The sequence below is a fragment of the Microtus pennsylvanicus genome, chromosome 9, assembly GCF_037038515.1.
Source record: "Microtus pennsylvanicus isolate mMicPen1 chromosome 9, mMicPen1.hap1, whole genome shotgun sequence".
Taxonomy (NCBI): domain Eukaryota; kingdom Metazoa; phylum Chordata; class Mammalia; order Rodentia; family Cricetidae; genus Microtus; species Microtus pennsylvanicus.
The window spans coordinates 46,474,574-46,732,285 of record NC_134587.1 but is presented as its reverse complement, the minus strand read 5'-3'; the positions used below and the strand labels follow the sequence as shown (position 1 = coordinate 46,732,285).

General features: G+C 50.3%; 5 protein-coding genes across 8 annotated transcripts; 1 reads left to right on the top strand and 4 right to left on the bottom strand.

The window, feature by feature from the left end:
• Positions 1 to 32,430: 32,430 nt before the first annotated feature.
• On the bottom strand, positions 32,431 to 45,715 carry Plpp7 (phospholipid phosphatase 7 (inactive)). Its single transcript, XM_075985792.1, has 2 exons — positions 45,002 to 45,715; positions 32,431 to 33,649 (listed from the first exon to the last, which is right to left on the bottom strand). The coding sequence occupies exons 1-2, from the start codon at positions 45,450 to 45,452 to the stop codon at positions 33,285 to 33,287; spliced, it is 816 nt and encodes a 271-aa protein (XP_075841907.1). The 5' UTR covers positions 45,453 to 45,715; the 3' UTR covers positions 32,431 to 33,284.
• An 11,094-nt stretch (positions 45,716 to 56,809) lies between these two features.
• Positions 56,810 to 74,044, top strand: Fam78a (family with sequence similarity 78 member A). Its single transcript, XM_075985791.1, has 3 exons — positions 56,810 to 57,365; positions 57,969 to 58,993; positions 71,167 to 74,044. The coding sequence occupies exons 2-3, from the start codon at positions 58,671 to 58,673 to the stop codon at positions 71,693 to 71,695; spliced, it is 852 nt and encodes a 283-aa protein (XP_075841906.1). The 5' UTR covers positions 56,810 to 57,365; positions 57,969 to 58,670; the 3' UTR covers positions 71,696 to 74,044.
• Positions 74,045 to 89,226: 15,182 nt separating this feature from the next.
• Positions 89,227 to 167,384, bottom strand: Nup214 (nucleoporin 214). 3 transcript variants are annotated; one of them, XM_075985788.1, is made up of 36 exons: positions 167,237 to 167,384; positions 165,307 to 165,502; positions 164,229 to 164,380; positions 162,516 to 162,714; positions 161,916 to 161,986; positions 159,552 to 159,615; positions 158,862 to 158,965; positions 156,653 to 156,759; positions 155,727 to 155,793; positions 154,555 to 154,681; positions 152,993 to 153,154; positions 148,681 to 149,116; positions 147,369 to 147,541; positions 145,233 to 145,333; positions 142,377 to 142,463; positions 142,024 to 142,173; positions 140,742 to 140,900; positions 138,269 to 138,372; positions 135,914 to 136,096; positions 135,236 to 135,309; positions 135,056 to 135,139; positions 130,827 to 131,090; positions 130,142 to 130,303; positions 128,648 to 128,747; positions 120,573 to 120,648; positions 119,499 to 119,577; positions 116,869 to 116,959; positions 115,124 to 115,185; positions 110,693 to 112,465; positions 107,938 to 108,008; positions 101,914 to 102,070; positions 96,783 to 96,935; positions 93,785 to 93,956; positions 90,417 to 90,556; positions 89,829 to 89,853; positions 89,227 to 89,494 (listed from the first exon to the last, which is right to left on the bottom strand). In XM_075985788.1, the coding sequence occupies exons 1-36, from the start codon at positions 167,279 to 167,281 to the stop codon at positions 89,461 to 89,463; spliced, it is 6,204 nt and encodes a 2,067-aa protein (XP_075841903.1). In that variant the 5' UTR covers positions 167,282 to 167,384; the 3' UTR covers positions 89,227 to 89,460. The 3 variants fall into 3 exon arrangements, with proteins under 3 accessions (XP_075841903.1, XP_075841904.1, XP_075841905.1); XM_075985789.1 differs by having other exon boundaries at positions 101,914 to 102,067; XM_075985790.1 differs by having other exon boundaries at positions 145,233 to 145,327.
• Positions 167,385 to 168,907: 1,523 nt separating this feature from the next.
• Positions 168,908 to 194,337, bottom strand: Aif1l (allograft inflammatory factor 1 like). Its single transcript, XM_075985786.1, has 6 exons — positions 194,229 to 194,337; positions 194,020 to 194,081; positions 181,287 to 181,353; positions 178,430 to 178,471; positions 174,394 to 174,556; positions 168,908 to 171,566 (listed from the first exon to the last, which is right to left on the bottom strand). The coding sequence occupies exons 1-6, from the start codon at positions 194,257 to 194,259 to the stop codon at positions 171,479 to 171,481; spliced, it is 453 nt and encodes a 150-aa protein (XP_075841901.1). The 5' UTR covers positions 194,260 to 194,337; the 3' UTR covers positions 168,908 to 171,478.
• A 3,524-nt stretch (positions 194,338 to 197,861) lies between these two features.
• Positions 197,862 to 257,373, bottom strand: Lamc3 (laminin subunit gamma 3). Of its 2 annotated transcripts, XM_075985784.1 has the most exons (32): positions 256,888 to 257,373; positions 245,900 to 246,204; positions 243,882 to 244,012; positions 240,901 to 241,067; positions 237,551 to 237,739; positions 237,356 to 237,473; positions 234,466 to 234,564; positions 231,754 to 231,890; positions 230,624 to 230,728; positions 229,145 to 229,337; positions 228,873 to 228,991; positions 227,628 to 227,852; positions 225,324 to 225,512; positions 223,096 to 223,341; positions 221,941 to 222,094; positions 221,031 to 221,173; positions 220,378 to 220,556; positions 219,411 to 219,552; positions 217,835 to 218,040; positions 217,384 to 217,460; positions 215,604 to 215,738; positions 213,406 to 213,553; positions 211,735 to 211,884; positions 209,947 to 210,049; positions 207,855 to 208,054; positions 205,819 to 205,965; positions 205,226 to 205,325; positions 200,527 to 200,977; positions 200,407 to 200,490; positions 200,139 to 200,333; positions 199,206 to 199,910; positions 197,862 to 198,834 (listed from the first exon to the last, which is right to left on the bottom strand). In XM_075985784.1, the coding sequence occupies exons 1-28, from the start codon at positions 257,351 to 257,353 to the stop codon at positions 200,733 to 200,735; spliced, it is 4,818 nt and encodes a 1,605-aa protein (XP_075841899.1). In that variant the 5' UTR covers positions 257,354 to 257,373; the 3' UTR covers positions 197,862 to 198,834; positions 199,206 to 199,910; positions 200,139 to 200,333; positions 200,407 to 200,490; positions 200,527 to 200,732. The 2 variants fall into 2 exon arrangements, with proteins under 2 accessions (XP_075841899.1, XP_075841900.1); XM_075985785.1 differs by lacking the exons at positions 197,862 to 198,834; positions 199,206 to 199,910; positions 200,139 to 200,333; positions 200,407 to 200,490 and having other exon boundaries at positions 200,618 to 200,977; positions 211,735 to 211,932; positions 256,888 to 257,349.
• Between the last annotated feature and the right edge of the window lie 339 nt (positions 257,374 to 257,712).

Here is a 257,712-nt window from a genome sequence, read left to right as displayed (position 1 = left end):
GTTCCTCCCAAAAGACTCAAGGTCATCTGTGCCACCAGGACGGACCAGGAAGCTGTCTCTTAAAGGAGTTTTTGCTGCTAATGTTAAGTCATGAAGCCTTCTCTTAAAGGACCCATGCCTCTGCTCACCACCAGCAAACAGAGCCAATCTATGGTTACCAAGAAGCACCAACTGAGCTGGACAGTGGTGGCACATGCCTTTAATCCCAGCACTAGGGAGGCAGAGGCAGGTGAATCTCTGTGAGTTTGAGGCCAGTCTGGTCTATAAGAGCTAGTTCCAAGACAGCCAGGACAACAACAGAGGGAAACCCTGTCTCAAAAAACCAAAAAAAAAAAAAAAAAAAGCACCAATTGACTCCCATTTTTGTGGGTCTAGAATTGTGGGTCTAGAAGCACTTTTTTTAAAAAGCTTTTTTAGGTTTATGTGGATATTATTGCCAAATTTTTGGCACAATTTGTAACTGGAGACTGTTCTTCCAAATAATCACACAAAAACTATATTAATGCCGGGCGGTGGTGGTGCACGCCTTTAATCCCAGCACTCGGGAGGCAGAGGCAGGTGGATCTCTGTGAGTTCGAGACCAGCCTGGTCTACTAGAGCTAGTTCCAGGACAGGCTCCAAAACCACAGAGAAACCCTGTCTCGAAAAACCAAAAAAAAAAAAACTATATTAATTACATCACTGTTTGGCTGATGGCTCAGGCATATTTCTAGCTAGCTCTTACAACTTAAATTAACCCATTTCTATTAATCTTTGTGTTGCCTTGAGGCTGTGGTTTACCAGTAAGGTTCTGGCATCTTCTTCTTCAGCAGCTACATGGTGTCTCCCTGACTCTGCCTTCTTTCTCCCTCTATCTCTGCTTGGATTTCCTCCCTTGCTATATTCTGCCCTGCTATAGGCCAAAGCAACTTCTTTATTAACCAATGGTAATAAACCATATTCATAGCATACAGAGGGGCATCCCACATCATCCCTTAAATGATAACAAGCATCCATACCATTCTTTTGAGAATGTGGACCTTCTTTTTTTTAGACTGTTTCCTGTTGTTTAGAGTGCTAGAATCTTTGGGGGAACCTTGAGAAAATCAGGATAATGATTAAGTCTTGCCTGGAGTAGTCTGTGAAGCTGGACCATCTCAGTCAGTAGCCCTGAAGCTGTTACAGATGCAGAATTCTGAGGAAACTGTAATAGAGGCATTTTGAGATGCTGGATCACCTGAGTCATCTGTTTTCATTGGTGTTTGGTCCCTTGTTCTGAAAATACATACATTTTTAAGGTAATGTACATGTCTGCATTAATACAAATATAGACTGTGTGTTGTATACAATTCAGCCAAAGATTTTTTGTTTTGTTTGAGCAGGTAACATATATATTACATGTAACATATATGTTACATGTTTTGTAGTTTTTCTAGGTTTATTTCCTCATGTCTGTAGCCAGGATTTTCAGGACCTCCAACCTGAACAAACCTGATCCATATCAACCTGGAATGAATCCACAACCTCTCATTTCCTGTGGAAATAAAACCATAACCTCTTCCCTTTCTTAATGTAACATCTTTTGTGTTCCATTTTGAAGTCAAGAGATTTTAATTCTATATAGATTGGCTTAATCCAGAAGTTTCCATAATCCAGTGTGTCATACCAGCTGCTATTCCTTCATCAGCCGTCAGAAAATTCAAAAACAACATAATAACACACAGGATCATGAGTCCCTGTGTATTTTACATCTTTGCATGAGTTTTTACTTTGTATTATGTTTCTCAAGGCAAGGTTTCTCTGTGTAACAGCTATGGCTGTTCTGGAACTCACTCTCTAGACCAGGCTGACCTCAAACTCACAGAGAGCCATCTGCCTCTGCCTCCCAAGTACTGGGATTAAAGATGTGTGCCACCACTGCCTGACACTATTTTCTTCTATGACTGTCTATACCATTTCTCTTTCTTCTCCCAAGCCTATGTACATTTTTTAATATTTATTTATATATTTATTATGTATACAATATTCTGTCTGTGTGTATGTCTGCAGGCCAGAAGAGGGCACCAGATCTCATTACAGATGGTTGTGAGCCACCATGTGGTTGCCGGGAATTGAACTCAGGACCTTTGGAAGAGCAGGCAATGCTCTTAACCACTGATCCATCTCTCCAGCCCCGCCTATGTACATTTTTAAACACACTGTGACTCACTTAGAGTCTGGATCTGTCTTTTTTAAAATTTTATTTATTTATTATGTATACAGTGATCTGTCTGCATGTATGTCTGCACACCAGAAGAAAGTACCAGGTCTCTTTACAGGTGGCTGTGAGTCATCATGTGGATGCTGGGAATTGAACTCAGGACCTCTGGAAAAGCAGCCAGTGCTCTTGATCTCTGAACCATCTCTCCAGTCCTCTGGATCAGTCTTTACTATGCATCTGCAATCTTTTCTGTCTGCATGAGCAAAACTTAAACCTGCCATGTGACTTAGTTCATGGCATGCTGGTGGGGCTTACTCTAGTGGGGTTCACTCTGAACGGGCTCACTCTGGAGGGGCTCACTCTGGTGGGGCTTACTCTAGTGGGGTTCACTCTGAAGGGGCTCACTCTGGAGGGGCTCACTCTAGTGGGGTTCACTTTGGTGGGGCTCACTCTGGCAATGCTCATGCTGGCGGCTCAAGCCCACAGGCAGCAGCTGGGAGATGCGTCTCTATACCGTAGGTGACTTGAGAGACATAAGACTAGGAGGCCACGTTTGGCTCCAGTGTTTTTGTGTGTTTGGAAGCTTTTTTTTTTTTTTTAAATATTTATTTATTTATTATGTATACAATATTCTGTCTGTGTGTGTATGCCTGCAGGCCAGAAGAGGGCACCAGACCCCATTACAGATGGTTGTGAGCCACCATGTGGCTGCTGGGAATTGAACTCAGGACCTTTGGAAGAGCAGGCAATGCTCTTAACCTCTGAGCCATCTCTCCAGCCCCTGTTTGGAAGCTTTTTAAAGCTTTCTCAGGTCTTATGTGGATGTAGGTGCTGGATCTTTGAGTACCATTTGTAGACAGACTCTTCTGTCCCATGTTCAGTTTCCAAATAACCACACAAAGACTTATTATTAATTGTAAATGCTTGGCTTATAGCTCCAACTTGTTATTAACTAGTTCTTATTCCTTAAATTAACCCATATTTCTTATCTACACTCTGCCACGTGGTGGTAACTTTCTTCAACATGACAGTTTCATCTTCTCTTTCTGTCTCCTCGTGATTCTGAGACTCCTTTTCTTTTTGTCGGTAAATCCAGCCTCACCTCTACTCTACCTGTCCAGCCATTGGCCAGTCAGCTGCCTCACCTCTACCTTCCAGCCATTGGCCAGTCAGCTGCCTCACCTCTACCTTCCAGCCATTGGCCAGTCAGCTGCCTCACCTCTACCTTCCAGCCATTGGCCAGTCAGCTGCCTCACCTCTACCTTCCAGCCATTGGCCAGTCAGCTGCCTCACCTCTACCTTCCAGTCATTGGCCAGTCAGCTGCCTCACCTCTACCTGTCCAGCTATTGGCTAGTCAGTTTCTTTATTACACCAATCACAGCAACATATATTCACACAGTGTAAAGAAATATTCCACATCTTGGGGCTGGAGAGATGGCTCAGAGGTTAAGAGGATTGCCTGCTCTTCCAAAGGTCCTGAGTTCAATTCCCAGCAACCACATGGTGGCTCACAGCCATCTGTAATGAGGCCTGGTGCCCTCTTCTGGCCTTCAGGCATATACACAGACAGAATATTGTATACATAATAAGTAAATAAATATTAAAGAAATATTCCACATCTTATAATCTTCCCACCTCTTCTTTCTTTTTTAATTGATTTTTATTGAGCTCTACATTTTTCTCTGCTCCCTCCCTGACTCTCCCTTCCCCTTCAACCTTCTCCTACAGTCCCCATGCTTCCAATTTACTCGGGAGATCTTGTCCTTTTTTACTTCCCACACCCCTTCTTTCTCATGGACCCTGAGCCTGGGGGAGGTTGGGCTATACAGATATACCTGTCTCTGCACTTGGACCAGTTGTGATGTTAACCACTGTCTTTTACACAAAGAAACATTTCTGTTGAGGTCAGCTGCACTAATCTATGATTGTGAAGAAATGAATTTATTATTATTGATTTTTGAGATAAGGTCTCACCACTATGTATACTTGGAACTTTCTTTCTTTCTTTCTTTCTTTCTTTCTTTCTTTCTTTCTTTCTTTCTTTCTTTTTTCTCTGTGGCTTTGGAGCCTGTCCTAGAACTAGCTCTTGTAGATCAGGCTGGTTTCGAACTCACAGTGCTGGGATTAAAGGCGTGCGCCACCATCGCCCGGCTCCTTGGAACTTTCTTTTCTTTCTTTTTTTTTTTTTTAAGATTTATTTATTTATCATGTATACAACATTTCTTTCATGTATGCTTGCATGCCAGAAGAGGGCACCAGATCTCATTATAGATGGCTGTGAGCCACCATGTGGTTGCTGGGAATTGAACTCAGGACCTCTGGAAGAGCAGTCAGTGCTCTTAACCTCTGAGCCATCTCTCCAGCCCCTCCTTGGAACTTTCTGTGTAGACCAGGCAGGCCTTGAACTCGCAGGGATTCTCCTGACTTTGCCTTTCCAGTGCTGCAATTAAAGGCGTGCACCACCACAATCGAGTTTTTTAGAGTTAGAAATTTAGAAGGCAGTTTGATATGTTTATTAAGCAAAATAATGGTACTATGTTCACTCCCAGATCCTATGAGCTTCCCAACCGAGCATTTTAGTCAGATTTACAGCACCAGACACATGTCTTTTCCTCTGGATCAGGCCTTAAACCCACGCAGGAAGTGGCTGGTTACCCCCATGCAGTCGTGCAACTACTGCACCTATGAGTGTCTCTTGCCTTGATGGTCACTGTTGTAGCTAACAAGGTCCCCAGTTCTGTAGGAGTATTGATGACTCCCCCCTTCATCCCCAGAAGTCTGCCCAGCACCTTCTGGTGCTATAACATCTGGCAAGATTCCTGTGACCAAGGTGTGTGGTGTTTTCAACAACAGGATCTTAGCATCAGTTTTTGTTAACAAACAAGATTACTGTTTTGGGAGTCTCTGAGATTGCCCCAACCAACAACTTGAGGGGAGGCATCTCATATCCGCCACTGGGCTTTTTATTTGGCAGCCTATGGCTTCTTGGGGGAGCATTAGTCTCTGTGGGTCCCAGAGACAGAACTCAGGTCATCTGTCTCAGCAAGAAGCACTTTTCCTGCTGGGACATCTGCTGGCCTGGATATTATTATTATTATTATTATTATTATTATTTTGAGACTGGGTTTTGTTGTATGTTGCAGGATATTTGATCACACTGTGAACCCCACGATTGCATTAATTAAATAAAATCAACCATAGGTAGAGAGGCAGAACAAGCAGCCAGTTGACAGGAACAAATCATAGAGAGTAAGAGAGAGTCAGGAGGAGAGATATGTACACAGGAAGTAGAAGGGCGGGCAGGACATCTGGTTCGAGGAATTTTTGTTTCAGACGGTGTGAGAGAAACTCTCTTTCTGAGACAGCAGCTGAGGAGGAGGGTCACCTGGCGGCTTTCTCTGTTTCTCTGAGCTAGCAGGTTTTTACCCCAGCATCTGGCTCCCTAGGCTTTATTGGAAATATAAAAGGGTAGAGTCATCACTGCCCAGTTGATCTTGAATAAAAAATCAGAAACTGATGCACCCATGGGAATGATTTGTTCTTCTTTGTGATAAAACATACTTGTAGTAAAAATCAAAACAAAAAGCCAGAAAACAACAACAAGAAAGCTATAACATAAATAAAAACAACAACAATCTGTCAAGGACCTGAAATTCCCTTCTTTATCATCAAAGGTTGAAAGCCGACCGAGCCAGGCTGTCACAGGTCCTCCACCAGAGCAGAAAGGGCGCCACACAGATGCTACGGAGGCCACAGGCATGGGCTGCTTTTGTCACCAAAAGCAAAACATTATTTTATTTGTTTTGATTTTGAAACAGAGTCTTGGGGGCTGGAGAGATGGCTCAGCAGTTAAGAACATTGCCTGCTCTTCAAAAGGTCCTGAGTTCAATTCCCAGCAACCACATGGTGGCTCACAACCATCTGTAATGGCATACACACAGACAGGATATTGTATACATAATAAATAAATATTAAAAAAAAAGAAACAGAGTCTTACTATGTATCTCAGGCTGGCTTGCCTCAGCCTCGAGAGCATTGGGATTAAACATGCTAGCCACCCTGGTCTCATGTAGCTCAGGCTAGCCTCAAACTCAATGTGAATTTAAGAAAGACATTAAGTTTTCAATCCCCCTGCCTCCATCTCCTGAATGCTGGTGTTACAGGTGTGCGCAGTCATCCCAGGCTTATGTGGTGCTGGGAACTGGGTCATGCTTTGTGTGCGGTAGGTTAACACTCTCCCATCTGAGCTAAGTCCCTAGCCCCTCAAAGTATGCTTTTATTTATTTATTTATTATGTATACAATATTCTGTCTGTGTATATGCCTGCAGGCCAGAAGAGGGCACCAGAGCCCATTACGGATGGTTGTGAGCCACCATGTGGTTGCTGGGAATTGAACTCAGGACCTTTGGAAGAGCAGGCAATACTCTTAACCTCTGAGCCATCTCTCCAGCCCCCCAAAGTATGCTTTCTTAAGTTTTGTTATACCCCAAAGCCAAGGTGAACCAGACGATACTGGATTATGATAAGGTGTCTTAGTTAGGGTTTCTGTTATTGTGAAGAAATGCCATGACCATGGCAACTTTTATAAAGGAAAACATTTAATTGACTGGCTCACAATCAGAGGTTTAGTCCATTACCATCATGGTGGGATATGGTGGCACGCAGGCAGATGTGGTGCTGGAGAGGAGCTGGGAGTTCTACACAGTTCTACATTTTGCACGGGCAACAGGAAGTGAACTGTACTGTCTCATTGGGCGTGACTTGAGCCTATATGAGACCTTAAAGCCCACCTCCACAGTGGTACACTTCTTCCAACAAGGCCACACCTCCTAATAGTGCTGCTCCCTTTGGGGGTCATTTTCTTTCAAACTATGGCATAAAGTAAATGGAGACAGTGGTTCCTGGGAGGAGGAAAGCACCCTTGGTGTGGTGGTTTGAATAGAATGGCCCCCAGGGGCTCATAGATTTGAATGCCTAGTCACCAAAGAGTAGCACCATGAAGAATTAGGAGGTGTGGCTTTGTTGTCACTGGGGGGTGGGCTCTGAGGTTTTTAAAAGCCCAAACCAGGCCTGTGGCTCTCTCTTCCTGCTGCCTGATGATCTGGAACTCTTAGCAGCTGCTCCAGCACCATAGCTGCCTGTGTGCTTCCATGCTCTCTGACATGATAATAGTGGACTAAATCTCTGAAACTCTAAGCAAGCCCCAATTAAATGCTTTCTTTTAGGAGAGTTGCCGTGTTCATGGTCTCTCTTCACAGCAACAGAACAATGACTGAGGCCTTTAGCTACCACCTTCTTGTCTGGGGCTTTGTTTAGATCCAGTTACTCAACAAACACATCTGAAAATACTAAATAGAGGGGCTGGGGCTGGGGCTCAGCTGCCTTGGTGCCTGCCTAGCATGCACTGGGTCCCATCCTCATCGTGCATAGACTAGACAGGATGATAGTGACCCATCTACAAGTCCTTGAAAGGTGAAGGCAGGGGAGTTAGAAGACCAAGGCCGCCCTTGGCTACGCAGCAAGTTTGAGGCCAGCCTGGATGTGCCCACTAGTTTTATGTCCACCTGACATAAGGGAGGATCTGGGAAGTGTAGCAGCAGGCCGCTTGTTTGTCCCGGCCACCCAGAACCAAAATAACCACACAGAAACTACATTAATAAAAACACTGCTTGGTCCATTAGCTCTAGCTTCTTATTGGCTGATTCTTACATTTTTTTTTTTATTTTCGAGACAGGGTTTCTCCATAGATTTTGGTTCCTGTCCTGGAACTAGCTCTTGTAGACCAGGCTGGCCTCGAACTCACAGAGATCTGCCTGCCTCTGCCTCCCACGTGTGACTCTTACATCTTAATTTAACCCATTTCTAGTAATCAGTATATTGCCATGTGGCAGTGGCCTACCGGCAAAGATTGGGCATGTCTGACTCTGGCAGCTGGCTCCATGGCGTCTCTCTCTGACTCCGCCCTTTTTTCCTCCCAGCATTCAGCCCAGTCTTCCTTGCCTACCTAAGTTCTGCCCTGTCAACAGGAGTTTCTTTATTCATTAATGGTAATCACAACACACAGAGGGGCCTCCCACACCTGGGAAGAAGGAATTCTAATCGAGAAATGTCTGTGAGCACCTTTATAGGGTATTTTCTTTCTTTCTTTCTTTCTTTCTTTCTTTCTTTCTTTCTTTCTTTCTTTCTTTCTTTTTATTTTTCGAGACAGGGTTTCTCTGTAGCTTTGGAGCCTGTCCTGGAACTAGCTCTTGTAGACCAGGCTGGTCTCGAACTCACAGAGATCCGCCTGCCTCTGCCTCCCGAGTGCTGGGATTAAAGGCCTGCGCCGCCACCACCGCCCGGTTATAGGGCATTTTCTTAATCAATGATTGATGTGCGAGGGTTCAGCCCATGGTAGGTGGTTCCACCTGTGGGCACTGGTCCTGGGGTAGACAAAAAAAGCAAATTAAGCAAGGCAGTAAGCAGCACTTCCCCATGGCCTCCACATCAGCTCCAGCCTCCAGGTTTCTGCCTTGCTTGAGTTCTTACCTTGACTTCCTGCCGTAATGAGCTGTTCGGCGGACGTGAAATAAGCCCTTTCTCCCCCGAGCTGCCTACGGCCATGGTGTTTCATCACAGAAATAGACGCCCCAACTAAGACAGTGAGTTGTCCATGAGAACCTGTCTCAAAATAACCAAATATTTCTCGGAAGTTTTCAGAAATAAACTCTAGAAGTCTAAGCAACTTTAATTACTGTATTTTGTTTTCGGCCTTCTTTGTTATTATTAATTTATCATTAATCTCCCACTGCATCTAATTTGTAAATTAACTTTCTTACACATATGTATAGATTGTGAAGAGCTGTATCTGTAGGGCTCAGTACCACCCATAGCTATCGACGTGTGTGTGTGTGTGTGTGTGTGTGTGTGTGTGTGTGTGTGTGTGTGAGAGAGAGAGAGAGAGAGAGAGAGAGAGATGCCATGGTGAGTATGTGGAGGCAGAAGGCAGCTTATGAATAGCAGTTTTCTCCTACCATGCAGGTTTTGTGCATAGAACTCAGGTGTCAGGCTTGGGTGACGTTTGGGGCAAACAACCACATTTCTCTAACAAGCTTCATAGAACAGAAAGGTAAGCAGAGAGGAAATGGGAACTCATGGATCAAGGTACTAAGACCATGTCAAGCAGGATGCATACCCAAGGGGAGGCAGAGGTTGAAGGATTAAGGGTTCAAGGCCAGTCTCAGCCCCATGGAGGGTTTGAAACTGTCTTGTTCTTGTTCTTTTCTTTTTTCTTTTTTGGTTTTCCTGGAACTAGCTTTTGTAGACCAGGCAGGCCTCAAACTCACAAAGACGTGCCTTCCTCTGCCGCCTGAGCGCTGAAATTAAAGGCGTGCTCTGCTACCACCCGGCCGAAACAGTCTTGTTCTATATAAGACCCTGTAATAGTTTGGTAGTGCACACCTTTACACATGGTAGCTCACAACCATCTGTAATAAGATCTGGTACCCTCTTCTGGCCTGCAGGGATACATGCAGGCAGATGCTGTATATATAATTAATAAATAAATCTTTTAAAAAAAGAAAAAAAACCCAAAAAGGACCTGTCTCCAAAAAAAAAAAAACAAAATCTCATTTCAACTATTTATTTATTTATTTATTTATTTTATTATTACAATGACAAGGTAGAGCCAGATACAGTGAAACCTGCTTGTAATTCTAATACTTGGAAGATGGAGGCAGGAGGATTAAGTTTGAGGTCAGCCTGGGCTACACAGAGGGAATTTGTCTAACAAACCCAAACCATGCAAGAATCATATATTTTTCTTTTATTCTTTTGTTTTATTTTTGTTATTGTTTTTTCAGGACAGGGTTTCTCTGTGTCCTGGCTGTCCCGGAACTCACTCTACAGACCAGGCTGGCCTTGAACTCACAGAGATCTGCCTGCCTCTGCATCTGGAGAGATGGGTGTAAAGGTGTGCGCCACCACTGCCTGGCTACCCAGGAACCATGTTAACCAGAGTCTTGGCTATTGTTGTGATAGCACTATGACTTCCGTAAGAAGTAGCTCATTTGGCTTACGACTCTAGCCTCTGAGCATATGCATGTACGCATGTATGTAGACATGTGTGTGCGGATCCCTGAAGTTGCTGTTGGCTACCTTCCTCCATCAGCTTCCACTCACAAAATGTGGAACTCTCCAATTTTAGCTAGTCTAGCCAGCTAGACTCTCTCTCTCTCTCTCTCTCTCTCTCTCTCTCTCTCTCTCTCTCTCTCTCTCTCTCTCTCTCTCTCTCTCTCCAGTTTGTCGAGACAGGGTTTTACTGTGTAACTGCTATGGCTGTCCTGGATCTCGCTCACGTACACGAGGCTGGCCTCAGACTCACTGAGATCCTCTGGTTTCTGCCTCCAGAGTGCCTCTGGCGTTTTACCTGGGATCTGGCGCACCAAACGCTGGTCCTCAACTTTCCCGGTAGATACTTTATCCACTGAGTCATCTCCCTTGTCCAAAAATAAAATTATCTCTTCTCGTCCCCTTTGAGGCAAGAGCTGTGATTTGTATCCACACCTGGGATATCTACCCCCTCATCCACTCCCAAGTCTGCTCTGGTCTCCTCATCCTTGGTGAGATCTCACTAGCATGAGCTGGATGCCCAGGCATCGATCCCCCACCGCGTGTCTTCCCTGTTTCTGCCCCCCTTGGAAATGGTGCCATTTGAGGCTCTGGAAGACAAGCCATTTCCACCCAGGACCTTCATGGGTCAGGGTCCACGGCTGGGTGTCCTGTCTTTAATACTCACCACACCTATAATGGAGATTCCAACCTTCCAGACACAGTATTTGCATCTTACGCTTTCTTGGCATCCAGGTTCTGTCAGACTTTCTGCTACTTCCCTAGTCAGGTACAGACCTCCCCTCTCAGCTACACGTCCTGCAGGGCCCTCACCTGCCCATCATAAATCTCCAGCGAACAAACACCTTCCTCGGGCTCTGGGAAGTCGACTGCTATGCTATATCTGAGGCCAGCCAGCAGAGGGTGCCACAAGATCGATATTTGTTCCAGTTACAGATATCTGTGGCCCGCACTGGGCTCTAAAACTCAGGATACAGCGACCTCAGGGAATGAGTATGGTCTAGACATAGGAAGAGCAAGCAGAAGGTCTGCACGTTTAAGGTCAGCCTGGGCTACAGAGCAAAAATGTCTCACAACAAAAGGTTCCAAGGTGTGAGGGCTCTCTAGCACTGCAGAGGCAAAAGCAGAACACAGCAAGTTCAAGGCTAGCCAGGGCTACAATGTGAGACTGGTGGGAGGGGAAGAGGAGGAGGAGAAGAAGGAGGAGGAGAATGAGGGAGAGGAGGAGGAGGAGGAGGAGGAGGAGGAGGAGGAGGAGGAGGAGGAGGAGGAGGAGAAAAAAAGAAGGGGCTGGAGAAATGGCTCAGCAGTTAAGAGTACTGGTTGCTTTTCCAGAGGTCCTGAGTTCAATTCCCAGCAACCACATGGTGGCTCACTGCCATTCTGGCCTGAAGGCACACATGCAGGCAGAACCCTGTATATATATAATAAATAAATAAATCTAAAAGAAGAGGGAAGGAAGAAGGGGGGGAGGAAAGAAGAGGAAGGAGGAGGAGACGGAAGGAGGAAGAGAAGAAAAGAGCCAAAGAGATGATGCAGCTGGTAGACTGCTTGCCACACAAGTGTGAAGACCTGGGTTTGGATCCCCAAACACCCGCATGATAGCCGGGAGCTGCCTAGTGTGTCTGTAACCTCCACACTGGTGGTGGGGCAGAGACAAGCAAATCTCTGGACTTCACTGGCTTCTGGAACCCACGAGGAGATCCTATCTCAAAACCCGAGAACAGTCCAGGATGACACCTGGGACAACACCTGGGACAACACCTGAGCTACCTATTTAACATTTCAAAGAGGACCCTGCGCCCCACTCTCCCTGCTGTCCTTCAGTCCCTGCTCGGGACTGGTCCCATCCTGCCCGCCACACCCTCTTTCTGCACACCTCTGCTCGGTGCCCTACCCGTCCCCGTGTCTCAGCTGTCTCTATCTTTCGCCACCTTATTTTAATTGACTGATTGATTAACTAATTAGTCTTCCAGACAGGGTCTCTCCGTGTATACCAGGCTGTCCTGGAACTCACACAGATCCACCTGCCTGAGTGCTGGGATTAGAGACCCCAGAGTGGGATCACAGATACACACCATTGCTCCTGGCTTTCCACAGGTCCCAGGGTCTGAACGCAGGTCCTCTCTTGTGCACAGTAAAGCTCTTTGCCCCCAGCCCTAACTTTACCTGTTCATTTTGCTGGAGCCGGGGCTCAAACCCTAGGCCGGGTGTGAGATTTTACTGGTAAACCTCAGAGCTGTCTCCTTGGTTCCGCGTGAATGTGTTCATGCCGCGATGCCTGTGCGCAGGTCAGAGAACACTTGATGGGAGTTAGTTCATTCCTTCCACCACATAGGTCCTAGGGATAGAACTCAGGTCGGCAGGCTCAATGGCAAACACTTACCTCCTGGGCTGTTTTCTACTGGCCCCTGCCTTTAAAATAAATAAATAAACAAACAAATAAATAAAGACAGTGATCTTAGTAAGCTAGGGCCACCCTGATGACCTTATTGCAGCTTCACTAGAGCTGTAAAGACAAAATAAGGGGGCTGGGGAGATGGCTCAGTGGTTAAGAGCATTGCCTGCTCTTCCAAAGGTCCTGAGTTCAATTCCCAGCAACCACATGGTGGCTCACAACCATCTGGAATGAGGTCTAGTGCCCTCTTCTGGCCTGCAGACATACAGACAGAATATTGTATACATAATAAATAAATAAATATTTTTTAAAAAAAGACAAAATAAGGTCATATTTGCAGGTTAGGACTCCAACACATCCACTTTAGGGGATGCACAATTTGACCAATAGCAGTCTGTTAGCAAAAAGAGCCAGACATAGTGCTAAACTCCCAGACCCAGGCCCAGCATCACATCATGGGGCAAAACATCACCCATCATATCTATGCCTCACACCCTGGCTGAGGTCAGCACATGTCTGGGCTGGAGGGTTAGGATCCCCAAGCCTGGGCTATCTGGAGGTCCCTGTGCAGCAAAATACCTGGGGCTAACCCTGGCTAAAGGAGGCAGGTTTCAGACAGACAGTTGTGACTAGGCTTCTCATGTCACAGATGGGGAAACTGAGGCTAGCTTCAGGCTTGGTAGCAGGGTCTGAACTGAGCTGTGGGAGCTTCTGACACTGTTCCCCTTAGCCACACAGCCCTGGGATCATGGCTGGGCACCCTACCACACTAATCAAGATGTTTAGCTCTCTGTGTCTCATGGCCTCCTGTCCCTGGCCCCACTCCAGTCCTGAAACCTTGACCCCTGTGGCCTCCCAGCTCCTTCAAGGACTCTCCTCTATTTGAGCTCCCTGGCTGCCTCCTCCTGGCTCCTCCCGCCCCTCTCCCCAACACTTCCCTGCAGGTCACCTGACCTCTTTGAAGATAAAGACTCAGAAGTTCAGAGACCTTGCGGTTTGTTCAACCACAAGACCCCAGGGCTCATCTCATGGATGCCAAACTGATCTGCCCTGTCTTTTGAGCTGCCAAAGGGAAGACATGTGTGTGGGGGGGCTGTCTCCATTTTCATTCTGTTGTGCTGTGCATTTATAACAGAGGCCTGGATCAGAAAGGACACCTCACGGGGCTGAAGATGTTCTCAGTTGAAGAGGGCTGGCCTAGCATACAGGAACTCCAGGGTTCCGCCCACAGCACCCAGTAAGCCAGGACTCATCTCCAGGATGTCCAAATCACTCTGTCCAGGCTGTTGAGTTCTAGAGTTCTAAAGGGACTGGGAGGAGGCGTGGTTGCATTTCCTACAGCCCTAGCGATTGGGAGGAGGTGGAAGGGGCGGGAGGAATTCAAAGTAATCTGCAGCTAAACAGCTTAAAAGGTTAAATAGAGAATTGCAGGCCGGTCAGGGTTACAGGAGGCCCTGCTCAAAAAAAAAAAAAAAAAAAAAAAAAAAAAAAAAAAAAGCCGAGTCCACATAGGCAAGGCCTACTGCAATAACAGCCTGTGGACACTAGAGGGCGTGGAATGACAGAAACCCTGTTCAGAATGTGCTGATAGCCAGCTGCCTTTAATCCCAGCACTCTGGAGGCAGAGGCAGGCGGATCTCTGTGAGTTCGAGGGCAGCCTGGTCTACAGAGTGAGTTTCAGGGCAGCCAGGGCCACACAGAGAAACCCTGTTTAGGAAAACAAGCAAACAAACAAAAGGTGTCAGTCCCAAGCTTTGCCCTTTGTGACAACTACTTCATTTTGCCCTCACAGCAAAACCAGAAACAATAAGTCTCAGTGAGATCCCCACTTTACCGTGAGAAATGAAGTGGGGGGTGGAGTCGCTGCATCAGAAGCCAGAGGCTGAAGCTGAACTTGGCTCTGACTTTACAGCCCAAGCCTGTCTTCCCTCCAGGGTCTTCCCGGGTGGGTCTAAGTCCCCTGAGGTCTATGAAAGACTGCTTAGAGCTGGGGAGGGGAGTCTACCCCATGCTTCCTTCTAAAAAGGGGGGGGGGCTCTGGGGCAGCAGGGGTTGCAGGAGGAAATGAGGAAGCAGCCAGGGGCTGTGGACTAACTGTGGATACATGGACACCCTGTCTGGAAGTCCTTTTGACTAGCTCCTGGCAGAGTCGGTCCCCTGGGAACCCGCCAGGGCTATTAATATCCCGCTGAGTCAGGGGGCTCTTGAATTGCAGCATCACAAGACACAGAAGTCGCAGGGCAGCAGGGACACTCTTGGCCCTTCCCACCTGCGTGGCTACCTCTGGCTGTAGAGGCCACTACCCCACTCAGGGTTGTCCCCAGACAGCATCCTTAAGAGTGCTGGTGCTAAGGGACAAGAATTATTCTTCTAGAAAATGTAGTGATATCTTGTCTGTGTTTTAACAGATAAAGCTTGCCTGAAGATCAGAGAAGCAGCGCAGCCAGCCACAAGAGAGACAGTCTACCTCTACCAATGCTCAGACCAAAAGGGCGATCCTGTCCTCACGCTGCCTCCCCAGCTGCATCCTCTGACTGACTGCTTCAGACTGCATCTCCAGACTGCATCTGAGGGGCTGGAGAGATGGCTCAGTGGTTAAGAGCATTGCCTGCTCTTCCAAAGGTCCTGAGTTCAATTCCCAGCAACCACATGGTGGCTCACAACCATCTTTAAAGAGGTCTGGCGCCCTCTTCTGGCCTTCAGGCATACTAACAGAATATTGTATACATAATAAATAAATAAATATTAAAAAACAAAAACAACAACAACAAAAAAACAAGATACAGACTGCATCTGAGCTCCTGTCTCCTCCTGCCTTATAGTCCTCTCTCCAGCCAGCCATGTCCCTTCCTGTCTCCACCTCCCCAGTGCTGGGATTAAGGTGTGGGACTTCCAAGCGCTGGAATTAAAGGTGAGAGCCACCACTGCCTGGTCTCTAGTGGCTTAGCCCTGCACTCTGATCTTGAGGTTATTTTGTTAAAACAAAATGTCCCTACAGGAAATTGCTTTGTTGAGGGCCTGCTGTGGGCCCACCCCTGTCCAGGAAGCCAGGGGTCCTAGGATACAGCTCACCTTTGACCTGCCTACCCAGATGAGTGGGCTCTACTGGGGGCCCTGTGCTTAAGTCATGGGGGACACATCACATTAGGTTCTGTGGACTCTGGTCACTCTGGGTAGACACTGGCTGATGGGGGCAAGGGATTCACATGAGTCAGCTGTGACAGCAGATGGGTCAGCAGGGAAGAAAGCAGGGACAAGGAAGGACGGAGGACAGGATCCCTCAGGAAAAGGCTCTTATCTCTGGCTTCTTGGCCTTTGCAGCCTTTCCTGCTCCAGACTCCAGGAGCTTGCCCAGGTCTCTGCCACCTTCCTGGCATGGCTGTCACAGACCTCCTTGTGGCCTTGTCACGAGACTCCTCGGCCACCTGGGCCTTGGAGTTCCAACACTGTGCTGTGAAAGCCGTTTGCTGAGAGTTTGGGGGGCACGAAACCCCCTACCTATGCTCGGGATAGGAACACACCTGCTACTAAGGGATGAGATGGGCTTTGAACTCAAGCCTAAACTGATTCCAGAACTCAAGCTCACAAATCCATTCATTTTCTAATAATAATAATTATTAACTATTAATTAATAATATTATTGTATTCCAGGCAGGCTTCAAATCCACTACGCAGCCAGGCATGACTGGATTTCGATCCTCCAGCTCCAGCTCCTGAGCGCTGTTTTATGAGGTGCGGGGGAATCAAACCCAGGGCTTGGTGCGTGTAAACGCTCTGCCAGCCAAGCCCTACCCCAGGCCTCATTTGTTGTTTTTTCTCTAGATCTCCCAGGACACCTCTGGATAGTCTCAAACTTGAGATCATTCTGCCTCTGCCACCCAAGTGATGTAGTTCCAGGTCTGTGCCATTAGGCCCAGCTGATCTCCTGCCCTTTAACTCCGGCATTCCTCGTGGTACCTGTAGGATTTGATCAGGGGTTAGTGGCTGCACATGTGAGTGTCACAGCTCACACGCTCCTCTTTTCACAGCCTCCTGGCCTCTCACACTGGGACCCCTGGGAACCTTGCCTTCCTCTCTGTCAACCCTCTACACCACACACAGGACACAGCCATGCTAAGTTCCCTCACATGTGATCCGGGTATGGTCCTCTTTCTCAGCTCTGGTCCAGAGCTGCAGGGCAGGGCTTCAGTTCTGAGGCCCCTGCAGAGCCCTTATCATCCAGCCCCACACATCCCCGAGAGCCTGGGACGGGCAGCCCACCCCGATCCCAGCCGCACACAAACCCCGTTATCAGGAGACACATTCCAACCACGCTCTGTCCTCCTGCACAGGGTAAGATAGAGCCTGTCGTCTTCCGGCCAAGTGGGAAGGGGCACGGGGAAGCAGAGGTTATCTCAGCAGGAAGTCACACTGTTGGGCTGTTGCTTCAGCCACCTTGAGAAAACACCTTCAGCACAGAAGGTGGCCGGTTTAGGAACCCTGCTGGGGCTGAGGTCAGGAGGCTGTGTGTCTGTTCCCAGGAGCTAGGAGGTGGCTCCCCAGATCTGGCGCTTAACACCTTTCTCAGTGGCCTGACTGGTCCCGGAGCCCAGGCAACTCCTGGTATGTGAAGATACCGAGAGGGCTGCTTCAGACAGTAGCCTGTGGTAATGGTCCCACTGTGTGTTTGTAATCTATGGCAAGTGCAACCCCATCAGTAGGCACCTGCAGGCGTGGGGAGTGGAAGATTCAGAGACATGAATCAGGAGGCTGAGATTAGAGCCTCGATTTTATCTTCTTCTTTTTTTTTTTTTAATAGGGTTTCACATATCTCACTCTTACTGTCCTGGAACTTTCTCTGTAAACCAAGGTGACCTCAAACTTATAGAGAGGCATCTGCCTCTGTCTCCCAAGTACTGGGATGAATGGTGTATACCGCTATGCCCAGCTTCAATTTTCTTTCTTTTTTTTTTATTTAAAGATTTATTTATTTATTATGCATACAATGTGCTGCTGGCATGTATGCCCACACACCAGAAGAGGGCGCCAGATCTCATTACAGATGGTTGTGAGCCACCATGTGGTTGCTGGGAATTGAACTCAAGTCCTCTGGAAGAGCAGGCAGTGCTCTTAACCTCTGAGCCATGTCTCCAGCCCCCAGCTCTAATTTTCTTATACTTAAGTTATGAACAATGAAAGTTCATGTCTTAGATAGCAATGTCTTTTTTTTTTAAATATTTATTTATATTATTTATTATGTATACAATATTCTGTCTGTGTGTATGTCTGCAGGCCAGAAATGGGCACCAGACCTTATTACAGATGGTTGTGAGCCACCATGTGGTTGCTGGGAATTGAACTCAGGACCTTTGGTAGAGCAGGCAGTGCTCTTAACCACTGAGCCATCTCTCCAGCCCCCAGATAGCAATGTCTTTAAGGGCTTAGTAAAGAGCCTGGCATCTAGACTGGATGTGGTGGCGCCCACCTCTAATCCCAGCAGGTGTGGGAGGGAGGCAGAGGCAAGTGTGCCTCTCTGTGAGTTCGAGGTTAGCCTGGTCTACAAGACAAGTTCAGGATGTCTAGGGAGACGTAATGAGACTCTGTCTCAGAGAGAGAGAGAGAGAGAGAGAGAGAGAGAGAGAGAGAGAGAGAGAGAGAGAGAGAGAGCTAACACATAGTAGGCATTTCTGTAAGTCTCTTCACAGAGAGAGAAGAAGGAGGAGGAGGAGGAGGAGGAGGAGGAGGAGAGAGGGAGGGAGGCAGAGTGCTGGGTGTGTTGATGCACAGCTGCAATCTGAACACTTAAGAGGCTGAGGTAAAGCCAGGTGGTTGTGTACGCCTTTAATCCCAGCACTCGGGAGGCAGAGGCAGGCAGATCTCTGTGAGTTCGAGGCCAGCGTGGTCTACAAGAGCTAGTTCCAGGATAGGCTCCAAAGTTACAGAGAAACCCTGTCTCGAAAAACAAACAACAACGAAGAAGGAGAGAACTGAGTCCTGCAAGCTGTCCTCTGGCCTTGACAGTGTGCACTGTGACATGCCTGCACTGCTTCCAACAGAAAGAAAGAAATAAACACATTAAAAAACAAAAGCAGTTAGAGGTGGTGGCACACACCTTAAACCCCAGCAGTCAGGAGGGAGACACACTTCAGTTGGGAATGTGACCCCAGGAGAAGTGAGGAGGGCCGAGGACCTGCGAGCAAAGGGTAAATCAGAGATGATGCCCATTTTAAACACACACTGCCTGGGAGAGCAGTTTGGGACTTAACACACACAGCAGTCGATGGACAGCTCCTAGGATTCAGATGTGGGTGGCATGGAGCTAAAATGGTTGGGGAGGAAATCGACAGTTGTAGTGTTTCAACCTCGTAAACTCACTAACTTTTTTTTCCCTTTTGAGATAGGTCTCAGGGAGCCTAGGCTGAAGTCAAAGAAAGTCAAGGGTGACCTTGAAGTCCTAATCTCCCTGACAACCCCTCCTGAGTGTTGGGATTACAGGTGTTTGCCACCACGTCTGGTTTATATGGTGCTGAGGAAAGGATCGAGGGCTGTGTGCATGCTAGGCAAGCGCTCTACCCACTGCACTTCAGCCTACACACCGGTACTTAGACAATAACAATGGAGAGAGGTAGGAAATCCACATCAGTAGAGAGAGGAAAAGAAACAAAACAACTCAAAGAGGGCCAAGAGAAAGAGAAAAGAGAAACAGAGAAGACAGAACCGTAGAAAATAGAAAGAGAGAGAGAGAGAGAGAGAGAGAGAGAGAGAGAGAGAGAGAGAGAGACTCTCTGACTCTCCTGGGATTGTTTTGAGACAGGGTCTCTCACTGAACCTGAATTTAGCAATCGGCTAGACCAGCTTGGCTAGTTAGTGAATTACAGGGACCCTTGTTTCTCCACCTCACTTCCCAGGACTGGGGCTGCAAGTGCCTTCAGCAGCCTGGTTTCACAGGGGACTGGAGATCCAAACTCAGGTCGACTTGCACAAGCCCCAAGCTCTTTGTTCATTGACCTGTCTTTCCAGGCCATCCCCTCCACTTAAACAAAACAACACTGAGTGTAGCAGAAAACAAGGTAACAGAAAAAAAGGAACAAACCAAACCCCCTATAGGTCTGGGAGATGTCTCTGCAGTTAAGAGCACTGACCGCACTGGGACCCAGGCTCAATTCCCAGCACCTGCATGGTGGCTCACAACCATCTGCTCCAGTTCCAGGAGATCTGACACCTCTGGCCTCTTCAGGTACCAGGCATGCTTCTACCAGGAACCCTTAGGGTTTCCAAAGAAGACAGATGGGGCCCAATCACTCCACCTGGGGTGTGGTAACACTAACCACTGGAAAAACTGTTGCATGCCTCACCTGCCACCAGGGCCCAGAACAAACTGTGGACACTGTTGGGTTGACTGCTCTTCTCTGCCTCATCATAGTAAGGTCCGTTCCCCAGGTGCCTCCTCCACAGGAAAACCTCTCAGACCCGGGTCTGGTAGCTGAAGGTCTAATGCTGCCGTGTTTGGCAGTTGAAGCTCAACAACCACTACCCCCAGTACAGCCTTTGAGACCATGGAGCCTAGGGCGGCTGTCTAGATAGAGTCTTGGTCATTTTAATTGACATAAAGACCATTTGGATTATGTGTCCTGCTATAGTTTATCCTTCTCAGATCTCTGAGTGTTGACGACTAGCTAGAGCTTCCTTAATTTAGTAGCCGCTGCCTGGTCAATGCATTTTTTTTTTAACGATTTTTATTTATTATGTATACAGTGTTTTGTCTGCATGTATGCCTTCAGGCCAGAAGAGGGCACCAGATCTCATTACAGATGGTTGTGAGCCACCATGTGGTTGCTGGCAATTGAACTCAGGACCTCAGGAAGAGCAAGCAGTGCTCTTAACCACTGAGCCATCTCTCCAGCCCCTGGTCAATGCATTTCACATATAAAAAAAAAATCAGGCTTGACTTTTCAAGAGCAATTATGCTACCTGATAAAAAAGGTAAACTCCCACACAGGTTTGTCGTACTTACAGGCTTTATATTAAAGGATAAGCAGGCTTTAAATGAAACTTTTTACTATTTAAATGAACTTGCTTTGCAAAGACTACTCTTGGTAATCAACCACTTAACGTGTATCTAATGGTAAATAATTGGATAAAAATTTTAAGGTTTATATAGATTACAAAGGTCTAAAACAATTTAAATTATGAACGTCTGAAGATAGAAAGCCTAAATAAGTTAGACAAATTATAAACAGTGATCATGTAAGTTTCCAGGAGTCGAGAAGGTCGTAAGACATGAATTCACCTCTCACAGGTCCAAGGGACCCCAGATAAGCACTGCTGTCAATCAATAGCCTAAGCGTCCCTAGATGTTGCCTATTCCTGAGGTGAAGCTCAAGTATAAAAGTTTCCTTTATGTTCTTTAACTTCTGTCCCTGGTCTCTATCTGTCTTGGCAGAGTGCCACTCAGCAGGCAGACACTCCAGAATAAAGGTCTACACAACCCCAGCCCCAGGTAGTCCTACAAAGCCAGAAAGGCCTGGACTTTCCGAGAGCTGGTGTGGACTAGTCCAGTAGATATGACTGCTCCCTGACTCTTCAGCTGGGTCAGTGAACCAGATGCTTCTAATGAATGCCCATTGCTCTTATCCCTCCTGGCCTTTGGCTAATATTCCAGCCTTCCTGGGCCCTGACAATAGTCTCCTAATTTCAGCAGGAAGCAGTTACAGAGGAGAGTACAGCATCCCTTGTCCTTAACAAAGGACTGGAATATTAGGTCAAAGAAGCTCCCTGGCAAAGGGACAAAATGTCTACCTATAGCACCTACTGGCATATCAAGAGTATACGGCCTTATTTGTTCTATTCATGCTAACCAAACAAGTATAATTTATGAAGGAGCAATACATCTTTTGATGCATTACAAATTTTATTCTCCCCTCCATAAAGAATGCTAAGACCCTGTGAAGGATTTGACAGGGATATATAAGACAAGTGGGGAATGAAGAACCAGTCTGCCTCCATCTTAGGCTTAAAAGCCATTTTACAGTAATTAAAAACTAGGTTCATTCCTGCTTGTGATTAAACCTCTGTTCTCAAAGATTGGGCTACACCCCACCTGTAACCCTAACTACAAATGATTCTGTACTACCTGTTCCAGGAATGGGAATCATAGCTTTGTTTCAAAAAGTTGTTATAAGCATCTTGCAGCCCTACCTTTGTTTCTAAGGGTTGTTATGACTGCCTGTTGTTAAGGCTACCTTGCTATGACCACTTTACAGCCATGTCTTTGTTTCTGGAGGTCATTAGGTCCAACTTGTTCTGATGCTCTGCTCCTGTTATCCTGCCTGTTTTGCCCAGCAAACCCCTCAGTTGGAAACCCCTAGAGTTGTAAAGGCCTTGTCTTCCTCAGATCCAGTGCTGACCTCTCTCACTTTAGGGGGAGGCAGCCCATGTGCACAAATTAAAAAGCTTGTTTTAATTAATTTTTTGCTTTAATTAATATGACCATGATGATTTGGGTTGGTAGTCTTTCTCTTCCCATCTTTGGAATTAACAAAACATGCAGGAGCCGGGTGGTGGCAGCTCACGCCTTTAATCCCAGCACTCGGGAGGCAGAAGAAGGCAGATCTCTGTGAGTTCAAGGCCAGCCTGGTCTACAGAGTTCCAGGATAGCCTGGACAATACAGAGAAACCCTGTTTGAAAAACCAAGTCAAACCAAACCAAACCAAACCCAATACTTTCAGGCAAAACATTCACACACTAAAATTTAAATGACAACAGAAATCACAAACAAAAAAGGCCTAGACAAAACCCCGGCCAGGCTGCCACAAGTTAAAGTATAGGGTCTAGTTGTTGGTAAAGAAACAGTTCAGAATATTAGGAAAGAAAGGTAGGTCACCAAACAACAATTTTCGTTGTTGTTCAAAAATTGCCTACTCTTTTACAAATTCAGAGAAAAAAATATTGGAAAGGACTGACCAAAATATTTTTTTTGCCTTTGGTATTCCTGAGTGATTCTATTTGTTCTTAATAGTGAAAAAGAATTTGTGCATAACCAAAACACATAATAATAATTTAATGATCAAGTCATTTCTTAAAGAAACTCTCCCTGTTCCTGCTGAGACTCTCAAGAGACCACTGCACATCTGCAGGCCCAGGGCGCAGAGCTAATAGAATTCCTTCCTTTAGGAGAGAGCAAGGGGATGACCCAGGTCATTCTGGAGGGGCAGGCCAGAGTCCTCCCACCGGAACTCCCTGACTCTAAGCTCAGGGTGCCCCCCACCCTGCTGACAGCTACCTCTGCTACCCCTCCTGCATGGAAGGTCAGTGCTGCGCGGCACAGATTCCACACGCCCTGTCCTCGCATCCACAGCAGAAGCAATGCTGGAAGGAGCAGAGGCCGAGGTGGCTTCTCACGAATCCCAGATGGACTCTGCTCTCCAGGCCTGGTCCCTTGGTAGCCTTGGGGGAGGGGTCCGGGCCTCTGCCAGACTGCACAGCTGGGCTTGCTGGTGGGAGGGACGTTTTCTGGGCCCAACAGCTCCACAGTGCTTCTCCTGGACCTTTCCACCAGCAAACCTCATCCTGAGGCCAGGTTTCTTTCTTTCCATCCCCCCTTCCTTTATCCCTCCGTCCCTCTCTCCCTCCCTCCCTTTTTCCCTCCCTCTTTTTCTCTCTCAGACTGTCTTACCACAAAGCTCTGACTGGCCTGGAACTCACTATACATGTAGATCAGGCTAGTCTTTTTTTTTTTTTTTTTTTTTTTGGTTTTTCGAGACGGGGTTTCTCTGTAGATTTGGAGCCTGTCCTGGAACTAGCTCTTGTAGACCAGGCTGGTCTCGAATTCACAGAGATCCGCCTGCCTCTGCCTCCCAAGTGCTGGGATTAAAGGCATGTGCCACCACCGCCCGGCGATCAGGCTAGTCTTGATGTAGGTAGACCGGGTTAGTCTTAAACTCAGAGATTTTTCTGTTTCTGCTTCTTAGTGCTTAGATTAAAGGCATGTACCACCATGCCCACCTTTCTTTCTTTTTGGTTAAAAATTTGTTTATTTATCTGTCTATTTATATAATTAGTGTACAGGTATTTTGAACATACCATGGCATGCACGTGGGGCTCAGAGGACAATTTGCAGGAGTTGGTTCTGTTCTTCTACCAGTGAGGCCTGGGGATCAAACTCAGCTCATCAGACTTGACGGCAAGTGCTTTTGTCCACTGAAACATCCTGCCAGCTTTAGGGCCAGCTTATTAAAAGCCATAATTGGCTAGACTGTGGTGGCGCACACCTTCAATTCCAGCACTTGGGAAGCAGAGGCAGATGGATCTCTGTGAGTCTGCGGCCAGCATGGTCTACAGAGCAAGTTCCAGGACAGCCAAGGCTATAAGGAGGAAGCCTGTCTCAAACAAAACAAAACAAAAACAAACAAAAAAGCACTACAGTTGGGTGCCTGGGGTTGTGGGCCAGAGAGCAATAGTGAGCCCATGACCAGACTTTGAGATTCTCCTGGCAAAACAGCGGAGCCTGGCGACCCTAGCGGCTTTAGGACTCTCGATGGGTATGATATGTATATGTGAGATTTGTCAGATAAAGTACAGGACGCTTGAGTTCAGGACATAGCTCAGTTGATAGAGTCCTTGCTTGGCATGCATGGAGCCCTGAGGCCCTGGGTTCAAGTCCTAAGGCAACACAAACCAGGCGGGGAGGCACACACCCATATCCCCACCTCCACACACTCCAGACCTAGAGGCAGGAGGGTCAGAAGTTGGCTATAGGCCAGGCAATGGTGGCGCACGCCTTTAATGCCAGCACTCGGAAGGCAGAGGCAGGCGGATCTCTGTGAGTTCGAGACCAGCCTGGTCTACAGAGCTAGTTCCAGGACAGGCTCCAAAGCCACAGAGAAACCCTGTCTCGAAAAACCAAAAAAAAAAAAAAAAAAAGTAGAAGTTGGCTATAGGAGGTCATCTTTGGCTATAGGAAGCTAGAGGCCAGCCTGGGCTACATGAGATTCTGTCTTAAATAAAAGCAGGGCACTGAGTTGAAGTTGAACTTTAGATAAGCAAATCATTTTTTTTTAAAAAAATTTCGAGACAGGGTTTCTCTATGTAACAGCCCTGACTGTCTTGGAACTCACTCTGTAGACCAGGCTGCCCTTGAACTCACAGAGATCCGCCTGCCTCTGCCTGGGATTAAAGGCAGGTTCCACCACTGCCTGGCAAGCAAACCATTGTTGAATGTATGCTTCCCGTTTTACAGGCTGGGTTTTTATTGATAAATCTGGAGTGGGAACCTGCACCTGCAAACACGTGTGCGCATGCACACGTACACACAAGTACACACGAGTACAGCATGTGAATGTGTCAATGTGTGTGGCTTTAAGGACACACGTGTGCAGGGGTACATGTGAAGAGCTAGACACAGAAGAATGATCACTGTGCAGAATACGTGGACTGGGATCCCTGCGTGTGCGTTTACATAAGAGAAACAGAGGGCCCTGAGCCAGCTGTGCTGTGTGTGCTTGGGTATGCACGAGGATGGCGGGACACGGGGACGGCGGGGACACGGGGACGGCGGGGACACGGGGCGGCGGGGACACGGGGACGGCAGGGACACGGGGACGGCGGGGACACGGGGATGGCGGGACACGGGGACGGCGGGGACACGGGGCGGCGGGGACACGGGGACGGCAGGGACACGGGGACGGCGGGGACACGGGGATGGCGGGACACGGGGACGGCGGGGACACGGGGACGGCAGGGACACGGGGATGGAGAGACATGGGGACGGCAGGGACATAGGGACGGCGGGGACACGGGGATGGAGAGACACGGGGATGGAGAGACATGGGGATGGAGAGAGATGGGGATGGCGGGGACACGGGGACGTCAGGGACATGGGGACGGCAGGGACACGGAGACAGCAGGGACACGGGGATGGAGAGAGATGGGGATGGCGGGGACACGGGGACGGCGGGGACACGGGGACGGCGGGGACACGGGGACGGCGGGGACACGGGGGCGGCGGGGACACGGGGACGGCGGGGACACGGGGACGGCAGGGACATGGGGACGGCGGGGACACGGGGACGGCGGGGACACGGGGATGGGAGGACTCGCTGAGCTTTCACCTGTTAGTGACAGGAGCATGGCGTCAGCTGGGCCCCATGACTGACCCCTGACCTTTCACCTGTTAGTGACAGGAGCATGGCGTCAGCTGGGCCCCATGACTGACCCCTGACCTTTCACCTGTTAGTGACAGGAGCATGGCGTCAGCTGGGCCTCATGACTGACCCCTGACCTTTCACCTGTTAGTGACAGGAGCATGGCGTCAGCTGGGCCCCATGACTGACCCCTGACCTTTCACCTGTTAGTGACAGGAGCATGGCGTCAGCTGGGCCTCATGACTGACCCCTGACCTTTCACCTGTTAGTGACAGGAGCATGGCGTCAGCTGGGCCTCATGACTGACCCCTGACCATGATATCTTTTTCCTAAGCCAGGAAGAGTCAGATGGAGGAGAACCAGTGATGGTTCAGGCCAGTGAGGGCCAGGAGCACACACAGGTTACATAAATGCCAGTGGCCAGATGTTCAGCCCTTTGCAGAGCCAGATGGCAGCGAATCCTGCGATTATGGGGTTTTCTAGTTCCTGCTGCTCCCCTCCCCCCCCCCCCCCCCCCCCCCCCCCCCCCCCGCCTCTTCTGAGTCCTCCACTCTACTTCCCAGGGCATTTGTGTTGGCCTTGGTTCCTCCTGAGGCTTGTGGGGTAACACCTGCTCCCTTTGTTTGCTTTTTGTGTGTATGTGTGTGTGAGAGGGATCCATGTGTATGTGTGTGTGGAGGGCAGGTATGTGTGCACATGTGTGTTGCAGGTGTGTGTGTGCACATGTGTGTGGAGGGCAGGTGTGTGTGCACATGTGTGTGTTGCAGGTGTGTGTGCACATGTGTGTTGCAGGTGTGTGCACATGTGTGTGGAGGGCAGGTGTGTGTGCACATGTGTGTTGCAGGTGTGTGTGCACATGTGTGTGGAGGGCAGGTGTGTGTGGACATGTGTGTTGCAGGTGTGTGTGCACATGTGTATGTTGCAGGTGTGTGTGCACATGTGTGTTGCAGGTGTGTGTGCACATGTGTGTGTTGCAGGTGTGTGTGCATGAGTAGTATGTGTGTGTGTAGAGGCCAGAGGTCGACCTCTTGTGTTGTTCCTCAGGGCTGTTCACTTTTTTTTAAGAGGGTCTCTCACTGGTACCCAGGGCTCCCCAATTAGACCAGACAGGGGATCGGATAGCTCGTGTCTGCTTCCCCAGCACTCTGGGATGTATAAGCACTTTCCAAGACTGGATATTATTTTTTATTTATTTTTATTATTTTGTGTGTATGAGTGTTTTGCCTGCATGTCTGTGTACCACATGCATGCCTGGTGCCTAAGCAGGTGGGGAGCCTTCATGTGGATGCTGGGAATTGAACCTGGGTCCAAGAACAAGTAAGTGCTCTTAACCACAAATCTCCAGCCCCCCTGGATGTTATCTTTATGAGTTCTGGGGCTAGAATGTAAGTCCTCAGGCTTGCATAGCGAACTCTTTATTTATTTATTTTTTTATTTTATTTTATTTTGATTTTCGAGACAGGGTTTCTCTGGAATTTATGGTGCCTGTCCTGGAACTAGCTCTTGTAGACCAGGCTGACCTCGAACTCACGGAGATCTGCCTGCCTCTGCTTCCTATGAACTCCTTATTACTTGAACTATCTCCCAGTTCTGCTTTTTTGTTTTGTTTCAAACAAAACAATGTTCCTCTGTATAGCCCTAAGTGTCCTGGAACTCTCTTTGTAGACCAGAGTTGAAGCCTGACCTTGAACTCACAGAGATCCACCTGCCTCTGCCTCTTAAGTCCTGTACGGCCCAGACTGACTGGTAACTTCACGATCCTCCTGCCTTTCACACTGACAGATTTGAACTTTACTGAAGATCAGATGTTATCTCAGAGCGAGGAGTTTAGGGTGACATCCTCAGTCCTGGCTCCAGTATGAAAGCAAGGGGTCAGGCCACATCTCCGCAGCTCAGCCCTTTTGTTATCTCATGGCCCAGGAGGGTGGCAGGGAGGGACAGGTGCTGGAGTGGCTTGAGGTGACCTCAACAGGAACTTTACCTATCTGTGAAATGGAGCCCTGGACTGTATGATTCCAGAGATTTCATGGTCTGCTGGGTATTGGTTATTTAGGGAAAATGATGTTGAAGCTGGTGGCCTCTTTGCATCTGGGGAGGGAGGAGCCCTGAAGTGTCCCATGTCTGTTTCCTGTGGCCACATAACACATTGCCACAAACTTAGTGGCTTAAAATGATACACATCTGCCCTGCCGCTCTGCGGGACGGAAGTCCACATCTGTCTTTCTGGGCTGGGTGGAGGTGCTGTCAGCCACACTCTTTCCCAGCTTTGAGACATCTTCACGGTCTGGTTTGTGGCCCCTCCTGCACCCCAAAGCTCTTATATCCGAGCACTCCAGCCTCTCCTGTGTGCCCTCTTCCACTGAGGGTTCCTGTGATCTGCTTCCAGAGATGTCTTCCGCTAGTCAGCTGCTCCACAGCCTTGTGCCATCTGCTGCTCAGATCCTGTCTGCCTTCCAGCAGCAGAACACCCCAGGCAGAGGAGCTTAGAAACAGCGGAAAGGTCCCCCTACATTTGAAAGCTGAGTTCGGTGGCCAGGTGCTGGTGAGGGAGGGTCTGGGCAGGGTTGTAGATGTCGGCCTCCCTGCTTCTGCACTCGGTGGAAGGGGACATCGCTCAGGAGTCTGTTTATATGGGTTCTGCCCTCATGACATCATGACACCATGACGTGTCCTCCTGATGTTGCCCCACTGGGGCTGGGATTCTAACACATGAAATTGTGGGGAACACAAATTCTCCTTCTATAGTTCCATATCACACGACCTAATTATGGGTTCTGGGATTAAGATGTGGTGGGCACTGGGAGTTGTTATTCTGAGAGGACAGCACCATGTCCTGGAATTATATAGCACAAAGGCCCGACATCTGCCTGGAGTGGGGGCACATCAGGGCCACGCTTCCCCATGCTGGGATTGCTGCTACCTTTGGGATTGGGCCCAAGCTGCTACCTTGTTTAGGTCTTAATGGTGACCTGGTGAAGCCCAGAGGGATCAATGTCCTTAGGGTGTGTTATATATAGCCTGAGTGTTCCAGGATGCCCTTGAACTTGTGACTTTTCAACCTCCATCTCCCCAGTGCTAGGACTGTAGCTACCAGGTAACTTTCTGCAGTGCTTGGGATTGAACCCAGGCTGTGTGTGTGCTAGGCAAGCCCTCTACCCACTGAGCCACAGCCAGTCCTATTTCCTGTTTGTCGTCAGGGTTCATCAGACCCTCACAGTTATGCTCAGGAGCTGAATGGCGTGAAAGTCACCTGCCTATCTCATCTTTCGTGGTGGTGGACTCCGGGCTCCTGTTTTATGTTCTGTGATGTAGTCATTGCAGCCTGGCAGCAGGGGTATCAGACGGGTGATGCTGGCTGGGATGGGAAAGAAGATAGTGGGAGGCAGGAGACCATAGCAAACTCAGGGCCAGCCCCAGCTCTGGGAGAACGGCCTTTGTGTGGAGTCACTGTTGGGTCGATGGGACCATGGTGGAGGGTCATGAGCGGGAATGAAGAAAGGGAGAGGATTTGCCATGTTTACGGAACCTGCTGGGAGCTGTGGAGAGACTGCTCAACCTTGTTGCCAGCATAACCAGAGTCCAGCCAGGATGGACCCAGGAAGTTGGGTCAGGGATGATCTCAGGGGACACTGTGATGCAGTGGGATTTCCACTAGCATCATCCACTAAAGCCAGATGTAGTGACCTGTGCCAGCCATTCCAGCAGCACTTGGGAGACTGAGGCAGGAGGATTGTAAGGACAAGGCCAATCTGGGCTACAGGGAGATTTCTAGGCCACCCTGGGCAACTCTGCAAGACCTTGTCTTAAATAAGTAGAAATGGATGTGACGCAGTGGTAGAGGGCTTGTCTAGCCTGTGTTGCGGGAAGCCTTGTTCAGTGCCTAACTCCACCAAAATAAGAAGGCAGGACACTCCTCCATTCTGAGTGCACGCATTTGCTGTCTCTGTCCCTGAGAGAGGGGTCTGCAGCTGTCATCAACCCCCTGCCCCTTGCCTACCTCACCCAGATTCTGCCCAGGAGCACAGTAAGTGAGTGGTTCCAGAAGGAACAACGACCTCTTCTCTGTCCTCCTGAGACTCCGTCCTGTGTGCCAGGGTGTCATTTCCTCCACAGCCCGGGCCTCTGTGGTCAGGAGCCACTGGGTCAGCCACCTCCACAGGCACCAGAGTGCAAAAGAGACCAAGTTCAGAAACAGCCAGGTTAGCCTCTATGGTATGGTCCTTGAACCCAGACTGTGCCAACCTCCCATGTAGAGGGCACTCCTGAACTACTCAACAGCCCAAAGGGACAAATGCCATCACTCTCCAACAGATGAGGACACCAGGGCTCAGGTGGGGATGTCAGCACCAGCTGCTGTTGCTACCACACAGGATGCCGCTCCAGGCAGTGGCTGGCAACATTCTCATCCGCCTCTGCAGACGTCTTCTTTCCCATCAGGCACTTTGGCACCCATTGGCACTCCTGATGCCAGTCTTCACTCTTTTAAAAACTCTGACATACCTCCACGACCCTTCAGAGGCGGCCTCCAGGGCCATGTCCTTCCAGGAGATGTGGTCTCTCTGTAGATAGGCGGAAGTCCATCCCCTGTCCGTTCCTGCACTGGGCTTTGCTGTGGATGGTGGTCCTGGAGGGTGGGGGTGCAGGGAGAGGAAGCCGCCCCCAACCCTTCTGCTCAGCACCCTGCCAGGCACTTCCAGCACCCGTGGGAATGTGCAGAAAGTATTTTAAAGATGCCGAAAGCAGCCAGGATTCAAGGTTGAATGAGGGTTTTTCACCATGATGGTACTGCTGGTACCTGCCTCTTCATGATGAGCAGGTCAAAGACCTTCTGTCTCCCAGTGCTGCTGGAGATACGGAGGCTTTGCATGGAAAAGGGACCCTTAGATGGGCAGGTAGGAACCTTGGGAGGGCAGGTGGGGCCTTGAGCCATAGGCACACTGCCACCACATGGAAGATGGTGTCCTACTGGAGGGCAAACTGGCAGACACTGTGCCCACTTCCAGTCCCTCTGCCCTAGCGTTTCCGAGATGGCAGCGGACTGTATCCTCACCAGCGCCATGTGGGGTGGACAGAGGAAGCTCCTTCCCTCTCATGAAGGATCCTGGGAATAATAGGTTTACCACCCCTCCCCCAATGATGCTTTAAAGTCCCTACTCTTGCATCTATGGTTACAACCCTTTCTTGAATAAGTTGTGTGTGTGTGTAGTTAACATGTATATTTTATTTTTATTTTATTATGCGTATGAGTGTCTTGCCTGCATGACATGTGTGTCCCTGGTGCCTGCAGAGGACAGAAGATGGTGTTTGATCTCCTGGAAATGGAATTATAGGTGGTTGTGAGACCCCATGTGAGGTACTGGGAATCAAATCCGGGTCTTCTGACAGAGTCGCCAGTACTCTTACCTGCTAAGCCATCTCTCCCATCCCCCAAATACGTATGTTTAGAGAGCTGGAATGTGGCCCGGTTAGGAGAGAGCTTGCCTAGTGTGCATAAAACCCTGGTCCCATCCCCAGCACTGAGTACATTGGGTGTGGTGGCTCATGCCTTTAATCCCAGAATTTGGGAGGAAGAGGAAGACTATCAGAACTTTACAGTCAAAGACCTTGAACTCAGCCTGGGACACCTGATCACAAAAAAAAAAAAAGTATTTAGGGCTGGTGGTGGCATATACCTTTGAACCTAGTACACAGGAGGCAGAGGCAGGCAGATCTCTGAGTTCAAGGCCAGCTGGTCTAGTGTTGACAGGACAGCCAGGGCTGTACAGTAAGACTCTGTCTCAAAAGCAAAAAAATTTAGGTGAGGTCACACTGGAGGAGGGGCTGAGACAGCATGATTTGTTCTAAGATGAGAGAACTGGGGAGACACGGGCCCCAGAAGAGGATCATGGGAGATGGCAGAGGCATAGAGAGATGTGGTTGATGCCAAGGGGCATCAGGGATGGGCAGTCACCTCCACATGCTTAGAAGCAGCTGGTTCCCCCCCCCCACCCCGTGCTGCCCACTGGGGACTCTGGCACGCTCATCTGTGAAGAGAGCACTGCTCACCATGCTTCAGGGGTGTGCATGCTGCACTGCGCGCTGCTAGCTCCAGGAATATGGAGCCTCCGGCTCACCCCAGCACCAAGCGGGCCTGTGTCTCCTGCCTTATATTCCTCCCCTCCATCCTGACTCACTTTCACATTCTCTCCTGTGTGTGGATTCTGGGATCCTCACCCTGGCACCCTGCTCTGACTGACACACCACCTTCCCTCACGGTAGCTAGTAGGTCACCAGTCCATTTCCAGGGGACAGGATTCTAGCCTCTGGGGCTGAAGGAGGAGCCCTGGGAGGACTTGATGCTGGAGGTAGGGGCTTCAGACTTCTGGACCACTAAAGGAGCTTCCCAACCCTGCCTCAGGCAAAAGGGCAGTCCTGGTGGACCAAGCCCCCAGGCGGCCTGCAGGAGAAACTATGCACTAGAAGAGTCCAGGAGCAGGTCAGGCTTCCTGTTTTGGGGGACCTTTGCCCTCTTTGTTCCCTGACCAGTAGCACCAGGCACTGTCTGGGCTGAGAAAACCCACCATTCCCACCAGGGAATGCCACTGTGTCCCACACATCAAAAAGCACACAGGACAATGCCCTTTGCATATCACTGTATTGTCACCTGAAATGCGCAGTCCATAAGTGGCTGACTTGGAAACGACCTACTAGGTCACACAGGGCCCGGCCCCTGGGGACCGAAGCTGTGCCAGTGCCCAGAGACTGTGCAAGAGCCTTCTGCAGGCCTTGGCAAAGCCACTTGCTTTCCTCAGGCTTCAGAGCTGTGTGTTGTGAGAGAGACCAGCTCATGGCCAGGCCCTCTGGCTCCTGGGCAGCAGCTTCTCAAACTCACGAGGTTCTCGGCGGGTCAAAAGCTATTCCTGAAGAAAAGGTTCCTATGGTCAAACGCACTTAGGAACCACTGAGCTAAGCACAACCTGAACAGCTCGTTTTTGTATAGGACACATCAGTGCCTTTACAAAGAATCTATGTTTTGTGAACATCTACTGTGAGGGCAGCATGTAGTACTTCCCCAAATGCACTGGACCACAAGAGCCTTTCCCCGAGAAGGATCTTGCAGGCTGGGGCCCCCAGGCCCCCTGAGCTGTGACCACTGAGGGACTGGCACCTCTGCTGGGTCAGAGCTGAGGCTGTTTCACTGGCAGCACAGTACGACTGCTGTCACGGTGACGAGGGGACAAGCTCTGCCCCTTCTATGGCCATTTGGTTCTTGTCTGTTGTCTTCAGACAAAGACTGGAGGCTGAGCATGACAGTCCATGGAAGTCATCCTGGTTGCCTCAGAGTCCAAGTGACAGAGGCAGGAAGTCCACAGGACTAACAAGCCAGCCTCCAACCAGGATGGGGACGTCGAGTCAGTCCATCCCCAGTGAGACACTTCTAGCCACCTCTCTGGGACCAGCTCTGCCCAGAGCTGGGCGGGTGGTGGATGCAGGTTCACCAGGCAGAGATGAGCATCTGGCAGGTGTTGGAGGACAGCCACATGAGCTCCACCAGGCGGAACTGGAAGTAGCCAATGATGAAGCCCGAGATGACGTCTGTGATATGGTGGCGTCCGATCATCACCCGCGACAGGCCCACGCAGAAGGCCCAGAGCACCAGCAGCACGCGCAGGGGCACCGCCAGCACCAGGTGACTCAGGAAGAACTTGGAGACCATGGCGGCACGGCTAGCATGGCCAGCAGGGAAGGCATAGATGTCCATAGTGAGGTAGTCCAGCAGTCCAGGGCTCGTCTCATATGGGCCACGGCGCTTGATGAGTTTCTGTACCCCAGCCACCGTCATGATGTCCAAGAGCAGGGCTGTGGACAGGACACAGGGGCCTGGGTGTCAGCACCACTGGCTGGCCAAGCTCCAACCCTCATCCCCCCCCCAGGATCATTTCTGTCGGCCTCAGTGACCTCAGGGAACATTCCCACCCCAGGGCCTTTGCACTGGCCATTACTGTTACCTGGACTTCCCTTCTCTGGGTATCCACTTCCTTCCGCAGAGGAGCCACCCCTGGGGCTGTTTGTAGAAGCTCTAGCCCCAGTTCCCTCTCCTTGCTTCCTTTTTCTCACCACCTGACCATTTGATGTGTTTTTTCTTCCTTCCTACCCCCCTTGTATGTGTGTGTGTGCACGTTTGCACACAGAGGCCAGCAGTTAACGATGAATATTTTCTTCGGTTGCTATCCACCTTAGTTTTTGAGGCAAAGTCTCTCACTGAGCCTGCAATCAGGCTGAGAGTCAGTAAGCCTTAACGTCTTCCTGTCTTTGCCCTATACAGTGCTAGGGCTATAGGCATGTGTGCATGGCATGCTGGGGCTATAGGCATGTGTGCATGGCATGCTGGGGCTATAGGCATGTGTGCATGGCATGCTGGGGCTATAGGCATGTGTGCATGGCATGCTGGGGCTATAGGCATGTGTGCATGGCATGCTGGGGCTATAGGCATGTGTGTATGGCATGCTGGGGCTATAGGCATGTGTGCACGGCATGCTGGGACTATAGGCCTATAGGCATGTGTGCATGGCATGCTGGGGCTATAGGCATGTGTGCATGGCATGCTGGGGCTATAGGCATGTGTGCATGGCATGCTGGGACTATAGGCATGTGTGCATGGCATGCTGGGGCTATAGGCATGTGTACATGGATAAGCCCAGTTTTTTATGTGGGTGCTGTGGATTTGAACTCAGGTGCTCTTATCTGTTGAGCCATTTCTGCAGTCCCTCCTCACCCTCTGTTTTTTTGTTTTTTAGTTTGTTTAGTTTTTGTTTTGTTTTTGTTTTTCAAGACAGGGTCTCTCTGTGTAACAGCCCTGGTTGTCCTGGAACTCACTTTGTAGATTAGGGTGTTCTTTAACTAACAGAGATCCCCCTGCTTCTGCCTCCCGAGTGCTGGGATTAACGGCATTTGCCACCACTGCCCAGCTGATATTCTACTTTTTAAAATTTTTTTTGTCCTCTTTGCCCTCTGACATTTTGTTATTTCACTTTATCTGCTCCCCACCTCACCACTAGTGCCGGGTGTCACAGGCAGCTACAGGTACCTGCAGGGTTCCAGGGCTGAGATGCGGGGCCTGAGCTACGAACAGAATTCCTCTTACAGTTAGCGGAGCTCTCCCAGTCCCCTGGGCAGAGCTGTGGTAAAGCTGAAATCTGACTCCGGAACACATACTCAGCACTGTCGGAACACAGACGGTGACATTTGTGCAGCCTCAGCGCTGTGCTTCCAGGAGGCAAGGCTAGCCCTGAATTCACAGAGCTCCTGGCTTCCCCGCCAGGTGCTTGGATTACAGGCATGTACCACACACCTGGCTCTTGTGTGTAGCATTGTGAGGCACCCCTAAACTGCACTCCACAGCGGCCAGGCTACACATATTACCCCACCTCACAGAAGACTACAAAGTTGTGGGGTATGGAATATTCTCATCAATTTCTCCTTTCTGGAATGTTCTGCTCTTTCCCAACCTACTGCCTTTGGCTCCATTGTCTCCTTTAGGCCTCTGGGCTCATCCTGGTCTCACAGACAGGGTAGACACAGGCTGTGTGCTCTGTTCCACATCTCTGTAGTGGCCACTTCAGAACTTTGCTGAGCCTGTCTTGCCATAGGTCTGTCACCTGGCCCCACACAGAGCGGCAGTCTCCAAATGTTAGCTCAATCACTGGCTGGAAACTTGACTTGTAGGCTGGGCCCTTTTCCCATTTTAGAAGTTTAGGGGAATCTTTTGCCTCTGTCCTGAATCTGCTACCATCCCACTGTGTGGTTGTGCTGGGTTACTCTACCTCTTTGGGCCATGGGATGATGGCACTATGCCCAGTTACACTGCCTAGTCACAGTGGCTCCTAGGCTGCAGGTGGGGGGCATAGATAAACCCTTCCTGGCCAAAATGAAGACCTGGAGCTCACATCTTTCTGCTCTGGAGCCAGGGCTGTGTCAGAAGGCCCAGTCACACGGCCAGGTCAGGAGCTGAGTCTCAGGGAGTCTCCCCCTCCACTCCTCATGAGATACCAGTGAGGTCCCAGCACATATAAGTCCCTCTCTAGTGATAGCTGCAGACAGACCAGCAGTGTGGTAGAGCCACTGTGACTGTGTGACTCGGGATGTCACCTAGCTACCCCTACCTGTGAGGTGTAGATCGCAGATAGGGTGACTGGTGGTCCCATGCAAGGGATTTAGGAAGTGCCAAAGTGGGGAAGTCCCAGTATCTAGGTGTCATTTGGTCCAGCCTCAAAAGCCTGGCCCATCAAGAGGGTTGGGTGAATGGTGACCATTACTGGAGAATGCCTGGCCAGGATCCGCTCTCTCAAACCTCTCAGTGTTTGTCAATGGCTGACTCGGCCAACACGTTCACGGCCATGGGAAAGGACAGTGGCAGAGAATGGGTTTACCCTGCACAGGTACCTGGCTTCCATCCCCAGCGTGTGTGTGTGTGTGTGTGTGTGTGAGAGAGAGAGAGAGAGAGAGAGAGAGAGAGAGAGAGAGAGAGAGAGAGAGAGAAGAAGAAGAAGAAGAAGAAGAAGAAGAAGAAGAAGAAGAAGAAGAAGAAGAAGAAGAAGAAGAAGAAGAAGGGCCAAAAAGTGATAGTAATACATGCCTGTTGTCTCAGCACTTGGTAGACTGAGACAGGAGGATAATGAATTGAAGTCCAACCTGGGCTACATAATGAGACCTTGCCTCACAAGACATAGCAAACAAGTTGGAGCAGCTATTGGCTTCCACACCCAAGTTCTTGGGTCTGTCTGGCTCTTGAGATGAACAGGTGTGTGCCAGGCCTGGGGCAGTCTGTCAGGCTGCAGAGCTCCTAAGGGCCCAGGGGCAGACAGACAGACAGTCACCAAATGGTTGCAGAGAGCAGTGTTACTGGAGAGGTGGGGCCTGTGCACAAGCGCCTTGGTAGGCTGCAGCTGTCTGGGTGTGGAGGGCTAAGGACAAAGTGGCTGTGGGCTGTCCTCTCAATGCACAGGACAAGACAACTTTCCCTCCCTTCCTCCAGTGTGGCCAGCCCTGGGTGTGGTTGGGACTGTCGCATAATCTGAGGCCAGAAATAGAAGCAAACATTGCCATCCTCTGCGCTGAGAACTCTGCCTGTCTTGGATTTGCTAACCCACACCTCGCTCATCTCGCTCATCTCGGGTGGGGTAAAGTGCCTCCCAGTAGGGAGGAGGCTCAGTATGAAAGCCGCCTGCCTTTGATTTGCTGTGCTGCGGGGTGGGGGTGGGGGTCACCTTACTCCTTGGGCCTTACTGACACCCAGCAGGGCAGGGGCTGGGCACTTAGGATCCAGGATGAGAGACCAGACTCAAAGTTACCACTTACAGACTACATGAACTTTGCAAGCCAGTCTCTCCCTGTTCCCAGCCCTAGCTGATTCCATAGGGAGCAACGTGGAGCGCTCTTGAGAGTCCCCTCAGGCAGCCTAATGAACAGCACCTAGGACCCCAGCAGAGGCCCAGAGAGAAGCTGTGCTGTGTCCCCCTCTGAGCCACAGCGTTCACCTTTCCCACAGGGAAGCAGGGGCTGGTATCTGAGCGTTCCTGAGCCTGGCTGTCCTGAAGGCCTCCCTCCCGGCTTTAGGGGTGATGAGGGCCTGCCTCCTTCCTCCAGCTCAGCATCCCTCTGAGCCTGTGGTGGCCAGGAAAGTAGAGCACTGGAAAACTCTGGACAAGGCAGAGCCAGGTCCACTGCTATGTAGACCAGACGTAACGGGAGGATCTCACGCGGCCCCTTTAAGGTTTGGGCTGTTTTTCCCTTGAAGACCACCTTAGTCAGCTCACCCCTCTGCAGGCTAGGAAGAAGACAGGAAGGAGCGAGTGGGGGATGAGGCTGTTGGCCAGCAAGGAGCAGAGATATGTCCTAACATGACAGGGACAGGTCTGCGGGTTAAAGTCCCTGGTGCTTCTAGCCTGGAGGTGCCCCTGCCTCTGACTCCATCCTGGTGCTGGGAAGCTGAAGCTAAGGCTCCACAGCCTCCGGGAAGTGAACGGCAATAGGTCTGTATTATAGGACCTATTACCCACCTGGTAATAGGTGGTATTACCGCCTACCCACCTGGGTCCCAGACTTCTGCTTTTTAGGGCTCCCTCCTTGAGAAGTGATCAGCGGTGTGCATCTGGCTCCTGGTTAAGGGTGGCCACTGCTGTGTAACTCAGGACCCTGAATGCTGTGCAGCAACCCAGTGCCCTTCAAGGCCAGACAGAGACAACACACCATGGCTGAGTCTAGACAATGAGCGCCCAGCGCCACTGCAGACGACAAGGCCTCTGGGTATTTATAGCTACCCAGGGAGAGCGATGGGGCGGCTGTGCTAAGTGGAAACGGCCAACTACAAGACAGGATTTACAGTTATGCCATCAAAGGAGTGATGCAAGCCTGTGTCTGGATACAGAGAGGCCTGTGAAGTACGGGCCTGCCTGTTATCAGGGCTTCTCTGACCAGAGCTGGAAGGGTGGGATGTGTGGAGATGGAGGTTTTAAATTTTTAAATTGTCTCTCGGCACTCATTTCTTGGCCATGAATGCGCATTCTGTAGACAGGGTCTTTAAGTTATTCTTGACTGGGGATGTAGATTAGCAGATGCTTGCCCAGCACTCATGAAGTCCTGGGTTCAATCCGCAGCACTGCTTAAGATGGGTGTGGTGGTGCCCGGCAGGGGGTCAGGAGGTCAAGGTCATCCCTGGTTAGTAGTGAGTGTAAGGCCAGCCTGGGCTCCATGAGACCCTGCCCCCACCCTAGTTACTTTTACAGGATAGGACACACCATAGAATTCCTGCCACGAGGGACCTGGAACAATTAATTGAGTTCACAGACAGAGAAGCGGAGTGGGGCTTGTGGGGTTGCAGGTGAGTACAGTGGAAAGCTAGGACTTCCAGTTTTGTAAAAGGGTGAACTTCTGGGGATATGTGCTGGCGACATCTGTTGCTACACAGTAATGTTAATGCCAGTGAACTACGTGCTTAGAAAGGTTCAAATGACATTTTAATGACATATATATGTAACCACATTTGCCAAAAGTTATTTTTAAAATATCAAAGCAACATTCTAAAAGACATGGTCTCCCTGGGGAGCATCTAAATGAAGCGGACAGGTTGGGAGAAGGAAGGAAGACTGGGATGGGCCTGGCCTCTGGAATAGAGTTCCCTGCTCTGTCTTGAGGAGTGTGTGCATATGTGTAGGACTGTACACACGCAGTTACTATCTCTATTTCCTGAGAGTCCCTGCCACCCCTGTGCCATGCTAGGCTGCCATCGGGTGGGTCCTGGGCTGTCTTCTACTCTCCTGAACCAAGTGCTCTTCACAACGGACTGTCACAGAGCCTACGCTTTCTCAACACAGGAATCCGTAACAGAAGCCGGCTCCAGGATGTCACCAGGGTACCGTCTCGGCTGAGTGGTTGTGCAAATGCACTGGGCAGACCCGCTCTGCCCTGTATAGTGAATTCCTTTCTATCACCTGTCAGAACCCACACCAGGACTGGGTGGCTGAAGACCCCCAGGAAGCCGGCTGTCGCATCGTACCCCTAAAATAATACACGCAGTGTCCCACCTGTAGAGGTAGAAGCATATCAAACTGAAGATCTGAGATCAGCCTAGGTATCCTTAGTCAGGAGTAAGGCACATGTCCCTGAGAGCAAGAGCTGGTGGGCAGAGGATAGGAGAGGTGACAGACATATCCCTTACAGAGTGGGCTGAGGGCTGAGTGGGAAGCTCAAGGCTGAAGAGGCTTTGTCCTCTGTTCTTGGCAAAAGTGACTAGGGGACGAGACAAAATTGCAGGTTCGTGAGAGCAGAGCCACACCAGTCAAACACAACGGGGACGCTTGCTGTGTGCTGATGTATGCAGGGAGAGGGCCAGAGGCGTGGTGCCACTGGGAGGGACTAAGGGACAGGCCCACTTTCTTTGTGACCTATCTTCTGTGGACTGGAAGCTGGCATTAAGGCCACCATAGCCTTTGCCCCAAAGCACTTCCCCGGGACATCTGCCCAGCAAGCACCTGCTCACCCTCAGACTAACACTGTTGCTGGAGACAGGTGGATCCTGGGAGCTCACTGGCCTGCCAGACTAGCCAAATCAAGGGCCTATTCAAAACAATAGGATACCAGGCAGTTGAGGATGACACCAGAGAGACCTATGACCTCTACACACAGCAGACACCTGTACATGCACACCTACAAAACATGCACACACATCACTAGTTCCCTGAGTTGAACTCCTACCTGTAATCCCAGCATTTGGGAGGGGAAACAGGATGATTAGCTTGAGGCTAGCCTGGGTTATTGAGTGTGTGTGTGTGTGTGTGTGTGTGTGTGTGTGTGTGTGTGTGTGATCCTGTCTCAAAAAGCAAACAAGGGTGGGTCATGGAGGCACAGAACTGTAATCCTAGCACTTGGGATCAGAAGGTCCAAGGACTCAAGGCCAGCTTCAGCTACATAGTGAGTTTGAGGCCACCCTCGGCTACATAAGATCCTGTCTCGCAGGACGATGGTGGTGTGTGCCTTTAATCCCAGCACTCAGGAGGCAGAGGCAGGTGGATCTCTGTGAGTCTGAGGCCAACCGGGGAGCAAGTTCCAGGACAGACTCCAAAGCTACACAGAGAAACTCTGTCTTGAAAAACAAAATAAAACAAAAGATCCCATCTCAAAAGTTTCAAATGAATCCAATGAATAAAAACAACCCAACAAATAATAACTAAGCATTCGTTGTGATAAAACTCATTTGTATGCTAACCTAAAAAAAATCAAAGTAAAATAATAATAATAAAAATAATAATAAATAACTGGGTGAGGCTGTGGAGAGACTGAAATGCTTGTGCAGAGCCAGGAGAAAGTGATATGTACACTCACCGTGGAAAACATGAAAAATGGTTCTTCCAAACCATTAAATAGAGTCACTAGGTGACCCAACAATCTACTTCTAAGCAGCCAAAAGAGCCAGGAGTGGGGACTTGAGATGCACCCCTACAAACACCCACACCCCCTTGGCACCCCTGTCCCTGTCACAGCAACAGCGTTCGTAGGCACCAGGAAGTGGATCCTCTTATCCCTGGACAAATACAATGGGGTCCATTTGCACCGTGTAATATTATCCAGCCATGAAAAGGAGGGAAGTCAGGCTGGTGAGATGCTCAGTGGGTAAAGGTACCAAGCCTGATGACCTGAGTTCTATCCCCAGGACCATGAGACAGGAAGGAAGAACAGGCTACCACAGGCTGTCCTCTGACCACACACAACTGGGCTCCACACAATGCACCATGGCATTCATTCTCTCCCCAGAAAATGTTTAAAAATGTTCTTGAAAGAAAGACAACCCTGCTAGATACTCAGGACAAACCCTGAAGGCTTCAAGCTAAGTGAAGTAAGTTGGTCACAGAAAGACAAATGCCAGATAAATCCACGCATAGGAAGCCTCTGTCTCTGTGGTTATATTCAGACAGAAAAGAGCCAGTTGCCACCAAGGGCTGGGTTGGGGTGGATTAGGAGCTTTGTGTAACAGAGGGGAGATGAGGGACACGGGGTGGGGGGGCTGGCGGCAGAGCTTCAGCAGGGGCAGACAATATGTCCTGTGGGCAGACAATAGTGATGATTTCACAACACTGAAGATGTAGTTAAGACACTGAACTGTACATTCACAACACACTAAAATATCTCCACACACAGATTGAATAAATAAATGTAATAGAAATTTTAAATGTCAGCACGCTTTTAATCCCAGCACTTGAAAAGCAGAGGCAGCTGGATCTCTGTGAGTTCGAGGCCAGCCTGGCATACATAGTAAGTTTCAGGATAGCCAGGGCTACACAGAGAAACTTGTCTTAAACAAACAAACAAACGAACAAATAAATAGATGTTTAAATATCAGTTTGGGGGTGAGGAGATGGCACAGTCAGTAATGTTCTTGGCATGCCAACAGGAGGCCATAAATTCAGAGGCTCTGAAATCTCTGCACCGTGGTGGCAGAGACAGGTGGCTCACTGAGCTCACTAGCCAGCCAGTCTAGCCTACTTGTGCACTTCAGGCTGGGAGAGATCCTGTGTTAAAGAATGGGGAGGAAGGGCGAGGGCTGACTCAGGAGGGAGTGGCACTATTTGAAAGGGTTGGGAGCTGTGGCCTTGTTGGGAAAGTGTATCACTGGGGGTGGGCTTTGAGGTTTAAAAAGCCCAATCAGGCTCAGGGTCTCTCTGCTGCCTGCATGTCTGGATGGAGAACTCTTCCTGCCTGTGTGCTGCTATGTCTTACCACTAGGACAATGGACTAGATGTCTGAAACTTTAAGCAAACCCCAACTAAATCTCTTTTTATAAGAGCTGCTGTGGTCATAGTGTCTCTTCGCAGCAATAGAACACTGGCTAAGACAGCCTGCACACACCATGCCATGTTCATAGGAAAGTCACTAAAGGACTTGGTTGGAGAGATGGCTCAGCAGTTAAGAACATTGGCTGCTCTTCCTGCGGACCTGGGTTCAATTCCCAGCACCCATATGGGACCTCACAACTGTCTCTAACTCCAGTTCCAGGGGATCTGACTCCCTCACACAGACATGAAATTGAAAAATGAAAATTATGCCCTGGCAATGCTGAAGCACGCATGGGCAGCCCCATATGAATGGTTCTGTTGAACTTGTCCATATTGGGTTTCATGGTCTAAGATGATGAGGACGACTGACCAGGTCTCTTCCTTAAGAGGGCACCAGATCTCAGTACAGATGGTTGTGAGCCGCCATGTCGTTGCTGGGAATTGAACTCAGAACCTCTGGAAGATCCATCTCTCTAGCCCACTCACACAGACATACAGGCAGGCAAATCACCAATGCGCATAAAGTAAAAATAAATAAAATCAGCTGGCAGTGATGGTGCACACCTTTAATCCCAGCACTCCAGATGCAGAGGCAGGTGGATCTCTGTGAGTTTGAGGCCAGCTGGGTCTACAGAGCAAGTTCTAGGACAGTCAAGGCTGCACACAGAAACGCTGTCTTGAAAACTAAAAATAAATAAATAAACAAATCATTAAAAAAAAAAGATTTGGACCATGTAAGAAGGCACAAGCCACTTTCCACCTGGGACCATGACCTGGCTCCCTGTAGGGTCATCCAGCCTGGTGCTTAGGGGAGGGACAATGAAGGTGATGGGGGTCACTGCACTCGCAGTGACCTTGTGGGAGGCTGACCTAGTGACAATGACAATGCCACCATGATGATAGCCATGCTCACCTAAGTGCCTCCTAGCCTTAGCACATGCTAAGCCCTTATGCTGATACTGCCTTCAAACACCCTAACAACCCATTTGACAGACGAGGGAACTGAGGCTCCAAGAGGTGAAGGCACTTGCCTGTGGCCACAGTCTTCAGCGGCTCCAACTAGGTCTTCTGGACTAGGGCTGGAGGTTGGAGGACCATCAACATGTGGGACCTTCTGAGGCCCCACTCCTGTTTTCTACCACGTCCAATCTGCCCCTAGGGGTCCTGGCTGTAGGCACGAGACCTCACCCTCAGCCCAGAGGTTTCCTGGGCACTGACCACATGCCCTGTGCTCTGAGTGAGGGCTGAGCTGGACAGATGCCTCCAGACCCTGCAGTTCTAGTAATGGTGACACCACGCATTGTGCTTCCCCAGCTCCCTTCCTGTTGTCCAGGGCACGGATCAGGAAACTGAGATTTAGAGGTGAGAACCGACTTTATCAACACTGTTTCCACAGTAATGGGAGGGGAGGCAAACAGAGTCCAGCCTGATCAAGGCCTAGGCTCCAGGGGTGACAGTACCCGAGGGCATCAGAAGGGTAACAGGCCTGCTCCTCAGTGGAGGATGGCTGTCCAGGGTCCCTCCTGGCAGCTGAGCTCTGAACTGTGGGGGGCCAAACACACCTGGCTATTTTTTTTTTTTTTGGTTAGCCTGGAACTTGCTTTGTAGACCAGGCTGGCCTTGAACTCAGCTTCACCTACTTCTGCATCCCAAGTTTTGGGATTAAAAGCATGTGCTACCATGCCCAGATTGTTGTCGGTGTTTTGACACTGTCTCATGTAGCTTAGGTTAGCCTCAAACTATGTAGCCAAGAATGGCTTTGAACTTGTGATCTTCTTGCCTCTTCATCCTGAGTGCTAGGATTTGGAAACATGTCACCATGGCGGGTTTGACGTGTCCTGAGCATGGGACCCATGGCTTTGTCCATACTAGGCAAGCACTCTATCTGTTGAGCCCCAGTTGCCCGCCTTGTTATCTGTCATGTTTTTCTCCCACTAGGCTAAGATGCTGGAGACCACATTCCATGTAGGGGCAGTGGCTCCAGAGGTGTATGCTGGCTCCTGCATGTTCAAAGCCACTCCCCCATCCAGTTTGCTGGGGGGCCCTTGCTCTACCACATTAGAGGCTTGTCCATTTCTGGGGCAGCCGGGTTTTCACTGAAACTCCTTCCAGAATCAGAGGAGCCACCTTTTCCTGGACCTCATGCAGAGGGTGGGAGCAAAGACTCACAGAGCACCCTAGGGACCCAGAAGTGCCAGGAGGATGAGTTGGGTATCACCTCCAGGTAAAGGGGATGGTTTGCTTTCCACATGGCCACCACAAGGCAACTGGCACATGGCTGTGCCAACCTGGAGGGTTAGAGGCCAAGACTTTAGCAAAGGAAACTGACCATCAGACTCCCTCCTCCAGAGACATCCGTGAGAACGAGCAAGCTAGTACTCCAGGAAGATCAGCGTGTATAAGTAGGGGACCTTAGGTGGGTCCCTTGAACCTTCAGACTCTAGAAAAATTCTGGGCAATTTGTAGGGTCTCTGAACTGAGCATGGAGGAGAGGACAACCGGGGGGGGGGCAGCCCAGTACTGTCTGTAAGTGGTCAGAACAATGATTTGACAGTGACATCCCTCTAGGTCACTCAGAAGAGCCCTCAATCTCACCCCGTAGTTTTGGCTTCTTTGTACTCTGCCTGGGCAGCAGCAGGGTGCAGGGAACTGGCCCCCAGGGTTGCATGCAAGACTCTGTATGCTCAAGGCCCCCCAGTGTGCAGGGGGCCCTTGCCTCACCACTCTAGAGGCTTGTCTGTTTCTGGGGCACCCTTCCTGCCTAACCTCATTAGATGAGTTCCTTAGTTTCTCAGGGAACCTGCTGATCCTGGAAGGGGTGGGGCTGCGTCCTCCCCAAAGGCCTGGCGAGACCAGGTGACAGGTGGCCAGCAGGCACACTCACCTAGTAGCAGGTTCATGAGCACCTCCTGGCCTGCCAGGGTGCTGCTTCTCACCAGGCAGAGAATGGTGCCCCCGATCCAAGGGATGCCATGGCCTGTGATGCCAATGAGCTTGACCATGGAGCGGGCACTGGCCCAGGATGCAGCCCGGCCGGCACACACCCCTAGTCGCTTGGACATGCAGATGTCAATGGCCAGGAGGGAGTTGAAGGCGATGCCCTTGAATGAAGGGTTCAGCTGCATGCAGTCCTCCTCCGGCAGCTGCTGAGACTGGCGACGCTCCCGGGCCCCGTCGCTGGAGGGTGGGGGCTGTGTCGAGGGCCCTGAGGCCTTCCTACCTGAGCTTCTGGGCTCCTGGGTTCCCTTGGGGGGCTGGTTCAGGGACAGGAACTCAGCCCGGTTGAGGACATTGTTGCGGTCTCTGGCACGGGCCCGGCTCTGGGAAGCTGGCATGGTGACCTCACTCACTCTGAGAAGGCCAGTCTCAGCCCAGTTCCAAGGGCCTTCTCCCAGAAGACAAGAGCCGCCACCTTCTCTGTAGCAGCTGTTAAATATAGAGAGGAGGATAGCACATGGCTATTTACCTCCGACTGACACCCGGCTCCGAGGGGACGTCAGTGCCAGCTGGGCAGCCAATGGAGCCCACCCTTGCGGGGCCAGAGCCAATAGAGCCACCCGAGAGGCGGATGAGTCCACAGCTGAGGCCTGGCTGCCTCGGGCCTGGGCTATTTAAATCTGCCAATGGCTGGTTCTCGAGCTCTGAAGAACTCTGGGAAATGTAGTCCATTTTTTGGCTTCAGCAGCGGCCTCCCCTCTGGACTCTGGCCCTAGCAAGAGATGGACCCAAATTAACTTGCTTTTTTCAGTTGTAACCTTGACCAATCCAGACCCTTAGTAGCCAGGCCCTCCTATTTATTCCCCTGACTGGGAGGTGGAAACCTAGTTCCAGGGACTGGAGGGAGTTCTTGATCTCACAACTACCCTCGTAGAAAGAACATTCAATTTCCAGGTCCGATTATCTTCTTTTCTTCCTTCCTTCCTTCCTTCCTTCCTTCCTTCCTTCCTTCCTTCCTTCCTTCCTTCCTTCCTTCCTTTATCTCTTTCTCTCTCTCTCTTTCTTTCCTTCATTCCCTCCCTCTCTCCCTCCTCCCCCCCTTCCTTCCTTCCTTCTCCTCCTCCTCTTCCCTTTTTTTTTTGTTTTTTTGTTTTTTGAGACAGGGTTTCTCTGTGGTTTTGGAGCCTGTCCTGGAACTAGCTCTTGTAGACCAGGCTGGTCTCGAACTCACAGAAATCCGCCTGCCTCTGCCTCCTGAGTGCTGGGATTAAAGGCGTGCGCTACCACCGCCCGGCTCCTCTTCCCTTTTTTAAAATCTGGGGTTGAGTTTACTGTAAAGAATCACGGTGCAGTCAAACGGCTGTTTGTGAGCCTGGCTTTCCATTAGAGAGATGGATAATTAATTGGGAAAAGATCTGCCTCTTAGAGGCTGCCTCTAGTACTTGGAACTGTTACAAGGGTCTTAAGTACCCACACATAGCCACTGAGATCCAGGCTCTGTGCTAGGGTTGGGCACACTACAGAGTGAAGCTGGCCTTTCCCCAACAATCAGGAAGATCAAGGTTCCCTACAGATTAATCAGACGAGACATAAATGACCACAACTGTAGGAAGGCCCTGCAGGACCCAGGCCTGGAGGGGCTGGCTGATGAAGGAAGCACACACGTGAGAAGCTGAGGGGGAGAGACTGTCCTGTAGGAAGGATGAAGCATCGGTTGTTGGTACATGGGAAAGGAGAGAAGGGGGTGCATCCCAGAGGGTACCCCAGAGGGCAGCTAGAGAGGCCCTGATGAGCATATGGGGCTTGAGGGAGGCCTCCTGCAGCTCCCCTGGTAGTAGCTAAAACTGATGCCCGCAGCCCTCTGAGGCGGCCTGGCCCTAGGCTGCTGATGGGAGATACTCAGTGTGATTGGCTAAACAGTGAAAAGTAGCCACTTGGGCTCATCACATTGGGATTATGGTTTGTCTCCTGCCAAGTTCAGCCCGAAACACAGCCTATGCATAAAGGCCCAGAACTACCAGAGAAACTTTCAAGGACAAGGAACCAATTCAGGTCCTGTTGGCTCTAATTTCAGCAGACCAGTCCAGGCTCTAGAGGCAGGAACACAGGGATCCATCTCACACCAGCGGCAAGATCTCGCTCAGCCCATCACTCCTCTGAGCCTTGTTACTTCTTCCTGTAACAGGCATCATCGTGCCCACCTTGTAGGACTGTGGAAGGCACTCAAATAGAAGATGTTTCCATGTGACATTGAGTGAAGTCTCCTCTTCCTTCAGTAGGACTCAGCACACGGCCTGACTCTGTCCCATTCTTGACTGGTATGAGGCAAGTATCCAATTTTAGTGTGGGGTTCCTTGCAAAATCCAGTCACATACAGCTTGGCTAAACTAGGTACCCATTCCTCCTCTTCTAGAATGTTCATTTCAAGCCAAGCATGGGGTGAGAGAGCCACCACACATGTCCTCTCGGGTGTGGCAACAAGACATGAGCTCTCTCATCTTGGACTCCAGGCAAGTTGTTCTTGCCTGGAAAATGATCAATAACGGACATATGTTTGGTTTTGAATAAGTGAGTTTATTAAGTATAAAGCAAGTCAAAGAAAAAGAATAAATAGCAAATAACAGAGAAAGAGGGATAATGGTTTGAAGGAGGTGTCCCTCATAGCCTCAGACATCTGAATACTTGGTGATCCTGAAACATCAGACACTGTTAAGGAGGCTTAAGTGGCCTTATTGGATGTGTTTAAAGACTCATGCCATTTTGAGTTCACTCTCTTTTTGTGCTTGTGGTCCAAGATGTGAGCCCTCAGCTTGCTGCTGCTGCCGTCAACAAGCCTTTGCTCCACCCTCTGGAACCATAAGCCCAAATAAACTCTTCTGTAAGTCGCCTTGGTCATGGCGTTTTATCACAGCAACAGGAAAGTGACTGAGATAGATAGGAAGATGGATGGGTGGGTGGGTGGAAGGATGGATGGATGGATGGGTGGATGGGTGGGTGGGTGGAAGAAAGGATGGATAGAAGGATGGATGGAAGGATGATGGATGGGAGGAAGGATGGATGGAAAGATGGGTGGATGGAAAGATGGGTGGATGGATGGAAGGAAGGATGGATAGATGTAAGGAAGGAAGGATGGAAGGATGGATAGATGTAAGGAAGGAAGGATGGATGGATGGATGACAGGCAGTCAAACAGATGACAAAACATCATCATATTGAATACTTAAAGCATCCCGCAGAAATTGAGTGGGACACCACCTTTGGGACAGTCAGCTGGTGTCCCTGACAGAGTGGGTTCTGGACAGAGAAGAGTGACCCCTTGGGCTAGGCTTCCAAGTAAGAGAACAAATACAAACACACAGAGATGCCATCATCAAAGTGGGCACTGACAACATCTAGCAGGAACCACCCTGGAAGCTGAGGCAGCTGGAGTTCCCGCTGAGTTCTCTCTCCGTGGGTGATGTCTTTCCAATTGCAGACACTTTGACATCTCTGGGTAAATAGTAGTAACATCTGTTGGTAACCTTTCACCTTTCAGCTGTGCTCAAGAACCTGCTTTTATTTTCCATCTGAGACAGAGTCTCACTATGCAGACCATGCTGGTCTTGAACTCACAGAAATCCATTTGCCTCTGCCTCCAAAAGCAGGGGATTAGCGATGGGTGGAAGCCTATCTGTTTTCTTCCTTTCCTGTCTCAGGGTCTGAGGGCCACCCATCCCCAGACAAGGAGTCTTGGAGGGAACTTTGGAACAAACATACTTAGGTTTGAAATGGGGTGGGGAGGCCCTACTTCCAAAGCCAGCCTCAGGGAACTGGAACAATATGAAAATGTCCCGATATAATGTACATTACACAGGGGGACCCTATGTCCTGAAGGGGAGTGCCCAAATGTGCGGACACTGGGAAGTATACTTCAACTGACTGACGCCATTCAACCAAGAAGCGGTCATGCTGACCCCACTGTACAGATATGGACGTTGAGTCTCAGAGAGGTGAAGGCATCTAGTCGAGAACTGAAAAGAAGCAAGACCCAGACTCCTAAGCAGTCTCCAGGATAGGGACATTGAAGCCTTCCCGCTTATATTCTTCAGTCCACAGGGACTGGAAATGTTTGATCAATTCTCTGCCAGGAAAGTCACCTTACCCTCCAGGGTGGGGCCATGACCTGGACTGGCTTCATCAGGGGCTGAGGAGCCCAGACAGCCAGGACTATTAATGCCTAAGGCTGTGTCAGCGTTTTCTTCTGGCTGGAGTGGCCAGTAAGTTCTGTGGAGGCCACGGGGTCCAGTTTAGCCTGTCAGTGGTTAAGACAGACCGTGGAAAGCAACAGTCCTAGGTTCAATCCGTGGCTTAGCCACCATCAACTGGGTGGCCACAGGCAAACCATCCTACCCATCAGAACCCTGTAAAAACCTCACTCAGCACAGGTGATGCTGTCTTCCCGTGTGACCAGGACCCCACTACTCCTCTTTCTGCTGGGAGAGCGCTGGTTATTTTCACAGACGGCTGAGAAGCAAGTACCATGTCTCAATTCATAAACCTTCACCAGCACCCACTACAGGACACAGTCCAACTTCTCAACAGTCTTGGCATTCCCTCAGTTATTCAGACAATGATTTCATTGATCTCCTCCCGCAGATTAGCTGCAGAGACAGGGCACACATCCTTGAAATGATGAGGTACTTAAAAGACAGTAAAATATCACCAATAAATATTCTTTTTGCCATCAGAAGTTCATTTGATTTGATTTTTCGAGACAGGGTTTCTTTGTGTCATTCTGGCTGTCCTAGAATTCTCTCTGTAGGCCAGGCTGGCCTCAAACTCAGAGGGATTCACCTTCTTCTGCTTCTGGAGTACTAGGGTTAATGTACTGGCAAAATGTTAGTTTTTGCTACAATAAACTTAATTATTATTACAGATGACAGTTATAATCCTATCACTCGAAAACTAATACATTAACATAGGTGGAATACTTGTTTCATTTCCAATTATTGCAACATTTCTGTTTTAATAAACAGAAAGTAAAAAGCAAATACTATCCATGTATATTGTATCTATTTGCATATATAAAAACACATTTAAAATATGATTACATTTTAGAATATGACTTATCTTTTTTACTTAAAAATAAATTTGACCATGTTTCCATGACCTTCAATCTCGTCCTTTTTCTTTTTTTTTTAATGTATGGATGTTTTGCCTGCATGCATGTCTCTGTACCACATGTGTACCTGGTGCCTGCAGAGACCAGAAGAGGGTGCTAGATCCCCTGGAACAGGAGTTACAGTCATGAGTGGCCATGTGGGTGCTGGGAAATGAACCCAGGTCCTCTGGAAGAGCAGTTAGAGCTTTTAACCACTGAGCCATCTCTTCAGCCTCCTATTATTTCTTAATAACTGCCGTTTTGTCACATAGAGAGGCCATCACCTACGTAAGAGCCCCTCCATCATTCCTGCTTTTGTTTTGTAGCTACTGTCTTCAAAACTACTGTGGAGTGAGCATACTCGCACACACGTCCCTGCGTTCCAGAACTACTGTGGGGTGAACATACTTACAACACGTTCCTGTGTTCAGGAACTACTGTGGGTGAGCATACTCGCAAACACTTCCCTGTGTTCAGGAACTACTGTGGGTGAGCATACTCACACACACGTCCCTGCATTCAGGAACAGGATGTAAACAAGCACAAGCCAAACAAGATGCTGTGGTTTGTTGGGCTACCGTGAGCTGCTGCTGTGTCTGAACACAGGAAGCAAGAGGACAGCACCCTCTTTCCACTTTAAAGGACAAAGCGTTCTGAGTGGTGACATCATGTTGAGGCCACAGTTACCAGGGCCAGAGCTGAGACTTAAGCTGCTGGTCTCACACACTCTTGGTGACAGAGATGTGTTTCTGGCCACATGTACCCTACAGTATCTCTGTCCCCTGCCTGTGTGGTCTCACATCTCACTTCCTGAGTCCTACTGTGTGCAAGGATCCACAGGGAGTACAAAGGGGAATGTGCCACAGACGACCTGGCTCCCCCGAGTTCCTGCCTCCCTGGCATAGCCCTGAGCCATGCTGCATGCACCATGGACTGTGGAGAGTTGAAGCTAAGTGCGTCGGACCCAGGGCTCGGTTGTTGTGTATGTAACAAAGCTTTTCCTGGGGAGACACAACACACACATCTACCATCCTAGACAGGGAGCCCACCACAGATCAACGTACGGATACCGCCAAAGTCCAACTTAGTGAACCATGAGTTTTATTGGGATTACTTCCAGGAATATGGATGGGGGGGGTAACTTACAGGGGCAGAAGTGACTCAAAGACAGCTGCATCACCAAGACCCACCCCAGCAGGAGTGACAACTCACAAAGCTGGGAACTTGGAGCACACTGCGCAGCCTGGAGGCTCTCAGGAGGTTGGAGAGAGTCCTTTCCAAATAACTCTGGATTCCAGACAGCTCAGCTGGTTTCTTCTTGCAGGCAGCTGCTCTGGGCTCAGAATTTTTTTTTTCTGCTTTATTGCTCACTCTGGCAGGGAGGGGCCTAGTGAACCTGGTCAGTTTCAGGGACTTCCTGAAGCTGTTTTGAGTTGTTTACCTTCCAGCTTAAGGCACTTCCTTGTGCTATGGGGTTTTTCCATTTTGGAGGGGACACAACCCCATCTCTGACCATTACCGTACCACTCTTTCTCAGGAGCAGGAGTTTCTGGCAGCCGGTACAGTTTGCTGTCTTGGATGTTTAGGGTGAAGCCATGCTGACCATAAGCATGTACTGAACACTTGTATATATGAGTGAATTTGCTGGTCCCTATGTCACCTGCCTGAGCCGTCTGAGCCTGCACAGACATACACTCTGACTCAGTTAGATCAAGGAGAAAATCGAAGTTCAGAAGCAGAGGAACTCTACCCAGGCCATTAAATGAGTCAGACATTAGGGTGACCTGGTATTCAAACCTCTCCCTGTCTCTGACAGACAGCCTTTAGTTTTTTTGTTTGTTTTGTTATGTCGTTGTGTACTTACTCCTTACTGCTCTCCTAGCAAAGTGACAGCCCCAAGTGCTGCAGTTGTTGCCTGTTGACATGCGCTAGACAGGCTCTGGCACACATCAGGCACCCAGGAAACACTGACGGAAAGACAGCTCAGAGCCTGGCTCTAAGAAATTGCAGACCTGGCCATCACAGACCGAAGACCAACAGAAGGCTGCTCTCAGAAGCAAGGACCCCAGAAGAGAAACGGATGGTGGGCAAGAGCCTGGAGAGGTGGCGCTCTGGCCAGCGAGGCCCCCACCCCCGACACCGCGGGAAGCAGCTTTCATCACTGCCTCCAGCGCTGGCGCGCGCCCGGGATCATTTTCCCGGTTCGCATTTCTAAGGCTGCTGCTGGGTTATTTTGGTCGGGAAACCTGATCCTTCGCGTTGGGTTTATTTTAGCACCTTGGAGAACTCTCAGTGCCGCACCGGATCCGAGGCCGCGCCCAACCTGCTGTCGCCCCCCTCTGTCTTCCCCTAGAGGCGCAGCACAGCGGACACCCCGCTCCCGGGCTGGGGCCAAAGTGGGTCCCCAGGCCGTCGCTCCGTAAACGCAGGGCAGGGACAGGAGGGCGCCCGCCGGAGACCCGATCCCGGGGCCCGGGGAAAGGCGGCAGCTACAAGAAAGCATCAGCCTTGAGGACCCAGTGGGCGCGGGGATGGGAGCGCACTTGGCACCAAGCCAGCAGTGATGCCGCTCAGCCTCCGCCCAAAAGCCAGTCCCACATTGACAGGCGACACACCCCACGCAAACACACGCACTCTTTCACTCTCTCATACACACTCCTGCATCACAACCACGCCCACAGCTACATCCACAGCAGCTCACATGGGTGCATGCACACGACACTCTTCCACAGACAAACACGCTCAGACACACAGCTAAAACAAACACTGGCACACATTACATAGTTGCTATGGGCACATGTTCTCACATTGTCATACACTGTCACTCATCATACTACCAGGACTCATACAAACCATTGCACATTAAAACACAGGCACAGACGTGTGGGCACGTTTCCACACCCAACAGCTCACTTCCAAACTGATGAACACATTTTCCCTTCCACTCCCAGTTCAATACCGAACTGCACATCAAAACAGCTGACTTCCTGATTAATAGAGATTGATTATTGTAACCACTAGAAGCTTCAAATCATACCTATTCGTTATTTATGCTAATTCATGCCTCCATTCATCATTCCTGGAGTTATCCCTCATCATTCTTCTGTCCCACAGGGATGTAAGTGCTTTGACCGTCTGAGGAGGCTTGAGGAGGTGTTCAGTGAACAGTGGCAAAAGGCTGGTGGAGAGGTCCCAAGCCAGCAGCGCCCTGGGAGAATGTGGTCCGGAGCATTTGGCTGATTGTCTAAATCCCCAGGTTCACAAAGAGACCAGACAATGTGGTTTTGTTTGTTTGTTTGTTTTGTTCAAGGCAGGGTTTCTCTGTGAAACAGTCCTGGCTGTCCTGGAATTCACTTTGTAGATCAGACTGGCCTCAAACTCACAGAGATCCACCTGCCTCTGTCTCCCAGGGCTGAGATTAAAGGTGTGCTGGCTCAATGGATTTTATGCACTTACTGCTGCTTCCCTGCCGTGCCCTATGCCTGGCCACTGCCCTCAGTAGAGGGCGATGTTATCACTGCCCTGGGGTTAGGAGACTTGAGATTTAGTCACAGAGAGTCTCTGGATGACTTCCCTGTGGTACCAGCCCTCCCTCAGCTGGCCAGGTTCAGTCTGCTACTTGCAGGCCCACCCAGCTTCACCTAGGTCTGACTCCTTGCCTTTTGATGCTAACCCCTCCAGCCAGAGGTGACCAGACCAGCCTGTGGGGATGGTGGCCCCACCTACCTGACCTTGGTGGTCATTCCAAGCCTCCCCATTGGCTTTCTGTCTGATTCTAAACAGTTGGGGCAAGAACCCTGCTTCCCAGGGCAACAGAATCCCCGGGCTTCACATTTCCCCCCACAGTTTGAGGACTTCCTTTAAAATGGCCTTTCTGGACATACAAGGACCTGGAAGTAGTGAGCTCTCGGTGAATCTTCTGGAGCCCTAAAAGCAGGTGGTTCCTGAGAGTCAGTGAACCTTGTCATGACCTGTGGTAGCCACTGAGCATGGCTGCACTGATCACGGGACTGCGGGTGAGAGGGCCCATTCCATCGCAATCACCCAGCTTCTGGGTCCAACTGCCACCTCACTCACCCCAACCCCAGGCACCTGTTTCATCTGTGTAGTGGGATGACAAGGCCTGGCTTTGGGGGTCATTGCCAGGGCTGTGAAGACAGTGCGTGCAGAAGCCCCTGGCTCATAGTTTACTCAGCAGAGAGATGCTATACTGGGCCATGTCTTGGGTCTCTGGGGGCTTGTTCAGGGCTGCATGCTATTTTTTGTCTCTCACTTGTATATCTTTGGGTTTGCATGATCTCCCTAATCTAGTGCACCAGGGCTGTGCAACCCTGACCTACGTATGGCAAAGGGGAGGGGATGGGGACAGCGTGAGTACACTGGTGTAGAACACATCTCTAACTGAGGTACTTTTTCTCTGCTCCACAGACTGCAGCATCCTATACTCTCATGGCCACATCCTGACCTTCCACATAAGCTGAAGCTGATATAGGTTTGTGCCCAACACTTACAAACCTCCCAAGAAAGCCATGCAAGTAAAAGGGCTGTGTGGGGAGGTGGAAGAACCAGGGGGCCCAAGAGTGCACAAAGTAGGCGGATCAGGAAATAGGCCAGGGCATCTGTGTGGGGAGGTGGGGGAGGCAGGAGGGCCAAAGGGTATGCAAGCAAGCAGAGCAGGAGCTGAGGCAGGGAATTTTTAAGTGAGCCAAGTCCTGGCTGCTCCTGCAGGAGCTACCCCTTAACTATAAGCCTGGCAACTTCCAATCCTGGGCCGACCCTCTGCAGGTCAAAGTGAAGTTCTTCACAGGGGCGATGTGATGGGGGAACAAGTGAAGGGAGGTTTTATTTCCCCACACAAACCCTTATCTGTGGACATTCAAGGACCTGTGGCCTGCTCTGGTGGCCAGTCCATCTTAGCTCAGAGAAACCAGTCTTAGTAGGCAAGTATGTGGGCGTTGAGGGTGGTGCGATTGGGGCCAGGATCCAGATTTCAGTGTCTCCTGGTTTCCTATTACCATCTCCCAGGGTCCAGGTGAACCTGGATGATGATGCCGGTGTGGGTGTGACACACAGTGGTGCCCTTCCACCATCACGTGCTCAGGCTGGAATACCTGAACGTGTGTGATACTTGTGTGCTGTAGAGCTCAAAAGTACCGCCAGCGTGTTTCAGGGGAATCCCTCCCCCAGGAAACCACCTCCAGGGTCTTCCCAGTGCAGCTGGGCAATGTAGCCTGTGGCCTCTTTCCTCTAAGCAATACAGGCTCCACACATGAGCCCAGAGCAGTCTGGAACGTGGTGTCTTGTTTTTGAGAGAGCATCTATGCTTTCATGGAAGCACCGTGGCAACTGGGACCTAATAGGTTCCAGGCATTTGGGGTGATGGAAAATGAGTTGGGCCTCCCAAAATGTCATGGCATCCTCCTGTACAAATGACGTAGCATAGTAGTTCTCTAATGGCATGAGGTGTTGCAGGCTGTAGGGGCTCCCAGAAGAACAGACTGTAGTGCGGAATCTGGGGAGGCCACTGTGGTTTCATAGACCAGGAAAGACTGCAAATTTTACACGAGGCCCTTAGGAGACCACATGCTTCTACGGTTTTACATCAGGCAGGACTGGGGTATACCAGGTCCCTAAAAGTTGGATGGGAAAAGGACATCACTCCACTAGCTGGGAACACAGGACAGCAGCAATGGTGCTATGAGAGTGTGGCTGGGAACAGGCAGTAGCCACCCTAACTGGCCATTTCCTGCGGTGGCTGAGCAGGAGTGAGATGGATTCCCCAGAGAGACCCTCCCAAAGTTTCAGAAATGCCCCTGTCATCTGCTCAGCAGACTCTAGCCTTGGGACTAACTACAAGCACCCAGCCTGTGTCTGTTATGGACAGTCTTGAAAGTCAGGCTTAAGAGGCTGTGGCAGCAGCGGTGGGGCGTGCCTTTGGTGTCGTTGCCAGGTTTTCTGATGTCACAAACTCTCCTTTATCTAGAAGGTAACTGCAGGGTAGGGGTGGAGCTAAGGCCTGAGGCTACTTGGGTTCTTGCTGTCCCACTGCAGTCCTGGGGATAAACTCCTTTTGAACCTTATCTCTGAGACCACCTGAGGGTCTCGGCAGGGAGCCCTGCCAGGTTGGGGTGGTAGGCCAATCTTTTCAGTCTTCCCATTCTGGATTTTTTTTCCTTCTCTGTGAGATGTACATAAAGAGCCTTCCCACTCAGAGTGTCTGATGAATGAAAACTTCTCACACACTTGGGGACAACTACAGTCTGACCATTCTACAGACGCAAAGGACCAACACTGGGGAACTAAATTCTCCCACCCATCAAACCTTGGGGCCCCCAAAGCTTCCACAGTCTCCACCCAACCGCCAACGCAGGCAGACAGGATTTCCAGGGCAGTGCCCTAGGTCTTCTGAACTGGAAACCCCCCTGACATCCGAAGTCAAAGGGCAGTAGGAGCACCCCCCACCCAGGACTGGAGTGAGACGGAGGACTACACTACCCAGAATTCCTAGGGTTAGCAAAAAAGGAAATGTCGTTTATGCAAGAAGAGGCTCAACTCCCCCAGCAGCTGCAGAGAGGGGGGAAAAGAGGGAGAGAAGGATAACCAAGGGGGGAGGGCACGCTGAGTGCGGGAGCGAGGGTGGAGAGCCGGGCGGGCCGGAGGAGGAGGCGGCGCCCGCCCGCCGGCCGCCGCCTGCGACCTGCATCCCGCGGGGCGCACGACCGAGCGGCGGTCCTGCGTGCGCCGGTGCGCGCTGTCGCTCGGCTGCGAGCGAACGCGGGGGCCAGGCCGGCGCAGGGGCCGAGTTTCTGCAAAGTTTGACCTGGTTGCCTTTCTGATGCTGCAGCAGAGCGAGGCGGCGCTGGGCGCGCCAGGCGGCTGCGGCGCGGCGGCGGGGCAGAGCGGCGACAGCACGCTCACAATGATCATAAAATAAGGAGGCGCTCGGGGTGGGGGCAAGAGAGCCCCGAGCCTCAGCCCTCCGCCCCCGGCCATCCTCACAGCAACCCAGAAGTCAGGAGGGGCTTGGAGACCCGAAGCGCCCACGCCATCCCCAGACCCTAATAGAGCCGTGGACTACCCAGGGGAGGGGGGCGCCCCGAGAACGTATGGGCGGTGGGGTCTGGGCGTCCGGAGGGCAGTGACCCAGGCACCCGGAGCGGCCCTAGGGGCAGGTGAGTTCACGACGCCCCCTGGGTGGGGAGGTGAGTGCCAAAGTTCCCGGGCAAAGGCGCGCACCCCGACGCTGTGCTCCGCTGCGGCTAGCGGCTGGAGAGGGGAAACCGAGGCAAGGGGTGCGGGGGCGGGGGGAACAGGGGACAGCGCGCCCTCTTGGGGTCGAGCCACCTCAGCCGGCTAAGGGCCTCATGGCAGAAAGGACCGGCCTGGGGATGGCACTGCGACCTCGGAGGACAGAGAGACCCGAGAGAGAAGGGGCGTTCCACGCTTGTGGCTTGGTGGTAAAACACAGCACGAGGGCCGGGAAGTGCTAGTGACCCACTGCGGTGTCAGTCTGACCGACCCCCTTACTCCGCCCCCGGGCTAGAGGGGTGTCAGCGGAGATGTCACGGGAGGCGATTATTCGCTGGTGCGCGCAGTCGTGCGGCGGCCACTGACGGGGCGGGCGGAGAGGGGGCGCCACCTCCGGGGAGACCGCCCAGAGCTGCGCCGTCAGCTCCGCAGCCCGCGCCCGGCGCACACGCATCGCCGCGCCCTCGCGTCCCCCGCAGTAAAGTTCGGCTCAACTTTGACGCCCTATCCCTTCCACCTCTCTGCAGGTCCTCAGTGGCCGCGGCAAAGCAGGCGGTGGCGGACACCCAAGCGCAGCCCCGGGGCCCCACGCGGCGGTCGGCGGCGACAGCGACAGTAGCAAAGGAGCGCGCGAGTGGGCGCCGGAGGGGACCCGGAGAGCGCCTAGCCCGGAGCGCGCCTTTTGGAACCGCGCGTGGGTGCCGGCCACGCAGGGCGCCAGACCTCTGCCGACTGAACGAGAACTCACACTACAATTGATTGGGCCCCGCCGGGAGGGCGCGTGTGTCCCAGGGAGCGGGTGCGGAAGGCAGAAGGGCAGGAAGTCGGCGTTCTGCAGCGCGGGTGGCGCGACCGCGCGGGGACCGAGCCTTCCTTATTTATGTGCCTGCCAGCGCTCGTCTGCTTCCTCCGAAGACTTCAGGGAGACTGTCCGACCTACCATCCCCAAGTGTGAGGACGCAGGGCTGAATGTCAGAACAACATGCTTATCCATTAAACTGCAAACTTTTCTTTTTTTAAACCCAAAGAATATCGGTGGCTTTTGCCCACTGTTAGAAGAGGGAGCCCAGGGCTCTTGAGATGCAGCAGAATCCGTATTTATAATCAGGTCCGATAGTGCTATGCAAGTCCCCTCCACTCAGTAAGTTCTCTATCCTATGGATCTCGCTTTTGAGCTTTGAGATTAGATTGCGCGCTCTACGCTGGGTCCTGCAACCTTCATCCTTTCAATGCCCTGTTATTTTTGGGACTGCTGGTCTTTCCTGGAAATTAGAGCGGTCCTGTGTGCCATGGGCTGTATTCAGAGCATCGGAGGCAAAGCCAGAGTCTTCCGGGAAGGAATTACGGTGATTGACGTGAAAGCCTCCATCGACCCCATCCCCACCAGCATTGATGAGTCCTCCAGCGTGGTACTGCGCTACCGGACACCCCATTTCCGGGCTTCAGCCCAGGTGGTCATGCCGCCCATCCCCAAGAAGGAGACCTGGATCGTTGGCTGGATTCAGGCATGCAGCCATATGGAGTTTTACAACCAGTATGGGGAGCAGGGCATGTGAGTACTGGGGGGACATACTGGGGGTGGGGGAAGCTGCAGGGTAAGGTGGGAGGGTGCAGGAGCAGGAGTTTGTGGAACACAGGGGTCTTGAGGCAGAGCGGAACTATCTCCAAGCCTTCTCCAACTCTCTGGAGCCTTTACTTGTTGATTAGGGTCCTAGCTCAGTTAGACTTGTCATTCTGCTCAGTTAGATCTGCCGTGCTATTGTCCCTGGTGCTCAGAGTTGGTCTGTCCTTCCTGGCACGATGCTGAGAAAACAGGAACTTGTGCTTCTTTGGTAAAGCAAGTGCCAGGGCTACCGGGGGTGACCAGAGAAGGCACTACCCTAACCCAGTCTCAGGTCTCCAGGAACCCCTGAGGCGGGCAGGAGTGGTGGAGGCCTCTGAAGCTTCCACACCTTTTTGGAAGACTTTGTGGCGGGGCCTGGACTTGTCTGGCTCATGGGATCGGGGGATTGGAACCACAGAAAGCTGCAGAGGACAGCTTTGCCATTGTCGGTGGCGGTGGCTGGCAGCAGCGTGTGTGTGCGTGAGAGAGAATTCAGAAATCTACCCTGCAGTGTGCAGCTATGTCTCCCAGTAGAGGTTAAGGGTTAGCATCCGGTGTTCTTCCAATGGGGCCCTAAGTAGGAACAACTGGAGGAGAGCATGGCTTCATCTCTGTGGTTTGGTCACCTAAAATGTCCTAGATTTCCACAGGGACCCTGAGGCCCCCCGGGTCATGTTCTGCATGTTCTCTGTCCCCAAAGAGGGCCGTCCCCCACGTGGAAATCCTCCTCACAGTAACAGCCGTGAAAGCTGTTAGGACCCAGTGGTTCCCGGGCGGACAGTCCCTGGCTTGACCTCTGATGGCTCATGGATACTGTCTCATGGTTGTTGGTGTCCACTCTGTGTGGCCTCACTTCTTAGCTGTGCACGTGGGGTAGAGGGGTCTCCTGGAGAGTGGGAGCTTACGTTTGACGGATGTCCAGGATAACCTGGTTCACCAGGGCTGAGGGTGGCCCGACACAGGCCAACAAATGTGCCACCTCCATTCGGCGACTCCTAAGCTCTAAAGGAAACAGGAAGAGGGGGTATGTCTTAAAACTGGGCCATCACCCTGCTGGCTTAAGACCATTGGGGCACATGGGTCATTGGGCTCCCTACAGGTCGACCTTAGAGTCCTTCCCCTTTTAAGACTGTTGCAGCCACAGCTACTCCAAAGGGTATTCAGGGAGGCTCTTCCCAAGCAGCCGCCAGCCAGTCCCACACCTCTTCCTGGCTTTGCAAAGCATCATCAGAGTTGCTGAGACATACAGGCTTTTCTCAGGGTGAACCTAATGGCTTCCCTGATGCCTCCTCAGTGGCCCCCGGGGGTCAAGAGCCTCGGGGCGACTGTGCTTCACCATTGCCAGTCCTGGGTTCCTAGTCAGATGAACTCTGCGGTCACTTCTCAGGGTGTGACCCTGGGCAAGTGCCGTAGCCACTGGGAGCCTCAGTTGACTCAAACAGGCCGTTCATAGTTCCTTCTGTGTGGTTTATTGAGAGAGTTACTCAGACAACCTTTGCCCCCACAGTCAGACTAGGCCAAGCTGATGAGAATCCTGCAAGCAGGTGGCCGGCAGCCTCGATATGATTTCAGTTTCAGGTCTCCCAGACAGAAATACGTGAAGTTGGGCCTAGTGGCTGAAGCCACTGAGCTAGAAAAGATGCTGCTAGCTACCCCTTGTAATGAGTTTTCGCCCCAGCCTGGGCCCTACACTCTTAACTTTCAAAATTGTAAAAATAGCTTCAGTCAGGGATGGTTAAAGCGGCCAAGGCCTTTTTCTTTGCTCTCTCTTGATTAGTGCCTGACTTGGCTCTTTCTCCCAGATCACCAGACTTTTGAGTCCCAGGTGGGGCAGGGCCAGCTGCAGTGTGGGGACAGGGGCAGGTGACCGTGCTTTGGAGAAAATGCCGTAGATGGAGCCACTTGTCTCTTTATGACTGGTCAGCAAAACAGCGTGAAGCTTGGTTGTGCTGAGTGGTTCTGTTCTTGCGGTCTCACTGCACGTGGCGCTGCCCCATCCTGTCCCATGGACACCGAGGGCTGATTTGTTGGAACTCTGGACTTGGCTCTGCATAGCTCCAGACTGTAAGCAGAAACCTTTAGACGGGCTTATTAAAAGAACCTTCCAGGCTGGACACACTAGCACATACCTTTTAATTCCAGCACCCTGAAGGCAGAGGCAGGCAGATCTCTCTGAACTGGAGGCCAGCCTGGTCTACATTGTGAGTTACAGGACAGTCAGGGCTGTATCACGAGACCTTGTTTTCAAAAACAAAACAAAACAGCGCCCGACTGTATTAACTGCGGTCTCTGAGCTCTTAAACCCCAAGTGAGTGGATGATTGTCTCTACTGGTGCCTGTGCCCTGGTCAGATACTTCTCGTTGGCAACTGGGGGCGGGCATTACAGAGGACGCTTGGCTCCCCCTCTTTGAGTATACTACTCACCCCCAACTTGTAACAACCAAAGATATCTCCAAACAGGATCCCATGTCCCCTGGAAGGGGTGTGGAATTACTGTTAGACTGAACCCATACTAGCTGGGGCTCTAAAGTGTTCTCTAGGCTCTGGGAGGACACAGCCAGGTGGCCCAGGCTGGATTAGGATTTGTATTCTTTACAAATGGGCTTGTATTGGAAATATTAATTCTGACTGCCTATCTGAAATCCGTCATATCCCCCAGCATTATCCCTGCTTGCAGTTAGTCTCTGAGCGAGGGCGACTTGGTGGATGGCATTTTGGACTTGAAGTTATTGGCGATGGAACATTGCCATTCTGAGAGCCACCACCTCAGTCACAGCCCCAGCTGTGCAGGGGAATGCTGGAAGATGGCGGCTCTTTCGTGCCCACATGAAAGTGTCCAACCCACGGTACTTTCAAAGTCAACCCCCCTCCAAACTGTCGGAGACACCTGCCTCCTCAGCTCTCCCCCGCAATTCCTCAACTGCCACCTGTCAGCTGGTGTAGACTTCTAAGTGACAAGTCAGAGTTTCTTGCCTGTGTGGGAGACGCTGTGCGTGTTGTCCCTGCTTTGCCCTTCTTTGGCATTCTCTACGGACCTGGCCCATGGTGAGGCAAGGCCAAAGCTAGGAGTGGTGTGTAGCTCAGGATGAGCTGATGTGGGCTGGGGGGAGAGCAGGTGCTCACCTTTGAAATGGGAATGCTAGTTCCTCCCTGCTTCCTTGTCCCAGTGGGCTGAGTGGATGAGTAAGGTGCTGGGTGCTTGGCACTGAGCCAGCACCCCGGAGCTCTCCCTGCACCGTCTCCCTAGATATCGGGATTACAAATCCTGAGTACTGGATTATTGTCCTATACTGTGACCTAGAGCTAAACCAGGATCCAAGTGTGGTGCCGTTGCTCTCCTACCTCCCCGGGTCCCTTTCCACAGCAGGGCAGCCTTGGCTCCTGAGGCCTTGTGAGCTCTTCTGACCCACAGTGTGCTGCCAGGCACATCTCTTAAAGGGCTCGGAGAGACTCGGGGTAAGATTGGAGCTTGTCCTTTCTTCTACCCTGCTATCTCTGGGGTGTACCCCAGGACCTCAGAGGCCCTAGTTTGAGGATGAGAACTCAGACTACAAAGCCACTTGCCTAAGGGTGTTTGCTCAGCACCTGAGATCTGGGGGATGGCCCCAGGAAGAATGTCCTGGCTGGCCGTGTGGCCTCTTCCCAGAGCCAGGGCCTGAGCGCCTCACAGAACAATTGAAGACTAAGCTTCCTGTCTTGGGGCGGAAGGCGGCTTCCCCCATCTGCTGGGCAATGGCGGAGGCCAGGGCGGGGTGAGTGGGAGAGGGAAGTCCTTGCTTCCGAGCTTCAGGGTGGGAGGGAAGTGGTGGGGGTGGCCCAGCCTGGGAGAACTCCCCCTGGGCTAGTTGTGACCAAGTGATGGCTCCAGCCTGAATCTGCCTTCTGAGAGTGGGAAGCAAGTGGCTTGTTCTGGGGACCCACGGACGGACGCCAGCAGCCTGGGAGTTCAGGGCAATGTGAAGGAAATGCTGGGAGCCCACACCGTAGATCAGCAGAGTGGAGAGAGAAAACTCCAGTCTAGGCAGCCACTAGCTGCTGTCTGCTGAGCCTGGCTGTCGCTAGCTGCACCTTTCGTCCAGGGCTTCTGCTTTTAGGGTCTGGCTTACAGAACACTTTACCTTAGTCTGGGCCTGACTTCTAGAGACACCATAGGTGGCCAGCCTAGTGAGCAGGGGGAAAGTACATACATGTGGAGAAGTGAGTCAGGGCTGCATGCTACTCTGTGAAGATCTTGCCCTGGGACTATGGCAGCAGGGAGCTGCAAATAAAATACCCCAGGCATCTTGCAGTCGGAAGAGAGAATTAAGATCTGTCCACTGTGCAGAGTACTGCTGTTACAAACAACCGGGTTTCCACGGAAACAGTGTCGCATTAAAATAACGCTGGAAGATGAGCCTAGGGTCCTGCTCAGTGGCAGAGATCTTGCCTTGTGTGTGAGAGGCCTTGGCTTCCATCCCCAACACCACAAAACCCAATAGAGCGGGCAAGAATGGGATCAGGATGGTTCATGGTGGGGAAGATGGTAAACCGGGCACATCCTGTGTGAACACGCAGAAATGTTTAGAAGGATGTTTACCGAAGTACGCCGTCATGAGTACCGTCCAGGAGGAGGGGCGGAGGAGAAATGGCTTCAGTTTTTGCTGTATTTATTTCTTAATGGCTTGCTTTTTCAAAGAACACATTCCTAGAAAATAATAAAAAATTTTAAAGCAAGAATAGTTTATCGGATGCTCTGGCAAAGTCCAGTGCTGGGCAGTTCTGACCACAATAATTGGCCTTGGAGCTAAAGTTTAGCAGGTACTTTTGGGTCCTTCCTCCTCAGGTTAGGTCAGGGCTGGGGCCTGAGTCTGGAGGGGAAAGGCATCAGAAGTGGGGCTGTGGGAAGAGGCTCTTGCTTGAGCCGTGGGCAGGTGCTGGATGCTGTGAAGGCAGGACCCGGGGATGGGCCACGGAGGGCCCAGTCCAGGGGCATCCCCGCCCTGTGTAGAAGGAACTCTCCCAGGCCTCTCTTTCTGTAACACACAACTTTCCAGACTGAGAGCTGTTGGCGAATCTGTTCAGTTGTTGCCGGGGAGCTTACTCCTGACTTTCCAAGTTATCTAGTTGAGTGTAGGACCAGGGCAGGGCAGAGCAGCCGTAAGTGCTGGGCGAATCTAGCCCAGAGCCTGTCTATTCCTTAGACGTGTTCTTAAAGTGTCATGTATCATGAGGGAGGTGGTAAGGTGTGTGGGCGATATCATTAGGTTCAAAACTAAAGTTCATTTAAAATTAACAACAAAAAAAAATAAAGCCTATTATTAGTGTGTGTGTGTGTGTGTGTGTGTGTGTGTGTGTGTGCATGCCACTACATATATAGAGGTCAGCACAATTTTAGGGAGTGAGTTTGCTCTCGGTGGGTTCTGGGTATTGAACTGAGTGACCAGTGCCTTTACCCACCGAGTCATTTTACCGGCCCCCAAATCTCATATTAAAGCAAGATAGGTAACGCATAGGAGGAAACCTATCTAGACCCAGCTTCAGGTCTGTGTGTCCCCGGTCTGCCCATGCAGAAGTGCTTCTTGCAAATGACTGATTCATTTGCTTTACAAAAAAAATATTATTTACTTTTTGCCGTAGCATCTCCCAGTGTAGCCCTGGCTGGCCTGGAATTTTGTATGTAGACCTAACTGGCCTCTAGCTCAGAGAGATCTTACTGCCTCTGCCTTTTGAATATGGCGATTAAAGGTGCAAGCTACCATGTCTGATCCCAGTTGCATTTTTTGAAAGTGAATAAATAGAGATAAAGTGGACAGAAACATATGCTGCTTAAAAACTTAGCCCCACGACAGGTCACTTTTTTCTGCTGGATCTAGAACCCAGGATTGAGGATTTGTGGTCAGCAAGCCCAGGACCCTGAGAATGAACAAGAGAGAAATGGGGGCCTGTGGGGGCTGTATCTGCTTCCCATGCTGAGGAAAAAGCCTACAACCCATTCACTCTTACACATGCTGCTGCAACTCATACATGCTGCCTAAAACCTCTCTGTGTGTGCACATGTATTTTTGTACGCATACACATGCATGAATGTGTGCATGTCTATGTGCATATGCATCTGTATGAGTATGTATGTGCTTATATGTGTCTGAATGCATGTATGTGTGTCGTGTAGACATGTGAATCTGCATGCACACGTATCTGCATTTCATGTGTCTGTGTGGACATGTATGTGTGAGGGGTAGCTCTTAGCCTATGTAGGTGATGCTGACTGTCACCCTCATTGCTTTGGTGACCATGGATCCTAATAGTGTCTGTTCCACCTACAGCTTGGCAAGGTGATCAGAGACCCAGGCAACTCTGGGTGCTTAATGCTTCTTATGTGACCTAGCATGCTGTTGGGCGTCAGGAAGCCGGGCTACAAGCTTTCTGGGGCCCAAGTTCAGGCCTGGTACTCTGATGAGTCCTGGATATGTGGTAAGGTTCAAGGCAGGTGTGGCTCTGTCCTCTTGGCCTTTGTGGTTCATCTGGGAAAAAGACTGCCCTCAAATGGTCACACTGCTCTTTGATTGCCCTGGGGCATGTGCCAGGAGACAGTTACAGCGTCCCAGTGGTACTGGACACGGGCCATGGGCACCTAGCTTGTGTAAGGGGTCAGAGTGGTTTGCCTGGGGTTATGGCTAGAGCTTAGCAGATGGTCGCCCCCCCCCTCCCAGGACAGGAGCAGGAGGACCTAAAGAGAGCCCCAGCCCACAGCCTGGGATGGGAAGGGCAGGGCCTGTGTGCATGTGACTGCCTGGGGCTTCTGGCCCGCCCACTGCATCTAGGTTTATGTCAGCAGAGAGCAGGGACAGGCTTAGCAGAGCCCGGAGCAATGTGACCAGACTGGTGTTTTTAAAGAATCAGAGGCACCTTGGAGACCAGGCAGGAAAGCGGGTCTCTGCCAGGAGCTGGAGTCAGGAATGGTGCTGAGGCTCTTTGCTGGCGCCCAGGCAGACCTCTGCAGATATTTATTGAGTTGGTGACCATGCCGTCTGCAGCAGGATTAGGATGGTGGGAGGATCTGGGGACACCATCTCAGACACACTAGGGGCTCTGGAAGCATTTGAGGTTCAGGTTCAAGTCTGGACTTGCCTGCTATTCTTTGGCTCCCCACACCCGAGAGGACGAGGACGGAGCATGGCAGGTGGCCTGGGCATCAGGTGCCTCTGCACCAGCCCTGGCTGAGAAGGGCGCAAGTATGTTCCACGGTTGCTGTCACCATGTCAAAGCTCTTCATTTTGGAACGACCCTTGTCTTCTCATTCTGCATGAGGGCTCAAGTTCTGGGTGGTTTTTGTTTTTGTTTTGTTTTATTTGTGAGGGGGTCTCATTAGTTTAAGCCCCCAGCTTCCTGACCTGAACTCCTGGTCCCTTTTGCCTCACCTCCCTGAGTGCTGGGACTTCAGGCCTTAGTGTATCATCCTACACAAATCAGGAGGCTGAGTGTTGACGAGCGGTGGTGGCGCACACCTTTAATCCCAGCACTCAGGAGGCGGAGGCAAGCGGATCTCTGTGGGTTCGAGGCCAGCCTGGTCTGCACAGTGAGCTCCAGGACAGATCAGGCTATCCAGAGAAACCCTGTTTCTAAAACAACAACAACAACAAAAATGTGTGTATAATATGAAAATAGAAGTGAGGTCTAGAAAGGCTTCAGGTCAGATGAGGGAAGCCAGGTCCGAGCCAAGAGCCGCACCTACCTTTGCCGAGGCCTCCCTTTGAGCGTCTCCCCAGGTTTCTGACCACAGTCGTGGCAGGTGTGGATTAGCACGTGGGCTCACGGAGGAAGCCTGGCATGGGCGTGCTTGCACTTAGCCGTGGGCCGCTGATGAGCAGCAGAGCGCTTGTGACTGTCAGAGAGCTAATGTCTGCCTCAGTTTCCATTCCAGGCTGCTGTGCCCCTCACACTATGTCCCTGGTCGGTCCCTGGCTCTTCCCATCTTCCCCAGCGATTGAATGAAGTTGGCTCTGCCTTGCATCTCTCTGTCTGAGTAACGTCTCTCGTGAGACTCTGCTGGCTGCCAGCTCATGAAGGCTGTCACCTGTCTATGACTGGACCAGCGCTTAGAATTTCAGGGTGGGGTCAAGAGCAAGGCCACCCACACTAATGTGAAGCTATCCCCCACCACGCTCGTGCGTGTGTGCGTGCATCTGTCGTTAATATGGAAGTTCAAAGGAGCAGTGGTTTCTCCCAAGCTTGTTCCCTTCCTTTTACATCTGTATATGTATTTGGAGGGATGGGGGTGCTGCTGTGAGCTTGTGGTGGTCAGAGGGCGACTTGCAGAAATTGCTTCTCTCCTTTCTCCGTGTGGGTCTCAGGGATGCCCCTCAGCTTTTGCTGATGGGTCCTTGTTCTCAAACACCTTTCAACCGGTCGTGGTGACTCATGGTGGAGGCTGAGGCAAGACGATCACCCTCAAGTTTAAGGCCAGCCTGAGGAGACTGGATAGACTGAGATCTTGTAAGCCCCTCCCCAACAAAACCCGCACACCAAAAGAAACAATAGCATTTTTCCAGGCTCAGGGTGTGTGGCTGAATGGTTAGAGGACTGTTTAGCTTTTCTGGGGCCCTGGGTTTCCTTCCCAGTACGGCAAATCAAACAGACAGGGCACTAAAAAGACTTCCAGGGAGACAGAAAGCAGGGCCTGGAACCCAGGGGTGTTAGACAGAGGCAGGCTGCTCTTGAGAGTTTCAGGGCAGGTCCAGGGCCCGCTCTGGTCTGAATCCTTCTGGGGAATCAGCAACCCCATGCTGAAGTGCATGTGGACCTGGGCCTGAGGGATTGCTGGGGGTGGAGAGACAGGTTTGTTGTGTCTGGCTATGCTCAAGGCCTAGCCTGTCACACATGACTGAACTTAGCAGTGAGAGGAACAGAAAATTTAGCAGAGCCTGGGGCCGAGGAGGCAGCCCCAACTTGTGAAGTTCTTGCATGCAGGTGTGGGGACCAGTGTTTAGATCCCTAGAGTGTAGGTAAAAGCTGCCGGGGTATGGTGGCCTGCTTGTAATTCCAGCTTCCAGGAAGACAGAGATGGGAATTCCCAGAGTAAGCTGGCCAGCTGGACTAACATGGAGAGACCCTGTCTCATTACATCAGGTGGAAGGAGATGGAGGAAGAGACCAGTGTTAACCCTGGGCTCTCCCAGGTCTGAGTGCACACACCTGCACACAGTGCTCCCACACACAAATACACACACACACACACACACACACACACACACACACACACTACGTAACATGCACCAAGAAAAAAAAATAAAAATTCTGTCCCTGCCCATCCTCTTGTAGTGGCTCCAGTTCTGGTGACTTCCCAGCAGAGAGACTGAGGCGGCATGATTGGGGTGCACAGTTGAGGGGCAGTAGGGCCACTCACCAACATCCCGCCATCCATCTCTGGAGCTCTTCCTTGTTGCTAACCAAAACTCTGCCCCGTTAATTAGCATCCTCACTTCCTGCCCCTGGCAGCCCCGGCTCCACTTTCTGTCTCAGGATTCAGGTGCTCTGGGCACCACATGTAAGTCTTGTCATGACATAATTCCCCTTTTGTGGTGGCTTCTTTCAGTTAGCATAATGTCCCTGGGCTCCCCTGTGTTGTAATGTGAATCAGAATTTTTTTTCCTTTCAAGACTATTTGTTGTACATAGGAACTGTGTTTTCTATACCCATTCACCCACTATGGAAACTTGGCAGCTTTCTCCCTTTGGCTCCCATAAGTGACGCGAGCCGCAGACAGAAAGGCAGTCTTGCTATTTCTGAGAGAAGCCTGAGGTAGCTCAGGCTAGCCTTGAACTTGCTGTGTAGCTGAGGATGACTTTGAAGCTTTCCTCTTCCTGCTTCCATCTCCCAAGGGCTGGGGTCACAGGCAAGTGCCTGACTAGGAATGCACTTCTAACAGGAGTGTGGCTCCCGGCCAGCAGTGGGATGAGGAGGTGTGCAGAAAAGGGTGGGGTCAGCGGGTGTGAGCCTTGGTGCTGTGTCTCCAGGCCTCACTGGAAGTCCGGTGGCGCAGTCGGGCTCATGGACAGTAGAGCGCCCTCCGTGGCCACGTGTGAGCAGGTGTTACCTTGTTCCCTGTCTCCACCTAGAGCTCTCCTAGGTGATGGCCCTTGGGTCTGATGACAGTCTGAGGGACCCTGAAGCCTGGCGTGAGTTCTCCAGTAGCCACTGTGTCCCTAGGAGCTTGGGAACTCTGGGGTAACCCAGCTGGGCTGGCGGGTCCTTTCCTATCTGAGTGTCCACACCAGTCCTGGCAGTGTCTGCTGCAGGCTTTTGCTGTGCATGTGCCTTGGGCTGACAAGTTGCTGTGCAGCTCTTGCAGTCCGCCTAGCCTAGGTATGCTAGATCTGAGGTACCAGGATGGGGAGGACCTTGCCTGGCTTCCCATGCCACTGAGGTAGCCAAGACTTAGTCTGTATATGGGATTCCCATGTTCAAGCTAGACACCCACCACGGCCCCAGCAGGTAAGGTGTGTCAGACTGAGCACGTAGTAGGAGGGATACACCACTTCCCAGGGATACAGGGTCTTCAGGCCTGGCGGTAGCAGCAGGCTCTTTGGCTGGATCTCTGGAGGTAAAGTCTCTGGGGCCAGGAAGGAAAGAGGCCTTTTAGAAGAGGTTTGGCCAGGCTTGCTTTGGTTCAATGGTGGCCACGTGGAAGTCGTCTTCCAGGATAAGAGAGTGAAGAGTCAGGTAGAAAGAGAGTAGGGGCATTGCAGCCTTGCCTGCTGTGGTTCCTGCTGGGTGTGGTGGAGACAGCATGGAAGGAAGAGGAGTGTTGGAGGGAGAGGACGTAGAAGCCCAGACACGGCAGGCATTTGTCTAAGGTCACATGGTAGCCAGTGTAAGGGCCAGGAGTCATCCCCAGGTCAGCTGACCCCATAGCCATTGGACTCTGGAGCCTCCTATTGGTTCCCACAGTTGCAGAAGAATAACTCACAAGTCAGTGGGGATACACGTGGCAGGAGGAAGGTCTACTGAGCTGTAGTCTCATCCTGGTCTGTATTCAAGTGCTGTGTAGTTCAGGAGAGCCCCTAGCCTCTAAGAGGCCATAGCCACCACCCTTAGATCATAGAACTGTGTGGCTTCCTGTGTTTATCTCGCTGATGTCTGGGAAGACCCATTTTTGCCAGTGTTTGTCCATATTAGAGACTCAAAATGACAAGTCCCCGTGAAGAGACAAACAGGGTTTTTCCAGATCCCAGCTGGCATCTAGTACTAGTTTAAGAATCTTGGCTCTCATGAAGGGATAGTCTGGTTTGGGATGGTACTGTACGAACAGTCTGGGTCTTTAAAAATATCATATATACATATTTTAAATTTTTTATTTATGTATTTTATGTATATGGGTGTTTTGTCTGCATGTACATCTGCATGCCAGAAGAGGGCACTGGATCTCGGGGACTACAGTTAGAGACGATTGTGAGCCACCACGTAGGTGCTGGGAATTGAACTCTCGGGATCTCTGGAAGAGCCACCAGGGCTTTTTTGTTTTGTTTTGGTTTTGGTTTTTTGAGACAGGGTTTCTCTGAAACAGTCGTAGCTGTCTTGGAATTTGCTTTTTAGACCAGGCTGTACTCGAACTCACAGTCTCTGCCTCCCGGGTGCCGGGATTACAGGTGTGCACCACCACTCCCCGGCTACAGCCAATGCTCTTAAACACTGAACCATCTCTCCCGTCCCCCAAAATATTTTGTTTTTAACATTGCGCGCGTTTGTGGGTGTATGTGTGTGTGTGTGTGTGTGTGTAGGTACATGGGTCCAAGTGCCCACAGACACCAGAAAGGGGCAGCAGATCTCCTGGAGTTGGAGTTCCAGGTGTTTGTGAGCTGCTGACTTGGCAGCTCTGTAAGAGTAGTATATGAGCAATGAGCCCCCTCTGCAGCCCAGGGTTGAGGTAATAAAGCCGCCTGGGGCTGGACTCACATTACCTGATACTGGACGTCCTGTTTATTGTCTGCTCTGCCCCACACCCGCCCCATGAGCAAAGGGGGTGAGTCTGCTGAGCACCTTCTGTCCCCAGGGTCCAGGACAGTCCCTGTCCCACCATGAGAATGCAGAAAAGCTTTACCCAGTACTGAGAAAAATAACCTGGCCTTCTTTCCTCCACCCCCCAGGTCTAGCTGGGAGCTCCCTGATCTCCAGGAGGGCAAAATTGAAGCCATCAGTGACTCGGATGGAGTGAACTACCCGTGGTATGGCAATACCACAGAGACCTGCACAATCGTGGGCCCCACCAAGAGAGACTCCAAGTTCATCATCAGCATGAACGATAACTTTTACCCCAGCGTCACGTGGGCCGTGCCCGTCAGCGAGAGCAACGTGGCCAAACTGACCAACATCTACCGGGACCAGAGCTTCACCACGTGGCTGGTGGCCACCAACACCTCGACCAATGACATGATCATCCTCCAGACGCTCCACTGGCGTATGCAGCTGAGCATTGAGGTGAATCCCAACCGGCCCCTGGGCCAGCGCGCCCGGCTGCGGGAGCCCATCGCCCAGGACCAGCCGAAAATCCTGAGCAAGAATGAGCCCATCCCGCCCAGCGCCCTGGTCAAGCCCAATGCCAACGACGCTCAGGTCCTCATGTGGCGGCCCAAGTACGGGCAGCCGCTGGTGGTGATCCCACCCAAGCACCGGTAACAGCCAGGCTGCTGCGAGGTGAGACTCACGGAACAATATTACTACTCAGAAGGAAACCCAGATGCCCTCTCCGGTCATTCAGAAAAATACAACCATTCTACCTTCTCCAGGGGCGGATCTCACTGTGCTAATCCCCGCTGGCCTCCTGGCTCTCCCACCTGCTTCCCTGTAGGACACACAGGTGTCCCCCCCACCTCTGATCGTCTCTCCTCCCCTCCCAATCAGTTGTTCATTGCAGCCGACTCTCTGAAACACTGCTTTTTTTCTTTCTTCTCTCTCTCTCTCTCTCTCTCTCTCTCTCTCTCTATATATATATATATATATATATATATATGGGATTCAGGGGCAGGGGAGGAGGCTGACGGTGAGGGGACCCAGCCTGCTCCTCCCGCCTCCCCTCTGTCTGTCTTCTGCCATGCGGCCTTATGTAGACTTGCTTTGCCAAACTTTTGCCTTAAGCTGAATTTAAAGAAGAGGAAAGGAAAGGTCCCGGGTCTCTTTCCTTCAGGGCCTGCCTTCTTCTGCCAGAGTTGGAAAGAGAGGCGGGCCTAGAGGAAGGCCCACCTGAGCCCACTCTTCCTGGGTGTCTGGGTGAGGGGCAAGAGTGGGGGCTCAGGTCTAAAGCCAGCTGTTTTATTACATTGTCTTGGCAGAATCAAAACTACAGACTCTGCCTGGAGCCCCTACTCTGCCCCAGTAGAACCTCTCCCTAATACCTGCCAGGGGTGCCAGCTGGGCACAGATCCTTGACCCCCGCTCTCTCCTCAGTAGCCTTAACTCGCCTGGTGGGATATTCTGGGAGAAGGAAGGGACAGGTTCCAAAGTGTTAGGTCAGGGTTAGGAAACTTTCACCTTTGCTAACTCGAGAACCCACCCCTAGGTATGTGGCTTTTTCTCTTCCATTTACCTTGGTCCCAAATGCCTGGCAGGGTGGGCTGGGGTGGGGGCATTGTCCCCGAATCCTGATAAGTCTGAGCTGTTCTAAGGGAAAGAAGGTGTACCCTTCCCTCCTGACCTGCATTGTCACACTTGAATCCGGGGTCCCGGTGCCCCAGGCTGCCCATCCTCACCCCAGGCTGCCCATTCGCTAGCACACTGTAAAGAAGCCAGTGACGCGGCTTCTGGCTCATTCTCAGGGGAAGCAGCTCCCAGACTCTCTGGGGGTGGGCTGTAGATAAGCTCTAAGCACCAGCTGGAGGGTGCTTGGGCTCCCTCCCCATCATAGGTGCTCCTGGGGTGGGGAGGTCTGGGGAGCAGTCGGCTGACTCCCTGTTTCTTGTCTGAAGAAGGAAGCCCCGGCCCAGGGTTGGAGAGTCCCATGCTTGGGCAATGTCAGGTCACTGTGAAACTGGTTTGACACATCGGCCAATCTTGGGGTCTACCTTCTTGAGTGATGCCAAGGTGTCTAGAAATGTCTGCTTTGAGCCGCTTGAGGGACATTCCTTTAAGCGTGCCAACAGCTGCATCACTGGATTCCAACCAGTAATAAGCACAGAAAACCATCACACAAGAAAAACAATGGTTCTGCTGCTGCTGAGCCACTGGTGAGGGGTCCTGGTGACAGCGTGGGAGGGCACGGCTAGACCCAGCTCTGTTCCTACACTTGTGACATATTTCCTCTAGGGGTGCTTAATGTCCCGTCATTCTCAGGCCACTAGAGCTGGGGGCTGCACTCACCTGGAGTCCAGTGAGCACCTCCCCTGGGACCTTCCCTTTGCGTGTGTGGAGGCTGTCGCCTTAGCTGGGAGAGCATGGGGTCCCCGCCCTGCTCTAGGACAGGACTGGCCGTTGGCTGGAAAGGCTCCTTCTGCTTTCAGGACTGAAGAAAGAAGATGGGCCCTGGTGAGGGTGGAGGCGAGCCCTTGTCCTGAGCTGGGGGGTCACTAAGGGTGTCTTCCTGGACATGGGGACTCCCAAACCCACGTTTCTTGAGATCCCTCCCCGCTGCATGCCTGGCTTTGCCCAGCTGGCTTCTCTGACTCTCCTTCCTCTCTACCCTCCTGCCTGACCCAAGACAGGGCTGGGGAGACTCCAGAGAGGCTGTGTGGGTCTGGCCGAGAACACCCAGCTTCTCTTGGGCTGGTTTCCTCATGTTGTTGACAGACCCCAGGCTTTCTGGGATCCTGAGCCCTCTACCGCTGTCCCTCACGCCCACGCCTCCCCAGGCATGGACACTCACTTTTTCCAGCAATAAGCACCAACTGTCCTTGGTCATGGAGATATACTGTGAACACAGTCCATGCGTGCACTTACCAGCAGGCGCGAGACTCTTGAAGACAATGTCAAATGAACCTTTTTTTAAAGTTTAAAATAAAAGATATAAAGAGAAATAAAATTAATTTTAAAGCACTCCCGGCTCTGGTGGTGATTATGTGGGGGTCTCAGGCTCACTGTGGCCAGCCAGGGCGAGCATGTTTGGGAACGTTCTGTGTGGCTGTGGTTCCCGTGCTGAGAGGCACGAGCTCTGGCCTGTCACTCTGTACACCTGCTCTGTCTCATGGCCCAGTCTCCATTGGAACTGGCTTTTAGAATGCAGAAATATTTCTGACAGGTGTCCCAGGGCAGGAGTAGACTTGGGGATTGTTCTGGGTTTTTTTGTTCCTGTTTCTCTTTCTCTCTGTGTGTGCACACATGTTTCTGTTTGGAGACCAGAGGTTAATGTTTTCTCGGACTCTCTACCTTAATTTTTGAGACAGAGACAGTCTCTTTGTGAACCTGAAACTCAAGTTCCAGGTTAGATTGGTTGCCCAGAAACCTCAAGCAAGTAACCCCAGTGTCGGGGTCACAGGCTTTACCATCATGTTTGGCTTTTACCCGGGTTCTGGGGATCAACATCTGGTCCCTCTGCTTGTGCAGCTGACCGAGCCCTCTCCCTAGCCACAGGATTTCTTTTCTTTTCTTCCTTCCTTCCTTCCTTCCTTCCTTCCTTCCTTCCTTCCTTCCTTCCTTCCTTCCTTCCTTCCTTCCCTTTCTTCCTTTACTTTCCTTCTTTCTTTCTTTCTTTCTTTCTTTCTTTCTTTCTTTCTTTCTTTCTTTCTTTTTTTGAGACAGGTTTTCACAGTTTAGCTCTGGCTGTCCTGGAACTCACTTTGTAGACCAGGTTGGCCTTGAATTTACGGAGAACAGGCCGCCTGTCTCTGCCTCTCGAGTGCTGGGATTAAAGGTGTGTGCCACCATACCTAGTCTTTAAACTTAAGATTTTTTTCTTTTAGAATAAATAGAACTGCGTATCAAAGGTGGCAGGCGTTTAGATCAGGTCCTTATTTGTGTCACCTGTGAGTCATTCGCAGATCTCACACACACGAGGTCGGGCACACAGCTCTGCACCTGTCCCTCACTGGCTGACAAGAGGACGCTGTCTCCTTGCTGGAGCATCTGTATGGAAGGTTGGGGACCCAAGGTTGCTGGAGTGACTCCGTGTCCTGATGGTGACTCCAGCCATTTGCGTGGACTTGGCCTAAACCCAGACCTGTGGAAAGGGGTTCCTGATCACTGCCTGCTGGCTAGTGTGGATGAACGAGTTGGGCTTTGATGAACTCACCATGATGGTCCCTGGGCCTCCCCATCTTATGGACAAGGAAGCAGGGAGTATGGATGTGTGTGCGCGCGAGCGTGCAAGAACTGGCAGACCTCATATCTTAGAAGAGGTCGCCAAGATTCAACTCACTGACCACTGCAGATGACTATGGGCATACATTTGGTGCCAAATAATTATTGGTTATTAAGAAAGCCCTTAGCTTGCAGCACACCCTCCATCCAGGGTCCTCAGGCAGAAAACACCTTTCTCCCTACAACGCTTCCTAGAAGTCTGAGCATTTAGTTATGTGCAGTCCACAGAAAAGCAGGCTTTGAAGAGGGACTTTCTTCACCTGCGGACTGGCTCCCCAGAGTGGGCATGGCTTCTCTGTAGTGCTTTGAGGGGCAGGAAAGACCCTTCACCCACCAGGGTCTCAGGCGTGGCTGCTCTGGGTTCTTTACATTGCTGCTCCAACGCAGGAAGTTGCATCATGGGTTCCTCTGGCGCTTTCCACCCGGATGGTTCATGGGTGGTGTTTATGTCAGTTTTGTTTGTGATTGTGGAATCAGCTCCTAAGTATTGTGCACAAAGATCCATGGGTTTTTTGGCTCTGTGTGTGTGTGTGCGCGCACATAACAAGAGAAGCTCAATAAGATCACACAGGCCAGAACCAAGGACCTTAGGAAACCATCTTTGCTGCAACATGCAGCTGCATGACTCGGGTATGGCTGCCTGAGTTTGGGGACCGGAATGTGCAGGAGTCAAGTGGCTCACAAGTGACATCTGATGGCTTCGTGACAGCCCTCTCCCTGCTTCAGCTGGTGGCAAATTAAACTCAGAAGTCCAGGCGAGGCTGAGGAGAGATGGAGATGCCAGGCCTAGACAAGCAGGGGCAGGGTTCCCTCCAGGACCCCAGGCCTGGGGCCAAAAGTCTGGAACGAGCAAGCCCACCTCCGAGAACTTGCAGGAAGCAGGTGCTCGTGGCCCCCTGCCTGCCCACCGCTGTGACAGCTGCTCCTCCATGCAGCCTCTGCTCTGGCTGCTCTCCTAGAAGAGCCAGAAACTCATTGTAGAATCAGCCATGAGGCCACAAAGGAAACGCAGCAGGGTCCCAGTGGGGTGACTTACTGGGGGCTGCAGTGGAACTCCCAGGCCTGCAGAGGAAATTTCTAGAAGTTGCAGTGCTTTCTGTGGCTTTATATCATCATCAGTGCCCCCTGGGTCCTCCACGGACACTGGCTCCCACCTGGTTGGGGTCCAAGCACCCAAGGTGGCAACTGGTCACAGCACATACACTACCCCTAAATTCTCCATTAAGGGGCTATAGAGAGACGGTTGCTGATGTGCTTGCCATGCAAGAATGAGGATACGTGCGTGCGCGCGCACACACACACACACACACACACACACACACGGGTTTGCCAAGTCATAACACAAGTAGCCACAGGAAAAAAGCCCCACAGCCTACAGCCTTGCACAGTCCTCGCACCCTTTCCTGCCTGTGGATCACAGGAGCTCTTCCACTTTCTCAGGGGAAGAAAGTGGCCCTGAGAAGGTCTCTGACCTCCCTCTGCCTCCCTGCTGTAGCCTTGGCCTCTCGCCTGCCCCTTTCCTCAGTGTGCCGTGCAAGGCTGGACACGCTGCTTACACGCTCACCAGTCCTCTCGGCACTGGGAACTTCTGTCCCTTGAGATGGGGTCTCTCTCTGAACTCCCAATTGGCCTGCAATTCAGTATACATCACAGACTGGCCTTGAACTTACATCAATCCTTCTGCCTCAGTCCTGAGTGCCGAGGCAGTATGTGTGTACCACTGTACCCAGAAAGAGCAGGTGTGTGCATGAACTCGGCTTCTGGGCTGTGTCCAGCGACACAAACTTCTGATCACGCTGGGCCTTGCCAAAAGTCAACCCATTTACTGTCTGGGCACAGCCCTGTCCACTTGGTCCCCAGACGTGCCGGCTGGGAATGCAGAGACAGGATTATCTCCACTCCAGTTCTGGCTTTGGTTTGTAGTTTATCAGCTGACACTTTAAACCAGACTGGTGAGGGGTGGCTCTCTGGGGAGAGCAGCTAGACGCCCAGGACTATCCCTGGCTGCCCCTGTCTTGCTGAGTGAGGTTTGGTGAGGCGACCACACTTGTCTGGTCTCCTCGAGCAGGAGGTAAGCACATCTGGCCAGCCTTCCCCACTGGGCCAGGCGTCATTGACAGGGCTCTTGCTTGGACTATCTGTCCTAAAAGCTAAAGTTATCCAGAGACCAGAGATGCTGTGTTCATCTGGGATGAAGCTATTTCTGTGCACAGGCAGGATGCTAAGGGCAGGGCGTGGGGGGTGGAGCATCTGCTGGGTGCCATGGTGACCTGGACTTCACTGTATCTTTGAGGTCTTTTTTTTGTCTATTTTTTTAAAATTTATTTATTTATTAAAGATTTCTGTCTCTTCCCCGCTACCGCCTCCCATTTCCCTCCCCCTCCCCCAACCAAGTCCCCCTCCCTTGTCAGCCCAAAGAGCAATCAGGGTTCCCTGCCCTGTGGGAAGTCCAAGGACCACCCACCTCCATCCAGGTCTAGTAAGGTGAGCATCCAAACTGCCTAGGCTCCCACAAAGCCAGTACGTGTAGTAGGATCAAAAACCCATTGCCATTGTTCTTGAGTTCTCAGTAGTCCTCATTGTTCGCTATGTTCAGCGAGTCCGGTTTTATCCCAGGCTTTTTCAGACCCAGGCCAGCTGGCCTTGGTGAGTTCCCAATAGAACATCCCCATTGTCTCTTTGAGGTCTTTTATGATACCTTTGGGGGCGCGTGTTTACAGCTGTAAACCCGGGGTCCCTGACTCTTTTGATCGGATCTGGCTCATCACGGAGATGCGGTAGGGAAACGGAGATCCTGCAGGCCATGGCAGGGTGCTTCCTGAGTGGACGGACACTGGCCCTAATCTGGCTGTTAGAGTTGAAAAAGGGTTCCACTGGGGGAGACCAGGTGTCTGTCACTGGGGAATTCTGTATTGGCCAGAGGTTATCAGCCTGGTGACAACGTGCCTTGCGGCCAATTCTCACTATCAGACCAAGTGGTTAACCAGGGCTTTGGTGTAGGCTGAGGGATTTCCTGTAAACAGCCTGCCACTTCCTGTGAAGGTGAGGCCCAGCAGTTGTCTGGCTCCCCTCTGCACTCTTGCCTGACACCTGAGAGCCGCACAGCGTGCCAGCCTTCCTCATGAGACCTGGGTCCCACTGGAGCTGTGGCTGTGAGAGGCTGATGGCCTCATGGCCTGAGAACCCAGAAATGCTGATTCTGCCTTTGAGACGCCTTACCATTCATGCAGGGAACACGTTCCCAAAGAGAAGGCTTATCCCCTGTAAGGTCCAGGCTCAAGGGTCCAGAGAACACATTGGGGGACCACCTCACTCTGCCATACTGAACCCCAGGCACATAGAGCTGCATGAAGAAACACAGACGGACAGACCCACTGGTCCACCTGAAATGGCAGACATGGCCTAATCATCTGGAATCTTACTAATCTTATTAGAGTTGCTTGGAGTAGCAGGGAGGCTATGTTGGTCTTTTTAAAAAACAGCTTCTCAGAGGCCGGAGAGAAGGCCCAGTGGTTGAGTGCTGTGACTCTTGTAGAGGATCAGACTTTCGTTCCTAGCACCTGTAACTCCAAGGGCTCCAACGCCATCTTCTGGCCTCTGTGGGCACTACACTCTTGTACACACACACACATACACACATGCACACATACACACACTCCTTTTAGCCATCAGCCCTTCCTCCTGCCCTTCTCTACCTCTACCATCCCCCAGCACCCACAACCCTGCCTTGCTGCTACAGTGTGATTGTCTTTTCTAGGTTTTTATATGGATGAACCCAATGGCATGCACTGTTTTGGGCTGACTTCTCTCCTTTGAGTCATTACATGACGCTGTCCCTGTTGACAAGCCTGTATACATCATCCTTCACAGCCAGACTATGCCACAATCACTGTGTTTGCTCACTTATAATTTTTAAGATTCAAAAATTTTTATAAGTGTTTGTGCAGGTATGTCTGAGCACTATGTGTGTTCTTAGTGTACCCGTGGAGGTCAGAAGAGGGTTCATTTGGATCTCCTGAACTAGTTATGGATGGTTGTAGGCCACCTCGTGGTGCTGGTAACCAAACCCTGGCCATCTGCAAGAACAAATGCTCCTCACCACCGCGCCATCTCTCCAGGCCCCTCGGTGGGCAGTGAGGCTTGGTTCATTCTGAGGCTGTTTCAGATAAGCTCCTGGAAAGCTCCTTGTTAACTATTGAGATGGTACAGTGAGTTCTTCTCACTTCCATTAACCCAGTCAAGACACTTCCTCACCTACATGCCCAGCTGTGAACTCGTGTGTGGTTCTAGAGCCTGTCAAGTTGGTGGTCGCGGTTAACATAACAGGGACCACATGGAGCCATACATGTGGCCACAGTGTGATCATGGTTAACATCACAGGGACCACATGGAGCCCCATACGCGTGTTCACAGCATGTTTAACTCAGGTGGAACATATACATACATGCCCTCCAATATGGGTCATTTATTTCTGGTAAAAACATTCAGAATCCTTTCTTCCAGCTCTATTTTTGGTTTTTCAAGAATAGGTTTCTAGCCAGGCAGTGGTGGCGCACACCTTCAATCCCAGCACTCAGGAGGCAGAGGTAGGTGGATCTCTGCAAGTTCGAGGCCAGCCTGGTCTAACAGAGCTAGTTCCAGGACAGGCTCCAAAGCTACAGAGAAACCCTGTCTCGGGAGGAAAAAAAAAGGTTTCTTTGTGTAACAGTCCTGCCTGTCCTGGAACTTGCTTTGTAGACCAGGCTGGCCTTGAACTCACAGAGATCCACCTGCCTCTGCCTCCTGAGTGCTAGGATTAAAGGGATGTGCCACCACGCTGGGCTGTCTGTGTGGATCACTATTCTCTGTCCATCTGTCTGGTGTCCACCGTTGTTGGACACCAAAGTCATGCACTCGGTCCAGGGGTGTAGCTCCAGAAAGTCTCCAAATCAAGTAGAGCAAGGCCTTCGATTTTTTTTCCCTCAAATTACTTTTCTCTGTCTTAGGTCCCTTGCATTTCTGTAGCAATTTTGGAATCTTTTTTTTTTTTTAAAAAAAAATACCTTGATAGGGGTGTGGGGGCTCACTCGGGAGGCAGAGGCAGGTAGAGCTCTGTGAGCTCAAGGCCAGTCTTGAAGTGAATATAGACTTCTAGGCTAGCCAGGGCTACAGAGACCGTTCCAAAAAAAAAAAAAATCTTGTTAGGATTGCCCAGAATCTGTAGGTCAGTTTGGCAGGAATTGAAGTCTTTTGATATTGGGTTTTCCAAGTGAGATTAGGAGTGTGCCACCATGCCCGGCAACTTCTAATATTTTCTGAAGAACTTTCACGTTGGCCTTGAGCACTTGTGTGGAGTCTTTGGTCTTCTGGAAGACTCTATAATTGGCTTCATTTCTTCCTAACATCTGACTAAATCTGCCAGGGAAGCCATTTGGGCTTGGACCTTTCTGTCCGGGAGTGTTTGGTGATAAATTCGATTTCCTTCACAGGTCTAAGGTGACTGAGGATTCAGCTCTTGAGGGAATAGTTCTCGTTTGTGTATTTTTTTTTAATAAACTTAAGTGTTTTTATCAAGTTTCTGGATTTCTGCCATAAGGAAATTCATAAGTCACATTGCCTTGTCCATTTCTCCAGCGTGGCTAGAATTTATCAATTGCTTTTCTCATGGATCTAGGTTTCAGGCGTTTGATTGTTATTCTCTTTTGTCTGGTGTTCTTTTCTGGCTTATCAAATTCCGCTCTTGTTTCTGCCTCTTATGGCTTTCATTTTCTTTTCCTTCCCTTCCTTCCTTCTTCCCTCTCTCCTTCCTTCCTTCCTTCCTTCCTTCCTTCCTCCCTCCCTCCCTCCCTCCCTCCCTCCGTCCCTCCCTCCCTCCTTTCTTCCCTCCCTTCCTTCCCTCCCTTCCTTCCTCTCTCCTTCACCCTCTCCTTCTTTCTTCTTTGGTTGTCCTAGGGATGGAAGTCGGCACCCCGTGTACTCTAGGCACCCTAATACTGAGTCGTGCATACCCCAGCCCCTCACTAACCTGCCAGGCTTTATTTTAAGACAAAGTCTCATTAAGCCCAGGCTAGCCTCAAGCTTGGTACATAATCCAGGCTGACGTCAAACCTGGACCCTTCTACATCAGCCTTCACAATAGCTGGGACTATAGGCACGTGCCACCACATCCAGCCTCCCCTTCTAACTTGTAAGAGAGCTCTGTGAGGTTAGCCATAAGCCTCCCTATTGGTACTGCACAGCTACTATGGAGGAAGCTGTACTGTGGGCTTTTATGGCAATTTTGCCTTGTGATCCTGTTGTCACCTCGGGCCTGGAGAAAAAGCTGGATTCAACCATTCCTGCAAACAAGGAATTTCAGCTGTAATAATAATTATTTTGGTTTTCTCCTTAGAGAATATTTTTCTGCTGCTTTGCACACTGTATAATTTCTGGTCAGACGCTAGACATTGTGAGATTTACTTTGTTTATTCCCATAGCGTTCTTATTTAGTTCTGGAATTTTTCATTTGCTTTATTTTTTAGTTTTTTTCTTTCTTCTTTCTTTTTTGAACAGGGTCTCATGTTGCTGAGGCTGACCTTGAACTCTCTCACTATGTGACTGAGTCTGACCGTAGCCACTTCTATCCCTGAGTGCTGGGATTACAGGCGTGCAATCATGCCAAGTTTACGTGGTGCTGGGGACTGAACCTAGGTCTTGGTCCACCAGGCAGGCACTCCATCAAACCATGCTTCCAGCCCAGTTCTGGGCCCTCACATGGAAATATTTGACTCACTTGTGTCTTGCTTTGAAGCTCCTTTGAGACTGAGTAGCACGCTATGTAGATGGCCCTGTGCGGCCACTAAGGCAAACCCGAGTCTGAATTCTGAGGGAGGGAGTTACCAGCCCTCCGGCTCTGGCTGGAGGCAGCGCAGTTCAGCCCTGGAGCTGAAGAGCAGCTGCTCAAGTCGCTTTTCCAACCTCCCCTGCGTGTGCTGATCTGCGCTTAGCTGCACACGTGTGGGGCTCTGCAGATAGCGTGTTCTGTGTGACTCTGTCCTCTCCAGGACTCTGCTCATGCCCCCAGCCAGCCTGCTTGGCTCCACCTATTCCCTTCCCAGAACTGTGGTCTGGCACCTTCTCCAGAGCTGTAACCTCGGCAACTGCAGGGCTCTCTTCCTTTTCCTCTTGGGTCCCAGGGTCACCCCTTCTCCTCTTGGGTATCAGGATCACCCCCTTTGCCTCTTGGGTCCCAGGGTCACCCCCTTTCCTCCTTGGGTCCCAGGGTCACCCTTTCCCCTCTTGGGTACCAGGGTCACCCCTTCCCTTCTTGGATCCCAGGGTCACCCCTTCCCCTCTTGGGTACCAGGGTCACCCCTTCCCCTCTTGGGTCTCAGGGTCACCCCTTCCCCTCTTGGGTCTCAGGGTCACCCCTTCCCCTCTTGGGTCTCAGGGTCATCCTCTTTTCTTCTTGGGTACCAGGATCACCCCCTTCCCCTCTTGGATCCCACAGGGGTCTAGAGTTTTCCACAGACATTTCGCATGAGCACCTGCTCCACCTGAGGATTCCCGGCTTGTGAAGGGCTGTGTGGGGCTGTGTGCAGTCACAGGGCTTGCATCTTCAGATCCTGGGGCTCCCGGGGTCACCCCTTCCCCTCTTGGGTCCCAGGGTCAGCCCCTTTCTCTCCTGGGTCCCAGGGTCACCCCTTTCCCTCTTGGGTTCCAAGGTCATCCCCTTTTCTCTTTTGGGTCCCAGGATCATCCCCTTTCCTTCTTGGGTCCCACGGTCTCCCCCTTTACCTCTTGGGTCCCAGGGTCACCATCGTTTGATGTCTGAGGTCAACTATCCTAACAATGGAGTAGATTTTGGTTTTCTCAGGCAAGAGGGCAGACCAGCCTCCCATCCATCCATCTTGCTGGAAAAGGGTGAACACTGCTCAGCTCAATTAAGAAGTAGTTTATGGTTCAGTATCTCGCAGATTTTCCAGAGAAAGCCAAATTAGAAATAACCTAGGTAGCTGGGTGATGGTGGTGCATGCTTTTAATCCCAGCACTTGGGAGACAGAGGCAGGCGAATCTCTGAATTCTCAGCCAGCCTGGTCTGCAGAGTTCCCAGGACAGCCAGGGCTACATGGAGAGTCCTGTCTCAAAAGACCATTCCCATCACCCCAGCACTTGAAAGGTTGAGGGTCTGAGGTCAAGGCCAGGCGCCCAATAAGAAAGAGATGGTTTCCAAACATTGAGGAAAAAAACTCAAAGAACCAAATAACCAGGGCTTAGGGGAAAAATTTGAATTGAAAAAAAAAAAAAAGACACAGCATTGCACACTTGCCCAAGGATGCGATGGTACCACCACAGGAGCCACTAACCCTCATGTTATGGCACAGCAACACACCCACAGGGCCCTGAAGACTGGGCTCAAGGCCAATGCTGACTGATGGCCACTGCCAACACTTGGACATCCCCAGACTGCAGAGCCATAACCCTCTCCAGGGGCCCTCTTCCCTAGATGCCTGCGTATTGCCAGAAGTTGTACTATAGCCTCGCGTCGCCACAGGGGTCTAGAGTTTTCCACAGACATTTCCCATGAGCACCTGCTCCACCTGAGGATTCCCGGCTTATGAAGGGCTGTGTGGGGCTGTGTGCAGTCACAGGGCTTGCATCTTCAGATCCGGGGGCTCCGGTGAAAGCTTGGTCCCCACTCACAGCTGAGGTGTGTCCTCAGTGACCAGGGGTGTCACTGGGTTCAAGGCCCACTGCAAACAGCACTGTTATGACGAGCAGACAGGGGCTGCTCTGTCATTGAGCTCTTCGCTCTTTCTTACTTCTCAAGGCTAGTCCTAGGGAAAAGCAGGTGCCGGTGTTCCAGCATCCATAACTTAGTGACGGTCCCCAAGTCCTGTCTCCTGTTCCCAGGCAGCTGAACCTCTCTATTTAGAATGTTCTATTTGTTTTTGACAGTACAGCAGTAAGATAAAACAAACACTTCTAAGAAATCAATTGGAGGATTGGAGAGATGGCTCAGTGGTTAAGAGCACTAACTGCTCTTCCAGAGGACCCGGGTTCAATTCCCAGCACCCACAGGCCAGCTCACAGCAGCCATCCATGGAAAACACCAATGCATATAAAACAAAAGTAAATTAATTAATAAAAAGAATACAATTGGAAACTAAGTAACTTTTATCTTCAATTACAAGGGCAAGTTACTCTCCTGCCCTGAGCTACCTGTTAGGCAGACCTGGGGCCCTTTCTCCTTCCAGATGGGTCACTGGGGTACCAACCACCCTTTATAAGCAAGCAGAGCTATCAGGGAGGTGCCTTCATGTAGAGGACACCATCTCAACAGGGCTGAGCTCCACAGTAAGGACAGGGTCTGACGTGTCCCAGACTAGCCTCAAGCTGCTGTATAGCCAAGAATAATCTTGTGCTTCTGGTCCTCCTGCCTTGCGTTTGTGTTATAAGACCTGGTACATCATGCTACGTGCACAACCCAGGCTTCATACATGCTAGGAAGGTCCTCTCAACAGAGCCATGCACCCAGCCCTTTTGGATCAAGATGGACTAGCTGGGCAGGGGTGGATGCCTTTAATCCCAGCACTTCAGAGGCAGAGGCAGGTGGATCTCTGAGTTTGAGGCCAACCTAGTCTAGTTTCAGAACAGGCTACAAAGCTATGGAGAAACCCTGTCTTGGAAAAAAAAAGAATCAAGATGGACCACGTGACCACGTGTTCTTACTTCCCCTCATACTCCAGGGATGGACGACAGAGCCCTGCTGAAGCACGCGGTCCCTGTGAGACTGTCTCTGGGTGGCTGACTCTGCAGTTCGGTGACTCAGATCTCACAACGACTGGACTGTAGCACATGCTGAGTCCAAGCGTCAGCCTACATAGGAATAACAATGCACCAGAGTGGGGATCTGCCCTGCTCTCGGGCTGGCAGCACATGCTGCCACCGATAGCAACAGAATCGGCGCTACACACCCTCACTTCATTTCTTTTAGGTGTGACTGGGCCTCCTCTGATTAGCGATGAAACTGGGATTCAGGAAGCTTCAATGACCTGTGTAGAAGCAGCAGCAGGTTCTATTCCTGCCGCCTGGCTCCTGGCCGCCTGGCTAGTTTATGCCCCAAAATAACAACACACAAATTATATTCTTTTAAACACTGTCTGGCTCATTAGTTCTAGCCTCTTACTGGCTAACTAGCCTACATCCATCTCGGGTCAAAGAATCATGACGTCTGCCTCACTGCCTTCTTCCTCCCAGCATTCTGTTCTGTCTTCCCCACCTACCTATGTTCTGACCTATCAGGCCAAGCAGTTTCTTTATTAATTAACCAATGAAAGCAACACATAGAAAGAAGACCCACCTACATCAGACCTGCCTGTATCCTTTGTATGTTATTTTGTGTTCTGACAAATAAAGCTTGCCTGGAGAGCAGAGGGTGGAGCTAGCCACTAGTTAGCCACAGATGCCAAGCAGTGGTGGGCTTTTGGAAGAGGCTGAAAGCTCCTACACTGAGACCTATTGGGTGTGGGGTATCAGCAGTGCCTGACGGAGCGGGCCTGAGATGGGAGAGGGGCAGACAACGTCAACCAGCCTTTGGAACCACCCAGGATGAGGCAAGAGGAGGGACAGGGAAGGGAGAGCTAGACCACAGGGCCTGGAAAGAGGGCCATGGACATCCAGGGTCCCTTCGAACTAGACAGAAGGCTAACACATGAAGAAGGCAGGATGCAAGATGCCTCTGTGTTCCTGGACTCTTAAGGGCCACAAAGTGGAGCAGGATTGGAGCAGACCTGAGATGGAGCTGGGCCCCTGCCTTCCAGTCCCCACCCCTAGCACAGAATGTTGAGCATCTCCGGCCAGGGCTTCAGTGTGCACGGCTTCTATTTATAAGTGGGAAGGGGATGAAGTGGCAGCTGCAGCCCAAACGGTCTGTGATTGACCTTCATGGAGCCCTGAAAAGTCCAGACCTAAGCCAGAGACAGCACAGGAAGGGTGGGCTTGACAGCTGAGGCTGCGGAGACAGCTGCTTCCACTGGGTTCTATGCATAGCAAGCCTGTGCCTGTTTAAGCAGACAGGCCTGATCTCTGGGTGGTGTAGGCTTGACAAGCTTGCCAGGTGGCCTTTCTTGTCTGTACGACTGACTCCATGTTAGCAGCATGCTTCTTCCTACAGGTGCACTACCTTTGAGGGCCTGGCATGTTCTGCTCCACGGGCTGTGAACTCCTTGACAGGCGCTACCAAAGCCTGCCCTCTGTAGAGACAGTCTTGCCCTCTTTCTGGACACAACATGGCAGTGCTTTGTCCTGGGTCAAGGGCAGAGGGGAAGAACTGTGGTCTGGGGTTTGACACACTGGAAATACGGTGTTTGGTAATACCCTGATGTCACGGTGTGGCCAGCGTGACTCTGGTCCTACTAGCTGTGTGTCCCCTTCCCGTCTCAGCCTTGGCCTCAGATGGGGAGTTCTTTGAGTCTCTGTCCTTATTTAGTAGGAGGACATAAAGGATGGGCCCCACTAGTGTGCTCAGTGGCTTCCTGTCCTCTCCAGAAGAACCTGCCTCAGTGTCCCCTGCCGGGTTCTAACAACCCTTTCCTAACCAGCAGGCATCAGAGCCACAACCTAGGACTAGGTACAGTGCCCATGGGGACTGTTATCTGCTCTCCGCGGTCTATGACCACAGACTGTGTGCATGCTTCACCAAGTAGGGGCTCTGCCTCTTGTGAGGAGCTGGGGCCCTCTGCCCCGAGGCAGGCTGTCTCTCCATATGCTTGTGTCTCTCCACACGCTTCTTACTGCCATACCAGTCTCTCAAGACCAAGGGGAGAGTTCCCAGCAGGGGCCATGTAACCGACACTCGTCCTGTTCTGCTCTGGCGTGTCATCCCGTTGACCCCCAGCTGCTCAAGCCATTCCTCTGCCCTTCTGTTCCCCTACGGGCTCCTTTTTATAAATAGAAACCAGTTCAGTCTAAACCCTTGACCTCAAATTCTCCACATTAATCCTCCATTGAGTTGGCATGCGACATCCCGCCATACGGCCGTATCAGCTGTGTTGGGGCAGATAACACCCCACCACTCACTGCCGTGCAGGGGCACAGGAGGAATGTGCCACTGGGGGCTGAGCCCCTCTGAGCTCCTTTTTTGGGGTGGATTACAGTGGTAGGTAACAGGGTCAAATCAGCCACTCAACATTGCATGTGTCCTGAGGCCCAGGATGCCAGGCCAGGAGTGCAGTGGTTCCTGCCTGGTCCGGAAGACGCTGCAGGAACCATACTCCCCTCCCCCCCCAATGGACCACGGCTGCCACCTGGGCCCTGGAGGGTGTCGCTGTCCTTCACACAGCTGTGCTTCATGGACCTTGATTTAAAAGGAGAAGGCAGTGTGTGGGTCTCCTAAGCTCCCAGTCCTGTTCGGTTTTGCTTTACCAGTTGTGAAATGAAGTTAGTACTGAAGTTGGCTACTTAGGGGTAGAAGCCAGGTGTTCGTTTCTTAGGGAGACTCCCATAAAGCCAGTGGCTCCTTTCCTGCATGAGTGAACAGCTGGGCCTGCAGTCCCTTTAGCATTACCCTGCCCTTCCCTGTGTGTTCCAAGGCTCGGCTGTTGCTTCTGCGCATCCACAGACATTTCTAGGTCAGGTCTCCAGCACTGCAGGAAGGATGTGGACGACTGCAGACAACTCAGTCCTGAGCCCCCTAGCAGACAGCTGGGCCAAGCAATGGTACCCTAGGGCACTTGCACAGAGCCAGAACTCAGTGGAAGTGACTGCCTCTCCTGGGGACAGGATCTTGTGTGACTTCGAGTTTGGTTCCACAGATGCTCAGTTTAGGGGGGCAAGTAATGACCTCTGCCCCTTGATCAACAGCGCCCCCAACAAGCATGCAGGGGCTTGATGATGGGCATTGTTAATGTTAATTGTTAAACCTGTAATCAAAACTGTTGTAAGCTAAGGCTCTGATGTGTCAGAGCCACCGTGGGCCCACCGGCCTGCCTTCAACAGCCATGGACGGTAACGTGTGGAAGGCAGCCGAAACTCTCTTGCTGTGGCTGTTTGGTGAATTTATGGCATTTGTCTGGAATTGTCAATAAGAGACAAGTTTAAGATTAAGCTTTCTTTAGGTACTTGCTTCCTAAAAAAAAAATCTGCTGTGTGGTGATGGCACACGCCTTCAATCTCAGCACTCAGGGGGCAGAGGCAGGCGATCTCTGTGAGTTCAAGGCCAGCCTGGTCTACACTAAGTTCCAGGACAGGCAGGGCTACACAGAAACTCTTGTCCGACTATACAAGTGGCCGAGCTGCTCCACCTCGGCTCTCTGAGAAGCCCAGCAGCAGGAAGTCCTGTAGAACCCGATCCTGCCCGAAGCAGCCTCTGCCACCCGTTCTCTGTCCTGCCGCTCAGTCCTGAGCCTAAGAGAGGACCGTGGCACCTCTGAGGCTACTTCAGTTGATTCTCCTCGGTTCATCGACTTCGACTTCCACTTTTAATTCGTGGCACAGGACCGCACGGTCTTCCTCCTTAGCCGACAAACTGGCTTCTGACTCTCATCACCCGAACCAGAAAGCCTGCAACCCCAGCACTGGGAGCCAGAAACTGATGGGCACTGTGAGTTTGAGGCCAGCCAGGGATACAGAGTGAGACCCTATGGGGGGAGGAAAAGGGAGGGGAAGAGGAATCTGGAGATCTGTGGGTCTCGGGAGAGCCTGGCTCAGGGCAGAGGGGCTGCTTCCAGGACGACTGCGACTGCCCGCGCTGCGGGAGGGGTCTCTAGGCCTCTTCCCAAGGGCACAGTGGCCCTCAGAGGAGCCTGACAGAAGCAAAAGGACGTGTGGCATAGACACTAAGGTGGAGCCTCTGAAAGGTGTCTGCCACACGTTGCTTTTCCCATGTGCAGGGCTCACCCAGGACAGCACTGGGGAGAGTTCGCTGCCTTGGCTTCTCTGTGACCTAAATAAACACACAGACATTCTGTACAGAACCAGTCCAAACACTTTAATAGCAGAGGAAAAAAATAAACCCGACGTAAAATTTGAAAGGAACAAACAGGCAGTTAGGGATTGATGCACTTTGGTCTCCGATGTTTCTTCCTGGGTGTGTGTTTTCACGAGAAAGTTCATCTGACAGCCTGTTCCTGTGTGCTCTGCAGAGGGAGGGATGTGCACAGAGGCCCACAGGATCCAGGAGGGATGCTGGCACCGGTTCAGCTTCTCCAGCCACCAAAGCCCTGGACAGATCTGCAGGAAGTGCAGGAGAGTCAGCCCCTGCTCCGGCTGCACTTGCTCTGCTTGAAGGAAGTGCAGACAGGACCAACAGACAAGGCTAGATTCAGGCCTGGAGCCTGAGGCAGTGGTCCGCTCTGGGGACACTACCAGGGAAACCAGAAAGCCTTTCCCTGCCCCGCTTCCCGGAAGGTCACTCATCTTTCCATCACCCCCAGCCACCGAGAGCCCCAACCCACACCTGCTGCTCAACCTGGCATTCCAGCCCAGCTCTGAAAACAGCAAACAGCAGAGCACACAGGTCCAGCAGGAGTTAGGTTCAGACTCAGCACAGGAAACAACTACTTACGAGTTAGATGATCCAAAGGTGAACGCTGGAAAAAGAGAGGAGGAGGTTACAACACTGAGCTAGGTCGGGCAGCTGTTTGGTCCTACGACAAGCCTTCCCCGACCCTGTCTAAACAGTGGCTGAGGGGACACTCAGCTCGGCCACTGTTTTAGGGTCCCCAGCTCTGGCTGCAGGGTGTGTGTGTCTGTGCACAGCCATGCTGTGTCATTTGTTATCGACACCCATCTGTCTCCTTTCCTTTCACGCTATTAGCCCTGCAGCCACCTCAACTCTGCTGAGTTCGGCATGTGCCTCTTCCGTCTGTGTGAGGACAACCCAGGGCATAGACCTCTGCTCTCTGAAGACGCAGAGCACTGCACACACATACAAGACATGAAGGTTCCCATGCCCGTCTTTGAATCCAAAGCCTTGTAAGGCTGTCATTATCTGGAGTTCTCAAATCCTGAGAGAAAACGAACTCAGTAATGGCACAATGCTGCCAGTCTAATTAAAGAACTTTTTATTTTTTAGCCACTTCAGTTTTTAAGACACTGAGCTGAGTGTCCAGAACACCTATTCTTTGAGGGAGAAAAGAACGTAGCCATTTACCTCCTGTGCCTGATCCAAACCCAGAGAATCCACTATTCTGGGTCCCGAAGCCTGGGGTCTGCTGGGACAAGGACCCAAAGGTGGGGGCGTTCTGACTGGCAAGGGTACCAAAGGACGCAGTGTTGCTGCTGCTCCCGAACCTGTGTTCCAGTGAGAAATGAACAGGGTTAGTGCGGCCCTTCGTCCCTGTGCCACCCGTCCACCTCATTCACCATCACTGGCTTGCACGCACCACATATGACTCACGGTGACAGGCTTGGACTGGGCTAAAAGACTCAGAGAAAATGGGCTCCAGCCCAGAGAAAGCCTTTACCTTGGCTCTGGGAAGGAAGGCATCAGGAATGCAGTGTGAGATCTGCCCCACTTGGGGCAGCAGTCCTTAGCCACTGACAGCAATTCCAGGTTACTGAGACCAAACACAGCAGCTTCTTGCCCCGCTCCCCTCACTTTCAGGCCATTCAGTTAGAGCTCGTTTATCACCACCTGCTCTGCCCATTCACCTGCCCAGTTCCTCCTTGGCCTCAACTCTGTCATGGCTTCTTTTTGGATTCTGCTATGCTGCCTAGGTTGGCCTCAAACGCTCCTCCTGCTTCAGTCTACGGAGGGCTGGTTTCACAAGCTAATGCCATGGAGTCTGGGGATTCTATTTATTTTACTGTTCTTTATTTTCCTGAGACAGGTTCTCATGAATCCCACGCTGGTCTTTGAACCTGCCATGTTGCCAAGGAGGACTTTTTGTGAACTTGATTTTTTTTTTTTTGGATACAGGGTCTCTTTATGTAGTTCTCATTGTTCTGGAATTTGCTATGTACACCAGACTGGCTTTGTATTCAGAGAGATTCTCCTGCCTCTGGGATTAAAGGGTTGTGCCACCATGCCCTGTGACCCTCTTATCTCCATCTCTCAGTACTGGGACATTTATCACCCCTGGTTTATAAGGCGTGGGAGCAGGAGCCGCGCCAAGGCTTCCTGAGCTCTGCAGTGCTCTACCACTGACTACAAGCCCAGTCCTCTACTTGTCCTTTCCTTCCTTTTAAATAGAATTTGTGTAGTGTGTGTGTGATGTGTTGTGCATGGATGTTGGCATGTAGTGATACGGTGTGCGATGTTGGTCAGGCACAACTTTCAGAGTAGACTCTGTCCTCTTCTCAAGGGTTTTATCACAGAAGCATCAGCTCTCACGGCAGTGCTTTTACTAAGTACTATCACCGGCCTATTTGTTTTTACTGAATGAGTAAAGGGCATGTGTACACAAAAGTACCCATCTGTTCACTGTGTGTTTGTGTATGCACGCGTGCATGTACAACCATTTCCAAGTTATTTCACTGAGAATCTTGTTTGTTTCATAAAGATCAATAAATACACAAAACAATGTAAAAAAGACATCGTTTTCTCTCCTCTGCTACCTCACCTATGGGTTTTCCCTCCAGATTTGGTCCAGCAAATGGGGTTGAGGATATAACTAAAATCACTGAGGGGTTCAGTGGGGGCCTCCTGCAGAAGGTGGGCAGGGATGAGTTAGGGTGCCTTGAAAGAAGAGCCGGGGTAAATGCTATATCAAAGGGCAGCCAGCAGTTCCCAGTTCTGAAGGGGTGACCTCGGCTCTTTGTCAGGGTCAGAGTTAGAATGGCACCAGGGACCTGGTTTCTTTCCAAGGATTTAATGTCTGCATTGGTACCTACTGGCCCCAGGACACGTGCTAGTCAGTCATGATTCCTAAGATATTCCAGACACTCCAGCTTCCTGGGTGTGTGGATCAGCCTCAATCGCCATCCTTTGGGAGCTAGCACCTTGTTTTTCAAGACAGGATTCCACTGGGACCTGGGACTGAGACTCAGTGTTGGCAGGCCCCAGAAACAGACCTCCTCCTGCAGGAATCACAAAGCACGTGCCACATGCTCGGCTCTTTATGTTGCTGGGGACTGAACTCAGGTCTCTGTGCTTCTGTGGAAAGTACTTACTGACTGCGCTATCTCCCCAGTCTGTTTTTATTTCTTTATTATTACTATTTTTGGGATGCTGGCCTCAGATTCCACAATCCTCCTTCCTTAGCCTCCTGAACAGGCATCTGCTACCAATATAGGAAAAAAGCTAGCTTTCTGAAGGCGGTGCTGGGGATGTCATATGACTGTGAGCATGCTCAGCAGATCTTACCACTGAGCTACACTTCTAACCGTCTGAGGATACTTCTCTACTAGTAAAGCTAATAGCGCCTTTCAAATAAATGCGCAGAACCTCAAGACTCCCAGCGTTATCACACGGGAGTCTACCAGATCTGTGGAAAACACAGGCTTTGGGAGGGTCTGAACTCTTTTCCTCCCCCCCCCCCGCCCCCAGACAGGGTTTCTCTGTAGCTTTCAAGCCTGTCCTGGAACTAGCTCTGTAGACCAGGCTGGCCTCAGACTCACTGAGACCCTCCTGTTTCTGCCTCCCGAGTGCTGGGATTAAAAGTGTGCGCCACCACTGCTTTGAACTCTCTTCTGAAAGGTCCCTTTAACTGTGTTCTTGCAGTTCCTGAAGAGAAGTGTCCAAGGTCCCTTAGCCTCCACAGAAATCTAAGAAATGCCGTCACTTGCACGCTCTCCTTGAGCAGTCTAGCACCCCTCTGTGGAGCCAAGCTTGGTAAGAGCATGTTTTATTTTTAGGGTAAACACCCGTTACTCCTAACCTTCAGTTCTGTTCTGAGTCGAGCACCAAGAGTGAGAACCTGTCCAGGCGCGTTTTTGGCATCAGCATCTCCTTCAAATGAGGGATTCTGTAGCCATCAGCACATACGTTAAGTTGAAACTTATGGTATAGCAAAGGCTATTTCTTTCCTTGGGGTTTTGGCAACCAGACTCAAATTCTAGGGCCTAGAAGCTAATTCCCGCCTGGCATTTTCTGATGTGCACAGGCCATGAGAGGAGCTGGGTGACAGCCAGGAGGACAGCAGCAGTGTGGAGGGCACCCCACTCTGGGTCAGGCTGGGACGGGGCAGAAGAGGTGTCTGTAAAGGCCAACAGGCGTCTCAAGAGAACACTCCTAGAGGTGACACACTGAGAGCTTTCTTCAGGACTTTCTAATATAAGGACTACCTGAGGCACAGGCCTGGCTGCAGCTACACCTGGTTCAGAGAGCAAGGTATCAACGACCTATATGCTACACACTGGCAGCCAGCAATGTGGCCAACATCCAACCACGGTTAAGAACCTACTTACACTGAGCCTTGTCTTAGAGAAAAAAAAAAGGAATCTACTAGCAGTGTTTTTGCCCACTTCAATGCAAGGCCTTCAGGTCACTGTTTGGTTTGGAGAATGTAAGAATTCCAGGCCCCAATGCTTCGGGCTGCCACAAGTTTGTGGTTTCCCCAGGTCCCACCTGCAGCTTACCCGAATCCTCCTGCGCTGGCAGCCGCAGTACCCTCTCCGAACACTTTGCCTCCCGTCGAGCCCAGAGGGCTTGTAAAGGCTGGGGCTGAACCGAATGCTGGCACCCCTCCAAACCCAGGGGATCCCCCAAAAGTAGGAGGGCTGCCAAACACTGGAGCAGCACCGAAGCCACCTGAGCAAAACAGAGGCAAACAGAAACAGGGAGAAAGAAAAGGAGACAGGAAGAGAAGGCATCAAGCGGCCAGAAGGGAGATAAGCCGTCAGTAAATCCAACACAAGAACCCAAAAAGCACAACACCCCAACCTCAATCTCTCAGTTGACGGCCTCTCCCACTAGGGAAGGGAACCGCAGCTCTAAGAGCTGAGCGCCTGGTGCCTCCTGAAGCGGACGGAACTTATGTGAAGTCCGGTGAGAGCAAATCGGCCCGAGCTCTAGAGCTCTGCGGGTCCATCCGGGTTTCTTTCCAACCCCACGATGTCTGGGACGCCTCAAGGAAACTCCATCCCCAAAGTTTGTGTCTCAACATAGCAGCCTAGCAAAGGATTTATTATTTATTACCACACAGAGTAGGCTCCTGGCTTCAGGGAAACCCAACTAATAAAACTGGAGGCTCCGGGTTTGTGGCAGAACCCACAAACGGGGTCACAGCAGAAGCAGGGCGATGATGCTGGCACTTAGCCACATGCATTTTATTTATTTACAGCCAGGTGGCCGTATGCCTATCGCGGTATCCCTGACTTGAGGCACAAACGAGCTTTTTCAAGTGCTTTCTCTCTGCAACCCGCACTATAAAGCATACTGACCCTCCATTTTGAGAAAGGCTTTGGGTAAACTGAACCAGGTTGGCACCTGGTTAGTCAGCTGTGAGGATGGTTTAAATGTCTAGGTCGGATCCCACATTATGACTCCAGGTCCTAACAGGCAGGGTGGATCGTGAGGCATGCGGTACAGCAGAACAGGGCCAGGTTAAACACTAGACAGTCTCCTCTGGGGGAGGACCATCTGCTGTGAGCCAATTCCCTGCTCCTGAGGAGTCCCCAAACCTTCAAGATACTGCTCTAGTTCTGAGGTTTAGAGGAGAAGGGCAATGAAGACATGCGGAGTTGGCTGGAGATGCTAGGGTCTTTACTGGGGGGCGGAGGCGGGGGAGCACAGCGCTTTCTTCCTCAGTCAGCTCAAACACATGTTGGAGTAATGGGGACCCCGGACCACCAAGGATGTGACGAGACTAAGGAGGCAGGGCCATTGTCACTGAAAGAATGTAGTCACCACGCCGGGCGGTGGTGGCGCACGCCTTTAATCCCAGCACTCGGGAGGCAGAGGCAGGCGGATCTCTGTGAGTTCGAGACCAGCCTGGTCTACAGAGCTAGTTCCAGGACAGGCTCCAAAGCCGCAGAGAAACCCTGTCTCGAAAAACCAAAAAAAAAAAAAAAAAAAAAAAAAAAAAAAAAAAAGAATGTAGTCACCACGAGGTGGATCTGGCTGACTACAGTCACCCTACTGCTTCCGCCACAGGATCAGGAGAGATCAAAGGGCACGAACACGGTGAGCGGTCAGGCGAGTGCGAGTGTCTATCTTTCAGAGGGGCTGCACAGCTGAGGAGACACGTTTTGCCACGGCTCGTGTTTGGGTTGCCATTCTGTATTTTAAAACCTTGAGTGAAATTCCGAGCTGTGCTATGGAGACTGGTGGACTACAAACATGAACAGAATGGAAAAAAAGGTGCTAAAAAAACCCCACTGTACTTAAATTATTAAAACTGCTAGTGGATCTAATTGCACTTTCTTCCTAGACATTCAAGGTTTCATCTAACACCTTGTACTCAATGTTTAGACTTCTTGATGGATGTGAGTGAAAGGTGAGAGTTTATAATGACACAGAAAATAACCCGGGAAGGAGCAGACAGATTAAACAGAGGGAGGGAGGCAAACACGCATATTCTCTCTCTCTCTCTCTCTCACACACACACACACACACACACACACACACACACGCAAAACAAACCCGGAACTACTAAATGAAATAGAATGGCCAGTGAGGCTGAACTTCCACCAAGAAGCAGATTTACTGGTGCACACTAAGGTCTCAGCTTCAGGTGTGGCGGGTGGCAGCTGCTTCCCAGGAGCTCCCGTTCCTTCCTTGACAGCCCAGGCCCTCCCTCCAGCGGGACACTGAGCTCTCAGGGTGTTCTCATCTAGCTTCAGCATGGGTGGATGGCGGAGCTGGGACCGGACCCTCTCATGCCCTATCGTGTTCCACTTTGCTCTGTCACACTGCTTAAGAACTGGGGACGGACAGGTGCAGACCCAGGGCTGGCTGGCAGGGAGGCCATGGGCCCTTCCTTGGTTGGTAGCCTCCAGCAGTAGTTCCGATGCAGTTCTCCTGAGTGCTGGGTTAAAGGCAGGCATCACTACTAACTGGTTATAGATATATATTTCAAGTAAAAATTAAAAAAAAAAAGGTGGCCCAGATGCTAGGGTTATAAGCATGTACTGCCATGTTTAATTGGTTTATCCACAATTATTAAATATTTTGATGGTCTTCCTTGAGAAGATTAAATTCTTTTCAGTGTGTATATCCTCTTTGCAAAAGAAAAATTTTTGTTTTGTTTTATTGCAGACAGGGTCTCGCTATGTAGCATTGGCTGGCCTGGAACTCACAATGTAGACCAGGCTGGCCTCGAACTCACAGAGATCCGCCTGCCTCTGCCTCTCGAGTGCTGGGATTAAAAGCATGTGCCACCACCATTGGCTCCTCTTTTTTAAAAGTATGTCTTATATGTTAGAAATGCAGAAAACACTCAATAAATACAAAAATAAACTGGAGAACAAAGTAACTTTCCTCCTTACTGCAATCCTCTCTCTTGATATAATCACCCAAGGACACTGCCTCTCAGAGGTCTACCTTACATAAGCTCTCAAGTGCATGCGCACACACACATACGAACACACACACGAACACACACACACACGAGCACAGGTCATACTTGTGGGGTACCTGTTTTATTTGGAGTGGAAAATCCAAAGCCTTGGGATGCGACGCTTCCACCACCAGAGCTGAAAGTACCAGCCGGCTTCTGTTCCCCAAAGGATGAGCTGCCAAACCCTCCAAATGTCTTAGCGCCACTGTTTCCAAATAGGTTAGAGGTATCTAAAGGGACAAAGGACAGGTGTGAGGGAATTTGAAGAGGAGGGCAATGTCATTTCCTTCTCAGACGACAGAAGGGGACGCATCAGCTGACATGAAGACAGGAGCCACGGTGCAGCCCAGCACCGTGATAATGAGTCTGAAATAATCGGTGCTCAGGCGCAGGACTCCTGGCGCAGCTCTACAAGGAGAAAACTAAGGGGCAAAAATGGAGTTGGCACAGTAGGGTTCCTAGGGGTCTTGGCCCACCCACCAAAAATAGCCAGCTGCTTGCCTCCTATGGACAAGGTCTGGTCTCTCGTGCCAAACCAGAGGAATCAAAGTCCTTTCAGTGTTCTGATGGCTCTTCTGTTGGAATCTGTTCACAGCCATGACAAGACGGGAATGGAGTGTTGCCGCAAGACACCGGCTTCAATTCCCGCCAAAATGCAAACATGTACACATCCAGGAGACTCAAGGAGGTGAGGCGCACTTATAGTCACTTCCAAAGCTGAGCTGCCGGAAGGGTTGGCCCATCCCACCCACGAGTTCTTAGGTCTCTTGCCACTCTTGCTGCGGCCACTGCAGTGCCCCTGAGCTGAGCTGAGGAGGGAGTGGTCTCATGCTAGGCACATTGTCATAACCAATTTCTAGGTACTGCCAAAGCACAGCCACTGCCCTGAAGACCACGGCCACGAGGTCAAGCACGTCTGATCCTGAGGGCACGCCAGGAGGCTGTGCCCTGGGCTCTCTGCTCCTCCTCAGAAGCGGAGTACCCATGCTTGTTATTCCAAGAGTCTCTCTCCAGCTTTATTCTCCTAGCAACAAAAACTTCAGGCGGCAATTTCAAGGACAAGATTAGGGGTGGGCTCTCCTCTCAGTGGAATGTGGTGTGACCACATGAAAAGGGACACACAAAGACTTAATGGGATAAAGTTAGCAGACACTTAGAAACTTCCATCCTTTTCTCTCTTTAAGGATCCTTTTGTCAGATGAATCCAGTCTCACAGTATATATTTCATTTAGCTACAAAAAAAGGATAAAATCCAGTTGATGAATATGGAGATGCAGTTAAGACGCAGCAGAGAAAGCCAAGTAGCTCATGACCTCACTTATCTGTGGATCCTAAACACACTGATCTCATAGGAGGTGAGAGTAGAAAGGTGGCTACCAGAGTCTGGGGAAGCAGGGACAGGGAAATGCCAATTAGGAAGGGCCAGGAAGATGGCTCAGTGGGTCAAGGTACCTGCTGCCAAGCCTTACAACCTGAATTTGATCCTCAGACCCACATGGTAGAAGAATCAACTCTTGAAAAACTGTCCTCTGGCCTGCACTCTCGGGCTGCTACGTGTGCAAGCTCCGCCCCCCATAAAATAAATAGATGAAGTAAAGAAGCAAACACACAGAAGGAGGTTGTTCTGGGTCCTACTGAACAGCAGGGGCTATGGGTAATGGTGTTTAGTTTCTTTTTTTAAAGCTAGAGAGATTTTTTAAAAAAATATTTCCTCCATTGAAGAATAGTAAATGTTTAGAAGTTTGTCCTTGAATGTGAGCTGATGTGAAGACACACATGCACACATATATACACACGCACATGTTACATATATATAGACATTGCACAAAACCCCATCAGTATGCACACTTTCACGTAATTGGTTAAAAATAAAGATACCTTTGTCCTCCATTGCAATGGAACAAACTGAGGTTTGCAGTCAGGCCTAGGGTAACTACTGGATAGCTGTGACCTCATGCAAGGACTCAGCTACCCTAGGTCACAGTCTCGACACCACCCAGGCAATTCTACTACAGAGGCTCTGAAGACTGAAGACTCCCTGCTTTCTTTCATCCCGTCCCTGAGGCTTCTCAGAGTCGGCACAGAGCAGGCAGGTGCTCAGGAGGCGGGGATGGCACCGCCACTGCGGGTCCACCGTGCAGCTCAGTTGCTCTGAAATGTGGCACCGGACTGTTTGTGCCTCCTATTTCTATGGCCAACAATGTTTCTTGGTTCTCTCCGAATGGCTCCACACTAATAGTCTGTAGCTTAAAAAAAAAGCCACACCAGTTTACTGACTTTCTGTGTGTGCACATGCGTCGGTAGGCACGTGTGAGCCATGGCACGGACAGAGCGGTCACTTCACTCTTCCCACACATGGGTGTCAATTGAGAATGTTGGCCCTGGTGGCAAGTGCCTTTACTCTCACTGCCATCTCACTGACCTAGATTTGATTTTATCTTAGAGAGAGGGTCTCCCTGTATGGCTCTGACAGCTTAGAACTTGTTTTTAGACCAGCCTAGCTTTGAACTCGAAGATTCACTTGTCTTTGGGATTAAAGGTATGAGCCAACACAACTGGTTGTTGGCCCAGTTTTTAACAACATGCTAACTAAATGTCTTGGCGGATAGAGTGTGTTTCATTGTAAAGGAAATGGTCGATCAGAAAATACTCTCTGTGGATCTAGCCAAGGACTAATCTGGGATAACAAAGACAGGTAAAGCTGGCATTGGCTCAGGGCTACCACCCTGCAGGCCTCATATAGGTCCCCTTAACTCTGTTGGCAAAATCACCAACAATATCCAACATCAAGGCTGACCCATTCCAAATCAAATCTGACCTAAAGATTGTTAGAGAGGTCAGGTGTCAGCTTTCTGAAGGTCTGAGGTCACAGAACACAGGACGGCTTCCAGAGGAACAGCCATGGCGGGAGCCCTTTACAGGCTTCAAACAAACAGCTCACCCCCTTCTCACACAGATACCCTGTAGATCCCGAAGAGAAAAGCGTGTGGAGGGCAATGCTAACTCTTGTCAGCACGAGACTGGGAGGCAGCAGGCCCTTCTGGGTGACAGTGCGCATACAGGGTGCTGAGTTTCAAATGACCCCAGAGTCTAACAGCCTATTTGGTGGAGTCAATGAGGGAACTCATCGGCTTCCGGCTAGTGTTCCCAGATTGTCTTTCCCGCAGCCTCAACTCCAGGCTGAAAGGAACTTGGATTCTGTCCTCCAGTTGTTAAGAGACTGTAAAAGGAACTGCGGCAAAATAAAAGTAGCTCAAAGATATTTGATTTGGTTGGGCGGTGGTGGCGCACGCCTTTGGTCCCAGCACTCGGGAGGCAGAGGCAGGCGGAATGGATCTCTGTGAGTTCGAGGCCAGCCTGGTCTACAAGAGCTAGTTCCAGGACAGGAACCAAAAAAAGCTACGGAGAAACCCTGTCTCGAAAAACCAAAATAAAAAAAAAAAAGATATTTGATTTGTGGTAGATTTCCTGACTATGGCAAAGAGGAATAGAGGTAGGAGGAGATCGTGAGCAGACTCCTTCCACAAACCAGATGACTGGGGACAGACAGACAGACAAGACACACACACACAGCTCACAGCAATGAGGACAAGGCAGCAGAGAAGGTCTTATGTGAGAAGTGGGCAGGATTCAGTCCAGAAAAGCAAAGTGCTCACAAGCATCGGCTGTTAGAGTCAGTGTGGAGAAAGGTAGTCACTGGAGGCCGCAGAGAGAAGGGCACAAACACAGCCCAGCTCCTGCACTGCCCCTGCCTCTCCTTAGCCTGCATGTACCCGGTCACAGGGTTTAGATCCAAGCACTCCTGTCATAAAAAAGCATTAGGACCACTAGTGTCCAGCATGGAAGACGGTGAGTCTAACAGCCATCCACAGGGAGAAGGGTCCTGGAGTGCGGCTCTCTGCCATTCCTGCTGGGTCCACACTCCCTCTGGCTGACTTCAGGCACTGGATATGTATGGGTGTGCGGAGGGGTGTGCAAGGTTGACGCTCATGAGCTAGTGCACACCAGCTCAGACTGACCTCTAGGGAAGGCCAGCTGACAAGCTAAAGCTAGCGTGTCAGAAAGAATTAGCTGGCAGAGTAATTTTTACAGGGATACGGCACATCTAAGCCAGTAACAAAACCGGCTGGTAACTCGGGCCTCACAGCTGACCTCCATCTGGGAAGCAGCCCGGTTTCTGACCAGCCACCAAGTGACTGTGTGCAAGTGTGGTGTCTGACATGTTCCATGTATCGGAGCCGAGCTCCACTTCTGAAAGGACCACACTGGGACAGCATTTGTCCACAGAGCCCTTCGGCCCTGGGGGACAGCTAGTCAAACATTTCCATTACATCAGGATTCGCAGTCCCTGATGTGGCACACACCTATTTTTGTTTTGCTTTTCAGGATTCTGTTGTCCTTCTGCAAAACAGTTTTTGAGAATAGGACTTCTGAGATCCATCCACTCTATGGTCTAAATCCCTCCTGGGGTAGCCTGGTGACTTAGGAGGGAAATGCCTTGATAGCAATCCTTCCACATTACCAGACCAGAGACATCAGAATCATCAGTCCTTGATCTACATAGAGAGCAAAACTGAGGCAGAAACATTGCTCATAATTCCACAGGCCTGAATACTATGAAAACAGCCAGAGGACACAAGAGGGCAAGACTCACTGTCTGTACAGCTCAGTACAGCACATTAAAGGGAAGCAGGTAAGGAGAGGAACCCAACTTGCAGCCCTAGCCACAGCAGCAGCAGGACACACCACCCCAACTTCCAACTGGGACAGGCAGATCAATGCAGAATGTGAAGACCTCGCAGAGAAGACAGTGCTAGGAAGAGGCAGGCTGAAGCTGACTGCTCGTGCCCTTCAGAGTCAGAGAGCCAGGCAAGCGGAAGCACTGCCAGTGTGGGGCTGCTCGTGGCTCCTATCTGCCCACACTGCTTCACGCTGCCTCAGTCCTATGAGACAGAGCAAGCTGGGCCTTGGGAGAGAAGGGAGAAGCAGCCCATCACACTCGTCTCTCTGCAGCTCTGCTGTCCTTTCTCTGTTTCAGCAGAGAACACCTCATTAAAATAAATCTAAAAACCAAGGCTGAGCAATGTGGGCAGAGTTCAAATACCCTCTCTAGCTTTGTCCCTTTTTGTATTTGTTCCTGTAGCTTTGATGATACCACAGGATGACAATGGCATCTGAGGACCGAGGGACCGGGAAAACTCAACTTACTTGGGGTGGCTGTGGATCCAAAACCCCCACTGGCTGAGCTGAATGGGTTCTTGTTGGCAGCGTCCTGGCTGGGTTTTCCTCCAAGGCCACTGAAGAAACCGCCCCCTCTCGCAGCATTTCCAGACCCAAACACACTACCACTGGAAGTGGATGACTGCTAAAACAAATGGGGAGGGGAACAGGAAGCAAGAAAGGGTGAGAGATCATGGTAAAAGTACACTCCACATCCTGGCAGGGAAGCGCACAGCTGGTGCAGGCAGAAAAGCAAGAGCACTCTCATCAGGTCTGGAAGGGACTCTCCAACAGCCCCCAGAGAGGCTGATTCCGGAAGACGTCCTGCAGATCTGACGTTCCTGTGTTACTGTATTTAGAGGAGCTGGGTGCTCAACGCTGTCTGCCACGCTGCCTGCACTGTCTGACTCAACATCGGGGGCAGGAAAATCAAGCTTCACAAATCTACCAAATACCAGGTTTGAAAGCAGGGAGAAGCCAGCATGTGTTCAGATCCCTCCAGTGTTAGCTGAAGTCATCAGCAGTGGTAAAGTGACTCACAGGCGTTTCTATCCATTTGTGTACTTTTAATTCACCACGACTTGCCCGGTGCTGCAGAGAAGCCTAAATTAGCCGCACTGCTGAAATGATGACCACCGCTCAAGTCCATCAGGCACTCAGAGGACTCTGCCACCTCGGGCATGCTGACCCAGAGCGGCACTAGCACCAAGCACTCAATTTCTGTGCAGAAACTGACCCTTTTAGGGAGACCAGCTTGCGGCTGCTCAGTTAGTGAAGCTGATCTCCTTGGCTGATAATGATAAGAGGACAGGTCAGGAAAGGGCAGCCTTACGGAGGAAGGATGGGGCCACATGCCGAGACTAGCGTGACCCCTGTACAAGAATGACACACACATTTGTGAAGTGGTTCCCCCTCCTTTTTTTCTTTTTTTAAAGAATTGTATCTGAAACACAAGCCCTATTCAGAAATGGCTCCGCCAGCACCTCCTGAGCACCAGAGGTCTCTGCACAGCGTGGGCTCATCCCTTCATTCTACTACAAGCGAAGGGATCTGGTTCTCGGCTAGCATCCAAGCGCTCCCCGCTGCAGCCCCACACAGAGACCCACACTCAGTCCTACACTTAAACTTCTTTAAAAAATGTAATAGTGGACAGCCAGTGACAGCCTCTGCAAGGACAGGAACCATGACAACTCAATGTCCGGTGCGTGAAGTGCCCTTAACCTCCACATTATCAGGCTGGAACACAGAAACCATTATATATGGACATTCTGCCCTAGACAATCCAGTACTCTCAACACACCTGAGCTGGCCATCCACAGAATGAGTGGCAACTATCCCTAACGGATAGCAAGTGTAATTAAAGTCCACAGCCAAGCTCCCTTAAACCTCACTTCTGCCTCAGGCAGACCACGACTGCTTCTTAAACCTGTGCCCCTGCTGAGATTCCATTCCACTGTTGTCAGTATTCTCCCACGAACTCTGGGGCATGCGGATAAAGTCTGTCTCTAGTTCCGTATCTATAGCCTCATTGGCTGACTCGCTGCATTATACATGGTTGTAGGGTCTGCTCACACTGATATGCGTCTTTCTCAGAAGTGTGCAGCCCAGGCTGCCTCACCTCCCAGGGCCGGGTATAGCTCACCTGGCACTTTTCCTTGTATACTGAACCTTGCACTAGAAGGACAACAGTGATGGGGTACCTAGAGAGGGCCCAAACCCAGAGTAGCACAACCATCATCACTAGTATCCCCCGAACTCAGCATCTGTCGCTAAAACTCTCTTAACTGTTAAACCACAGCTTCCCATTCTGTCTCCCTTTACTTCATTGGTCCTCAACCTGGGAGTCAAACAATCCTTTCACAGGGGTCGCTTAAGACCATCGGAAAACACACATATCTACATTACAATTCGTAACAGTAACACAATTGCAATTATTAAGTAGCAACAAAAATGATTTTATGGTTGGGGTCACCACAACATGAACTGTATTAAAGGGTCGCAGCATAGGAAGGTTGAGAAGCACAGCTCTAGCCCCTGTCAGTTTCAACCTGCTTGGATGAGTTTACACACTGAAGGCATTACTACAAGTCTAGAATCATTCTATTGCAGCTGGCTTGTTTTGCTTTGCTCATGCTGTTCATGTGTAGCAAGAATCAGAACTTCATTTCCTTGTATAGCTGAATAACATCCCACTGATGCACGTCCCACATCCTTTCTCTGTTCATCCGTCCAGTGTCGAACAAACACACGGTGCTTCGTCTACAACCAACACTGGCATACGCATCTGCTTGAGTTCCTTTTTTCAATTACCTTTGGTTGTATCCCTGGAGTCAAAACTGCTGGATCATGTGGCAGAGGCACTGCTAGTTTTTAGGGGAGGCCTCAAGCTACATTTCACAACAGCTGTACAATACACAGAACCAGCAGAAGTGTACGAAGGCCTGCATCTCTCCATGTTCTCCACAAAGCCTTAGCCAGCAGCTACTCCTCAGTCTTTGGCAAGTCCCCTCTTTTATGTACTCCTGACCCACAGTACTTGCCTGGAGCCCCCAGTTCTCCGGAGCCCGCCACTTTGTGTTAGGAGCAGCACATTATATTTTGTTACTGTCTCTTTCTGCTAAAGGGCATGGCACTAACTTGTCTATTCATCTTCTGAGAGCTGGGCTGCTTCCTATTCCAGATACATGGCTATGAGCTGGACAAAGGGCCTCACTTATATCTCTTGGTTACACACTCAGAGCAGACCTGCAGGGCCAGCAGAGGCTGTACCTTTTCAGCTCTATTAAAGCCAGATGGCTTCCCAAGGCTATAAGAACTACTGGCCAAGCAGAGTCTGTAGCTGCTCTGAGCCCTTATCTAGTACTTGGGAGCAGGCCTCTGACAGCCATTTTGGTCTTCTTTGGTCATTCTTTACACAGCTGAACACAGTCACTCCACAGGTTACACAGGCTACAATCTCCTCATTTCTTGACTTGTTTTACCATAAGATTAAAGCCGTATTTTGTCAAGGTCAATTTTCTCTTCTTGAAAAATATCCCTTGTGTTTTTCCTTCAGATCTGCAGGATGTGAAATTGCTCAGCATTTTCGTTGACTTCCAAAGCTCTTGGTTCATTCATCCCTAGGCTCTCTGCTGGACTAGGAACGTGCAGGGAGACGGACGCCCTCTTCTGGCAGTCCTCACACTCCAGTCAATTCCCACCCCGCAGACTGCAGGCTCCTTCTCCTGCAGTAAAGCTCTTCATCTTTCCTGTGCTTGCTCTGTGTTCACCTCTGACGCTCTTAGCTGGACATCAGCTGGATGTTTTATTCTTTGGGTTTTGTTTACAGGGCTTGGAAATTTCTGTCGTTTTAAACATTGCCAACACATTCTCTTCCCTCAGTGTCTCTCAGTACACTCACGTGTTAAGTTTCCCTTAGATGATCACTATTTCCAGGGCCTTCCATAATTTTTCTATTTTGTTTTTATTGAGACAGTCTCTCTGTGTAGCTCTGACTGCCCTGGAACTCACTCTGTAGACCAGGCTGGTCTTGAACTCACAGAGACCCGCCTGCCTCTGCCTCCCTAATGCTGGGATTAAAGGTGTGTGCCACCACCAGCCGGCTCTATTCTATGCTTTTGATCTCCAAGTGTTCCCTAAGTTCTAGTTCAAGGGTCAGCCAATTAAACAGCTCAGAAGTTAAGCTCCACTTACTGTTTTTGTGCTGGGAACCAAATCTAGGTCCTCCTAACTGTGAAGCAGTCTCTCCAGCCCACAGCTTGCTATCTCTTCAGACTGCTCACAGCTGCTTTGGAGCTGGTGCGGGAGAGCAGAGCAGCTGCAAAGCTCTGAGCACCCTACATACTGCTGCTTTCTGTTGGTTTAGTCTGCCGTTGAATACACCCACAGTGCCCTTAGGTGCCGATTAGTACATTTTTTAATAGGAGCTCTATTTGGTCCTTATAAAGTTGTTACAACACTTCTTAAAATTTCCCTTTCTTTACATTTCTACACATGTAAAACACAGTTGTCTAACAGTCTAGAAGTGTCTGTAAATGTACTTCTGATATTTATTCTGCTCTTGTTCAGAGCCCCTGGCTTCCTTGTAACTCATCTGGCTGTGGGCAATAGTGTCCGCAGGAATAATCTGAGGCATACGGTGCAGGCTTCCTGAACTACACTAGCTGTGCTCTTCTTGCCACACTGGAACATGAGGCCACTCACACAGGCCAAGCCCCATGGGTCTGGGGCAGGTCCCTTCTAACTCTCCACTCTGTAAACACACCTTGCTTTCTGGCCACTGGTTTCTCACCATTTACCATGGGTGCTACTGACTACAAATACCCTGGTTTCTCAATGAATGTGCTCATGGAGCCTGGCTTCTGAGTTCCACCTGCCTTTTCTAGCACCTCACCTTCCCACGCCCACTTTCCCACCTTGGCTCAGTAAGTTTGGTAGTGCTTTTAAAGACAGAGTTTTCAAGGGCTGGCAAGATGGCTCAGAGCTTAAGAGCAATGGCTGCTCTTCCAGAGGACCTGGGTTCAATTCCCAGTGCCCACATGGCAGCTCTCAACTGCCTGTAACTCCAGTTCCAGGGGTGCTGATACCTTCACACAGGCACACATCCGGGCAAAACACCAATGCAGATAAATAAAAAGAAATAAATCATTAAAATAGGGTTTCCATATTTTATAAAGTACTTCCCACTGTGTTTGCTAGGTTTTATTAGCAGAGAGCACTTCTCTCTTCTAAGCAGACCACTAACGAGGGTGGAGCATCTCCAAAGGGAAAAGATAGTCCACAAAGCTCCTGAGGATGAGAAGACACCCTCCATCCCCAGCACTGCCTGCACTGTCTGAAGCCCCTGGGCAGGCTGCTGTGGGAGCAGCTGTGGGGCTAACAGTATACTTAGTCTCTCTAGGCCCCACTGTCCCTTTAAATGGGGACAGAAACTACAGAGTAGTCAACCTGATTATATGAATTATTTCAAAAAAGAACCCCAAACTCTGCACGGCTCAAGTGCCATAGCTCAGGCCAACAAGAGGCTCAGGAGCGCAGACAGACAGCTCACACAGGATCATACACTGTGGTTTCTGCTACAGTCTTCTTCCTAAACAACCATTCAACAACCAAAAACAACCATGATAACAAAATGCCAGATTTGGTGGCACAGGCCTCAAATTCTAGCTACTTAGTAAGTTGAGGCAGAAGGATGGCAGGTTGGGCAACTTAGACCTGATTTCACAATAAAAACTAAATTAAAAAGGTGGGGGGGGTAGGGGAATGGAGATGTAGCTCAGTGGGAGAGTACTTGTCTAACATGAGCGAGGTCCTAGATTCCGTCTCTATAAAAATAAATGAATGAATAAAGAAGTGAAAACCATCCTTGGCTTAATAACTATAAACAAAGCAAGGCCAACAGTTGGCTTTAGTCAACCCCGACCTAAGAGAACAGGTAGCAGACCTAACAGACACTGGTGATTCTCTTTCATCTGCAGTGGGGTCTCCTGAACCCTAAAGGCACCTAACGACTGAGTTTAAAACTAGTGTGGGGGCTGGAGAGATGGTTCAATAGTTAAGAATCTGCTCTCCCAAAGGTCCTGAATTCTATTCCCAGCACCCACGTGGTGGCTCACAACCTGTAATGAGATTTGGTGCCCTCTTCTGGCCTGCAGGCAGATGTGCAGGCAGAATACTGTATACATAGTAAATAAATAAATCTTAAAAAAAAAAAAAAAAAAAAGAACTAGATGTGGAGCCAGATGTGGTAGTGCAAACCTCTAATCCCATCATTTGGGAGGCAAAGGCAGGCAGATCTGAGTTCAAGGCCAGCTTGGCCTATAGTACAGAGTGAGTTCCAGGACAGCTGGGGCTACACAGAAGTCCTGTCTGGAAAGAATGGGGAAAAGAAAAGAGAGAGAGAGAACTCTATGTGGTTGTTTGCTAGCCTGGACCATGAGAGTGAATTGAATCTATTACATTGAGGGAGACTGGACAGATCCTGATACAAACAGAACCACCACACACACTTACCTGGCCAAAGACTGATCCACCAGTACTGGCTGCTTGACCAAACACAGAACCAGTATTACTAGACCCAAAGCCTGTAAGACATAAAGCCAAAGGTTTAATTTGGATAAAACTTTTTTAACATCAAAATGAAACCCAAACCCAAAACAAAACACGCAGGGCCTTCAGATGTTTACGATGCTCCTGGGGTTAAGGCCATCACTGGTCTGCTCCGGTGGTGTTCTTTCCCTGCATGCGACAATACTGACCGGCCAGAAAAGATGTGCCTACTTCTGCAGCAGTGGCTGACTGTTATGGGAGTAACCAGTAGCTTCTCTCTTGGATTTGAGGCCCACTCGGCATGAGGGTGCTCATTCTGGCACTGTGGACAGTCCGTCAGAAGCCCAGGCCGAGAAGGGAGCGGCAGGAGGCGGGAGCTACACTACGCTCTGCTCAGCCCACGTGACAGGTTTGCCCTTCAAATGTCCGCACTTACACCCACAGGTTTGTGCTGCCCTCAGGCTTGGGCAGAGAAGCTCTCTGCAAATCATAACTATGCTGAGACTAAGGACGGCTGAGTGCTCGACTCTGAACTGGACTAAGGGCTCTCCCTGAGCACACAGTGGGAGGCGGACAGAGCGAGGGAGTGTGAGGGATTGAAGAGCAGAGCGACAGGGAGGAATGGGTGATGCTGTCCTCTGACATGCTAACGCTATTCTGCCCATGGCTTCGCAGCAGCAGTGATTACCTGCCTGCCAGAACTCCAGGAAGGAGGGGGAACACGGAAGACCTACTCTACTGAGAGGGGAGTTATCTTTCTTTAGAAGGGTGGCTATGGGCAAGCTGTCCTTGCCCCATGTCATGAAAGCACAATAATCAAACCATCAAACTTGTCAGTAATAAAAAAAAAAAAAGGAAAGCAGAGGGGTGTATTAAGAAGGGAGCAGGAGCTGATAAAACGGGATGGGTGTGCGTGATTCTGATCAAAATGCATTATACACACACCCATGAAAATGTGAATGAATATATAATGATTATTTTAGAAATTGTTTTCCCACTGAGGAAATGGAGAAAAGTCTATGTAAACACAGTTGTTAATCGGTATTCATATGGGGTCAGTTCTAGACCCTTGAGGGTACCCTCAGATACAACAATCTGAGCTGCACCAGTCTCTTTGAGGACGTGGTGTGACTAGCCTAACACTGGAAATCATTCTCCCTGATGTCCACGGATTATCTCGAGCGAGGCGGGGCTGTAACAAGGAGAGGAGGAGCGCAGGCAACAACAATTCCTACCAACAGGCCTGGAGGTGGCAGCTCCAGGGACTTTCCATCCAGCACTCTATGTTTAAACAAGACCCTTTGGAGGGTCCAAATTTGGTGAGTGGGTGTGCCGAGGCTTGCACAGACTTTTAAGTCCTATCTTTGATGCTCAGCATAGGCAGCATTAAAACGTTGCTCTCTTTAGGCCTTCTCCCTGCCCATTCTTGGGACTAAGCACCCAGATGGGGCACTTGTTTTGCATAGACTCAGGGCATCTGGGACCTCAGAGCTGTGTTTTTCTTTCTACTGTGTCTTTAGAGTTTTTTTTTTTAAATAAGAATTTAATATTCATTGAAAGAAGGAAAAATTTCCTTTTAACAAGTTATAAGTCATTTCAAATAAATTATCACCAAAGAAATGAATTGAAATTATTTGTGTTTTGCCTATCAAGAAATCATTGTTGTTTCTCCTGAAGTCTAATTGCAAAGAATTTCTCCCCCCAAACTCAGAGATCCTCTTGCCTCTGCCTCCTGAATACTAGGATTAAAGGTATGTACCACTGCCCTCAAAATTACCTTTCATAAGAGGATCACCAGAAAGCCAAACTTGGAACAGACTCCACATTAGGACGCATACTGGCTACTTTTAGAAGTGAAATCAGACACTAAGACTGGATACAGCAGAGTGGAGCATCCAATTTTCTCTTCGGAAACAGTAAAATGTGTGTCTCTGTGTGTTTAACCACTACACAGATGGCAGTATGTCCACTTCCCATAAGAAAGATGGCATCAAAAGAAATTAAAATTACCCACAAAAGCTGGGCAGTGATGGTGCAGGCCTTTAATTCCAGCACTCAGAAGGCAGAGGCAGGTAGATCTCTGTAAGTTTGAGGTGAGCTCGGTCTACAGAGTGAATTTCAAGACAGGGCTGTCTCAAACAACCAAAAACAACCAAAAAACCAAACAATTACCCTCAGAACAGTGGCCTACACGGAAGGTCCTTCCCTACTCTCCAGCGCCTCTACAGTGAGGTCAGGCTGCCTGAGTATGGCAAGGCTGGCTCTAAAGTGCCCTCCAAGTTTTAATTACTCGCTGTGCCCTTAAACAAAGAGATGTACTTTTTAAACCTGCGCAATTGTCTATGGCCAGCAAAGGAGAGCTTGCTGAGGAACAAGAGCTGAGCAGCCCTGTGCTACAGGGACAGCCAATCAGGACAAAGCAAGTCTGGGCTCTCCTTCACTTGGATATCAGTTTTTGTTTCTTTGTTCTTTCTTCCATTTACATTTTTTTATTTGCTCTTGTGTTTCTGATGCAGGATTTCACGTAGCCTGGGATGACTCTGGATGTACTATATAGCCAAGGCTAACCTTGAACTCTGGATCCTTCTGCCCTCTAAGAGTTAGGATTATAGGCATTCTCTCAACACCCAGACCCTCAACTTTAATCACAAAAATAGTGAAGGCTTGTTTTAAATAGCACAGAAGAGAACAAAGTGAAAATGTTCTGCGATGTTCTTACCTGAGGCTTGACAAAAGCTAAACCCTGAAGGTGCTGCTGTAGAGGTTGTGGCTGAGGTGCCACCAAACACAGAGACTCCCTGCCCAAAGCTAGGGCTCTGACCAAAAGCAGGAGGGTTGTTTTGGCCAAATAGTGTCCCTCCTGTGTTGGTGGAAGCCTGTCCGAATGAGAAGGACCCAGGGCTGCTGGCACTTGAGGCGGCTCCAAAGACATTCGCACTGGTGGATGTGGGAGTAGAGGACACAGACTGGCCAAAGACAGGCACAGAGCTGAACCCAGGCTGGCTGAAAGAAAAGCCGCTCGCAGGGCTGCTTGTCGCTTGCCCAAAGGCGGGGGCCTGCCCAAACGTTGTCTGTCCAAAGACTGCAGGAGCTGAAGCACCAAACGCAGGGCTGCCAAATCCTGAGCTGCTGGCCTGGGGTGTGGCTGTGGCTGTGCTGCTGGCTGGCACCTGCCCGAACACGGGGGTGGCCGAGGGCGCAGTGGCTGTGTTACTGGAGAGCTGGCTGAATGCTGAGCTAGAACTGGCAGCAGCTGGCTGTGTGAAGACCGAAGAGCCAGAAGTGGCAGTCCCAAAGACGGCTGTCTCTGTGGCAGAAGCTGGGGCACTACTGGAGGCTGTGCTGGACGTGGTAGGAGTACCCGAGGCTTCAATGACTGCTGAGCCTGCCTCTGTGAGAGCAGCTGCTACCACAGCAGCCTGCCCAGGCCCTGCCAAGGTGGAAGCAGGAGACACAGCCTCTGTCTTGCTGTCAGGGCCCCCTGGGGCTACTGGAGTGGCCTCTGTAGATGCCACAAGACTGGCAGCAGATGCTGGCGGGGTGGAGCTGCTGTCTGTGGTCTGCACAAGAACAGGTTCTTTTTTGACAGGGTCAGGTGTTTGCAGAGAAGCCTGGGGAGGCTGGGTTGACTGTGGCTGTACTAGAAGGGAGGGTGTTGATGCTGAGACTTCACTGTGGCCTGACTTCTCGGTCACAGCGGATGGTATGGCCTCCTCTGGGCTCTTACCAGAGGACACGGGCGGGGAAGAAGCTGATGTTGAACTTAGGAGGCCACCGAATGACAAGGTGGGGAAAGATGCTGGAACTGAGGCAACTGAGGTCAGTGTGGGGGCAGCTGATGGCACTGGACTACTACTAGTCTGCTGGTTTCCAAATGAGAAACTGGCTTTGTTACCAGCTAGCGATGCCCCACCAAAACTGATGAAGCCCGAAGGTCCGGCACTGGTGAGAGGCAGACCACCAAAGACTGCTGCTGAGGAACTGCTAGTGCTCACGCTCAGAGACGAGGCTGGTGCTGCGGGGGCAGGAGTCACAGAGGACGTCACAGTGGCCTCCATGGGCTTCCCTAACACTGAAGTGCTGGGAAAGCTAAACACCGAGGGCTTGGCTGGCGGGACTCCAGCTAGGCCCGCGGATGAGGCCTTACTGACTGGCTTTGCTGAGTCCTCAGCTTGGCCAACACGCAGTCCTGAAAAGCTCCCTAGCGTCTCTCCAGCTAGGGAGCTGGGGAACAGGAGCTCTCCCAGCTTGGACGCTGGAGTTTCCAATTTGCTAGGGGCAGTGGACACAGTAATTCCAGCAGGAGCTGCAGGTCTGCTGCTGGGCGGAGCAGAATCGCCCAGGGAGGCAGCCGTCACAGAGGTGCTAGGTGATGGTGTCCCTCCTGCAGGAGCAGGTGAGCTTCCAGGAATGGTCTCACAGAAAGGTTTGCTTCCCCCGCCAAATGAGAATGCCTCAAGCTGGTTTGACTCTTTAGTTGGGGGTGCTGCCCCTAGAAAGAAAAAGAAACCAGGAAAAGGGTTGGATTTAGCAAAATGTGATTTATCAGATTTCCACTGATTGCACTACTATGGCAATCTCTCTCCTCTCTTCCAGTCAGGACAGCCGGCTCTAATGGCAGAGTTCCCTGGAAAGCACGGAAGGACTACTCTCTCTCTCTATAGGAGCATTAGCCCTGACTGAGACAGCTCTAGGTGGGAGGGAATCAAGAGTCTTTTCTGACCACTAAATCCCAACAAACATATGGTACCTGGATATACAAAATGAACAAATTATCCCCAGAGAAGCAGAAAAGCAGCTATCTATGTATTCTCAAAAGTGTGTTGGGTAATGGCTTCCCTCCCACCCAGCACATTAGCTAATCTATGGATAATCATGACAGGTCAATGGGACCCGAACTGGAAGCTCGTCACTGTTTAAGAACAAAGAATGATAATTTTTACTACAATTACATTTTATACTGGGGTTTTGCTGAGTTAGGCATTTTACTACCAGTGACGTTGTTTATGGCTTTTATATTGTTATCTACCACCGTACTGATTCAGAGTTGATACAGGGTCGCAATCACATCTTGTCCATACTTTCATTTCCTATGATCTGGACAACGGCTTTGTTCTCCAAGCTTTCATACTTCTGAGCTGATTTTTACTCTGGCAAGTGAGAGTAGGCAGGACTGGGGAGAAGGCTGGGTGGGCAAAACTTGAGTCACAGTGTGAGGACCCAAGCCAGAATTCCCAATACCCACATAAAGCCATAAAGATAGCATTCACCCAGGGTCCCCTAAAGCAAGAGGGAAATTGGAAACAGGCTAATCCGTGGAACATGGGTTAGCTGGCAGGTCATATGGAACAGCAAACAAGGTGGAAGGCAGAACTGAGACCTCAGGTCATCCTCTGACCTCTGCACATGCACGCTTGCTTCACACACATGAACACACGGGGCGGGGTGGGAAAAGGTGAACTACATCAAAGCAGGCAAAGGTTGAAAATGTTAGATCCATACCCAGACCAGAATTATGTTTGCTATACCTTCAATGCCCTAGCCCCATCTGGATATTAAGAGAGATCCTTCTGACTAGGAAACTCCAGTGCTTGAGTGCCACACAGAAAGCACAGGGCAATCTGTTAGCTGGGCACAGTGGTATATGGTTCCAGGTACTCAGAGGAGGGTAAGGTAGGAAAGATCATTTGTTTCCAGGAGTATGAGACCAGACTAAGCAACAGTGACACCATGTTTCATAATAAATTTTTTTTAAAAAGTTGTTAAATACAAAGTATTAGGTTCTATTCCTAACACAATAGCAGGGGAGGTGTGTGGTTGAGTGAAAAACTAAAGACGATTGACTATTTATCCCATGCAAAGCCCAGAAGAACCCTGAATCCGTAGGCAGACTATGAAAGCACGGCGCAGGACTGAGGGCACCCTCTCGTCTATGCCGGGCATGCGCTACAGCGCTGCGCTCCACCTCCCAGGCCTCTTTTTTTTACTAACTTAGAGACAGTCCAGTGCTACATTGCCTAGGCTGGCCTCAACTACCTTTGTAGCCGAGACTCACTTTAACTTGTGATTCTCCTACCTCATATTCCCAAGTCGCTGTGATTATAAGCCTGTGTCGCCAGACCCACAAAGGTGACAGAAGACACTGGATTAGACGAAAACTAGCTGAAGACAAAACTCTGCAATGGAAATATGACCCAATGCAGGTTGCCTGCCATGGAGGTTCACGTGTAATGCTAAACTCCATCAAGCAGTTGATATTTCACACTTCCTAATAAAAACACTTCGCTTCATAGTAAAGGCTTCCTTTTAAATGAAATAAAATATATTTAACTACTCAGACAGAGCTTGGAGGATCTTGACAAAAATGTTCTTTTTTGGGTGGGTCTAGAATACAACTTGAGGTTACAGATTCCTAGCACACACAGACTAGGACAAGGTTTGGTCTTTTCTTTCATAGTACCGTGTCTACCTTATCTTGGGCCCAAATTCAAATGTTAATATAATATTAGATGTTACAGCAAATGACTTTGAGAAGCAAGTCTTTCCCTGCTCATAATTATGCAAACAGATTGATTTTCCTCATAACAGGTTATTTTTAAAAATATTATGTTACCAGCACTTGGAGGTAAAGGCAGGAGGATCTCTCAGTTTGAGGCCAGCTTGGTCTACAAAGTGAGTTCCAGGACAGCCAGGTTACACAGAGAAACTCTGTGTGAAAACAAAAAACAAAACAAAACAAAAACCATAAAAACAAAACAAACAAAACCAACCAACCAAAAAAACAGCAACAACCCTCCCCCCAAACCATGTACATTAACATTTTATTTTCTGTGTATGCGTGTGTGACAGGCAGGACAGCAGCCAGGAATCAGCTCTCTCCTTCCACCACGTGCTCGGCCCTCTCACCAGCACCACACCAGGCTCAAGATCGAAGACTCTGCTGCTGCTCAACTTCTACAAATTAAAGCCAGTGCCATCTGTGTGCTGAGCTACTCCTAGCCCGTTGACATGCCTCTAATGTATATCATCATTGTCAAGCTGACTGCAGAAACTGTGAACGAGCCCAGGGAGTCACAATGTCAATACACACGCATATACGACCACTCCTAAAGGAAACACGAAAGCACACCGTGCAACACGGGGACTGTACCTGGTGCGGCAGTGAGACCACAAGATGGAGTTGGTGTGATTGTCCCGAAAGTGAAGGCAGTCCTGATGGGTGGAGAAAGAGAAGTCAGAAAGGAACAAACTTAAGACACATCAGCTTGTAACAGTCCTCCTTATAATTCATTCACACAATCTGCCTTTGAAGAATTCGCACCCAGTGATAAGCAACAGCAGAGTTCAAATACGTATCTCAGAGGCAGTAGAGCCACTTCAGCACATCCAGGCAGAGGAGCAGCAGGAAGGCTCTGGCTGGGCAGAGGCTGATTGTAAGACAAGTACAGTTGCAGCAGTGAAAGCAGACTAAGAATGAGCACGGAAGACACTGGAGCAGACGCCTGCCCAGTGAGTGGAAGGAGTCTGGCAGGGTAGCAGAAGGGAGGACAGGACAGCCTCTGGGCACCTCAGGAGACCTGCTGTGCAGAGTGCAGCACGGGTGTAAAGCAACAGACTGCAAACTGCAGCAAGAGCACACATTTTCAATTGAGTAACTCCAAAACAAAGCCTATCAAATACAGTAAATAATGCCAAGATTCAGGTTTTCTCATCTGTCGTTCCCATCCTCAAATCGACAAAGACCTTCTAAGGATATGCTGCACATTTTTTATATTAAAAAACAAAAACTTTTTTTTCTTTCAAATTAGTTTGCCTCAACCTAAGCCAAGAAAAAAAAAAATCAAATAGGCATTGGCTCCCTGACCCAAACCTTTCCAGCTCTTTTTTCTTACCCCCCAGCTTTCTTTACAAATTGGAAGTGTACTGTCATTTCAAAGACATGAAGACTAATTATTATTTATTACTTATTACTGTAAAGGATACAGTAATCCTGGCCCTGACCTACTCTTTAAAATCTGCTCCAATTATCCCTGGAAGGTATAAATGTATTATACAACTTCCAATTGATTTTAGTGCCCCTTTCTCCCGCTGCGCTGGAGGATGCTCAGGAACACGCGGCTCAGAGGAAAGGAGTGAAGTAGTGGGATCAGGTACAGGAGCAGACAGTGAAAGCATTAGGAGCTTCTCTAAAAGAAACGAATACACAGCCCTTCAGTGGTAACAAATCTGCTGCTAGGTTTGGATGGCAGTCACTGTCTGACTCCAGCAAAACCAGGAAGTGCCAGCTTCAGCAACTTGCCTGGCTTTTACGATGGTACCCAGAAAATGGGCACTGTCAGTCCACAGCGAATAAAGAATAAAATTTAAAAAGTCTGTTTTGTTTCATCAACCTGACTCACAAATCTACACCATGCCACTGTTTCCTGAAACCAGATGCCCCTTACTGAACACAGTGGGTCGGGGCAGGAGGTTCAGGAGCCACACAGCAAATTTGGGTCAGCCTGAGGTACACAAGTCTCTCTGTTGAGCCCCCTATTCCCTACTCAAAGATCAGAATTTGGGAATGGTTACTGTCTTTCACCGCATTCTCAGTGCAGTTACACCATCCATCCCACAGCCATGCTGACTCCCACTCAGCAGGGTCAATACAAACACCAGATATACTGGTCGACCTACAGAAGTGAACAAACGTTCTCTGACAGAAAAAAAAATGAGGTTTAGGCTTAAAAAAGAGTAAATATGATAATAACCCTGAACCGAAAAGGGAAAATAGATTCACATTACAAGGTTCAACACTGCCATTGTCAGTAGATTCACTGGCACAGATATGAGAGCTCAGGGTTCGTGTGGATGTGGTTGATAATGACTGAGAACAGAACTTAAGTTCACACTGACCCTGATGGAGCAAAGGAGAAAGGCTTGCTGAGCTGCCCCACAGCAGATGGAGTTGAGGTCACCGCTGATTCTGTCTTGGCTGTCCCTGGACCTGAAATGGAGAAAATAAGGACATTCTGCAAGTCACCCAGAGTGCTGTTCTAGTCTGTAATCCCTACAGCTCAGACCGTGTGTCTGAGCCCAGAGCCTGCCTTGTGCTGGAGGTCGCTCAGTCTTGTTCTTTGGCTCTGTCAATGCTGATGTCAAATCAAGGCATGCCACACTCTCCTTCCCAGAAAAGAGAATAAAACAATCTCTGTGCAGCCTAAATCAAGGATGCATTCCTCTAGACCAACTGACTTTCACATAATCTAGTTTTATAACTACCTGAACTTAAATTACACTGCAGGGAGAAAATCCGAAGAGAAGCAGGATGATATAGTTACCCATTTCCTGCCCTTTTTATAAAAGAATGGTTGCTTTTTTTTTTTAATTCAGCAAATACCAACTTTCTTTTTTCTTAGCTACAGAGGTAACGGACACTTGCTACATATAATTACTCTAGAAAATAGAAATGTAGACACTAAGGAAAGTGGCCATCAGCACCATGTTAAGCTTGACCCAATACTGAAATGCAATGTGGGCACGCAGGGTTTCAGCCTAAAAGAGAAAAGTTCTTCTCTAAGCCTAACCACCCTGCAGGTGAAGACAGCAGAGGAGAGCAAGCGGCTGTGCACACTGCTGCCATGCCATGCCAGCCACACTGCTGCCCGAGACGCTGCTTTAGAGGCCTTTGTCTCCTTGAGTCTTAATTTTAACTGCAACAAAGTCACTTAGAGAACTAAGATAAACGCTCTTCTGAAACTTTTTCAGAAATATTAACCAGAAAGAAACACATTTGTTTGAATTCTAAACGAAGCAAGTCTTTGCTGAACCCATTAAACTTGTGTTGGTCTATGTCACAGTGGCTTGCTTGTGTGAGGGACACTCTGAGTGTCAGATCAGAAGGCTCTGGACGACAGAGAAAGAAGTGACTGGTGGCCATTCTGAGAACAGCTGCCATGGGATGTTCAGTCTCTAACAGAACTGCTAAGCGAGGACACAGAGTGGCGGGCGAGATGCAGAACCAGGTCAGCAGGCTGATCAAATGGAAGCTGGGGTGCCCACGAGGTGGCAACAGGAGATCAACAGCAGACACGGAGAAAGATCCAGTGACTGGAGAGCCAATGACGTCCCGAGGGAATGTATAATGCTTGGCAGGGCCCTGGCCAATGGCTCAACTCTTTCTGAAGGAAAGAGCAAAGCTTTCTTTCCTGGTCTGAGTGTGAATGTTGACAGTGTGTGCAGAAAATGGCCACTGAAGCCTTTTCCAGCACCCCTATTCACAGCCTGAAAACTGTTCCCTACTGACACCGCTCCTACCAACATTAGCCAAACGTGCCTCCTTATTTAGCTGTATGTCTAAAACCCTACTTCCCTATTTATCTATACGTGATAACCCTGCCTCCATATTCAACTACACAGAATAAGCATGCTGAGTTTCCAGGCTGCTGTGAGTAGTCCACCTAATCCCTGCTTTTCTGTGAGCCTGTGTGTTTTGTGTGTTTGTCTTTTCTCATTCCCTTGTCAGCCTAGTCAGGCTGTTCCCTGGAGCCGTGCGAGTCTTGGCACTTAGACAATGTATACTAAGGTAAAAATACTTCCAGCTTCTGTAAAAACTAACTTAATTACAAACACTTATGCTTAAGTTAATTGCCAAGTCTGTGAAGCTACAAAACCTTGTATTATTAACTTACCTAATGAGATCTTACACCGTAATAAATCTGTTTTATTTTATATATCTTAATAGCTTTTGAATAGTCATTGCAAGGGGGCTGGGAATGTAGCTCAGTTGGAAGAGCGCTTCCCAAGCATGCAGAAAGCCCTGCACTGTATAAAACCAGGCACGGTGGCACACGCAGAGAATCTTAGCACTGGGGAACCAGAGGTAAGATCATCTAGGCTACAGAACTTTGTCATACCTGAGCTATATGAGACCCCCTAGTGGATAAGAAAGGAAATGAGAGGGAGGGCAAGGTAAGAGACAGGACAGGACAGGACAGGAAAGGAAGAGTAATTTATAATCTGTAAGGTTGCTACAAGGCATGAGAATCTTTTCCCTTTAAGAAGAGGGAACAGTGATCAACTGTCTAATATGCTTCTAACAATGACCATGCAGCGAGGCACGAAGACATTGCTATTGCTTCTTTTAGAAAAAGAACATCAAAGCTGGGCAGAGGTGACGCACACCTTTAATCCCAGCACTCAGGAGGCAGTGGCAGGCAGATCTCTGTGAGTTTGAGGCCAGTCTGGTCTACAAGAGCTAGTTCCAGGACAGGATCCAAAGCTACAGAGAAACCCTGTATTGAAAAGCCAAAAAGAAAAAAGAAAAAAAAATAAAAAGTTTTCTCTATGTTGAGTCTAAAGTCTTTCAAATTCAACTCCAAATTTCAGAAATTCTTAAAGGGCTTATCAACAGCATTGCAATTCCTCAAAGCCGAGGCCTTCGGAACACGGCATCTTGTGTGCCTGCTGCTGGCTCTGTGGTCTGCACAGAGAACTATCAGGAGCATCTTTCAGCTTCATTCTCATCAACACACTTGCAGACTCACCTGTTGCTTTTTCACCAGTGGACAACTGACCGGATGCTGCTGTGGGTCCTGATGGCTTGAAGGAATTTATCAGAGACCCCTGCACAGAACACAAGAAAAATGTTCACGTTAAACTGTTAACCATCATTAAATGGACATGTAAAATGGAACCGCAAACCATAAACTAAGCAAGCACAAAACTTGAGTTCAGCTTAATTACCCACAAAAAGGGAAAGGAAAAAACCCAATGTTTTAACCTCTGACGTCATACTGGAGACGCCTGTGTGGTACAAAGATGGCTTCTCAGCGCCTAGGACAGTGGCTGGCACAAAAGCGGCACCTGGATACTTGGTAGAGGAGTGAGTGGGCAAAGCAGGGACAGTCCTTGCAATTAGTGAACTCCAACAGAGCGAGCAGGAAGGCAGCACTTCCGTCCTCACCTGTCACAGTGTGTGACTTAACTACACACCCTCCAGAAGAACAGAGGCAAAGGGAGGAACAGGGTGGTTCTGGGAACTATGGGGAGCTATGTAGACACAGTCTAAAACTCTGGTTTCAAGAGCAATCTAAAGCTGCTGTCTCCAAGGCAGATGTGAGAGAAACCAGAGCTGCAGGCCAAGACAACCCACACCCAGTACTGATGCTCAACGGTGCAGTGGGAGAAGTCAACAGCAGAGAACTGGCAGCTACTGACTGGGTGAGCCCCACTAAGTCACCTGACCTGAGCTGCCTCAAAAAGGATTTATCTAAACCTCTGTTGTACAAGTCAGTTGCATGAAGATATTGTCAAACAAACAAACAAAACTAAACTAAACACAAAGCAAAAAACCCTGCGAACTACAACACCTCATCTGAAAGCATTTCATGAGCACAGGGTCTATGGTGACGAGAGCAGATAGTCAGTGGTCCATGAAGACAGTAACAGGTCTTGACTTATTATTCTCGTTAACCATGTCAAGGCTGGCATGAATTTTATGGAAAAGAAGTAACAGCCTTTCTGAGATTCACATTCACTGAAATGAAGTCAAGCCATAAAATGATTTTCAGCTACAGAGACAGTGCGCATGACTGCTAAGGGACACATGAGTCAGATACCTGCTTAGCTTGGCTGGTGGCCACCGGGGCTAACACTGCATGCGGTGTTTTGGCTGTTGAGTGCGGCACCGAAGGACTGAAAGACACAGAAAACATTTGCTCAGAGACAGGGCTGGGGACAAACACGCTCATCCTCGAGCCAGGTCCCTGTTCAACAGATGACAACACTTTAAGCAGAATACAGACGTCTGAGACCCCAATCAAACTCAATTTGTTAAAGAAATAATTAGTTTTAAAAATGAAATCTGGTTTTCAATTATATAAAATTAATTTCATTTAAAATGAAAATTTAAATTTCTGGTTTTCAATCATATAAAATTCAAAACAATGCTCTTGTTAGCTTTTTCCTTTCTACAATTCCATGAAACAATTTGCAATCATTTCCAAACAGATGCTGTTCTTACTGGGACAATAGGCACTCTTCGTTCCTGCTTCCCTATTTTAGACCATGTGGGGAAGTTCCGATTCTCTTTTTCAAAGTCTGAGAAAAGATGTTCAACAGACTCTGTGGGGCACAAACGACCAGTCGCACACACAAAGGCGCTGCCAGAGACTGGATGCTTGCAGAGCTGGAGGCAGATTCCACAGCACTGCTGCTCCACTTCCACCATGCAACGTGGCTGCTCCATGAACACCTCTCGCCAGCTCTAAACACTGTGCTCAGGGAGCACTGCTTCACTCCCAGCCAGTGAGAGCATATGAAGAACCCACATAGCAGTGCAATCACAGACGGAAGTCCTCAGCATTTAGGGGAAGCTTTTCAATGTCTTTGTCCTCAACCTAAAGCTACTTAACTGGAATGTATAGTAGCAGTTTTGCAGTTGTGGGATCTGTTTTCTAGAACACTTTTCAGATTGAGGGAGGAGTAATAACTTTCCATCAAAAATTGATGTGATACCAGGTGGTGACGCACATCTTTAATCCCAGGACTTGGGGGCAGAAGCAGAAGGACCCCTAAGTTCAAGGCCAGCCTGGTCTAGAGAGAGTTCCGGGACACAGAAACCTTATCTCGGGGAGAAAAAGAAGTTTAAAAAGGGAAGATAAGCTCACACACATCAATGAACATCAGCAAACAGCTTAGTCTTTACAGTTCGCCTGGATTCTCTCTGGGAGTAACAGAGACACTTCCCTGACTTGATTAGACTGGGGAAGAAAAACAGACTCATTTTCAATGAAACAGAACCCCCATGATGATTCTGTCAGAACAAACAGTGCCCGAGACGTTCCACACACAGGTCCTCAGGTGCCGTGCATATCCGCGGCTCTGCTCGTCTCCAACACAGAGAAGCACTGTGCTGGGGAGACTGCTGGGCCCCAAGATCCCCGGGTGGATTCAGTCCACACGCTGACAGAAACAGCTTGAACTCAGGGACCCACAAGGGAAATGAACCTCTCTTATGTGAAAATAGAAATGAAGATTGAAAACAGCAAGTTATCCAAATCCTGGAAAATATACCCAAAATTTATACCCAAAATTTAACAATACGATGGTACATTAAATCATGACAGCCTAGTCGCATGCAGTTACTGTTCTATACACGTCTCCCGGGCATCCCGAGTCCCCAAACACAGAGCCAGGAGGCAGAGCACACTATGCCACGTGACACCTCTGTAGAGAAATACTGTTTGGCACAAGTAGACAACAAACCTACCCATAAGCCAGCTTCAAGAAATCTCTACCACAACAAAGGGTTACAGCAAAGAACAGTACACTCTCCAACGAACACACTCAAAGGATGTGTACAGACAAACAGACAAAGGCCAAGTGAAAGACGTCAGCAACTAGAAACGTTCATGAGAATACGGGGGAAACCCAGGTTCAGAATTAACATACTCTGCTTTCCAGCAAGAGGACCCTAAAATAGATTTGACATCACTTGTACACTCTGTTCTCAAAAGACAAAACTGGGCTAGAGAGGCTACGAGCAAAAGCAGTTCACGGTCGCCCACAACCAATCCCTGGCAAAATACAGTGCCTTCTTCTGGCCTATACTGGCACCAGGCACACACATGACGTACACATATAACATGCATGCAAACACACACACATACACACGATCTAAAAAAGGAAGCCACTATCACAGGACCAGAGCAGAAAACAAAACAGTGAGAACCAGAGTTGTGAGGCATTCCAGGGTTTTGCCTTTCTTAGTGGTAAGTATTCTGTCCACTGCCGGGAAAGGGTCAAAAATAACTCAATTCTTCATGGGGCTGGAGAGATGGTTAAGAGCATTGGCTGTTCTTTCAGGGGAGCCAGGTTCAATTCCCAGCACCCACATGGCAGCTCACAACTGTCTGTAACTCCAGTTCCCTGGGATTGGACATCTTCTTGCCCATACACATAAAGTTAAATTTAAAAAAAAAGAATCATTCTTTCACCCATTTTAACAGCTTAAATGACCTAAAACAGAAACACATGTCTTCTTTTGAGAATTTTTAATTATTAGCATATCTTTTAATAAATACTCATATTTGACAGGGCAGAACCAAACTACATACTACTGAATTATGTAATGAATACTGAAATCTTTGGCATCCATTCGTAAGTGAAGCAAGTAAGTAGAGAGGACATCCTATCAAAAAAATAAGAAATGACATGGAACCTAGAGGGAAAAAGAGAAACTAATAAAAATGTTACTTTGTATATTTATTGGGCTTTTTAGAAGCAGGGTTTCTCTGTGTAGTCCTGGCTGTCCTAGAACTCATTCAGTAGACCAGGCTGGCCTCAAATTCTAAGATTGGCCCGCCTCTGCCTCCAAGGGCTGGGATTAAGTGTGAACCACCATGCCTAGCTACTCTCAATCTGTGGGTCATGATTTTGCAGGTTGAATGAAGCTTTCACAGGGGTCGCCTACCCCCATCAGAAAATATTTACATTATGATTCATGACAGTAATAAAATTACAGTTATAAAGTAGCAAGAAAATTAATTTTATGGCTGGGGTTACCACAACATGAGGAACTGTATTAAGGGGGTCACAGCATTAGGAAGGTTGAGGAGCACGGATTTAAGAACCCAAACCTATTGAGGCATTTCTGAAACTTGCCCATGGAGACACACCTATCAGCTAATGTCCTGAAGAAAAAGCACTGTCCAAACAAAAGTCTCTTCAATGGAACTGCAGTTTCTTCTGAGACAGAGACAAGGGAGATCTCTGTGAGCTCAAGACTAGTTAGGGCCACATTGAGACCCTGTCTCAAAACCCAAACAGATTTTCAAGAGTAAATAAGGAACACATTTGTAACCTCTTTACAACAATGCTCCACAGCTGTGAGATGGCAGAAACAGACGGGAGGAGAAACGGAGCTCCGTGCTGAGTCTGCGCTAAACGATCACCTGACAGACTACGCTGAGGGAGACTGTATCCTCTACAGCCGACCAAAAAGACTAACCAGTACACAAATACTCCAGTGAAGAATGTGAGAGGCTATTAGGAGTTGCCATAAACAAGTCTTTCTTTGCTGTGAATTTAGAAAAAGAAGCTTTGAACCCGGTAACCTCAAATCAAGTCAGGAAATCACAAGAACAAATATAAACCAGGCCCGAGTGCAGACGGGAGCAGCACTGTAGTTCAAGCTAAGTCTATGCCACACAAGATGAGAGTCTGTCTCAAAAGAAACCAATCAGTGCAGAATACTTACCCAGCCATTTATTTCCGTGAACAAAGACAAGAGGAATGTCAGAAATTCAGGGTTCAGCAACATTCTGAGTTCAAGGTCAACTTGGGCTATGAGACTTATGAGAGAGGGGAGCTTGGGGACGAGGACAGGGACGAAGACACGAACAGAGGGATAGATAGACGGACGGATGATTATCCTGACACACTAAAAAAAGGTAAACTGCAGATTACTATTTTTTAAAATTTTTTATTTATATGTATGTATCTGTGCGGGTACCTTCTGAGGTCAGAAGAGGTTGTCAGATCACAGGCAGTTGTGAGCCATCTATCCAGCCCCTAGATTAATATTATTCATTAAGATAGATGCAGGAATTCTTAAAATGTCAGCAAACAGATTAGAATCATGCACTTAAAGGGCGATCGGTCAAATATTCAAAGACTAACCAATGGTGCAGGAATAAGCAGAGTGAAGTGGGCCATATCTCATACCATTACAGAAGTACACTCAAAAAAGGTTTGAAATCTAACATATATGCTAAACCTTAAGACTCTCAAAGGATTGGATGTGTCACTGACATGCAGGGACACTGAGCTGGGGCTGCAATGAGCACTTGGTGCTGGGTCATGGAACAGTCACGCCCAGTACAGCGGTAGGCGGAGGACTGACCATTGCTGCTGCAGGGTTTGCAGGCCATTACATTTTACAAGCTAGGAAGTACACAGAACCTAAAATGGAAACAGTTTCCTAAAGCCCACCAAAATCTGTCTTCAGTGGTGGGCTCTACAGAGGAAGGTGTGAACCCAAAATGACAAAACAGGAGGCAGTATTATTAAAACTAGGCGCAAGCCCGGGTGCTTCCCCTAAAGGGAAGATTAGAGATGGTCACTGATGAATTAGGCTCTTAAAGCACCCAGGCAAAGGGGCGATGACCTCTTTATGCAGCAGCCTAAATCAGTGATGTGAAGACTTACTACAAGGTCAAGCTAAAAGTAAAGTAAGTATGTGAATCTTAAGTCCATTTGTCTATGTATAAGAACCAATTTTTGGGCCAGGTGGTGGCGGTGCAAGCCTTTAATCCCAGCACTGGGGAGGCAGAGGCAGGCGGATCTCTGTGAGTTTGAGGCCAGCCTGGTCTACAAGAGCTAGTTCCAGGACAGGCTCCAAAGCTACAGAGAAACCCTGTCTCAGAAAACAACAACAACAACAAAAAAAAAACCCCCACAAAACCAATTTTTGTAATAAGATGACATAAGAGTTACAGAATAACCAAAAAAATCCATCTTATGATCCGTGATTAAGCATTCTGTCTCCAAGGAGGTGGGTGACATCCTAAGGATGACATCTGAGGTCGTCCTCTGGCCTCCAAATATACCACAAGCACATCAAAAAGTAGTAATCAAGATCTCATCTGCCAGTGCGGCTTCTTGAGCCGATCCCCCAGTGGCCCCTTTTGCTCTCTGTCTCCCCCTATTCTAGCTACCTGAGACCTGGTGCCTCAGGAACACGCCAGACACAATCCTGCAACAGACACCCATGACTGGAATCCTGTTGTTCACAATACCTGCTCTCTGACTGTCCAGTCTTCTCTGCTACGCTACCTTCCTGGGAGGTCTTCCCCAGCCACCATGTTTACAGCGGCTACTCAAGTCCCCAAAGCCTTTCCCTATACTGTTTTCTGCATCACACTTACTATCATCCACTATGCTACATATTTTATTTATTCTGGATGTTGTTTATGTTTCCATGACCAGGGCAGCGTTAGTAAAATATGACCAGGGTCTGCTTTGCTGTCTTATCTCTGGCACCAAGCATATAACAGATACTTATGAAGAATATGTTTAATATTGGCAGTTGGGAGGTAGAGGCAGGTGAATCTCTAAGTTTGAGGCCTGGTCTACAGAGTGAGTTCCAGGATAGCCAGGACTACACAGAGAAACCCTGTCTCAAAAAAATCAGGGGAAAAAAGAAGACGACGAAGAAGACAATGACAAGGAAGACGAGGAGGAGGAGAAGGAGGAGGAAGAAGAAGAACAAAAAACCCTACCAACTGTTGGTACCCATCTCACTCCGCTTCCTGCTAAGACTCTAGCTATTCTGGCCTTTCAACTGTGACCCGAATATGCTCTGCCCTTGCCAAGGTTGATTTGTCTGCTCTGCCTAGCACCTTCTGGACATTCTTCAAAATGTGGCTACAGTATCTTCTTTCTTAACTCTTCCCCAAGCCCAGACCTGCCTGAGCGTCTTTCTTTGTGCCTTCCTAGCACCTGGAACCTCTCCTGCACCCAACACATGACACAGAAACAAAACTATATAGTTGGTTGGTTGGTGACCTCCTTGCTGAGAGATAAACGCCTTCTTTACTGTCTCCTGCCCCTAACCCCTGGCAGGGCAGCCACACTCGCAACAGATGCTCTGCAGGAAGCTGCAGAAGCAAGTGACTAACACTACAGAGTGTGAACAGCTATGGAGTGCTTCAGCTAAATACAGATGGAAGAACAGCCTTACAACTATACAATATAGCGCGGGCAGATCACTGGAGAGCAGGTAAGCGCAATATTGATATACTTCAGAGACAGCTTCTTACAAGATTCTGAAAATCAGTCATTTCACTATCAACTTCCCCCAGGGGGAAGGTGGTAAATATTATTTTCAATTTAAGAGCTGCTTTTAAGGTTAGCAATTACTGGACAGGTAATAGCCTATTTAAAAGGGCCAGTGAGAGGTAAAGCCTGATGGCCTGGGTTTGACCACTGGAAGCCACGGGATGGAAGGAGAACCAGCCCCACAAGTTGTCTTCTGACACACAGGAACATGAACCTAACTGAAGACCATTTTAAAGCTAAAAATGAAAATAAAAGTATGTTTTAGGCACTGGGTATATATAACTTCAATAACTGTATCAGAGTTCAGCTCCAATGGCCTTGCATTAGGAACAATTATAGCTTCAGCACCCATGCAGGGTGGCTCACAATTCCAGGAGGGGTTTGACACTCTCTGTGGTCTCCAAACTCCTGCATTAACATAGTGCACATCAACTCATACAGGCACACACACAAAGACAGAAATAAGGAACAGATCTTTAAAATCCTCCAACACTGTGGTATTCTGTTGGAGGAGAGCAGAGCTAGACCCAGCCATCAGGGAACAGGAGCAGGAGCTAGGAAAGGGAGAGGAACTGAGCGCTGGCAAAGGCGCTTCTCTTCCTCGGTTAGTGAAGTACCAGCCCACAGTTTCCGCACGCCGTGTTTAACACAGCACTCTGCCTTCCAGTGGATTCCTGCCTTCTCTGGATGGGAATCTGTTCCAGCTCCCACACTCCAGGGCACAGTTCTCACAAATACCAGCCTTGAGTCATTCCAAGACAGCAAAGAAGGCAAATTTGGTTTCTTGGCTATTACTTTGACCCTGAAATAATTATAACTCTTTACAGCAGGCAGTGTTGGTAAGTAGACCAATATGCAAACAACTGAAGTCCAGCAGACATCGAGGCAAGGCCACTCCAAATGAAAATGGAGCCTTGGGCAGCTAGGTATGTTCCATAGTGGCAATAGAGGGCAGGAGCGTGGTGTAAAAAAACAGGGCCTGTAGTCGCACCCCTTGCCACTGACTAGCCATGGGCACCAGACACTGGATCATCTAAAGACACTGGTCCCTGGTAACTCTCCACTCAAGACAAAGGATTTCCAGACAGCACAGGGAGGCTAGTTGTTCTTGAGGGAATGTGACTCCAAACAGTGCAGTGAGTAGAGGATAAGTGGTGTGCACAGCACACGCATGCGCACACACGCACGCACGCACGCATGCACGCGCACACACACACACACGCACGCACGCACACACACACACGCACACACACGCACGCACGCACGCACGCGCACACACACGCGCACACACGCATGCGCGCACACGCACGACGCACACGCACGCACGCACGCACACACACACACGCACACACACACACACGCACGCACGCACGCACACACGTACTGCTGGGGCATGGGGTTGGCTGGCACCACATACCCTGAGCCCCGGAGAAGACTAAAGCCAAGTGAGCTCTGGCAAGGATCTTGCCTAAGCAGCATGGAGGAGAAGCAGAAGGTCTGCAGGCACAGTTGTTTGCTTCTCAAATCCTGTTCCTTCTTGAAGAAGGCAAGTTTAATTTAAAAAATTCAAATGAGGGAAGAGAGGAAGTCAGGGAGGGCACTGCCAATCTCTACATCACCATCATCACACAGTGCTCACTAGGACTTGAAATGTCAATTTTGGAACCCTGAGAACATTAAAACAAATGGATACATCAAACTTCACACCTGACTTATAGCTTAGTGTATGCCCATGCAACTTTGCCCCCAACAAAGTATTCATAGATCACAGGCTGTGAGCTGCAGCTGATTCATGGCAAAGTGGAAAGGACAGCACGCTGTGGGATGAACACACAGAAGAGCCGTGACGTACCCCATGGCCACAGAAGGGGCTGAAGGATTACTCTTCAGTTCCTGTACGTTTACCACTTGAGGGACATTCTTCAAAGTTGACTCGGTCAGAGTGCTCACAGCTATGTAAACAGGGAAGAAAGAGAACCACATTAATTCCTGAAAAGGATCAAAAAGCCTATCTCTGAAGAAACAGCAACCTTCTATGAAGGCAATCTACTCAGTAGTGCAGTCAATAGAACACCTGGCTGACTCGAATTACCAAAGGCCAAGGAATGGACGTCAATGCCACCTAATAAAACATACTGGCATAGAGGGACAATTCCCTGGCCAGTTTTCTGCAGCAAAACCCAGATATCTGCCACACTGTTAGCTCATCTTGACAGGGATGGCAACATGCAGGGATTAACAGCCTTCAGTTCAGGGCTACTGAAAGCCTTAAGTACCTTAAAGAGCTATCTTGATTTATTTTAGGTATTTTAAGAAGGTTATATTTAATCCCGGCACTTGGGAGGCAGATCTCTGTGAGTTCGAGACCAGCCTTATCTACAGAATGAGTTCTAGGACAGGCTCCAGTGATACACAAGAGAAATATTTAAACTTGATTTATTGTTGTTGAGCGATTTTTTTAAAAATTACTTATTTTTATTATATGTTCACTGGTATTTTGCCTGTATGTATATGTTTGTGTGAAGGTGTCAGATCTTGGAGTTACAGACAGTTGTGAGCTGCCATGTGGGTGCTGAGAATTGAAACTGGGTCCTTTGGAAGAGCAGCCAGGGCTCAACTGCTGAGCCATCCCTCCAGCCCTGCTTTACTTTCTGAGCCAGGGTTTCACTCTGTCCATGAAGGTCACATTCACTACACAGCCCACACTGGCACTCCTCACTCTGGGACTAGGCAACCTTTCCTTGTGGGGGCTTTGTATTTTTGTATTTTAAGATTCTTCCTTACCATCTTCAGGCAGCACTTGTGCCAATTGTATGGGCCCAGTGGCAGGAGGAACAGCCTCTTACTGAGAACCAAAGGCTGGCCAAGCTGACAAGAGTGACAACTAGCCTGAGTCCAACCCTAGACTGTGAAATCCTGACAAGGTAAGCCTTAACTGGGGACCAGTGACGACATCAGCGTAACACAGCACACCTGCGACGGCCGAGCTCTGGTATGCACGGCTTGGCTAACTCTCTCTGCTGACTCTCCCCGACTAGAACACAAGTAAGCACACTACAGCCACCCTCCCAGTGGCTGTGATCCTTAAAATATTGTTCAAGTTAGGGCTAAAGTAGAGAACATCAATCAAAAGTAGGACTTAACAGCACCAAAACCCATCAACTTCCCACAAAACTAAGCGTGTCACCTGTCTAATACCTTCCCTTCAGAGCAAACAACTTGAACTCTCCTCACAGATATCAAGGTCACCGAGTTATCCTTCTATTCTGAGAGGAGCAGCCGTCTCTATCCAAGGCCCACACCTACCTGGACAGCTCAGTTACTCTCCTAGAACTGCAGTCTTTACCTGGTGCCTGATTTGCCATCTGCCGTCTCAGGGCTGCAGCAGCTGCTGCCTGGGGCGCTGCAACGGTGTGGGAAGGACCTGGTGCACCATGCTTAACCGTTTTGGTTGCCAGCATTGTGCTGTCAGCTCCTTGAGGAATAACTTTGCTGGCTGATGTAGAGACTGGGGGGGAAGAGAAAATTTATCAGAAAAATGTAATCAGCAAAGGGAACACAGAAAAGTTAAAATGGTAAATTCTGTTAGGGAAAATGCTAAAATTAAAAATTCTTTTTTTTTTTTTTTTTTTATATTTATTTATTTATTATGCATACAATGTTCTGTCTGTGTGTATGCCTGAAGGCCAGAAGAGGGCACCAGACCTCACTACAGATGGCTGTGAGCCACCATGTGGTTGCTGGGAATTGAACTCAGGACCTTTGGAAGAGCAGGCAATGCTCTTAACCACTGAGCCATCTCTCCAGCCCTAAAATTAAAAATTCTTAAGCACAAGAGAGTATTTAGAGCAATACAGAGCTTGGTTTCTTGTAAAGCAGATTTGTTCCAGTACTGTGTCTCTGCTAGAAGTCACCATGACACAAAGCTCTGACGAGGCCCTACAGCAGTGAGCACACAAGACAGATGGCCTCAGGGAGTGACCACAACATGGCCATGTAGCTCATGGTCACAGTTTTAACCACTGACTTACTTGGGGAGCTCATCGCAGCAGGTGAGGAGCTATGGATCAGGTGAGGCTTAGCAAAAGGCACCGCCTGGGGCAGCAGACTGGGCTGTATAGAAGGTGTACGGACCACAGGGGCATGCCGATGAACCTGGACCACAGCCTCCTCCTCTTTGCAAGGTGACCGGACATCTTCTCCCTCCAGAGGCTGAGAGATGGATGACGTGGAGCTGACTTCATCTAAGTCTTCATAGTACCTCTGAGACAGGAAGGCTGACCGGGACAGGCTGGCTGCAGAAGCCCCACCCCAGAAAGGACATGAGACAAAGCAAACCCAAAAGTTGTCATTTCACTGCCAAGAAAGACACACTCAACTTGTAAAGAAGATGTTCTGCGGTCTTTGTAAGCTAAGCTGCTAAGTCAGGGACAGCTTGTCAGACAAAAGACTGAAAAAGAAAACAACGCTGGTGGAAAAGCAAGAGACTAAGCTCTCAGAGCAGGAAAACGGCGTCACCGCTGCTTCCCAACAGTAACCTCAGAACACCCACAACAGGCTGTCGGTGTGGGTATGGCCGCAGTCCGAGTGTCTCAAACACACTGAAATGAGCCTGGTGATTCCAACATGGAACATAACCATGGTCTTCTCTGCTCTTCCTTCTTTATACTGTGGGGTCAGTCTTTTGTCTACCTTGAACTTCTGAATGCCTGCTATCACTGTGCACTGGAAAAACAAAACACTTAGCCCCGTTCCTTCCCAAGGTATTCAAAGCAGCATTCTTCCGCCCTTGCTTGTCTGTCCCGAAGGCAGATCATGCTACAAGATCTTAATGTCTCAGCATACGAGTGACACAACAGATGCAAGTAGAAACCGGGGCCACACGCCAGGGCGCTGCTGCCCACTAGCCACCGGGGCTATTTAAGATAGTTAAGTACAGATGTGTTTGGTGGCGCACGCCTTTAATTCTAGCACTTGGGAGGTAGAGGCAGGTGTGTCTCTGAGATCAAGGACAATTTGGCCTACATAGTTCTAGGTCAGCCAGAACTATGTAGACTCAGTCTCAAGTAAATATATAATTAATTAATTAATTAATTAAGTGTAAAAAACCCCAGAAAGTTCTGTTTCTCAGATACACATTTCAAGGTTACATTTTTAAGGGCTCAATGGGCAACAGACTCCACAAGCTGGCTCATGCTGCCATCAAGAGTGCTGCAGAGGCCTCTCACAAACTCCATCAAAGCATATGGTGTCAACGACCTGGTATCGTTATTTTTTAATGTCAAGAACTTATTTCTGACCAAAAGTAGTCCAGTGGGGCTCTGGGGAAGCCAACTGAATTAATTTATCTGTGAAATACGGCAGAGCTGTTATTTTCACGGTCTTTGTTACATTTAACAGTGCTACCTTGTCAAGATACACATTTATATAATCAAAAGTGACCAAGAAATTAAAGCTTATTCTTAAATTCTGAGGAACACCAACAGAGGGACAAGTACCTCATCCTGCAGCTCCAAGGAACTGTGACCTCAAAGTGCTTGGAAGTGTATCTTCACCACATTTCCCACAGAGCACCAGCCAAGGCCGTGAGTCCAGCCTCTGTCCAGGCAGAGGAGCCTGTTGACTCAATGCTCTTACTGCTGAGTCATCACTCCAGCCCCCATGTTGTTTCTTAATGTCAGCAGAGGGTATACATTCTTTTTGTGTATTTTTTTGTGTATTACATTACCATTTTAAAGTTTTAAAAAATTCTAAGTAGCTGGGCAGTGGTAGTGCACATCTTTAATTTCAGCACTTGGATCAGAGAGTCTGAGGCAAGCCTGGTCTACAAAGCTAGTTCTAGGACAGCCAGGGCTACACAGAGAAGCCCTATCTCAAAAAACAAAACAAAACAAAAAAAGTTTATGTAAACTGTGGGTGGTGGCAATGCCTGGAACCCTAGCATTCAGGAGGGAGAGATGTGTTCATTCACTCTTCATAAGGAACACTGTTCAGACTGCCATCTTCCACTGCAGAGGTGAAAGCCAGTCTGGACTGCAGGAGACCCTGTGTCTAAAACAAAGCCCCCATGTCCCTGAGTTATCCTCCCTAGCATGTGTGTTATTACTAAACGAGTATACAGTGCAGCTGCAGTAATGTTTATGCTCTTTATTCACGCTTGCTATCTTATTTATCACTATCTAGAACATTTGCTAAACAGTTACATAAACCTCACATCTAAGGACTCAATCAGATTTATGAGTAAAGGTGCTCTGATGACAGACGGGACTAGCAAGGTTGGCTACAGGTGTGATGCTTTCTAATACAAGGTGTGCACTGCAGTCAGCATCAGCCACATGTGCAGAGCACAAAGAGAAAAAAGTTGCCTTTGATTATGGTGATGCTAGCTACAGATAACAGGCATTGGTGCCTGTCCTGGCTGTTTTTTTTTTTTTTGTCAACTTGACAGAAGCAAGAAATCTAAGAGAAGGAGGACTCTCAATTGTGAAAAATGAGAAAGGATTGGCCTGTAGGCAAGTCTGTGGGCCATTTGCTTGGTGGATGATGGATGTAGGAGGGCCCAACTGACTGCTGCCAACCACCTGCTGACAGTACTGAGTGCTCTAAGAAAGCAGACTGAACAAGGCACGAGGAGGAAGCCAGGCAGCCACCAAGCCTCCATGGCCTCTGCATCAGTTCCTGCCTCCAGAGTCCTACCTTGAGTCCCTGTCCTGACTTCCCCACATGATAGACCACAAGATGGCACAAGATGAAATACCCTTTCCTAAGTTGATTTTCGTTGTGGTGCTTTTTTTTCCGAAAGAAATATAAATTCTAAGACAGTACCATAGATCCAGAAGATACAAGTGGAATAGTTTGGCAAAATCTTAGAATGTGAGGAGCTGCAACAAAAACGGTGGCCTAACGGAGCTAGGGAGAGGGACCAGTGGCCAATAGTACATGCTGTGTAAAGATGAGGTCCTAAATGAAAATCCCCTGCACCTCTCTAAAAAGCTGGCATGGCTGTGGGGATCTAAAACCCTGTCACTAGAAGGAGGCAAAGACAGATGATCAGTGGAGTTGCCCCCACCTCAAGGGAGTGAGATAGAGTGACAGAGAAGAACACCGACACCCTGACTGCGCTCGCGCGGCATCCTCACGAGTGCATGTGTGCTTACATTTTTCTTCCCCACAAAAAATAGCCCGAGCACATGTGGCCAAGAAAAAGGGTCTGGTGGAATCTTCTGTAGGCAGCTCCAAGGTGGGTGTGGTGGCTCACGCCTTTTAATTCCAGCACTGGGAGGCAGAGGCAGGTGGATCTCTGTGAGTTTGAGGCCAACCTGGGCTGTTACACAAAAAAACTGTATCTAAGGAGGTGGGGATGGGGGAGAAGCAGCAGCTTCAAGAGAAAGGACTAAAACACACAGATTGGAGAACACACTGTGCTGGAGGCCATACACAGTGCTCAAAATCACCATGGCAACGGCACAATGGAATCTCAGCTGCAGAAAAATGAAACAACAATTGGAGTTTCAGGCTAGTCTGAGCTACACGAGACCCTATTTTTAAAAAAGAAAAAAAGAAGAAAGAGAAGGAGAAGAAGGTAGAGGAGGAGGAGGAAAAAGAAGGAAGAAGAAAAAAGAAAGAAGGAGAAGGAAAGAAAAGAAAAAGGAAAAAAAATAAGGGATAGGATGTAGTTCCACGGTTTTAGTAGAGATCCCTGGCATATGCTAGATTCAAAAAAATTAAGGAATTTTAGATAAAATATTAAAAGTACCCTTCATCTCTTATATTGTTGCTTTTCAGCAAGTTTTTAAAAATCGATTATTTATTTACTGTGGTGTGTGAGAGAGAGAGTCATAATGCGCACGCAGAGGTCAGTTTTCTCCTATCACTGTGTGAGTCCTAGAGCCTGAACTCAGGTCTCCAGGCCTGGCAGAAATCATAAGCCTTTCTTCACTAGGCCTCTTCCCAGTCCCTTAGCAACGATTTAAATCATTACTGCCTACCCTATACATTTTCCTTAAGATGTTTCTCAAGTGTAATGTTTCTAAAATCCTATATAAGGTTTGAGGTGAGGCTCCATCTCAGCCCATCCCATGCCATTCCAAATCATTATCACCTAGGGACTGCCGATATCAAAGCCCAAAGAATCACCTTGACTTGTTTTATCCAAAATATTTGAACTGCTTCTTATTCCAGTACTAAACCTGATCTTCTATTCAGCCTGCCCTAGCACTCCACAGCTAACCCTGAAAGCTCCAGGACCCGTTCTCCTTACCTGGAGCAGTGGACCTCACTGGTGGGGTCTTCCTTTTGGCCAAGAAGTTCCTCAGTTGGGCCTGTTTCGCAGGGGACAGTTTAGCTGTAAGAAATTCATCAACCCATAAATGCTAAGACTTAGCTTTAAAAGCCAGGTTAGATCGCAGACTACACTGGGAGGCTGGAAAGGAGCATTTACCTGGCACTCTGGCAGAGGGCTTGGTGTGAGATTCAATGGTAGTTTTTAGGAGGCTTTCAAGATCACTGTCAAAACTGAAACAGGGCAGTGTTACACCCAAACTAAGCATAAGAAGCTGAGACTATATGGTATATACTCTTCTCAGTATCTAACCCAAGAGATTAGAGACTATTTACTAGAGAAACAGCTGCCCAACAATACACAGGAGGAAAGCTAACAACCTCAGGACCACATTCTCCCACACTGAGCCTAATACTGGTGCCTTAGCAAAAATTCCATAGGCCTAAAGCAGAAACACAACACTATCAGGGTAAGTTTGGGACAAACTGGCTAGCTGCAAGGATCCACACAGCTCCACACTACAGCAGAGCAGCAAACCTGGACTTCTGAAGGGACTGAGAAATAAAACCCTATTAGCTATTGGCCATAAAAGTGCCTCAGTGTTACTATGGAATCCGCTGTGGCCTGTTGAGCACTTCCTCAGGCACAGCACTCCTGCATTACCAACTTAAGCCTACACACCCTGGAGGCAGGCACTGTCACCCCTACTTTCACGCAAAGAAATCAGAGGTCAAAGGGGTTGTAGAACCCGACCAGGACCACAGCCAACAGACTGCAACTGTTTCCAACGCACGCCTCACACGCTCATGTGCCCTCTACGCAGCTCATCCAGCACACCTGTGAGTGCTGCTCTGTGTTGAAAGCGTTGAGGGCAGGTTCCATGGAGGCGTGTGGTTATAGAGACGGAGCTGCTGCAGACTGTCCACCAGGTGATTCAACCTCTTCCTCTGCTGGTTGATGATTTCCCGGTTGTTGGCTAGTGTGTTGAAAAGCGTCTCTCGTTCTGGCACAAGCAGGCGCCTGTGGCAATAAGGAAAAGAACACATACCACAACACATGAGGCTACAATTCTAACAGGGAAACTAATAAAACAGAGAACAACCAGCAGACAAGAAACATTAAGAAATATGAAGAAAAGGGCACAAGAATCTCATGAGGGAGGGAACGAGGGGGCCATAGCAGGACATAGTACAAACTGGGCAAAGCTGGAGGTATGGGGAAAGAACACAGCAGAAGGGAAACAGGAACCAACAACACGGGCAACCCCTGCAGCTGTCCATTTGGACCTGAGGTTTTCTGTACATAAATTACACTCAATAAGGAAATAAAGCAGGTTTCCTGCAAGTGTCGTTTAGACTGCTAATGGAGACAGTACAGGTACTGGCAGCTGAGAGATCATTTTCCCCAGAGAATGAAACAGATGGGTGGTTACTGCTGGGTAGCAGGTCTAAGGTCAGAGAGACACAGGTCTAGATTCTTTAAGCATTATTAAAAATGTTTCTACTAACTTGAAGAAAAAAATAAATGTTGGTCCTGGTTTCTTTGCTCTTGCCTGTCTGTCTGTCTATCACCACATAACTGACTACAAAATGAAAGCTGCTGATGCACAACACAAACTTCCAGCTGGTTTCAGTTCCTTTTCTCAGAACCACCAAGAACAAGGCAGCCGAGTGAGTGATGGAACACAATTTTCCAGGACTTTCTAGTTGGTATAAGGTAAGATTTAGAGAAGGGCTGAAAACAGAGACATGCCAAGAAATAGAAACCATGGCCAGAACCTGAACTCTGCAGAAAGGGAACTGAGCAGCGCAGTAAGTAGGCACCGCACGGGTAAAGATAGCTGGCTTCTGTTAGTGTGTGCAGTTCTGGAAAGCCTACTTTTGCTGTGGTTTGATGTTTGTCGTAGAATTCAGACCTCCACCTGCCTCTGCTTCCTGAGTGCTCTTAACCTCTGAGCCATCTCTCCAGCCCCCTTGCCAAATCCTTTAACTAGTCACACTAATTAGAATACTTTTCCTCAAAGGCATGTGTGTTTGTGTGTGTCAGGGCCAGAACGTATTTATGAGCGCCATGGACACAGAGAACTTGTGAAAGGAAGGAGGTCAGACTCTCTGAAACTGGAGTTATAGGCTGCTATACGGTACCCAGTGTAGGTCCTCCAGAGGAGCAGCCAGCACTCCTAGCCACTGCGCCATCCTCTCCAGCCCCAAGGCACGTTCTCTTATTCAAAGGCTGTGACTGTGAGTTCACCCACAGATCCGCTCCTTCTTCCCACACTTGTGCTTCCTACTGAAGTCATCTGAAATGCTTTTAATTATTTTATACATTTGATACAAGATTAAAAGCATTTAATGCAATTTCTCTCTTCTCCTCCTCCTCCTCCTCTTTTTTTTTTTCCCGAGACAGGGTTTCTCTGTGTAGCTTTGGAACTCGCTCTGTAGACTAGGCAACTTCGAATTCACAGAGATCCGCCTGCCTCTACCTCCCAAGTGCTGGGATTAAAGACGTGTGCCAGCACCACCTGGCCGTTTAATATAATTTCTTGAGAACATGTTATTCAGTTACTACACAGTATTTTCATTTGTTTGTCTGCTTTTTTCGAGACAGGATTGTCTAACTCTAGCTGGGTTTTTTTTTGGTTTTTCGAGACAGGGTTTCTCTGTGGCTTTGGAGCCTGTCCTGGAACTAGCTCTGTAGACCAGGCTGGTCTCGAACTCACAGAGATCCGCCTGCCTCTGCCTCCCGAGTGCTGGGATACCACCGCCCGGCTTCTAGCTGTTTTTGGAACTCATTCTGTAGACCAGGCTGGCCTTGAACTCAGACATCCACTTGCCTCTGCCTCCCCAGTGGTGGGATTAAATGCGTGGGCTTGCCCCCATGATTACACAGTATTTTACACCTTCTTGATGCTTGAGTTTTTCTGTGATGCTTGGGGCTGAACATACTGTATACAAACATACAAGACACTTGCTTTGTTACTGAGCTACATCCTCAGCCCTAATGAAATTCAAATCCTTATTATTCTGAATTATGATGTGATGTCAACTGGTTTACATTAAAATCACCACAACCATCATTTAGCGGTTTTGTAACTCAAACTTTCTGAAGTGAGATGAGTAAGGAAGAGGAAGCACATCCGCGAGGTTTCGCCTGCTCCTACAAACGGCAGGGGCAGCGGCACATCTCACTGACCTCTGTCTCTTCTTCTGTTCCAGATGCCGATCCCACTCTAAATCTAGAACATCATTCACATCCTGGACAGCAAATTTCACATACTGATGAAGGCGGCGAATTTCCTACAAGAAAAAAATTAATGACTCATTTTTCTGGTAGCTGGAAAGAAAGCTGTATTAAAGTAATAAAAATAATTATAAAATATTTCTATATTGAGAACTGTATGAACAAGGAAAACACTAGGTTTTACTATAGCCATTAAATACAAGCCATTTAACAAAATGAAAAATGGAAATTCCATTTCTACAGTAGCAAAAGAGAGAAGAAAGAGAAAGGGAAAGAGAATGGTGCGACAGCCGCAGGCCCTGGGAAGGGTGGGGCAGGATGGGATGCCTGTGCACTCCTCACTGGGCTCCCGTTTAGTTCTTTCCCACTATGAAATGAAATGTAAAACAGATGACTTGACAACTGGTGCTGAGAAGAACGGAGCCTAGACACAGCACAGAGCACACGGACAACCTCACACTCGAGGAGCGTGTCCCCACATGCACTACAGTTCGCACCAGCTGGAAGGGACACAGTCAACCTTCACAGCTACATAATCCGACTCAAAAATTAAAACAGAGCTGAAGCATTCAATCAAGCAAGTGTACAGACACTGAGCAGCTCCCAGGTAAGCACTTCACCCACGGCACAGACCTGACTGTACTGAAATGTATTTCACACATATTCTTGGATATAAGTATTATGTCTCAACTGCAAACAGAGAATGTCATTTAGAAAGAGCCAAGCTGAGTCCAGGGAGGCCACAGGAGCCCCAAAGGCATCTGATGACTACAGGAGGCTTTCCTTTACCCACCTCAGCCCTGACCTCAGGTCCATACTAGCTGATGTCCTTTCCTCCAACTAGGTGGAGCGACAAAACTCCACACTTGAAAGGCCTGCTGCAAACACTCAGTGGCTTCCCTGCTCTCACCTGTGGCCCCATGGCAACATACACCACATGAAAATTCTCTGTCCATCTTCCCGGCTGTCCCTTACCCAGCTTCAGGAACTACATGCAGTAGTGGCTGAGAGCATGGGCGCAGGCTTTACTAGTTATAAAGCCTGACCGTCGCAGCAAAGCCGCACACCCTTGCTTTGTATGTAGTTAAGTGTCCATTATCTGTTCAGTGCGATGAAAGAAGGTAATTTTTTCTTTCTCTGTGTGGAAGCTGAATGCTCTCCTCTGGGACATGCAACTGGGGCAGAGGTAAAAGACTTGTGTGAGGACTGGCGGAGGACTGCCTACACTGGGGCCGCAGCCTGACAACAGTCCTGCAGGAACACCCTGCCCTGACCCCAGGAAGTCACCTGGACAAGAGGCCATTCTCTCATCTGCCAGGGATAGGAGGTCTCCAGGCATGGGACAGAAACTATGAACAGGAGCCGGGTGGTGGTGGCTCACACCTTTAATCCCAGCACTCAGGAGGCAGAGGCAGGGGGATCTCTGTGAGTTTGAGTCCAGCCTGGACTAGAGAGAGTTCCAGGATGACCAAAGATAAACAGAAACCTTGTCTTGAAAACCACTAGGGCCAGAGGCCTGAGGCTTCAGTCCTTGTACAAGAGGACTCAACACATTCAGACGGACGTCCAAGGAGAGAAGGATCAGGGCCAACAACACTGTCCCTCTGGGATTCTGTGAGGGAAGGGAAAGATGACCCAAGACACTGAAGCAAACAAAATCCAACCAGCTAAAGCAAAGACAAAGGCTAAGACTGAACAAGAAATGTACCTCTGCTAGAGCACAGATGACAGAGCCCCACAGCAGATTCCTAGCCAGCATGAGCTCAGGGTACAGCCCTCATACTGAGAACAACTGAAGTCTGTGCTTTCTGTGTCTTTGAGAAGGTCTTTGTTTAGTAGCCCAGGTTGGCCTCAAACTCACCACCCTCCTTCTTCTGTCCCGAGTATGAGATAAGTGCCACCATACAGGGTAACCAGCTGGACCTGTAGACTGGAAATAATATCTAAAAAATACCCACCAGACCACCTTACAGACTGCCACTGAATATTATACATGATTTGATTTATGCATTCCTATGTAAGTAAAGGACTTTATCAAGTTCAAGGCTTAAAGAAGTCTATCTTAAAGTTAAATTGTTAAACTTAAAATAAAAAGAAAAGTGTACCATTTTCTTTGCTACAAGTAAGTTTATGGCAGGGTGGCACAAGTCTTTAATCCCAGCACTCAGGAGGCAGAGGCAGGTGGATCTCCGTGAGTTTGAGGCCAGCCTCGTCTACAGAGTTCCAGGATAGCCAGGGCTACACAGAGAAACCTGTTTTGCAAAACCAAAACAAACACAAGTTAAGTGTCTGGAAAAGCACAGAAAGCTGTGAGGAGAAAACGAGCAGCTTGCTAAAGGGACGTCACCCGCACCTCAGAAGCAGCCACGGTACCAAGGGCCCTGCTGCTGCTACTTTTCTCAGTAGCTGTAAGGGCATCGCCTACCTGGAGCTGAGCTTCACTCTTGGGATCCAGCGGTCTTTTATAGAGCAGGTGCAGATACCCAGAATCATGGTTTCTTCCGTTCTGCTCTCTGGCTTCCTCGACGCCAGCGAAGCCCTCTAGCAGAGTTGTTTTCAGGGTGCTTATGTCTCCATGCAGAGACTAGAAAAGGCAGAGATGCATGGATTCAACTGCTGTGGAGACCAGGAGGGTGGAGGCTCTCAACTATTTTAGCTACCTTAAAAAGTTTAATTGTTCCCACGTACAAAACAAATTTTTTCCTATAGCTTCTTTTTCTTTGTTTTTTCTTGGGGGGAGGTGTAAAAAAATGTTATATCGTGTTTCTTGCTTCAGTGACTATAGGACACACTAAAAATCCTAAACTCTGAAAAAAAAATCATTGCTTAGAAAGGTAGTCACTTAAAGTTCTTTTTTTTTTAATTTTTAAATTTTGTATGTACAAGCATTTGCTTTGTGTGCCACATTCAGTGCCTGGTGCCCGAAGAGGTCAGAAGAAGTCAGATACCCTGAGACTGGAGGTACCATGTGGGTGCTGGGAATTGAACTCAGGTCCTCTGGAGGAGCAGCCAGGGCTCTTATCTACTGAGCTATTTCTTTAGGTCCTAATGTTTCTGTTTTTTAATTATCCTGCTCCTGTTTTTAGGACAGTTTCTGGTGATTGATAATGTGGAAACTGAGAAGAGCAGAAGACTGGAGACCATGAAAACGCGTCCGACAATATCCTTTACTAAACAGGGCTGTCAGAAACTCACTTGGCTTGTTAAGCCTCTTATGGAGAGGGTCACAATATGGCCCAGGCCTTAAACCTATGAGGACTTCATGAGATGATCTGGTATAGCACAGTACCGGATGGAGTATGCAGTTGGCTTTCCCCATTATGCAGTGACCAGAGCAACAGGAAATAGTGCTTTAACCAGCAAACATTTGACATTTTGTACTGTATATGCTCCAAAAAATTTTAACTCGATGCCATAAAAGAAACACTTGAAAGTATACTTAAACAGCTATAACCAACTTTAATGGAGTGCCTATTATGAGCTAGGAGGTAGAAACTATGATCTCATTTTACACAGGAGGAAACTGACAGACAGCTAGGATAGCTTTAAGCCTCAGTTCTGACAGTCCTGAATTCAGGGTTTTGCAGTTAAAAGGCCACCAGCAGCAATGATGGCCCTCAGAGAGCACAGTGGTTCATACTAGTGTTCTGGACCAACAATTTCTAAAAGCCCCTTTGTACTCAGGAAAGAGCTCCACTGATACAAACCTCTGTGGCCTCTCTAATCTCAAAGAGGAAGGCGTGCAAGTCATCTGACTCCGTCCGCAGCATCTTCATCTCCTCTGAGGTGCCAACCTGGAAGCAAGCTTTGGAGGTCCGGGCCTTTAATTCCTCTAGCTCTTTCTGGAAGTGTGCAATCTGCGAGAACCATGAGCAAAGAGACAACCGGTTCTGTGCGGCAGCAGTAACAGCACTGCTTCCACGATTTCGGAACAAACCTCTACAGGGGCCACGCCAGGCCCTGATGTGAGAAGAATGGCCATGCAGCTGACTGCACTTAAGGCCACTACAGTCTTACTGTCAGAGCTACTCTCAGAAAATAACACAAGCAACGAGCTCACCTCCTCTCCGATTCCAGCCATCACAGGGTCTGAATCTTTCCACTGATGGCCCTGCTTCTCTGTGACAGGAGGCTGGAGGGACTTGGCCTGCAATGGAAGGAAAAGGCTTCGAGACAGGCTCCACACCGGAGCTCTAGCTTCTAGCAACAGTCCCATTGGTCTGCCACGGTGACCATCTTGCTACTCAAAGGACAGGAATGACAGCAAGAGAAAAAATCCAAAAAGGGTGCAGCAGTCAGGACAGCAACAGGCAAGAGACAGCCAAAGCCTAACCCAAGATGTGTATGACATGCGAGGATATATGCCACAGAACATGACCTAGAAGGGAAGAAGCACTACCAATGAAGAAAGGAGACCCCAGCGCTTTTGCTTCTGTGCTTGTGCAAAGCCCTGCTTTGTCAGTGCTGCTAATGGAGGTGGAAAAGCTTCTCAGAGAGAAGGAGCAAGGGCTGGGCAAGAGCTGCTAAAATCTGCCGTGCCCTGACATGGCTTCAGACTGCATAAGCAGTCACCAAACAGCCACCTAACAAACACCCATGTGCTGGGCACTGTACTACAAGCTAGTGCAGTGCAGGTGTGTGTTAGGACGGTAGGCACAGCAGGAAAAGGCACGACTGTTGCTCCTGGAATACTCAAGTGGGAAACTGACAGACAGTAGAGCCACATAAGCAAGCTGAAGTGATGGCCACTGACTTAAATACAAGTAAGTATCAGAACTGTAAACAGCATAGGAAAACCTTTCTGAATAAGAAACAGGAAATTATTCCTAAAGCAAGACATGAGAACCTGGGGAGATGGCTCAGCAGGTAAGCATGAGAAACCCTTATAAAAACTGGGTGTGACCATAGGTACATATAGCCCCACAGTAGAGGGGCATCCTGGCTGTCCACCTAAGTCCAGGTTCAGTGACAGACCCTGGCGCAGGGAAAGAAGGTAGCAAGTGATAGAGCAGGACGCACAAGGTTTTCCTGGCCTCCTCACACTCATGTGCACATACACTACACACCCCTAATAAATGCGAGTTTGAAAAGCACAAAAGAACTAGGGTGGGTTAAAGCACAATGGTAGCATGCTTGTCTAGTAGTTCAATCCCCAGGGCTGTGAAATAAAGAAAGGAAAAAATAAAACCATTCTGTTATACTAAAGTAAAGATCTTGTATCCATGGGTGGTGATACAAAGAGGATATACTGTATCTGCTTTGCTGTGTGTTTGTGTCTTTCCAAACTAAGTACTATACAGATCATAAGATGCATGCTGAGCATGCACAGACCCTAGAGTCAATCCCACGCACATGATCCATCACCTAAGACGGACCAAGAGGGAAGCCCTGACTGCAGAACTCTCTACATAAGGCTTCCCTGTAAACATGTCTGTGGGGACTGTCAGGTGCAGGAGGGCCCAGCCTCCTATGGGCAGTAGTAGTCATACGCAGGTAGTTATGAATTGTGTAAGAAAACTGAGTCAAGCCAGTCCGCAAGCAGTAGCCTCCATGTTTCCTGCTGTTCTTTTTCTGTCTTGGTCAGAGGCACCGCTTGCTATGTGGAACAGTAAGTGAGCCTACCTTGATTCCCTCAACTATGGACTGACCTTGAGGGGGAAGCATAATAAACCCATTCCTCCCCTATGACAGTGGTTTACTGTTGTTTTGTTTCTTTGTTATAGTTTTTTGAGACAGGGTTTCTCTGTAGCTTTGGAGTCTGTCCTGGAACCAGGCTGTCCTCGAACTCACAGAGATCCGCCTGCCTCTGTCTCCCGAGTGCTGGGATTAAAGGCGGGTGCCACCACCGACTGGTACTTTTGGTGTTTTATCACAGCAGCAGAAATCAAACTAGGACCCCATCCAACAGAAAAAGATTAAGAACATTAAGAGACTACATACAAGAAAATATCCAGATGGCTAAAATTGGTATGAAATAAAGCTCAACTTTGAGAATCACTAGGAAACTGTGAGTTAAATAAAAACAAAAACCAAATACAAACAAAAGATGGGGGAAAAAAAAGCCAAATACAACGTAAGATGAAAAATACCAAGCCTGTCAAGAACAGGGATGGGTGGAAGTGTCTACTGTGGGTGGCAACCTGCTAAAGAGGACCATGTGCGGTCTGTGGCCCACAATCACGTTTAAACCCCAATGTGTACATCTGTTCAGAGGACATCAAGCACATTGCTGAGGTCAGCACTACTCTGCGAGATGAAAGGAGCACCTGTGATAAAATAGCAATAGTGATGGATGGATATAAGAGCATAGTAAGACTATATGCTGTGGCTCTCTACTGGATAGGAAACAGTAAACAGGAAAATTAACCCATAGATTGTTAGATATCAAGAGAGTGGGTGACTCTTGGCAAGGATAAAGACCATATGAAGAAGAGCCCGGAGATTCTGGTAATGCCTTCTTATCAACTTGCTTGTTGGTTTTCAAAGTTTGTTTACCTGATGACAATTACTGAGGTGTACACATACCATATGGACTTTTTTCTACAGAAATGACTTCAATTAAAAAACTGGGCATGATGGCACAAGCCTTTAATCCTAGCACTCAGGAGACAGAGGGGATCTCTATAAGTTCAAGGCCAGCCTCCTGGACTGCAGAGTGAGCACCAAGTCAGCTAGGTTACCACAGGGAGACCACAGTCTAAAACAAAACAAAACAAACACAAAACAAAACAAAACAAAACAAAACAAACAACAAAAGAAAGTAAGTAGATAATTGCTTTTGTAACAACGTGTCAAGAACTTCAAGCACATACTCTGGCGTCTCCTGTGCAGTCCTCATCACCGCTCCCACGTCTGAATTCTAAAGCACAAAGGCCAACTTTGTAAAAGGCAGGTGTAGTGAGAGAATGTAATATACCTGAGGAGAACCCGCCTTTGCCACGGGAGGGTTTATCCGGGGTGACTTCTGCACCATGGACGGCACTGGACTTGGACCACTTGGAGTTGATCGGCCTGAAGCTTAAACGACCAGAGAAGTCAGTTAGAGCAGACTTCCGTCACCACAAACATCTGTCCCCAAATCTAAGGAAAGGAGTTACACATTGTCTCTGGCTCCACTTTGACAATCATATTAGAGAACGATGACCAGACTGGGTCCTCTGGTGCAAACCCATAATCTCAGCCTCAGGAGGCTCAGCAAGGGAGGATTCTGAGTTCACGGGCACTTTAGACTACAGATAACGTATAGGCAAGGTTAGGCCACATTTGAGACCTGTCTCAAAAACACAAAGATGGCTGACAAGATAGTTTAGTGAGGTGACTTCAGCAAACTTAAAAAGAAACTTCCCTTACTCAAAGAATTCAGAAATTTCCTCATTCGTTATCTATTCGGGATTTGCCAAAATAATATTCCAGACATTCACATCTAAATGGCTACCCAAGGCCAGGTGGTCCAGCCTTGAATCCCAACACTCAGGAGACAGAGGCAGGCCAAACAGATCTGTGAGTTCAAAACCAGCCAGAACTACACAGTGAAACCCTGCCTTCAAAACAAAACAAAAACCCAAACAAATGGCTACCCAAATAAGCAACTGAAAAACTGCATTGGGAGCCCGGGAGATGGCTCAGCAATGAAGAGTGAGTTGCAGAGAACCCAACTTTGGTTCCCAGCGTCCACTTCAGGTGGTTTACAACTGCCTGGAACAACTCCAGGTGTCGGACACCTCTGGCCTGTGAGTACCTGCAATCACACGCATGCACCCAGCAAGCACCCCTACCAAGCCCAACTGAAACATGTGCTGCCGTCAGCCTGAATGGAAGCGCGCCTGGGGATGCACATCACTGGCGCTTGGCAGATCTGCAGTCTGAGTCCTCTCATGTGCAAACAATCAGATCCACAGGGACGGTCCCCAAACCACTGAGCTGGCTTTCTCATAAATGTTAAAGAAATGAACTGAGACTACGCAGAAAATTCAGGGAGTGAACTTTACTTGGGACCGTGGTAAATCTGAACGGACTCTAGATGTGACTGCTGTAACTCCTTGAGCTGTGATAGCCTTCCCTGGCTTTTAGGAGGCAGGAGCTCACATATCTAGAGGTCAACTGTTTCACAATGTCTGCAATTAACCCTGACATGTTTTAAAATTTTTACATAAAAGGAAAAAAGAAATAAGCAAACCCAAAAAAATGTTAGGAAGCCCTGAACCTTGGTGAAGACCACAGTATTTACAGTTTTTGCAACCTTGTACATAGACAGGAAGGGAGAAAGGTAGGGTAGGTGCAATGCCCTCTGGAGTCTTAAATCCTGTCTCAAGTATTGTACGTCATCACTGCTTAGAGTGGCTGAGGGCAAAAATGTTCTTAGACTCTCAGGAGCAGTAAGCACGGGAGTCACTGAGGGCTGCTCCTGCCATGGGGAAGGGCAGTTCAGTAACTGTCCTTCCATTACAGCAGCTGTGTGTAAGGACGGGCACCCCGCCACAAGATGCCGTCTTTGAACATCCACGAGCAGCTAAGTGGAGACTAACATAACTGAAACCACTGTGAATTTCCCAATTCTGAGCACAACAATCACAGCACATTAAAACATTAAAGTAAAAACAAAACAAACAAACAAGGATGGTGGCACACGCCTTTAATCCCAACACTGAGGACAGAAGCAGGGCATCTCTGTTGAGTTTGAGGTCAGCTTGGTCTACAGAGTGAGTTCTAGGACAGCTGGGCTACGCAGAGAAACCCTGTCTTGAAAAAAAAAAAAAAAACAAAAACCAGGACTGGAGAGATAGCTTAGCAGTTTAGAGCACTGGTTGCTCTTCCAGAGATTCTGAGTTCAATTCCCAACAACCACACGGTGGCTCACAACCATATACAATGGTAGGTGATGCCCTCTTCTGGCATGCAGGTATACATGCACAACACTCATACAAAAAATATAAATAAATGGAAAAAAGAAAAACAAAACAAAAAAAACTTGCCTCACTATATATTACCAAAGATTCTTAAAATGCTGAACAGTATTCCGCTGAAAACAGAAGCCACTGGCTCCAGAGAATACCTGATGGTGAGGGAGAAACTGAAGACTTCAAAGACACAGAGCTGGATGACGCTGGGAGAGGTGTGGGATGGCTGAGTGGTCCAGAAGCAGCTGGCTTGGGGGAGGAGGAGAACGGCAACACGGGGGGTGTGCTCGTGGAGCTCTGAGCAGGTGCAGAGGCCACAGCAGTGAACCTGAGAGTGGAAATGAAGCTCTATCACAGCAGCCTGCTGGAGGGTCCTTCCATGCTCATCACTAGCAGTGACACCAAGAATAACTGACTACTCATCTCCACTGAGTCACAGCAAACCACGCGCTTGCTGCTTACTCATACGAGGGCACAGTTTCCACCTGCTCATTTAGGAACATGGCATCAGCTACAGCCCCACCAAAGCATGTAGTAAAGGCCAAATTCTCCATGATAGGAAATACTTATCTTCTAGCCTGTCAAGCTAAGTGCCTGTATGCAACCAACTATGAGAACCTGTTCTGAGATGATCATCTCCGGGGTATCAAAAATACCAGAGAAACAAGCAGGTTATCATCTTTGGGACACCATGGCCCAGTAAGCATGTCAAGTCAACTCCATATGTCAATAAAGGTCTGCAGACAGTCTAATATTCCAACAGTAGACTGCTTAGTTAAGGAATGAGTAGGCCAGAGCAGAGCGCTCAATGGACGAGTGGCTGCAGCAGCATGTCCCAGCAATGAGGCAAGTAGAACCAAAAACTGATGGTTTATTACTCATTGCGACTGCAAGGTTGAACGATACAGGGGAACATTCCTTTCAGATGCTCAGTTTAGTGGAGAAAACAGAAAAAAAAAAAAACAGATAAAGAGGTAAATAAATAAGATATGAGCAAGCTGGCTGGAACTAGGGCTGGAGGAAACCAGATACCATGCTAAAAGGTTTGAACCGTACAGGAGAGCAACAAGAAACCTTTGAGGACTGTCAAGCAGGAGAGTCATCACATGTGTCCCTAACTGCACAAGTCACCTTAGTGGCTGCACAGAAAACAGCTGAGAGACAGGGTGGATACGAGGAGAGAAAACTACAAAAGACCCATTCGTTTCCAGGGTGTATGCTCTGGGTGGCTCCCTTTTTAAAATAATGAACACTGACCGTTACAGTCTGAAAAAGCAACCCAACAGCTTGAGTGCTAACTTCTAACAGAATAAAAAACCCCTTCGAGAGACACGCTGGGCTGCAGTGCACTGCTAAGCCCTTCTTCACAGAGATTGCTCAGTACTCCATTCAGTGACCGAGTCCAGTGGCCACCGTGCAGTAGTTCTGACCATCCCATCAGAGAATCCAACTTTGAAGGTTACTTACTTTTCACTCAGGTTGGCTTTCACAGAGCAGGCTGAGGGTGGGAACGAAGGTTTCATCCCTGTGTGGGGGGTGCTGGACATTGGTGTACTTTCCATGGGGGGCTTAAAACTTGATGATCCAAAAGTAAAGGGGGCAGCAGGTGCAGCCATGGGGGACGCTGACAGGGAGCCTTTGGAAGGAGGGGCAAAAGAGAAGGTGGAGGTGCCAGAGCCCACAGAGCCCGTGGGATATGGAGGGGGCTCGCCGGTGACAGAAGCAGATGACTTTAAGGATGAAGGGCCAAAGGAGAACACAGAAGGGGCTCCCCCAGCAGACGGCAAAGGGAAGGCGGTGGTAGGAGCAGCGGAGGACACAGGTGCAAGAGACAAAGAGGCTGCTGCTGGGGCATCAAGGTTCTGCGGGGCTTGAGGAGAGGTTGGAGTGGTAGGAAAACTTCCTGCAACAAAAACCAAGGAGAAACAAAAGAACAAAGTTAAATTGGTGGTCACATGACAGAGGCAGGGGAGAGAGGACTGAGGTCAGATAAAGTTGGAAACCATGCCTGTTAAGAAAACAGAAGGTGTAGCCAGGCGAGGAGACAGAGGCAGTGGGTCACACAACCAGTTCCAGGACAGCCAGAGCTAGAGAGAAACTCTTGTCTCAAAAAACAAAAGGTGGGACAGTTGGTTTCTCCAAGGATTCCACAGGATAAGATGTGTGAAACTTTGCCAGGAGGTGGTGGCGCACGCCTTTAATGCCAGCACTGAGGAGGGCGGCAGAGGCAGCTGGATCTCTCTGAGTTCCAGGCCAACCTTGTCTATAATAAGTTCCAGGACAGTCAGGGCTACACAGAGAAACCTTTTCTCAAAGAACAAACAGAAAAGGAGGGAAGTGAAATTTTGAAGAAGGCCAAAATGGGGAAGGGCACTAGGCTAACAGGACTTCGTGGACAGAAACAATAAATTTGCTGCCGCAAACTGAAGAGTGGGGTGTCAGCCTCGTTCGCATTACCTCATTAACCAGGACATAAGCCTAGTTCATCCGGGTCTCTGCCTCAGAACACTACTTAAAAGCAGTCACAGATGCATTAGGCAGTGAACTGGCACAGTCCACGAAGTATTCCAAAATAAAAGAACTGAGGGAAACGAACTAAGTTTTAACTCCTAAAAAAGCTGTCAATTATATTTTTAAGGTTAACAAATTTAAGCAGAGAGCCTAATTCACAAAAAGAAACAACTATCCAATCTCCTTAACAAGAGACATATAAATTTAGCCAGGCTTCCTCACATTAAATCCCAGTACTCCAGTAGAGGCAGGAGATCTCTGAGTTGAGGTCACCCTGGTGTGCAGAGTTCCAGGCCAGCCAGGGCTACACTGTGAGACCATGCCTCAAAAACAAAACAGAACTGAACAGAACAAACAAACAAACACAGAAACAAAAACAAAAAAGATATATACATTTAAATTTAAGTTTTGACTTCCCTTTAAAATATCACAATTAAAACATGCTGCCCTTGAGAGCAGGTAAAGCCGACCTGAGGCCTTTGCCCAGTGCCAGGGATCAAATACACTAAGCAGGACTTTTAGAAAACATTTTGCAACATGAATCAAAACCCATAAAAAAAGGCCCCAATGATCCCTTGCTTAAGAATAAATCCTATAAAAATAATTTAAAGAATGAGAAGAAATACAAATTTGTCTTTTTCTTTTTTGATTTTCAAGGCAGGAGGTTTTTCTGTATAGCCCTGGCTGCCCTGGAACTCACTCTGAAGATAAAGCTGGCCTTGAACTCAGAGATCCACCTGCCTCTGCCTCCAGAGTGCTGGGATTAAAGGTGTGTGCTCCCATCCCGCAGGTAAATACAATCCCAATGTTTTTAGTTTTTTGTTTTTAAAAAAAAGTCAACGGCACAACAGAATGGTTTATTCTTCTGAATAAACCATAAAAGTTAGCTAGGAACCTAAGAAAAGTTTACAGCTTAAATTTAAAATCAGTATGCCATGCTGGGGATAGCAATCTTTGATCCCAGCACTCAGGAGGCAGAGGCAGCTGATCTCTGTGAGTTCTAGACCAGACAGGACTACACAGTACGATCCCATTAGCAATAAAGCAATATCAAAACATGTAAATAACAATAAAATCAGCATTTCATTGACGTCACATTTTAACGGTAACAATTAAAGTGTTCATGCAGAAACACTGGGAAGCAGCTCCCCAAAAAAGGCTGGTTTAGAATTTGTTCTACTTCCCCAACTTTTTGTAAGGCAATTGTCAATTCAACTACATATTAAATACTTTAAAAAATAAATAAATACACTTACAATTTACAATAGTTAGCCTTGGCTGTTAGGCTAACATGCGATTGTGTTCATGAGAGATACTAGGAACATTGAGAAGATACAAGAACGAAAGAAAACGGAACCTTTTGATGTGAATTGTCACTTCCAGAAGAGTATCTAACACTACTCTCAGTAGGCTACTTGAATACCTCTTTTACACAATGGTTACGGAACCAGCAAGAAACACCTTTAAAGAAACATGCAAACATAAATCAATTCAATGCCCGTTAAGATTACACCAGAACGGAAAATAGAGGCAACATTCTAAAGAAATTGTACACATTCCTCCTAGGGCAATTAAAACTGAGGATTCAAAGACTATCACCCCATTATTTTCTGGTCATTCAACACCACATCTTTGGAGCTGCTGTGTAGAAACAAGCAGAACCATCAATATCTTCCAAACCTTCTTACACCTTAGCCATACTGGGAGGTACCAGGGCAGACTATCCCCTACTTTCATTACTCCATTTTCGTTCATGGGGATATAGCTGTTATCTCTGCACTAGATGAGAAGGAAGGAGAAAAGTCTCTAGAAAAAGCTAATGGCCGCTACCCATGATGGTTCACAGTCCCTCATGCAGAACAGTGCTGAGAAACACCTACCCTACAGGCGTCAAGCAGACGGGCTGCCCTGCTCACTACAGACAGACTAGGGAAGCTAGGTATAGGTGCTCACGGAAATCGTGAGGGCAGAACATAATGCAAAGAGCACTCACCAAGGGTAGCCAAAGTTCAATACAGCACTGCAGTCTATGCCAGCATCCTGGTGGATTACTTGGGGTCACACAAGTACCTGAGTGCTCAGGCTTACAGGACAATAGGAAAACATGACCAAGCATAATCAGCCACATTCCGCCCTAATGGTCAGCAGTCTTTAGGCAGGACTAGCGACACTATAGGCATTTTAGTTACACAAGAAGAAAAGTATCAATATCTTCTCACAGAACTCAAAAAAAAAAAATTTCAATATACGGGGGAAAAAAAGCACTTCTAACAAGTTTGACACTTTTTTCCCACAAATGATATAAAGCTGTTAAAATAAAAAGACGTCGATAATACAAATTAGCACCTCCGTATGTTGACGTAGGAGGATCTTCTGTCTATGTGTTACTTTCATTGGTTAAATAAAGAAACTGCCTTTGCCTTTTGATAGGACCGCAGCTTAGATAGGCGGAGTAGAACGAACAGAATGCTGGGAGAAAGAAGCAGGGTCAAGCAGACGCCATGATTCTCCGGCCTGAGATGGACGTAGGTTAGAATCTTGCCGGTAAGCTACAATCTTGTGGTTCTACAAAGATTATTAAAAATGGGTTAATCAAGATGTGAGAGGCAATAAGAGGCAAGAAATAATGGGCCAGGCAGTGTTTAAATGAATACAGTTTCCGTGTAATTATTTCGGGTGAAAACTAGCCGGGGAGCCGGGAAGTGGCCGCTGCTCCTTTTACAGTATGTGCATGAAGATTCCACCACAAAATGCTGACTATGCTCCTCCTTGACGGTCTATGGAATCTGTTCTTGGGTTTTCTAATTTTTCTGCAACACATATATTATTATCTAACAATGTTCTCAAAAAGAAGGAAAAAAAGGAAATGTGAGCCAGAGACACTGGGTCTCCACACCCTATGAGCCAGAAGTGGGCACTAGAGTTTACAGCCCTCTCCAGTGTTGGCTCAGCGCAGCGCACAGTGGCTCTTCACTACCTCTCCGTTCTCAACAAACTTCCCTCAGTTACATTTTTTCAGCGTCCATTACCCCTTGGACCAATCCTAAGGATTATACATACAGGCCTTTAAAACTCAGATCTCAACATGGCTGACCTTTCTCTGTCAAGTCTAGTAAGGGCTAGAGAAAGAAGCCAGGGTGAAAAGAGGTAAAGATGTACACACTGTTCCGGACATCAGGCCAAGCCTTCCTACGGTAGACGGCCCCCATGTGGCCACATAAAGACACCGCCCCCATGGGGATGACCACATGCAGACGGAGGCACACACCTGACGACTTGGGCAGTCGCTCTCCTTCTATTGAGACCAGCTCCAAGGTCTTGATTAGGGACCGAACCCCAGGATTTTGATTGATCATATAAAATGGACAAAGCACACCATCTGTTGAAAGTAACAGGAGAACCGGAGCAGCAGGAAGAGTCTTTTCATCGTCTGTCAAAAGAGAAAACAAAGGTTTAAAGGGCCAGGTCCATTTTCAGACGGAGGCCTAGAAGGGCAGCTGCCCTGCTTATTAAGGTCTTGAGGCGCTCCGTTCAACAGCAGCTGACCAGATGTGAACAGCCTTCCATGCAGCAGTTACAGCAAGATCTCCTGACACTCTGAGATCATCACATCCTGCTGGGCCCTGGTCATTCCAGCAATCCAGTACTTCCCCAGTCTCCCTCCATTCAGGAAGTAGGGCTCAGCACGACCCTAAAGCGTGATTCTAAAACCCAGAGTCAGTTACTGAGGGTGAAAGTGCAAAGAACCGAGAAGCAGAGAAGTCAGCCACCAGAGACTTCACCTCTATGACATCTCAGACCCAACAGGGTCCTCCTGTCTCCATGAACCCTAAAGACCGAATGGGTGCTGGCTCCTGTCTCCACCTACCTAGTGCTGGGATTAAAGGCATGCACCACCACTTCATGGCTCTGTTTCTCTATTTTTAGACTAGTTCAATCTTGTACAGCCCAGTGTGACCTCAAACTCCTTATCTTCCTGTTTCCTCCCAAGTGCTGGGATTAAAGGTATCACTACTGCCTGGCCTCTATGGTTAACTAGTGATTAGCTCTACCCTCTGATCTCTAGACAAACTTCATTTGTCAGAACAGAAAATATTACTACCTCAACAAGATAGGAGTCTCTGCCTGGGCGGTAGTGGCGCACATCTTTAATCCCAGAGGCACAGGTAGGCAGATCTCTGTGAGTTCGAGGTCAGCCTGGTCTACAAGAGCTAGTTCCAGAACAACTAGGGCTGTTACACAGAGAAACCCTGTCTAAAAAAAATAAATAAATAAAATAGGAGTCTCTGGTTGATGCTGGTTTGGGGACTGAACTAAAAAGATGGTGCGTGCAAACACGCGGACACACACAGACACAGTGTTAATGTGCCTACCAAACCAGGGAAAGGACAAGGACTCGGGCCTGACCAGGATAGAGCCATATGGTCAAGTTCTCTTCAAGGCCTCATCACACCTCAGTCACTGTAGTCACACTGCTGACCTCCACAGGGAAAAGGAATCTTCAGAGAACATGCTCAAGCCCCACGTGGAAAACATGAGCTTGAAGCTCTACTCCCTCATCCTTCCCTTAACTGAGCACCGGGTGCACAGCCAGCTGACAGTGACACCCCTTGTAAGGTCACTAGGGAACCAGATATTACCTATTCAATCTAGGGAGACACGTGAACTGTGTCTGGTTGCGGTTTCATTAGTGAGTAGCCATCTTTGGGCAGCTTCACACTGACTGCCATGATGCACCCACCACTCTGCAGGTATAACTGCGTCAATGGCTTCTAAGTACCAACCATTAGAGGACAGCTGTTTCTACAGCGATCACTAGACAACACTCACTGATGGCGACTTCTACTTCATTGGTATAATCTATGGCAACGCCCATGGGCAAGGAGTCATCACTCCTGTCTGTCACCGGCAGTTCCGCTCGACTAGAGTCCTCCAGTAGCCAAGATTCCCAATTAGTCTGAAAAGAAAAGAAAGGGAAAAAGGATAAACAGGAAGAGGTGTGTTGTTTAGCATTTTGCACTGCTCCAGAGAACACCTGGCATGGGTCAGCTTCCTGCGCTGAAGGGGGGCTCTGACCGCTGGCCTGGAACAACATCTATAAGTCAAGAGTACCCCAGCATCTGAGTGGCTAACTGAGCCGACTTCTCCACTTGCTCCCGGTGTGTCTGCCCCATCTTCTAAGGTCTGGGCTGCCTGCCACAATTTGGCAGTTTCTAAACATGCAGGTGCCTATGTCACTAGTCACTGAGACAGAAGGCAACTGGGCCTGACTTCTTGTCTCTCACTGGCCAGTTCTGCTGCTTACACTCCTCGAGAAACGTCTACATCTTCCCAGTCACATCCCTCTTGCTCCTGTTTTCATAGCTGGGCTCCATTCTATCCAACAAATGACTCCTGACTCTTATGATTCATTAACATTCTGTTTAGATTTTTGTCGTGGCCAGCTGGGCAGCATGAGTCAGAGGAAACAGAAGAGAAGTAATGAAGCTAGGAAAACAAGCTGTTCAGGCCCGGAAGAGTACACACTCATACTACATGGCTGTATTCATGGACAGGAGTATTCAAGGTACAGTCACAAGGCTGCAAACCAAGCCGACTCTAACTCTTAAGTAAGCCTCCAAGCAAAACAAAAGTGATCTGAAAACATTACAGACCAGCATGCAGACAGTGGCAGTGCGGGGACCGCCAACAGGAGCCAGCGAGAACAGCTGAAAAGGCACTATGAAAATGGGCCGAGGGGAACGAGAAAAGACACCAAGGTTGGGGTGCAGCTTGGTGTGCATGCACAAAGCTCTGGGTCCAGTCTCCAACACTGTAAAGCCATGTGTAAGAGGGGAGGGGAAGGAAGGGAGAAGCTATTGCTCGAGGCATTTTATCCTTTAGCCTTTGCATTAAAAGCTCCGTGAAAGGGACATGATTACAGTCTTAACCAGCCACCTCCACGTGACCTCCCTCAAAACAGCATCATTCAACACAAAAGTAACAAAATAGCAGAAATTTACCTGATCACTTTGTCGAGCAAGGATGCTAACTTCTGTTGAGGCTGCAGATGCTGCCAGCACTAAATCCCTTAAGAACAAAACCAAAAAGCCATTACATTCAAGTCTACCAACAGCTCGAGCCTGACTGGGTCTATAGTACAGCACAGGGCAAAGTTTCCTAGCAGGCCGGAGAGAAGATGGAAGGTACCTGATGTAGTGTTGGGCTTTTTAGTTCCAAAAATCCATGGAAAACCTACCCACTACTATCCATGTAAGGACAGGGGACATACAGAACCAAGTCTGGGCTCACAAGAATCCTGCCCCACAGCAAGGAAATCCAGCTCAAGAAGAAGCTCCAATGGACTCTCAAAGGTAAGCTGCTCTTGGAGAAACCCTGAATGGGTTCCTAAGTATCAGCATTTTTAACCCAGGTGACAGCTGATGCCTGCAATCCCAGCACTCAGAGGGCTGAGGTGGGAGGAGCACTGCAGATTTAAGGGTAGTCTGAGCTACAAATGACTTTTTCAAAACAAACAATCAGTACTGTCACGGTTGGCACTCATTGCAGTTGAGAAAATTGGACTTTGTGATGCTGGGTGTCATGGTGCATGCCTTTAATCCTAGCCCCAACCCCGGAGGCAGAGGCAGGCATACCTGAGTTTGAGGCTGGCCTGGTCTATACGGTGAGTCCAGGACAGCCAGGACTAACAGTGAGACCTTGCTTCAAAAACCAAATGGGTGGGGGAGGGGTGGGTACACATTTATTGGACTTTGCAGATTAGTACACACTGAATATAAATAAATCAGGATTGGGAAGTAGACATCATAGCCATGAGGACATTATTTCATAATCAGCTGAAAATACATCGAGGCCTATCAGCCTGTACTTTGCTCTCTTACTGAACAGCTCCCTACTGAACTCAGAGACTGGTGTGTGTTCTACTCACCACTCCTCGATGTAATTGAGGTAGTAGTGATGCTGTCGCTCTGTGCAGCTGCTGTAGCAGGGCTCCATCAAGTTCACAAATACCTCTGGGTGCTTTTCTTCTTTTTTCTATAAACAAGAGGAGGGGAGAGAAATCTCATGTGCAAATTTTCTGGACTCCTACCCAGCTCACAATCACTTAAGCGCAATCAGAAACGTGTTGCAGTTTCTGTGCACAAACATAGGGACGAGCTCTGAAGGGCACTCATAGGAATAGGAACCCCATCACCAGGCAAGTCGAAGAGGAACTGCCTTCTGCCAGAGCCTGCCGCAGGACAGCCTTTGTGCCACCTGGCTTTCTAGCCTGCATGGCAGAGCCACCAGCTTCCTTAGGTCCCGAGTGCTATGAAGACGGCTTCGTCAAGCACTCTCCGTCTACTGCAGGAAGCACCAGCACTCGGCCAGCAGTGGTCTCAATGCTACTCCCAAGGAAGGGAGTTACTAAGATTGTCAAAAACATCTCAATGAACGTAATTTTAAACTGGACCTCAGCAGATATCCAAGAGAATTACTACAACAACCTGGTACGGTGGCTCACCCTTATAAGCCTAGCAGTTGGAAGGCTAAAGCAGGACTGTTGAAAATTTCAGGCCATCCTGGGATAGAGTGAGTTCCAGTTCACCCTGTGCTACAGTGTAAATGACCCTGTCTCAAAAAGAAAAAAATAAGAAAAAAATTCACAAAGACACCTTTTCCCATACTGGCAAGAACTAATATGTGGACCCACCACACACTAACCCCATGCTGGGAGCAGTGGTAGTGGTGAGACATAACTGATCCAATTCTCCTAAGAGAGACAGGGAAGCCATGTAGCCGTCCACAGGAGACAGTCGCACTAGAACCTTGCCAGTAAGCCATAGCCATGTGGCAATACACAGATTAATAGAAATGGGTTAATTTAAGATTACGTTAGCTAGAAATACTCTTAAGCTATTGGCCAAGCAATGAATCAAATAATACAGTTTCTGACTGATTATTTCAGGACTAACCGGCCAGGAGCAAACGAGCAGCCTCCAAAAACAACATGGCAGCTCACAACTGTCTGTAACTCCAGTTTTTTGGAATCTGATATCTTCACGTTAATGCGCATTAGAAAAAAAGCTAAATAAATTATTTTGAAAAAAAGTCTGAGGACCAACTGGACTATACCAAGATAGAAAACAGAGTGGAGAACTGGAAATCTGTATACAAAAATATCAAGTTGTTTTTGAATGGTAGGATTAAAATTCTCTTTCTTAAGCAGAGCAAACAGACTTATTAAGGAAGAACTGGAAAAAACTCCCAATAGTAGAAGTTCTAAAGGAGGAACACTAAATAATGTTGTTTGTTTTTCAAGAAGGCCTTTTTAGGTGTCTTTTTCTCTAATATTTCTAAGTAATCTTGTGGATCCCACTTTCTTCTCTCCATGACTCTGACTACAGGTTATCAACTCCCCCATTCATCAGCACATGGGATCCTTAAAAGCAAGGACTCTGACCTGGTCCCCTGTTTTAAAGCAGTGCCCAAACTACCAGTACCTCATAATAGGGCCAGATGGTAGTGGTGCACACCTGTAACCCCAGCACTAGAGAGACAGAGGCAAGTGAATGTCTTTGAGTTCTAGGCCAGCCCAGCAGAGCAAGTTCCAGGACAGCCAGGGCTACAAAGAGAAACCAGGCCTCAAAACAAACACAAACACACACACACACACACACCCCAAGCCTGTGGTGGTCTGAAGGAGACTCGCCCCCATGGGTACATATGCCTGAATGCTTGATCCCCAGTTAGTGGAACTTTGGGGAAGATTCAGACAAGGTGTGGCCTTGTTGCATGAAGTTTGTCAATGGGGAGCAGGCTTTAAGGTTTCAAAGGCCCACACTAGGCCAAGAGTCTCTCTCTCTCTGGCTACCTCTCCAGTGCCATGCCTGTCTGCCTCCTGCCATCATGATCATGGACTAACCTTGAAAACTATAAGCAAGACCCCAAATGACTGCTTAAGCAAGAGAACAGTTACAAAGTCAGTGCTCTAAATGGACACCATCATTTTGGTCCCAGGCCCACAGTATAACACTGAAACCTTACACCTGACTCTACAATCACAGCCAATAAGGAAAGGGATTTAATTCTAAGTTAGCTTATTAGACAACTTCTGTGATTCTTGGCAAACAGAGGTGTTCTTGTCACATGCTTACCGGGAGTAAAGCCATCACCACGTCTGGACAGGTTTCCAAGGCCCCATCTGCACCAGCATAGACTATCATGAAGACATAGGTACCAATCCACAACACATCCAGAACTGAAAAACATATACCCGATTCCTAGGTCACCAATCTCAGCAAGAAGATACAGCTAAATGCATCTATGTTTGGAATAGTCACAACATGCTACAAGAGTTAACTTAGACAAAGAAAGAAAAGTACTACGGCTTTTAGCAAAGGTTCATACTCCACTGAATAAGGATAATTCACAGATACAAATGCATCAATTAGCCCAGTTTCTTAAAAATAGCAGGTTTTCTACAGGATTATTATTAGGGAAAAGGAAGAATTCTTGTAAAATGCAAGATCTATTTCAAGCTATTATATAGTAACTCATGACATTGTTTTATTTTATTTTATTTTTGGTTTTTCGAGACAGGGTTTCTCTGTGGTTTTGGAGCCTGTCCTGGAACTCGCTCTTGTAGACCAGGCTGGTCTCGAACTCACAGAGATCCGCCTGCCTCTGCCTCCCGAGTGCTGGGATTAAAGGCGTGCGCCACCACCGCCCGGCTAACTCATGACATTGTGAAACTGGCTTCTACAGTCTCCTGAGCAGGGACAGAGGATCTCATATGGCTAGAATGGCTGCAATAGAGGCCAGAAAATAAGCAAAGCAGTTGTTACCTCTCACAGGATGATCTGACTCATAAAATGGAGGACATGGAATGACCTTTTTTTCCTGCAAAGTCTGAAAAAGATTTGAAAAATGTCAAATGAAACAATGCTTAAGTCAATGTAACTCAAATCCAATCAGATCGCCTAGAAACTGATGTTCTAACTCCCTCCACACCCCCAAACAAAGAGAGCACCATCTACTCCTAGCACACCCTACCCAGGGAAACGCTCACACGAACCCCTTCCGCTGGAGCTGATGAGATGCTCAATGCAGCAGCACTCACAGTGCACAGCTACTAGTACTGATGCCCATGCCCATCAATAAGACCACTGAGTCCATCTACACAGGAGACTACCACGGAGCCTCTGAAGGGAGAGTAGCTGTCTGCACAGAACTAGAAAGAAAACCTCAGTATACTAAGCTTTTAAAAATAAAAAAGTCAGCAGGGCGGTGGTGGCGCACACCTTTAATCCCAGCAGAGGCAGAGGCAGGAGGATCTCTGTGAGTTCAAGGCCAATCTGGTCTACAAGAGCTAGTTCCAGGACAGGCTCCAAAGCCACAGAGTCAAGCAGATCTCTGTAAGTTTGAGGTCAGCCTGGTCTACATAGCAGAGTTCCAGGATAGTCAGGATTACAGAGAAACCTTGCCTCAAAAGCAAGCAGACAAGCAACAAAAGTCAATAAGCCGCATTATCATTTTAGAGACTGATGCCTCCCAGAAGACTATGCACCCAATCTCACATGATGTTCGACAACAAGCAAAGGTGACTTCCAGTTACTAAAGAGATGGCTCAGTGGTCAGCGCTCTGGCTGCTCTTACAGAGGCCCTGAGTTTGATTCCTAGCACCCACATTAGCTCCCAACCATTCTAACTGGAGTTCTAGATCCAGGTACAATGCCTGCTCGTGGTACATATACACACGTGCAGACAAAACACTCAGAACCATAAATAAATAAAAACAATTTTTTTTGATGGGTGTGATGGCACACTTCTTTGATCCCAACACTCCTGAGGCAGAGGCAGGTGGATCTCTGAGCTCAAGCCCAGTCAGGTCTACAAAGTGAGACCCTGTCATAAAAAAAAAACAACAAAAAATAGGGGCTGGAGAGACAGTTCAATGGTTGAGAGCACTGGCTGCTCTTCCAGAGGACCTGGGTTCAATCCTAGAACCCACATGACAACTCACTATTGTCTTACCTCTGATTCAAGGAGTTCTGACACCTTCACTCAGACACACATGCAGGCAAAACACCAATGCACATAAAATAAATAACTCAACAAAACTCCCCCTAAGGAGAAGAGGAAAAAATGCAACAAGAGCATCTGCTTTGTTTGATGCCCACAACCAGACACCGCACTTTAAGAGGGTTGGAAATAAAGACTGTCCTTTAACCAGAGTGACTGTTACAGCTTCTCAACCCCGTTTCTTTTTAAGCTGTTTATGTAGAATTGCCCCTCTATGCAGGTTGCTAAACAGACTTCATTCACACACATCAAAGGTCTCCAATGAAGCCAAGTAACAAAGAATGGTCATGAGTAGAAATGCCTCCTGTTTTATTCCGACATTTTCTGGCGTATTTTAAGAAGCCACAGTGCATGCCATTGAGCCAGCACTTAAGAGGCAGAGTGAGAGGAGGAAGAGTTTGAAGACCAACTGAACAACATACTGAGATCATGTCTCAAAATGACAGAAAGGGAAAGGAATAGAATTTGGAAAATTTTCTTATTAAAATATCATTGTTTCTGAATGACAGGATTGAAAATTATTTCTTTTTAAGTTGCACAAACAGACTGATCAAGGAAAACTGGAGCCAGGCTGTGGTGGCGCACATCTTTAATCCTGGCACTCAGGAGGCAGAGGCAGGGGGATCTCTGTGAGTTTGAGGCTAGTTCCAGGATAGGCCCCAAAGCTACAGAGAAACCCTGTCTCAAAAAAAAAAAAAAGGGAAAACTGGAAATATGAAGCTCAAGGAAATAGCGCAGGAGCACATTTTACTTTAAAGGGAGGAAAAAAAACAGCGCATTTCCATACCAGCGGTTTGCATGAGCAAACATAAGAGAGAAGAAGCCTGAATACTCAGGACAATGGAGCCTCTGAAGGACTGGAAGACAGAGCAAAGAGGGCAAATCTCTTCCTCATTTATGGAGAAATTGATTACAATGAATATAAATTCCTTTTTGCTTATTTTGTAGTGCTAAGGACGGGACCCAAGGTCTCACGCTAGCCAAGCACTCTAACACTAAGAGGTCCCAATCACAAATGGCTTATTCATAGCAAAAAGGAAAAAAAAAGGTCACAAAGATGTTCCCAAACCACCCCCAACAATGGTAACTTAAATAGGAAAAGTTCTCAGGTGCAAAGCAGAACTCACGGGAAGGTACTGGACCACGGTTCCATTCCGCTTTCCTACGGCCAGCTGCTTTCCTTTGGGGCTCCAGCACACTATGAAGAGAATGCCACCAATTAAAAACCCAGTGAAAAGAAAGCAGACCCCAAGATCTAGACAGCAAAATAATCATCCCAAAAGAGAACGTCCCAAGCGGAGTGGAGAAAGTACAACCAATTTAACAATACAAGCCAATGACATACCAGTGGAGTTTTGCAAGACAAGAATGAAGGTGTTTAAATGATCAGGAATCACCCTGATGTTTCTATTTGTTACTTCTAGTGCTTTTCATAGAGGTACAAATGACTTCCAGATGGCCACTCAGCAACAATTATTCTCAAAAATCCAGTTTTAAGTGAGCTGTGCTCAAATATTTCTTTCTCTCAATAGCCCAAGCACATTCAAATTAATTCATATATGCCGTTTGGTTTCAAGACCATTAACTATAAAAATAAAGGATATTCTCAATTTCAACCCTCTCCCCATCCCCAGCAATCCACACAAAACAAAGAAGGCCATTCAGAAATTAATTTTTAAATAGCTGTCATTATTGTACTTTATGGGCAGGAAGCCTTTATTACCCACCACATGTAACTGCTGCCGAGGGAGGAAGAGTGGAACACACTTTCACAACATCTGTAACTTGCAGGACAGCAATACTGCCATCAGCCAGACAAACTGCCACCATGGAAGGGACAGTGGGGTTCCACTTCATATCAGTCACCATCCCGTCTGCATCCTTGGAAAGCTTGTGATAGGCAAATGGACGTTTCAGTGGCTTTGCCTGTTAAAATAAGGGTATAAATGCAAAATAAATTAATAATCACAAAGGCACTTATGATTCAGAGAAAATGATTGAATATGCATCCTTTCTTAAATCAAACTCTCTAGTTCTTCATAACCAAGGGAAAAAAGAAGGGCATGCATAGCGATCTATTAGTCACAGAACTTAGAAAGGCTGTCAGTTACTTCACTACACTCAGAGGGACTGCTGGCTGGGATACGCAAAGCAGGAGTCTCAGATCTGCTTAGTGACCCTGGCTAGGCTTTTAGATTTCTTTCGTTGGCTGTTGGTGGGGGTGAGTTTTATTTGTTCTGTTTTCTGAGACAGGTTCTTTAGCCTGGCCTGGTCTCAAACTCACTATCTGCCTTCTGCAGTCTAGGGACTACAGGTGTGTGCTAGCATGCTTGGCCAGTGTTAAACTCTCTGAAATCTGTCTTTCCATCTGTAAAATGAAGACACTGTATCTACTACAGGAAGCATGAAAAAAGACAAGCCATGCAAACACCTAATCCAAAACATATAGTCAGCAGTCTACACTGCTACTGAAAAGCCTGCCTCAGGAGAGACCCTGCCTCAGGAAGAGACCCTGCATCAGGAGAGACCCTGCATCAGGAGAGACCCTGCCTCAGGAAGAGACCCTGCCTCAGGAAGAGATCCTGCCTCAGGAGAGACCAGATCAAACAACACTGACACCAGCCTTCTCCATTAGCTCCATGTCTGTCACAGGGCAAATCTCTAAGCTTCAAGTAGCATTCTTGAATGTAAACAAGAAATGTTACCTTGATACAGGGCTTAGTATAAAATATTTTGCTAAAATGCTTTCTGTTTCAAAGACTTACGAGTCTATATTTAAGGAATTATTTTTGTGACCTATATTTTAATCCAGAAAGACTTCACATGTCAACCTGAGATGCATCTGTCAGTCAAAAGGAAATCCCCAAACTGCAAATATTCAGAAATGGGCTCAACCAGGACGATAGGAGGATTTCTGATGGTCAGATTAAGAGCCAGCATTCCTCAGGAACTTCTGAAACTGGTTCCCATCCGCCAAAAGGAGTCATTTCTCTTACCTCCAAAGAGGAACATTCACCTATGGTGCCTATTAGCACATCAGAGCTCAAGCTGGCCTCCAGGTTCCTTCAGTATCTAAGTACCTGTTACACATTTCAAAGCCCGTGCTAGCACCTAACCTCTTCCCCTATCCTAAACTCCCTACAGCCTATGGACTCCCCCACCCCCAAGCTACCCTGTCTCCTTATAAGTCTGCTATTCCCAGTCTGCTCTCTCCCTTCTACACTCACTGTTTTCTCTACTCTCTCGCCACATCCTGTCTGCAGGCCATGTTCAGTCCATTTCCTTCTCTCTACGCTCTGGACTCTTCACTCCCTTCTATCTCCAACAGAAACGTTCCCCTCAGCCATACCACGGAGCAGCCCTGTCATCAGTTTACCCAGCTTCCAGGTTAGATTGTCTATGAGGAAAACTGAAAATACAGCTTAGTTACAGTAGCTTACCTGATTTGAAAACGTGCGGACATCAAAAAAAGCTATAAGGGAGCCGTATTCACTGGACATCATGCATGCAGAGAGCGTGAGATTGTCACAGCTCAGTGCCAGGTGATGTACGGGGAATTTCAGAGGGACATTCAAGCCCTGGACTGTCTCAACTACAAAAACACAAGAAACAAAGCAAAAAACAGCATGTTCTAGGCACACAGCCACAATCCTTTATCCAAGTCAATATGAAACATTTTGCTATCTACATAAACATATACCCTTGGATTCTTAGTTATGGAAACTAATTTTAACTTTCCTGCCAACTGTTTTTTTTTTCTCTCTCTCTCTTTTCTTTTTTTCCCCCCAAACAGGGTTTTTCTTTTCTTTTTCTTTTTTTTTTTTTTTTTTTGGTTTTTCGAGACAGAGTTTCTCTGTGGCTTTGGAGCCTGTCCTGGAACTAGCTCTTGTAGACCAGGCTGGCCTCGAACTCACAGAGATCCGCCTGTCTCTGCCTCCCAAGTGCTGGGATTAAAGGCGTGCGCCACCACCGCCCGCCCTGGGTTTTTCTTTGTATCCATGGCTGTCCTGGAACTGACACTGTAGACCAGGCTGGCGCTGAATTCATAGAGATCCACCTGCCTCTGCCTCTGGGGTTGGGGCTGGGATTAAAGGCGTGGGTCACTACTGTCCAGCTTAACTTTCCTATAAGGAGGTAATGATGCATTAAATATTCCAAGACTTCCTATTGCCCTTGCTGAAGAGGCTTTTGCTACAATGCCCCAAATACACATTTCCATCCGTTGGGTTGGTTCTGTCATGCCTTCTTCTAGACAGCCAGAGTTCAAGTTCAACTGAGCAAAAGAAAAGCATGGCACAACAGTAAGTTCTTTCCCCAGATTTTAGAGAATAGGCCACAGAAACGGGAGCACAGAGGGTTAAAGAGAAAACTCAGAAAGGCAGGGCTTTTGGCACCCTACTCTGCAAAGCATAAAAGCAATTTTAACTTTCACATTAAAATTGTGTCTCGGAAAGGAAACAAGTCGATTAGCATGCCACCACAGGCCATCTCTGCTATACAATATGTCAAAGTGCTTACCAATTTTATTGGGATCATCGCCAGGTTTGTTCTGGACAAGAAGGCTTTTGGTAGGAAAAACACACAAGCCATTGGTCCCACCAGCAAAGAGCATACCATACTTATTGGATATGGCAAGCACACTCGAGCGCTCCTTGGGCAACTCCTCAGGAGAGTCAAAGATCCTTACTTTCTTCAATGCTCTAAACTGAAAGTCCTGTTTTGGGGGTGAAACAAGATTAATTTCCAGGAAGGAAGAAATTAAATTGTGTTTACTATTATAGTCCATAAACACAATTTCAATATAACAAAATACACTATTATCCAGAGGCCAACAATTTTGTTTTTAGACCCTCTATATTTTTTGGTGATGCATGGCTTAATATTCATTAACATTTGTTGAATGAAATACCGAGGGCTGGATAGAGGGCTCAGTGGTTAAGATCACTAGCTGCTATTGCAAAAGATCTGGATTCAGTTTCCAGCATCTACATAGCAGCTCACAACTGTAACTCCAGTTCCTGGGGATCCAACAATCCCACACTTTGTTAGTCTGTAATCACTTTGCTAAGCTGCATTTGTGCCCCACCCCACCCAATAAACCCATCTTTAGATCAGGGTTTTAGTGAAAAGAATGTGACAGCTCCAAGAGAAACTTTGTTTCTATTGAGCCATATGGTATGTCTCATAAACAGTGTCTGGCACAACCACACATACTATTTTCCTCGTAGTGCATGTTTAATGCATATTTACACAAAGGTAGACAGATATATTCTCAAATCTAATTGCATATAGTGGGCAAAGGATTGCACAACTTTCCCCACATCTTTGTGATTATCAACCTAATAGTCATGATTATATTACTGGGTCTTGATGGCCTTTGTGTGGAGGGCCAGTGTGATGAAGCAATACAAAAAAAGCTCTCCTTTCTGGTACTGGCAGCAACACTGCTACTCATCCTGTGGTTCTAAGGCCTCTCCACCCCAGGATAGCTGACAAACATGACCCATGCCCATCAGGGGGCTCAGTACAGGCGCTGATGCTCCAGAAAAGAGCCGCTATTTCTAAGCATGATATGGGCCACTCTCCCGTACACGCATTTTAGCGATTCTAGCGATTCGCGCTGTTCACACAAATGGCTAACTCCTTTCTGCAATTCACTCATTTTCAGCTGTCTATGGTTCTGTGTTTTCATTCTGCCAGAGTATATAAGCCAACTATCAATACAGTATCCACACGTGGGGGGAGGGGCATCCCTCTTATCATTACAGCCAAGTGCCTTCCCTTTAATTTCCTGCCTTCGAGCTGACTTCCAGGGCCAAACTGTCTTTCTATCCCAATTAACTAGGGGTTTTGGAAGGCAGAAGTGTTTCTTGGTTCCACCTTGGGTAGTCTGGACCACCTTCAAGTATCAGCATGGAGAAAGCTAAGCGAGGGGCTACACCAACTGTGATGATGCACACCAATAATCCCAGCACTTGGGAGGTGGAGGCAGGGGCATCAAGAGCGCAAGACCAGCCTCAAGCAGACAGAAGCCAACTTAGTTGGACTACAAGAGACCCTGTCTTAAAATAAGACTTAAGGCTTCGGCCACGTGACTTTGGATAATTTATTTTCAGAACTTCAATTTGCTCTCTTTAAGAGCTAGCTGTAGGGGCTATGGTGACGATGGCCACAGCACCTCACACGCAATAAATAAAAAGTCGTTGTTACTTCTATGGTGACCAGCACATGAGAGTAGCATGGGTAACTTAAGAGGCGTGGCCAAGCCCACCTAAGGGCAAGTGACCCGCACTTGGAGAGAACTCACGCTAGCGACACGCACAAGACTGCGGCCGCTGTGAGGCGGGAGCTCTGAACCTGATAAACTGTTGGAAGCAGGCGGGGGTGGGGGGCGTTCCAGGGCAACTCCAGGGCTACCGCAGGCAGGGAGGCCCCAGCCGATCTCTACCTTCATCTCCCGCTCAGGGACTATGGCATCCATATCGTCTCCCATCGTGCCGCCTTCGAGGCGTCCAAGAAGCTGCCGCTGCAGCCCGCAGCCTTTCCTACACAGCCCAGGCCACTCGGGCCCCGACTTCCTCTCCCTGGTGCCAGCGGCGCGCGGGAGACGCGCGCTTCCGGCGCGCATAGCTGACGTCAACCACGCCGGTTTGTGGGGTGGCCCGAGTCAGTCGCGGGCTCTGCCGAAATCGCGCGCTTGTCTGTCCACCAGCCCCATTGGCCAGTTTTCCGGGGTGTGGCCACGAGGCGGGCGCCGATGACCTCCCTTCCAGATCCGCGCGCGCACACACCGGTTTTCGGAAGGTTTCTGTCGTTGCTCGGCGCACGCTTTTGTCAATCAAAGACTGGAAAATTACCCGCAGCTTCTATCTGCAGGGCTGCTAGTAGCTTCCGACTCAGAGAAGTTAGGAACTTGAAACTGTGTCCAGGGGACAGTTTTGAGAGGTTTAGGAAGAGCGGGCAAAGAGATTCAGATTGTAGGTGGACTAGCGTGTCCCGGTGCTGAACCCTTTTGCCCCAAGCTGAAAACGAAGCGGAAAAGGAGTAAAGATACATTTTGGCAATCATTTCAAGCAAAAGCCATATCCACAGTGTCGCCTTTAACCTTCCAGTAGGGGTTTGGTGACTTTTAATAGAAACCCAGTTATGGTGGTGTGTGCCTGCCAATATCACCTCTCGGGAGGTGGAGCCCTGAGAGTCAGGAACTCAGGGCCATCCTCGGCTACTTGGCTATCCTTAGCTATCCTGGTTTACACGAGGCCCGGTCTGAAAAAAACGAATTGTTTAAAGAAGTAAGGGATGTCCACACAAAGCGGTTAACAAATTAACCAGTGGCTCTCAGCCGAGACGGGTTAAGACCTAGATGTACTAACTGGTGTTGAACTTTCTGGAAAAATAAATGTAGAGGTTCCTAACTTCGAGCTCGTGTGTCCGGTCCAGAGGACATATTCTATCAAGTGCTGTTTTCAACGAGTTGTTTATGTGTCCCACGCCTCTTCTCATTGTAAAATAAGAGCCGGGCGTGGTTAGTATTCTGGCGTCCGTACTGGCTCTGCCCTTAGGGTCCTGACAGATTGCGTCCTCAGCTGCTGCCACAACGTGTTGCCTGTTAGTTGGGTTTCCTTTCCACCTCCTGTCTCTCTCTCCCTCTCTTTCCTTCTTTCTCTCCTGCCATTCCTGTCCCCAGAGGTTGATCTCTTCCCTCCCCTCTCCCTCTTTCCCATTCCTGCAATAAAAACCCTTCCACATGAGCCTTGAACTCACAAAGATCTGCCTGCCCCTGCCTCCCGAGTGCTGGGATTAAAGGCATGCACCACCACAGTCCGGCTAGATTTTCCAAATTCCCACTCACCCCCCTCCTCCCAGTGTTATTATTTTATTACAACAATGTGTGGCGCATAGGCAGAGGCAGGCAGATCTCTGAGTTTGAGGCCAGCCTGGTCCACAAAGTGAGTTCCAGCACAGCTAGGGCTACAGAGAGTCGAGTAGAAGTGGGTCTTGGGCTTAGTCAGATGAAGTCAACTGTCTGTCTGGGACTCATTCCACTGCTACCTTTGTCAGATAGCTCTTCTGAATTTACTAAGCCCAGAGCTGTCCCCAAGAAGCACAAAGACACTGGTGAGTTTGTCTAGTTTATTCCAATCTGCAGATGGGGTCCCACCGTACATACACATGCACACACGTCATTCACCCCTATCTACCTGACAAAAGTCTATTGAATCACAGGGCAAAGCCATACTTGCTTTGGCAGTCCCATGTGTCTGGTGACACCAGTTAGATTTGGTCTTTTTCAGGAGTAAAGACAGCTGATGTCCCAAGAAAGCTAAGCCCGTAACTAGAGAGGTTAAGAATTCTGGAGCCAAAAGACAGATACAGCTTGAAATATATGCAAACTCCTCCCTCTAAGGCTTATTCTTAAGTCTCTTCCCAGGGGTTGATCTACAGAAAACTGAAGGGGCTCACAGGGTCCTTTCCCAATAGAGAGCCTCTTCCTGTACCCTGCAGAGGTCAGAGGCACACTCCTTTGCTGTCCTTTATGGGGGTGTTATGTAATCCCATGAGTTATGGACCCACTGAGCCTGACTGGTTCTACCTTCCTCTGTCACAGAGAATTAGACAGCTGAATACAGTCCAAGGTCCCAACCCAAACATTGAACGAGGCAGAAGGAATGGGGAGAGATGCTAATCTTTAAAAAAACATAAATGTCAACAGATGGGGTGAGGGTAGACAGGATTTTCTGTTACAGGGAGGAACGCTGGGGTTTAAACATCAACTAGACTGCATTTGAAGCGTAGCTAAACGGTCTATGCTGAGTTGGACTGGTTGAGACCAGAGGATAACCGGGGCCAGTCATTCTGTGCCGTTTGCTTCGGTCTCCAGCTGCTGTGGTACACTAAGGAGCCCCAGGAAACCACACTAGCTCAATGGTTTCCCGTCTTTTCCCACTTAGGGGTTAGGCTCTTCTAACAGTCTTGCCAAGTCATGAGTCAGCTGGAATTCCTGGGACTACAGGTTACTGACCTCTTGCCGCCGCTGCCCCTCCCCATTTCCTAACATCACACTGTCCTTGGCTGGGTGTGATTCCCCAGGAGACCCACGTTTCATGTGTCAGCCCATTTCACTGTTGGGTTCTGGACTCAGAGCATATAGTGAATGCTTGATAAATTTGTTTGCTGAATGACTGTGTCTTGTCCTGAGTGGCCAGGGCAACAGGTTCCAGAACACGGGCAGGGTCAGGCTGAGGTCCCCACTCGGATAAGATGGGTCAAGTTTGATACTCACTGCAGTAATTCTTGGAAATGGTCTCTGAGGATCAATCAAGAAGGTGAAGGGAAGACAGACTGCCAAGGCAGGCTTGGCCCTTACCTGAACCCACAGCCAGTCTGGAGGGTGACACCTTCCTCAAGTATCAGGCTGGGAGATAAGTCTCCCTTCCCTTTGACCAATGCACCTGACCACCTGGGTGCCAGTCCATGCTCTCTCTAGATTAACCCCCTGACCTTCCAGCAAGGTCCTTAACCCCTATAGGGCACATAGTGAAATGAGAGGTATGACCTGGATAAAATCTGCAGGTGACCTCAGTCTCATCCCCAGGCTTCAGGCCTTGAGTGACTGGAGAAGGGAGCTAGGAGGTGGACATAGCACACATCAAGACAGAGCAGGACTTAAAGCTTGGAATAGGCACTCAGCAAAGAACTGCTGAGGACTGGGTGAGTGGAGGGATAACTGGGTGAGTGGAGGGAGGACTCGGTGAGTGGAGGAAGGAGAGGAAATAGCCGGATTCAGGGCATCTTACAGTCAGCTTGTTTCTCTGTTTGAGGTCCATCATGAGAACCTGACTCCTCTTCTGCCCTGGCACCCTTAGCATCCTCCCTAGAAGTGGGGCTCCCCAAAGCCACTATCTTCACCTCTGCCTCTGAGACCCTTTCCTGCCCAACAAGGGACAGCAGAACTGCACTGTCCCTCTGAGCTGTCTGTAAAGGTGTGGTCACAAGAAGTAAAGCCGGAAGTTCCTTCTGGTTCCTTTGAAGGACTCCAATTCTTCCATTCCCCACCTTGTGTCACGTCACTGAGGACCGAGAGTGGCAAGAACCAAGGGGAATCAGCTGCGTCTGTGAGGCACCCAGGAACACCCTGGAGCTTTGTGCCTGCTCAGGATTGTTTGAGAGTGGGGAGAGGGGAGGGGCAACAGGGTCAAACCTGCGGCCTAAATTTAGCTTAGAAACCTAGAAAGAGGCTGGGCGGTAGTGGTGCATGCCTTTAATCCCAGCAATTGGGAGGCAGAGACAGGTGGATCTCTGTGTGTTTAAGGCCATCCTGGTCTGCAGAGTAAGTTCCAAGACATCCAGGACTGTTACACAAACACTGTCTTGAGAAACCTAGAAAGATGAATTGATGGGCAAGACCCTCTTCAAACATGGGAACTCAGGTGTGCGGCCTCCATACCCTCTCCAGTTTTGATGTCAGCCCTTCTGTGTAGGGAGGGCAGGGCAGCAGGAAGCAGAGAGCAGGGGCCCTGAGGCTTAGGGTTCCCCAGTCTCGTTAAGACAGGTAACATGTGCATCCATAAAGAAACGGAAATGAAGAAGAAATGAGTCCATTAGGACAAAACACAGAAGACGGACAACAAGGAGTGGAGAAAGCAGAAAGCCAAGGGCAGACGGTGGCCTCGAGGGTCCAGGCCGGTCCTCAGGGCAGGCTGGCGATGTCTCTCTCGGGAGGGGGGCCAGCTGGCTTGGGGCTGCTCTCATTGGCTTTTCCTTCAAACATCATGACCCTGGTTTAGAGATGAAGAAAACAAAACAAAAGGGTTAAGACTCCTCCCCTCAGACAGAGACCTCCCCAGCCTTCACTCTGTTGGTCTTCAACAGAACGTCCCCAAGGCTATTCTGGGAAGAGCTGCGTGAAAGATCATCCTTGCCAGGTGGTGTTGGCAGAGGCAGCGGAGGTGGCGCACACCTTTAAATTCCAGCACTCAGGAGGCAGAGGCAGGCAGATCTCTGTGAGTTCAAGGTCAGCCTGGTCTACAGAGCACTTCCGGGACAGCCAGGCCTACAGAGAAACCCTATCTCAAAATAAAATTAAAAAAAGAAAGAAAGAAAAGAAAGATTACACTGGTAGCTGTGTGGAAGGCTCTGGAGGTCCTATTTCACAGAGAAAAAAACTGGGGCACAAAGTGGCAGTGGAACTCCCCAACTGCTCAGGCAGTCCAAGGTGGAAGAAGGGACAACCCTCTAGACCTCTGGCTTCAGACCTGTGCTTTACCATCTAAGCTGTCTGAAGAAGAGTGGGTTGGCCAGAACTCTGCTCAAGAATCCCATCAGATCTTAAACAAAACTAACCATTGACTGGTCAGCCATGGTGGCACACACCTTTAATCCCAGCACTCCTGAGGCAGAGGCAAATGGATCTCTGTGTGTTCCAGGCCAATCCAATCTCCATAGCAAGTTCCAGGACAGCTAGAGCTATATAATAGAGACCCTGTCTCAGAGAAAGGAAGGAAGGAAGGAAGAAAGAAAGACCTACCCTGTCTCAACAAAACAAAACAAAAGCCCTCCACACTGTGCTACAAATCCATTCTGGGGGAGGAGACAATGTCGGTTCAAAAATTTAACCTTTCAGGGAGACTGCATTTTAGCTGGCTGACTGCTTCAAGCTGAGTGACTGACAAACACTAACCTCTGCATGTTTATACAAAATTGGGCAGGCAAAATTGGCCACATTGAAACATGGGTTCAGGAGCCAGTTCTTTGACCTTCATGGACCTCCATGAACACCTTGAATGCGTATGTGTATGTGTGTAAAAGTCAGAAAACAATCTCAGGAATCACTCCTCAGAGTCCCCCCTTCCTGCTTCTTTTCTTTTTTTGAAACAGGGTTTCTTGGTTGTCTCGGACTTGTCAAATAGGCCGCTGACCAGTGAACCCCAGGGTTCCGCCTATCTCTGCCTTTGAAGCACAGGGATACAGGGACATGCCACCATACCGGCTTTTTATGCGGGTTCTGGGAACCAGAATCAGGCTGTGCTGTTTCCTGGCTGAGATGTCTCCCTAGCCGACAAACCTCTTTCACTAAGTGAGACAAGTATAGGCCTATAGATACGGCATGCGGATGTTTGCCCTCAGCTGGGCATGAGGCAGAAATCACCACCTCATCTCACTAGCCCCCAGGACAACCCTTCACATGTTATCAACGCCACTTTCAACACCGAGAATCAGGCAGGAATGATGGTGCACACTTGCAAAACTGGCTTCTGAGAGGTGGAGTCAGGATTCCAACACTGAAGCCAGCCTGAGCTATGCAATAAAATACCACACACACTGGTTGGTGGCGGCACATGCCTTTAATCCCAGCACCCAGGAGGCAGAGGCCTGTGGATCTCTGTGAGTTCAAGGCCAGCCTGGTCTACAGAGCTAGTGCCAGGACAGCCAAAGCTACATAAAGAAACCCTGTCTTGAAAAACAAAAACCATCACACACACGGACACATATACCACACATATGGGGACACAGACATACACACACATGGACGTGGACACAGAGGTATACACACAAAGGAAAAAGGAACCAAAGTCCAAGGACCAAAGATAACCTGCTTAGAGTCACCAGGGAACGAGCAACAGTGCCAGGATTCAAACTCGAATTGACTTTTTCAGGGAGGGAAGAGGTGAAAGGGATTGAGCTAGGTCTCAAGTAGCCCAGGCTAGCCTTAAATTTCCTAGGTAGCTGCGGATAGCCTTGAAACTCCTGTCCTTCCTGCGCCTTACTGCCTCAGTGCTAAGAATACAGATGTGCCCTACTACATGCCCAGTGAGAGATGATTACAGACTCCTTTAACTCACAACAACCTCAGGGAGGAAACAGATCAGAACACGTTGACAGGAGGGTAGGGGGTGCAGCAAAATGGTTGGAGCGTTTTCCTACCATGTATGAGGCCCTGGGTTTGATTATAAGTGTCTCATACAAAGGGAAGGGAGGGAGGGAGGAGAGAGGGAGGGAGGGAGGGAGGAAGAGAGGAAGGAGGGAATAAAGGGAAGGGAGGGAGAATTCATAGTCAGGTCTGGTATGGTATTACATGCCTATAATCTCAGTACCTGGGAGGCTGAGGCAGGAGAATTGATGACTTTTGAGAAGAGCTTGGGCTACGCAGTAACAGACCAACCAGGGTTACATGGGGGAACTCAGTTAAGACTCTGAAAGCCCTGTCTCAAAATTAAAAAAAAAAAAAGCCAGGCAGTGGTGGCACACACCTTTTACCCCAGCACTGGGGAAGAAGTGGCAGGCGGATCTCTGGGAGTTTGAGACCACTCTGTTTTACATAATTAGTTCCAGGACAGCCAAGGTTACATAGAGAAACAATGTATCAAAAAAACAAAACAAAGCAAAAAGACAAGACAGTGCCGCCATCATTTTTGTCATTCATGAAGCCTCCCTTGGGGTTTACCATGCACCCCAATACAAACTAATCTCTCTAGGTAAGGAAAACAGGCTCTGAAAACTCCAGATCTTCCCTCGACAGGTAGCACAATGAACTGTCCACCACTAGGGGATGGCCAAGGTGGCCTCAGCCCAGGGCCTCTCCCCATGAGGTATGGAGATACTCACAGTTTGAGGACAGCTGACCGCTTGCCCAGCATCATGTTCACGAAGTCGCGGTAGGAGATGGTGTCACTGACACCGCCTGTCACCTCCGAGATCATCTTCTTCATCTCCAGATGGGTCTTGGGGACCCCCAGCTTCTCCATCATCCTCTTTAAAGACATTAGATCTGCCAGGAGGAAAAGTAGATCTGCTGAGTGGAGACAGGATACTGCGGGCCTGCAGGGAGCCAGAGATGCCCCCTTCTTCCTGCACTGCACAATTAGTGACCTCCTCTCCCTGCAGGCTGCAGCTGGTGATGATTCCCCTGGGGAGGCAGGAATGAGCCCTCCCTGCTCTCTTCAGAGGCAGTAAAGGCCAGCAGGTAGCTACCTGGGCTTCGACAGTCAGATTTGGTCTGGGATCAAGCGTCACTCTTCTTGGCTGGGGGTCCTGGGGAAGATTGCGTCACCTCTCTGGGATGAGAGGTGACACAAGTCTCCAACCCCAGAAGCTGAAAGCCTGGGACAGAAGGATCACTGCAAGTTTGAGAACAACCTGGGCTACATGTTGAAGAAGGCCTAGGGAGATGGCTCAGTCAGTAAGTTGTGCAAGCACGAGAACTGAGTTCAAAGCCCCACAGCCCAAATAAATACTCAGGCACCCTGGCCCAAGCTTATGATCTCGGGGATGGGGAGTCAGAGACAAGAGGATCCCAGAGACACACTGGCCACCCAGTCTAGCCAAGTCAATAAGCCCCAGGCCCAAAATAAATAAATAAACAAATGGATAAATAAATAAGCAAATAAATAGGAAAGCCATTTAGAAGACCCTGATGCCAACCCCCTCTTCTACACCCAGGCACACACAGGTGCACATGTATATGTGTGCCCACACACACGCAGGCACATACACACAATCAGTTTCAAGGAAAAAGAAAACAGAAGAAATGGTGATTAGGCTTATGTGGACAGGATATACACGATTCTCTCCCAAAGGGGCCTCTGAGTTAGGGTGAGCCAAGGTGCCTGGGAATTAGCCTGACTCCGGGCATTGAAAGTCAAACTTTCTCTGGCACAGCACACAGAGACCATCGCCACCTGCCGCTTCTATTCTGCTGCTGTAGGACTCTCCAAGGCTAGAAGGGACAGGGAGCCAAAAATACCCCTCAGAGCAGGAAAAGCAACAAAAGGACAAAATAGAAGAAAAACAAGGGAGGCACCAAAAAGCCCTTCCACCCCAGGGGCCTCTGCCTGATCTCCGGCTCCCACCAACATCTGAGGCTATTTCCTCAGAACCGTTCACCGCGAACAATGGATCAGCAAAAGGGGGGGGGCAGATCTCAGCGCTGTGAGCAGGGCTGAGGTGGGCAGCACTTGTGCATGTCCCAAAGTTGCTAGGCTTTCCAGGCTCTTCTGTGGAAAAGAGCTCGGGGCACACACGCTGCCCACCTTCAAACTAGCAAGACTTCTCCTGGAGACATGGGGCAAGGGGATGCTGAACACTTGACCCACTGGGTCTCCCTCACTGGTGAGATTTACTCTACAGACAACCAATCCCCACACAGGGGTCATCCTCAGCTACATACTGAGTTACAGGCCAGCCTGGGCTACCATGAGACCTGTCTCAAGAGAAAAATATGAAACCATCTACAGTCTAAAATTCTAAATGGTAGCTTTTCAAGTGTTGGCTGGACGCCTTTGGCTCCATTCACACAATGGAATATCCTGGGAAGGACAGAGCAACAGGGAACCTGCCCAGAAGCAAAAACAGGGACTGAGCCCACGCCCTGACATCGGGGACCCATCAAATCCTTTCACTTCTGAGTCTTGGTTTCCCACCCACAACCTGAGGGTGACTGAGCAGCCTGGACCATGGCCCAGCCCTGCTGGTGAAGATCAAGCTACCGTTTCCTGCCTGGATGTAGGTGCCCTGGGATTTCTGTGTCTCTGTCACCCACGCACCTTGACAGCAGGAAGTTCTGCTGGAGGTGAGAGGCAGTGTCTACGCCCCCTGTCAACTGCAGGACAAGGGACAACAAGGCAGACTTGGAGAGAACAAAGCAGCAGCCCCTGAGTCCAAGAGACAAGCAGCCTTTGCAGGCCTGGGCGGGATGGAGCGCCAGGCTCTAGAGTGGGAGGCTGTGGAATCCAGCAGGGAAGCACACCACGAAGGTTCCCAGGCAGTGAAGCCAGGCCAAGCGTGGAAGGAACCGGGGCAGGCTTTGCCTAAGGCAGGATAGAAAGATAGAAGATGAAGGGGCTTGAGGAGGGGGAGGAGCCCCTTGGCCCTGAGGATATGCCTTAAGTCACACACTGGCAAAGAGTCAAGAATTTCAACCCAAAAGACAGGGAAAAAAAAGTGCTGTGAAGATCGCCTGCATAGAGAATGTATTCCAGTCCCCAAGAGACTCCTAACAAGACCTATAGAACAGTCGGCCAGCCATGCACGCAGACAGAATGTGTGTGACCGCTGAAGTTAGATTTACCAGCACACCATGTTGTCTGTCCTGAGAAAAATCTCCCAGACAAGATCACAAGCCCTGTTTATAGTCAGAACACGTCTTGACCCGTGGATGGTAAGAATTCCATTGACCTTGGTGACCTACAACTTTATCTTTTTAGCGTGTTAAGTCTGTAACAGTACACTCATGAAACCCTGTAAAATCTCACTTATGAAATGACGAATTCTTCTGATAAGTAGGCAAAAACATTTTTTACTTAATCTTTCAAACTTAGATATTGATTATACCCTTTGAATAAAGTAATGTCAAAAGTCACCAAAATCATATAGCTAGCTATTGTTAAGCTGGGCTGCTCCTTTCTTGGCAGCTTCTGCTTGTTTTGTGCAAGCGACTCTCTCTCTTGAGAAAACTACACTACTTCCACTACTCTCCTCTTTGGTTTTCTATTTTTTACTATACTTTTTAAAATGGTGTGTGTGTTTGTGCACACGCGCACACACGTAACCACAGTTCCCACAGAGGCCACCAGAGGGTGCCAGATCCCAGGAGCGGGAGTAAAAGTTATTTATAAAGCCCTTCACGTGGGTGCTGAGAACCAAACCCAGGTCCTCTGCAAGAGCAGTATACACTTTGAACTGCTGAGCGATCTCTTCAGCCCTTTCTTTGTATTTTCAATTTTTAAGACATATTTATGTGTATGATTTTTTTTTATGTGCACTGTGTATGCTGTGCACTCAGAGGCCAGAAGAGGACAGTAAACCATTTGGATCCAGAGTTACTGGGGGTTGTGAGCCATCATGTGGATGCTAGAAAATGAACCTTGGTTGTCTGCAAGAGCAGCCAGCGCCCTTAACCACTAAGTCATCCCTCCAGTCCCCGTTGTTTTTAAGTGAAGTGAATTTGGAGTTTACAAAGAGGTTTTAAGGTGGATTCAAACATGAATGTTAAGAGCAGGGGGTGATGCCGGGTATGGTGGGAAAATCTTCTATAGGCAGGCAGATCTCTACGATTGCAGGCCAGCCATGACTACATAGCAAAACCTTGTCTCAAAATACAGGGAAAAGAAAAAAGAAAAAATGAAAGGAGGGAGAAAGGAAGGAAAGGGGCCATGGCCAGCATGATGGCCGAGTAGTGGAAGAGCCTGCCACCTGCCTGACAACCTGTTTGATCCCAAACCCAGAATCCTGTAAGTTGTGTCCTCCCCTTTGTTTCTTCCCCATTACACACACACACACACACACACACACACACACACACACACACACACCATATATATCCATAAATAGGTAATAAAAACTCATTCTGAAATTCTTTTTGTTGCTGTGTTAATCGAGATCCCAGTGCCCCCACCGAGTGGAAGTATCTGAAAAGAATTCAATATTTCCCTGTGTCCCCTGCTGCTGGTGACAGGGTAGCCGGGTCATCAGTCCCAATAGAGAAATATCAGAAAGTTCTTCAACCTTATCCAGTGCCCCTCACCAGACCAGTAAGGCTCTTTGGACCTCAAACCTTCTACCCACCCTCCACCTCCGCCACCCGGGTCTCACCCACCATCACCTTCTACCCACCCTCCACCTCTGCCACTCGGATCTCACTCACCAATCTCGCCTTCATTGTTCAGGTCAAACTCCATATATTTCTCTGGAAATCACAAGCAAAAGCTGCCATTAGCTTGGAAGCCACAGCTCTCCCTGTGGAAAAAGCTGACTAAACCCTTGGGGGACCCTTGATACCCTCCCCATCCCAGGAGTCCTGTCATCATAGCTGTTGTCTCTGGAAGAGCCAAAAGCTTTTCCTGATACCAGGTAGGTGAGAATCAGCTATGAGGAAACTATAGCGCATGTTGGTAGCCATGTCTCCTGATGGTCACAGTGTTCCCATGTGGCTAGAGACTCCAGTTTGGTTGTTCCCACTATACAAGGGTACGCGCGCGCGCGCACACACACACACACACACACACACACACACACAAACATAGGGTCTACATCCTCTAAAGACCAAACAGCTGTCTGTGACTTTAGTTCCAAGAGACCTGACACCCATTGCAAAACACGAATGCACGTAAGAGAAAAATAAATACAATAAAAAACCCAAACATTAATATACTATTACTGCATCATTGTGTTGATGCTAACCTCCCTTGTGGAATTTCTGAGAGGCTCATGGGAAGAAAAACCCTAACGGGAAGATCTGTTCTACATGGTCTGGATCACCTTCCCCCATGAATATGCTATATACCTCATAAATATTCATAAAAACTTATTTGTCATCTACAAAGCAAAAGCCCACTCCACCACTCTCTTTGGAATGTTTGCTTTGCTTCGCCTTGATAAATCAATTTCTGCTTAAACTGCCTACATCTCTTGATTGAATTATTTATGTGTGCGTGAGCATGTGTATGTGTGTGTTTGCATATGTATGATGTGTGCGTCTGAGCATGCACGCGTGTGGAAGCCATGGGACCACTTTGAGACATTCGTTCTCTCCTTCTGTCTTTCCATGGGTTCAGAGGATTGAACTCAAGTCATCGAGGGGTTTTGTGATCAGTGCTTTTGTCTGCTGAGCCATCTCACCATGACTGAACTGAATTCTTTAAAAAGAACCAGTATCCACAATATTCCTGCTTGCACTGCTGCCTTACAGGCACCCTGAGGGGAAAAAGGTGGCAATGGGCCACACTGACCCTGACAGGAAGAAGGCAGCTTCCTCAAAGTAGGCTGGCAAAGTCAAATTATGCCCTTGGAGATTTAGGGGTGTAGGGAGGGTGGTGGGGCAGGTCCTGGGGTGCCTCCAAGTATCCCAGGAGGTGCTGATGGGCAGCTGGTGCAGAAGAACCCAGGGCCCTCCCTAGATGCGTGTGTAGGACCTTCCCCAAAGCCTGCAGACCTTGAGATAGCAACCCCTAAGCCAAAAGGCCTAGGGAGACCAGCCAGGGAAGGTAGCAGGAGCTGCCCCAGCTTGACGTCTTCTGACCAGGGCAGTATGTCAGCAAGTTCTTGTGTGGCTTTGGGACATGTCACCCCTACCTCAGCAGTGCAAGCCCTTGGGGTCTATTCTGCACCACAGGGCAGCCAGAATGACAGGCACCCTGTTCCTCTCCATGCTCCCAGCTGGTCTCTCAGCCTGGCGTGTCCTCCCAGGTATGCCCAGGCCCCTCCTCAGGACTTCAACTTCCGCTAGCACCGGTCCTGCAACAGGGCTGGAGCCCAGTGAGCACCCATCTGGATTACAGAGGAATGAGCAGCTTGAGGACCTTTGGGTCTCTCCCTTTCCAACTAAGACTCCCTGTTTGACAGAAGCAACCTCACCTCCCAATGAAGATGTGACTTCAGAGCCCAAGACCCTGTTTTCCATAAGGACTGGGCCCCTGTGCCCTTTGCGTACCTCTCCTAAAGGCCTGTCCCATTCCCCACTCTGTGACATCATATACCTGGATTGAGACCTGGGGCTCTAGGGACTGAAAAGGGTTTAAGCCTCAGCTCTGTCCTTAATGAGCTATGTGACCCCTCTGTCAATAGCCCTACCTCCCCAAGCCTGAGTTTGTTGGTCTGAAAATGAACAATTTCACCACCTGCCTTCTGACGCGTGGGGAAGCAGGGTCGCAGAGCGCACTGGCCTATGCGGAACAGGGCTTTCCCTGGCTGACACTCGGCACCTGCAGGTCATTATTAACATTACTGCCATCTAAGTCTTGGCCAAGACAACTATGCTGAGAGCCAGCTAAGGCAGGCGAGGCGCACTGGCAGGTACTTGGTCTTGGAACGGGAAGAATGCCCAAACAGCAAACACTTGGGAGAGGGATGAGACCTCCTGGATAACCTCTGTAGAGCTCAGGGTTCCCATCCCCCAAATGCACCCCAGAGGCAGGAAAGGTGGGTCTGCCCACTCCTTGTATGCCCAGGCTCCTCTCTTTCAGTCACTGGCGGAGGACCAAGCACCAGGGCCCCGAACAGAGGAACCTTTATACTGCCCCTCTCCCCGCGCAGGCTCCTGAGTCCTGTTTTCTTTTCATCCTGTGCTGTTGGGATTCAATGGGCAGAAACTCTGCCCCCCTGCCCCACTGTAGCGACACAAATGTCTATTCTCCACAGGGGCTCCTGAGCGGCTCCGCCAGGGAGGGGGAGATGCAAGGGCTGCTCACAAAGGCCAGATTGTGTGCTGGGGCCCTGAGAGTGCACAGGGCTGGACGGGGAGGACAGGAGCCAACCTGAGCCACACCGAACAGCATGGGACAGAGAGAGGGCAAGGCCAGTCAGGGGTCCACAGTGGTGGAGGAAGGAGAAAGGGCCTGCTTCCACCTCTGGGGGACCCCGTCTCAAAGCCTGACGGGAAATGGGGCATTCTGGATAAATCAGAGCTACAGCCCAGTCCTGTGCAGCCAAGGAGTCCTGTGTGCCATGAGCTGAGGGAGCAGCCAGAGCTTCCGGGGGCAGTTGGGCAGGCAGCCCCGGCTCACCTTTGAAGGCCGCGAGCTTTTCCGGCAGGTTCTCTTCATCGCTGTACTTCTGGTCACAGAGGAACTCCTACGGAGGTGAGACCACAGAACTGAGCTAGGGCTGGGGGCAAAGGTCACCTATAGGCAACCCATGCAGGGCTCACCCATTTTCCTGTGAATCCTCAAGGCAGAGCCACAGACACTCTGGTGGCAGGAAGTGTTCTCTGCAGTTTGGGGATCTACTCTAGGGGACTGAACACCTTCAGTGCCCTGTGCTGTCCCCAGGATCTGGGAAGCTGTGAGCTCCAGAGACAGCTCCTAGTCTGTAATTCTTAGGTATGCGGTCCTCAGCAAATGACCTCTTGTGCTCACTGGACCATTACCCTCCCCACCAGGTGAGCATCGAGGCTGAACAACTCCTTGAGTTTGCAGGGATGCCAGCAATGAATGGCTTGAGTTATTACCCCTTCTGGCCCGAAAACGGCTGAACGTTACCTTATGAGACCGCCTCCCCCCTCATCTCCACCCTCCCCTGTAAAATGAGATTCGATCCCTGGTGAGCCTCCCTTCAGCAGCTACAAGAGACAAATATTGAGTCCTTTCAGAAGCAGATGGGTACTGTGGGCAGCTCCAGGGAGGACCGGAAGGTAACAGCAGCCTTCGGGGGCGCTCAGGCACACTGGCTCTTTTCAGATCTCCCAACACCTCAGGAGGCAGCTGCCATTCCCATGCCTGTTTCTGGGGAAACTGATGCGCACACAGTTAAGGAACCCTGCCGAGCTCACCATATTTAAGCCACAGCGCTAAGTGCTGCAGAGTGCGGGTGTTCACATCTGGGCTCTCATTTTAAAACAAAAAGCTATCCCAGCACTTGGAAGGCTGAGGCAAGAGGATGGTAAGTTCAAGACCAACCTGGGCTGTGTATCAAGAGATTGACTTAAAGTAATAACAAAAGGGGCTGGAGAGATGGTTCCACATCTGGGAGCACTGGCTGCCCTTGCAGAGGACCTGGGGTTCGGTTCCTGGCACCCACAGGGCAGCTCCAGTTCTAGTCAACCCGATGCCCTTTTCTGGCCTCCATGGGCACCGCTTGCACATGGTGCACACATGTGAACAAACATTCACACACATTTAAAAAAATCTTTAAAACAATCAAGAACTATGCTTATCAGCTGGGCAGTGGTGGTGCACGCCTTTAATCCCAGCACTCAGGAGGCAGAGGTAGGTGGATCTCTGTGAGTTCGAGGCCAGCCTGGTTTACAGAGTGAGTTCCAGGACAGCCAGGCCAAACAGTGAAACCTTGTCTCAAAAAACAAAAACAAAGACAAATAAACAAACAAACCCCTATGCTATCTATGAGTGCTTGTGGCTGACAGGACCGGGCAGTATCAAGGTATCTTAAGTATACCTCAGCTCGTGGCAGGCTAGGTATCTGGACACAGCAGGCATGCTCCCATCGAGCTGTTTAGATTCTGCTAAAGCCCTGTTTCCACAACTCCATTTATCCATTCATCCATTCATTCACTGGGCATTTCCCACATTTAGACTGTGTGAACTACAGAGTCCACATAGTAGGGGGCTAGGGAGATGGCTCTGCCACACAAGCATGAAGACCGGAGTTATATCCCCAGTACCAAGTCCAAAACCAGGTCAGACAGCATGTGCCTGTAATTCCCAGCACTCCTGATGTAGAGGAAGGAGTCTCTGCAGCTTGCTAACCAACCAGCTTTGCCAATTTGCTGAGCCCCAGGTCTTAAACAAGCCAAATAGACTGCTCCTGAGGAACAACTCCAGAGCAAGGTTGACCTCTGACCTCTTCACACATGTGCATACAAGTACATACACACGCACACGCACACATGTAATAACACTCAGATCAAATGGGCCAATCAACCTCTAAATTCCTGATGTCATTTCCCACTAAATGACGCCAGCCTGTATGCACACATCTTGCCATAGGAGGCTCACTTCCTCTCCAGCCTATTGTGAACCCAACAGAGAGAGGTGACAAGAATCTAAGTGACCTCTGTCTGACCCTCCTTCAGCTCAGAGTCCTCTGCTTACCTCGGTGTCCTCTGACAGAAGGGGAAACCACCTGCATGCGGCTCTTGCCCTGGATTCAGAAGGCACCATGTGGCTAAGCACCGACTGTGGCCAGTATTGTGTTATCTTATTAAATCCCCCAGGCCTCATATTCTGAGTCTATGGGCTGGAACTCAAGCAGAGGAGTTACAGAAGGTGTCTAGTCCACACACCACTGAGGAAATACAGGGAGGGATTCTAGGCCAGGCCCTAGGACCCAGCTGTCCCCCACCCTCAGCTCCCACCTAGCTGGAGATGGATCCTTCTCCCTAGAAGCCAGGGCTGTCCCCTTCCTGCTGACTCTGTGGAGACAGGCTCCTTTTCACAGCGCTTTGCTAAGCTCCCCATTACGATACCAACAGCAGAACCATTCACTCTTGTTGGTGGCCCCAGCAAACCAAATCGGTACCTCCCAGGGTCCCGATCCCTCATCTGTTCATTTAGGGACAAGTTAAGTCAGTGGCAATGAAGACAAGGGGCATTAAAGGGGGGTGGGCTAGTTAGGTCTGTCAAGTGTCTCCTTTGCCAAGTAAAGGCTCTCGAAACAATGACCATGGACAGCTACCAGAAGTCAATCAGTTCTGAGTTTTAACACAGCATCTATTTAGCCCGCTTCTAACGCTGTGTCTCCATGTCTAGTTGGCATCACCAGTGCCTGGAAAACCTCATGCAGTGGAGTGTACACAAAAGCATAAGCAAGGGCTGAAGAGAGATTTCAGTAAAGCCTTTCACATAAGCCTGAGGGCCTGAGTTCAATCCCCAGCACTGGGTAAAACCCAGGTGTAGCCTCATGTCAGGGCTGGGGAGGTAAACACAGGAGGATCCCTGGGACTCACCAACCAGGGCTCATCTGACCAAACTGAGGAGCTCTGGGTTCAGTGAGAGACCCTGTCTCAAAAACTAAGGTGGACGCCAGGCATGGTGGTGCACACCTTTAATCCTAGTACTTGGGAGGCAATTGGGCCTCTGTGAGTTTCAGGCCTGACAGAGCTACACAGCAAGACCTTGTCTCAAACAAACAAACAAACAAGGTAGAGAGTGGTTAAGGAAGACACTCAGTATCCTCCTCTGGCCTCCAGATGCACACGTGCATGCACACGCGCACACACAACCAGCACGTGGCACTTCAGGGGAGAGATCCAGAGGGCCTGCCCTGCTCCCACACTATGCCGCTGGACAGAAGTTCTGCCCCACCACGGCCTGTCTGTAAGTACTATCCTCCCTCCACCTCCTCAGACAGGCAGGGCTGGGAACACGCGGCAGGAGAGGCTAATAATGGCTCCCTCTCACTGGACTTCCAGACTGTGCTCTCAGAAGACAGCAGGGGTGGGTGGGGGTGAGCAGTAAGGGTGTGTTTTGATGACCTCCTTTATGCAGAAAAAGCATTATTATTATTATTATTTTGTTTTTCGAGACAGGGTTTCTCTGTAGCTTTGAAGCCTGTTCTGGAACTAGCTCTGGTAGACCAGGCTGGCCTTGAACTCACAGAGATCCGCCTGCCTCTGCCCCTGAGTGCTGGGATTAAAGGCGTGCGCCACCATCACCCGGCCAGAGGAAGCACATATTGCCATCTTACACGACATTCAGTTAACGTGCCCTCCTCCCATCTCCTGTCTCCTGCCCCTCCACCATTTGGGCCAGCTTTCCACACCACTCCCGTTGGTTGAGCTCACTCCTATCCCAGGACCTTTCTTTCGGCAAGATTCTCCCCCTCGCTTCAAGACTCTGATCATAGAGGTTCTCCCCTAAGCCCCTACTTCAAAACAACCCAGCCTGCCCATCAGTCTGCCTTCACTTCTAATCCACCTGAGCCTGCTCCGAGTCTTCTGCCCCAGGAAATGAGTGGTCCCTAACACACTTTCCAAGGACACAGCTTTTCAAATACTCCCCACTGTCCGGCTGCCCTTGGGAGGACGCGGGGTCTGCCGAGCAGGTACTCAGTTAAGGGTTTAGGAAGGAGTGGGTGAACGGAGACCCGGGGAAGATGAACAACTTCCCAGTCTCGTCACTAGCAAGTGGCTGAGCTGGGGATGAGCTCTGAGGCCAGGCAGCTCGGCCTTTGCGCTCATCCAGAGCTGAGGAGCAGAAGCCATCCTGGGCAGTTAGGTGTGGGGAGGCGGGTCCCCGGACACGTGTCAGCTGGGCCCTCGAACGCTGGCTGCCTTCCACCTTCACTGGACCAGGAATTGCCATGGAAACACACCTCTAAGAAGGAACGTCTGTCTGTGAAGGTGTTTTGTGACTGAGAGGTAGAGCAGAGAAAGGAAGACCCCACCCTGAGTGGGAGCAGTCCCCAAGGGGAACCTGGAGCCATAGAGTAAATAAAATAGGAGAAGAGGCAACAAGCTGAGCGCCAGTGCCTGTTCCTGCATGCACATACAATGTGACCAGCCACTTCACGGGTGGATGACACACCTTCCTGCTAGGGTGGGCGTCCCTTAAAACTCTGAGTCCTTCCTTCCTTCAGTCGCTTTTTGTCAGATATTTTGTCCCCGTCATGAGAAAAGTAATATACAGATGCCCAGCACCCTAGCCGGCCAGCCTAGAGCAGGAACTCAATACAGAAACATGCCATTTGTCCCCACCGCTTCCTCCAGACTTCTCTGGGAAATAAGCAGTTTCTCAAAACCGTGACTGTGTGTTACAGACACTGGAGTGGACTCCAGGAACGGAGTCACAGCTTCCTTTGCAGCCAACAGTGACAAATGCTCGAGCCACCAGAATGACCCTGGTGGGAAACGCAGCTGGCCCATGTGGGTAGGTGCCTTGCATTGGGACAGCTGTGTCCTTGGCTGTGGGCAGAGGAGACAGGTGTGCAGGAGGCAGAGTGGGGACACAGAGGCCAAGGCGCCAGCTTCCACCATGCCCATCCAGGCTGTGGATTCTTGGTTCTTGCTCAAGCAGAGCGCAGGTCCCTTCCCTGAGTCCCCCTCCCCCACATCCTGGCTCAGCCTCTGGGGGAAGTTTTTCTCAGAGGCAGGTACCCTTGAGCGGGACCTTGAATCCAGGCCAAGCTTGGAGAGAGATAACAGTCAGCCTTGATATTTGGAAGAAAAGTGAAATAATCATCAAGGGGTAACTGGGGTCAGAATGCCTGAGTCTCATTCACTTAGGCGCTATGTGAAAATTCATAATTTTATCTGTGCCTTGGTCTCCTCCTCACAGGAGTAAGACGACCCCAGCTGTCTCCTAGGCTTGTCTTGAGAGCTAGGGAGAACCAGTACTGACTGCCTGATACCAGACAGTACTGAAGGCTTGTTAGGAACTTACACGCTCTGTGTCTATTGTCAGCTTGTCACTCACGCTCCAGAGACCACCATCCATTATTAACCAGAATCTGGAGAATCATCACTAAACTTTCCTGACTGGGGGCTGCAGATTTCTCAAGGCCCGTCTCCCATTTGACAGACGGGATGAGAAACTGGGCGGGGCCCACTGAACCAGTTCAGGGTTACAAAAGATTGCACCTCCCTCATGGTCTATATCCCTCGGCCATCCCAGCAGCTTCCTCCTTGCCCCAAATAAGCAGGTGGTGGCCAGGCCACAAATTTCAGGGAAAAGAAAGACTGGGAGTGGGTGGGTGTCACCTTTCCTGAAGCAACAAGGAAGGTGCCTCCAAAGCTCGGAGGAGTCAGGGGGTCCTGTCCCATAGTTGATGCTACCCCCATCTTTTTTCCCAACTCAACCCATTATCCCCAAAGTTAAGTTTTGCAGGAAACACAAGAAGCCAACATATGAGGTGACAAACAGGAAACACTAGAGTGGCTTCTCTGCCTCCGGGGGAGGCTTGGGAAGGTGACAGACTGAAGCATCCACCTAGTATCAGAACCCAGAAGGGACTTGAGCATCTGGATTGTGCTCCTTGGTCACTAACTGGGGAAACTGAGCCCCCCCCCCAGAAACCAAGCCCCCTAAAGTCATAATGGATGGACTCCAGGTGCAGGGCAAGAGCTAAGACAAGGAAGGGGTGGGGTGAGGCGAGTTGCCTGGGTGCTACTCCAGGTACCCCATCTAGCAGTGCTCTGACTCACTGTGGCCCTAACTTACTTTCCCACATGAGGCCTCAGTTTCCTCCTTTATAAAATGAGGTCACAGTGACAGCCCCTGGACAGTGACAGGTCTGCTGGAAGGATAAAGGGAACTCCATCTGGCTGAAGATGACATATACAACGATGGCCTCACTGTCATGTGTCAGTTACCACCACCCAACCCCCCAGCCACACCCAGAAAGCAGAAAGGGGGCACACTCATCTGTGAAGACCTCCAGAGGCTGGATACTCTGGTTACCGCCCCCCCCCAAAGGCAAGCTTCTCTTAGTCTCAAACTCCTGGCTTCTGCGACAGAGACATCTGTCCACCTGGTACAGAGCTGTGCTCTCATCTCTGACAGCCACCCTGGCTCCTGGCTATTTTTGGTCAACATCTGAGATAAACAAGAAAACCTCTATCCCTCCACCCCAGCCCCTCCCAAAGGCTCAGTGGATCCACCTCCCTCGGTCTCCCAAGTGCTGGGATTAAAGGCATGAGCCACCACCTCCTGGCTTCACCTTTTCTTTTTAAAGTGGTGCTGGGGATCGAACCCAGCGCCTCAAGCATTCAAGACAACACTCTTCCTATGTTCTCATCCCGCATGCAGCTGATGCAGAAAGACAAGTCAGGAGGGCTAGGAACCACTGTGAGTTCGAAGCCAGCCTGCTCTACATACAGAGTGAGTTCCAGGACTGCCAGGAGTACACAGGAGTACACAGAGAAAACCCTGTCTCAAAAAGAAAGAAAAGAAAGAAAGAAAGAAAGAAAGAAGGAAGGAAGGAAGGAAGGAAGGAAGGAGAGAGAGAGAGAGAGAGAGAGAGAGAGAGAGAAGCTGAGTAGATATCACCCTCCCGGAAGCCAGCCAACAGACTAACTAGCGGCTGATACCCTGCAGGTGCCAAGGACAAGCAGCACCACGCTGGGATCCTGTGGCCTCTGACACAGCCCACAGGCTCTCACAGGGCCAGGGCCAGGCCACAAATGCCCAGCCTGGCACCTGGTGAGCAGCAGGAACCTGTAACAGGCACCCACAACGACAGCAGGCTCACATTCCCCAGGGCACTCCTGGAGCCTTATCCGGACACAGTGTCCTCGCCAATAGCTGAGCAGCTAAAGAAAAACACCCCAGTGACCACACACATAAAGCAGACCTCACAGAAATTCCATCTCCAGCTGCCTGTGACACGCCACAGCAAGGTCACAACTGGCAAGACCTGCAGGGGACACTGAATCCCCAGAGGCTCACATGACCCCTTATCAGCATCTCCTTTATAATATATTAAGGGACGAGCAAGAGAGACGAATGTCCTCAATGCCAACCAGCAAGGACAAAGTGGTACTGCCAGGGACACAGGAAAAGGCACACCTGCACCGTCCCTGGGTCAAGTCTCAGAGGCCCCACGTGACTGGGAGCGCGGGCGGGAGACATACTCACCCTGAACATCTGAGATCTCCTTGCGCCCCATCCTGCACCCTCCCAGCTTCCTTCCCAGGTGGCAAGGGACCACTGAGACAACCAGTGGGCTCCTAAGGGACAGAGAACGCAGAGTGTCCTTCACTTGACCCAGGAAGGCTGAGACGTGGAGACAGTAGCCAGAGATCCTTGTCCTACATAAGCAAGGGAGGCCTGGGCTACCACAAGCTGCAGCCTCTGGTGGACTGGGGCCCGAGCAGGCTATGGCTGATGTCTGGAGTTAAGACAGACCTCATCCGAGCCCTTCCTTTGCTGAGGGATCTGGGCAGGTGATTTCGCTAGGCTGGGCCCTGTAATCCCTCATCTCTAAGGTGGGTGTTATCATCCTTGCCTGAGAGGAATGTTCAGGGTTCTCTCTCCATACCCGACTTATATGAGATAGAGCGGTCCACTGAGGCGGACCTGCGAGCTGATGCATGATGAATGGCAGGCATGGAACACTGCCACGTTCACATCCTCAAAGATCCTGACCAATCACAAACTCAAACGGTAGCCCCACCCCCACCCCCCAGCTCCTCCAGATCATCTCCAGTGCTCAGGCACTCCAAGGGGTAGCCAGCCCAGCCCCTTGGTTTCTTTAGGTTCCTATGGGAAGACAGAGGAAATTTTTCCCATTGCCATATAAGGCTGGGCCTGGCTGGCCTGGGGTCACCTACCATGCCATCAGGGCGTGGGGAATGCCAGCTATGTGGAGGGAGTAGGAGGCACTTGCCTGGTCCAGCTTGCTCCAGTAGTGCTCACACACACACACACACACACACACACACACACACACACACACACAGTGGAAGGGGGCTGGGTGTCTACAGAAGGGGTCACTGAAGCACAGAGCTGAAGCACATGTATGCAGTCTGAGTCCCGCTGTGGCTGGTTTTTCGTTTGTTTGTTTTGTTTTGACACAGGGTCTCCCTCTGTAACCCAGGCCTGGCACTCAAGCCTCCTTCCTGCTCTAGCTGCCTACTCAGATGACAGGCACACACCACCACCTCTGGCTAAATTGTGGCTGATTCATCTTAGGCAATTAACTCAACTTCTCTGAGCCTCGTGGTCAGTGTCTATCGGCACAGTTAAGAGAGGGTGTTCTGCATGCCTGCTGCAGTGCCAGCACACTCCCTAGGAAAATGATCATAGAAATCAAAATGGGGGTCTTGAGATGGCTCAGTGCGTAAAGTTGCTTGCTGCTAAGCCTGATGACCTGAGTTCAGTCCCTGGGACCCACGTGGTAGAACGGGAAATCTGACTCCTGCAAGTTGTTCTTTGGCCTCCAGATACAGCCTGTGGAGGCTGCACACACTTCCACATACACTCAGCCTGTGGTGTGTATGCCGCACACACTTCCACATACACTCAGCCTGTGGTGTGTATGACACACACATACACACACACACACACTTCCACATACACTCAGCCTGTGGTGTGTATGACACACACACTTCCACATACACTCAGCCTGTGGTGTGTATGACACACACACACACACACACACACTTCCACATACACTCAGCCTGTGGTGTGTATGCCGCACACACTTCCACATACACTCAGCCTGTGGTGTGTATGACACACACACACACACACACACACTTCCACATACACTCAGCCTGTGGTGTGTATGCCGCACACACTTCCACATACACTCAGCCTGTGGTGTGTATGACACACACACACACATACACACTTCCACATACACTCAGCCTGTGGTGTGTATGACACACACACACACATACACACTTCCACATACACTCAGCCTGTGGTGTGTATGCCGCACACAATTCCACATACACTCAGCCTGTGGTGTGTATGACACACACACACACATACACACTTCCACATACACTCAGCCTGTGGTGTGTATGCCGCACACAATTCCACATACACTCAGCCTATGGTGTGTATGACACACACACACACACACACACACATTCAGCCTGCGGTGTGTATGCTGCACACACTTCCACATACACTCAGCCTGTGGTGTGTATGACACACACACACACTTCCACATACACTCAGCCTGTGGTGTGTATGCCACACACACATACACACTTCCACATACACTCAGCCTGTGGTGTGTATGACACACACACACACACACACACTTCCACATACACTCAGCCTGTGGTGTGTATGACACACACACACACACACACACTTCCACATACACTCAGCCTGTGGTGTGTATGCCGCACACACTTCCACATACACTCAGCCTGTGGTGTGTATGCCACACACACTTCCACATACACTCAGCCTGTGGTGTGTATGACACACACACACACACACACACACTTCCACATACACTCAGCCTGTGGTGTGTATGACACACACACACACACACACTTCCACATACACTCAGCCTGTGGTGTGTATGCCGCACACACTTACATATACACTAATAAGTTAATGGAATTTTTAAAATATTTTTGGTTATTGTTATTTTTATTTGAGCCAGGAATTCCCTAGCTGTACTGAAACTCACTCTGTAGACCAGGTCATCCACCTGCCTCTGCCTCCTAAGTGCTGGGATTAAAGGTGTGTGCCACCACCACGCAGCAAAAATAATTTTTGAAGAAACTAAAGTGAACCCCTAAACAGCTGTGTTACGTGCCACTCCCTGCCTCCTCTGCCCCTCGCTGTCCTCCAGCCCCATCGGTGTTAGACTTTGACTCACTGATGATAAGAGTTGCTAAGACAGAACAACCTTTCCCGCGTGCAAACAGCCACCCCAGGGAAGGGGGAAAGCCCTAAGGGAAACTGGAGTATTGGTCCAGAAAGTCTCCCTAGGGCTGGGCTCTACCCCAGACAGCAGCTGGGGGTGCCCATGCGCATGGGCACAACAGCTGGTCACACAACTCCCACGTCATGAGTCATGAAGTCATGCCTGTTTGGTTTCCAGTTTATATAGGGCCAACAGGCACTGCACAGCACAGCACACAACAGCAGGGCAGTGAAGGTGTTCTCCAAGGAAGACAACTCGCTGCCAACACAGCTCTCTAGAATATTGCATTCTGAGGACACTTCACGGCAGCCACGGCCAAGGGTCAACCAGACTGGGACTCTCAAGCAGAGCCACCCAAAATTCTTGAGTCGATCCTTCTCCATTGACTGTGGTCCCCCTGTTCCCACTGCAGGGAAGAGCGAGCAGCTGGTATGTCCCTGGCATACCTCCATGCCCACTCCCTATACCTGGAGACGTGACACAAACCAACGATGATGCTCACAGCAGTCACCTCGGTGCATTTTACAAACATCATCTGACTGGGGGGAAATCACTACCATTATCTCTTGTGGCCTAGGAGGCTCAGAGAGGGGAAGCAGTTTCCTGAAACTCACAGAGCCAATGCTTGGCAGCCTGCCTCCTGGCTCTGCCTATTCTGTAGTCACCTTGGTCCGCTGTAACACAGGAGAAGCTCAACCATCTAGCATAAACCTCTAGGGAGCCACATTCTGGGTTACGCTACAGCCCTATAGCACCTGAGCTCATGCAGATGATCTCAGAACGGCATCCTGCAGCAGAGAGACCCTAGGTTGTGAGCTGTGGAATGGAATGGCTCAGATACTTGCCCTCTCCGGGTATCTGATATCCTGAAGTGGTTAGATCACAGTTCCCACTAGCCCACCCTGTTGGCAACAGGCCCTCCCTTTTTCCAGTCACCTGTCCAGTTCCACCCCATTCCAAGCCTGGATCCTCAAGGGTGGGGTCAGCGCCGGTAATCCCCAGGTCTCAGCTCTTTCACTCACTAAGGTCACCTAGTGCTCTTCTCCAGCTGACTCTGGTTTAGGGTCTTGTTGGCTATGGGTGGAGTCAGCTATCTTAGAACCTGCCTGACGGACTTGGGGAGGAGGGGGTTGTATGAGGTCATGGTCCCAGGTTCCTGTCCAGAAAGCAAAAGCAGCCAAGGCGGGGTGGTGCCGAGGGACCTTCCAGAAGTCCAGCAGACCCGCCCCAAGCCCAGATAGCTGTACACAGCTCCTGAATCCATGCTTTAAGACAAACACGGAGAAGCAAGCAAGCAACGGAGGAACAGTATAAGAGGGCCCAGAGCCCTCCAGAGGCTTCTGGAGTTGGTGGGTAGGAGACATGCCTACCTAGGTCTAGGCAGTGCATGCATGGGAATAGAGAAAGGAATCGGGAGGAAATACTTCAGCGGCATCACAGCCCCCACATCCAGTGTGCTGACCCAGCTCTCCACCCGGGACCCGCAGCTTGTCCCCCTGGGTATCCAGAGACCCAAGGGGCAGATAAGGGCCTTATGTCAGTGGGCTACCTCTGCACCCCTGTGTATTAACAGCTCAATGGTAGAGTGCTTGCCTAGCATGGAGAAGGTCCCGGATTCAGTCTTCAGTACAGCAAAAAAGAAAAAGGAAAAGAGAAATCTCTAATACACTTAAGAGATATCTCCCTAAAGCTAGACCCTAGAGCATGCCAGCTCCCTGCCTTACTGAGCCCACAAAGCGACCCTGCGGGAGGTGAGAAACCCTTACTGAAGACACTAGTCATGTCTGAACCCGGATCCTGAGAACCATAAAGCTACAGACTGTGCCACCTCCGGGGCTCTGCCAATCGAGGAAGCCCTGACACCTTTCTTTATCTTCTGGGATCTACACGCTCAGTAGCAAACTTACGGAGCTGCTATTGTGTGTCTGGCAGCAGCGGAAGGATTTCTTTCTAGAACTTCCCCGGACCGGTTAAAAAAAAAAAGCAGTCCCTCGGGCAACTTTTCTAAAAGCTGGTGAAAAAGAGCTGTGTGTTGGGGTTGGAGGTGGGAGGCGACTGGGAAATGCCAGCATTTGCCAGTCAACCCCCAGTGTTAAGTTCTGTGGTTCGTCCACGGAGACAGCGCTAGCCCAGGGGGTCCCTTCTGGCGCCAAAACCCTTAGGTGGTCCGCAGTGAGCTCCCGAGAAGCCCCTGCCCGCCTGCACTGGGCTCCTTCACCAGCCCCACCTCCCTGGTCAGAGAGTTACAACTTGCAACCGGAGACCGCCAGGCAGAGAGCTAAGGGGTGGAGTGGACTTACCTGGAGTCGGAGGCCACACGGCAGGGGCTAGAGATGTACTTGGGGAAGGCAAGGGATGGGGGAAGAAGGGGCTGATTTTGTCTGGGGGAATGGGGTGGCACAGTGAGGTACAAGGAACCCATACGCTGTACCCCGCGGTGGTGCGGCTTACCCGGTTGATCTCCGCCAGCCTCCTCTCCTGCCGGGCTTTGAGCAATCCGAACGCCTTCCCTCCTGCGGGAGACAAAGAGGCGGAGGGGAAGCGAGGCGACCTCCCGGGCCACGCGACCCCTGCGAGTTACCGCGCGTGCAGAGCTGCGCGCACAGGTGACGACTCGGGGACGCCGAGCACGGAACAGCGCTGGGACAGCAGGCGCCTACCTTGGAACCTGTTGCTGACCGCGACCGACATGGTGTGTGCCCGACTCTGGTCACGGCGAGCGACGACGGGGAGGAAAGCGCGCCTGGTCCAGAGTTTCAGCGGCGTGTGGCGACGGGACCCAGGGGCGGAGGGACCGCGAGGCCGGACACACCCCGCCCCGCTGGCGACCCGCCTCCCGCGCCCCTCCCCGCTGCCGCGCGCGCCCAGGGCATCAAAGCGGCTGTTTTGCTGGACGCCTAGCCCGCCGCCGCCCCTCTACTGGAGGACACGAAAAATGCACAACGGGACCGGGACCGCCCTCTCTCCCGGTCCTCGTCACCAGAAGAGACAATGTCACAACTCAGTGAGAAGTACGCAGAGCAGAGCTGATTGTGAAGATCAAGTGCCAATAAAGGCTGTCGTCACCTTACTGTCGTCTTTGCCCAGTAGTGCCACTATGACACCAATTAAATCAATTAGATAAATATGTATGTTGTTAGTAAAGACTTTGTTGGGCGCTCATGGTTACCTGACACTTTCCTCTGTGTCATTTCATCCCCCAATCTATGAAATAGGAACGGTATGCCTAATTTGAAAGAAAAGTAGTCTGGAAGCTGAAGCCTGGGACACAAGTCCATTGAGTGATAAAGAAGGCAGTCAGATGAATCCAGGCTATGGATGCAAGAACTGCAGACTTATAAAGAAAAAGACCATGCATTCCGGTGTCCAATGCGAACGCTCTTCTAGAGAAAGGGTATTGGTCGAATTGTTCAATTGTGGACACAGGCACATAATCAAGATTGTCCCGGCGGAGAGGGGAAGGAGACACCACCACCTCCAGTACGTGTCTGGGGATTGGTCCAGGAATTCCCCTTACCCAGATTGTCTCAGGTCTGGACTCCTTAGATTGGGATCCTGGGACCAGATGGCTGTCCCTTTTTAGGGGATAAACAGGGTCAGGTTCACACAGGGAGGGGCCAGACAGAATGAGATGGGGCAGGGATCTCTGCTCCTAGGTTACTCCCCTCTGCCCGCTCATTCATCCCACGCTCCCTGTTGAGGAGAGTATGGGAAACAGAAGCAGGGACTGGAGTGTAAAGTGAGAAGTCAAAGCCTACATGGTAGTGCTCTCTCTGGAAGCTCGGGCAGGAACTGGACGCAGAGCAGGGTACTCGCTGGTCTAGTCTCAGTCTGCCTATCGCCCCAGCTAGTTGGCTTGGTTGTTGCTGTGTTCCAAAACTTTTCTTGGGGAGACACAACACACATGCCTAACACACCTATTCAGGGAACCCCGGACAGACTGAAGTATGGATACCACCAAAGTCCAACTTGGTGAGCCAATGAGTTTTATTGGGGCTACTTACAGGAATATGGGTGAAGGGCTACTGCCAGGAGCAGAAGTGACTCAGACAGCTGTGTCACCAAAGCCCACTGCAGCATGGTGACAGCTCACAAAGCTGGGAAACGAGGGAGAACAGTGCCAGCTGTGGATGGCTCAGTAAGGTTGCAGGGAGAGTGCCCTTCCCAGGTACCTCAGTTGGTCTAACCCTTTCCAGGCAGCTCTTCTTGTTTCAGAGTCTTCTTTGCTGTGGGGTCTGCTTACCCCAGCAGGAAGGGGCCTAGCGAGTCTGGTCAGTTTCAGGGAGTTCTTGAAGCTATTGTTTTCAGTTGTTTAGTTCCTTGCTTTTGGAGCTCCCCTGCAGGATGGGATGCCTTAACCTCAGAGGAGAATTACTTGTACACAACAGCTGTTCCTGGCTGCTCTGTGGGATAGGGCCGCCGCCACCCCGAGTTCTCCCCTCGGCTGGTTGCCGTGTTAGCCAGATGTTCAGCTGCTGCTATATTCCACCCAGTTATGAGCAGCCCCACCTCTGGGCTGTTGAGTGGCTCTGCCGACACCAGGCATGACCATGCTGCATGAGTCACATGTCAGGCCTGAGACTTGTCACCCAGGAATGGAGAGGAAGTCTCCACCCACTGGGGGATGCTGGGACCGGGTACTGCTGTGCATCATGGCTCAAGTGGGTAGGGGTTGAACATCTATCAGCTGAGAAACGGAGTTAGGAATGTCAGATCCTGTCTCATTTCCTTGGCTCACACACACCAGAACTATGCACCCAATTGCCTATCTTCAGCCTTTCTACCCTGACCCTGGCAAACCCACCAAGTCAGTCCCACTCAGCTTAAAAAAAATACCACATCAACCTCACCTTAACCCTGATTTTGAGGTTCTCTCTGGAGGAATGTGCCTCTCTTCTGAACACTGGCTCCGTTTCCCCCATAACTCCAGGAGGGAGGTGTAGGGCATGCCTCATCACAAAGCCTTGGACCAGGAGTCCCTGTTATTTTGACCATGCTGGGGACCTGACCACTCAAATATTTGACCTAGTGCTGGAGTAATGGCTCAGCAGGTAAAAGAACTGTCTGTTTGTCTACTTGGGTTTTGGTCCCAAATATCTCGTGGCAGCTAACAACTGTCTATAACTTCAGTTCTAGAGGATCTTAAGAACGTATATGGTTCCCAGACACGCGTGCAGGCAAAACACACATACATATAAAATAAAAATGAATAAAATATCAAAATAAAAATAATAACCTGATGATAGGCAAGCACAGGGCTTTGGCGAGGGGATGTACATTGTCATCATCCATCAGGTTCAAGAAAGACTGTTGTGTGCCCGCAGTGGTGGCACACGCCTTTAATCCCAGCACTTGGGAGGCAGAGGCAGGAGGATCTCTGAGTTTGAGACCAGCCTGGTCTACAGAGGGAGTTCCTGGACAGCCAGGACTACACAGAGAAATCCTATCTCAAAAAACAAAAAAAAAAAATGGAAGGAAAAAAGAAAAAAAAGGAAGGAAAAAAGAAAGAAAGAGAGAAAAGAAAAAAGAAAAACTAAAGGAAAAGAAAGGAAAGCTGGTTTGCAGAACAAGACCTAACAAGCAGAGGGAGCAGAGCTGGGACCGAAAAAGGAGGCAGAAGGAAGAAGCTGCCCACCACAGCAGCCCCAAGCTCCAATCTCCAGGTTTCTCTGTAGCCCGGCAGCTTTTCCTAGCACAAGATTCCAAATCACCCTTCCGATGACCTCCACTTTTCTGTTGAAGCTAAATTGGGAATTGGTTTGGTTTTGAAGCTAAAAGCCTTGGTAGACTAGAGTGTGCTTTACAACCTGCCTTAACCTTAACCTAGGTTTACAGTGACCTAGGCTGGCCAGGCCCTTGCCCTGCAGCCCTGGCTGCTGCCCATCCTCTTATCTGGGATATTCTCTCCTCTGGCCTCCATCCTTCTAGGCCCAGATCCAAGCCTTTCTCCCACATGATGGTGTCCTTCCTTGCTCCTTGCAGTGCTACTGGACAGTTTTAAGTTCAGGTTCCTGCCTCAGCATCTCATCCTGAATCAGGAATCAGTTGAAGACCTCTTTGCCTCTAGCCTTTGTTTGAAAGCCCCCTGGATCTGAGAGGAAATGGGGTGATTATATGGCCCCCGCAAAGCCTGTCATGACAGACGTTGGCATGGCATGGGCCCAGTTCTGCCAACTTGCTCCTCACATCTGGAGATTACAAATGTAGGCTCTACCTACTTGCTGTGCCAGCCACATACCCACAGGAGGCCCTGGCTGCCCCCCAGCTCTGGAGGATCAGACATAGCACCCGGCTCAGAAAAGGGTCCTTTATTTTCTCATAATCAGAGTTGGTTCACATCACCACCAGTTCCTCTGGGACCTGGGGAAGGGGCGGTGCTGGCAAACGTGGCTCTTATCCCAGGGCCTAGGCCCTGCTGTGTACTAAGGGGGAACATCAGGAAGAAATGCCAGGGGTTCCAGGGTGGAGGCAGCCATGGGCAGCAGGCCTAGAATGACAGCCAGGCTTCCACACCCCTGTGGCATCCTTCATGGCAGGTGGGGCCACAAGACCGGTTTGAGAAAAGTCAATCAAAGGCTAACCAGGTCAAGAGGGCACCAAGGGTCATTCCTAGTGCCTATTTGAGGCCTCATGACCCAGCCCCTGAAGAACCTGGTTCTTCAGGTAGATCAGAGGACTGAGGAGGATGGGTCCGGGTTGGCACTTCCCTCAATGAGACTGCTGCAGACCCAGATCCCTGGGGGAACGAGTCCACAAAAGACAATAACATCTGTGCCTTGCCCTGTGGGCCTCCCAAGCCACACCACGGCCTTGGATGACATTTCTGAGGATCATTAGAATACTGGCCTTTCTTGATCTGCCTGGCACCTCAATTCTCAGAGTAGCCCGTGACCGTGACCAGTGGGCGATATGGGAGCACAGTAGGCCCAGGGCCAGCTCTGTGACCATGGGTATGGGTCTCTGAGGATAACTTCTCAGCCTTGGAGGTGCCACTGCTGTTTGAGTTCTACTCTCTGGAGGGAGGGCTGTAGATATGTCATAGGATTTCTCATAACAGGGCTCACTCAGGATGCATCCAAGCTCATAGCTGCCTCTTGACAGCTCCGGACTGTCATGTGTGTTTATGCACAGACAGTTCTGAACACACAAGTACATTACACATACACGTAAACAACCTGCCTCTTACTGATGCTGAGGGGTGTGCTGATGCGTGTGCAGGGAGCACACACTGAGGGTGTGTGCTGATGCGTGTGCAGGGAGCACACACTGAGGGGGGTGTGCTGTGCGTGTGCAGGGAGCACACACTGAGGGGGGTGCTGATGCGTGTGCAGTGAGCACACACTGAGGGGTGTGCTGATGTGTGTGCAGGGAGCACACACTGAGGGGGGTGTGCTGATGCGTGTGCAGGGAGCACACACTGAGGGGGGTGCTGATGCGTGTGCAGGGAGCACACACTGAGGGGGGTGCTGATGCGTGTGCAGGGAGCACGCACTGAGGGGGGTGTGCTGATGTGTGTGCAGGGAGCACACACGGGGTGTGCTGATGCGTGTGCAGGGAGCACACACTGAGGGGTGTGCTGATGCGTGTGCAGGGAGCACACACTGAGGGGTGTGCTGATGCGTGTGCAGGGAGCACACACTGAGGGGTGTGCTGATGTGTGTTCAGGGAGCACACACTGAGGGGGGTGTGCTGATGCGTGTGCAGGGAGCACGCACTGAGGGGGGTGCTGATGTGTGTGCAGGGAGCACATACTGAGGGGTGTGCTGATGCGCGTGCAGGGAGCACACACTGAGGGGGGGTGCTGATGCGTGTGCAGGGAGCACACACGGGGTGTGCTGATGCGTGTGCAGGGAGCACACACTGAGGGGTGTGCTGATGCGCGTGCAGGGAGCACACACGGGGTGTGCTGATGCGTGTGCAGGGAGCACACACTGAGGGGGGTCCTGATGTGTGTGCAGGGAGCACACACTAGGGGAGTGCTGATGCGTGTGCAGGGAGCACGCACTGAGGGGGGTGCTGATGTGTGTGCAGGGAGCACACACTGAGGGGGGTCCTGATGTGTGTGCAGGGAGCACACACTAGGGGAGTGCTGATGCGTGTGCAGTGAGCACACACTGAGGGGTGTGCTGATGTGTGTGCAGGGAGCACACACTGTGGGGGTGTGTGCTGATGCGTGTGCAGTGAGCACACACTGAGGGGTGTGCTGATGTGTGTGCAGGGAGCACACACTGTGGGGGTGTGTGCTGATGCGTGTGCAGTGAGCACACACTGAGGGGGGTGCTGATGCGTGTGCAGTGAGCACACACTGAGGGGTGTGCTGATGTGTGTGCAGGGAGCACACACTGTGGGGGTGTGTGCTGATGCGTGTGCAGTGAGCACACACTGAGGGGTGTGCTGATGTGTGTGCAGGGAGCACACACTGTGGGGGTGTGTGCTGATGCGTGTGCAGTGAGCACACACTGAGAGGTGTGCTGATGTGTGTGCAGGGAGCACACACTGAGGGGGGTGCTGATGCGTGTGCAGGGAGCACACACTAGGGGGGTGCTGATGTGTGTGCAGGGAGCACACACTGTGGGGGTGTGTGCTGATGCGTGTGCAGGGAGCACACACTGTGGGGGTGTGTGCTGATGTGTGTGCAGGGAGCACACACTGAGGGGGGGTGTGTGCTGATGCGTGTGCAGGGAGCACACTGAGGGGGTGTTGATGCGTGTGCAGGGAGCACACACTGAGAAGGTGTGTGCTGATGTGTGTGCAGGGAGCACGCACTGAGGGGGGTGTGCTGATGCGTGTGCAGGGAGCACACACTGAGGGGGGTGTTGATGTGTGTACAGGGAGCACACTGAGAGGGGGTGTGTGCTGATGTGTGTGCAGGGAGCACACACTGAGAGGGGGGTGTGCTGATGCGTGTGCAGGGAGCACGCACTGAGGGGGGTGTGCTGATGCGTGTGCAAGGAGCACACTGAGGGGGGTGTTGATGCGTGTGCAGGGCCACACACAGGGCCACCTGTGGATGAGCACGTACTCTCTCCTGCCACTCACACTGAAGAGGATCAGGATATACCAGCAAGGGAATGTGGTCATTCACATGCACACACAGCAGGCAGACCTGGGACACCTATGGGGAGTGGGCAGGTAACAGCAAGGTGGGGAGGGGGTGACAGGGTCTAGCTGGCACAGTGCTCTGGTAGGCTGCTCAGAATGGTCTCCAAGTTGTGCTTGTCAGCGCGGATCTCAGCGAGGTCACTCTCAAAGCTCTCGATCTGCAGCTCCTGCCGAGCAGACTCTTGCTCCAGCCGTCTCAGCTTGTGATGCAGGGCTCCCTGTGAGCCCAGCTGCAACCTCAAGCTCTCCAGTGCCCTCTGGGTCTCATTCAGGGTCTGAGCAGGAGCTCGGTGGGCATCCAGGGACCCTGTAGAGGAGCACAGGCAGCTTCAGGAGAAGCCAGCAGCTTGCAGGCCTTGGGAACCCACGACTCAGGTCAGACACTCAGAACCTGGTCTGTCTACCACCTACTGGGAAAAACAGACAGAGGAGGACTGCAGGAGGGGCTAAAGGTCTGGGTCTGTGCCCCGTGGAGCTCACATGCAGAGTTAAGAACTGGGGATGGCAATAATACCACTTTTGGGTATATATCCAAAGGATGCGGGTTGGAGAGATGGCTCAGAGGTTAAGAGCATTGCCTGCTCTTCCAAAGGTCCTGAGTTCAATTCCCAGCGACCACATGGTGGCTCACAACCATCTGTAATGAGGTCTGGTGCCTTCTTCTGGCCTGCAGGCATATACACAGACAGAATATTGTATACATAATAAACAAACAAACAAAAAAACTATTAACTAAAAAAACAATCAGTAACCAAAGGATGTTCAATCATGCCACAAGAACATGTGCTCAACTATGTTCATAGAAGCTTTGTTTGTCATAGCCCGAACCTAGAAACAACCTAAATGCCCCTTTATCGAAGAATGGCAGAAAGAAAAAAAAAGTGGTACATTTACACAATAGAGTACTACATAGCAGAAAAATATAATGACAGCTTGAATTTTGCAGGAAAATGGATGGAGCTAGAAAACATTATTTTGAGTGAGGTAATCCAGACACAGAAAGACAATTATCACATGTACTCACTCATAAATGGTTTTTAAACATAAAGCAAAGAAAGCCAGCCTACAAGCCACAATCCCAAAGAACTTAGACAACAATGCAGACACTAAGAGAGACTTACATAGATCTAATCTACATGGGAAGTAGAAAGTATAAAAAGACAGAATCTCCTGAGTAAATTGGGAGCATGAGGACCTTGGGGGAGGATTGAAGGGGAGGGGAAAGGCAGGAAGGGGAGCAGAGAAAAATGTAGAGCTCAATAAATATCATGGGGAAAAAAAAGAACTAGGGCTGGAAAGATGGCTCATCAGTTAAGAGTAGGCATTACTCTTGAAGAGGACCCAGGTTTGGTTCCCAGCACCCACATGGCAGCTTACAACCCTCTATAATTCCAGTGCTGGGGCATCTCACACCCTCTTCTGGCCTCTGCGGGCACTGCATGGACATGGTGCACTCACACAGGCAAAAAGCTCCCGAGTAAAGTAAAATAAAAACCCTTTAAACAAGGTCTCAGGGATTTAATTTTTTAATTCTTTTGTAACCAGACTGGCCTCAAACTCACAGAGGTCTTCCTGCCTCTGCCCCCTGAGTGCTGGGATTAAAGCCATGCACCACCACACCTGGTGGGTTTTTTTATTTTTTAATAATTACTTATATTTACTTATTTGTTTTGTTTTTTCTTTCTTTCTTGGTTTTTGGCTTTTTGAGACAGGGTTTCTCTGTGTAGCGTCGGCAGTCCTGGAACTCACTCTGTAGACCAGGTTGACCTTGAATTTACAGAGATTTACTTGCCCCTGCCTCTGGAGTGCTGGCATTAAGGGTGTGCACCACCAGCCTCAAGTGGTTTCTAATCCTTTCAGGTCCTTCTGAACTTCCCAGGCAAGGAACACTGGCTGAGAGGGCAAAAAGGGGCAGGGGTGGGCTGTTATATGGATACAAAGTGCCTCCTAAAGTGTTCGTGGGTTGAAAACTTGGTCCCCAGTTGATGGATCCCACCATCAATAAGAGATTGGAACATTTAAACCCTCATCAGTGGATTTAACCACTGATAGAATCCTAACTTCCTGAGGTGGCAGCCCTTAGGGACTGTATCCTTTATTTTTTTTTTAATTATATTTATTCAGTCTCTCTCTCTCTCTCTCTCTCTCTCTCTCTCTCTCTCTCTCTCTCTAGGTCAGCCAGCCTAGCCAAATCATGAGTTCTGGGTTCAGTGAGACCCCATCTCATAATATGAAGCAGAGGGTCATTCAGGGAGAAAGGGTACTTGCCCCCAAGGCTAATGCATTGAGTTCAGCTCCACATGGTGGAAGGTAGGAAATGACTCTTATAAATTATTCCCTGACCTCTATCTGCAATCTGTGGCAAACACACATAAAAATCACAAAATAAGTAAGTTAAGAAATAAATCTAAGCTAGGCACAGTGGTCCATGCTTTGAATCTAGTTCCTGAGATCCAGAGACAGGCTGATCTCTGTGAACTGGAGGCCAGCCTAATCTACATGGCGAGTTTTGAGCCCTTGTCTCAAACTAAAATAAAAATGTTAAAAATAAATAAATAGCCAAGGCCGGGCGATGGTGGCGCACGCCTTTAATCCCAGCACTCGGGAGGCAGAGGCAAGCGGATCTCTGTGAGTTCCAGGATAGCCTGGTCTACAGAATGAGTTCCAGGACAGACGGAGCTACATAATGAAACCCTGTCTCAAAAAATAAAAATAAATACATAATGTGGAGAGTGATAGAGAAGATATTTGAAGTCAACTCGGGTCTCCACACACAAGCCCCACTCCCATACACAGATGAATACTTGTAAAACTTTTAAAGGGGAAATGCCGTGTGAGTCCACTTAGTTGAGCCCCCTAGAGAACTCAAGGCCATAGAAAGGTTGCAGGCACAGGGAAGGTGAGGGGAGCCAGTGTTTAAGAGGCTGTTTCTCTTTGGACAGCCATGAAAGTTCTAGAGATGTATATATGTGTCTCCACGTGACAGAAAGCCTGTGGAATGAGGAGGTGTCAGACCCCTGCGCAGGCGGGGCTTGATGGAAGGAAGTTAGGTCACCAGGAATGTGCCCCGACAGGGATATTAGCACTTCTGCTCAATCCTGACTGCTGTCATGTGACCAGGCCTCCCTCCCATGGTGCGCTACTAGGAAGCACTTCCCAGCCAAAGTCTCAAAGCAACAGGACCAATGGACTCAAATCCAGAGCCAAAGTAGGCCTTCACCTCTTCCTCTCCCTGTACCCTCTCTTGTGGGGCCAAGGATGGACCCCACGACTTTGTGCCTGCTAGAGGGGCACTCTGCCACTGGGCTACATTCCTACCCCAAATCATTCCTCCTCTTAAGTTGATTGTCTCAGGGAGCTTAACAAAACAACCGACTAACACAGTCACCAAAACGGGTACCTAGCCTGTCAGTGGTGGCCTGTGCCTTTGATCCCAGCACTCGGGAGGAAGGGACAGGTGGATCTCTGTGAGTTTGAGGCCACCATGGTCTACAGAGTGAGTTCCAGGACAGCTAGGGCCACACAGAGAAACCCTATGTCGAAAAAAAGTATACTTAAACATGTTCACAAAGTACATTTTATGCTATGTATATTTTAGCGCAGTTTTTAAAAATATATGCTGTTCATGTCAGCCCAACCTCTCTCATCATTGCCTGGACATCCAAGTCTGAGCCTACCCGCTCTTCATCCAGAGGCCCTGGCTGTTCATACATAAGTTCTCTTTGCTACAACCTGTCCAGAGTTTTCTTCTCCTTTTCTTCCTAATTTAAGATTTATTTTAATGTAAGTATGTCTTTTTGACTATATTGAGGGTGTCCCCAGAGGCCAGAATCGGGTATTGGATCCCCTGGAGCTGGAGACACAGGCTGTTGTGAGCCAGTGACATGGGTCCTGGGACTGAACTTGGGTTCTCTAGAAGCGCAGGAAGCAGGTGGGATTTAACAGCAGAGCCACCTCTTCTTCCCACATTCTTTCTTTTTTGAGGCATGGTCTCACTGGTACCCAAGGCTAGCCTAGAACATGGATCCATCCTTCTGCCTCAGCCTCCCAAGGGCTAGGTTTATGGCTATGCACTATCCCCGCCCTGGCTTCACGTGGAATTTTCCTTCCCGCTTGTGAACCTTTGTCGGCTGACTTCTCCCGATGTATGCGCTTCCTAAGTTGTCCACGTTCATTCTCCCTTCAAAGGTGTGCAAACCAGCTCTGGGGGCTGGTGATATGCCCAAAGTGCCACCATTTCTGCCATTCTTTCTAGGCTCTGACTGCTACCTCACCCACTGGGAAGCAAGGGCTCCTTAACATAGTGAGTGGGTTTTCACTTCCTCCAGCCCACACCGCACTCACCAGAGTAGAGGAAGCAGATGTCTCTCTCAGGCCCTGGAGACACAGGGAATTCAATTCCAGATACCCACCCTGCCCTACACAGGGCTCTCAAGGCTACAAAGCCTGCAGTAGGTGACATGGTAGAAGTGGGAGCCCTGGATTTTAGGACAAGGAGAAATGCATCCTACGACTGCACCCCCCCAGCCAGGGACTCGCCATAGGGTCTCCTTACCCAGCTTGGCGAGCAGCTCTGACAGGACCTGGATGTCCTTCACCAAAGACCCTCGAGATTCTTGGATCTGGCGCTCCACGGTGCTCAGCCCAGAGACCACCTTGGCCAGAAAGAACATCTTAGTGGCTCCTTGGGGTGATTGGGAGGGCTGGCTAGTTTTATGTCAACTTAAAACAAGTTTAAGTCATGTGAGAGGAGGAAACCTGAACAGAGATGATGCCTTCATAAGACAGAGCTAGAGGCTAGACTGTAGGCCATTTTCTTAGTGATTGATGGGAGAGGGCATGGTGGGTTGGTGACACCCCTGGGATGGGATGCTGGTGTTGGTTGCTATAAGAAAGCAGGCTGAGCAAGCCATGAGGAACAAGCCAGTAAACAGCACCCCTCCATGGCCTCTGCATTGGCTCCCACCTCCGGGTTCCTGCCCTGTTTGAGTCCCTCCCTGACTTCTGTCAGTGATGGACTGTTATCTGGAAATATAAGTGGAATAAATCTTTTCCTTCTCTGGTTGCTTTTGGTCACGGCATTTCATCACAGCAATGGCAACCCTAAGACACTGGGCATAGGAGAGTGTGAGGGCTGGGCACACCCACCTGCTTAGCCTCCTCCAGCTCCTGCTTGCGCGCTTCTGATATGAGTACTAGCCGAGAGGCCTGGCGGAGTGTGGCCTGGGTCTGGCTGGCCAGTCGGCTGGCACGACGGTGCCTCTGCTTCCCCTCCCTCAGCAAAGCTTTCGCAAGCTGCAGGACAGCAACAGGGAGGAAGAATAAGCCCCTGGGGAAAGAGGGGCTTTGTTCTTTGGTTTTCTTTTTCCAGGCTGAAGTTGGAACCTAGAGTCTCGTACAAGTTAGGTAAGCACTCTACGACTAACCCACATGCCATGGCCAATTGATATTTTGCAATCGGGGCTTACTAAGTTACCCAGGATAGCCTTGGATTTGTGATCCTCCTGCCTCAGCCGCAGAGTAGCTGGGACAGAGGCTTGTCCCACCAGGTCTGGCTTGGACAAGAGTTCTTATGACATGATGCCAAGCAGTCTACACCATAGCCTAGAACTCATTCATTCCCACAATCAACAGGCATGCGCTGGACACAGGCTTTGCTTTCGGTACAAATTCCTGCAAACTACTCATTTCTCCTAGTGGAGACATTCCACCTGTCTTTTATATATGGAGAAACAGAGGTCCAGGGAGGGGGAGGAGGAGCTGACCAAAGTCTGAACAATGGGACCAGAAACTGCGCCTGGATTTGGCAGGAATATCCAGTATGAACTCAGTAGCTAGGAAAGGCATCCTTGGTGAGTTCCTGGTCCTAGATGAGAAACCCCACTTATCAAAGCAGAGTATGTGAGCTGTGGGCTTGAAATATATGGATTTACTACACTGGGATATATATATATTTTCATACTTACTAGTAATCTTATCACCAACTGATGGTAAATTTTGTCAAATGCTTTTCTCTATTGTTAGAGCAGAACGTGCCCAATATTTTCTCCTTCATTTTTATCAATTGCTGTACGGTCATTAATTAGCCTATAATGATACATTCTTAAATCATGGAAATAAATTAGACTCGATAATAAAAAAAAAAAAGAAAAGAAACTGCACCTGGAATTCCTAGTTTCAGGCCAGCCCTTCAGAAATTTAGGTACCCAGAAGAAGAGTTCTCTTGGGTATGAGCATTGGATCTGAGGAACACACACACACATACACACATATACACACACAACCCACCCACATACACACATACACCACACACAAACACACACACACACAGAATTCGACCCCAGTTAAAGAAAGCCTAAGGAGGCCAGGCAGCGGTGGCGCACTCCTTTAATCCCAGCACTCGGAAGGCAGAGGCAGGCGGATCTCTGTGAGTTCGAGGCCAGCCTGGTCTAGAAGAGCTAGTTCCAGGACAGGAACCAAAAAGCTGCAGAGAAATCCTGTCTCGAAAATAATAATAATAAAAAAAGCCTAAGGAATAGCGAATGTGGTTCAGTTAGACACATGTTTGCCTCAAATGCACAAGGCCCTGAGTTCAGTCTTTAGTACAGGATAAACTGGGGGTAGTGGCAGAAGCAGAGGCAGAAAAATCAAAAGTTCAAGGTCATCCTCTGTTAGACAGTGATTTCAGGGCTAGCCTAGGATTAAAAACATGAGACTGTCAAAAATTAAAAAGTAGGGGGTGGAGAGATTGCTCCCCAGTTAAGAGCAGTTGTTGCCCTTGCAGTGGACCTGGATTCAGGTCCTGGCACCCACATAGAGGCTCGCAGCTAGGGGAACCTTCTGACTTCTGCATGTACATAGTGCACACATATATATGCAGGTAAAACATTGTATACACAAAATAGAGCGTCTTAAAACTTGTATAGAAAGTAAATAAGATGAAATTAAAACAGTAACAACAACAAAGGAAAACCTAGAAATCTAGACAACATCCCACCGGACCCAGGTGTGAGTCCTGGTCATATGACTTAAGCTTGAACTTGGCTCCGCCTAGAGTCTTCACATTCTCACAGGCCACGGGTGAGGTCACCCCATGAGCTCCTGAGCTGAGAGCCAGGACCCACAGCCGTCAACACTGAGGGCAAGAAGGCTGTTGTCAACATGGCTGCTGTCCTGAACCTGACCTTGGCATTCTCCTTGGCCATCAGTTCTGCCTCTTTGCTTTTCTTCTTGGTGCTGGAGGAGAGAGCGGCAGCATTTCCCAGCATCCTCTCTGCCTGCCTGGTCTTCCTCTTCGACTCTTCCAGGAGTCTGGCCCGGATGTTGCCTGCTCTCCTCTTCAGTGCTGCCTGCTCCTTGGGCAGAGGAAACCTCAGCTTCACTCCTGCAAAACCGGCCAGGCTGAGGCAGGAGGAACAGACACATCCTGGAGAGCCTGCCAATGTGTGGCCAGCCCCAGGAGCAGAGGTCAGAGACAAAGGAGATGTGTGTGTCCCCTTCTCATGGTGCTATCCGGGAATAACAAGAGGCATGAGATGTTGCCCTCAGCAAATGCAAAGACCCGTGTGCTATGATGGGGTCTGTATTGTAATCTCTCTGTTAAAGCCTCATCACACAGTGGTCGCAGCCCCTGGGCTGTGCTGGGAGAGGGCCAAAGAACCTGGGCTTGGGCTTGAGGTTGGAAGTTACTCTGTTGGGTTATGGAGCAGAATCAGAGGAACAATTTTCCACCCAGCACAAGCAAAGTCCTGTTCTCAACAAGGAGAAGGTGACACCTGGGAGGTCTTGTACACCTCAATATGGAGAGAAGGAGGCTGAGGGCAGCAAGGCAGGGACATACAATGGGCGTCTCACAACCCTCCACTGTTCTGATGCCCCTGCAATAACACATAATATCTTGTAGTACAGATTTACATTTCCCTAAATGTGACTCTGGTTATATAAGCATGCACACGGCCGTGTCCTTTTCATAGGAGGCCCCAATGAGCGATGAGGACTCCGCGTCCCAAGGAAACTAGAAAGCATGCCCCACCCCCATACCACTGGACCCCCACACCACTGAGCCCCCACACCACTGGGCTAATTCATCTCCAGTCTGCAACAGGGCAGGGCTGGAGGGAAGGTGCTAGGTGGAGGGGACAAAGAGCCACAAAGGCTTCTCTCTGACTTGAAGCCGGTATTGAAGAGTCAGTCACACAGTGGGCCTTGAGGTAGAGAGATAAGTGCGCAGCTCTGAGTCAAGGATGGATGAGCGACTGATTTTCTCCGTCTACAGACCACTTGGGCTCTCTCTCGCTCTCTCTTTCTTCTTCTCTTTCTTTTGTGACAGGGTTTCTCTGTGTAGCCCTGGCTATCCTGGACCTCGTTCTGTAGACTAGGCTGGCCTTGAACTCAGAAAACTGCTTGTCTCTGCCTCCCAAGTGTTGGAATTAAAGGCCTGCACCACCATGCTGGGTATAACTTCATTTTCTTAAAGTTCCAGTAGAGTTTGGGCCGTCATCAAAGCAGAGCCTACTCTAAACTGAAACACTGTAGCACATAGTTTTGCTTTGTCTGGGGCATTTTGATACAGAGTTCCGTTCAATAGCTTAAACTGCTTTAGAACTTACTATGGTAGCCCCCCCCCCCCACCGCGGCCCTCACGCTTGAGGCACTCTTCCCAGCTCAGTTTATCCAGTGCTGGGAGGACAGGTGTGATCTACCATCCAGCAAAGGGGGGAGGGTTGCCTTTTTTTTTCCGACAATGTCTCATGTCTCATGAGTCTGAAATTGACTATGTAGCCAAGAGTTAATCTGAACTGATTTTCTCGAGTGCAGCGATTACAGGTGTGCACCACCTCAACTGGCTTATTTGAGGCTGGGGGTCTAACATGGGGCCTTCTGCAATTCAGCAAGCACCCTGCCAACTGAGCCACACCCTCAGGCCCTGGTTTTGCTTTTATCTCTACTGAAGATGGGACTTGGAACCTTGCATACTTTAGACAGCTCGCTCCCCTTGAGCCACACCCCTGCCAGTAACAACAGATTCTCTTCCCCTGGATCCTGAGGAACTCTGGGCTTGGTCTGATAATGCTGGGAGCTAATCAGGGTGGCCACAGGGGTCAGAATCCAGTAGTGGCACGTGTGACAGGAAGAGACAGATAGCATGGAAGTCCTGTGAGGCAGAGGAGCTGGTCCACCTGATACTGCCGTTCCCTGTAGCCAGGCAGCCCTGGCTGAGGTAAGCTGGCCATCAGGGCCTTGTATAGAACCCAGGGCTCAACAGGACACACATACCCTCGAGGTCAGCTAGCAGAGTCTCGGCTCCTATGACAGTCAGCGTGGCAGCTTGGACAGCTGAGGAAGCCTGCGTCAGGGCAGCTGTTGTCTTGTTGCGTAGCTGCAAGGAGGAGAAAAAGCAGGGGCTTCCTGGAGACCTGTCAAGGGGCCCCAGATGGACAGGGTCCCAAACCTCAAATGACTCTGACTGGAGATCGTCCTGATTCTAGGATCCCAGATCTGATTAGATGGATGCCAAGCCCCACATCAATCCCAAGAAGACCCCATCTTCAGAAGCCTGGAGAATGATGGGAAAACTAGAGCCAAAGACAACCACATACTTCAGTCCCTATTGTGATGTTAGCCCATAGCTATTAAACAGTTTCTCCTCACAGAATAGCCACCACTTCCCCATGACCACCAGATGAGACGACCTGGTAAAGAATTCAGGATTGATTGTGCAAGAGAAGACACAAAAAATGTTAACAGTCACAGGAAGCTGACTTCAGGCCATGGTATGAAGTCTGAATTCTTGAACTCGCAGCGGCCATGACTATCTGTACAAGATCTGCATATAGTTAGGGCCCTCAATATCAGTTTTCTGTTATGGGGGCAGTGTCACAGGGTTCAACTCCTCCCTGTGGACTTATATTTAGCTAACGATTAATAGAGGAAGGAGACATTTTCTTCAGTAGTGTAGACCCTGCTGTGGTCCTCAGCTCCCAGAAGGGCTGTGGAGGCTGCCTCCCTTCCTGGCTTTCTCACCCTAGATGGGAGTGGAGGTCAGGTCAGAGGACACTATGTGGGGTCCTCAACACAGCAAGGCTCAAACGGATATGTGTCAGGCCCTGGTCCAACCCTCGGGTACATCATTTCTCCTCAAGGCATTTCCTTGTCTCCTGGGTTTGTAGGAAAGCTGCGGGGCCTCTAGGGAAGCCATGACTGCCACTGTGGGGGTTCTGAGTCAGGCCAGTAGTCTAGAATCCTGGGCAGTGTCATGTTGCTTTCCTGAGTTTGGCACCTGCCCTGTGGCTGGCTAAACATTAACATCAAATGGCCCTGTGGGGAGGGTATGAGAGATTTGGGTGCTGTCCTAGAACCTTCCCATAAGCCTGAAATTATCTCCCAAGAAAATTGCTGTAGCACAGGTTTTTTTGTTTTGTTTTGTTTTGTTTTTTGAGACAGGGTTTTTCCGTAGCTTTTTGGTTCCTGTCCTGGAACTAGCTCTTGTAGTCCAGGCTGGCCTCAAACTCACAGAGATCCGCCTGCCTCTGCCTCCCAAGTGCTGGGATTAAAGGCGTGCGCCACCACCGCCCGGCTAGCACAGTTATTTTGAATGAGTCTTGTATATGTTAGCAAGCTAGTCCTAGTTAAACTGCCATTCTAGAACCCCCTGATCTAGTACCATCTCTCTGGGTTGAACACCAGGCTATGTGACTTAACACTGAGTCCCATGGGCTGCTCAGAATGGGCGCCTCTGAACATGGGGTACCTAAGGGCAGAAGGGAGAAGAGACACAAGAGCCATCCAGTTGTGACTGAGCCTGAGAGGGTATATATGCATATATGGCTTCTACCATCCACCTGTCTACCCGTTTGTCTGTCCATCCCCTCTCCCTCCACCCCTTTACTCTCCTCAGCAAGCAGCCTTTCCTCCCGTGGTTTGGCCGCCTTTAAAACTCTCAGGCATTTTGAGGGAGGCAGCAGAGACTTGCAAGTGCTATTTCCCATCTTTTGCACCCCACCCCACCCCAGGTTCCCTTGGGGGCATCCCCTCCCTTTTCCAGGCCTCAGATTCAAAATTGACCTGCATGAAGGACTCCATCTTCTTTAGGGCTGCCCCAGCCTCCACCTGCAGGGCTCCTTCAGCCTGGATGGCCTGGCGCTCCTTCTGAGCCAGCTTCTGTTCCAGGGCCTTCACTTTCCAGTCCAGACGCCTGGTTTGGGAGTTCTGAGGCTGCGGGGAGATTGTCGGTTGTTCAGGTAGGGCTGAGAACCAGATCTTCTGTTCAGGGAAAAGTGTCCTGCTGTGCTGAGGGCCAACCTTGTCCAACTGTGCTGAGGGCCAACCTGTGCCCAGCTGTGCTGAGGGCCAGCCTGTACCCTGCTGTGCTGAGGGCCAGCCTGTGCCCTGCTGTGTTGAGGGCCAGCCTGTACCCTGCTGTGCTGAGGGCCAACCTGTGCCCAGCTGTGCTGAGGGCTAGCCTGTGCCCAGCTGTGCTGAGGGCTAGCCTGTGCCCTGCTGTGCTGAGGGCCAGGCTTGCCCTGCTGTGCTGAGGGCCTAGCCTGTGCCCAACTGTGCTGAGGGCCAACCTGTGCCCTGCTGTGCTGAGGGCCAGCCTGTGCCCTGCTGTACTGAGGGCCAGGCTTGCCCTGCTGTGCTGAGGGCCAGGCTTGTCCTGCTGTTCTGAGGGCCAGCCTGTGCCCTGCTGTGCTGAGGGCTAGCCTGTGCCCTGCTGTGCTGAGGGCCAGCCTGTGGCTACTAGCCCAGAACTGGTGCTTTCACCCTGGCCCCAGAGTACGTCCTGCTGTCCCCGGCACCTGAGATACCCCAGGGGCAGGGCAGTGGCAGAACAAAGGGGGTTGCAGAGAAGTCAGGCTGGGAGAACCTGTCACTGGAGCCTCAAACCACAGCCCTACCAATTTCTAGCTGTGTAGCCCGGGACACTGCAGCTAATTGTTCTGACCCTCGGGTAGGACTGCCTTCTTCCTCGCAAGGTGAGCTTCCCTCCTCAAACCCGCAGTTCTTCCTCCACCTGAACCTTGACCAAGTGCTTCAGAGTGCAGGGTGTTCCAGCTGTTAGAAAGGCAGAGGTGTGTGTGATCCCAAGGCCCCGGCAGTATCCGGGTCATCCAGGTTGCTGCACACGAGAAGAGCGGGGGAAGCCATGAGGCAGTAGCCACAGGCAGCCTGTGTCCCAACTGTGTTTGGATAGTTTCCTGGTTTTGATTTCCTTGGTGTTGGGGGTGGAACCCAGGACCTTGAGCATGCTGGGCACACATTCTCCCCGCAAGCTGCGTGATGAGCTGGCTTAGTGCCCTATTATAGCCGGGTTTCTGAGGCTGGAGATCTCAGGATTACCTGACAGACAAGCTGGGCAGGGTGTGGAGACGTGATGAGTGTTGAATGAAGGACTAACTGGATGCCCTCCAGATCCCACCTCCAAAACTAAGCTAAGGAAGCCTGAGTCCACAAGACAGAGGGTCCCTGGTGGCTGAGACTCGGGGAAGGAAATCCTTGGCCAAGGTCACTGCTGGTGTGGGAACTGGGAGTGTACCATTCCCAGCCCTCTGATGTCCTTGTTCACCTCACAGTAACCAGCCTTGGTGTGGAAGATTGGCTGAGCCCTGCTTGTCTGAGTAGCTCACTTCCCAGTTAACAAGAATCCCTGACCACCTCTGCATGACCCTCTGGCTTCTCCATGATCTAGAACCTTCACTGCCACCCCACAAGGAGCTCCAGGGATGTTGAACTGACCATTGTTCCAGGGGTGACCAGCAAGCCCAGATGTGGGGCAGCATCACCAATGACTTGCTTCACAGTGGTCAGTGCCCTCTCAGCTTTGGTCAACACCTCTGCCACAGCTGTGCCCAGGGCACTCTGGGCTGCCTGCACCTCCTGGTACCTGGGAGGAAAGAGGTCAAGGTGTTAGGATGAGCCACAGAACAGGGTGTAGGACACCCCTCTCTATCTCTATCAGAACTGCTTGCTGGAGCTGTTAACCTGCAAAACCCTCCTACCTCCTGGCAGACTCAACCCTGTGCAGGTCAGGACCCAGCAGTTGGCCTGGAAAAATGGCTATGATCTACAGTTTTCAGGGTGTGTATGTTTGTGATGGTGTGTGTGTGTGTGCGTGTGTATGTGTGTGCGCGTGTGTGTGATTTTTGTGTGTGTGTATGTGTGTGTGTGTTTGCCTGCCTGTGAGTGCAGATGTTCAGGGAACTGACAAGTTAGCTGGGATCTTCCGCTTTCAGTGTGTGTGTGTGTGTGTGTGTGTGTGTGTGTGTGTGTGTGTGTTTGCCTGCCTGTGAGTGCCGATGTCCAGAGAGGTGATAAGTATCGGATCCCCTGAAGCTGGAGTTCCAGGTAGTTGTAAGGCACCTAATATGGGTGCTGGAAACTGAACTTAGCTTCTCTACAAGAGCAGTAAGTTCTCTTAATAGCTGAGCCATCTCTCCAATCTCTGAAGCTTTCAAGTGAACAGACTCATTACCTCCTTATTCAGTCTGGACATGCCACGCTGCCCAGGCTCCAGGTTCCAGTGCACCCAAGGATGACACGTTCTGCAGACCTTTGGAGCCTCTTGGAAGGCTGCAGGGGACTCTACCTGGGATGGAAGGACTGCAGCCTAAGCTGCAATCTTGATTGCCCATGCCCTGCCGCCGACCTTTACATATGCTCCTGTTTGGATGTGAAATGACTCCTAGAAGCTCATATGTTTGAACACTTAGTCCCCAGTTGGTGGCATTGGGAAATGTGCGAAACCTCTAGTAAGTGGAGCCTTGATAGAGGAAGTGGGTCCCTCTGGGGAGGGCCTTGAGGTTTTATAGCCTGACCCCCTTCCTGTTCATTCTCTGCTTCTTGACTATAGGTGCAATGTGACCAGGCTACCTCTTATTCCTGCCCCATGCCTTCCCTGCATGCAGCCATGTTGTAACTGGCCCATCAGAGATAAAGATATTCTGAGTCTCTCATGTCCCTCACTTCGTTATCAGATCACTGCAACCGTGGACCCCAAGAGTTAGAATTCCCTCGGGAGTCCAGTGCTTGGAGAGGAGAAAGCCTACAGGTCAAACCATCCAGAAGGGAAATCCTACAGTCTGAACCATGCAGAGGGGAAAACCTACAGTCTGAACCAGCCTGAGGGGAAAGTTCTTTCCCCCCAGAAGATCACAGGAAAAGGAGCCAGAAGAACGATGTGTCTCCCATGGACAGGGCCACACCTTGACCAGGACTGCTTAGACATTAGCCTCCCCTCAGAACGCAAAGAGGCACTAACGAGTTCCCCTAGATATCTTTGCCTCTCCTTCCAAAGCACCCACATCGATAAAGCTCCTTTTTCTGCTTTTCATTATTAATGTGGCCTCTTAATTGGTTTATCAAGGATGGGTGACTGAACTTGGCTTCTTGGGGCACAGGCTGTAACCCCAAGCCCAGGAACAATGTCTCCCTCGCCATGGAGGAAGAACTCCCATGAACTGTGAGCAGAATAAACCTGTCCACCCTTAAATCGCTTTGTATAATTAATACTGTGTGTTACTCTCCACTGATAAATGGTGAGGCCTCGAGCTGAGCGACCACTCCATAGCAGCCAGCTCTGGAGGTGGACCACATGACTTCACCCTGCCTTGCTGCCTAGCTCAAGGCTGAACAGAGATGCCCAGATGTCTGGCCTCCAGAGACAGGGAAGGAAGCTGGTGGCAGGGAGCAGCAACAAGAGAGTCAGGAGGCCACCCTGCAGCTTACGGGATGCCCTCAGGGAATGTTGTGGGGCAGAGATTAGCTACCTTGTCCGCCCCTTCTGCCACAGCCCCATTTGTACAAGAGTGCTGTCCCAAGACACCCTGAAGGGCTCAGGCTCAGAGGAGCTGCTTCTGGAGGCACTGACCTCTGGCTGGTTCTGTGGCTCCTGGAAGCTAAGCCCAAGGTTCTCTACACAGCTGTGGAGGCCTTACCTGTCCTCCAGTTCCCGCCGGGCCGCCAAGGCCTCCTTCCCTCTCAGCAGATCCCACAGGTGCTCATGGCTGGTGTTGGAGGCGAGCAGGGCCCTCTGTGCAGCGGCTTCGATCTTGGTGGCTGTGTCCTGGTGGCTGTGTGAATTGACATGACAATCACTAAGAGCACATGCAGAGGTGGTGTCCAGATTCCTGCAGGACAGACACCTTTCTGCCCACCTGCCACTGTGGCATCAGCAGGGACGCTCTGTGTTCCTGCTCCTGTCATAGATCAGTCACACCTGTGCTCCTAGCCCAAGGCCTTTCACCACATGGCCTCTCATAGGGACATCACAGCAGGGAGTGGACAAGCTGGCCTGGGATGGAACCGAGACTCTATCGCTTCCCAGCTGTGTCTATGAGGGAGTCAGTTGATTCTCTGCATCTGTCTCCTTGTCTCCAAAGTGACTTTGGCTCTTCGAGCTGAAGAGGAAAACTGGGCTCAGCAGTTAAGAGCATTTTCTGTTCATGCACAGCGCAGAGTTCAGTTCTCAGCAGCCACGTGCATCAGTTCACAGATGCCTGAGCCCCCGGCTCCACACAGTCCTGTACTTCTAACTCCCGTGGGTGGATTTACTGTTTATTTTTAATATTTATTATTTGCCTATTCTTAGGTTATAAGTATGCATGTGTGTCTGTGTGCAGTGTGTCTGTGTGCATGTGAGTCTGTGTGCATGTAAGTCTGTGTGCAGCCTGTGTGCATGTGAGTCTGTGTGCATGTGTATCTGTATGCATGTGTGTCTGTGTGCATGTGTGTCTGTGTGCAGCCTGTGTGCATGTGTGTCTGTGTGCATGTGTGTCTGTGTGCATGTGAGTCTGTGTACATGTAAGTCTGTGTGCAGCCTGTGTGCATGTGAGTCTGTGTGCATGTGTTTCTGTGTGCATGTGTGTCTGTGTGCATGTAAGTCTGTGTACATGTGAGTCTGTGTGCATGTGTATCTGTATGCATGTGTGTCTGTGTGCATGTGTGTCTATGTGCAGCCTGTGTGCATGTGAGTCTGTGTGCATGTGTTCCTGTGTGCATGTGTATCTATGTGCATGTGAGTCTGTGTGTATGTGTGTCTGTGTGCATGTGTGTCTGTGTGCATGTGTGTCTGTGTGCATGTGAGTCTGTGTGCATGTGTGTCTGTGTACATGTGAATCTGTATGCATGTGTTCCTGTGTGCATGTGTGTCTGTGTACATGTGTGCCTGTGTGCATGTGAGTCTGTGTACATGTGAATGCAGGTGCCCTTGGAGGCAGAAAGAGTTACAAGAGGTTGTGAGTTACCCAGTATGGGTGCTAGGAACTGAACTCAGGTCCTCTAGAAGAGCAATACATGCTCTTAACCAGTGAGCCATCACTCTGGCCCCACAAATAAATCTTTTTTTTAAGAGGAAAATGTACTTCCATGGAGGTGAACACCTTTCATCCTAGCACTCGGGAGGCAGGCAAATCTCTGAGTTCAAGGCCAGTCCGGTCTTCCCAGGCCCATGTGAATTGCATCTCAATAAACTTGTGGATTTTTTTTAAAGCATCCAGATGCTGAGATGCATTCTATTGAGCAAGCTTTTCCCCATCACGTCTGCACCTCCATCTCCACTCCACCAAACCCCTTCCCATACTGGTAATATTACTCCTCGCTGAGCGGCTCTTGGGCTCCTAGAGACCAACCCTGACTCTGGAGTCTGTCCAAGAAGGCCTGGCCCCCATGTCAACAGTATGGGCACAGTTCCCAACATCCTGGAACCTCAGGGCTCACCTCCTGGCAAGGATGTGGGCCTCTGATGCCAGATGGCTCCAATTGGCAGTTGGGCTGGATCCTTTCTGAAGATTCACCTTAAAGAACAGAGGAAGAAACTGAGGCTCATCTTGGAAGGTCAAGGGTCACAGCTGGCTAACTGACTGGGTAGAATAGGATGGTGTCAATAACTTCATAAAATCCACAAGCTAACCATGGCTGCACATAAAGCCCAGTGACACGGCCTGCCATTATGCATTCACTGTCTACTCCAAATACATTTGACTTTTGCAAACAGTGCCTTCCTGTGCCAGTAGACGAGACCCAGTGTGATCGGGTCTGCAGGTGACACCAAGCATCCTTTAAGTCATATACCACACCATGGGCAAATGGTTAAGGGCAGGACTAGGTCAAAGAGTCCTACACAGGTTCCAGGGGAAACGGAAGCAGGGTTCAGGGGAGAACATGGTACCAGAAACGGAAGAGCTGAGGCTGCACGCAGGACCCCCTCCTCTGAGGACCGCAATGTGTCCCCCAGCTCCATCAGCTGGGCGCAGGTCTTCTGAGCTCCAGGCTGGTCACAGCGGACGCTTCCTCTCAGCACCTGCAACTGCTTCCACGTGGCCTTCATGGCACCTTCCAGGTCCACCATCTGCTCCAGGAAGGCTTCCCGGGTCTCTGTGGGGAGCCAGTGAATGAGTGATCATTGCTGATTGAGGTTCTACACGAAAGTCCCCTCACTAGGCTTTCGTCTGAGACCTCCACCTGCCTGGGCACAGCAGGGCCCCCAGTGCCACTCTGCCCCTGCCTCCAGTACTCCAAAGGAGAAACTTGCACATTTAACAGCTGCCAAGGTTGAGGTCCAGAGAAGGCTAGCCCATCAGTCACACACAGAGACTTGGAAGCAGGCCCTGAGAAACTGTAAGACTTTAAGATAATCCTGAAGCCATTTTTGACAATTCTGAATCCTCTCAGCCTCTGTGCCATAGTGCTTCCCCTCCTCCCCTGGGAACCAAGGACCTAACAGCTACACTCGCACTTACTCAGTTCCTGAACAATTACCCATATACGTATGTTTTGGTTCGGTCCCCTGGGAAACAGGGTCAAAATGACCCCTTACCTCATCTGATTTGGCCACAGCTCTCCAGTCAATTATTGGTAATAGCCCTTTCGAATAAGCCAATCAGAATAGTCAAAGAACAACCCCCCTTGCTTCTGTGGCCCCTTTAAAAGTAGACTGTACCCGTTATTCGAGGTCTCTCGGCTTTCCAAATGCTGAGGGACCCTGTCATGACAGGATTAATAAAATCCTCATGCTTTTGCATCGGCTGTGGTGTGTGAGATGGTCTCTGAGGGAGACTCCTTTTCGGTGTTTGGACTCTAGAGTCCAACAAAACCACAGTGAGTAGCTCCAGAATCTGGGCTGGCAGTGGACCCCCAACTCAATTCAGTGCTGTGACTCTTCACTGATGTTCACACGGCGCTGACTGACTGCTCCCTTGCTTGACAGCTGCACGAGACTTGCCTCACCTTTAGCCAGAGGCTGAAGCACAGCTATTTGCAAACACAGCTGTACAAAGGGACCAACCCAGTCTCAACGTTTGGAAGTTTCCTGTGCCCCAAGGCCACATTCCACCTGGTTTAATGACAGGTCTGCTTTTCTTAGTTGCTAATCATTTTTGCCACTTGCCATACACAGCCTGGAGACGTGGCAATGAGCAAACAGGCCAAAAGCCAAAACCCCTGAGGACTCTACCGTTTCAGCACCTGGAACAGCGCCCCAGGCGAGGGTGTGGTTAAATGGTTAAAATGAATGAACCCAGCCCAGGGTTTGCCTGGAGTTTACGATCAGTGCAGGGCAGGAGGCAGGGGACCCAGACCCATGAGGCAGGGGACTGAGACGCATGTCAATATCATCACAGGATGTGCTAGGGACATGGGAGGATAGGCCTATGGGGTGTCATGACTATCCTAAGAGCTCCCAAAATGTCAAGCCAGCCCAGGGTTCCACCAGCACCCTCACCTCCCATGCTCCCCTTCCCCTGTACCTTGAAGTAGGTGGTGACCTTGGTAGACATCCCCCCGAGGCGCTTCTCCCTGAAGAACGTCTAGTGGTCCCCAGGGGCTGCCACAGTCAGACCCTTGCAGCCACCCCTCCATCAGCATCAGCCTGGCCTTCAGCTTGGCTGCCTGCCAGGACAAATGGGAAGAAAAACTGTGCAAGGCTGGGATCTCTAGGTGCTGGGAGTTGTCCCTGGCCTCTGCCTAGTCCACTTCCAATCCTGCCTGCGTCTAAGAGCTAAGGACTCACTAGCCCCTAGGGCCTGCCTTGTCTGCCCAGCTCACCAGCTACTTCCCTTCTCAGCCTAGCTCCTGATGCCACCCTGACAGCCACACCCCTGTGCTGCTGAGGAAGGGACAGAAGGCGAGAAAAGGAGCCTCGTGAAGGTTGGTGTGTAAGTGCCTGCGTGTATATGTGCTTGTATGTGCACATATATGTTTGCCTGGGGAGGTGCGTGTGTTGGAGGTCAGAGGTCAACGTTGGAAGTTGTTTCTGTTTAGATACCACCCTCTTTGCTATATTTTGTTTGTTTGTTTTGTATTTTTGGTTGTTTTGGTTTGGGATTTCTTTTTTCAAGGCAGGATTTCTCTATATAACAGCTCTCCTGGAACTCGTTTTGTAAACCAGGCTGACATCGAACTCACTGTCTCTTGCCTCCTGAGTGCTGGGATTAAAGGCATGCGCCACCACCACCCAGCCTCTATGCCTTTCTCAATGACAAATGGATTGTGACCTCATCTGGAAGAAAAACTGTTGCAGGACAGGAGGACCAGGTGAAGGTCAGAGGAATTGGAATGAGGAGGCTGGGGAACTCAGGAGAAGGTGGCCAGCGGGAATAAAAGGCTCGAGGTCTGTGAATGAGCAGGCAGCTTCTGGTCCACAGCATGGAGTTGGTGCTCCCTGGAGGTGTGAAATGATCCTGAAAGAGGGGGCGTGTAGGCATAGCAATTCACCTCCTCCTTCACCAGACCGTAGCAGGTGGGACACTCCTGGCACCCTGTGTCACCATCCACGAGGAAGAAATTGTCCTGGCAGCGCTCACACTTGTAGCCCACGAAGCCGGGCCTGCACACACACGTGCTGTTCTCATGGCACTGAGGTGAAGCAGCGCCCAGTGGGGAACACCTACAGTCTGGGGGACAGAAGCCAGCTCTGGGGACCCGATGAGGCGCTCAGACTCATCTCCCACCTCCGACCCCGAATCCTCAAACCCCACCTGGAAATTCCCACAACCCCCGTGTGTCCTCAAATGCAGACTCCAGGGCTCCATGCCAGACTGACTAGAAGGTTAGAAGGCTAAAGCCGGCAACCTAGCCTTAAGGCTTACTTATTTCCCCAGAACTGCCAAAGTACGAGCTGTGCAGTGAGGAAACAGTGGCTCACATGTGACATGGTGCCTGATGACACACAAGAGTTTGGTGGTCACAGATGTGACCTACAATACCGACTTCCTAGCACTCGTATGCTCCACGTTCTTACGGCCAGGCTCAAGCAACCAGCCGGCGGCTACCCATCATCTCCCCCACCATTCCTGCTTCTTGTGGTCATCACCAGCAGGAGACCTCAGCCCTCCCTCCCATGGCCCAGCGGGATGCGGCTTGCTCACCTCGGCAGCCCTTGATGGAGAAGCCAAAGAAACCCAGCTGGCATCTGTCACAGGACTGGCCTGTGACGCCGGGGCGGCAGGGGCACTGGCCAGTCTTGGGGTGACACTTGTTTTCCAAGGAGCCGAGCGGGTGGCAGTTACAGCTGCAACAAGAAGCAAGTACGAAGGTTGATGCTGCCACCCCTTAACCCAGCCTCTGATGGTTGGCTGTGCCCACGGGAGCACAAGTCACATAGGACACTGGCACGGGTCTGGAAAGTCACTGTGAAATCCACGCTAAGGGTGCCAAGGAGCCACACAAGGACAGTCACCACTTCTTCAGCCTCCCCAGAGTCTTCCTTTGAGACTGACACATTGTCCCAGGAGCTGTGGTCAAAAGGCCACCCAGTGATCTGTGTCACTGAGACAGAGAATCAGACCAAACCAGCCATCTGCCCACCTGCCCAGCCCTTGGGCTGTTCTTGACCTGCCTCCAGGGCTGGCAGAGCCAGGAATCTGATACCCAGAGACTGAGCTTTCATGCCCTTTGGTGGAGGGCACTGTGGATGTGGAAAAGAACCTGGGACAACACACTCCAGACCAGGCTCTTCCCTGAGGCTCCATGGTGCCCTCTTCCCTGAGCCAAAACACCCAAGAAACTCACAGCCTCACCCCTACCTCTGAGAGCCCCTCCTGGGGCACTCACAGCCTCACCCCTACCCCCTGGCAGTCCCTCCCAGGGCACTCACAGCCTCACCCCTACCTCTGGTAGCCCCTCCCAGGGCACTCACAGCCTCACCCCTACCTCTGGCAGCCCCTCCCAGGGCACTCACAGCCTCACCCCTACCTCTGGCAGTCCCTCCCAGGGCACTCACAGCCTCACCCCTACCTCTGGCAGCCCCTCCCAGGGCACTCACAGCCTCACCCCTACCTCTGGCAGCCCCTTCCAGACTTGAGATCGTAGAAGCCAGGGCTGCAGCGGCTGCAGTCCCTCCCCGTAACGTGAGGCAGGCAGGCACACTGGCCGGTCACTGGATTGCAGGTTATCTTCTCACTGACTGAGCCCCTCAGGTCACAGCTGCAGGCTAGGTTTCAAAAAAGGATGTTGGAATCATTTGCTTAAACTTTAGGGGTACAGGCAGAAGCCAAGAAGCCAAGGGAGCTCCAGAAATGACGGTCACACAGGCCAGGTTCCTGAGATCCTCTTGGAAAAGGCTTGAGGGATAAGCTTGGGTCTCAGCCTATTTGCCAGGTCCTTGGTGAGTCAGCCCAGAAGAGTAGGGGTGTAGACCGCCCTTCCCCAAGTCCATCTCAAGCCTGCAGGCTGGAGAGATGGCCAGCGATGTGGTTGCCGAACACAGGCAGAGCCTGGCAGCCCCATCTGGAGCCACGCACTTCTGGTCTCCCGGGAACCATAGTGCGGCTTCCTTCCAGAATGGGGTTTCCTGGAGGGACCCCTACGGCCACAGTGAGGTGTGGCCGGCGCCATGTGAAAGGGCTCTGAGGACACGGATAGGGGGAAAGCTGAGTTGCTCCGATGCAGGACTTCCAGGAGCCCGATTCAAATGCAGGCTGTGGCTGGGCGGTGGTGGCGCACGCCTTTAATCCCAGCACTCGGGAGGCAGAGGCAGGCAGATCTCTGTGAGTTCGAGACCAGCCTGGTCTACAAGAGCTAGTTCCAGGACAGGCTCCAAAACCACAGAGAAACCCTGTCTCGAAAAAAACCAAAAAAAAAAAAATGCAGGCTGTGACCCTCTGACACGCATGAGGCAGAGGGCAACCCAGGCAGGGAGAGGGGGGCACCTGAGATGAGGCATGGCCTCCCCATCCCTGCATCAGCCTTATGTGCTAAGGGCGGATGTGAGACGGTGCTGAATGAGCAGAACGGGGCAGGGGTGGGGGGAGACACTGTAGGATCAGAGCTTATGAGGCGCCAGCACTGAAGAGGCCTTGGGGAAAGGACAAACCCTGATGTTCTAGAGAACAGAGAAGGTAGCTCTCTCAGCATCCTGTGTGGGTCCTGAACGAAGGCTGAGGACAGTGGCTCACGTGCCTTACCCCACGGCTCTGGGAAGTGGGTACTCACGTGCACACTTGTCCTCAGGCCTGGTGGCCAAGGCGCTCCCGTAAAAACCATCCTCACAGTGCTCGCAGTGGGCGCCTGTGGTGTTGTACAAGCAGCGCAAACAGTGGCCGGAACGAGGATCACAGTTGCCAACAGCATTGAGATCCACATTCCCGCTGCACTGGCACTGGCGGCAGGGCTGGGGGGCTCCAGAGAGTCCCAGAGGATCCCCAAAATAGCCATCTTCGCAGCTCTCACAGCGACGGCCTGTGTGTGGAAGGGGCAGGTTTGAAGCTCTGGCTCACAGGGTGCAGTAAATCTGTCATTTTTCTGGGAAGGTGAGCAGGGTCTATGAGTCAAGCTGGCCCGCAGCCAGGTCCTAGAGCACCACCCCCTGGTGTGGCCCCAGGCAAGCCACAGTGCTCCTTGCCTCTAGTGAGGACAACTCTCTAGACACCCCAAAGCCCTGCTGCGAGGCCTCGACACGGTTATCTGTGCAAAGCACTAGACGCTAAGCGCTCAGCAGCAGCAGGTACCAATGCGCCACCTTTATCCTTCCCTCTCACCAGCAGCTTCCACAGCATCACGAGGATGTCGGTCAGGCTCAGTTCAGATGACCAGACAAGCTGCATGCTACTTTCTCCCAAGGAAGGCCCCGGGAGGTGATGCGGAATTGGAGGCTGGCAGAAGTCCCTGATCTGTAAGTCCCCCTAGGCACTGCCAGGATGGTTCCTTCTGGCGGCAGCAGCTGCTCCCTGATGTGCCCTCTCAGGGGTGTCCCACCCACCATGCGAGCCTCTTGCTCTCACTGTTAGAGCTTCATTCACTTCTGAAGGCTCTGGGAGCCACACGGGGTCAACTGTGGGTTTCATGGGTAGAGATGCAGGGCAAGCGTGATGCCCGTGGGGTATAGAATCCAACCGTGGGATTCTCCCACACACACCAGGCTCTGCGTTCCCTGAGAATCCATCCAGCCAGCTTTGGGGCGACTGCAGGACAGGAAGCTGCTTTCAGAAGAAGTTTCAGGGAGCAGAATACTCCACAAGGCCACTCAGGCAGACACCAGTCCCACACAAAGCCAGATGCCAAGTGACACAGAAGGACAACGCACACTTCTGCTTAAACAAGACCCCAAAGAGTCAAATTCAGAGACATAGTCAAATCGTGGGGAGTAGGGGGGACAGAGACCACAAAACAACAGTTCAGCAGGCACAGAGCTCACAGGACTGCACAGTGGCAGGGGATGCCAGGGCCCCTGAGGCCAATGAATCACGTGCTTAAAATAATGGCCAAGGAGGACAGTTTTATGATATAGGTTTTAGTATGATAAAAAATTAATGATGTAATATACCAATAGCCATTTAATTGTCCATTTTAAGTGGGTGACTTTGTGGGGCTTGTAGACATTTCAAGTGCCATTAAATGCACCTCTGGGAATAGCATCAGCTCTGCGGCAGGAAGCGGGGGGTGCAGGAGCATGGAAAGGTGTGGGAAGGCTCTGTTTCCCTTATGTTACCCATAGACTTTCCTAAAAACTAACGCTGAAAATGTGTGTGTGTGTGTACACATGTCTGCAGGTATGTGTGTGTGAACAGGTGCCTGCGTGTATGTGCCTGTGTGCATGTGTATGTACACTTGTCCGTGTGTGTGTGCATTCGCCTGTATGTTTGTGTGTGTATACATATGTGTGTGTGCATGAAGACCAAAAGTAGATGTTGGGGATCACCCTCAATCAATGTTTCTTTTTTCCTTTTTTGAGACAGGGTTTCTCTGTGTAGCTTTGGAGCCTATCCTGGAACTCACTCTGAGGACCAGACTGGCCTTGAACTCACAGAGATTACCTGCCTCTGCTTCCCCAGTGCTGAGAGTATAGACATGTGCCACAGCTCTCGGCCTTTTTCTACATGGGTTCTGAGTCTGAGTAGGGCCACCTGGCTTATTCAGCAAGCACTTTACGAGCTGAGCTTTCCTTTGACATATGAGAGGTTTGCCTTGAGGTTTCATCTTCCCAGTGAGGATCCCGGGTCCCCTGGGTCAGGCTCTAAGGCCCATATAAGGGTCTTTCAAGGGTCAGTTCTGTACGGCCACGGCCCAGGTAGGTCTGCACTGTTCTTCGTAGTCTTGCTTGCCACACCTAAGGTCAGGCTCTTTCCCCCCATCACACCCAAACCCAGACTGCTCAGCTAGAGCTGGGGCAGGATTGGAGCATCGAGTTCGATCTCCCTGGGGAATAGACACTGGGCACTCACCTCTCTGGCCAGGGGGGCAGTGTGTGCACACCACCTCCCCACTCTCTGGGATGGCTGTGCAGGCTGATCGGCCGGGGCACGGACAGGGCTGGCAGTCATCAGCATGGCCCGAGAAGGCGTTGCCATAGAAACCTGGCATGCAGCGCTCACAGGAAGGACCCTCGGTATGGTGGCCACACAGGCAGATCCCTACAGAGCAAGACAAATACCTGTTCATCACCTTGGCCCAGAATTCCCCAGAGCAGTGGTTCTCAACCTTCCTAACGCCGCGGCCCCTTGATACAGTTGCTCTCATTGTGCTGACCCCAGCCATAGATTGTTTTTGTTGCTTCTTCATAACTGTAATTTTGTTACTGTTATGAATCATAATATAAATATTTTTTTGAGATAGAGGTTTGCCAAAGGGGTTGTGACCTACATGTTGAGAGTCACTGGCCTGGACAACAGTGAGTATCCTGGTGGAGGAGCCATGGGGCACATCCTGGAAGACTAGTAAGAACCGGAGGCAGCAGGGTATGGGGATGAAGGGTCCAGGTGAACCAGACTGCCATGTCCACCATGCCTGCGTGATCTGGGAAAACCATCTAACCCATCCCTTGGTGAGTAGGGGATGCAGCTCTGCCACCTATTGGCCATGTGGCCACCCTGCACCTCAGATGCCTGTCTCTTAGAGGATGGAAAGGCCACACAACAGGTATGTCTGTAGGAGACAAGGACGGAGTACTAGAGACAGGAAGGAAACTTGGGTACTTTTCCACTACTTGTTTGTATCTCTGTGCAGTGGAAGGGAAATCATCTCTGCTCTTGTGTCCTCTTCTTCCTGAAGGACCCACCTAAGGAGACCCTGGCCCAGGCTTCCAGCCTCGCGGGGCTCACTCTGTGCAGTGACCATGAGTACACACTGATTGTCAGTACGACAAATCTGTTCTACCTGCTGGTGCCTGGACGGGACATCACAGACCCCTTCTCCAGTCCAGCAGCCCCTAGTGTCTGCTCAGTGCCTGGGATCTTAGAGGGGACAACTGGCCATGGGGACAGAAAGAAAGACAAGACTGCCCCCTACAGGAGGTAACCAGCAGTGTCTGGCCAGGTTTGGAAGGAAAAAGAAAGGGATCTTCATTCCCTGGATAAGCAGCTCAGGGGAGGGCTCCTGCCTCAGTCCTACACCCTCAGGCTTCTTTCTCCGACCTATTTTACAAATGAAGACTTGCTTATACGGAATGGAAAGTTGCGGCGGCGTCAAGGGCTCAGTGGGGGTGAAAAATTAGTTCCAGTTCTATCTCCTGAGAAGATTCTGTTTCCTCAATAGCAGCTGCAGGGAGCATTGAGTGGGAAAGGATTATGAGGCCTCATCTAGGCTCGACTGGTGATGTCTGCCAGGCGCAGGATGGGTAGATGATGCTCTGTGTATCAAGAGTGACAGAGACCCCATCTGCTCCGTGGAGACAGCAGGGTGAAAGGCCTGTGGTACAGAGGTGGAGAAGCCTGTGTCTGTGCCCTAACAGCCCCTGGTCACATGACCCCTGGTGAGGCTTCTGCTCCTCTCCAGGTGTGGGGAATAGCTCTACTGAATGACACTCTCACCCTGGGGTTGGTGGGAGGTGTGTCTCTGCCACCTACCTACCGGTCATGAGGTCCCTGTCTTGGAGAATGGGACAGTAATGGAGAACGTACCACTCCGATGTCTGCAGGAGTCAAAGATGTAGTGCCAACCCTAGGGAGGGAGGGAATGGCTTCCCATATCTGCCTCACCCAGGAAAAGACTCCTCAGGTCACCTGGTCAGCTACCCCTGAGCTTTGGTGAAAAGCAGGGCTGTTTTTTGAAGTCTGGGCAATTTCCGACTCACTGACCTTCACGTGGCCTTGTCTGCACAGCCTGGGCTGTGCACACTATTACCATCTGAACTGTAAGGATGGGGTGTCCAGGGAGTGACTTTCCCAAGGCCACAGTCAAAACGAAGAGGATGGTAGGCTTGTGGCTCGGGGTTGACACCCAAGAGTTGCTGTCACCTGCATGACCCTCTGAAGATCTGTGCTGATAATCCCTCTGCCTTTCCTCAGAATCTGCCAAGTAGTAAGGCCCAGAGGAGCCCCTCCCAGGCCTGCCCACGGGCTGTAGACAGACACCTGCAGGCCTCTGCAGATGGTCGAAGTCTCTGGTGTTCCGCTCTGGAGAAGCCCAGGTAGCACAGCAAGGACAGACCAGAGCCTATGTCCCCGAGAGCCATCTGTGATTGCCAGGCCTCATCACACTGTGCTGGACATAGAGCCAAAGGGGCCTTGGGATGGGATCCCGGGACTCACCTGTGCTGGGATCACAGGTGCCATGCTGGTTGCAGGTGCAGGGGATGCAGCTGGTGTAGGGACCCCCACGAGGTATCTCTCTTTTGTATCCCAGGGCACAGAATTCACAGAACTGGCCTGTGTATCCCTGGGGACACGAGCAAGACTCCACCCAAGAGGCTGCTGGAGCAAGCCCTCGCTGGGCCCGGGCCGAGGTGAGCTGGACTTCACAGAGGGCCACTGCTCCTGCAGAATGGGAAGAGAAGGGGAGGTCTCCATGCACGTCTCCCTGGCACCTGTGAGACAGGCCCACGCATACGAAGCGGCCTGTGAGTCAGCGGTGATTTTCGTTTGCTTTTTGAGACACGGTCTTGCGGTGCAGCCGTCTTCAGACTGCTAGTCTCTTGCCCGACCCTCTAAAGTGCTGGGATCGCAGGCATGGTGACTACGCCAGGTTTTAAGTGTAGCTTTAAAAACGACAGGCAAAAGAGTCAAGAGCAACGGGAGCAGATAAGTTTAGACCCAGTGCCCAGTGCTAGAATGCGTAAGGCTAGCATTGCTAGATCTTGATTAACCCAGGTGGGTGGGGCAGAGAGAGCCCAGACTGCAAGATGTATATGCTTGGGGCCAGCAAAATGGCTCAGCAGGTTAAGAACCCAAGTTACTAAACCTGAGGATGCATGTTCACTTCGCAGGACCCCACAAGCTGTCCTCCGCCCCTCATGCGTGTGGCACACACATGAATGTGTGCCCATAAATATACATATATACAAGTCAATAAATATTGTCGGGCATGGTGGTAACTTTAATCCTCTGAGTTTCAAAGCTGACTTGATCTACTTAACAAGTTCCAGACCAGACAGGGCTCCATAGTGAGACTCCTGCAATCCTGGCACTTGGGAGTCAGAGGGAGGAAGATGAAGAGTTCAAGACCAGTGAGATCCTGTCTTAAAAGCAGTTGGGTGAGCTAAGTCTCCCTATTAGCCTATGGTGTGGCCAAGCTGCAATGCCATTATTTTCCAGCAGGGGGGCAGTGCCCACAAAAAGATGCTGTGGCAGGTTGGGGCAGTGCTGGATTCTGTCAGGGACCGTCCTCCCCCAGGCCTCCCGGTTCCCCACAGTCCAGCAACCGCCTCTATCCTCAGACACACTTCTGCCTGTGTAAGTGTCCTGATTTCTCAGTCTCAGAGTCCATGCTGTGAGAACCTCCACAAGCAATGCAGGGCCAGGACCCGAGTTCTTAGGGGTGATTGTCATCATACTGACCAGAATGGCCCAGGTCTTGGCCCCTGGTCCAGATGCTCAGGGCAGTCAGATTGGCAAGCAGCCGCTGGAAGTGGAAGGCAGGCAGAGGGATGTCTGCCTCCTCAGAGGTCTCCTGCAGGCTGGAAGGGGCAGGAAGTCAGTGGGACAGTCTGATGTAGGGACAGTTGGTGCCAAGAGCCTGGGATTCTCAGGAGCCTCCAGTGTGCCTAGCCCTCAGAGATCACCCTGCCTACCCATGCCACTCCCATGTCTCAGGACAGGGAGACACTTACAGGAACCGGAGCTGAACCTGTCCTGGCTGCCTGGAGTCCTGAGGCCTGGGTGGACTGGAGGGCCTCAGAGCCAGAGCCAAGCCTGCCCCCTCCAGTCTCAGGTGCACAGCGGGTGGGGAGCCCCCAGGCGGTACTTGGAGGGTCAGTATGACTGGCTGTCCATAGCTGAGTCTCTGGTCTCCCAGGAACTTCTCTAAAGGCAAGAAGGAAAGGCTTTGATAGCGCCACATGCTTGATTCTAGTGTCTATATCGACCGCAACGATAACCATCCAAACTGTGTGTGCCGTGGTGGGTGGAAAAATCCAAAATCAGTGCTTGGAGACAGCGCAGACACAAAAGTGAGAGGACCAGAGTCTGGATTCCCAGAACCCATGTAACTGTCGCGTGAACATGGTGGCCACTGTAATTCCAGCCTTAGAGAGTGGAGATAGGACATCTCCAGAACAAAGCTGGCCGGCCTGAGACTAGTCATATCAGCGAGCTCTGGGCTTGATTGAGACACCTGCCTCAGTGGACAAGGTGAAGAGGGGTGGAGGATGGTGCCTGACATCAACTTCTGGCTCCTCATGCACTTGTACCCATACACACAACTGTGCCCCCTCACATGCATCACACGCCCCCCCACACACGTGTGCACACACACACACGCATGCACACACACGCATGCACACACACACCATGCACACACACATGCACTCTCTCTCTCTCTCTCTCTCACACACACACACACAGACACACACACAGACACACACACAGACACACACACAGTATTTTGGTGAGCTCACATATGCTGTTGTCTGATTGAAGAATCACAGTACCCAAAGGTGTCCCCAACCCTAAACCCTGAGAGATGGGTCTGCACAGAGGGGATTTGGCCAGGCAAAAAGGATTAAGGCTGTAAACAGAGTTGGGGGGTGTTAGTCCTCTGGCTGTGAAATAGGGGAGGTCTGTAGGATTATCCCCTGGAGGGCGGTCAGCTGTGAATGTAAGCCGCTGGTCTGAATGTCGGGGAGGGTGTAAGTGCTGCAGGGGAGACATGGTCTCTGCTCTGGGGTGGCCTGAAGGAACACAGCCTGTAACACCGAGAGAATAAATGTGTGTGTTCTCAGCCATGAAGACCACGGTCACTTGGCAGCCCCTGTTGTGGCAGGTACCCCTAAACACACGCTGAAATTGAACCCCTCTCGTAAGCTGTTTAGAAGTGAAAATTTAGTCAGGCCACACTGTCTGGACAGTGGTCTCTGGGAGATGGCTGGGATGAGGCGAAGTGGCTGGGGTGGGGTCCCCATGGTTGATCTGGGTAGGGGACATCATAGGAACAGGAACAAGGTGTCGTGAGCCACCTCAGGATTCTGTCTACAGGAAGGCTACCTCAAGTCGTACAGGAACCGAGCTGAAGTTAACCTGTCTTTTAGGTACTGTATTATGAGCAGCTGGCATGAACCTGGGTGGTGAGATCAGTAGGGACTACTACCTACCTGGTGCTGAGAGTCCCTCCTCTCCTTGCAGGAGGATCCCATTCCGGTTCCATTGCAGAGGACGCTCTGATGAGCCCATACTCCTGGCCTGCCAACCGTCAGCACCTAAACACCAAAGACAGACTATTTGCCCCAACTGCGAGACCCCAAAGGCTGGTCTCCAGTGACAAGTCCTGCAGGGCTCTAAAGTGGGAGGGGGTTGGAAGTCAGTCTGGGTTAGATGAGACCCTGTCTCAGAGAGGAACAGTGGGGAAAGACCACTCTCTGAAGACTGGGCTGGGCCCGAGGGAGGACAGAGATTCCACATCCTGAAAGAACTTTGCACAGTCTCAGCAAGAACTCTGCCAACTCAACCACATCCCAAGTCCTATCATGCTATCTTAGGGTTCTGAAGACAAGCCCTATGAGACTATAGAGACTATGCACTATGCTAGGTTCTGGCCAGCCACTGCCACGAGCTGTCCTGCTTTCTGTGTGGTGTCCAGCAGAGGGCACACTGCCCCTTTTCTGGAGGCCCAAAGACCAGTCTCCAGATTGTACTTTCAGGAGTCCTGGAATGGTCTGAGGAGCATGGCTGGGCACACTAGCTCTGATGGATTACAGGTCTTGGAGTTCCATCCCCCTTGCTCCAAACACACAACCATGGCTGCCAGAACCAATCTCAGGCAGGCCTGGATCTAGTCTGTAACATGGGAATGAGAACACCTGCCTACAGCAATCCTGAGATTTCCTGGACCGTGGAGCTCAGCAGGGCCTGGCATACAGCAAGTGCTTAATACCTGGAGGCCAAGACTCTAAGCTGGAACTCAGATATGCTAAGGGAGACTAACTTTCCTGGGGGTGAATGGAGGCTGTCCACAGGACTCAGGGTGCCTGCGGACACACCCCGTTTTCCGGTACCACCCTGAGGATAGAGCCCTGGAGGCTGGAAAAGCGGAGGTTGGGGAAGGAGCCGAGGGGCAGCAGGCAGGTCCTGGAAGACACCTTTCACACTACCAGCCTAGGCTCTGTGGTTTAGGGCATAGGATCCTTGGTGGAAGGGCTGTCCCCATCCTAGCTTCCAAAGGGAGAACCCCTGCCTGGGGAGGAACACCCCCTCCTCCCCAAGGCGGCTTCTGTGCACTGCTCACCATGGCGGAAGTCTGAGAGGATGTGGTGTGCCTGGAAACCGGCAGCGGGGGCACACACCTTGGAGTGGCCATAGCAGAAGCAGCTGCTGCAGCCTGCCGGGTTGTGGGGCTGCAGGTTAAATGTTCCAGGGCGGCATCTGTAAGAGAGGCGGGGTCACATCTCTGAGCCAGGATGCCATAGGACTAAGATCCAACCAGACTGTTCGGAATCCTGGGGAAATTTAAAAGAACATTTCAATTTTTATTATCCTTTTAGAGTCACAAGAATTACAAAGACAGGACAGACAGTCCCGTGCCTGCTGGGTCAGTGTCTCTGCTGCTGATACACAACCTCGAAGCCAAGAGATCAGCATCACCCGACGTTAACTCCAGGCTGTGTCAGGGTTTCTTTCCTTTCTCACTAACACTCCCCTGATCCAGGAACTGACACTGCATTTAGCCATGCCCTTGTCGCCTCTGATTTGCTAACATCTCCTCTTCCTCGCCTGTGATCTTGACACTTTCGTTTCTGTGGGCTGTTTGTTCAGTTTGCTTGAGACAGGGTCTCACTAGGCAGCTCTGCTTGCCCTGGAACCTGCTAGGTAGACTAGACTGGCCCTTAACTCACAGGGATCCTCCTGCCTCTGCCTCCTGAGGGCTGGCACTAAAGGGGCCAACAGACTTTGGGTTTTGTTGTTGTTGTTTGTTTTGTTTTTTAAAAGAAATTTTAACCAGGCAGTGGTGGCACACACCTTTAATCCCAGCACTCAGGAGGCAGAGGCAGGCGGATCTCTGTGAGTTTGAGGCCAGCTTGGTCTACAAGAGCTAGATCCAGGACAGGCTCCAGAGCTACAGAGAAACCCTGTCTCAAAAAACAAAAAGAAAAAAAATAATTCTAATTGAAACTGTCTTATGAGTGTCTTGTTTGCAGGCATGTCCATGTACTGTGTCTATGTGCATGTTTGCTGCCTGTGGAGTCCAGAAAAGGGTGTTGAATCCTCTGAAACTGGAGTTTCAGATGGCTCAGAGCTACCACGTAGGTGCTCTGAAAAGGCAGCCAGTGTTCTTAACTGTGGAGCCGTCCTTCCAGCCCCCTTGGGTTTTGAAATAGGGTCTTATTTTATACTCTGGTCTGGCCCTGTGCTCTTGACGGTCCTCCTGTCTCAGCCTCTGGTCATTATCTCCCGGCTACCATCTGCCCACCAGGTTTTTTGTCTAAACAGTTGTTGCAGTTTAGTCTTTAGAAGTGGGGTACACACCAGTAACCCCAGCACTCAGGAGGTGAAGGCAGGGAGGGGTTCAAGGTCATTTTCAGCTACACAGCAAGTTCAAGGCTAGCCTGGCCTCCTGAGACACTATCTCAAAAAAAAAAAAAAAGAAAAAAATTGAGGGTGGAGAGAAGCACAACAATTAATCCCAGCACCCAGGAGGCAGACAGAGGCAGGTAGATCTCTAATAGTGTGGAGCCAGCCTGGGCTGCTCAGTGAGAACCTGTCTCAAAAACAAAACACAAAACCCCACAAAACAATTAAAAAAAAAAACCTTCCAGGAGGGAAAACATCAAAGAACTTGCTTGCAACCGGCTTGAAGCCACCATTGTAATTAGTAACTATTCCCAGAGCTGAATCTCGAGGCTATGCAAATGCCTGTTTCCATTAAGCCCAGCATTCTTTGCTGCTGTTGGCAGGGCAGTCACTGGGGCGTGCCACTTCTAGGCTGATTCCCACTCCCCCCTCTCTGTCATCTACAATTCTGAAGGAAGATTTGCCCACTGTCATCTGTTTATTTAGCCAATCATGTGGCATTAAAGATATCTGCCCCATTCTTAGGCTCATAATGCAATCACATCTTTATTAATTTTGTCATTCAAATAGTTCCTGCTTTGAGACTTCAGGATGACTCTTGTCTTAGCTCAGTTTGTAGGGGCTTCTCGGAGCAAGGCATTAAGAAGGATCTAAGGTTAAGATTGTTACGTTCCAGTAATAATGTCTGCATTGGTGTGAGATGGGAGGGCTGTGACAGCACTCCATTAGTGATGTCTGCCACTGGTGTGAGATGGGAGGGCTGTCACAGCTCTCCATTAGTGATGTCTGCCACTGGTGTGAGATGGGAGGGCTGTCACAGCTCTCCATTAGTGATGTCTGCCACCGGTGTGAGATGGGAGGACTGTCACAGCTGTGACATCTACCATGGATGTGAGGCAAAAGAGCTGAAATATGACACCAGGTATTTGCTGTCTGGATTAGACGCTTTTCCTATGTGTTTAGAGTTTCTTTCCAGGATTCTGATCGTGAAGCAATGATGTATTTCTTTTTTTAAAATATTTATTTATTTATTATGTATACAATATTCTGTCTGTGTGTATGCCTGCAGGCCAGAAGAGGGCACCAGACCCCATACAGATGGTTGTGAGCCACCATGTGGTTGCTGGGAATTGAACTCAGGACCTTTGGAAGAGCAGGCAGTGCTCTTAACCTCTGAGCTATCTCTCCGGCCCCAATGATGTATTTCCTAAGCTAAGAAACCCTCAGTGGCATTTGATCAGAGTATCCCATGGGACCTTTGGCTATCTTCCTGAGTAGAAGACCCTTGGGGTTTCAGAAAGAACCTGGGGTGACAGTTTGTCCAAGTCCCTGAGGACCCTGCCCTGCCTTTCCCCTTACTACACAGCTTGGGTGCCTCCCTAGAGACTCCGCAATCACTTCCGGTAGCTCTTTGTAGATCGCACCCCACCTGTCACACAGGCTGCCTTCGACATTCTCTTTGCAGGGGCAGCTCCCACTGTGGGGGTCACAGGTTCCCAAGCTTCCAGCAACATTGCAGGTACAGGGTCTGCCAAAGAAACAGAGAAAACACAGTCTATTGAACAACTCCAGAGTGGACTGTCCGTCCTCAACACTCTCCATGCCCTTCCCTGCTCAGGAGGAAACAGTGATAGGCCTGTCCAAGAGACTGTGCTTGGTGTCGTCCTTACTTCTTTACCAGAAAGTGCCTCGTTTACCCATGCAATGATGCCCCACCCTCTACCCGCCCCTCCCACTGCATCCACCCATCCACCCACCCACCCATCCACCCATCCATCCACCCATCCGTCCACCCATCCATCCATCCATCCACCCATCTGTCCATCCATCCACCTGTCTATCTGTCTGCCCTCCTGCCTGCCTGCCCATCTGCCCGCCTACCCATCCATCCGTTTGTCCGTCCGTCTGTCCATCCATCCATCCACCCATCCATGTTATCACTTACCATCTGCCCACTGTCCACCTATCTATTCACCCCTCCACTGGTCCATCTATCCATCCACCCATCACCCACGCTCTTGGCATCCACCCACTTGCCCTCCATTGGTGCATCCATCCATCCACCTGTTTACTCATCCTTTGATCCCTTAGCTTCCCACCCATCATTCTCTCCTGCATCTGTCCACCCACCTCCATCATCCACCCATCCTTCTTCTCATCGTCTCTTCATCTCCATTCACCCACCCATCCGTTTACTCACTCAACCACCCACCCACTCATCATCTGCTAAGACAAGGTCCCCGTTCTCACGGACCCCAGGACCCACTCATCATCTGCTAAGACAAGGTTCCTGTTGTCATCGACCCCAGGACCCACACATTGTCTGCTAAGACAAGGTTCATGTTCTCACAGACCCCAGGACCCACACATTGTCTGCTAAGACAAGGTTCCCATTCTCACGGACCCCAGGATCCAGTGAGAACATACCAACAGGTGGCCCCTGCCCTGCACTATGGGCTGTGAAGGAGATGGACTAGGGAGGTGCATCTGGTCCAGCCTTGCAGAGTGGGAGGGAGCAGGGTGGGGAGCAGTGGGCGCCTTACCTGAGGACTGGAGAGTGGCTAGCAGTGTGTGACACAGGCCAAGGAGGCGGGGCTGACAAAAGGAAATGCTCTAGGGGAGGGGACTAATATGAGCAAAGGTCCCAAGACCAAGACTTGGGAAGCAGCCAGGGTCAGTCAGTTCCAGAATTTTTGTTTTTTTGTTGTTTTGGGAATGGAATCCGGAGCCTTCTGTGTGCTGGGCAGGCACTTACTCCACCACTGAGATCTGGTCCTGGCTTCAGTGGACATTTCTGTGCACCATGTCTACCCAACACACTTCTCCTGTCTTTCAAATGTATGGGGACAGTGTTCGTTATTCACTAGAGCCAAGTTCATTTATTTTGTTTTTTCTTTCCTGTGTGTGTACACGTGTGCATGGAAGTGTGTGCATGTATGTATGGAGGTCATAGGCTGAAGTTAGGTTTCTTGCGTTCCACCTTATTTATTTTATTTTATTTTTTGGTTTTTCGAGACAGGGTTTCTCTGTGGCTTTGGAGCCTGTCCTGGAACTAGCTCTTGTAGATCAGGCTGGCCTCGAACTCACAGAGATCCGCCTGCCTCTGCCTCCCGAGTGCTGGGATTAAAGGCGTGCGCCACCATCGCCCGGCCTCCACCTTATTTTTTTGAGACTGAACCTGGAGCTCAGCAGTTTGGCAAGACTGGTTGGCCGGCCACCTCCTGTAATCCGCTTGACTTTGCTGGCCTTCTAGCCTTTGGCACTGGGCTTATAGATGTGCACTGTTACACCTGGCTTTTGTGGGTTTACCTGGGGGCTGGGGATTGAACTCACACCCTCATGCATGCGCAGCAGCACCTTACCTACTGAGCCATCTCCTCAGCCCTGGCAAGTCCATTTAAAAGTGCTTTAGGGGACTGTAGAGTCCTTGTCTAGAAAGCGCGAAGCCAAGTTCACTCCCTAGCACCATATAAAGCTGTCCATTTCTAACTCTGACAGGACACCACTGCTGGCTGTAGTGGTTTTGAGGCCAGCCTATGCTCTGTAAGACTACACCCACAAAGTCCTTCTGAGTGTGCAGTATTGCTCACTGTGGGTTCCACCGTGAGCGTCTGGCCCCTCTCCTAAGATCCAGCCTGTGGCAGATTGCTGGTCCCTCGCTGGTCTCCCTCCTTATGGCCAGGCACCACACACCCTAAATATGTATATAATGCCTGGCTCCCTGCCCAGCTTCCACCTGGCCCTCTGCCACAAGGACCAGCCTCCATCCCTCCCTCCTCCTCAGTCTTCTGTCACCACAGACTTGGACTCTGGAAACTGCGTGCTTCCTCCCCCTCTTCTGAGCCAGCCCCACTCCTGCCGAAGTCTCCGATATCCTCTGGCACAGCCACCTGCCTTGGCTCCCTGCTCACAACAGCCCTCAGCCCCCAAGGCCCCCTCTGCACCAGGCCCTCTTCTTCCAGACCTGAGCCTCACCTGCCGCTTGCCTCAGCCTTGGCTGTACTCCCCCGCTTGGAGTGTCTCTGTGTCCCTTACTCACCAGGACTCACTCTCAGGTTCAACCTGGGACTCTGTCCCTCTCCACCACTGGGTCTCTCCGGTCACGCCCCACCCCCATTCCACCCCCACCCCCACCGGGCAGGTTAGTTCTTCCGTGTCTTCAGCTCTAGTTCTCCTAAGTCTGGGGTCTGGTAGCTACGGATGAAAACATGTGAGACGAAGGTGGAGAGTGGGGACAGCTAGCATTCTTTCCTTATGTGTCTGATTTAGCCCAAACGCACAGCATGGTCAACACAGGCCACCCGTCCCCACATCCTCACCTGCAGCCGCCCTCGCTGAGGGAGTGGAACCCGGGCCCGCAACGGTCACACTTCCAACCTGTCACTGTGGGCTTGCAGGGGCAGGTGCCCGAGTCGTCACACTGGAGACTCAGGGAGCCTGGGGAGGAGGGACACAGGGCAGTGGAGGCAGGAGGATGATGGGAGATGGGAAAAGGGGATGCTGGGGCCACTCACCTGCTGGGTGGCAGTCACAGGGTTGGCATGGTGTCCTCGGGCCCCATCTGTAATAGTTCCTCTCACAGTGTTCACAGTGTGGCCCAGCTGTGTGGTCACGGCAGTGATGGCAGTGCCCACCATGGCCAGTGCTCCGGAAGAGCTCCCTATCAAACGTGCACTCCTCGGAGTGCCCACTGCAGTTGCAGGCTGTGAGAGATGGAGGTCATGTGCATGAGTGACAGGCTCTGCGGGGGGAGGAGCTCTGCTCTCTGGAGCAGGCATCTCAGAGAGGGTGTGCTTGGTTAATCCTGTCAACCTGACGAGACCAAGAATCACAGAGGACACAAACCTCTCACATTAGGCTGAGACGGCAAGACCCAACTTAAATATGGGTGGCACCATGCCCTGGTCTGGGGTCCTGGACCGGAAAAGGAGCTTGGAAGCAAGATGCTCACCAACATTGACCAGTCTCTGCTTCCTGGCTGCACAAGCGATGTAACCAGTGCCTCACAATCCTGCCACCATCACGAGGGGAGGGCACCTTCAGTCTGTAGCCTAAACAAGCCTCTCCTTCCTTATCCTATTGTGTAAGGCATTTTGTAAAAGCAACAGGAAGTGGTTAACACCAAGGGCCAGAGTCCAGGATGGCCAGCAGGCTCAGTTTGACCAAGGCCACTGAGCCCAGGCATCTGATATTCCCAAACAGGATTCTCTGTAAGAACTAGGTGGTCCCTATAATAAATATTCCGAACTGAGGTCTTCCTGGAGGGAGTCAGAAACGTGTTGGGATGGGGAGATGATGAAGCAGGAAGCCCGTGCTGGCCAGGAGGAGAAGGTCTGGGATGGGGAGATGATGAAGCAGGAAGCCCGTGCTGGCCAGGAGGAGAAGGTCTGGGATAGGGGAGATGATGGAGCAGGAAGCCAATGCTGGCCAGGAGGAGAAGGTCTGGAATGGGGAGATGATGGAGCAGGAAGCCCGTGCTGGCCAGGAGGAGAAGGTCTGGGATAGGGGAGATGATGGAGCGGGAAGAACGTGCTGGCCAGGAGGAGAAGGTCTGGGATAGGGGAGATGATGGAGCAGGAAGCCCGTGCTGGCCAGGAGGAGAAGGTCTGGGATGGGGAGATGATGGAGCGGGAAGCCCGTGCTGGCCAGGAGGAGAAGGTCTGGGATAGGGGAGATGATGGAGCGGGAAGCCCGTGCTGGCCAGGAGGAGAAGGTCTGGGATAGGGGAGATGATGGAGCGGGAAGCCCGTGCTGGCCAGGAGGAGAAGGTCTGGGATAGGGGAGATGATGGAGCGGGAAGCCCGTGCTGGCCAGGAGGAGAAGGTCTGGGATGGGGAGATGATGGAGCGGGAAGCCCGTGCTGGCCAGGAGGAGAAGGTCTGGGATGGGGAGATGATGGAGCGGGAAGCCCATGCTGGCCAGGAGGAGAAGGTCTGGGATGGGGAGATGATGGAGCGGGAAGCCCGTGCTGGCCAGGAGGAGAAGGTCTGGGATGGGGAGATGATGGAGCGGGAAGCCCGTCCTGGCTGGGAGGAGAAGGTCTGGGATGGGGAGATGATGGAGCGGGAAGCCCGTGCTGGCTGGGAGGAGAAGGTCTGGGATAGGGGAGATGATGGAGCGGGAAGCCCGTGCTGGCCAGGAGGAGAAGGTCTGGGATAGGGGAGATGATGGAGCGGGAAGCCCGTGCTGGCCAGGAGGAGAAGGTCTGGGATAGGGGAGATGATGGAGCGGGAAGCCCGTGCTGGCCAGGAGGAGAAGGTCTGGGATAGGGGAGATGATGGAGCGGGAAGCCCGTGCTGGCCAGGAGGAGAACTTCTGGGATAGGGGAGATGGTGGAGCGGGAAGCCCGTGCTGGCCAGGAGGAGAAGGTCTGGGATAGGGGAGATGATGGAGCGGGAAGCCTGTGCTGGCCAGGAGGAGAAGGTCTGGGATAGGGGAGATGATGGAGCGGGAAGCCCGTGCTGGCCAGGAGGAGAAGGTCTGGGATAGGGGAGATGATGGAGCGGGAAGCCCGTGCTGGCCAGGAGGAGAAGGTCTGGGATGGGGAGATGATGGAGCAGGAAGCCAATGCTGGCCAGGAGGAGAAGGTCTGGACCAGAGAAGCAGTGTCTGCTCGGTGTGTATGTGTATGTGTGTGTGTGTCAAGAGGCTGGTTGTGGACAGCAGGCCATGTGATGGGCAGCCGATGGGCATACGGTGAGGTGACTGGCATGTGGCAAGGCGGCCGGGAAAGAGAGGTGCCAGGAGGCTGGGAGCCCGGATATTCAGGGAGGGGCAAGGTGTAATGAGGGGAGGGCACTCTTTGAAGGCCATTCTCTGTAGGCAGTGGCGGCTAGAACCTAGAGACAGCGATGAGAAGAGTGACAGCATCCAGAGGAGAGGCGGCAGGGCTGCCCAGAGACAGGAGGAATGAATTCGGGAGATGTGAGAGAAAAAGAATTTGGGGTTCAGAGGTTGCCTGGGCTAGGAGTCAGAAGTGAAGGGTCAGGCATGAAAATCCAGACTGGGGACTATGAGAACAGAAATGAGACACAGCAGGGGGGCTGTCTGGCATGGAACATCCCTACCATAGAAACAGGCATGGGCTTGGGCCAAGCAGAGAGCCAGCAGTGCAGCTTCCCTGGGGGAGGCAGGCCAGCAAGCCAAGAGGAACTTAGCACTGCATTCGCCCTCTGGGGCAGCTACTGCAGACAGGAAAAAGTTGATTTCTTCTCATGGTCCCCAGGCAGACTGCGGCCCAGGCCCAGGAGGCAAGCCACGGGGCTATATGTGGACTTCTGTGTCTGGCTCCAGGCACGGCACGCATGAAGCCCGAGGCAGAACAGAGGGCTGCGAGGAGAGACAAGGCCGGACAAGGGAAAGTGGGGTGCAGCGGTACACCCCCCTGGGAAGGCTCCTCCCTTCCCACCATCCCTATAGAAGGTTCCAGGGCCCCTTCTCCCTTTACCAGTGTCTCTTTGAGGTTAGGCAGGCAGAGTCACACCACACACAGCTGGAACATCAAAGGACTTCTGGGGACTGTGGGGGAGTGTGGGAAAGGCTGGGGTAGGCGGGTCAGGGCCCTGTTGGTGGGGTGGGGGGACTGGATTTCATTAGCTGCCAGGGTTGGAACAGTTAAAACAAAGGGTTAAGTCTGGTTTGGGGACCTTCCTGCCCTCCGACCACAGGCGCCTCCCTGGGTGGACTTGTCCTGGAGGAACGGCTTGTGAGGGAGGATTGGTGCTCCCCTCAGCCTCCCTTAACTCTCCTTCAGAGCTCAGGACTCCACACTGCCTGCCAGGCCCACCCAGGAGCAGGCCCCTCTGTGAGGTTTGGGGGATTGTTTCTCAGCGAGCATCACTAGCCTGTGCCCAGGGACACTCACGTAGACACTCATTGGCGTCTTCTGCGGTGCCACGGGCCCACGGACGGTCCTGGTAGAAGGGCAGACAATGCTCGCAGTCCACACCCGTGGTGTTGTGCCGGCAGTGGCACACCAGCTGACCAGCCTTGTCGGGGCCGCACTCACTGGCGTGACCATTGCATTTGCACCTGAGGAAAGCAGCAGGAGGGGGGACCTAGAGACAGTTGCCACAGACATTGCGAGAAGCGAGGGTGTCACTGTCAGGCACCCCTTGATTGCGGCACAAGTGTGGGGGTCCCTGAGCCCCGACTACACACCTGGGCGTTGTGATAAAGAGAGCACTGGGGTTCCCAAATGCTCCATGGCTTCCTGCTCTGTGGTAAACACCACAGCCAAAAGCAGCTTGGGGAGGAGAGGGTTTATTTCACCTCACAGATCCCCATCACAGCCCAGTATGAAGGGAAGTCTGTGCAGGAACCTAGGGGCAGGAACTGAAGGAAGGCCATGAAGGAGGGCCGCCTACAGACTTGCTCCCCATGACTTGCCCAGCCTGCTTTCTCATACAGCCCAGGACCACGTGCTCAGAGGTGGCGCCACTCAGGGTACGCTGGATCGCCCACATCAATCAAATCAAGAAAATGTCTCTGAGATTTCTCTACAGGACAGTCTGAGGGGGCTGTTTTCTCAGTCGAGGGTCCCTCTTCCCAGATGACTCCAGTCTGTGTTGTGTTGACTAACTAACGAGCACACAACCTCCTGCTGTCCCCTTTGAGCAGACCGGGAAACTGAGGCCTGGAAGGCTGTCCATCCATGGCTGCCAACTAGTAAGTGGCTGCCACAGAAGGTCTCTGCTTGGGTGGAGTCCCAGCTCAGGGGTCTTGGAACCCAGGGAGAAGCCAATTCAGTCCCCTGGTGGGGGTGGACAAGTGGTCACAGGGTCAGTTCTTAGGGACTGAGGTTATGACAGGTAATTCTGCAATTGTGTCTAAAAGGGTAAGAAAGAGGTGCCCCGTGCAGGGGTCAGCTCTCAAGAAGTCCCCAGAGTCTGAGCCATGGTAGGCAGCCCTGGGTCTCATGACACCCACAAGTTCAAGAGATGGGTGAATTCAGCAAGAACCAAGAAGCGCTTGGGGGGTGGGCAATGTGGAGAACTGGATGAGACTGACCTTCTGTGGCCAACATCCTTCGTGGCTCAGAGCCCACCATGGCCTGCTCCTGGCTTGCACTGAGATGGTCCCAGACAGAGCAAACAGTTCCAGATTTTGCTCGAGTCTTTGGAGGTGGCAAGGACTCTGTACCCTAGCTTCCCAGATGGTGAAACAGGCTCAGGACACAACAATGGAAGACTCAAGGGGCAAAGCTGTAAGCCAGAGCTGATCCTGGTTCTCCAAAGACAAGTCCCCACCCCCCCCCTCTGTCCTCAGAGGGCAGTGATGGATGACTGGTCACTTCCAGGGCCCCCTGTGCCGTCTCTAATCTCAGTACTCTATGAGAGTATGGTACTGTTTGCTCATGGGCACAAGGGGTGCAGCAACATCCCACTGTGACCAGGCTTGAGTCTAACACCAATCGGTTTTAGAAGATGGAGGTCATGGGATCTCACAAGCTCCCCACTCCTCAGAATCCTTCTGACCCAGCGAAAGGTGCTGTTCCTTCCTGAAGGCAGCCTTCACAGACAGCTGTGGAGCCAAGGGTGGTCTGGGTCCCACAGCTGTGTTCCAGATGTGTTCTGGCTTGCAGGCCCTGACAACAGCGTAGCAGATGGAGGTCATGGCCACCGTGTTTGGAGTCTGGCTGGGAGGTTTGACCCAGCTCGCACGTCAGAGAATTCATCTGAAGTTCCTCACCAGAGTTCACTCGGGTTCCTTCACACCTGTCTTCCATGAAGCAGGCATCTCAAAGCGCCAACTGTTGGGCACACACTCTTCCCTGACTTCTGTGTCTTTAACATCACCCAAGCACCCGTGAATCATGGTAGCCCAGCGTCTGAGGGCCATCCTCACCGTTCCCCACAGCCACAGCCTCTCACTCACACTTGGAGCTACTTTCTCATCTTAGTTAGCTGTCACCCCAGGCTCCTGGCCCTGGCTGTGCCTGCACGGTCCCAGCACCCTGTCTCCACCCCTCATCTTCTCACCCGTTCGCATACTGCTATGCCAAGGTGCAGCAGCTCCTATCATCAACTTGGCAGGACCTAGGTCGCCTTCTGGGCATGCCTCTAGAGTTTCTAGATGAGGGCTAACTGAGCAGGAACCACCCAGCTGAGTGTCAGCAGTACCATCCCTGGGTTAGCGTCCCAGAGTGGATAACAGCAGGAAGTCAGCTGAGCCTCCCTGCCTCACTTCTTGCTACTGGGCCATCCCCTCCTGATGGACTGGATCCCAAACTCTTCTGGTGGGTCAAAGTTAGTCTCCCCTCCCCTGAGCTGTCTTTGTCAAGCATTTTGTCACAGCGGTGGGGGAAATCAACGAACAACGGGGGTTGAGTGTTTTGACATTCTGAGGCCTTCGATGACTCCCTAGTGACAGAGGGATGGGAATTAACTCTGCCCACGGCCCTGTCCTCACTCCAGCCTCACAGTCTTCTCCGTCCTCAGGCTCAGCTTCCCCATCACGGAGGCTTCTGCCTGGACTGTCTTGTGCCCCCATCATTTGTTCTGCAGAGCTGACGCTGAGGCCACCCTGGGCTTTTATTCTGGTGTACACGGATGTATTTATCGAGAGCCACTGGATTTGTGTCCTCCGCACCACAGGCTTGGGGTAGGAACTTATAGTCTCTTCTCATTTCCCGGTGAGGGCTAGGTGATGTGGGGACCTGTTGGGGTGGTCTGTGGAGGCAGAATGGAGCCGGCAGCAAGGCCTCCAATGCCGGCAGGGGGCTGGGTGCTGCTCACCCCTTCTCATCCGGGTCACACCAGGCACCTTAGCAACTCTGCGGCTCTCAGAAGAATGGGGACTGTTCCCTCGCCCCCCCCCGGGTTCTGGGCCCGCTTGCAGCCTTACCTGCCGCCCACAGAGAAGTCAGACACAGCGTAGTAGTAAGACTGGAGCACCCTGGGGTCTTTGAAGATGTCATCTCCAAATGTGTTGAGCCGGTCCAGAGAGATCAGGATCTCAGTGCTGGTGACCCACTCCTGGGGAAGGGGACAGGGACACCATCAGCAAGTGCTCCTGGCCTGCTCCACTGGGAAATCCTGCTCCCTGCTCCCCGGGAAGTGGAGGTGGTCCTGGGGCACAGGGACAGGCCCGGCTGAGACAAATCCTGAGGGGAGGCCAGGAATCAGGAGGCCTGGGTCAGCCTTGGGGCTGTACGGCTCTGGTGAGAAGCCCCAATGCTTTGGTGCCTCTGTCCCCATCTGTAAAATACAGCAGGTTAGAGGCTCCCTGAGGTGTAAAAATGAGGGTGACAATGTCAACCACATGGTGTGGGGCCATCTGCACTGAAGTGGTATGCACGTGTGTATGTGTGTGTGCGTGCGCGTGCATGCGTGTGTATGTGTGTGCATGCTTGTGTGTGTGTGCATGTGGACAGCGGCTGAGGCAGCCCATCTGAGACCCTTGTATGCAGGCTGCCTACCTTCTCCCCGTAATTCCTCATATGCAGAGAACTGACACCCCAGAACATGAGCCCCACAAGTCAGAGCCCCTGGGCTCCGCCTGGCACAGAGCAGACACTTGATAAATACTTGCTGATCACGGGCTGGATGAGCAGCTTCCCCATGGAAGCGCGTGGTGAGGAAGTGGGGGATGCACGTGGAGAGTGACATTTCCATCCGCCTGCTGTTATAATCAGAGGCGGCTCCGGCTGAATATTAATCAACATTTTAATTCAGCCCAGGAGCCCCTGGCTTAGCAATCAGGCCGTCAGGATGGAAAATGAGCTCCTGGCACAGTGGCTCCTCACCCCAGCAGGACTCAGTCCTGAGATGTCTGTACAGCATTGAGGCTGCGGGTCCCTGTCACTCTCCAAGTCACCTGCGGCTGGGATTTGCAAAGGTCACCATGCTTTCAGGGGTCTGTTGAAGGCAGGTCTGGCTGTGAGGTCGGGGCGAGTCTGAAGTCCACCTTTCCCTCCCCTCCCTCCTTTCTTCTTCTCCCTCCCCCTCCCTTTTATTCTTCTTCTGTTGGGGTTGCATTCATCCCAGACTGGCCTTACATGTAGCCCAAGATGGGCAGAACTCCACTTCCCGAGAGCTAGGATTATATAGGTGTGCCCCACCATACCCAGATTATATGTGGCTGGGGAGGGACCCCAGGTCTTCCATCCTGCTAAGCAAATGCTCCCCCCACTGAGCTGTGCAGATAGGGACCCCTGTGTTTCTTCTCGTTTACAGTGCTGGTGTCAAATTCAGGGCCCTGTGCGTGCTGGGCAAGCATGCAATCTCCACGCCACACTGTAGCCTGGGGCTCTGTGTTCTCAGAAAGACCCCGGGAGATGCTGAGGCCTCTGAGGACCAGAGAGCCAAGGCCTGGGCGGGGACACAAAATGAATCACCAGTGGAAGTCCCATGACTATGCCACCAAGTAGAACACGTTATCCCTGAGGCAGCCTCACACGGATGGAGGAAACAGGCGGGCTGCAGGTGGGCCTGCCACTCGGGACCGTCCTGCTCCAGCCTATCCGGTGCTGAGATCCCAAGAATAAGTTGCCACACTGGCTCTCTTCCATTAAAATACAAATAAATAAATATATAAATAAATAGCAGGGAGCAGTTATGGCTCACACCTTTAATCCTAGCATTCAGGAGGCAGAGGCAGGCAAATCTCTGAGTTCAAGGCCAGCCTGGTCTACAGAGTGAGTTCAGGACAATCATGGCTACATAGAGAAACCCTGCCTCAAAAAACAAGACAAAACAAAATAAAAAAGTGAAAGTGAGAACCAGGCACCCACAGAAGGATTCTAGGGTTTGAGGTTTGACAGCCAGGAGGTCTCAGGTCCTGGCTCTTCTGGCTGGCCTGCTGTCTCCCATCCTAGGCCTGCCCATCTCCCCATGATTCCCTAGGCCCTGTTGCCCACTGACCTGCAGCACAGGGCTCTCCTCAAAGTTGTAGGCACTGGGACGGCCCTCCAGGGTGGAGAAGGCAATGTTACCCCCGTTCAAGGGGGAGATGTCGCTGAACTCAGAGGTGCAGAAGGCCACCCTCTCATCCTCACCCGGCCACAGGGAGTGACCCTCAGGACGGCCATAGGTTTTCTGGCAGGAGGCACTGTAGTACTGGTAGGGCTCCCAGGGTCCATTGGTGCGCGTGCGTTTGTAGATGGCAAAGCTCTCGGGCCGACTGGTGTGGAACCTCAGTCTCACGTAGGTGATCTCGTAGGCCTTCCCTGCAGCCAGGCAGATGCAGACCCTCTTATAGAAGGGAATGGGTACACAGCCCTGGAATGAGGGGGTGCGGGGCGGGGAGCAGGAACTCCCTGGAGCTGTGGGCAGGAGTGCCACCATCAATTGCTGATGCAATCAGTGGAACATGGGTAGGGCAGCACCACAGGCTTTCCAGCTACTTGTTTGTCTTTTATCCAGCTCCACTCACCCCTTTGTATGAGAGTCTGAGCCATTCTACATTGACCAGCAGTGCAGAATGCTTTTGCTCAATAAGTAAATCAAATACTTAGTTAATCAGTGAATTAATTAAAATAAAGACTAGCACTAAGTACCATGGAGGGGGTGTGGTTAGTGAGGCCCCGATAACTGGTGGTATGGATGGAAATGGCACTCTGGGAAGTAAGCTGGTGTCAGGTCAGCATGCTGAACAGGGTTGGTATATAGCCCAAGAATCCCAGTCACAGGCTGGTGGCCAAGGGCAACACAAAAGCACCCGTGTGACCCCCAAAGACTCAGATGCGCATGTCCACAGCAGCGCAAGGACAGTTGCGATGCCTGCCAACTGGTGTGATCTACCACTAGGAACTCAATGCGCCACCCAGTCATGGCCATGGAGAGGTGATGCCGAAGCCGCTAGAACAGAAGGCTCTGCTAGCTGACCTCACGCTGAGTGCCCAGAAACAGCCAAGCCACAGACAGGAAATAGGTTAGCAGTGTTTGCATGTCAGGGTGAAACTGTGGAATAAGTGAAATGATAGCTAAGGGGAGCTGGATTGTGAACCTGTTCGCTTTTCCTTTCAAGTGATGGGAGGCAAAGTCAGCACTTCACCTCAGCTAAGCAAGCTCTGTACCGCTGGGCTGTGTCCTTCGCATTCTCATGCACATGCGTACACGCACATGCACACACCACACACATCACACACACACCACACACACCACACACATAACACACATACCGCACACACACCACACGCACACACCACACACACCACACGTACAACACACCACACACATCACACACACACCACACGCATACACCACACATGCATAACACACATACCGCACACACACCACATACACACACCACACGCACACACCACACACACCACACGTACAACACACCACACGCACACACCACACACATCACACACACATCACACACACACACCACATACACACACCACACGCACACACCACACACACCACACACGCATAACACACATACGGCACAACACACCACACACACACATCACACACACCACACATACAACACACTACACACACACATCATACACACCACACGTACAACACACCACACACACACATCATACACACCACACATAGAACACACTACACACACACCACATACATACTGCACACACACCATACACACACACACAACTCATACCAGGCAATAGCAAGTGTTGGTTACAACCTAGAGGCCACTCTGTGCATGGTAAATTTTGAGAAATGCCGCCGCTGTGCTAACAGGAGCAGGTCACTAGAAAAGCGGAAGCCAGCCTTACCCGACAGCCTGGCAGGCTCAGTGTGACACATCCTAAAAAAGCCGAGGGAGGCATCAAGGAAGACACATGTGCATCTGTGTTCACAGCACCCACGGTTGAGGACAGCCAAGCACATGTCACACAGATGGTCCTGCCATGCGAGGGACAGCTGTTCAGCTTGGGAAAGTGGAACAACTTGACCCCTGGGCTAAAGTACAGTCAAGCCCCGAGGGTGCGGTGCTGGATGGAAGGAGTGTGTCAAGTCAGATCAACACTGCCGACAGGCCTGGCATCGCACACACAGAGAGAGTGCCAGGAGGGGCTGGAGGGCAGCTCAGTAGATAGCAGCACCCGCTCGGCAAGCGTGAAGACCCAAGTTCAAATCTCATCACCCGTGTAAAGTCAAGCAGGGCTGCAAGTACCTGTAACCCCAGAATGGAGAGGACGGGAGTAGGGGAAGGCAAAGACAGGCAGACCCCAAGCACTTAGTGCCAGCCAGCCTAACAGCAAGCTTTCGGTTCAGTGAGGGACTCTGTCGAAAGGCAACGACAAGGGAAATGATAAAGGAAGACACTTGTTGACCTGCCCTGACTTCCATATGTACACATGCACACACACACCACACACCATACATACCACATACACACACTACACACATATACACCCACGCACCCTCACATATACATACCACACACACATCACACACACATACATCACATGCATACCATACACACACAGCTTACACACATACAGTTCTACACCCCCCCACATGCACCACACAAACACACACGCCACACCCCACACACTCACACCACACACACATGCCGGTAGTACAGGACCTGGTATTCGGCTCTCACAGAGTACTAGAGTTCCCAGCACTGGGCTGCTCACAACTGCCTGTAACTCTAGCACCAAGGGACCCGACACCTCTCTGGCCTCCTCGGCACCTTTGCTCCTGTGTACATGCCCACACACAGACATATGCACTCATATACACAATTAAACAGTAAAACAAATATTTCTTAAAAAAATATACATTTTATAAGGGGTTGCAGGGACTGGAGGAGGGCAGCTTACTCTGCTTCTTAAGTTGAAAGCCCTCGGTACAGCTTCAGAGCAGGGGGAATGTGTTTGTGACCCCAAACTGCACACACTTAAAAGTGGATCCACTCCTAAGCTATGTGTATTTCCCCACAACAAAAGGAAAATTTAGAGTGAATATACTGTCCCTTTGGGAAGCAGTTTGGTGACAGGGATGAGGAGCCGCAGGAATATTCCCAGCAACTGACAAAAAGGCCTTCGTGGGTGGGAGGGTCGTGGCCTAAAAAAGCGCAGACCAATCATCAAGGCATTGCATAGACTTGGGAAAACTGAGGATCTGAAGAAATGGCTAAAGGGACCTCCAGGACAGCGGTTCTCACCATGACCAAAGCCAGTGATCGACAGCAGAGTGGAAGACACCAGGAAAGTTAGAGTCAAAATGGTAAAGAAGAAAAGACCCAAGGCACTGTGCGGGGTCATAAAGGAGACCCTGACGGATAGCGCCAGGGCCCGAGTTAGAATCCTTAGCGTAAAGAACTGGGTGCTGGGATGCATGCCTGTAGCCAGAAGTTGGGGTGGACACAGGATAACCCTGGGGCTCATTGGCCAGTCAGCCAACTTGAATCCTTGAGCCTTGACTCCTGTCTCAAGAAGCAAAGTAGACAGCCACTGAGGAACAACACCCCAAGCCGGCCTCGTGTGCACACACACACAGAAACCACACACAGAAATTATTAAAAAAAAAAAAGTTAAAAGACTAGGTCCCAGTCAGATGCGGTGGTGTATGCTTGTAACCTCAGCACTTGGGAGGTGGAGGCAGGAGAGTCGTGAGTTCAAAGCCGTCCTTGGCTATACAGGGAGTTCAAGGCCAGCTGGGCTGCCTGGGACTGTCTCGGAAAAACCAAACAAAAGGCACGGGCCCCAAAGACAGCCGTCTAATTGGCGAGCATGTTTGTCCTCGGAACTCAGCGCAACTGTTCCTCCTTCAGTTTCCCTCTGTTTTCCCCAATTTTCTTTCCTGAAGCTTGTTCTAATTTAAAATTGGAGAGAACCCAGATTTACGAAACTTTTTAAAAAGCAACCGCCTTGCCAGGTTCCGTTTTAAGATGTTTTCTAAATTTCCGTGGCAGCACAGTTGGCATCGGGCTTCTGAGCCCTTCCTAGGAGGGTGGGCAGGGGCCTAGGCAAGGTCAGGTGGTGCCCGGCTGGCTCTGCAACTGGGACCCCAGGGTGGACACAGGTGCTGCAAACCCGGTAAACAAAGAACAGTCAGCCGCCTCCCAGGAGGGGGCCAGAAGACACTTCAAAGGTGGCTGCCAGGGAGGCTGCCTCGGAAAAAGAGGGTCACTGGCGTTGCAAGCGAGCAAGCATGGCTTCTGTGCTGGGGAGCATCGTGGCTTCTTCCTTGCCAAGCCAGGAGGTGAGAGGTGCTGAGGCAACATCAGAGGGCCCCGCGGGGTGGTTTGTTGGAGAGTTAATTAGAAGAGCAACTCCAGCCTGCTCTGTGAGGAAAGCAGCCTGAAAGGCTGGGAAAGGAAATGGCCCCAATATACGGTTGACAGGCATTGAACCCACGGCCACCCAGGCTTCTGTGGGCTCCGGGGGCCAGAGTCATTCCAGGGTGATGGTTTTGCACCTTAGCTCTAGGCCACCCAGTGTACTGTCTCTCTACCTCAAATGTTGTTTTCTCGGCCAGGCGGTGGTGGTGGCACATGCCTTTAATCCCAGCACTCGGGAGGCAGAGACAGTTCGAGACCAGCCTGGTCTACAAGAGCTAGTTCCAGGAAAGACTTCAAAGCAACAGAGAAACCCTGTCTCGAAAAACAAAAACAAACAAAAAAAATATGTTGTTCTCTCCAACTCCCTCACTTCTGTAGGCAGAGAGCACTTATTGGTTTCCTGGAAACCCAGGCCCAAAATAATCACACAGAAACTGTATTAATTAAAACATTGCTTGGCCTATTAGCTTAGGCTTCTTATTAACTAACCCTTACATCTCAATTTAACCCATTTCTATTACATCCTGAGCTAATGTGGGGCGATTTCATTACAATCAACAACCTCCCGTGCTTCCCAGCTCAGCTGAGCACCTACCATGTGCCGGCTGAGCACACCTGCCTACTGTCTGACGCTCCAGTCCCACTGTGGTATGAACCCCACTAATGAGAAGCCTGCAGCTGAGAGAGAAGGGGCCATCTCCACACAGAAAACAGTCAGATCTCTCGTGGTCCTTGGGCCCTCAGAAAGGTTATACAGAGCCAGCTACCTTTCCCCTGGGCTCCCTGGATGCCCAGGAGACAGGGTTTCCAGAAAAGGGATAAAGATGCTCATGGGGATGCAGAGATTTGCCTCCCAGGACTTGGCACTTGAAGATGTAGTGGCTGGGAGGGCCCCTGAGCCAAGTACCAGGTGCTAAGGCACATCTACCCTGTCGAGACATGGGACTGCCATAAACCAGGCCGGTCTGCATCCGGTATTGACCTGGTGGGTAGGCCAGGCTTATTTTGAGAAAATGGAAGCAAAGCAAACTTTAATTACAGCCATCTGGGAATTCAGGAGGGGGGTGGGGTGGCGCCAGAGGGGGCAGCAAGATTTGAGCTGGAACACATGGGCAGGCCAGGCTGATACCTACCACTGAGAGTCACTTCTAGGGGGAGAGCAATCCCAGGCCTGAGCCCCAGGTCTTGACGTCCAATGTCAAGTACTTCATTTGTCAAGCCAGCTTTTGGCAGCCCTGGGCAATTGTTCCCCGTGAGGAACTGGGGTCCCTCTGAGATCACAATCCACAGGCCACAAATTGAACCAGGCCTGGCCCCATACCGGCCCTCCTACCTCTGCACCACACCTAACACACGTCGGGATTGACAAGTCTGTTGTCTAGCTTGGAGAGGAAACAGGTTTTCTCTAATTGGCGATTGCATAAGGCTTTGTGTCAAGAAACATTCTGAAGTCCGGTCCCAGCTGTGATCGCTGGCGTCTACAGAATACAAGTTTACAAGAAGGGGATGGACATCCAAACCACAGCCGGACATAAATAAACATACTCAATAAACAGAGGAAGGGCAGAGGGACTGGTGGAGAGAGGGCTAATGAGGAACCCAGAAGGACTGAATACTTTGGGAAACAGTAAGTCTTGGGGCTGAAGAGGGTGTTGACTTGAAAATACTTGCCTAAGTACATGGGGAGTGGCGGGTGTTGCTTTTCTTTAAAAAAGTATATAAAACAAAGCATATGCTCCTAGCCATTTCTGAGTGTGCAGTCCATGGTTTCTGAGTGTACAGTTCACAGTTTTTTAGTGTGCAGTCCATGATTTCTGAGTGTGCAGTCCATGGTTTCTGAGTGTGCAGTCCACGGTTTCTGAGTGTGCAGTCCACGGTATTAAGTGGTTTCACGCAGCTATTCAGTCACCAACACTGTCCACTTAAACACTTGCTTTCCTTTCTCTCCCCAACCCCTCAGAGCCCTGTTCTACTTTCTGCCTCTATGAATCTGACAGCTCCAGGAACCTTCTAGAAGTAGAATCATGACATATGTGTCGCATGTGACTAGCACATAGCCTCAGCGTTCACTCCTGTTGTAGTGTACACATTTCTCTGCTTCATTTTTGGGCTGTGTAACCCTGCACTGTGGAGTTGGTCCTCACGCAGCTGAGCTGCACTAAGCCTGACTGTTGGGAGGGAGCGCTGCAGGGACCTTTGCTCCTGGGCCTGGGCATGAGGTCCAGGGAAGCTATTTAAATTACCCAGTTTAGGGCTCAAGTGGGGAGCTGGACCAAGATGAGTGCTACCTTTGGGAGAGGGAGGTTCATCTCAGAGGGTGATCATGATTCTAGTCTGTGAAGTCAGGCCATTAGGTGGGGTAGGGGCTGGCTGGCCCCAGAAGGGCCGGGGCCAGGCAGGAAGGAGGCTGTGTTTTGGAAGACTTCAGCAATGCCTCTAGAAGGGCCGACCTTCACGCAACATTTCTCCACTAGCACCCTCCCCTGCTCCGGCAGAGAACACAGGGCACTGGAGATTCACTGATCAAATACCTGACTCCTCAGTGTTGTGCCTCAGTTTCCCTGTCTGCAAAATGAGCATAACAATTCGAGGGTGAAGCAATCGGATGTCTGCGAGGCTCTTGAGGAGCAGGCTCACAAGTGAACTTCAGCCACTGTTGGGTCATCCTGGGTACCCATGACTAACACTGACCAGGGAACCTGACGGGGGGCCTGGCGCTGGGTGTGGGGTTAAAACAAGGGTGCTCCTCCTCTCCGTGGCAGCTCAGAGCTGGGGATGGTGGCAAACAGGGCCAAGGCAGGAAGGCAGGTGAGTGCAGGCCGGGCGGGAAGTTCCTGAAGGAGGGCACCCTAAGCTGAGTGGACAGACAGGCTCTCTGCCATATCTCCAGGGCTTGGGATCTGGCATCTAGTGGGTTTCCACTGGCTAATGAGTTAGTCTGGGTTACCAGAAGTTGAAAAGATGTGATGGTGTTTACAGCAAGGTCCACAGGAAGGAAGAGCAGAGCCATGGCCTTTCTGTGGCCCCGAGAAAGCCACGGTCATCTTCAGAACAGAAAAGGTGGAAAGGGATCCTGGGAGACCGGGAAACCATTTACTCCTCCCCCCTTTTAGGATATTCCACCTTTGCAGCTCCTGGATCGTTGTGGGAGGGCCTGAGGAGTGGGGGCAAGGCCAGCTGGGCCCAGGGCCACTTCTGTGGGTGGAGGGAGGCCATCCAAGACCACTGCCTTGATTCTTGACCTGCCTGGGGCCTAGCATTCCAGTCAAATCCCCTGAGGAGGTGGATTGAGGACTCTGTCCCCAGGCTCCAGTCCTAGCCAAGGCAAACATACCACCCACTCCGTAGGAGGCAAAACTGAGCCGAAACTCAGGAGACTCTGGAGTCTTGGGACTTCTGGGGGGTCCCTGCACCCATTCTGAACCAGACCTTTTCACTGTGATTGCTTAATCTCCTTGCTCTTCTCCCCTCCTCTAGGGCCATCTAGGCTTGGAGAGTCCAGATCTGTGGAGCTGCGACTGTCTGCTCCCTCAGATCTGGAGTGTTCTGGCTTCTCTCAACCCGTAGCACCTTCGGGTCTTGAAAGGCTAGTGCTGACTCCCCTGCCCCAACTGAAACTTCTATGCCTCATATGTGTTCTCAGAGCTCTGATTCTTCCCATGGTGTCTTATGGCTGACCCACAGTCATGGGTATAGCTGTATTCTTACGGCCAAGAGCCAAGGGAAGTGCCGGGCAGGTGGGGGTCAGTGGCCTATTAGACTACTTCCCCCTCCATCTGGGGGGCTTGGGACCCAGCTGCATCTTTCTATGGGTTCTGGGAGGAGTCATGACAATCCAAGGCAAGAGGACACCAAGAGCCACTACTCTGGTTTCTTTTGGGATGGAGGTAAGAAAGCTCAGGGCCAGCCTGCCCTCCCACTCTGTCTTAGGGCAAACAGCAGAGCTCGGAGTGGAGCTACTCTTTGCCCTGTATGACCCTGAACAACTGACCTTATCCTCAGAGCCTCAGTTTCCCCATATGTGAAAAATAAATTCCGCCCGGCTGAAGCGCTGGCCAAAGTGTCCTTGGTGCAGGCACAATCACTACTTGGTCCTTGAACAGTCTGTCACCCCGTGTCCCTGTATTTCCTCCTCTCCCCACCCACCCCTCACCCCAGCCCTGCAGTCTTCTCCAGGCCTCAGGGAAGCAGCCAACCTCACCATCCCCACTGTGGCCTTTCATCCCGGGCAGGAAGTCCCGGCTCAGCAGCAATTGCGGGATAGGATCTGGACCAGATGTCAGGAGCTGCGGGGAGCTGGGAACGCTGTGACCTCCATTCCTAGTTGACCTCCGCCTCCTCTTCTCCCACTCCTCATCCTCACCCCCTCCAGGAGCCCCTGACCAGAGCTGCCTTCCACTTGCCCCTCCCAGGGGCCTTGATGAAAGGGAAGAAGACCTATCAGACAGAGGCAGCAGACTGGTGGGGTGTCACCAGCCCACCTCAGCCAATGGCCAGGGGACTTTTGATCCCTGGATATCATGAGTCCATGAATTAGCTGCAGCAAAATTGAGACACCCAGCCTCCAACTGGGCCATCACGATCAGGCCTTGGGTCCGGATGTCTTGTGGGATAGGGTAAGCTCTTATTCCCTGATACAGAGCCCACCCATGGGCCTCAACCCCCACCAGGGCTTCCTGCTCGCTATGAGGGCTCCAACCTGAACACCTGTCACTGAGGTACTGGCCTCAGGGCAAGGCTAGCCTCCTCCTTATTCTCCTGCCTCTCCCTCCTGAGTGCCATCAGTATCGTTCAGTGCTGGGGGATCAAACCCAGGGCCTGTACTTGCTAGGCAAACACGCCACCAACTGAGTCACTACCCCAGCCCCCCTCTTGTCCCCGCAGTACAGGCAGGGAAACTGAGGTGCAACACGGAGTCCCAGCTTCCCAGTAGTGGCTGTGCTTTGCCTGAGTCCAAAGTACCCCTTTCGGAGCCAGCATGCAGTGTGACACTGTCATTCATTCATTCTTTCGTTCCTTCATTCATTCATGGTACAAACTCTTGGCCTTCCACCTATGATCTTGGTGCTGTCCAGTAGGACAGGAGGAATGCTGTCCTAGAGGAGGACCCACCAGATGTACGTGCCTTGTACCATGTGTGAGCACGTGGCATCTTTGCTTGCTTCCACAGCCCAGGATCTGAGATGCCTGGAGGCTGCTGGCTGAAGCATTTAAAGGTTGCAGGAGCATTTATCAGGCATAGCACAAGCACCGCTGTGAACAGGGCTGCCCCTTAAGTCAAACGCAGGATTTCCCACCCTGTCCCCCTCCCTCATGTCTGAGGCCTGAGCCCTCTCCTTGGCATCTGGATTTCATGGGCACATGTGACAGCCTTTGTTAGGGAACACTGTGTCTCCCTCACAGTCCCCCACCCTGCCCCAGATTCCTCTCATGGCCTTGGGGTCTTGCCAGCCTCATCAGCCAACTCCCCTAACTTCCTGCTTCCTGTCTGGGCAGACCCCACCTCATCCAACTTTCACCAGAGAGACGACGTCGTCACCCCTTGGAAACGGGTTTGGGGTACAAGAGGAATGTGCTTGCCTGCGCTGCTGAAGGGGTTAAATATCCTTCCCACCACTCTTTTCTGAGGACGAAGCTGTTTCTTAGCCCTTGCCAGGGCTTTGCCACCCATGTCTAGGGAGGACCAGCTTAGTCATGAGAGGTCCAGCACACGCCAAGTTTATATTCTGACCTCCATGGCACAGGAATGTTTGTGTCCTGACTGTCACTTAGCAGCATGTGTGTCTGTGCACAAAACACTTAACCTCTCTGAGCTTCCAGATTTTCATGGGGACACAGTTCAGCTCCAGGTGTTTTGGAATTTAGGACTTCTACGAGGTATTATTCTGAGGATGCCTATAGCTAAGGAATGGAGCGTTTTCCTAATGGGCTTCATTCTGGGGCTGTCGGCTGTACTCAAATGAGATTTCAGCAGCAAAATGTGTGAATATTGGCTCTTACTGGAATACACAGAGTCTATAAAGCCTCAGGTCAGGTTTAGTGCCAAAGTCAGTTATGAAAATACCAAATCCATGTTATCAAAACTTTGGAAGATTTGCACCGTGTCCAGGACATAGCAAGGAACCCAAGGACATTGGGCTCCTCTGAGCTTGGAGTGGTCAGAGAATATTCCAGCTTCAGGGTGGAAGTGGGGCCCTGGGTTCCCACCTTCAGGGGCCTAATGCTACCACACCTTGGCTCAGGCTGGGTGGGGCAAATGATGGGGAAGGCAGAGGGGGCACGCCAAATGCCCCAGGTGGCTATCCAGTGGCAGGAAGAAACTGTCCTGTCCAGGGTGTGATGGCAGCTGCCCCAGAGTGCTCACAACCTTGGAGGTTCACTGGGTCTTTGAAGCTGACCAGATTCGGAGTCCCTGCCTGGACCAGGTTATCCATGGAGGTGTCACCCCCTCCGCTTCCCTAACCGTTCTTTCTGGGAATTGTTGCTGCACCAGTTGTTGCCAAAGCCGAGGGAGGCTTTCTCCTGCCCTTAGGGGCGCCCCTCGGGCTGATCTCCTGCATCCCGCCCAGGCTGCACAACCCCTCTCCTCTGCCTGGGCCTCCATGGAATGGAGACAAGGTGACAGGGGACACATGCTTACCTAGACGCAGGGTAAGGTTAACCGAGGTGGGGTACTGAACCCCGAAGGCCATGGATGGGCTCTGCCACCAGGTGCTGTCATCGGGGCTGTGGAAGTCTGTGAGGTAGGAGGCGTCGTGGCGGAGCTGGGGATCGGTATCGTCGCAGCGCTGGCACTGTGGTCCCGCGCCTGGCACCCCCACGTGCGGGCAGAAGTTCTCTGGGGGCCGTCCGCACGTGTGCGAGGCCTCGACCCGTCGGCCGAAAGCTGCATTTTCGAACTCAGGCAGACAGCGCTGTGCGCGCCCCGCGTCGTCGTAGCAAGAGCCCATGCCCGCACCCGCCGCGCAATACGCCTCTAGCATCACCAGCATCACCAGGGACACCGGCGCCACCGACGCCACCGCTGCCAGGCGGGACAGGACCCCGGACACAGCCATGGCCCTCGCCCAGCTCCTGGCTGTGCCGCTGTCCACTCTGCGCTGCATTCAGCGCTCAGCCCTTCTGCGCTCCACTGGCCCAGTAGCCCTCCCTTGCAGGCGGGACCCGACGGCGTCTGAGGGCGGGACCCACGCAGGCGACACCCCACCGTCCGACCTCAGTCCCTTCGTGCTCACCCCCACCTGCTGGACGTGCCCGGGAGTGCCTGCTTGTTTTGGCTGGGCTGCGGACCCGTATTGTAAGCCTGGCCCGCGGTTCTGAGAAATGGGTTTGGCAAAGACACCGCTTCATTCTGCCAGTGGGACTTTTCTATGGAAGCCTTGCACGTGTGAACACTTGTGAGCTGAAGGGCAAGGCAAGCACAGGTCTTCACCTGGCAGAATGACCTCTGGGAGTTTCCCTCCAA

What these genes read in the sequence shown, in the direction of transcription:
- Plpp7 (XM_075985792.1), bottom strand. Translation starts at nt 45,452, where the DNA reads ATGCCAGCTTCCCAGAGCCGGGCCCGTGCCAGAGACCGCAACAATGTC. An exon ending in GCTCATGAACCTGCTACTAG is followed by an intron (nt 33,650 to 45,001) that starts GTGAGTGTGCCT and finishes TCCTGTCCACAG; the next exon opens with CCCTGCTCTTGGACATCATG.
- Fam78a (XM_075985791.1), top strand. Translation starts at nt 58,671, where the DNA reads ATGCCCTGTTATTTTTGGGACTGCTGGTCTTTCCTGGAAATTAGAGCG. An exon ending in CAGTATGGGGAGCAGGGCAT is followed by an intron (nt 58,994 to 71,166) that starts GTGAGTACTGGG and finishes TCCACCCCCCAG; the next exon opens with GTCTAGCTGGGAGCTCCCTG.
- Nup214 (XM_075985788.1), bottom strand. Translation starts at nt 167,281, where the DNA reads ATGGGAGACGATATGGATGCCATAGTCCCTGAGCGGGAGATGAAG. An exon ending in AGTTTCTCCCTCACCATCAG is followed by an intron (nt 145,334 to 147,368) that starts GTATTCTCTGGA and finishes TGGTCGTTTAAG; the next exon opens with CTTCAGGCCGATCAACTCCA. An exon ending in ACACAGAGCAGCACTCACAG is followed by an intron (nt 135,310 to 135,913) that starts GTGTGCTGGATG and finishes GCCCTGTTTCAG; the next exon opens with TTTTGACAGTGATCTTGAAA.
- Aif1l (XM_075985786.1), bottom strand. Translation starts at nt 194,259, where the DNA reads ATGTCGGTCGCGGTCAGCAACAGGTTCCAAG. An exon ending in AAAGCTCGCGGCCTTCAAAG is followed by an intron (nt 178,472 to 181,286) that starts GTGAGCCGGGGC and finishes TGTGATTTCCAG; the next exon opens with AGAAATATATGGAGTTTGAC. An exon ending in GAACAATGAAGGCGAGATTG is followed by an intron (nt 174,557 to 178,429) that starts GTGAGTGAGATC and finishes TCCTCCTGGCAG; the next exon opens with ATCTAATGTCTTTAAAGAGG.
- Lamc3 (XM_075985784.1), bottom strand. Translation starts at nt 257,353, where the DNA reads ATGCAGCGCAGAGTGGACAGCGGCACAGCCAGGAGCTGGGCGAGGGCC. An exon ending in GAAGGCAGCCTGTGTGACAG is followed by an intron (nt 231,891 to 234,465) that starts GTGGGGTGCGAT and finishes CCTCTCTTACAG; the next exon opens with ATGCCGCCCTGGAACATTTA. An exon ending in TCTGGAAGGGGCTGCCAGAG is followed by an intron (nt 221,174 to 221,940) that starts GTAGGGGTGAGG and finishes TTCTTGTTGCAG; the next exon opens with CTGTAACTGCCACCCGCTCG.